At 44.6% G+C, this 212991-nt stretch overlaps 5 protein-coding genes and 1 long non-coding RNA gene across 30 annotated transcripts in view; 4 read left to right on the top strand and 2 right to left on the bottom strand.

Annotated features, from left to right (window-relative positions):
• The first annotated feature begins 1977 nt into the window (after window positions 1-1977).
• Window positions 1978-15035, top strand: CLNS1A (chloride nucleotide-sensitive channel 1A). Of its 2 annotated transcripts, none has more exons than XM_032099000.1 (7): window positions 1978-2146; window positions 4802-4938; window positions 7200-7304; window positions 8036-8146; window positions 8586-8759; window positions 11627-11711; window positions 14243-15035. In XM_032099000.1, the coding sequence occupies exons 1-6, from the start codon at window positions 1998-2000 to the stop codon at window positions 11692-11694; spliced, it is 744 nt and encodes a 247-aa protein (XP_031954891.1). In that variant the 5' UTR covers window positions 1978-1997; the 3' UTR covers window positions 11695-11711; window positions 14243-15035. The 2 variants fall into 2 exon arrangements, with proteins under 2 accessions (XP_031954891.1, XP_031954892.1); XM_032099001.1 differs by having other exon boundaries at window positions 11627-11703; window positions 14243-14266.
• A 2200-nt stretch (window positions 15036-17235) lies between these two features.
• On the bottom strand, window positions 17236-31561 carry AQP11 (aquaporin 11). Its single transcript, XM_032098999.1, has 3 exons — window positions 30451-31561; window positions 25260-25376; window positions 17236-18603 (listed from the first exon to the last, which is right to left on the bottom strand). Exons 1-3 carry the CDS (start codon window positions 31043-31045, stop codon window positions 18551-18553), a joined length of 765 nt encoding a protein of 254 aa, XP_031954890.1. The 5' UTR covers window positions 31046-31561; the 3' UTR covers window positions 17236-18550.
• On the top strand, window positions 31067-48979 carry LOC116439459. Of its 3 annotated transcripts, XR_004238165.1 has the most exons (6): window positions 31067-31153; window positions 34266-34338; window positions 36602-36726; window positions 38522-38604; window positions 41006-41088; window positions 42306-48979. It is a non-coding gene; the product is annotated as an uncharacterized LOC116439459 (long non-coding RNA). The 3 variants fall into 3 exon arrangements; XR_004238166.1 differs by lacking the exon at window positions 42306-48979 and having other exon boundaries at window positions 41006-41437; XR_004238164.1 differs by lacking the exons at window positions 41006-41088; window positions 42306-48979 and having other exon boundaries at window positions 38522-40205.
• An 8958-nt stretch (window positions 48980-57937) lies between these two features.
• On the top strand, window positions 57938-133523 carry PAK1 (p21 (RAC1) activated kinase 1). Of its 9 annotated transcripts, none has more exons than XM_032098984.1 (16): window positions 58710-58744; window positions 85186-85264; window positions 99941-100151; window positions 105091-105191; window positions 106667-106814; window positions 107838-107875; window positions 109770-109886; window positions 110227-110401; window positions 113348-113411; window positions 114273-114321; window positions 116629-116741; window positions 121931-122048; window positions 122500-122599; window positions 124409-124605; window positions 126146-126283; window positions 128179-133523. In XM_032098984.1, the coding sequence occupies exons 3-16, from the start codon at window positions 99962-99964 to the stop codon at window positions 128263-128265; spliced, it is 1635 nt and encodes a 544-aa protein (XP_031954875.1). In that variant the 5' UTR covers window positions 58710-58744; window positions 85186-85264; window positions 99941-99961; the 3' UTR covers window positions 128266-133523. The 9 variants fall into 9 exon arrangements, with proteins under 9 accessions (XP_031954881.1, XP_031954880.1, XP_031954879.1 ...); XM_032098986.1 differs by lacking the exon at window positions 58710-58744 and adding an exon at window positions 66537-66660; XM_032098985.1 differs by lacking the exon at window positions 58710-58744 and adding an exon at window positions 68546-68862.
• Window positions 133524-141881: 8358 nt separating this feature from the next.
• On the top strand, window positions 141882-181676 carry GDPD4 (glycerophosphodiester phosphodiesterase domain containing 4). 11 transcript variants are annotated; one of them, XM_032098972.1, is made up of 18 exons: window positions 141884-141997; window positions 143252-143362; window positions 152491-152751; window positions 158113-158325; window positions 158926-159029; window positions 159787-159880; window positions 165372-165431; window positions 167201-167299; window positions 169376-169469; window positions 171002-171147; window positions 171646-171728; window positions 172631-172781; window positions 173465-173689; window positions 174491-174648; window positions 176732-176879; window positions 177992-178074; window positions 179654-179736; window positions 180658-181676. In XM_032098972.1, the coding sequence occupies exons 4-18, from the start codon at window positions 158143-158145 to the stop codon at window positions 180687-180689; spliced, it is 1743 nt and encodes a 580-aa protein (XP_031954863.1). In that variant the 5' UTR covers window positions 141884-141997; window positions 143252-143362; window positions 152491-152751; window positions 158113-158142; the 3' UTR covers window positions 180690-181676. The 11 variants fall into 11 exon arrangements, with proteins under 11 accessions (XP_031954874.1, XP_031954863.1, XP_031954866.1 ...); XM_032098975.1 differs by lacking the exon at window positions 143252-143362; XM_032098973.1 differs by lacking the exon at window positions 152491-152751 and having other exon boundaries at window positions 158117-158325.
• Window positions 181677-182711: 1035 nt separating this feature from the next.
• The window catches only part of MYO7A (myosin VIIA), a 101826-nt gene continuing 71546 nt past the window's right edge, over window positions 182712-212991 (bottom strand). For 3 of the 4 annotated variants that reach the window (XM_032098967.1, XM_032098968.1, XM_032098970.1), the window contains 29 exons: window positions 212258-212476; window positions 212002-212109; window positions 211243-211452; window positions 210481-210684; window positions 209515-209691; window positions 207756-207845; window positions 206395-206522; window positions 205735-205861; window positions 200916-201035; window positions 200022-200195; window positions 198634-198861; window positions 197184-197354; window positions 196071-196188; window positions 195685-195811; window positions 195401-195570; window positions 195109-195299; window positions 194432-194556; window positions 193561-193718; window positions 192910-193063; window positions 192640-192795; window positions 192173-192278; window positions 190369-190482; window positions 189240-189327; window positions 188318-188424; window positions 187937-188122; window positions 186966-187082; window positions 186408-186491; window positions 185759-185878; window positions 185019-185108 (listed from right to left, as the gene is read on the bottom strand). In XM_032098967.1, coding sequence (XP_031954858.1) covers window positions 185019-185108; window positions 185759-185878; window positions 186408-186491; window positions 186966-187082; window positions 187937-188122; window positions 188318-188424; window positions 189240-189327; window positions 190369-190482; window positions 192173-192278; window positions 192640-192795; window positions 192910-193063; window positions 193561-193718; window positions 194432-194556; window positions 195109-195299; window positions 195401-195570; window positions 195685-195811; window positions 196071-196188; window positions 197184-197354; window positions 198634-198861; window positions 200022-200195; window positions 200916-201035; window positions 205735-205861; window positions 206395-206522; window positions 207756-207845; window positions 209515-209691; window positions 210481-210684; window positions 211243-211452; window positions 212002-212109; window positions 212258-212476 — 4167 coding nt within the window. Of the gene's footprint in view, window positions 185109-185758; window positions 185879-186407; window positions 186492-186965; window positions 187083-187936; window positions 188123-188317; window positions 188425-189239; window positions 189328-190368; window positions 190483-192172; window positions 192279-192639; window positions 192796-192909; window positions 193064-193560; window positions 193719-194431; window positions 194557-195108; window positions 195300-195400; window positions 195571-195684; window positions 195812-196070; window positions 196189-197183; window positions 197355-198633; window positions 198862-200021; window positions 200196-200915; window positions 201036-205734; window positions 205862-206394; window positions 206523-207587; window positions 207846-209514; window positions 209692-210480; window positions 210685-211242; window positions 211453-212001; window positions 212110-212257; window positions 212477-212991 lie in introns of all 4 variants that reach the window. The other variant, XM_032098966.1, reaches the window with a different exon arrangement.

Raw genomic sequence — 212991 nt, 5'->3', positions numbered from 1 at the left:
CAACCACTCAGAAATCTTAATTATAATTGCCTTAAGTTGTTGTGTGATTTGGAGTTAACTGCAAAGGTGGTGAGAACTCTCTGTGGCTAATATGACAGCCACATTAGGTGAGAGGGGGCGGACATGAACAGGAGCATTGCTTTATAACCACTAAGTGTAATGAGTGGTGTTTCCATGTATTTGGATCTCTTCCCACCAGCTGCCACAGTCTGATCAGTGTTCATGGATGAACTGTAAATTTTTGTTTCCGGTTGACCACTTGTCTTGGTGTGACAAACTTGAAGATGGTTGAGAAATACCCCTTTCCTCATCTCCTGTTGCCTCTGTTGTGTTTTTCCAAGCTATTCCAGTGGTGTTTAAATATCACTTCGTAGTGGAATTTGCTTTCATTTTGGTCTAGGTGATTATTTGTATGAGTAACAATTATTTCCTTAATTAGAATCCAGAATGGGAAGGCATGGTTGAGCAGCTTTCCAAAGCATGGTCAATAGCTCAGCCTAAGAGAACCATGTTATGTTCTGCTCTTTGCTGTCCAAGACCATAGCTAAGAAAGTCCAGAGAAAGGAAAGATGGGGATCTAATCTTGTAATAATTGGTTCATGTTTGTGAGAACCTGTGTTTGCACACAGGTAGGTAAATGACTCCCAAAAAGTAAATTTAAACTGTTAAAAGGGAAGATGAACATCCATGACAAGCTAACAACTTGCATGGGCTCTTGGCATGTTGCTATGGCAGGAGCATTTGTCATCCTGACAAGTCAGGGAGAAGGGATGTTTGCAGTGATGCTGTCTCACTGATGGCATTACCAGGAGCATGCCTGGACAGAGATGTACTTCACTGATGTGTCAGTAATCCCTGTTTCTCACTGCAGTAGCAAGAGAAATGGTGTAAGTCTGGGGGAAGAAACAGGGCCAGTGCTCCTGAGGGGGTGGCAGCCTTTCCATCCCTGCAGTGTGCTGTCCTGAGACACCCCCAGCTCACCAGGTACTGCAACAGTGTCGGGCTCCTGAGCCCAACTCCATCACTGCTGAGGGAAATCAACTGGTTAAGCAAATTAAGCAATTCAGGTACTTGTGATTTTGTTTTTCTTCTCTGTGTGTATTTATGAGACACTGGGTGCTGGTCACCCACCAAAAATTCCCTTTCCAGCATGCAATAATGGTAATTGAAAAGTCGCTGTGTTTGTCTTTCCCTCTGTCACCCGTCCAACAGAGACTTGCAGGCTAAAATAGATATGGCAGAGATCAAGAAGCATTTGGACAATGCTCTCAAGCACATGATGTGATTTTTGTGGTGTCCTGTGCAGGGCTGCGAAAGGGACTCAATGATCATTGTGGGTCCCTTCCAGTTCAGGATATTCAATGGTTCTGTGACTGCTCTTGGTACTGTCAATTATAGAAACAGAATGGTTTGGGTCGGAAGGGACATTAAAGACCTGTTCCAACCATCTAGTTCCAAACCCCTTGCCATGGGCAGGGACACCTTCTACTACACCAGGGTGCTCAAAGCCCCATCCAACCTGGCCTTGAACACTTCCAGGGATGGGGCATCCACAGCTTCTCTTGGCAGCCTTTGCCAGTGCCTCATCACCCTCACAGGGAAGAATTCCTTCCCAATATCTAATCTCACCTTGCTCTGTCAGTTTGAAGCCTTTTCCCCTTATCCCTTCATGTCCTTGTCCAAAGTCCCTGTCCAGCTCTCCTGTATCCCCCTTTAGGTACTGGAAGGGGCAGTAAGGTCTCCCCGGACCCTTCTCTTCGGAGAACAGCTCTCAGCCTGTCCCCACAGCAGAGGTGCTCCAGCCCTCAGCGATCAGCTCAGCGCTCCCCTTGCTCCTCTCTTCCGGACAAAGACGAGTTAACTCCGACCCCGCCCGCAGCACTCGTGGCACCCAGACAGCAGCGCCCCGGCCCCGCGGAACGGGATGGCGGCGCTGACATCGCGTCCCGGCGCGGAATTGCATCACAGAGCGGCGCGTTCCGCTTCCGGCGGCCGCGATGGTGGAGCAGGGAGGCGGCGGCGGCGCCATGAGCTTCCTCAAGCGCTTCCCGCCGCCGGCCGACGGCGTCCGGCACCAGCAGCCGGACACGGAGGCGCTGCTGGCGGGGCGCAGCCTGGGCTCCGGCACCCTCTACATCGCCGAGAGGTGCGGGGCACACGCGGGGCTGGCACCCCTCGGGGGCTGCCCGGGACGGCCCTGAGGGGCCCGGGATGGAGGGTTCGGGTGAAGGGGCCGTGGTGTGCGGGAGGCCCTCAGGGGCCGTGAGGCTCTGCGGGGGCGTTCCGCTGCTCCCGCTCGTTTTAAAGCGGGCAAGAGGGAGCAGCACGGCCACGGACCCGGCTGGCTGGGGCATTCAGGACCACGGTGGATGGGACTTGGAGCAACCTGGTCTAGTGGGAGGTGTCCCTGCCCACGGCAGGGGCCCGGAACGAGATAGCTGTAAGGTTCCTTCCCACCCAAACCATTCTATAAAACTCAGCGTGGTGGAGAAATGTGCACTTGCAGCCCAGAAAGCCAGTTGTATCCTGGGCCGCAGCAAAAGCAGCGTGGCTAGCTGGGCATGGGAGGGCATCCTGCCTCCTCCTTTTGTGAGACCCCGCCTGGAGTGCTGCATCCAGCTCTGGGGTCCCCAGCATAAGAAGGACCTGGAACTCTTGGAGCAAGTCCAGCAGACACGACAAAGTTGATAAGGGGACTGGAGCACCTCTACTATGAAGACAGGGTGAGGAAGTTGGGGTTGTTCAGCCTGGAGAAGAGAAGGTTGTGTGGAGACCTCATGGCAACCTTCCAGTATCAGAAGGGGCATGCAGGGAAGCCAGAGAGGGAGGGGGTCTTTGACAGGAACTGTGGTGATAGGACAAGGGGGAATGGCTTCAAACTGTAAAAGAGCATTAGATTAGATACTAGGAAGAAATTCTTTACTGTAAGTGGGGTGAGACACAGACACCAGTTGCCCAGAGAAGCTGTGGATGTCCCTTCCCTGGAAGTGTTCAAGGCCAAGTTGGATGGGTCTTTGAGCATGCTGGTGTAGTGGAAGTAGTGGAAGGTGTCCCTGCCCAAGGTAAGGGATTGGAACTGGATGGTCTTTAAGGCCTTTTCCAACCCAAACCATTTCATCATCAAAACCACGTCAGCTCTCCCCTTGTGACGGCAGAGTAGACGGGGCTGTTGGGTTTCTGCTGTTAATAACTACTGTGGTTCTGTGACATCCTTCATGTTGCATTAATCACATGGAGGCTGTATGTTCTTACTAGGCAGAAATCAGTCTGGTTATTCTGGATGATGTTTTCTGAGCTCTTTGTGGTCTCCTTTCAATCCTCCCTGCATTGTATAGCTCAGGGAGACAGCTTGATAATTAAAACAATGTGATTTTCTTTAACCATGGAAAAGTACTCATAATATATTCTGCAGATGAAGAGCATTGTTGGAACAAAAATGTAATTTAAAATGTGCACTGAAGAGTGAATTGTCTTTTAAAAACCTCAGACTAGGAAACTTTTATGAAATGGCCAATATTGACGGAGGAGCTTTTGCCCCACCTGAGCTTGTTAGTGATGTGTTGGAGAGGAATCTCTCTGGAATTTTGTTTACTGTTTGATTTTAGTTTGGTTGCAGTTACCAGGACTTCTGTTTGTGGGGTATCTGCTCTGAGGACGTGTAATGTTGAGCTTCTTTGTAAGTTGCTTTCAGTAGACTTTTGTGTGAGGCACCTACAGGGCTGCCAGCTTCCCCTCCACACGTTTCAAGTGCATCACAGAGCTTTCACCAGAGTCACTTGCTGGAAGTGAACAGAAAACACCAGTGTTTGCAGGAGTGCCATGGGAGAACAGGGTGCCCAGGAGCACAGTGTGGCCCTTGATCCATGTACTGACTCTCCACCAGCAGCTGTAAACATTGAGGACTGGCCAGTCGAGGCTAGCAGATAAATTCCTTGCTCCCACTGCACTAGCTCTTGCTCTCAGCCAGGTTTTCCGAGGCAAGGAGTCTTCTGTGACCTTTGCATTGGTTTTGTCTCACCACAAAAGCTTGTGAATGCTGAGTTTTGCACATGGTGGAGGTCTTGCTTTCTGGCCCTCACTATTTCTGTTCACTGTGTGACATCACTGATCACAGGCACCCAAATCTCGTTCGAGTTTGATTTCTCAGTGGCCAGAAAGATGTTGACTGTTCTGATACAAAGGAAGCAGTGGCCTGGTGGTGACAATCTGTTCTGTCTCTTGCTGTGGTTAGGGATGAGAGTAAAAGTGGGGGAAGCAGAGGCTATAGCACATAAGTTCTGAGTGGAGGAATACCCATAACCTGCCTCTGCTGATAACAGAACTGGCTGTTTATCCACATAACAGGCTATACCCACATCAGATCTATAATCTTCTAGGAATTATGATACTGACTTGCCTTTCAGTGTTCTGTCTTGAAAAACCACATTTAATAGTTTGAATTATAAATCACACTCTGGAACCTCTGTAGTTACCTTTGGTATGATAGATATCTACAGGGAGGAGAAAATGAAGAGGTAGGGAAGGAAATTCAGCATTTAGTGCAAATGTGATAAAGCTGTGATGTGTTTAGGGTTCTTAGCTTCACATCATCTAAGCAAAGGTGTCTTTTCCCTCAGCCATCAGTTAATGCTGTTGTAAAGATCTGTTCAGGCAGGTCCAGGACCATATGCCTGGAGAGTGGGCTAAGTGCCTTGTCTACAAGTCCTTTTTTGGGCTTAGTTTTCTGCACGCTCGAGTCAGGTACTGTGGATTCCTCTGTTAAGTTTCTAACTTGTGTCTTCCTTTTTTCCTCCCTTGTTAGTCGCCTGTCTTGGCTGGAAAACTCTGGAGTTGGCTTCTCCTTGGATTATCCCACCATCAGTTTACATGCCGTCTCCAGGGACCTGAGCGCCTACCCGAGGGAGCACTTGTACGTCATGGTGAACGCCAAGTTCGAAGGTATGCCTGGAGTGTTGCTCCTGCTCCCACGCAGCCCCGAGTGACAGGCTTTCCTCCTCAGAAGGAGTAAATGTTGATTTTAAGTAATTTAAGTAATTGCTTGTATTTTCTTTTTTATTTTCCTGAAGGATGGTTATTTTAGAAGCACAGCTTTGCATGTATTTAGAGTCACTTCTTTACAGTTGTGCTCTCAGCTTGTGGCTGTGTACACTGAAGCTGCTGAGAATCAGTTCTCTGCCCTCTTACACTGTTTTAAACAATTTAGTTCCTCTGCCAGTCTCCCTGTGATTCCATCTTGAGTATGGTTTTTTCTTTATTGAATTTATGTTAATGTTGCTGCCCTCTCCAGGCTTGATGAATTCCTGCTGTTTCACAGCCTGGAAACTTTTCATTCATTTTCTCCCACAGCTTGGTTAAAAACAAACAAGAAAAGGCAATAGGTCATGTTACCAGGCTTAAATGAATCTTTGTAGATTGCCCACAAAACCCCCCTTTTGACCATTCTTGCTTTGATATAGAGAAAGCAAACTTTCTGTTTCATTGTTTGTATGAAGACTGTATTTTTTAATATATATACTGTGTATTTTATATATATATTTATATTTTTCTTCTGGCAGACCTGTTAAGTGCATCAAAAACTGCCATCTCAATTGAAGATTAAAAAGTGTGAGGTCTTCAGCAGGTCTCCTTTTCCCCTTTGTGCCTGCTGGTCATCATAGCTAAAGGCTAAAATCTGGTATTCTGGGGTTTTTTTTAATGTATCCAGAAAGTAATGATAGGACTCTGAGGAGGTGGGGATGCTTTTAAGCTATTAATGTTCTTCATTATTTCCTTCTCTTATGTTACTAATGTTCTCTGACAGTCTATCACTACAAATAAGAGGACATTTGCATACACCTCATGGTTCTTCTTCCTCATTTTCCTTTCACTGTGGTTATTTTGAAGTAAACAGAGCCTCGTCTGAAGAAAGACACTGTTTCTAGCTTTTAATTCCATTTGAATTAAAAATTTGACAATACAGATATCCTGTGAAGCCCTTTTCTAGAAATCCTTAATAGACTGGTTTTTGTGGGTATTTTTTTGTGTATTTTTTTAGTATTTTTTAGTATTTTTAGTACTCTGCCTACAGTAAATCTTCCACAGCAAGTAGCTTTTACTTTTCCAAGTCTAGCCCTAGCCTGCAATTTTAACTGCTGAATAGTGTTAAACCTTTCCACTTAGTTGGCTGCAGGAGTCTTCATTCTCCGTTGTGCAGGGTACATTTTGTTCTTCCTCTGAAAGTTTTGCCTGTGCTCTCTGCGTGTTTGCGCCTTGTCCTCACCCCTTTTTTTTTAGAAAAAGGCACTCAGAGGTTGACTGCATTGAAAACAAAGAGCTGGACTCAACAGTAACAAGCTGTGCCTGTGGCTGTCAGTTGAAAAAGGACTGGGTAGCTTCCTTGCACACTTCATTTTTGGGGCAGCTGGCTGGCAGCTTCTTGGTGTCTTTGTATTCTTGGTGGTGCCAGTTTCGTATGGGATAAAAACCACTCTCAGTGGAACAGCCTCTTCTCCTGTAGAAAATTATTGTGCGCTTTTGAGGCTGTCAATGCAGTGTCCCCAGCCCCGAAGTGATGAACTGCAGCCATTTTTGTGGGGTTTTTATTCACAGAAAGGACAACGCCACAGTGATGCTCATTTATTCATGCACATGGCCTGCAGAAGTCAGGAAGCACCGCAGTTGTCACTGGCTCTGGGTGCACTTTGTACTTCTCACATCTTGCTGGCTGACTAGGAATCTTGGAAATGGAACAGGCATCCTCTGCACATGTCAGAGTCCCCTGTGAGGGGCCCCACTGGAACCTAGCTGATTTCATGACAGTAATGTTAAGGATCCATAAAAAAACCCCATGTGATTTTAAAAATGGTAACAATTGTGAATTGGGGGTTTTGAGCACAGTTGTTTTTAATAAGAATCAGGCAATTTTCCTGAATTACATTAATACATTGTGTGACCAGTACAGAAATCTTAAGTCCTAAAGTTATAAAAAGAGAAGCTTGCCTGTGTGTTGCAAGTGTTTTTGACGTGCTGTGAGAGGGCCTCATATATCCACGTAGGTCTAGGAGTCTCATGGGGTTTTTTGGGAGAACGGAGTGGAGGTTTTGTGCCTCTCTCAGGTTGTTTCTGACTTGATTATGTGTGTGTTCCTGAAAAAATAAACAAATGGCTTTTTTTTTTTTTTTTGACAACATATTTCTTCTAAATCTTTCAATTTCCTAAAGAGGAGACAAAAGAGGCTCCCATGACTGAAGGGGAGGAGGATGACAGCGATGATGATGTTGAACCGATTGCGGAATTCAGATTCGTACCTAGTGACAAATCAGCCTGTAAGTGAGGAGGGGAACTGTGTTTTACTTTCAAGTCCTGGGTATGTGTGGAAGACACTGGGGTGTAGAGATGTAAATACCAGGATCCTTCAGTGTCATTCTCTAATGACTTGATTCCTGTGTGCTGGAACGAACAGTTTTATCTGGCTTGAAGATGGGACTATTTCTAGCATCTGCTTCTCAAGTAAAATTCTAGTGCTTTAAAATAGAAACTGTGGAGTATAAATACACAACATGGGTAATCTCACTTATACACATTTGAAGAGAGCATGTATGGGAAATGACTTTTTGATTACAAATTCAGTGATATTTGAGTCAGTGACAATTTCATTAGAAACATGCTAATGTCCTGACACTACCACTGGAAAGCTGTCATATCCTGTCCAGTGTGGGGCTTACAGTTGGATTCAAGTTTTAGGAATCTGATAGATGAGATGCTGCAAGGATTCCTGCAGTGGGTAACCACAGACAGAATTGTCCATTGATAAAACTTTATCATCAGTGAAATAATGCAAAAGTGCTGTTAAGAGGCTAAAGCACCAGGCTGGATCTCTGAAACCTGATTTGTTTCTTACGTGGCTTCTGGCTTGTTGGATGATGTTTTCAAATATGAATTCAGTTGTGTTTCTGCTAAAGGAGTATTCTGAATCCCTTTGATCACTTGGAGCAGGGTTTCTTGCCTGTTGCTTTGGGGTGTTGGTGGAGGTTTGTGTTCACTTGTGTTCCTGCAGTGGAAGCCATGTTCTCAGCGATGTGTGAGTGCCAGGCCCTGCACCCAGACCCGGACGATGAGGACTCAGACAACGATTACGAAGGGGACGAGTACGATGTTGAGGCCCGTGGTTGGTAACAGTTGCTTCTTTTGAAATACCTGCCAGCACTTGGATACCTGGTATCTGTCATAATTGTTTATTCATCTTGCCTAAACGTCCCTTTTGTCACAGGCACTGTATAGAAATGCATAAATCTGCAGAAAACCTGTCGTTTAGCTGTCACAAATCACAGGAATTCAGCAAAAGCATTGTTCTGGCTCTCCAAAGCCCACAGACACAAAGAGCAGCCTTTCTTGTTCCCAGTGGCTGTGCTAGTGCAGGTTCAGTGCCCGTGCTGCTGTGTGGTCAGTTTACAGCACTGTGTGTATTCTGTACCTGATGTGAGCAGCTTTTTAATCTGAGTCAGTTCATATGAGCATAACTTGCCCAGCTGCTCCCCTGTTCCTCAACCTCTGCATGTTTCTGGCTCCTAAACTTAGGTCTGATAAACACAAACTTGTTTTTGCAGAGCTAGAACAAGGTGACATCCCGAGCTTTTACACATATGAAGAGGGATTGTCACATTTAACTGCAGAAGGCCAGGCCACGCTGGAGAGGTTAGAAGGCATGTTAGCCCAGTCTGTCAGCACCCAGTACAACATGGCTGGAGTGAGAACAGAGGACTCCATAAGGGAGTTTGAAGGTAAGACATGCTTTTGTTTTACTGAAGAATATGTCTTCATCAGTGACACAGCCAGTGGGATCGAGTGCACCCTCAGCAAGTTTGCAGACTTGTGCAGTTGACATTCCTGAAGGATGGGATGCCATCCAGAGGGTCCTGGACAAACCTGAGGAGTGGGTCTGTGGGAACCTCATGAGGTTCAATAAGGCCAAGTGCAAGGTGCTGCCCCAGGGTTTGGGCAACTCCCAGTCTCAACAGAAGGTGGGAGATGAGGGGATTAAGAGCAGTCTTGCCAAAAAGGACTTGGGGGTGCCGGTGGGTGAAAAGTTGGACATAACCTGGCAATGTGCACTCGCAGCCCAGAACACCAGTCATGTCCTAGGCTGCATCCAAAGCAGGGTGGCCAGCAGGGTGAGGGAGGGGAATCTGCCCCTCTTCTCCACTCTGGTGAGCCCCCACCTGGAGTGCTGCATCCAGCTCTGGGGTCCTCAGCATAATAGGATATGGACCTACTGGAGTGTGCCCAGAGGAGGTCATGAGGATGATCAGGAGGCTGGAGCACCTCTGCTATGGAAACAGGCTGAGAGAATTGGGGTTGTTCAGCCTGGAAAAGAGAAGGCTCTGGGGAGACCTTACTGAGGCCTTTCAGGACTTAAAGATGGGGTGTGCAATGGGGACAGACTTTTTTGTAAGGCCTGTTGCTGTAGTGGTGCCATGATGATTTTTTGCCTTTTCTTTTATACCCCTTTTATACTTTTTTACAACTTCTGTATTCTTAGTGTTTTTTAGCCTACATTCTTAGACTTGTTTGTCAAGCTAGGAGACTATAAACATTTTAGAAGCTTCATAGTCAGGGATCAGTGTGCCCCAGACCCCAAGGTCCTCTCCAGAACACATTCTGTAAACTAAGATAGAACCATCCAGGGGAAGGCTCCTTAGGGAGGGGGGCTCATTTGAGCCTCTCATTGGGGAATCTTTGATAGATATGCTAATTAGTAAGACCTAAATGTTATACCCAGTCTTTCGGGGGGTGTGCATTGCAGTGTGCATTTGGGTGCATTTGACCTGGACGTGTGCACCTAAGGATCCTTAAAATAAATACCGAGGTAAAATCCCTTTTTCCCTTCTAACTGTGTTTGACTCTTGATTTTAAGACCAGGAAAAGGCATCAGTAGGACAAGGGGGAATGGCTTCAAATAAAAGGAGGGGCGATTCAGACAATAGAAGGAGAGATTTTTTTTACCATGGGGCTGGTGAGCCACTTGCCCAGAGAAGCTGTGGGTGCCCCATCCCTGAAAGTGTTCAAGACCAGGCTGGATGGGGCTTTGAGCAGCCTGCTTTAGTGGGAGGTGTCCCTGCCCATGGCTGCAAGGTCCCTTCCAACCCAAACTATTCTATGGTTCTATGATATGAAAGTAGTGCTTCTCCCATCCGGCTGATCCGTAAACACCAGGACTGAGCAAGTGCAGTGCTGTGGGTGATACCTTCTGCAAAAGGTGAGGGATCACCCACAGGCCTGTGGCCCTGTGGGCAGCATGTTGCCTGCTGTGGATTGAGGGCTGCTCTGTTAAAGAGTGAGCACTTCAGTGTTAAGAACACTTGATTCTTCCTGGTTTGATTTCCTGTAAGAGTGGTAAAGTGAAGTTGATTAGGAAAAAAAACCCTAAAGTTATCAGTCTACACTGGGATTAGGAAGCAGTTTCTACTCTAAACAAGTTGTATTTTTTATTTGGGTTTTGGTTTTAGTTTTTTTTCCTAATACCCTAAATTATAGGTTAACAATTCTCTTAACAGAGTTCAGGGTGAATTCTGAATCATTCAAACACACTGAAATAGATTTATTTAAAAAGATCTATTTTCCTGAAGAATGCTGTCTCTTAATTCTATTGATTGTTAAATCTGTGTATTTAAGGAGCAAAATTTCATTTTTGTTGGGCGAAGAACACCTGATATCTCAGACTCTTGTCTTTTCTGTGTGCTGTTTTCCCTAGAGCAATATATTATCTTGGAGAAGAATAGGGAAGTAGTTTAGTAGCATTGCTTCTTTTATATATAAATCGCAGTGCTTTTTATATGCCCTCATGTTTTTGAAAGATGGAAAATGATGCAGCAGTTGTGGATTTCTACAGAATAATAATGAATTTGTTCTCATCCACAGGGAGGGGCTTTTAATCTTACTTGTTTTGTCAGTTAAGGTTCTCTTTTTTCTGCAGTTTTGAATAAATTTATGTAATGTAAAGGCAACCATACGTGATATGCTCCTGTTTCAGCAGTGCCCTTTGTTTGAAAATTTAGTCAGGTTTCTGAATCCCAAAATTCCAGAAATGAATGTAAATTGAACAGCAAGTACGTCATGTGCCTCAGAGCCATCTTCATCAGTTTTGTTTACTTTCCTAATCTTATTTGCTATAGTACTGCTGCTGGATTTGCTGCAATTATGAGTATCTCCAGGGCTGCTCAGTTTCTGAGTTACGTTATTTTTTGACATTGTGGCATAGGGCAGTTGCTCTTTCTTTTCAATGGTTGTTTCAGAACAGGATGCAGCCTCTTTCTGCTAGAATAAAGTTATTCAAAGGAATCGTGCCATTTGTTACACCAAAACTTCATTTAAAACATGAAATAGTTAAAATCCAGTGTTTAAGTCTTTTAATAAGACAGGGTGAGATGAGGTTGTAGGAAGTGGTGACATCTTTAAGTGACTGACTGATGAGCTGGAGCAAACCCACTATCTTGTGAGCTCATCAGTGTTTCCTTAGGCTGCTTTCAGAAGTTCAGTGAAGGGGTTTTCTGTCCTGGCCACCTGTTGTCAGCAGAGGGCACCCGCTCTCTTTCTCGTGGAAACGTCATCCCTCATCTCTTGTTTACGGAGCACTGGCTGTTTTTTTCAGATGGCATGGAGGTGGACATAGCGCCGGTAGTTGCCGGGCAGTTTGAAGACGCTGAAGTCGATCACTGAGGAGGACAGGTGCGGCTGTAAGTTCTTCTGACTTCTCACCTCTATGCTTTTCGGTTCTGCAGAGCCTTCCCTCTCTGTAATTTGTGTAATGTACGTGATCCTACAGGAAGAGTCTCACAATACTGGGATGGTGGTGATATAGAAGAAGGAAAAGGGAGCTGTAGTTATTACAAATGTAGAAAGATGTTTAATGATCTGGGCCAAAATGCCTGTTGGCATAAACCATTACTCTGCAGAGGCAACCTGCATGGATGTGCCTGTCTGGAAGACAGGTCAGCCTTCTAGTTGATTTAAGAATTGTCTGATCTCAAAGGCTTTTAGATGTTGATATATGAACACTGGAGCCATCCCTGGGAAGTTACTGTCTTCAGTGTCTGTTCTTTTGCCCTTAGTGTGCAGGATTTCCCAGGCTGTTCAAGGGGGCAGGACACTTCACAGCACTTCAAGTCCATCTCTTCCTTCACTATAAGCAGAGCAGGAACAGTTCCTGGTAAAGTTACTGAGCTGTCTGGATGGGATTGCTGTCAGGAGTGCACAGCTTAGAGCCTTCCATCACTTGTGCTGCTTTTCTCCTCTTAGTAGTGTTACAAGCTGTGCCAGTGTTTCCTTGCTGGTGCTGGGGAGAGAGGAAGAGCAGCTTTTTCTGGGACTGTCTGTAGAGCTGCACCAGCACAGTGGGGTTGTGATCCCAGCCTTGCTTCAGCAGTGCTCACTAGTGCTCAGTCTGTACGTGCTGCTCGAGTGGTGCTGTGTTGTCCCAGTTCTTCTGCCTGTCTCAGAAGGGAGACTGATAGCTCTTACCTTAAAGCGAGTGTCCGACTATCCCACTTGAAATGCCAGAGAGAGCAGCTGTGGAGCAGACAGCCAAAAGCTCAGGGGAGGAAGGAGGAAAGGGACACAAAAAGGAGTGTGACACACTGAAAGAAAAGTGGGAAGTAGTTGATTAGGGATTACAGTGTCACTAGGAAAGAGCCTGCAGTCCCCGAGGAGGGCTGTTGTGGGGGGTGCTGCACAGCTGCATTCCTCCTCTGTTGCTTATTTTTCTTCACTGCTGCAGTTCTGAAAGTCTCAGAGTATCCTTGTGTTCTCTTACTGACCTCCACCACTGCCACTGCTCCTGTATTGGTATTTATTGTCTGGTGTAAGAGCTCAAACTTCTGCAGTCGCATTTTTACCCTGGGAAGGACTTTGCAGAGCAGAGAGGAGTTCTTAAAAAAAAAATCTGGATACTGGTTGTTCTGCCATTGGATGGTCCTCCAGTTTGGTAAAGGACAGGCTTAAAAGTTAAAGAAAAGTCTTTAGCTGTAGATCAAGTGCCTCCTAGTGAGTGAATGGAAATTTAGGCTCTGATAACTCCATCTCCAAGACTACTTTGGTCCATGGTTTATTAAAAAGAAAAATTATGCTTTTGAAAAATTCAAATTTGACTGCTTTATTTATTATCCTGGTTAAACTTGATCTGGATTAAGGACAGTTTGTAGCTGACAGCAGATCTCTAAGAAGCCTGAAAGTGCTGGTGGAAGTGCTGTAGACTGTTCTTCTAGCAAAGCACAAAATACACCCAGTAAGAAGTAGTTTTGGTCAGTGGAATTTTTCCTGCTACTTAACTCTGTGCCTTCCATGGTATGGCATGTGGCTGTGGGGAGATGAATGCTGTGAGAGGTGACCGGAGAGGATTTCCTCCTGTGCTTCTGCTTGTGCTGATCAGAGCTGAGGGGCTGATCCCTGTCAGAGCAGATCAAGTGCCCTGCACCTGCAGTGTCAGGTGCTGCAGTGACATCACTCCAGGTAGCAGTGTGGGATGGCCCTTTTTAGAGTAACCGCCAGCCTGAGTGTGTGGATGTAATTTAGGGAAGTGCAGGAATCTAGGCCCTAAGGCAGCAATAAGGAACTGAAGGTAGAAAGTGACAAGGACAGCTCTGGGAGGTCTGTACTAATCACCCTACTCAGAGGGTGGCTTGGCTCTACACTCTGTAAGTAAGGGCAGAGAAGGGAGCATGCTGTGGTCTTGTGCGTACTCCATGGAGCAGCTTGGCCCTTTTAACCTCCTGAACTGCAAAATCATCTACAGGAACATCTTGTTGGTGATCCCTTAGAGAGCAGCGTGCTGCCCTGCCTCCAAAACAATGCCCTTGTGTGATGCTCGTGTTGCATGCCACCCAAATGAGATGTGGCAGTCTCTGGCTGAAGCTCCTGAAATACTTGCTCATAGTTGGTGCAGGACATTTCCACTGTTCCTGCAATAAGTGGTGTTTTGTCTGTGCCATCACGAGGCTGCAGCAATTGTTCTGAAGCAACTGGTGTGTCCGCATGTGGGTGCAGCGGGGCCTGTCAGGGCACCCTGGTGCCTGCTGTAGGCACATGCTGTCCTTAGCTGACCTGAGCTAGAGCTCCTGCCAAAGGCAAAGATGCTCAGCCCTTCTGAAAATTCATGGGCTTGTAGTAAAGTGCTGTCCTCTGACTGCAAACGACAGATAGCTACTACTCTGTGAAGGTTAACAACCTTTTAATGCCAGTTATGTAAACTTGGGTGTCTTGTGTCTTTCAGATTCCTGTTGCGGCACTTCCAGAATAAGCTGTAAAACCGAAGGCATTGCAGTGACTATCGGGAGTTAACCTTTCTTTTCATGACCTACGTTTAGACATCTAGGTCTAAAAATGCTTCTAGAGACGTTTAAAACAGGGTTTGACATTCGTGACCACTATGGGGTTATTTAAAAAAACAAAATAAAAACAATAAAACCTCTTGCATTTAACACTTGAATGGGGCTAATCAGGAGTCATTTCATAGAATCACAGAATGATTTGGGTTGGAAGAGACCTTAAAGATCATCTTCTTCCAATCCCACCTGCCATGGGCAAGGATGCCATTCAGTAGATCAGGTTGCTCAGGACCCCATCCCAACCTGGCTGTGAACACTTCCAGGGATGGGGCAGCCACAGTCTCTCTGAGCAACCTCTCTGGCCTTTTAAAGAAGCCTTTGTAGGAATTCTAGCACTTCAGAAATAAAACTAAGTACAACAGAATTTTAGATTGTCCTAGAATTTTCCATATTTTTTTACCTGTCATTGATTCTGTGGAGTAGAATGGAAATAGAAATGTTATGACTAAAAGGAAATAGGATTGGCCAATGATTAAAAGAAAAGCTAAATTAAAAGCTCCTCAAGTAACTGGCTTTATCATTTCAGTGCTATCCCTTTTATTTCTCTGAGAGCTGAGCTAGGGTGGTAGAGGAGATGGAATAAAGTCTGTAAGGTCCAGACAGAGAGAACTGTTCTGTGTCTATGTATTAAATGTTAACATTGTTAAATAAACTTAAGATTTTTGTATCTCACAACCAGCTCTGTGTTGCAGTTCTCCCTCCTTTACTTCAGCAGGCAGCTCGAGCCCTCGAGTTTCAGAACTCTGTTCTGTAACAAAAAAATCTCAGTGAAGCCGAAGCCATTTTCATAATTTACCTGGATGTGAGGATAAAAGGGCAGAGCATTTGCAGCGTGCGCCTGTGATAGAGTTGGTCACACACATCCCAAACTTAGGAACCCAGCTTTAGATTGCCAAGATCTTGGTCCTGCTGGAGCTTTTCCTGTTTCAACTCTCTTCGGGGTGGTGATTTTGCCATTGGGAAATGTCAACAAATTCAGGTTGTTCCTCTCTTCCCCAGTATTGAAATGAAAGTCTGGACCAAACTTCCTCCATTTTCTTTCATTTTGAAGTTGACCTGTGATTTTTTTTGGGGGGGGGATAGGGGGTGAGGTATTGCTGTGTTGGTATATGAACAGTTTTCTTTACTGGCCCTACACTGCTTACACATTAGGATGTGATTTGGTTCCAAGGTACGTGATAATTATCATCACTCTTTGTTGAATATTTGTTAGGAATGCCAGTCAAATCAGGGATGTCTTAATAGTGCTGTGAACCATTGATGTAGCTGAATAAATGAGGTGTTCAGCATGTTATGCAACAAGACATTCCACAAGAATGTCTTTACCAGCCCCTTTGTATACATACAAACATATTCATGGGAGTGTGTGCATGTTTTTGTTAGGGATTCACAGTAACAAAGGAGGATACAGAGTGATGCTTTCATTTTTGCACTGGTGTTTGGAGAATCTTGCCATGGTGAGATTTTGGGACAGATGAAACTTACCGGCACCATAATTGAGGCAAAAGGCTCATTGAATGCTAAGTCACCATTCGCTGTTACAGCAGACTGGTGGGGTTTTCTTAGTGTGTGTAAATGTGAGTTGGAATGTGGTGTTTCTGTTGTTGTCCACGTTAAACTGCAGCCTGTTACATACCCTGGCAGATGGGCAGAGTTAGCTACAGGGCAGCAGGACTGTTCACAGCTCCTCTCGGCACTCTCACTAAGGAGAATTCGTGTTGTACTGATGTGGCGCTCCAGGAGCAGACATCTTGTGATGCTTCCAGTCAAATCAATGGAGCAAGATCGAGGTGAGGTGGAAACAAATCTGGATGAACCCTGGAGGTACCGTTGAGAAGTGTCTTGTGTGGATTGGCAAGTCTTATTTTCAAAAAAACACTGTATTTAGGCTGTGTGTAAGTGTTCTGGACTTCATAAGCTTTTGTTACCCCAAATGTAAAATACGCCTTTTTGCCTGCACTACCAAAACCAGTTAAATTCTTCAGTTCCTAGCTCAGGTTCATTTTTCTTTATTTCTGCTACTTTTGTTGGGTTTTTTTTTCTTTTGATTTGCATTAATTTAGTCAATTTAAGGCCTGTCTAATTCTTAGTGATTCGTCTTTTAATTTTGTGTTCTAGTGCCTATAAATACAGCAACTACTTGTTAAACACCCAGATTGGTACCAATTTCTTTTAGACTATATGTTGTGGCAAAATAAACAAGGCAGACATGGAGAAGTCAGATCTCATCTGACCTCCTTACTTTATGGACTTTGCTTTTGCAGGCCATCAGAAATGATGTGGAAGTAGGGCCTCTAATCTAATAAATCTTGGCTGCCTGTAGGTTTGTACATCTGCTTTCTCTTTGTCTATTTTTATGCTCTTTGAGGTTTATTTTTGAGACCTTTATCCTGTGGGCTCCGTGGGCTTAGAGGAGACATCAAATCATGTAGATTTTGAAAGACTTGTTTCCATAAGAGAGGTGAAAAAGTGGGGGGTAAAATTATTAGGTATGGATCACTTTAAAAATAGGTAAAAGAGATAAAAAGCAGTAACACAAGAAAGGGAAGGTAGAAACCCCCAAAAGGATCTGCTTTATCAGAACAAGGTATAAAAATAAATCTTTTTTCAGAGGATCACATCTTTTCAGGCTCAGTGTGCTGGTGTGTGGTCCTTGCCATGGAGAGTTTTAACAAGTTTCCTTTGGTAGAACTACTCACACCAGGGTCGAGGAGCTGCTGAATGATAACTCAGCAGTTCTAGTTCTCTTCAGTGTATTAGCAGGCTAATTTCTTTTATTATTAATTACTGAAAACAGGGTCATGGATAGCACTCTTGTATGTGAAGCACATTCATACAACTGATTTAATTTTGCAATATAATCTTACAGCTACCTTGGAAAAATAAAACAAGAAAAGATTTTATTGCAACAAGGAAATTACACGGAAATATTTACTTCCCAAACTCTTGCAAAAAAGATAGCTGACAAAAGATAGCTGTTAAAAGACTTCATCAATTTACTGTGAAAAACCCCCCATCTGATTCCTTTTCTCTTAGAATATGGTTTGTAAGATGACTTGGATGATGAGGCGAAGGACACAATTCTGAGATCTTTGTAGAATTTGTTAACCATCTCTCCTTTTAAACCAAGTAACTATAAAATGAAAAACTGAATTTACTTTTAAATTTGAGAGATCTATTTTGGCATATTTAAAAACTAAGCTGCAGCCAGAAGAAGAAACCTCATGCTAGAAACAGAGCTTCAGAGGGTGGTACCCATCAGTGGCGTCTGCCTCAGCTGAGGCTGAAAAGGGCATGCTTGTGCCTGTTTTGTATAGGTAGCTTTCCTGTAGGTTTTATCTCTGTTATTTATTCTCCTGCATTGCAGATTCATTTGTTTTTTAAAGAAGTTGATAAGAGCTACATAAAATCAAGGACAAATGGAGTACTGCATGATTCATGCCTATATACTGTGTCTATGTGAAGAGGCAGCAGTAATTGCCAAAAAAAAGTAGAGGGTTTTGCCTAAAATGCCATTTGATGTGTGTGTCTACAGAATTTTATGGTACTTTGTTACTGCTTTTTCCAACAATCTCCAGTGTGACAGGAAGGGGCAGAGCCTGCATGGAAGGAAGGGAGGGGTTACTTACCTGCACACAGGTATTATTAAAACAATGTTGGTCATACAGACTTTTAATTTTGGTGTAGGGTGGCTCTAGAACAGAGCTGTGGAGACTCTTCTAGGGAGTAGTGTAGCCTTTCTTCCTCTCAGAGGTAGGTATATGGCAAGTAGGAATATGATGATGTCAGTATAAGAAATCTTCAGCTCCCTTTTTGCAGATGCCTTCAATGGGAAGAAATCCAATAAAATCAAACCTTGAAAGGATAGGGTATTTCTCTAAAATTAGTTTTGCATGCTAATAAAGGTCAGCAAATGGCACTTATGGCTAAAGTGACAAAGTTTGTGTTTTAACAGTCTTTCACATTCATATGGCTTAACTGAAAATGGTGGCAGATATTCCCAAAATCCCAATATGCATTTACAAAATTATTATTTGAATACAAAGTGGTAAGTCATATATTTCAAATGTGAAGTCTGAAAATACAAATGAAAGGTGGCATGGAAGTCTGTCAACAGTTCTCTGAAAGCTTTATGTCTGCAGATGTTGAAAATATTTTTTATGTAGTGCTGCCAAATTTCAGGATTTGATGTCTCAAGATATCCGAGGAAAGAGTTCATCCCATATAAAAGCCACAAGTATTGTACCTGAAATGAGAAGTTACAGAAAGCACCTTTATTTAAATGCATTTGAGAAGGACTCAGTACTGGTATGGAAAATTAACATTATATTCAAGTATTTGAGTGTCTAACACAATACTGCAGAGACTGCATCAGTACTTTTTGCAAAGGAAGCTTCAACAGGCCATGCAAGTGGTCCCTGTGAGTTAATAATCTTGTTTTCCTTAGTATGGTTAATGCTTTGATCTGTGTAAGCCAAGCCAAAGGCAGAGAGTTTGGCTAGGTGAATCCAACACGGGCACCTTCCTGTTCCTGATCAGGGTTCCTTTCTTTGTAGCTGGATGTATAAACGACTGAACCAGCAGCTTAACCTCCATCCTTCACCTGAGTTTGATAGCTGTGTCTGTTTTGGTAACATCATTTTTAGGCACTGCCAAGTGGGTATAGGATAGTGGGTGTTTTATTGAAGATCATTCTGATTTAGGGCTTATTCTGAAGCTGAAAAAACTGTTAAGTTAGAGATAGTGTACAATTCTCATGAAGAAACTTCTATCTCAAGTTGGAAGGGACCCATAAATCCAAAGGGCATCCAAATACAGTTTATTATGACCATCAGTGTATTCTTTCAGAGACAAAGAGGATGGCATTGATGGCATTGCCCACACATAAGCTTGTATTTATGAAACTTCTTAGATCACAAAAAAAGCTTATTGGAAGGGATTCTGTTTAGTCCAGTCTCCCATTCAGTGCAGGACTTTACCTATGCTACATGGGTCAGTGAGACTTTCCCTGGCTGAGTCCCAAAAACCTCCATGCTGGTGACTGTAGCATTTCTCCAGGAACCTAATTTCAGTGTTGCTGCACCCTTCCCCCTGAATGTTTTCCTGGGGTCTAAGCTGAACTTCCCATGCCCCAATTTGTGGCCTTGCTGTTACTTGTTGCCAAAAAGAATGGTTAATCTCTGTTATCCTTGTAACTACTCTTGAAATAATGCTTCACTGTACTTAAAACACACTTTCATCTTATTTTTGTGGCCTAAACAAGTCCAGTTCCCTCAGCCTTCCCTCTCAAATCAGGTACTCCAGGCCCTTCATCATCTTTGTAGTCCTCCACTGCCTGCATCCTGTTTTGTGACACGTTGCTCTTGAACGAGGGGACTCCACCTATGTTCCAGATGCCACCTCACATGCATTGAGTAGAAGGAGGCAGTAATCACAGAATCAATTTGTTTGGAAAAAGCCCTGAGATTATGGAGTCCAACCTGTCACTGAACACCACCGTGTCAATAGACCATGGCACTGAGTGCCACATCCAGTCTTTGCTTAAGCACCTTCAGGAACAGTGACTCCACCACCTTCCTGGGCAGCTTTTTCCAAAATCTAATCATGCTTGCAGTGAAGAAATTCTTCCTAATGTCCAACCTAAACCTCCCCTGGCACAAGCTTATGCCTATGTCTTCTCATCCCATCACTGGTTGCCTGGGAGAAGAGACTGACACCCCCCCTACCCCAGCTGCAACCTCCTTTCAGGTATTTGTGGAAAGCTATAAAGTCCTCCCTGAGCCTCTTTTTCTCCAGGTTAAACAGCCCCAGCTCCCTCAGCCACTCCTCATAGGACCTGTGCTCCAGACCCTTCACCAGCTCTGTTGCCCTTCTCTGGACACACTCTGGCACCTCAGTGTCCTTCCTGAACTAAGGGGCCCAGAACTGGACACAGCACTTGAGGAGTGGCCTCACCAGTGCCAAGTACAGGGAAAGCATCACTTCTCTGGTCCTGCTGGCCACACTATTGTTGACACAGGCCACGTGCCACACGTGCCATTGACCTTCTTGGCCACCTGGGCACACACTGGCTCATGTTCAGCTGCTGTCACCAGCACCCCCAGGTCCTTTTCTGCTGGGCCACTTTTCAACCACTATGCCCCCAGCCTGTAGCCCTGCTGCATGGGGTTGTTGTGGCCAAAGCTTAGGACCCCGCACTTGGTCTTGTTGAATCTCATGTTGCTGGTCTCAGCCCACCTCTCCAGCCTGTGGAGATCCCTCTGCAGTGGTGCTGATCCCAAACTGCTGAATCACGTGCTTTGTCTTGCAGAGAGACCAAACTGTTGTGAACAAACTTTAATTCAGGTCACTGTTAAACACACTGGGGAATATGAACTTCCAGTACCGACACCAGTGTACTCTGCATGGTATTGGCCACCAGCCAGGTGTCAGCCCATTGATTGTGACAGTTTGAGGTCAATGGTTTAGCCAACCTTTATTGCAGCTAATAGTCTTTTTGAGTGACCCCACCTTGAACCAAGAATGCTGTGGGAGGTGTTATCAAAAGCCTTACTAAAGTGAAGGTATGCTACATCCCTGCTCCCCCCTCATTCCCACGTGGATTCATCACAGAAAGCAACCAAGCTGGTCAAGCATGGATTACCATCGCTAAATCTGTGCTGACTGTTCCTGTGATTACCTTTGTTTACATGGTTGGAAATGGATTCCAAGACTAGATACTCCACCACCTTCCCACTGACTGAAGTGAGACCAACTAGCTTACAGTTCCCTGGGTTCTCTCTCCTCCTCAAAAGGGGACATAATACTAGCACATTTCCCATTGGCAGGAACCTCCTCCAACTGCTGTAGAGTCTCATAAATGAAGGACAATTCCAACACTGGCCAACTCTACCTCCATTTCTAGGTGAATCCCACTAGAGTCAGTGGATTCACAATCACGTATGTTGTTCCTATACTGTTGCTCCCTATTTATTGCTTTCTTTCAAAAACTTTACTGATTTACACAGAGGTTTGGGAGCAAATTTTGCTTGGGAAGACTGTGTGGTACCTCAGCCTTTCTTCCATGCCATCCATCACTAGGTTGTCTCCCCCATCCTCCAACTGACCTACATTTTCTCTGGACTTTTTTTGTGATTAGGATATTTGTAACTCTGCATGCCCCTGCTCTTAGTTCCAGCTGAGCTCTAACCTTCCTGATTTTGTTTCCAAGTGCCTATGCAAAGCTCTTACATTCCTCCTTTGCTGCCTGTCCCACTTTAAACTTCTTACATGCTCTCCTTTGTTGTAGGGAAGCTCTTTGTCTAGCCAGCAGGGAAAGGCTTTCTGTCCAAATTCCCAGTCTAACTATGTGACAGATTCCTTCTGCACATCTCAATCTATTACTGAGCTCTCATGAGCTTTTTTTTAAAAATCACCCTTGTAACGTATACTTTTCTAATTTATAGCAGCTTCCAAGGGAATTACTACTGACTTAGCAATTTCCTAAACAAGCAGAATTTTTTTTTAAGTCCATAGTCTGGACAGCTCTGCTATTTACCTTCCCAGTCCTCCTCTGGACCCTGAACTCTTGTGAGGACTACAACCCAAGCAGCCACATTCACCACCCATTCTTCTCTGTAAGCAGGTCGAGTTCAGGATTAACCACTCACTGGCCCTTTAGTATTTGAACTAGACATAATTACTGACAGTTTCTAGGAGCCTCATGGATTGCATTCACTCACTGCATAAGAGTTTTTGCTCAGATGATGTCTGTGGAGCTGAAAACCCCTATGAGGACCAGGGTCTGGGAATAGGAATAGTTTGTTTTCTAGTTGTTTGTTGAAAACCTCCTTTGCTTCCAAGTGCCTGAGATACTGAACACTTCACTGCAGATGGACTTGGAATTCTTGTTTCTTTGCTTAAGTGTTTGAACTTGCTAGCAGCCTCTGAATACCCTCTCCTCTGAGCAGAAAGCTCAGTGTCACATGTTGCCTTCTCCCTTGCTTAACCTCTTCCATTTACATCTACTGCTAAGTGACTTTTGTGGCACTGATTTTCTAAGGAATAGTATTAGTCTTTCTAGTAAAACTGATCTAAAAACTGATTCTAGAAACCTAGCAGGAGGCTAGGCCAGGTTGGATGGGGCTTTGAGCATTGTGGTCTAGTGCAAGGTGTCCCTGCCCCTGGGTAGGGGGGTTAGAACTGATGGTCTCTAACATCCCTCACTCTACAATACAATTCTATGACATGCTAAGCTGGCACCTGTCCAGGAAAGAGCATTTCATTTTATTGACCTCATGACTATCTTGTCACCAACTTTTCCATTCATAGCTGCCATCTCCCTGGTACTGAAAGCAGCATTAGCTCCGTCCCCATTATTACTGATGGTATAATCATCCCTGGACAACTAACATGGATTCCTTTGGCAGCAAAACAGAAACTGTCTTTGTTCCACTGGTACTTACTGAGTCTATGTTCACAGTGCAGAACTTAGGCCTGCCTGTGCTAAGTTATAAACACTTGCTGGCATCTATGTTTATTGCAGGAATCGGGAGTTTATTGCTGCTGGAGAATCACCTTCACCAAAACATCAACGAAGCCATTTTGAAAAATGAATAATTAACTACAATTTCAAGATTAAATTCCTGAAAGACCATAAACCACCAGGAGATTTGTTTATCCTAAAAGAAAATTTCCATTTCATCCTCATCTTGTGAAAGTGATAATCAGTCTTCCTCTTGTTCTAAGTGTCCTTTCTAGGAACATTGTTTACCATGTGCTTACAGCCAGATCAGGGTATCAGTTATATACTGAACATTCTCCATCTCCTTGTCCTCATAGATTTTTGCTATGGCCATAAATGAGAATATATTGCACTTTGCACAGGCAATTTTAAGTTTCGTGATATGTTAGTCCATGGTTCTACTGTGTGGTAGTTATTTCAGCAAAACACAAAAAACCCTTCTGAAAAAAAGTAAGTACAAAAAGTAAGTAAGTAAAGTAAGTAAGAACAAAGTAATTTAACCATCTAAGAGGCTGATGCTGGAAGCAGTAAGACATCATATTAACATACCATTGTGACTCTGCCAGTTTCTAGGAAGTCTGAAACAGCATTTCTACTGGCATGTGAATTCTGAAAGTAATTTTTTACAATTGAATTTAAAATATCCCTTCCCTCATCATCTACTTTCATGATTCTGCTTAGAGGTTCTTTCCCAAGAATTTATTGTTTACAACTATTGATTTGTAAGGTCTCTATCAAATGTGTGAAATGCATCCATGAAACATCCTTGTTTTGTAGTAAGATATTTATATCACTAACAGGTGATCCACAGACCTGAGATCTGTAACTAATGTTGGCTACAGTAGTGACACTGCAGTAAGTGATGTGTCCTGAGTATTCACATCTTTACAACTGCTCAGTCTGGCATTCCTTTCCCTCACAAATCAAGAGACAGCATTCAATGTATTCTGTATGTATATTCTAGATGTTAACTAATGACAAACCACTGTTCATGAATTTTCATAGAGATAGAACATTGCTCCCTAATCGCATTCTAAGTCATGGGTCCATTTCAGTTAAGGTCAGTTGATTTTATGATGTCAAAAATCACCTGGAGGTTTTCTGCAAAGCTATTCTGCAGGACGCATCTCGGAATGTAAGTAGAACATGGGGTTTCAGAATGCCTCCTGCTTCTTTAAATCACTTGCCAAAAGATTAAATCCCAAATACTTAGAACCTGGAAAATCTTTAAATGGTTATGAGGTTGAAATCAGTTACTGTATCAGCAAGCTAAAGCTGAATTGTGAGAAATACTATGTGGCCTGTCAGGACCCGAGTGATGCTGATCAGCTTTGCCTATGACATTTCATTAATTTCTCACTTACTCTGTTGGTTCAGTCATCCTGTTTGGAGATCGAATTTAACAAGATTATATTAAAGTGAATTTCAGTTAGGTTTAAACTTCTGTCTTCGTTTTTGGCTGACTGAGAGTCAAGGCAAGTAGAACGTGCACAGACCTGAACTCAGGAAAAGGAAGTGTTTGGTCAAACAGGAGCCCTTTCCAGGGTTTCCTGTGTATATTTTACATCCTGTTGTGCCTTCATCACTGTTGTACCTTGTAATAGGATTAAGAGTCATGAAAGAATTCAGGATTAGCAGACTGCTTCTTTATATACCCTAAGCAGAAAGCTCAAGATTTTTAGGGACCAACTGTAAACAAACAACAGCATGAAGTATCACATGGAGCATTTTCATCTGCACACAGCTAGAAGTCAAAATCAATAGCTTCCAAATTAAAACCATAATTTAAGTTAGAAAAAACCTAGTTGCTAACACTTCTTATTCTTAAACTGCCAGAACAGACTGTGTCCAATAGTGACTGGGGGAAAAACACAGAATGGGAACTGCAAAGTTTAGACACTATGGGGATAAAAAAGATTTGATATAATAAAAGTGGTAACTGAGAAAGCATATTTAAGGCACTTATCCCAATACCTGTGGGTAGGGTTTTTTTTAATTTATCATCCCCCTGTGTTTGTAAACTGTCACAAACAAGACAGACACTGCGTGGTAACCAGTATGTTTCTCTTTTTGAAGTTCATCAGGCTGATACTTACTTTCAAGTAAGGACCACATGATCTTTAAAGGTCCTTCCCAATTCAAATCCTTCTCTAATTCACAAAACAGTGCTGCAGGCACTCTACATAGAGCATTAAAAATTTTTAAAATACACAGCCTGCATTTGCAAAATGAAACCATGATTCTGAATGACTTCAACACATACATTATAATCTACTATCTTCTGGATTTATTTAACACAAAAATCAAGCACACTCTCAAATAAAGAACACCTATTTCCTGATTTATGAACCATGTACTAAATAACACTTTCTCAAATACATAAAGTATTAAGAACTTACCTAAGGATGGTGCTATCCAATATACTAGCGAGTAACTCAAAAATTTGTCATAGAAGCAATCTGCATGTAATGAAAAAGCCAGTGCTGGGTTAAATATTGCTCCTGTGAGATTTCCACCTGTAATAAGATGTAAACAGCATGAAATCAAACCATCTTTCTTAACATTTACTTTAAATTAAAATGCACATACACCATACTACAAGAAATCTAGACCCTGCAATGAAGTGAATTAGCAGAAGCAGTTTGAAGAGATAAAACTCTTCTCAAGTTATTCACCTGATGACATAGTAAACAGTTTAACTGTTTTCTCAAAGGCTTTAATACATGTGAAGGGTAAGCTATAACTTCCTTTATCTCTTTCTAGCAAATATTCTTTAAAGAGATAGGTCTGGCCAATGTGGAATGTTTCTAATGATAAAGCTAGAAGCTATTTCTGTATCATGATTTTAGAGGAGACAGAAATTACATAAGTCATTACATTATAGCCTCATGTCACATGAAACACATATGCAAGATAAAAGAAAAAAACTGTCAAGTACTGTTCTTGCTAAGCTGACCCCTCTACTTTCTTAAAGGAACACTAATATTACCATATCAATGTACAGAACGTTAAGATTTTCAGATGGTGTAAGAACTGTGGGAAACTTCTATATGTTGTTCAAAGAAAATAGAAGCAAGAGCCACTCCACTGTCTTGCAGAAGGAAGCCAAGCATCTTTCCTTGCCTCTGACTTCAGATGTAAATGAAGTTGCCTAAACATTTTCTAAATAACGAGATCCAAACACATTACACTGGGGACTAAGCTGTAATTACACTGCAGATACCTGGAGCTAAGGATGTTTAATTCTTACATATGTTGTTCCTCTCATTGCAATTCTGCAGAAAAAGCATTACTCATAGCTAAACTATCCGTTTTCCTCTACTGTTAGTTACTAACCACCCCATACCTGTTTTATCTATTAACCTATTCCCATAAAATATTCTGTAATTGCACCTATATAATTCCTTACAGCTTATTCTTGACTTCTCCCCAAATGAGCTTGTATGAGCTTTGAACTCACCCTTTGTACAAATACCCTGCTGCTGTAATCCTCATTTGCTATGACTGTGCAATCATTTACCCAAAGTTTTAGTAAAATCTTTGTCATTCTCTTCTCTGTATTTCTCTTTCTATATTCTCCCTATTATTTCTTTTACTGTTATTACGGTTCAGGAACATTTTAATCTTTGTTTGCCTACTCAGTTCACTGTGGTTTTACACTTGTTCTCAAGAACAAGTCAGATTTACTGTGCAGTCTGTTTTTCTGCACTGACATATTAGCAATGTCCACAGTTGCCAGGAAGCCCAGTTACAATAATTTACTTTGCTTTAATCTATTTATGACTCCACTGCTTCTGCTTCTATATCCACAAACATAGAGTTGAAAGCAGAATTTCACTCTCAGGATGCAGTTGATGAACATTAAACATTAGACAGTTTTAGCTGCTGTATTTCTTCAATATTCATTACTAATAACTACTAGAATATCAACCATAGGCCAGGGGCACTACTATAATCTTACTTAAAATTATTTAACACCTCAGTCTCTGTACCAGAAAAGACAAATTATTTTATGGCAGAAGAAGTATAATCTCTTTGATGGGGTATGCATAAAAAGTTTAAAAGGGGAAGTAATGCCACACAGGGCATGAGAAAGTAATTTTACCTTTTTGCCTCTACTAAAGGCAAAGCCAAAATTAGGAAGAAACTTGGAATTAAAAATAGGTATCTCATTTGTACCTTGATATGTTAGGCTCAGAAAAATCTAACCAATTTCATATGATTCTGACTTAACTGTAATGCTGCCTGCAAATAAAAAAAAGCCCTCAAAAGGTGTATTGCTTTAACCCCTAAATAAGTACTTTCCGAAAAGAACTATACAAAAATATCCTTTACCATCTTGCATATGGTCTGCATCCTTAGCTAATGAATCATTCCCTTAATGTGTAAAGACATAATGTTCTTTTTTTTTCTTTATTTAGTAGAAAAAAAGAGAGTGAAGCAGAACTTTTGTGTTCAGTATGTACTACTATAAAAATTTGGTTTGTGTAGGGACTAAATGTAAAAAAAAATCCAAATATTTATAAGTACAAAAAAGTATAAGAAAAAGTAAAGGAACAGCAGTAAGGTACAGGGCAGACCTCAGTACCTTTTATCAGTACAACACTGACCTACTGAGATGTGTTTTTTCCAACAGCTTCATTTGTTCAACCATAAAAATACAACTGAATGTTTTTGAACCTTCTGTGCATCAATACTTTTAGACAGGTGTAAGCCACAGGGATGTCGCTGTCCTTCAGAATTTTACCCACACCAAACTGGAATGAGAGGTGTTCCTTCTTACAGTCCCTTTTTAGACAGCAATCATTCACCTTGCAGGATACAGCTTTCAAACTCATAGCAGAGCATAATTCATGGAGTGAATTACGATATGCCATGTGTGAGGTGTTTTTTCTGTAATTTCTAATTCACTCATAACTGTATCAAACACAAGTCCTGAAGGCACAATTGATTTAGTTTTTTGAAATCAGAGTATAAAAAGAAATCACTATAATGAATTTTATTTTGTAAATTTAATGCACCTGGGCTCCTAGCTAGAACACTGTATTTACCTGTCGCTGTTGTACCGAGAACGGCGAAAAACTACACGAGTCCAATTTCAGGTTAAGTGGCCAAAATGGCTCTATTTAATGATATAAATCAGCTTATATAGCTTTGTTCACAAGGGTGGCATGACCCCACTGGTCACTTGACTATCCACCCTCTAGAGTGATAGGTGGAGGTTCCATAACGCCCATTCAAAATATTTTTTCCAATGGACAAAACAACTTGGGCAACAAGTTTGCAGGTGCAAGATAAAGTCTTGGTTTACAAAAAACTGTTTTCAGCTAGCTTGCATGAGAAAGAAAAACTTCACAAGATGCTTCAGCAGCTGGAAAATTCCTCTGCTCCTAGCCTTTTAGTATCCACATTTACCAAATTAAAGTTTAAAAAAATTATTATTCAGACAAGATTCTAAACTATTCAATACTTTTGTACAAAAAAGTAAGAGTGTGTAAGGGTAAGTTTGCCTTAATTTGTGCTGGTTGCTTGAGCCTTTGGTACTGGGTGTGCAAGGAAGAGCTCTTCCTCTTAGAGAAGCACTCAAGTTTCTTATAAACAGTAAACAAAGAGGTGCAGAAGATTTCCTGAGAATGATCCCGCTCAGCTAAATTGTTTATCTGTCTGTCTTCACAGCCTGCAGATGAGAACTTGTCCTGCTGGAGGCCATGGTTTGTGACACCTGATTTGTAAGTCACTCTCCCTGCTGCGTGTAAGAAGCAGAGGTAGGACAGACATGGTTAGGGCTATGCCATGAGATGCACAGGACATACGGGATATGTGCAGCAGACATCGTCCATGGCCACTTACCAGGCCCCTTGTTATTGCCTCAGCTATGCCAGGATCTGAATACACATACATTTTTATAGTAGACTAGTAGACTGTAGTTTAAAAGAAATGCAAAGAAAACTGTCCAGGTGGCACAGGGTGTTGTGCACACGATGCAAAAGAGGCCTGGGCACCTCAGCAGGTCTGAGGTTTCCTAGAAGTACGTGCAGATCGATTGCACTGGATAGTCCCAACAAGGCCAAGTTTATGGCACAGAAGGGCACTCAGCCTTCACGAGGCACACTTAGCCTTCTCCTGCTAGAAAAAGATAGGAACCTGGCCAATGACACTGGGAGTGAATTCTTTGTATGAATTAGCTGAAAGAAAGGCAATGTGACACATATTATTTTACATGACTGTTTGCTAAGCAGGAGAAGAATGTTAGGAATCAGGAATCCAGATTTCTATGCTTGCAGAAGAGGGAGGAGGATATTTGGCTACACTTTCACCAAGCAACAGAGAAATATATTTAATATCCTCAAATGCACTGACACCTTGCTTCTGCTTTTAAAAGTTAACTTTAGAAAGTAGTTCAAATTACCAAGTTAATTCTCAAAATTCCCCATCGACTTTTGTCTTTAAGGTATTAGCTAATTTCAGCTAAAAATAATGAGTAAAGATTTTTACATTACTACATCTGAAAATGTGACTGTACATTGTTCTAGATGCTATTATGTTAAATAGCATTAATACAGCTAAACCTTTAGGACAAGGCATTAGTGACATCCCGGATGTTTGCAGATAAGAGGAGTGATCTCCCTCTCTCAAAGGGATTTGGTAATTGCCTAGATTACTTTTTCTGTGGTGGGGGCAGTAGCACAAGCAAGGAGTTCTGTAATCATGTCTTTCACCTCTCCAAGCTACACGACCTCCTTGCCAGTAGGAGAAGGACTCCCTGCAGGGCAGTCCTCAAGTGACCTAACAACTCTTGTCACTTCGGTGGGGACAAGAGGGAACATCAACAGTCAGAAGAAAGAAGTTCAGACTGACTCCCCTCACCTCTCCCTTCCCACTGGTCCAGAGAAGATGGACAGGTGACAGCGTCCCAGCTCTGGGAAGCACGAGGTGACAATCAGGTAAAGGCGGGGATATGGACACACATGGCATTACAGACAATAAAACAGGCACCTCTTTTTTTTCCTTTTTTTTTTTTTTTTACATTTGGTGTCATGAGGTATTATTGCTGTATGTATTCCACAAATAACCATTCCTGCCTCTGATTTAGGGAAATAGTTAAATAAATTGCACTGATATGAATTATGCATTATTTAAATGCAGAGTTTCTATATTACCAGTCTGTACCCTGCTGTTGCACAATCAGCACTTTTTCCTGATGCAGCCAGCGGTGCTCTCCCAATGACACTTAGTAATCAGAACACATAGTATGAAATCTCTCACGCTGTATAAATAGTTGGATTATGAAACAATCCTTCACTGAGATATTTTAACACTTAACCATATGTACTTGCAGACCTGACATAATTTTAAATGTGTAACTCATTTCGTTCTTAACCCCATACCTGCCTGTAATTCAACCAGGCAAACTTTATATAAACCCCAAATGAACTTTGCATATGTAGGACGATACAAAAAGAAATCATCAAGGAAAGTGTAATCTAAGAAAAAGCACTTTGCATCTAAACACTTCTACGAAAACAGTAAGAACCCCTTCCATTACAACTTTATTGCAGGAACAGAAGGAAAAAAAGAAAAAAGACTAACCTGCATACACGAGCATGGTGATGAGAAGAGCAATCAAATGGACTCTGTATTTGGGATTAACACTTTCGGCTCGCAGGACGGCCAGCTGGAAAACGACAGAAAAGAGCAGTTCTATGCAGAATGCCTGCACCTCTGTAGTCTGCATGGGGCTGCTGCAGCCCTGTGAGAGTGCTCCAAAATGTGGCTCTGCCATCTCCAGACTCCAGATAAAGTGCATGAACACTCTGGCGAGCACTGCAGCCACGAACTGAGCGGCGATCTTGAGTCCCCCCATCCTGAGCGATGTCCCGCCGCCCCACATGGGCTGCAGGGCCCCGCAGGGATTGCATGTGCTGCCGGCGAGGGTCAGGCCGTGCAGGACGGTGAAGCCGTAGGTGAGGGTGAGAGCGGTGTGCGGCTTTGGCTCCACGTTGCCGAGCAGGCTGAGCTCGTTCGTGCAGGCGCAAATCTGGAAGGTGCTGAATATCTCCACAAGGAAAGCGAAGAGGTGCGGGCGGGAGCGCAGCCGGCGCCGGGCCAGCCTCCGGCACAGCCCCACGGTCACCACGACGCCGGACATCAGCAGCAGGGAGCTCCCGACCCCACCGACAGCCATGCCCGGAGCTTCACAGGCCCAAGGGCTCGCGGGAGGTCCAGCCCCACCACCTGCGGGGAGAAAGCAAGTGGGAGAGGGAAGGAAAATGCCCCCGGCTTTCCCTTGGAGGTAGGAGCCAGCTTCTGTTCCCACCTGCGAGGCGCCTGACTCACCCTCCGCTCAGCGGAGCAAAGGGCAGGGGTGAGGGCAGGGGGATCCCGCTTCCTGCCAGGGCACGGGTTAGGACAATGAAGCTCTCTCCCTGCGGCGGAAAAGCACGGGGAGGGGAGCGGGGAGAAGGGGGCTCTGCTGCCCCCTCAGCCCCTCCGCCGCGGGACGGACCGAGCTCCCCTGTCCCCTCAGCCTGCCGGAGGAGAAGGAGGAGAGGGAGGGCCTCCGCTCCCGGCCGCGCGGGAACGGGAGGCGAGCCGATTTCCCGGCGGGATCGGCGTTGCGGTGTGTCCGTGGCTGCGGGAACGATTCCAGCCCCAGCGCGGAGCCGGGCGCGGGCTCGGCCGCGCCGCCCCCTCCGGCGGGCGCTGCGGCACCGCGCATGCGGGCGGGGCGCTGAGGGAGCGGGGGGCGGGCGGGGCAGCTCCGCGGGGCTGGCACCGGCACCGCCCGCACGCACCGGCACCGGCACCGGCACCGGCACCGGCTGTCCGCGGAGATCAGGTCCCTCGCCCCGCGGTTTGCAACAAGCTCCAGAGAGAGACATTGGTTATTTATTTAGAGTTGCGCAAGCCTGGGTGCTCGGTGGTGTTCAGCAAAAGGAGCGTGCCAACTATCAGAACTTTTTTTATTGTTTGTACGTTGTAGCACACACAGGCATTACAGAATTACAGCATCAATTAGGTTAGAGAAGACCTCTAACGTGACATGGAGTCCAAGCTGTGACGGAACGCGACCATGGCAACTAGACCACGGCACCGAGTGCCACATCCAGTCTTTCCTTAAACACCTCCAGGAACAGTGACTCCGCCACCTCCCTGGGCAGCCCATTCCGATGTCTAATCACCCCTTCTGTGAAGAAATTCTTCCTAATGTCCAGCCTAAATCTCCCTTGACACAGCTAAAGCCTATGCACTCTCATCCTCTCACTTGTTACCTAGAAGAAGAGACCGACCCCCACCTGGCTACAGCCTCCTTTCGGGGAGTTGTAGAGACACAAGGTCCCTCCTGAACCTCCTCTTCTCCAGACCAAGCACCTCCAGCTCCTTCAGCCACTCCTCATAAGATTTGTTCATTGACTACAAGTTACATAGTTATCTTACTAATTAGCACTCTATCTTCTATTGGTTAATGATTCTCTCACTTCCCGTGCTAATTCGTCCGCATGTTCAGTGTTTTATCTTTTTTGAGTTGGTGAGTTTCTTGGGTCAGTGGTGCGTGAGTTGGTGGCCAGGATCTCCCCCCTGCCAGAATTACCTTTTACCCAGTTGGAGCTGATTCAGCACAGTTGCTGAGTTGTCTTTATTAGTTTCTTCCTTATCTTGTGAGTTCTGCCAAATGTCCTTGTGGCCTGTGAATTCTGTGTTGTGTCCACTATCAGCGGTACATCCTTCTTCCCAAGCTTTTTTATCCTCCCCCTAGGTCTGAGGTCATTGAAACAGGTTGAGCCCTAAACCTTAACAAGGCAATTCTACTGACAATTTGTTTTTCTAACACCTGGACATCACTTAGAGCTTCTTGGATGCTCTGTTTCATGGATTAAACCTCCTTTCTTGTTGATTAGGCTTGAAATACACGAAGATCAAACATTAGAGAACATCCTTTTTTAAGAAAATTCTTACATTTACCACGTTTTGTAACAAGACAGGTTTCTTTCCTGTGTTTTTGGGAACCTGGTGGTGCAAAACGCAATGCGCAGATTGATTCAGCCTCCTCCTCCCACTCACTTGCTGGGAGAAGGGTGTTTGACAGAGCGCCCGGAGGAAGCAGGTGGTGATTCTTGGGCTTCTCCAGTGGAAGCAATGCTAAAAATAGGCATCATCCTCATTCTGCTGAATGTGGTAACGTTGGCATTCATAGCAGGGCCCAAATGGCATCAGGACTGTCCTGGGAAAATAGGCATGGGCTCCTTTAGGGTAATTCTTTGGTCTGGTAACTGAGAAGGGTGAGCCCAGCGTGAGGTAATTGGGAAATGCTTCCTGTCCTGTTATGCTGGGGCTGAGTTTTCCTTCAGTCTGTCCCTGCAGTGGTATTTTGCAGTGTTTGGAATGGGTTGTACCTCTCGCCAGAGTGTTTTTCTGGTGGGAAAAAGAGAAAAATGCCCAAGCTCTGAGCACATGAACGGTTGTGCTATGTGTCATTGGGTGTACTGATTTAGTTTGCACCCCAATAAAACAAAAATAAATGTGTTCTGTGGTGCTTTTTCCTACTTTTCCTCCTCTCTGTCACTGACTGGCAATGTGTTTTTAGGAGTGTCCAAATCCTGATTTTATGAACTCTAAAACTGAAGTGCTGCAAACAGCAGTAACCGCTGTGCTGCAATTCAATGCACCTGCAAGGAGGGGCAAATGCTGAATGTTTTTCCGGAATTCCGGTATCCAGTAGTTTTGCCACAAGGTGGCATCAATGTCGGTTTATCAGACCTCGCAGGAATGGCTTTTGCCCGATCAAGGTCCGCCCAGTGTGTTTCTTGCAAGGAGGCAATACACAGATATGTTGCTTCCAAGCAACAACAGCAAACTTTTAATTGAAGGTCAGCCTACCATAAAGATCAAAGTTGAAACATACGGAATTGTTGCCCTAGAAGGGAGTGACAAGCTCTTACTCATTTCCAGAAATGTAGGACCATTGAGACACCTGGGCTTAAGAAATCTGGGGATAAAAGAGTATTTGGAAGGCACATTTGGCTCTGAGAAATAGGGTTGTTTTTAACAGGAGAGGGGGGAAAACAGCAGTTGTACAGTGATGATATAAAGAGAGGAAAGGAGAAAATGACAGAGCAGTTAATATTTGGCTTTTGCTGTTTGTGCAAGATTAGATGTCAAAAAACGTGAGTGAGGCAAGGCAGGAGACGCGACTGTGTTAAGTCATTACCTAAGTCTCAGAGCACCTCCGTGAAAACAATGCATTGAAGCAACTGCTTTTGCCAGCAATGGTGTTCTGTAGCTGTAATGTGGAAGGAAAAAAACCCTGGTCTCTTTCAGAGCCTTGGACAGTTACTTGTGCGTATGCCCAGTCATGAATTTGTCATTTTAAAACAGACTAATAAGGTAGATGTTTGATTTAACAGCACGGTCTCGAGGTGGATTACTGGAGTGTGGATTGGAATTGATTGCATCTTCAAAGTATCTGTACGATCAGTTGTGAATATTTTACTTCCTGGTGTACATATAATTGTATTATTTGACCACCAGAGGGTAGTGTCATTCCAAACAATTGCTTTTGGCGTGCTCCTATAGGAACTTTATTTTGTGTTTTGCCACGGGGAGGTGAGAATAATAGATCTTCTATGTACAAGTTCAAGCCCTTAATTTTGTAATTTATAAAAACGAGTGTTCAACGTCTCTTAAAATTAATTTTAGAACATATAGTTTTTTAGGTACTGAATTAGTTAGGCTCATCAGTTTCTTCTTCTTGGTGGCATTGCTGTCTCTGTCTCATTCCGGGTTGTTCTTGTGTATGCTCTCTCCTCCCTGAACAAGATTCCCTCATGCTCCTACCTGCTCTATACCAGGACATAAATAATTTCCCTTTTGTCTGATTTGTCCCATTTTCTTTTCTCCTCATTTCAAAGTCTCTCCACATCCTTTTCTCCCATCTCCCCTTCCATGCAAATCACTCCTTGTATTTTCCTTCCTATTTGTGTGTATTCCTACTTTCTCTTCTTTTCTTCCAAGCCCTTGTATTTCCTGCTTTTTCTGCATGCAGTTAACTGTTCTTAGCTGTGTGTATGGTTTCAGCCCCTTTCCTTCCTAAAATTCCCTCATCTACTTCCTTTTTCTATGGCAGGCTGAGTCATGTGGACGGTATCAATATGCCTGGAATTCTTGGATGGGTTTTGCAGGATTGAAATTGGCCATTGTCATGCTGGAAAATGCTGGTGAATGCTTCTATCCATATTAATGTTAATGAATAAGGGCAGAGGAGCTGAATCTGTAGTTCAGGTAACAATATACCAGGGAATCTGTGTGCCCCGTTTTCTCTGTTTGGGTTCAGTTGGTTTCCCCCAAAATTAGTAGATTTCCACTGACGTTTAAAGCTGCATTGGAAATACAGCAAGTAAAAGTAGTCATAGTGCCTGCAAACAGAAGATCGCTGTTGAGCAGGCCCTGGCAAGCTCGGGCACAGCTTTTCTTAGCAAGCGGCTGCAGAGCTTTGGGACATTTCCCCTTTCTGGCTGCGTTTCACAGCACTTGGATGCCGGTGCCAGGATTTGCACCAGAGGGCAGCCGGAAGCTCTGCTGTTCTGCTGTGCGGAGAGAGATCCCGGTGCACGGGCAGTAGGGAAGAGCCAGGGATCATACCATCCGGGAATGGCTCAGTGCACAGGAGTCTGAGCTCTTAGACAATACACCCGCGAGCCTTTGGTTTCAGGACAAGAAATGCCACTGCCTGCGAGGGCTCTTGCCTCAAGGACCTGGTGAGGGCGTTGGCAGGGATCAGAGTGTGCCAAGTGTACAGACTCTTTAAAGCTTTGCCCACACCGTCAAAGTAAACAGCATCAGGGATATCCCTGAGCACCGGAACTCAGCTGTTTCTACTGATTCTCATAATCCTTACATGGTTTTAGCCTGGGCCAATGAGCAGTACCCCAAAATATTCCAGGGGGTGAGTTAGGGGATACATCCTGCTGTTACAAATAGGCAGACTGTGCTTTCATGGACTTTTTGAGGCTTTCATAGACTGGACATTGGATGTCCTGTGCCAGCTGGCCTCAGGGGCAGAGACTGGTCCCAGACTTGTTTAATTTACTAATGTGAGTGTAATCACAGTGACTGGGCCCAGCCACTGGACTGAAAATCTGTTTTTCCAAACCCTGTTTGGTTTAGACACCAGGAACTGAAGGGAGGTTGCTTCCATCTGTTCCCCTATTCTGCCTCCAAAGATGACTGCCTCATACAAAAGAGCCAGAAGCTTTATTTGCTCTTCAGTCATGACTTGCCACCTTGCACCTCTAGCACTTAGTTTGACCACTGATTTTTGTTTTCTGATCATGCTGTTGGCTTTGATGGGAAGGACTTTTTTTTTTCTAGAAATGTAACAAGCAATGTTATTTTATGAGGTGAATCATGGACGAAGGAAATCTCCAAACCACCTGATGTTCATAATCTCTGAGGTAACAAGACATATACAAATTAATAGATAAAATCACTATTCCCTAATAATAGACACAGCTTTCAATGTTGTTTCTACCAGATATTTTGTTGTGGAAACCTACCTGTTATTATTGCAGCAGTGGGGGTAGAATTAGGATTCTAAACAAAAGTTTTCATAAGACTGGAGCAAAACTAGATTAATTTTAAGTTAATGATGAATGGAAGGCAGGTCCTGTTGGCAAAAGACCCTTGGATTAACTGATGCGTGCTTTGTTTATGAGCACTAAAGTATTTCTCTTTTTCCCTGTAGACCAAGATCCAGAATTAAAGTGAATCTGTTGGTTTTGATTTAAAACCAGAAGGATCTGCCTGTCTTCATAGCAGAGGTGCTCCAGCCCTTTGATCATCTTCATGGCCTCCTCTGGACTCGCTCCTGTAGGTCCATGTCCTTCTTATGTTGAGGCCCCAGAGCTGGATGCAGCACTGCAGGGGTGGTCTCACCAGAGCAGAGTAGAGGAGGAAAATCCCCTCCCTTGCCCTGCTGGTTGTGCTGCTTTGGATGCAGCCCAGGACATAATTGGCTTTCTGGGCTGTGAGTGCACATTGATGGGTCATGTTGAGCTTCTTGTCAACCAATACCTCCAACTCCTGCCCCTCAGGGTAGCTCTCGATCCCTTCATACCCCAGCCTTTATTTGTACTTGGAAATGTATTGGAAATGCCCTGACTCATGCAGGACCTTGAACTTTACTTTGTTGCACTTAATGAGGCTTACAAGGGCCCACTAAATCCACCCTAATCAAAAAGGATGAAAGCTTAAAAAGCTAAAGGCAGAGAAGAAGCTTCACATTTTTTAGGGGCTCTTGTTTTTCAAGGCCATTTATCTTTTTTCCCCCCCCCTCTTCTGGATTATGTAATACAAAATAATCCTTAGCTTTGCCTTTCTTAAGTGTTGCTGTTAGCTGCCATAACCCCATTCATGACAGTAAAGTGACACTCGCTAACAAAAATTGCACAGTGTTCAGTCCTTCATCTTTTGTTCCCATCATGTTGCTTTCCATCTGTTTGAAGCTTGTTCCAGAATCAAACTGCTTGCATTAAAATGTGGTCCTGTATTGAACAGGGAGTCCATGAAGCGAATGCTTATTGTCTCAATATCTCTGCTACACCCAACTTGCAAAAGAATTTTTAAGTTGCTTGTGAACATATTTTCCTTGATTATATGAGGTAACATAGAACCATATTCTAAGTATTGTAAATGCTGAAAAACCAGTAGAAGGCCCTGAGCTGAAATGACTCATTTTCAAGTATATTTAAGATAACAATCTCCAAAACAACCAACTGAATTCTCTGCTTCTGTTTATTATGCATAGTGCCATAGATCAACAATAATTATCATTGCTTTGTTTTCTTTTTACCTGTGATTGTTTCCAGGAAAAAGAAATGTGTAAGTACAAAACACAATATTCTGCTGAACTTGTAAAGAAAGATACGTTACTGAATTCTGGTTGCCCTCACTGATAATTAGCTTTCTCTCTATGAAGTACCATGGAACAAACACAACAAATAAATTACCACTGTGATTTAGAGTAGCTCCAATGAATATTTTTGTACAAATACAGTTTTTAGGGGCAGTATTGTCTCATGTATCACTAAAATATGTTTAGGATGACTTTGTGTTTTGCAAGGCTGTGTTAGAGCCTTGGAATCCAGCAGTCTTTTTTAGCACGCTGTCTTTATACTCTGTAAAAGCTTTTCAACCTGGTTCACACTCAGTTTTGTCTTTCTCCTTCACATATCTGGGTTGTGAGTGGCAGTCACTGTACTGTGTGAGCAGGAGGGCTTGTGCTAGTAATGCTCCCTTTTGCACTTGTTACCAAAGCAGTTTGGTTTTGGCCCAGGCAAAGCAGTTCTTGAATTCGAGTTTGATTGTAGATAAACTGTGTATTCAAGTGTAAATCATCTCTCTGTATGATGTTGGTGCACACCTGCCAAGTGTCCTTCTGAACCAGTAATCAGACATCACATTCCCTTGACATGTATGAAAGCATTTACCAAAAAAAGTGCTTTAGCAAGTGTGCCAGAAACTTCTTTGTGGGAAAGAAGTGAGTTCTTTTGTTCTCCCTCTCTCAGTTGTTACTGATAATGACTCATGTGTTGCTTACAGCCTCCAAAGTACAATAGCAGTAGTTCCGAAAGCAAAAGGGAGCTCTGCTTTTCTTTATGAACAGGTGATGAAAGATTTTGAGAGAAGGAGGCAGCCCATCTTAGAAGGCTTTGAATCAGACAGCTGCAGCAGCAAGCTTGACCAAAGGTGAGTGGAGAACCAGATATAAAGGGAATGATCACAACTTTTAGTTGGCTCTGATGTTGTTTGCCTCTGGTGCGAAAGGAAAGATTGTGGACCTGTGGAAAAAGAGCATGACTCTGATTTATGCCTGTTTTTATGTTGCACCTTCACTTGAGCTGTACCATGCCTGTGTCCATTGTGGTTTCCTTCGAAGAGAGCATTTTGTAAGCCTGTCTTTGCTGGCATCCCTGTTGATAAGGTGCGTTTGTTCGTTGTCTGTTCCCGATGCCATGAAGCTGAAGCAAAGGAGAACTTCAGTGTCAGACAGGAAGATCATTTTGAGTGACTCGCTGTGGCAGAAGTTTGTGTTAGTGAAGTTGTTGCTCTAGTACTGGGAGACATCTCATGCCTGTTTATTGTTGCATTCACGTAATTGCTTTGAAAGTTTAATAAGATTAAATCTTTATTAACACAACTGGGTTTCTTTCACTCAAGCAGATGCAGTACTTTTTCTATGGGGGATTATTTTGTTTGCTTATATTTTATATTTCAATACATGTATTTTTTTGCAGCGTAAGAAGCAGCGTTGAGTGGTTGATTCCTTCCATAAAGAAATCATAATTCATTTGTTAGAGATGAGGTAATCTGGTAGCAAAGCATGCATGCTAGTCAAGAGAGGTGCAGTCTAATCCTTATTGCATAACCATGTGTTGTGGACTTGTTTTGATTCCAGCTCCGCCTGTCTGCAGCCTTCTACTTGTCAACTGGCAGTGTCAACATTTGGGTGTATGGATCATCATTGCCAAGTGGCATGCAGTCACAATCTCAGATGGGATCTCTAAACCTCATGTAATACAATTAATTAGAAATAACAGTGATATTGGAATATTACATGAGCATTAAAAAGTATGTTTCACAGCACTATTACAAGATGCAGTAAAACATTGCTCATTTTACAGGGCAGTAAATTAACAGATTGTTCAATGCCTTGTCTGAGATGTCAGGAGGGCTGTGGATTATGTGGAGCTTCTTGACTCCCAGGTTTTAACCTTGATCACAAAATCAAAGTATCGGCACCCTCAACAGATACTCCCTCAGCTACTTCAAGTTATTGGTAAACCCAAGAACTGTGACACCTGAAAGCGTCACAGAGTTCCTGTGTGTAGAGCACACAGTCTGTGCTCAGGGGACTGGCTGTGATTTTGTTGGGCTTTCTTTTTCTTCAGCTGCTCCTACTTGGGTGTTCTGGGCCTAAAAAGTGAGCAATGGGTTTGCTTTTTGCTGTGGACATGCTGGGCTCAAGCTGAATCACCTGGAGCTTTGAAAGTTTTCATGAGGGTGAGATGAGGGCACTGAGTATCAAGAGACTCTTTGTCCTCAGTAAGATGCTAGGCATCATACTTCAAGACAGATAATAAGAGGTAACTTGAAGGATAATATTGAGTCACCAGATCTTAGAAACAAGTACCGTGTCAAGCCTGCTGTTTCGCAGTTATTCTGTTTCTAGCTTTCTATGAGTTTTAACCTGTTGAAGGGTGCCACATTGAAGTCTCTCAAGCCTGAACTTCCATGTCATCTTTGAAAAAAGATTATTTAGGGTCAGATTCAGCCAGTGCATAACCACAGACAACTGCTAATTTTCTATAATGCCACTGGTTTCCCAGAATTGAAGCTTTTGTTATAAACACCCATTTTCTCCCACCTTCTTTGATTTCTAGCCCACAGGATTTCAGAAAACAATTTAGTATGTGACTGAAATGAGTTTTCAGAGTTCTGTGGGAAAAATAGTCCTGAGAAACATGAACGGATGCCTTTCTTCTCAGTGGGTAATATTTCTGAACTTAACAAATGAAATGGTTTCATTTTTGTTACCATATTATTGAGGAATTGGAGTAAAGTGCCATCACAGTTTCCGAGTCCACCTAGGGACCAAGTAACCATGAAAAATGACACTTTTGGAGTTGATAGAAAAAGTAGCAACTGTGCTAACCGCTTAGATAACCACTTAGACCTAATAAAAAGAAATGTGTTTATAGGCATGTCAAAAGAACAGCAATAGAATACAAACAAAAACCTATGAAAGCAATAAATGAACAATATTTTTAGGGCTAATTATCAGGCAAGAGAAAAATTGCTAATTAAATTTAGCAATGACATAAAATTGGAAGACAAAATCAAAACAAAGAAGAAGTGGAACATCATATAGGAATCACTGCATAACCTTAAGGACTGGATTAAGAGAAGTCACATAGTCATGTACTGGGGACTAAGGAAAAAATTTGATAGAACAGAGGAGATTTGCAGAAAGAGTAGAGGTAAAACATCTGGATTCAGTTGCCAGCTGCCAGTGTACTGTGGACCAGCTGTAAGATGTGCCTAGATGAAGGCAAATGAAATCTTGAAATGTCTCTTGTTGCTCTTTCAGAGTACATGGAAGAAGCTAAAACTCCACAGAGAGATGACCTGTTCAGTGTAAAAGACAATACTGACACAAGAACAAATGGAAAGGTATACGTGTGAAATGTGAAGTAGGTGAACATTGCTAAGCCAGAAACCAAACACATTTATTTTCAGCTTTGATTCCCATGCTTCTAGTAGCAAAGAACACAATTTCATGATTCGAGGATTCCTTTCCAGTTGCAGTCATGTTATCAGTTACGTTCCTAGAATGACAGCTGAAAAATGTGAGGGCTCATTTACTGTCAGTAATACTTTTCCTTGCTAAAATACAACAACCTCCAAGAAACCTGGGAGGTAATCTTAAAGAAAAGCCAAAGTCAAGTTACCAATTATATCAGGGTTCATTAGGCTGTGCCAGAGCACCACTGACCCCACATAGTTTGTCTAAACAATAAATATAAACAGGAAGAGGGGTTTTAATTAAGCTGAGGATCAAACAGAGGATTTCAGTAATGCAATGTCTCTCCCAGTCTGCTCTCAGCAGAATCTTCAGCCCAATATCTGAAAAGGGAAATTGCACTCAAATAGGACAGGGGAAAACTGACTTGCATGTAAGAGCCAAACCAAAACTGGAGGTCAGGAAAGTGAGAAAGACAAATGTTTGCTTCAGAAATAAATATACCTTAAAAAGACAGAGCCTGAGTCTTTTCTAATGAGCTAAGGCTTAAAAGAAATCTTGGTTATGTAGGATTCTGCATCAGTGTTTGCGTGCCCACTCCAGACCAGTTCCATAATCTCCAACTGGTAAACCACCAATAACAAGGATAATAAATGCTTAGGATTTCAAGACACAGACTTATAATGAACCAGGGAACTAGACTTGGTAATACTGCATGGAAATTGAATCCTACTGGTTCTAATGAAAAGGGATTTTGAAGAAAAAGAAATAAAAAAGGTAGCCTTTTGTACGCTAAAGGATGCAATGCATTTAAAACATACTTAAAACATACTCAAAACGTAATAATTAGCTGCATGGATCCCTTCGGGTGAAATATTTAATAAGAATGTGTGAAAACCTAATTCCCTCAGTGTTTACCATCTGACATAAATCTAATGAACTGATGTTAAGGGTCAGTAGACCATAACTTTGCAAATTCCTTCAGAAATGTGACTGATACCTTACCAGGGGAATCACAGCTCATATGGAGACCACAAAAAAGCATAACTTGCAATAAAAATAATCAATTTCCTTTAATGACTTGTAATGGGGCCTCTGTTTGAGACTACCTATTTAGTTTTAATTAACTCTGATGCTTTTCAATCAGGGATCTGTTTTGGGCTGACTCATCCCTACTTCCCTCTGAAATTTCAGCCAGAGATGTTCAGCCGTTTCCCAGTATGAAAAGAGAAGAGTAAGTTGTTTTTCAGTGTTAAAATATCTTAGAAGCTCAGATGCTTTTGTGGTGTGATTTTTTTTGTTGTTTGATTTTGTTGTTGGTTTGTTGGGGTTTTTTTGTTGTTGTTGTTTGTTTGTTTGTTTGGCAAGAGGATGGGATATGTATCAGGTCTGTGCCTCTTGTGCCTGTGAAAATTGACCTAAATTTGGCCAAGTCAGGAGGCTTTAAAAAAGAATCTCACTTTTCATGTTCTTGGGAGATGTGCTGAACTTCAACAGTAAAATAAAACAGTGGGTGGGAGAATGACAGAGGCTGGATGAGAAGATGATGGGAGAGAGGGGACATAAACAGGAAACTAGGACTGGCCTTATGAAGGTGTTGAATTGGCTGTGGGGGAGTAGACAAAGATTTACCTAAACAGTTTGGTGTGCGTGGGGACAAATACATTGGACAAACAAAACAGAAATGACAGGATGTATGGGAAGTGAGAAACTGAGACTGAGCAAGAGATGTTCCCTATGGGACTGGAGAGATTAACTCCTCCACCTTCCAGGATATTATAAAAATAAGAAAGAAATGCTGAGGATCTATCATGATGAAAATCATAGAATATAGAATAAAGTAATATTTTCTGTCTTCAATTTGGCCAGCTTACAGTGAATATGACTTCGGAACATGCAAGAAATTAGGAATTAAAAAAGGAATTGAGCTGCTGTTGCTTTAAAAGGTGGATTGCTGACATATCCATGAGATATCTAAATTATACTTTTGTAAGTTCGTCGCCATAAACTCTGTATTTCAAAAGGAGACTCAGCTTGCTTGAGACTCAGATCGCATAAACTTGGTGCATAAAGGCAAATGACATCAATCTCCTCTTGAGTGAGTGTTGTTCTTTTTTGTGAACCAAATGAGGAAGCAGGGACCTGTGGAAAAACAGCACCAACGCAGGTAATTAAAATCCACCATAAGGAATATATACAAAGGGCAATAATTAAGGTGGTGCAGCTGACATTCACTTTGGCATTTTGCAGCCTTCAAATGCTTAGATTTGCAAATTTCATTAATGTTCGCTCAGCCTCCTTTTTGTGCGTTTAATTAACATTGTGTATTGTTTGTATAGAGATAGAGCCTGGAAGCCCTAGGCAAGGATTCTAAGGCTTTGCAGTCACAACACGGAATAGCTGTCAGAAGCCCAGATTTTTCAGTTACTACTGACTTGGACTACATTTGAAAAACTGAGATATATGAGCTTTGTCTGGGAACACGAATAGCAGTGTGTAGTCCCTGATTTGTCTACTTATACTGTATGCTTTTTGAACTGGCGACGTTCTCTTTGCACAATTTCTGCTGTCCTTTGTTACCACCTTAGAACTAAATTCTGTGCTGATAAAGATGGTCAGTAATAATTTGTAATATAAAACCTTTTAAAATCCTTAAGCCTCGCTGCTGGATGTGAGAACTCCCCAGCTGGATGTTGCAGGCTGAGTGCTGTTAACAAACAATAGAGATTGTAATTTTGTTTTGTTGAAAGTGCTTGTGGTTTTGAAGACATCCATTCTTCTTCTCCTTCCCACAGAGCTCAAAGTGACTTGGGCATGCAGTAGTGACTGTGGAAGTTTCTGGCTTCTATGCATTTCTTACAGTATTAAATAAGCTGCTTGGTTTTGTAACACATGAACCAGGTAGAATTGTTTTCCCAGAAAATGCTTCAGTGAGTGTCACTCATTGCCTCAGGCAGGCAGGCAGGCGGTCAGGGACAGTGTGTCTGTCTTGTTCTTCATCCAGCAGTCCCTTCTGACTGAGCTGTGGGAATCGGGCTTTCTCAGGTCAGGGAACTTGTCTGAAGAGCTCACTCCCCGAGGATGCCAGCCATCGTTCTGCTCCAGCCTTCTTCAGGTCTCCTGGTGCACATCTTGGAAGTCAGTACATTCTCTGGCAGCTGCATCTCACCCTTCTTCTTTAAACTTACTTGGTATGTTTCATACAGGGAGATTGTGTGATACACTTTTGTTTCTGCAGCATCCTGGAAGCCTGGATAAAAGATTTAGTGAAAAGAAAAAAATAGGTAACAGTGGGCTAAATATGTCGTGATTTGATTGCATGGAAGTCTGTAGACTTACACCTGGTAGGACTCTGGTCTAATGTGTGTGGCAAACTTGTGACTGACAGGAGAATTTGGCTCAGATTGCAGGCATGTGGATCAACTGCAGGATCAAAACTTTCCATTCCAATTGGAATAACAAGAAAAGTCATCTCACGTGCTCAGACAAACTTCGGTTTCATCAGCTGCTTTCTTTTGATCTGCAGTAAGTACCAGTGATCACAGCTGAAACGATCACTTTGTTAGACAAGGGAGAAGTGCTGGTGTAAATGTTCCTAATGACGCCCCTCTCTGCCACAGAAGGTGACACCACAGCAAACAAAAATAGTGAGCATAGCTAACAAAACCGTTCCCTTGCAATCAAAGTGTAAATAACACTTTGACATTATGACTTCATTGCTATATAATGCTTTCTTTGGAATTGCATTGCAAGGAAAAAAGGCAAATTACTTAAAAAAACCCCAAATCTTTGTGGAGCAGAGGTCTCAAGTGTGCTGTTTCTTCGTTGGCCATCCTGCAGAACAACCAGCAAACTGCAGCTTAGCCCATAAACCTCTCAGGAACTAATCTGGCCTTGATGGAAGCAGAGGCTTTACAACAAGTCTGGAGAATTTAGAAACAAATGGAGATCAGGAGAAGTAAAAGGAGTTAACCAAAATAGATAGTGTCACAACAAGGGTGTAAGTTTATTTTGTGAAATAACTGATTTTTGACAAGGAAAATAGGATCTCTCGGCACTTCAGTGAAGTAGTTGGTGTGTTGCCACAAAGAAAACTGAGCTAAACAGGTGAAAGTGAGGATTAGGACGAGAAGGATGGCATAAACAGGTGAGGTCAAAGTCCCGTACTTATTTGGGATTTTGCATGATTGCATCCTTGAGCCCATTAAACTCGTTGTTTTGTGCCATGTTGTCTATGTTAAACTAACAGGTCATGAAGGAAAGATTCATGGAAAACATGCAGGTGAACAGCAAAAGGGATGAACTCTGCTCTGGTTTTGCCAAGCTCTGTCTGGGTTGACAACTAGCAGCTGTCAGGGTGTTGTCACTGTGTGCTGTAGGCTGTGCATGGGGTTTTTGGGTTATTTGGATATGCAAAATTTTCTGTGAGGAGACTGTGTGCTTGACATGGTCTGCTGGTAAGTGCAAATTCTGGTCTGTATACTGTCTGTGAACCTAAAAAAGATCATTTTCCTAGTATTTTATGAAGTAGACCAAGACTTAATTAACTAGTTTTGGAAGTAGTTTGCAGAGTGGACTTAAAGGGGAAATCTCTCATTCCTCACACTATGCAAAGCAATAATTTCAGCTGCACTTCTGCTCATCCTGAATACCTTCAAATAATTGTGCTGTTAAAAAAATCCCCAAAACAGGCCTAGAAGGTTGAAGAGGGGGAACTCTTTGGAAGTAGAGAATTTCCTATATAGGTTTCGAGGATTTGGGTTGCTTGCTGAGCTGATTTATTTTTTAAAAGCACTTAAGGTAATGCATTTCAATTTATTTTCCCTTACTAAGTGAGCCTTGTAACCTGCTGTTTTTGTGATCTTCTCAGACATCCCATTATCTTCCAGGCTTTGGGGAGGAAAACCAGGAAAAGAGACAGGCACTGGCAATCTCTAATTAGAATTTGTTTAATAATAGCAGCCTGCTTACTTCTTTTTCATGTTTCAACACATTATCTTCTGTTCTACATTTACTTATTAAGCCTGAGGACCATCTGCTGAAGGAAATTTAGCTCCTGTAGTAGGAAGGAACCACATGCAATTCCTACTTATGCTAACAAAAGCTTAAGTGGACTTACTAGTGGTTTGAATATAGTAACATATAAGCTGAAGATAATTTTTTTAAATAGCTCTAATTTGTATATGTGCAGAACATGTACATGGTGCAGAACAAAACAGAGGTGATGAACTCGTTATCCTACTCCCTGGCATAACATAAATGACTGTCAAGGATACTGAGCAGTGGAGGATCTGGCCCACTTGTCTTGTTAGGTTGTTTTCCTGGGTATACTTTCAGTGCCTGTTTGTTACAGAGATTAGTCATGTATCTGCAATGCTGGATGGTTTTCCTCCATTTCTACAATAGGATGTGCTACTCCCAGTGGAAATAAATAAATAAGCACAGTAACTCCTGCTTTTTGCAGTACCAGTGGGTGGTTTGGATGTGTGTGTGTGCGTGTGTGTGTGTCATGCTGGAGCTGTGAGTTCAGGCTTGGCAAACTATTACCGGATCATTTAGGTTAGAAATTATTACTCATAATTAGTGTTATGGTGGTGCCTAGAAGTCATGGCCTTGCCACTGTGGGTACTGATAAAAACATCAGATGGAAGCCTTGATCTCGGTCTGTATAAGACATGTGGTCCAGGTATGATTTTCACGTATGGGCATTTAATGGGATTTTAATGACTGTATGGCCTAGGCTGGGTGCATGTTTTGTCTGCTTAGTTTTTAAAACTGAAAGGCATCAGCCAAGGATTGTGGCATCCCTGGTGACTATGCAGGTTGTACACAGGCTAGGAGCAGGTAGCTGTTTCCTGTATTTTTCTGTTCATGAAGAAAGACAACACAATGAAAAAATTAGGATGATTAATAAAACAAGCAGCATTTCCAGCATACTTTGCTGGAAATTGCTTCTTTGTGGCTGAGCATGATGGCACCATCCTTAGCTTAAATTTTATTACGGAGGCTGCAGTGCTGTGCTTATGGATTTTGTGTAGTTCTTCTTGCCAAAGGAAAGCATGGGAGAAAACAGCCCTGTGCTTGAGGGAGTTCCAGCCTGATGAATAGCAGATGATACCTGGTGGACTGTGTGCCCCCATTGCTCCAGATACACCATTATGCCCTTCCCAAGGGCATTCAGTGGAGCTGGAGATGCTACAGCTCCTAGAGAGAAATTTCTTTGATCCATTTGAACAAGAAAATGTGAGCACCATCCCACAGATATAATCTTTCTGTGACTATCACTTACTGAATTTGTTTATTCCAGTGGTGTTCTCTGGCAGGAATACTAAGGAACAAAATATTAATTTTTGAGCATTCTGTTGGAGTTTAGGTGTGTAGGTTCACAAGCATTGTCCTTCAAAATCACCAGCCCAAGTGATTTATTTCTGGTTGGCAAAGTTTCTTCCTTTCTGAATTTTTCTTGGCAAGCAGTTCAGCTCCCGTGTTGCTCTTAATTCTACCCGTGATCCTTAGAGTAGGCACTCCTTTGTCTGCATCCACTAGGGGTTGTGGTCTGGAAGCATTGCCCCAGGCACACCTGCCTCACAAGGGACAGCACTGACCTGAACACACATCACAGCACTCACACTCACATCAGGAAACAAGTAAATAAATAACCACAGCACTGCAGTTAAGTAGTCATGTTAGCTTGGAGCACAACTGGATGTCCCTTTTCCCTGCAGTGTGTTCTAACCCTTATGTTTCTTCTTTTTGGTGTGGTAATTTCTAAATAGTTTGTTGCACTGTGACAAAATTCCTGCAGCAATTTTTCTTGTGATTATTTCCTTGGGCACTTTCATGCTTTTTTGCAATTCTACTTTTCTTCTTTGCTTCAGGCACTGCTGGGTACACTCTGCGCTCTGGTGAGTATTGCTGTGGCAGTTTAAGATGTGGCTGCCTGTTCTGCCTCTCTGGTGTGGGTTACTCCTTCACATCAGAGCTGTCAGAATGAACCAGTGCTGAGGCTTCTACCCGATGACAAAACCAAACCAGTAGGTAGTTGATAAAGATGTATCTGAGTTAAGACACTTGGTTTTGGAGACAAGCAGGCAAAATGCAGGCACGCATTTCCTTCTGCTGACTTTGCTGGAGGGATGAGTGCACCCTCAGCAAGTTCGCAGATGACACGCAGATGTGTGGTGCAGCTGATGAGCCTGGAGGATGGGATGCCATCCAGAGGGACCTGGACAAGCTCGAGAAGTGGGCCTGTGGGAACTTCATGAGGTTCAACAAGGCCAAGTGCAAGATGCTTCATGTGAATTGGGGCAACTCCTGGTATCAATACAGACTGGAGAATGAATGGATTGCAGCCCTGAGAAACAGACTTTCGAGTGCTGGTGGATGAGAGTCTGGACATGACCCGGCAATGTGCTCTCTCAGCCCAACCATGTCCTGGGCTGCATCCAAAGAAGCGCAGGCAGCAAGGCAAGGGAAGGGATTCTGCCCCTCTTGTGGAACCCCACCTGGAGTATTGAATCCAGCTCTGGGCTCTAAGCACAGAGAAGACATGGATCTGACTAGTGCTGCAAGAATTAGCAGGAGGCTGGAGCACCTCTGCTGTGGAGACAGGCTGAGAGAGTTAGGGTTGTTCAGCCTGGAGAAGAAGAGAAAGCTCCAGGAAGACCTTCCAGTCTCCTGGAGGGGCACCTTCCAGTGCCTAAAGGGACTACAAGAGAGCTGGAGAGGGATTTTTGACAAGGGTGTGGAGTCAGAGGACAAGAGAAAATGGCTTTAAACTGAAAGAAGATACATTTAGATTAGATACCAGGAAGAAATTCTTCCCTGTGAGGATGGTGAGGCACAATCACATATTGCCCAGGGAAGCTGTGGCTGCCCCATTCGTGGAAGTGTTCAAAGCGAGGTTGGATGGGGCTTTGAGCAGCTTGGTCTAGTAGAAGGTGTCCCTGTCCATGGCAGGGGGGCTGGAATGAGATGGGCTTTAAGGTCTCTTCCCACCCAAACCATTCTATGATACTATGGGAGATCCAGCCTGAGGTAACAGCTAACAGCTGCAGAATGGAAACATCTTAAACTGATGCAGCTGTTGCTAAGTGACTGAGCCAAATATAGCATTTTAATTTAGCAAATTTCACACATTAATATAGCATACAGGTGTTAATTTATTACATTAGCTATAAATATGTTTATGTTCTTTTTTTCCACTTTGCATTTGAGACTGTCTGGCAATAATGGGAGGAAATAAATTCAAAATTAATTTGTCCAGTTTCACCATTTTTTCTTAGCTGATCTTGTGGTATGGTTTGCATCTTGCCTTCTGATTCCTTATTTGCAGTTTGCAGTTGAGAAAACCATATAATCCTTGAATTGCAAGCTTGCCTCAGTTAGAAGCAAATTAAATAATTATTTGGGAAACCAATCAGGAAGCATTCAAATCTTCCTTGATGACATGCTTCCTTTAGCTGTACAGCTTGCTTCCTTCTGGATGGCAAACATCAGTGTTAAGATTAGCCTGGCATTGTGAAAGTGCTTACTTGGCATTTCATCACCAGAGTGAGCACTGCTGGATTTGTGATGCTGCTCCTCTGCCAACGTCAAACGGATTTAGGCACAGCAGCCCTCACATGTTCATGCTGAAACCTGGTCAGCTCTGAAACAGCGTGTTAAAACAAGAGCCAACAGTTTGATGCACAGCTGAGAACTCAGAGTTTGATACAGATACCTTGCAACTGGATACCCATGAGAATTAAAGAGCTGAACTGAAAGAGATTAAGCAGCTCTTTGTACATTCTCCCCTGCGAAGTGTAAAGAACTGAGAGCTTCATTGTTTTTTAACCACTTAAAAACTAAAGGGGAAAAACAATTACTTCAGCATGGGCTTCTTGAATATGGTTTTATGGAAGGTGCTCTTCCCAGAAACCTAGGCATGCAGGCAAAATAAGAAATCCTCAGTATACAGATTTCACAACAGAACTTTGTCCATCCTGAAACTTAAATGTTCCCAAACCCAGTTTCCCTTCAGCAAGTAGCTTTCCCTTCCTGTTTCGAGCACAGTCCACATACATCAGCAGTTGACTCACTTTCTGCACTGTTTTTTGAAAATCATTTACCTTGGGCCTCTAGGCCCTTTTTCTCTAGACGGCCATTTGCACCTTCATCTCTGTGTGTGATAAAGGCCACTGTCACCTGAGAATCAGTTTCACTATCACAGTTTCCTGCAGGGCTGTTCTCTGCCAACACAAAGCCTGTGGACAGAGGCTGCCAATTCCAAATGGCAACGCTAAATGTTTCTTCCCTATAGTTCACCTGCCTGCTGAAGATTAGTTCTCTGTATGACTGCAGGCCCAGGTTTCTTCCATAAGGTTATATTTACTGCAACTGGAAGCTTTCAGAGGCAGCTTAAAGGATTGATTTAGTCTGAGAGCAGAAATGGGAAGTAGGAACTCCTGAATTCAAAAAGCATTATTGCAGTAGTTTTGCTGCAGAGCCTGAGGCTACGGATTGAGCTCTTACCTCATTTTTCCCATCTGTGATACAGCTGCTAGGATGGTTTTGTGATTAATTTATGCTGATGAAGTTAATTACTTGGTAAGGATGTAATAACTTGATAAGAATCTCTACATATCCCAGAAAATGTGGCAAAAAGAAAGGCGAAATAGCCATCCCTAAAACCGTAAATTAACAAACTGAGACAAGATGGTGAGATTCAGGATAGAAACCTCATCAGAGATACTGTGGCCAATTACAGCCAGTGCAACTTGACATTCCTCTGATTGCAGGGGCAACTTGACAGGGATATAAAGTTAGAGGTTGGCATGTTCCTGAAACCTGTTTTATCCTGGCAGTTTTGCAAGACCTCTGTGGTATGCTCAGGCAGCCAGTGAAAAAGCTCAGGGGGCTGTGTGTTGTTATTTAGCAGTTCCTGCAGGTATATACAAGGAATCAATAGAAAAGGATTATGCAATAAAAATAATTTATTAAGATTTCCTGTGTCCTGCAGAACAATCCATGACTCATCGTCGATTTGGACAGCACTGAGATGTACATCATATCAAAGGAATTCTGCAGGACCAGCTCTCTTGGCAGGCTTGTTGTGATCTGTATCTCTAGTGTAACTCTGGTTATAGTGTGACCAACCAGTATAATTAAATTATCAGTGTCACTCTCCTCAGCCAAAGTGCCCCTGAGCTGGTATAGCTCCCGCTATTGGGTTAACTGTCAGTCTCTCTCTACCCTGCAAAATGGGTGCTCCATCTCTCCAGCTTTTTGATGAGTTAATAACTTGAATTATCTTGCTGTTTCTATGGTATTTTGTCTGCTCCAGGTCAGTTCAGATTATGTTGTTGAAGACCTTTACTTTGCACTTTAATAAAATTTTACTGCACTGATGTTTGAAGCTGCTATGAAATCTCTCAAATTCAATGCAGTTTATCCAAACCATTTGAAGTCTATAATCTTTTTGTTATGATCCACTTAGGCCCTCTTGGACACGATGCAAATAGGTAGAAGTGAAGGACTGAGGTTTCATATTTTCACAGCTTGCTTGTGAAATATCCGAAATGCCCGGAGACACCATGTCTGTCAGTGCTCTGCAGTTTTTGGTTGCTATTCATGTAACCCAGTGAGGCAGAAGAGCAGAGATAAGGGAAAGAACAGGGGAAGATTTCTCTCTGCAGTTTATTCTCCAGGGTTTTATTCAGTCCAGTTTTAAATGGCTCAAGCTACTGAAGTGATTCAAGCTATGACATTTTGGCAGGGTGTGAAACAAAATCTGGCAGAGGTGCTATGACTGAAGGGCTGGTTTTGTACTCTGAAATGTGTGGCAAATCTTTCACTGGCTTCAGTTAAAACAGGATCAGGTCTTCAGAGTCACTCAGTTTGAATAAGCTCAGCAAAACCAGCAAAAGAATCTACTTTTGCGGTGCCATTACGCTTTTACAATCTCTCTCAGCCTCACCCTCATCTGTTTACAGTGTCCTCCCATGCAACTAAGACTTTCTCTGTAGAAAAATGAGCTGCTTTTGTTAGGTTTTGAGTAATAAATAGCCCTGGATTAGTAGTCTCTGTCTGATGTCTCATTCAGACTGTCTCTTGCATTACCTAGCTATGTTTTTAAGTCCTGATACTGGAAGTGAAAGTTCTCCAGAGGCATTCTTTAAAAAATCAATAAAGAGGGGAAAAGCTAATTGATTTTTAAATTATTTTTATTATTAATTTCTTTATATGATAACCCATTAAACTTGGGGAGTCCCTAATGAAAGGTAAGTTTAGTGCACTCCTCTTTTTCCACACTTCCAGAGTATTATGCTTTCTTTTTTATTTCTTCCCACTTATAGGTAAAAGGAAATTTAAAAAAAATAATATAGTTCAGAATAATTTGGATTTATTTCACTTTCAGTAGTGTTATTCTGGTTTTCTTACTGGTTCAGCAGGAGTTGTTGAGCCCAAGGAATGTGTAAATCTCTTTCTACTGTGTTCTTCCACATTCTCACAGAGGAGGATTTATCTCGTCAAAGGTCTACAGTAAACCACAATAAAATGAATGGAAAAGTGATTCTGAGTGTCTGTTATAAAACCGCTGTACGCTGAATCCTGGAAGCAAAACCTGTCATAGACTTGTCTGTTGTGAAATCTGTTCTAGCTAGCAAAGTTACTTTGTGGGCAGTATTGAGTTATTTTTTCTGATTTCTTTATAGTGAGGAGAGCAAATCAGAGTCATGTTTCTGGGACAATGCAGAGAACCAGTTCACACCTGAGGCCAGGACAGTCACCCAAACAGTTCTAAGATGGCTGTGCCACACAGTAACACAGGCCAGGACCTTGTACTGGTGGCTGAACAAGAGCCAGCAATCATGGATTGTTCTCTGATTTCTGCAGGTATTTTGTCACTTGGGAGACGGACTTTCATGTGCTTGAGATGTTTGCCTGCCTGCCATTACTATGCTATTTTCCACACCTCCTTCACTGGCAGCAATTCCTTCATGCTCCAAAGGCCCAAATGCATAAGCAGTATCTACGACCTCCCCCTTCCCTCCCCTCCCTCTCAGCAGTGCCCCTCTTGCTCTCCCTGGGTGCCTCGTTCTTTGTCTGCTGCTGCCTGTGTTTTGTAAAGCAGAGCTGCTGCCATGATTCTTCACTACAAAAGTGGTGAAGCACTGGAATGGGATGCCCAGAAAAGCTGTGGATGCCCCATCCCTTGGAAGTGTTTGAGGTCAGGCTGGATGGGGCTTTGAGCAATCTGGCCTAGTGGAAGGTATCCCTGCCCATGGCAGGGGAGTTGGAAGAGATGGTCTTTGAGGTCCTTTCCCACCCTAACCATTCTATGCTAATTTCCAATCAAGGTGGGACATGGATCCCTAAATGAGTGTCTAGACCATATTCGCATCCTTGCCTTAGGTTGGCTGGTGCGATCAGGGAGGAAAGGGACTTTCAGTGTGAGGTGAATGATTAAATAAGGCTGGGAGGTGGAAGGAATGGGAAAGGAGAGGAAGTAGGAATGAGTAGATGTTTCTTGAAACAGCTGGAGAAGAATAGGGGCAGGCAGGGATAGGGGTTTTTTGGACTGCAGGCAGAAAGAAATTTGATGTAAGGAACTATAGGAACTACTGTAAGGAACTACGACTGCAGTTGGGAGATTGAAAAATGAAATTCTGAACCTAATTCCTGTTTTTGGAGCACGTCAATACTGTTTTTAATATCTGAAAACAGGCTCTTCTGTTATGGCACTCGTCTCCACAGATTCTTGCACAATGTAGGATTTACATACAAACGGTCAGCCTGTGGTGTGAACTCTCATAGCTTCAGTGACTGACCCAGTGTGTTTGAAGTTTAGACCTCCAACCACAAAAAAGAGCTTACGGCATTTAAATATGTTTTTTACCTAAGATTACCAGTGCCTAGTAATATTTTCCCAAAAAACCAAACTATTTAAATCATTGAGAGAACATACAAAATCTAAGCCAGAGCCAGGATTCTGTACAGCTCCATAGAAACTCACAGTGCAGGGTAAAACTCCCCCCTTGCTTTTAAGCTTGAATTAGCAGCATGCCTCAAAACTCAGATATATGTGCTTAAATTCAGCTGTTAGCTAATGAATCAAAGACTGACCTCACTGTTAAGCCATTGCCCATCTGTATTTTATGGCTTCCAGAGATACATAAGGCTTCCAGAATCAAACAGTCATTTGTGGCTTCCCTAGTATTCCCCGGCTTGCTGACTGCTCACCAAAGCACTGAGTGCTCTTAGCTGTCTCTGTGCAATTTCCTGGCTAAAGGAGATCTGGAATGTAAAAGTGCATTCATCACCAGAGGTTTTGCAAGATTCCAGGACTTCAATGAAGCGGTAAGAGATTATTTAAAATTGGAATGGCATGAAGGTTCCTCTGAGTTTTCAACCAACTATAGGGTAACTTAACTGACAAGTAAGTAACCCATAAGAAGAACCAGAATTATTTGGGATTTAAGCATCAAAAATAAATATACCAAGTTGTAATTACTGTTATAACCGCACCAGACAGATCCTGGCCCTTTACTGTGAGCTTCTCCGTACAGAAACGGAGGGCTAAGTGGCAAGTGGGAACGTGTACAGTATGAAGCTCTAACCATTTATCCAGAGTGAAACAACTGCATATAGTCAAATACTGAGAGATGTTCATGCATAAGCTGGATTTTCCACTTCAGTGCTAAGATGAAAAACGTGTAACCCAGAACCAGCTTGGCCGAGATGGTGGCCCTGGTTCTTACTCCTGTATTGGAACTCATTCTAGGCAGAGAAATCATAGCAAACTTTTCTCCAGAATGGTAGAAGGTGCATGTCCATGTTAAACATGCATCAGATGTAATGTGCTATTTGTATACGTTTTGGAAGTGATTTTAACTTCTGTTGTGATGGGTATTACACACTATCTAACATCAGGGTATAGAAGATAGGAACCAGATGCTGCTCTGTGCTAGTCAGGTGTTCTGGCCCTTTTGTTATTTTTTACTTTGCTTTTCTGGCACTAAAACACTCTAAAACTTACTGAGGAAATGAAAGATTGTTACTGTCGTGCTTTTGTGTGTTTGTTTAGCAAAAACATTTGTGCATCATAGATTTGTGTCCAGAAACACATTCCTCACTGCTTTAGTGTACTGTATTATCTGGACAAAATGAAAAGGAAATAGTTGTGATTTGAAAGTGTTTTGCATACATTTTGCAGAGCTGTTACAAACTTATATGATATGTAGGGCAGCGATGAATCACAGTCTGTCTTCTTCTTTGCTTCACACCACTGTAGGAACATTACTTTGCTGGACTGACTTCTGATTTACTGGGTGAGAAACCTCCAGGCAGTAGTGCGCTGACCCACCATCACCTCCAGTTTTGCTTGCTGCTGCTTGCTGTTTCTGCATCTTCACAGTGAGATCTTTGGCTGAGGAACTTTGTAATTGTGTGTTGTATAACTATAGGACTCCATTTTTCTTTTTGTCTTTTTCCTTTCCCTGCTAGTAAGACCGAGAGACCTGTAATTAGTTTTCAAGTAGTTTGTGAACTCTGGTTTCTTCCATGTAGTCTGAGTCCAATTTGTCTCTGTTTGCTTGAGCAGATTAAATGAGTGGACAGGTTAATGCAGGTGACTAAGTGGGCATATCCCAACAAGTTACTGTCCCCCAGCAAAGCTTCAGTTTCTGTGATTTCCCATGCTCTTGTGTTCCTCCTCGTGTCCACTAAAATATTTGGGAATTTGCTCTGGCTAAAACACCTAGGAAAACTCCTAGGTGGACCAGTTGTTTGATCCCTTCCATTACATAGCTGCACAAATAGCTGTGCTGGCACAGTGCAGGGAGTAGCTCAGAAACAGAGATGCACAGCAGAGTAAGAACTATTGATACTGGTGCTGCTGACAAAGAAGAAATCACCAGGCTGTGCCCTATGGCAGCTGTACTGCTCGTTCTGCTGCGTGTCTGAAGGGAAGGAAAATGCAGTTCTTATGCGATCACTGTAAAATCGATTGTTCAACAGAGTTGGTCTTCGAGGCTGGAGTCTGGTGCCAGGCTTCTTCCCACCACAGAACACAGGAGACCCTTTTGAGGTGTAAGAAATCCCCTTTTTCCTCCATACTTGAAAAGGGCCATCAGACTTTAACCTGAGTACAAGGCAAGATGGATCCTTTCCCTGAAAACGTCTGAACACTTAGCTCTGAGTGCTTAGAAATGCAAATAAAATGATTTACATTTCAGTCATTCCTTTCTCAAGTACCAAATTCTGGTTTGCAGTGGTAGCTTTCTATCCTATTCTTACCTGTTCATGGACATCTTCTTCCTTTTGTTTAGGAACTCCCTCTGAAATATCCAGCAATAGTTTCAGACAAAGGACTCTTGAACTTTGGGTAAATTCAGAAAACTCCAAGTATTGTAATTCCTGGATCTCCCTTCAGAATATCTCATTAGTATTCCACATTACTACAGAGTAGGAAAATAGCAAAATACAAGGATTCTGAAAGTTTTGGTGAGATCCCTTGGCAGCAGATATACAAAGGTTTAATTGAAATAATTTCTGAACTGAGTTAACCTGTGTATAGATTGTCCCCTCTCAGTCGTCTCTTCTCCAGGCTGAAAAGGCCCAGCTCCCTCAAGCCTTTCCTCATAAGAGAGATGCTCCAGTCCCCTAATCGTATTTGTGGCTCTCTGTGGACTCACTCCAGAAGTTCCATGTCTCTCTTGGATTAAGGAGCCCGGACCTGGTCACAGCACTCCAGATGCACCTCACCAGGGCTGAGTAGAGTGCAGTACACCAGGTGTGTATGGACCAGGGCTTAGGTCAACCACTGCAATAACCTTACTCATCCGTTATCCATGTGGTTGAATGAATGTATTTGGCAAAATGTTTTGTCAAACAAGGCATGTTTATGGGGTGTTTTGGGCTGATCTCTTGCCTGGCTTCAAAATTTATTTTTTAAAATTATCAGAGAACATCATCCATGTTTCTGAAAAGGCTTTGGGATTTCAAGCGTGGTACAAAAAGGAGGTCACTCTTCAGCTCTCAGTTCAGGGCTGAATGATAAATGTTGGATTTTAACTCCAGCTTTGATGGAGCCCCCTTTATGGATCCAGCATTTAAGCTGAGCTGCATGGTTTTTGCCTCAGTTCCCCCCCCAGCAGCAATCCTGTAAGCTCCCATGTATCTCTGGGATTCTTGACACGCTCTGATCCTGTCTTTGAAGTGAAGTGATTGATACATATTACCATGAACTACATAAAAACCTTTATGTTGCAACCAGAGGACAGACTAGGGCCAGACGGTGCTTGAGGGAGCTCACGCTCTCTGCCTGTGTGCGTGGATTTGAATCCAATTTTAAATGTATCCGAGAGAGGGAAGTACTCCGAAGTGTGCAATTCCACTGCAGGTTCAGCTGACTGAAGTCAGCTCTGTGGCAGTCCCACTCTCCCTATCAGTCCCAGACTTGCATTCTCGCTTCCTCCATTTGTTTACTTTTGCGATGTTAATTTTCTGCTGGTTTAGCTCCCGAACAAACTTATCACAGGAACTGACAGATGTTGGTACAAGGAGGAAGGGTGAGACTGTGGCAGTGCTGTCTTAATCTGTCGTGTATAGGGGCATGCTGTCTCGGTATAAAGCTTGTCTCCCTTTTGCCTTTATCTACCTGCTGCACTTAAACATTTCACCTTCGTACCTCTAGAGAGCACGTCCCAGGAGCACCTCAGCATGCCCGTGCTCTCTTCTCGAGAGCCCTGCGCTGTACGTGCCATCAAACCCCTCCTCTTTTTCTCTCCAGGCAGAGCACAAGGGCTGAGCCGAAAACTCCTGTTAACTAGGGTGACAAGTTTCCAGCAAGCTTTGGATCACGGGGAGAGGGAACACCCGGATCCCGGCAATATAAGGTATAGACGCCTCGGCTTGTGCAACACAGAAGCAGGGCAGAGCCCATTTTATTCTTGCCTTTTTTGGATCTGCACGCACACGGTCCTCAGCACAATGGAGCCGGCTCCGCGATAGCGCAGCGCGATACGAGCAGCAGGAATAAAGTCACTGCAGCGCTGCTCGCCAAGGGTGCAGTTGCCGGCAATCCACTCCCCGCGTGGCAGCTCCGCTGATGGCGTGATCACCAAAGACTTCTACGTCCCAGGCAGGCCAGCGGCGCTCCCGCCCTCTGCCCTGCGGAGCTACGGGGCTCCGGGAGCCGCCTGCAGCCGCAGCACGGCCGGAGCACTGCCCGCGGCTGCCCGAGGCAGCGCCGAGGCGCACCGCGCTCCGGGGTCCCGATCTGCTGCGCCGGGAAGGTACCACCCCCTCCCAAAAAAACTTTCCACCGCGGGCCACTCGGCTGCGATGCCGCGCCCCGGCCGCCGCCGAGCGAAGCGGGAAGGACCTGCCCTCTCTCTCCCCGCTCCCTTCCCCGCCCCGGCGGGCCCGGCTGCCCACCTTGGCGGCAGGGGGGCTGCGGGGCGGGCCCCCCGGAGCCAATGGCCGCGGCAAGGCGGGCAGGGTGCGGGGGGCGGCGCCGGGCCGACAATAGGGGCGGTGTGGGCAGCGGGGCCGGGCGGGGCGCCGGGGGAGAGCCGGGCAGCACCTTGCGGCGGGCGGAAGGTGAGTCCCGGCGCGCCGGGGAAGGGGATTTCCTCGCGTGTTTTGTAACCGAGAAGTTTGCGCAGGGGCTGAGAGGACGGGTTCGTTCTTCTTCAGCCTCCCTCTTCCCCCCTTCTCTTTAAATTTTCTTTTAGAAGGAGGTACTGAGCCTGCCTTCCTCCTCCTGTCTCCCCGCTCCTGTCTCCCCGGCTCATTCATTTCACAAAGGGAGTTGTTCTCAGCCCCCGGGCTTTGCGAGCGGGGAGCCCTTCGGGGCCGCAAGCTTGAGGTCCCGGCGCAGAGGTTGGGGTGGAATCGGGGCTCAGCCCACAGTTTCTGCCAAGCACCCTCTCCTGGCTTTGGCTGGAGGGGCGGGCGCTTTGGGCAAACACAAAGAATTGAGGAGCTGGACCCATGCTGGGTGATGGGTTGATGAAGCCTCGGGCTTTGTGTGGTTGGTGAAGGAGGGATGAAGAGGTGGGAGCTTGTCTTTTAACCCCTCCGCCCGCGCGTGTCTACGAAACCGTGGCTTTTCGCTAGTAAAGTACTTAAAAGCAAAGCTGAACTTTGGGATCGTGTCATAATTCAGCCTGGAGGAGACGTCAGGTGGTCTCTAATCCAGCCTCCTTCAAAGCAGGGGCTTCTGCCTGGGGAGTGGGTAGCAGTGAAGGGACATCGGAGATGGGTGGCACCTCTGGGTGCTCTTGAATGCTCCTGGGAGCCCGAAGGAGGAGGCAGCACCAGCAGGACGAGTCTTCAGAGGCAGTAGCGCTTCTGTCTTCTGCTATGCATGGAAATGCCCCAATCCACAGCTCTCCCGTGCCTGCAATCCCTGGTCTTGCTGCTTTTGTTATCCAGATGGCTTAAAATTCATGATGTTGGGAGTAGCTGGCTCCATCCGTATGTGTGTCACGGTGCATCTGCTCCTGCTGAGCATTACTTGATCCTTATTCCGACATTGCCTCCAGGAGTTTTTTCTTCAGGAGCAAGATTTATAAATAGGTGTCAAAACCTGGCTCTTTGCTAGGGACTGGCTGTAAGGCGTGTACTTTATGTGGTAATTATGTGTGAGATATGTTTATATATGTGCGTGTGTGTAAGAACAACCATAAAAGCTGTTCAGTTAGCCAAGCTTTCCATTTTCAAAGTGAAAGCAGGTATTGTGGCTGGGTGAAATGGCTGTGTCGGGCACAGACGGAAGAATGTTTGTTTCCTTTGCTCACAATTACTCTTTGCACTGTGGCTCACGGATGCCTTTCACTGAACCACCTCCCTCTTCTCCATACCTGGAGTTTCCTGGTGCTGCACACATTGCCTGGCCAAGCAGGGAGCATCTTCCTGTCTGCTGCTCCAGTATCTCTTAGTGTGGGTGTGCTGATCTTGCTCTCAGCTTTATAGGGCAAGGCTGGAAAAACTCCTCCTTGTGGAACAGTTAGTGTGTGTGTGTCCACTGGATGCTTGGATATTGCTTTTCCCCGTGCATTTTTTTGTGGGTAAGTCAGAGTAGTGGAGCTCATCTCTGCACAGAGAACAGAAGGTATGGTGGGAATTTAAATATGTCTAAACACCGATTCTATTTAACTCTGTATTGCCTGTCTTGTGGCACGGAACAGAACTTGTTCTCAGCTGTGCTGTAGAACAAAGCTGGAGTCTAAGACTGGGCAATAAACTGCCAGGTGATTTTTTAGCCTTCTTTGAGTTCTGTGGGGAAGGACCCGCATCTTTAAGTAGGATGATATAACTACTATTCTTTGATTTGGAAATGAAAGCCAAAAATAAACTTGAAGAGGAAAAGGGTCTTATAGCATGACAGCAAGAATGCTTTTACTGGTTTTTTTGGGAATACTCTGTGCTCTGGATGTTGCTCAGAAAAAAAAGAATAGGGAAAAGTGAGGGTTTTAGTTCATGCTTTTCTGGGCATCGTGGGGATATTGAAAGAAATACGTGACAAGTCCAATATAACTGCCACAAGTGAAGATGTATTGCTTGTTTATTGTGTTTCTGACTGCCTTGCTTGCACTGGATTGAAAACTGATGCTAGCTCTCTTTGCTTGAGAGGTCAAAGAACTGTTTTATTATCCTTTTCCGGGTCTGTGAAGGGAGACCTTTTCTCTCAGCTTAGGTTCCAGTGCATGAATTTCACCTAGTTTGCTAACTAGTGTTTTGTCTTTTTATAAATGTAAGTGAGCTTGCAGTATGGCTTCTTTCCTTCTTTTTCTCTTTTGTGCACCTGTCTCACTTCCTCAGTGTGGGAAGTTTTGTAATTTCAAAAGCTTGTTGCTATGGTCCAATTTCCTTATATGCTTAAGAGTGTAGAGAACAACCTAGGGCTGAAATAAACTTTTCTCAGTTGAAAAATACAGAAATGATCCAGAGCTCCACCCTCAAATTGTTCTGGTTTTACAGTTCATCCTCATCAACAGCAGATAACAGAAGCAAATAGACTTCATAAAGGAACTGACAGTCTTGGTGAGGATGTGTAAGACACAGACTGAAACCAGACAACTTAAAATAAGTCGTATTTCTTAAAAGCATAGTCAGCCATTAGCCCTCTGACAGGTACAAGAATGCCTACTGTTGGCTTTTTACCTCTATGGGAAGGCAAAATAATACTGTGTGCCAGAATTGTATTGTGTCAAAGAGTGTTTTTCTATACTTGGCAATGAGCTGAACTAATTTTCTCAGCCTGATGCCTTGGCTTGTATACGAACTGGGGACAATGTAGGCATGTTCTGCTTGATGCTGAGGGCTTGCTCTTATGGAGAAAATAGTCCAGTGCACTCTTCTTATGCAGTTGTACAGCTCTCACCTGGGAGGAGCAGCTTTCCACCCCTGTTCCCAGAGATGGGAATGGCTGGGTCCATTCCCCTTGGTGGCGGCAGAACTGGGACTGTCAGCCCTCCCACTCATGTGGCAGAGAAGTCACAGTGATCAGTTCTGCCCATCTGAGGTTAAGGCATATGATGGTCTTTGGGAATGAGTAGGTTAAAAGTACCTGATGCTGCTTGTACTAATCAGGTTTTTACACAAACTGAAGTTCAACTTTGAAATTCCTGCACTTGGGTGCAGCTGTGCACAGCATGTGCAGATGTGGATGCTGTGGCTCTGAGGGGTAGCGCTCAGTGCGTCAGTGGTGATGACTGCTGCTGGCTTTGTGCAAGAAAGGGAGCTGACTTTTGTCCCATCCCACCTCAGGCACATCCTCAGAGCTGTGGATGTCTTTGGGTCCTTCAATGGTCTGTCTTCTTTTTGGCACATGACAGTGGGGTGCATGTCACAATTTCAGGACCCTTCCTGGGATCCATTTGATGAAAACATGGATGCTCCGAGCTCAAAACATGGTTGCTCTGAGCTGAACATGTCTCCTTAGGCTCCCAGTATGATCTGCAGAGAGGGAAAGGCTCTTTTAGGATGTGCCTTGTATCATCCTCCTGTAGGTGTTTTTAAAATAGGTCAGAGAGTTGCACTCTAAAAATGCTGATTCCTCTTGTAGTCTCCTTGGTCTCCTCTGTCTCCCATGTGTTGTGTTGTATATTGGAGCAGCTGAGAGGAGTTTCACCTGTTCCTCTCACTGTGGGGATGCAGGCAGGCAGCATTGCTAACAAATTCATCAGCAAAAGCGCTGTGGTAGCGTGGCTTTCGCCCTTTCTCTTCATTTTAGCACTTTTTTGTTGGGATGGAGGAAGAGGAAACAACAAAAAAAAGCCATCTGAGAAGTGGATTTCCAGGGGAATTAGAAGAAAAAGTCCAAGTATTCAGTTCTGGTTTGTGTACTAATACACTCTTTCAGCCTGGCAATCCAAGTGTTCTGGCTTCCATTCATACACTATCAATCTCTTGTGTGTAGTCTGAGATGCAGGTTAAACAATAACTTCCCCTCCTTTTCTTTCCTTCTTGCAATCTGTACTCTTTGGACCTGCCATATAGCTAGTTTGTTTTACTCTTAAGCTGGTATAACTGCCTTCAAGCCATTCTGTTTCTTACTTCCCGTCAAAAGTCAGAAGTGATGCTGAATCAGGCAACCTTGTATCATCTTAGGTTTAAAAAAAGGAAGAGAAAAAAGGTTACTGTTGTAGAAAAAATGAAGTCCTAATTTGTGAAAATTGGGCCACATCATATGACTGCAGAAGTAGTAAGCAAATGTACTTTCTGGAAAGAAATAATTTCTACCAAAGTAGCCCTTTGTGATCCCAATTACCCTGTGAGAGACAGTGCACAAAATATGTTGTGACTGCCTTGAAGCATACGACATCTAGGTGCAAACAGTTCTTTGATCTAGGTGGGCCTTTAGCTGTGGGACTCTGAGGAAGTCAGGTGACAAGTATGTGCTGCATCCAGGTGGGGCATAAAGACTTGTGTCATGCCTTTTTTTTTTCTTTTCTTTTTCCATAAAGTCTGTCCACCTGTAATCTAAAAGGAAAACAGGGGAGGAAAATAATTGCTATTCATCTTGTGTGTGTTTTGGGAATGGAGGAGTCATCCAAGTTTACCTTAAGGCTTTGTCTCCTGCCCTTGTGAGCTTGATGTGTGTAGTTACAGTGTCTGTCCATGGTTTACAGCTGATGGCATTTGATGACTTTCCAGATGGCAGCAGAGAGAAGGAAATCAAATACAGAAGGTTAGGACACAGTTTGACAGACTGGCTTGCTGAGGTCACAGCACCACTTTGAGTTACTTTCTCTCAGTATCAGTAGGGCTTTGAACTATCACCTTTCTTAATGACTGTAGTGGCACACAAGTATTTTAGATGATGCTTCCCTTACGAGGCAAAGCCCATTTCTCAGGGCTGATGTTCTATTCATGAAGTAAGAGCTGGAGCGAGAAATATTTTTATTTGAACCAGTGGCTTGCATCATGTGGGTTTTTTCATCTTTTGCATACAGTGTAATGCAAAATACCTTTTCACCTATTTAGCATAAAGAAATTACAAGATAAATTATTATTTGTACCTACATATTCCCAAATGCACATTCTCTGCTGATCTTAAAATAAGAGTGGCTTGGCCTCTTAACCCAGACTCTTCTGTGGAAAGAGTAGAGAAGTGATTACTTTTGTAAAACTTGTATTTAATTTCCCCAGCTATCTGTAAGTAAACGTTATGCAGTTTTGCCAACAAGTTGAACTTGGAGGCTTTGTGCCAGAATGATTCTACTATTTGCCTTTAGTAGGTATTTCAAGGATACCTTATTTCAATCATGCTTTGAGAGGCTAGAAGTCACAGCTGAGTGTGGAGTTCATGCACTTCCAGAGTTCAGACTTGTTTGGTGTGAAGGAAAAGCTGATTTCCTTCAGCAGCAGAAGGGAGAGATATTCCAACCCCTCTTTCCCAATTCTCTGTATACTACTGAAGCTGTTAGATTCATCCAACTCAAGGCCCTGTGCTCACCTCTGTGTGAGGTGTTTGAGGCTGTTATGGAGCTCTCTAATGCCAGCATGTTTTGGGGTAGAGGAGAAAAAAAATGAGGCCAGGCTCGTAATGTATCCTCTGCTTTTCTTGCTCATTAAACTGGTCACCTGAGCCTGAACTCCCGTGTTCCTTCACAATAGAAGGTAGATTTGTCAGGTAACAGCTGCAAAGACCAGGGCGGGCATGGCACAAAGAGGGATTAGCAGCAAACAGACATATCAAGATTCACAATGCAATATTGATTAACTCATTAAAATTAATAAGACACTCAATTATGAAAGTCCCATTACATTTTGCAGTTCTTCTGGAAATAGAACAATTTATATGTCCTTATCCTTTCAGAAATACCTCACACAATACAAATTTTAATGTCATTTTTGTCTGCAAACCACAGAATGTGTTAACTTTGAATAGAGCCCAAGTTTGTCAGTGTTTTATCCAGTAAAACACTGGTTTTGATAGGGCACTGTTTTTAATAGACTGGAAGATGTAGTCCTAGTATTATGTACTAAAAAGTTTCTTTCACAGAGAGTAATCTAAATTAGTGTATAATTGGACTAACATTGTTTTAGGTAGGGTCAAAAATTAAATGGCAGATATTCACGTGCTGACCAATTTTAGCAAATCAGAGAAATGTGTTTCAAAATACAGCACACAGAGGGGAAACCCTTTGATTCAAGCTCAGGAACTCAAGGAACAAGTATGTGAAAGGACATGTTGTTCCTAAAAGGGAAAGGAATCAATTTTTTCTCAGTCATTCAGAAATATGTATATGGCCTCCACAGGACATAAATGCAACTTTTCAGGCTACAGATCTAATTACCTTATGAACTTTAATGACTTAGAACTGGATTTCCAATGTGAATTTCTATGCTTTACTAAGTTGGTTTTTTTTTGGTTGGTTGGTTTTTTTGAATAATATCTTTAATAAAGGCTTTGCTTGAGAGGGTTTGAGCCACCTGACTCATGGCAATTCTTGCTGAAATGAGAAATTGCTCTAGGAATACTCAGTTTTCATGCAAGAGAGAGGCTGGAGGAAGATAAAGCCATAAACCTAAGATCCTGGAATGTTTGTTAAGTGGATGGCACTTCTTATGAATGTGGTCACTGGTATTTCTTTTTTCCACAGAAGTTTGATTGAATTTTTTTGCCACATTGCCCAGGAGAGCTAACTTTCCTGTTTAACCACAAGCTGATAGTTCACATCCCTGTTTTGGCCTGCCATTGTGCTCATCTTTAGTCCCACTTTGGAATAAGCTGTGTGTTCAATTTCAGTGTTGCTTCTCTGGCTCATGATCACAGCAGATCACAGGTGGCAACGAAAAAGCTTTGGGAGCTGAACTCAAAGGAGAGGCCCAGAAATGAAATGGTGATAACACCATATAGCCCTTCATCAAAACCATCCATTTTCTGATAATCAAAGTCATTGGTAAGGTTCTTTGGTAAAATGTATGCACGTTGTGGGTGTGTGTTAAGGTGTTTGATGCTTTCTGTTAAGCTCCAAGATTCTGGAGATGTGAAAGCTATGCAAAAATATGTGTCATATAAAAGAGACTTCTCCCACTCCTATCTGTAGAGAGAAATGACAGAATTTGATCCAAATGTGCCTTGAAGACTTAAATAAAGAGATTTAAGCACACAGAGGCTTTGGTTTGAGTCTCCAGTTCCTAATTTTTTGTGAGGAAGTGACAGTATCTACTACCTCTTAACAGTGAGTTACTAGCATTGTAACTTAATTCTCCAAAATCACTGAAGTCTTCACTGAGTAGCCTTACAGAAAGCCAGAGAAGTTGCAAGGGAAGGAAGGAGAGGAAGCTGCAGCACCAGCAACGAGTATTGTCTCACAGTTATCTTAATCCAATATAAAAATCCACATTTTAATTTCTGGCTCATCAAATTTCTTATTGTTGCATCAGCCTATATGCCTTGGTAATAAGGTGTCTGGGAAAAATTACAGTCTCTTACATTTGTGTGCTATAAATTCTTCTGTGCAATTTTGACTCCCTTGGTAGCAGAGAGAATGAGTAAAAAAGCTGTACCTTATTCACAGAAATCAGCAGGAGTCTCATCCACTACCAGGCCACTGCCAAAAGACTCTGAAGAAGTGAGACTGGAAGTACTTTTCCAGGCCTGCTTTAATTCCTTTGCATATGTTCCTAAACCAGATTTTAAAGAGAATGAATAAAATTAAACTGACATTTTATCTGGAGCTGTAACCTCCACTGTCAGACTAGTATCTCTCTTGCCATTTCTGGGAGCCCTGACAACAATACTGAACTTAACTTGCAGTGTGTATGGGGGAACTAACTTTTGTATTCTTCCTGTTTGGTTTCTTTTCCCTGCTTCCATTCCTTGATCATATCTCTTAGAGCATTATTTGTTGGTTTTCCTTTTGCCTTTCTACAGAATCCTTGTTCACCTCCTGCCTATCTTTACTTTCCCCAGCTACTCCTAAGACTGATGAGAAACAGATTCCCCATACTTCTGTGATCCTGAAGATACTGGGCAAGCACAGATGAGCAGCAGGGAGGTAAAATATTTTGTCCTCCACCCCAGTAAGAAGCATCTTCTTCAGGGCTTGGGAGGGGGTGAAGACTGGATAGGGAAAGAAACCCATTATCTTCCTCTATCAAGCAGGTAGTTTTGGTGATGAGATGTCTGGAAACACTTGAATCCGTAGATTTCATTAGAAAGGCTGAGGAGGTAAGGGTAGGGCTGGGAATGACAAAAGCAGGACTTGTTTCAAGAAGAGAAAGCAAACAACTCAAGATTCCTTCAGGGCTCTGCTGCAAGACTGAAAGTACGCAACAGTGTATTTCTCTGTGTAGGCTGTCTTTAAATGGAGGCAGACGGTCACAGGCAGTGTTTGGATTCCAGGTTCAATAAAGGCACATCCTTCAGTTAGAGGAGGCAAAACAGTGTCACTTGTTAGAATTCAAAATCCCTCTCTAAATGCCTCAGTGACTTGTCATCAAGTGACTCACTGCACTGTCATAGTAGGGCTTCTGGCTTTCACATCAAAGCTATACTTGCTGAAACAGTGTCCTGCCAGCTCATATTAACAGTCCCCCCTCCCTAACTTGTTTCCAACTTACTCACGGCAAAGAGGGGATTTAGGGGTGTCAGGGCAGGAGAAGGCTGCAAGGGCAGATCAGAAATCTCACAACCTTGTAGACTTCAGAGTGCCAGGTTTTCATTTGTTTTGAGTGTCTCTGAAACAAGTCCTTGAGCTGCAAAAGAAAAATGTTCAGAAGTGATGAGCTGTAAAAAATGGTAAGAATTTAGTCATTTACTTTGTCCAACCAACAGTGTCTTTTCTTGCAGGCAATGGCTTCTTTTAAAGTTATTTGCTGCTTTAGAAAAATGCTAATGTTGAAATGATCTCAGCTTGATTTCCTTTATCTCCTGCAGTTCATTAGATGATCATCAGGATCTTTTCTTTCTTTTTTTTTTCTTTTTTTTTTTTTGGTTTAATTCACATAATCAATTTTATTCTAGGTGACCTTTGTTTTTTTAAGAGCCAATTCTTTCTAACACTAGATGTATCCTGCAGGAGCCCTTCCTGCCTTCTGATCCAATACTTATTCATCCTGGGACCTAGTCCAAATGCCACCAACAGTGTTTGTGTGGGCTTTTTTTATTTCAAAAACATTTTATCATGTGCTGACATTACATGTGTAAATGTGCAGTTTAGGATGTAATGGTTATGGAGATGAAAAGAATCTCACCTGAGCAGCAAGTGGCTTTCTGCTTTTTACATCATACCTGCTTTAAATTTAGTACTACAGTGGATGCTTTGTGTTTCTGATGATGCTGCTCTTTGAATCCCACCCTATTATTTTGGCTCAGTATGGAGGAGCAGTGACTTCAACAAGGTGATCTCATCCAATGTGTGATGTAGCTGTTTTTGTTTTTGAAGGCATGAGATCCTGTTCCATCTGCACTTCCTGTAGCTATAGGTAAACCATCTGAAATCCAAGATGATGAGCATGCCTGCTGTCTGTGCTCTCTCTCCCTTCTCATGAATTCATGTGCTTCCCTTCTGTGGTGGGGCTCTTGTGAGTGTTATTTTTCTTTTCACTGGGGTGTGAATGAGGTGAGCAGGGAAAGGGTTCTCTATGAAGCATAACCTGTGCTAGTTTCAGCATAAAAACTCTGTGAGGGCTCTAAATTCCTAATGAACTAACTACAAATTTTGGAGGAGAGTCTGTGGTTGACTTAACTTTCTTCTTGACTAGCATATGAGAAGCTCGTGTTTTGCTTTTTTTTCTCAAAACTAGCTTGCACTCCCCTCCTCCCCCAAACTATAAAGCAAGGATGTGGCCCTTGGCTGCTGTTTTCCTTTTGATGTGGTCAACTCAAAATTAACATTAAAAGTGTAATTCTGAACTTGCATTTTCTTGAAGACTGAGTGCATGATGAAAGGACAGGAGAGATCTCTCTCCACCTGCTGGGCGTGTGCTCTTCGCTTGAGTTTCTTAGGAGCTGAGGAGGATGAAGCTTGACACAGCTGAGCTCATCGTGGCATGCAGCCATCCAAAGACAAGGGTGCCTTTCCCTTTCAGCACTTGGCTGTGAGCTGACCTGGCAGGAAACTTTGCAAAGCAGTATGAGTGACTGTAGCTGTGGTGTAGTATTAAAGATCACGGAGCTGCCTGCAGGTCTGAAAGCTGGAAGTAAGGTCTGTAAGACATATGGTGAGATTTAGTGTCTCCTCAGAACTGACGCTCAAGTAAGTGCCTTTTTACTCTGTTATTGTGGTACCTGCTGTATACAGCTTTTTATTTTGCTTATTTTGTACTTATATCCCTCTCTCCCCAAGCTCTCTGAACCTCTAGCACCTGCCCAGTCAGCTCCTGTGGGACCTGCTTATGCTGCAGATCTGAAAGTCCTCAGTGCAGAATGGATTTTATAGAATCACAGAATGGCTTGGGTTGGAATGACCTTAAAGATCATCTAGTTTCAACCCCCCTGCCATGGGTAAGGAACCTTCTACTAGACCAGGTTACTCAAAACCCCATCCAGCCTGACCTTGAATGCTTCCAGGGACTGGGGCATCCACAGCTTCTCTTGGCAACCTCTGCCAGCGCCTCACCACTTTTATAGTAAAGAATTTCTTCCTAATATCAAACTTAAACCTACCCTCCTTCAGCTGAAGACCACCCCCCCTTGCCCTGTCACTCCATGCCCTTGTCAAAAGTTCCTCTCCAACCTTTCTGTAGCCTCCTTTAGGTACTGGAAGGGGCTCTAAGTTGTCCCTGGAGCTTTCTCTTCTCCAGGCTAAACAGCCCCAACTTTCTCAGCCTTTTGATTTTGACTCTTCTCTAACTGGTTCTCTGTCTTTAGTAAATGTATTTGGGAGAAAGACCCTGACAAAAAAAATCACAACTGGATCATGTATTTCTCCCCATCCCATTGTTCTGTTGCCCTGAATTCTGTTTTGAGTCCCTGTAGAGGAATAATGCTTGTAATCCCTGCCATGCTGTAGGGACTTCCTGTGCATTGCCTAGTGGGTTCATTTGTTAGTGTAGCAGAGCACTTTTGGGATTTTCCCATCACCAACTTGTATAATGTCTTGTGTCAAGTGTTACATGTATTCTTGAGAAATTTTTCAGAATTGAAAGAATGATTATAAGCTGGACCCAAACTTCTTGCTGGTGTCCAGCTGGAAATATATTTTTTACTCCAAGACAGAATTACGTTGCTAATGCTGCTGCCAGTCACACAAAATTAAAAAATCCTACTGTTTTGCTGTTCCTCTTCTACCTTGCAGTCCTCCACTTCATAGCCAAAGTGCTATAGTGTAGGAGTTGTACAAATGTTTGATGGCTTTTTCATGGAGGTGCTGTGATGCCTTGTCACCTTCCACCTAAACACTGCCAGTAAAGGCTCCTGGTGAGCATAAAACACAACTATGCTGGAGAATAATATGCCTAGTTCTGTCATATAGGTGTAAAGGGCAAACAGAGAAGCAGCAGGCACAGGAGGAGTAGGAAAACACATTTCTGATATAGCATAATGTAATTTTATGTCTGAATACCCTGCAATATGTACAGAAAGACTTCAGCAACATCTGTGCCTCAGAATTCATAGTCAAGATGAAAACAAAGCTTTCATCTGGCAGGAACTGTGCAGCAGGTATTTGGTAAGATCTGCCTGGCATGAAAGAACAAAAATCAAAAGTTGTGGAGGGTTTTTTCTTTCCTTTTTTTTTTCTTTTACTCTTCTTTTTTCCCCCCTTCCTCTTTTTATTTTCCTTTTTTTCTTTTTCTTCTCCCTAACCAGGAGACATAACTCTCTCTGTAGCCTGTGTGTTTCAGTGGGAACATTCAGGGGCTGTCTTAGCAGCACTTGAGAGCCTAACCTTGAGATCAAAAGTAGTGTTTCATGTGGTTACGTACTAAAAGATGTGGGTAGGCATCTAGTGGGAATCCAGAAAGCGCGTGGGCGCTTGATTCCCTCGGAAACTGTTGGGATTTGGCACCTAAACTGGCAAAGTATTCAAAAAAACTCTTAAATATCTTTCTGAAAATTGAGTCTGATGTTGCTAATCGGTGTGAAGGGTGGGGGGATTTTTTTATTGTGATGTAATGGTGCCTTTGATCTTTGTTACTTTCTAGTAGATAAACAGAAGGAAGTTGAAGGAAAGCAACAGAAGTGACTTTGGGGTTGGAGGGATTGACGCAAGAGGAAGATAAAAGCTATATACTTGTGTAGTTTTTATAAAATAAGTAGGAGGGCAGGACTGCTATGGGCTTCTGAAAGGTATAAATGCCAAGGAATGGAGGGTGTGGAAGAAGGAAACTGTCTGAGTCTCTACTCTGCAAGTGCCTGTGCAGGCAGGTAGCTTCGCACACAGCCTCATCCAAAAGGACCATTTTCATTGAACCTTGTGAGTGTTACAGGGACGCGCTGGTGAGGAACAGAAACACTTTTTGTGGCAGCAAGAAAGGTACCTGCTTTAGTACTTCAGTCAGGGTAAACCACTAAAATCTGCAGCTGCTTGCACCTCAGATTGGCTGGCATCTATAAATATCATCACATCACACAAAGGCTACTTTCCGTTTGTGCTGGCCTTCCTGGACATGAGCTTTAGAAAACTCCACTTTAGGCCTCGACAGCTCCTGTCCCAGACTTGGATTGTGAGGGTTTGGATCTCCACCCTGCCTTACAGCTGGCTGCCATGGTGACACAGTTAATCTCACTGATCTCTTGTGGTATCTGAAACTTTCACCAGGAGAGAAAAGCGGGGTGACAGCTGCTCCAGGGCACAGGTTGGTAGGAGGGGGACAGCAGGTAGATAAAACAGTCTGTCTTGGGACTGCTCTCCTGAGATGTTAGGACATCACTTATTATAGCCACTAGGACATAAACATTATGTATGTGAGGATATAATCCAATAAGGTTTGGGTATCCTGGGGAGTGCTTGATGTTAAAGGTATATAAAAGCTACTTGAAGATGATAAAGCATTAGCAGAGAATATCAAGTCTTAACTGCTGGAGGTGTTGGGGATGTTCCTGTGTCAAGTGCACTTCTTGTAGCCAATAGATCGATAAACTAATTTGAGATAATTACAAAAGGAAAAATTAGACCAAACAGATAAATGTTAATAAGTCCCCAGAGCTGGATGCCATTCCAGAGTCCTGAGGAACTTGAATGTGAAACTGCAGAACTGCTGGCCAAGCTGTATAATTTATCACTACAGACGGCCACGGTGCCAGAGGACTGGGGAGCTGCCAGTGTGATTCCCAACTATGAAAAGGGCTCTAGAGGGGATCCTGGGAACAGCACAACAGAGAGTCATGCTACCAGGAATGGAAAGGATCTCTGAAGACAAAGAGAAATGTTAACTGCTGGGAAAGTCAGTTTGGCTTCTGAAAATGAAAATCCTCCTGCCCCACCCCATTAAGTTCTGTGGGGTGTCAATAAGAAAGGGTTAAAGTGGATATAATATGTTTGGATTTTCAGAAAACTTCTGTCAACATCTTAAGTTCCTGTAAGTTTGGAGGAAAGGCTTTTTTATGGTTTGAAGGCCACATGAATAATAGGAAGTAAAAAATTTGGGACAATTTCACATTTTACGATGGAGAGGGAAGCATCACTGCAGCAGCAACCAAAAAAGCCACCATCCTCATGGGGAAAGTGATGAATGACACCATTTGGCTTTGGTATAAATGCTTGATGCACCCATATCTTGTGGGTGATGTACAGTTCTGGCCTCCACATCTCTTGCAGAGTACAGTGGCATTGCAGAAAGGCAGCTGAAAGGGCAAAGAAATGGGCTACCTTCTGAGAAGAAGCTAAAGTAGTTGAGACTATTCCATATGGGAAGAAGGGAAGGAACACAGGTTTAAATCATAAAGTCAGCAGGTAAAGCTGATATGAACCATCAGCTCTCATGCTTTTACAGCCAGGGAACTTTTGGTTAAACACCATGGGCTTTGATTTTAAAACAGGTGAAAGACCATACTAGTGCAGTGGAGAATTGGTGACTGTAGCCTCAGAATAGGTAGAATTTGGTGACAGGCTTTCAGGCACTCACCTGTGCAGGGTAAATCCCACTTGTACTTTGCAAGACTCTCTGCATGACCCTTCCTTTCCCCAGGGCTCTCCTCTGCAGTTTTTCATAGGAAGCAATTATCCAGGTGGCTGGCAAGTGTTTGACACTCCCTTATGTGCACAATGAGATTTTTTTTTTAATTATAAGTGACTTATTCCTCATAGAAGTAATTTTTTTTAATGCTGCCTTCAGCAGGGTGTGCATGTGAACTTTATTTTAATTAAGGATGAGGAATCTGTTTTACATAACTATATCCCAGATTCTCATGAGAGAGTGAAAACAGCCCTGAGGGATTGATGAAAAGGCCAGTGAAATCGGTTGCCTCACCGATGGGAGGCCTGATTCCAATCTCTTAGGTTTTCTCTACCTGTGGGACTGACTCCAAGCTGGTTGACAGCCAGAGGAATTGAACCAACGCAGAGGCACTGCCTCCTCGCAGCTTTATTTTGCACCACTAATTTGTGGTTCTGGGCAGATACTGGGATGGCTGTTGCAGCTCTGCCTGAGGTTGTTGTCCCTCTAGTGGGAGTGACCAAATGGGGTGTGAATCTGCTTCCAAGTCCTTTCAGCCATGTCCTGATGCTGGCTCAGACAACTTCTGCCACTGTGCCCATTGCCAGGGCATTGTATTGCAACACTTGGTTCACCCATCTCCTTGGAACAGGGGTGCCTGTTGTGATCAAAATGTGGTCCCCACCAGCCAGCTGAGTTGCTAATTTAAAAGCAGTACTAAGGGGATTAGGTCAAGGTGGTTCTCTGAATCTTTGAGAAAGAAAACAAATGGCACTGGAAGTCACAAACAAATGCTGTTGGCTAAAATTTGTTTTACGTTGTAAAACCTGAAAGGGACACGGAGCAGATGAATAAAATATTTCTGTACCACTAAGGAGGGAAAATCCAGGCGGTGTGTGGCCTTTTGTTTGTTTTCCTGTTAAGAAAAAAGAAGTGATAAAGGTGTTAAAACACAGCTGTTGCTGGAATTGTACTGGAAGTGGGGAATACAAATAAAAGAGAACCTCTTTCACTGTGCACAAAGAGAAATATGAAAAACAAACCACAAACTCTGTAAAGAGGCTAATGGAGTTTATGACTCAAACCTGGCTTGTCATTAGCACCTTGTTTGTGGTGACTGAAGCAAGCATCCCTTTCAGAAAGTCTCTCATACTGGGAATAACTTTACTCCTGTTATCAGAACCTCGATGCAGTTGAAGAAGCTGAACTGCTGATAGACTGCACAGCTGAGAACTTCAGCTTGATTCCTGCTGAATGTAGTGATGGCTGGCATTTTTTTCTGATGCCAAAAGCCTAGAGAGGTTTGGCATGATGCCACTGCATGAGGACAATGTTGGTTTTGTTCTATTTCTGCTTCTGCCCCAAGAGCTGTCTCTAGGAATTTGGCTTCTCTTACCAGAATCTTACATGAATCAAAGGAGGGTTCTGATGCTCAGCTCTTAATGTTTTATTGAAGTGGCAGTTCATGCATTGATCTGAAAAGTGTTTAGGAGTTAAAATTGATGGGAAGTAACTGGTAATGCTGGGGCTTTGCAGCCCCAGGTGGGCATCTGCCGCCCGTCTCCTGGGGAAGAAGGAAACAGATGAGCAAGGAGGTGGGGCCCAGAAAAGCCTGTGGGAATAGAGGTCCCTCAGCTGTTCAGCAGAGCAACATAAATGAGTGCACTTTAGAGAGAAAGGAATGTGATGGTCATGTCACAACTTGAATGTGCTTTGCTTTGGGGTGAGTTCATAGGCTGGAGCACGTGCTTTGAGTGGAGGTCAACAGATTCATCCTGGTGCGAGGTGAGGGAAGTGGGGAACAAGGTCAGTGTCAGTCTGAGGGGATGTGCTGAGGGCTTTAAGCACTTCAGAGTGCAGAAGCTGTGGAGAAATGTCTGATGGTGAAAGGTTTTTCCAGAGAAAAAGTACTGAACATTTCCTTCATCTTAACAGAACAAGAGGAAATGGCCCCAAGATATGCCAGGGAGGTTTAGATTAGATGTTAGGAACTTTTTTGTCAAATGAATATTGTAAATCATTGAAACAGACTGCCTAACGAAGTGGTGGAGTCACCATCCATGGAAGTGTTCAGAACATGTGTGGATGTGGCACTTGAGGACATGGTTTAATGGTGAACGTGGCGGTGGTGCTGGGTTGATGGTTGGACTTGATGATCTTAAAGGTCTTTTCCAACCTTAATGATTCTGTGATTTTGTGACATGAACATCCCATTCCTGGCATAGGTGGTTGGAACAAGAACACCATGAGCTGTGCCAGGAGCAGTGATCAAAATCTCTGCTTTATGCAACCTGTGCCCTATAGGGAGTAGGGTAAAGTGTTGTAATCACTTGATAGTTTAAACCAGGATCAAATCTGTGAGGCTCACACAAGTGGAAAGGCAAAAGAGAGTGAGCAGTGCCAGTGTCTCTGATCAGGAAAGTTGCACAGAAGATGGATAAGGATGGCAAGCTGCTGCCAGTTCCTCCTGCTCTCTGAGCTGTTTCCATTCTGAGTGTGGTACCAGCCCCAGCAGCTTCTGCCTGGCAGCCTGTTCCAGCAGCAGATCCCCACTCCATGCCTTGCTCCAGAGTCGCTTGCAAAACTAGCAGGGGGTTGGAGAGTTGCAGGTGCAGAACCAGAACAGGACAGAAGCCTGGAAGATGTGTTTCTTCTCTGTTGTAAACTTGTGTAACCTTTCTCAACTCACTTCAGCCATGTCCTCAGTGTATAGAAGGGTGGTAGAGCTCCTGTGCACTTTCAGGTATTCTATATTACTTGGCAGAAGTCGTTCTTTCACCCACATTAGTAACATTTTATCACTGAGTAGTGTTTTATGCATGAATGGTTTTCTGTGCAGTGCCTAAAATTTAGAAAAATGTCCAGAAATTGTACAAGAGTCTTGTATAGGCAGAGTTGGTCAAGGGGGTGGGGGAAGGGAGAGTTGTATCCTTTTCTGCAGAAACTCTTGTGCATTTTTCCTTCCAAAATAATTTCAGGCTAGTTATTTATATCAAACCTTCGTTAATTCATTGTACAGTGAAACAGCAGATAGAGGGTTCTTTTGGAAGGCTGTACAGATTAGAAGATGCTTCAATACATAAACCATAAGCAAAGAAATAAGAACACCCTAAGGAATAATATGAAGTGTGATGCTTTCTGGTCCTGCTACACAGCTGCAAAGCAATGGGCGAAGTCAGATTTTGCCCACACAGCTCTCCTAAGCCTCAGTACTTTGAGTTTTACTTTGCTTGCTTTGGCTTCTGAGACAGCCAGTGTCTGGAGCTGAGGCACTCCGGTACTTTGCTTAGTGTCCCCAAAAGACCTGCAAACTCAGCCAAGCTTTTGGGCTTGAAAGAGATGAGCTGCGTAGCTTGAATTGCAACTGGGTGCCTCTAGTTCTGGGAGGCTGCAATGACTGTGACCTTTTGAAATCTTGTTCAAACTGTTTTTGTTGCACTCAGACAGGAATGTTATGTTCTTTGTTCCATCTCCTAAAAGGCAAACTTTTCTGTATAGGCCGCTTGTGGCTTTTAGACTTTGATATATATGGGTCAGGGGAGGAAGCAGGCACAGACTGTTGGATGTTTTCAAGCTGCTGAAAAAGTTCTTCTGAGTGCATGAAGTGGGTTGTAAGATCCCAGCTGAATTTTTGCAAATAACCTCTCTCTTGATTAGGAACAGGAATAAGCCCCCAAATGTGAATTGCTTCCAGTTTGGGTGCACACAAGCGAGTGGGCTGACTCTTCTCTGAGACAGACCTGTGTGGTGAAGGGTTACGTGTTTAATTCTGAACCCCTTCTCCTGGGAGGAAGCATGGAACATCTCAGCTACCATTACTGAAATGTCATTGTTTTTCAAGCATAAAACAAGCATTGTTTTTCAAGAATAAAAATATGCATTCAGTAGTTTAAATTAAGGTTTGCATTGGCTCTTGGAAGGGCTCTTCTTGATGCCTATACACCTTTAGGTACATTTCTTCATAGAATCTCAAACTCGTTGAGGTCGGAAGGGAACTCCAGAGGTCATCTGGCCCAGCCTGCTGTAATCAAGCAAGGCCACCCACAGGTAGTTGCCCAGGACAGTGCCTAGACAGCGTTTGAATATCTCCAAGGATGGAGACTCCACCACTTTCTGGCCAGCCTGTGTCAGCTTGGTCACCCTCACAGTAAAAAAGTGTTTCCTGGTGTTCAGAGGGGCCCTCAGTGTTTCAGTTTGTGCCCATGGCCTCTGGCCCTGGGCATCACTGACAAGAGCCTGGCTCCATCTGCTTTGCACCCTCCCCACAGGGATTTATAGACATGGATGAGATTCCCTGAGCCTGCTCTTCTCTCAGCTGAACATTCCCAGCTCTGTCAACCTTTCATTACTGAAGAGATGCTCCCCTCAGCATCTTTGTGGCCCTTTGCTGGACTCTCTGGTCTGTGTGTCTCATACAGGAAAGCCTAGAATTGTACCCAGCATTCCAGGTGTGGCCTTACCAGTGCTGAGGAGCAGGGAAGGATCATCTGCCTCGAACCTGGTGGCAATACTTGGCCTAATGCAGCCCAGGAAACCATTTGCCTTCTTGGCTGCAAGGACCCACTGCTGGCTCACACTCAACTTGGTGACCACCAGGACCCCCAGGTCCTTTTCTGCCAGAGTGTTTTCCACCTACTGCCAGCATATGTAGGTGCCTGTGGCTGTTCTTCCCTGAGTGCAGCACTTTGTGTTTCTCCTTGTTGAACTTCATGAGGTACCTGTAGGCCTGCCTGTGGTTCCCTGGGTCTTCTGGAACATCAGGATTGATATTTGCTTTCCTCCAGTCTATGGGCCCTTCTGCCAGTTGCCGTGATTGATCAAACTGAGCATGGCCTTGCAGTGGCCTGTGCCGGCTCCCTCGACATTCCTGGATGCATCCCATTAGGGCCTGTGTGCTTATTTTGAATCTCTGTCTGTAGATATGAACAGAAACTTCTAGAGAAGGACTAAGGCTTGAGAATGAAGCCTGTTCCTTGGTCCTCCTTTCTTCCCTTCTTTTCCTCTCTCCGTTGCCTGCTGACCTCAGTCCTCGGCTACTGCTAGAGGCTCTTTGCTTGCATGACAAGGTTGTTCTGGGTTTGGCTTTACATTTAAAGCCTACAGGTAATGTGGCTTTAAAGCCAGGACACCTCTTTTGCAAAGGCTCTTGTGCTGTGTGGCGCTGCTTCTGAGCTGATTTTGTCATACACATACACGATTTGGTGTGTGTCTCGTGTGCAGTGTTTGCTGTTTATTCCTGGCTGAGGAAGGGAGTCTGTCACAAGAGCTGACTGCAACTTCAGCTCAAACTGCCTTAACTCACACTATTTACTTTGGAAATTACAGTTTCGATTGCTGCTGATAACCCAGCTGATCGTTATGTTTTACATTTAGCACTGTTTTTTTAGTTCTTTCCTTAATTACTTATGTAAATAATTTTAGAAGACTTAGCATTAATTTTGGAGGAGCTGGCGTATGGGGCTGCGAGGCTAGCAGCAGGTGCTGTAAGTAATCACTCTTCTAAATTAAGTAACACTTTCTGAGGCAGTAGGTTAATTTCTGGGTAAGCAGCCTGCATACAGATTCTTGGAATCAGATGGATCGTGACCCAGCAAGTGACTCAAGGCTTTTGTGTAGGTTTAATTGCTTGAGTTATCTCACTGAAGCCTTTCATTTTTAGAGGAAACTGGGGCTGTGCTTGAATGTCTGTTGAAACTGTGTTATCATGTTGAAATTTTTGTCACCTGGCTTTGTGCTCGTCTCTGTAGCTCAGTCTTCACTGCCATTGGAGGTGGTTTTGGAGCATGGGCAGTGTCATGGCTTAACCATGTCAAGCTGCCTGGAGCCAGGGTATCTATCCTAGAATGGCTTGGGTGGGAAGGGACCTTAAAGATCATCTCATTCCAACCCCCTGCCATGGGCAGGGACACCTTCCACTAGATCAGGTTGCTCAAAGCTTCGTCCAACCTGCCCTTGAACACTCCCAGGGGACGGGGCATCCACAGCCTCTCTGGGCAACCTGTACCAGTGCCTCACCACTCTCACAGTAGAAAATTTCTTCCTCATATCAAATCTAAACCTGCCTTCTGTCAGTTGGAAGCCTTTTCCTCTTGTCTTATCACTACATGCCCTTGTAAATGGATCCCCTCCAGATTTCTTGTAGGCAATATTTGGGTACTGAAAGACCACAATGTTCATGAGTGGCTCATGCTTAGGCTGAAGTCTGTGCTGCTGTGGGTTTCTGTCATTCCTACAAGAGCAAGCAAAGTCATGCTTGAGAGCTTTGTGCCATTTCTTTTTCCGCCTTTGTGCCTGCGAGTGGATTTCTGCAAAAATATTTCCTCTAATATCTCTAGTAGAGTTCTCATGGCGTCTGTAAGCAGTAACTGTTGGCCAGATTATGCTCAAGTGCTGCCTGTCACTTCAGCATTGTCACAGCTCTGGCCAGCACCGTTCTTGCTCAGGGCTTGGAGATTGCCTGCAGAAGTGTGATCCACTCTTCATAAAACCACTCTTGAGTCTGTGAGGCTGATGGGGTCAGTGGTATTTGTGACTTGAAAACTTAAATGATTTTTCATAGGCTCTGCAGAGCTCTGAGGAAACTGGTAAAATCTTAATTTCTGTTATTATACAGAATATGACTTTGGAGCACTTTGTCTCACTTGTGGAGTAGGATGGTACAGTTTTTACAAGCTCAAGCTCTCTTTAAAATCTATCTTCCTGTGTGAAGAAAAGTAACTTTTCCTGTGCCAAAAAGTAACAGGAAAGGTGGAATTTCTACTTATATAGAATCCCATGGACAGTGGAATAGAGCAGAAAAATGTCCTTCTCCAAGGATTCAAGAAAGGAGAGAACTTCAGAAAGCTGGAGAGAAAAAAATGGATTTTTGTTGCCTCTATGTGACTGTCAGCTGGGACTTGTCCTTCCTTTGACTTAGAGTTGGTGCTTCCTGTGCCTGTGGATGCTCAACCTAATCATCAAACTGGTGCTTGAAATCATATACCTGCTCAAAAGGTCTGAAGCCACTTCCTACACTCTTTAGCTTGATGTTTTTGCTATGGTCAACCGTCTTCAGATCAAAACGCTTTTAGGCTTGAAAGTCAGTGTTGGGATACAGCCCTTTCATGTTTAAAAACTTAATAATCCAAATGACAGGCTTCTGAAGGTAGAGCTCAATTCTTGTGAACAGTGTTACAGAATGACATGGCTCTTGTAATTCGTTTAGAGGTCTGTAATCTCTTTAATCCTCTTGTCACTTTCTAGATTAAAACTTTACTCACTTCTTTGCTGTGAAATCTTGGAAAAGCACCATTCATATGTGCAGAGTCTATCTGCTCTATAATGGAAACTACATGTATAAGCAACTTGATTTTTTGATAGCTCAGTTTTACTTGAAAACCTGAATTCTCATGTAGCTCTGAAGGCAAACAGTCCTCTTTAGGTGACATCCTGGTTCTATGGGAATTGGGACTGAAATATTTTTAACAAGAAATGGTGAAGAAGAAGTCACAGACTCTTTATGGATCTTTTGGCAGTGGATGCCTTGTGGGTTTAACAGATGATCCAAATGCATATTGATACATTCAGATGATCTCAGTGTATTCTCTGGGATGCTGTGAGATGTCTGTAAGCTTGGAAATGGAGAGGTGAAATGTGCAAGAGCTGGATGGATAATGAGTTGGTGTTGGGAGCACAAAAACATGCTGATCTTGGACAGCCTTTTCAAAAGGGCCCAGAATTTGAACTCTCTTAAATACTGTGGGGTAGAAGGCAGAGAAATCTTTTTTCCCAGATGAGTTAGGTCTGTGTGGGCCACAAGAATTGAAAACATCAGGTAAAGAAGTGACCAACACTTCTCATACAGGTGTCTTGAAGGTTGGATTTCTGAATGGACTTCTAAAGAGAAAGCAGAGGAGCAAAATTCTCTGCTCTAGATTTGTAGATTTTGAGGGGAATAGGTAATTTAAGGATATTGCTTTGCACCTTTCTCACTGACTACCCTAACCTCAGTCTATCCAAGTATTTTTTCCAGGCGGCATGAAGAATTTGTAATTCTTTTTGTTATCAAAAGCAGAACTTGGAAGAATCCTGCACCATACCAAAGATATGAATGCCGTGTTAGGGAATTTAGACATATTAATAAAACCAAGATATTACCCTACCACTCTCTCCTCTGAAATTAAACGTGTCAAGCAAATTGCTGAAACAGTAGACGGAAACTTGGCAGTTATATTTGTGTGGCAATTTGATTCTGTTCTCCTAAAATACCTCTGGAGAGCATCTAACTGTAGCTCTGCTCTGATCCCAAGACTACCCTGCGGATGCCCTGAACACAGACACGTAAGCAGCAAGCTCTGGTGGCCTGATCTGTGTAGTTGCTGGAAAGCTTCAAAATCTGGTTTGCTCTCAGAGGGCTTTCCATTTGGGAAAGGAACTGATACCATTCCAATTTTAACTCTGGAAGAGGAAGGGAAAATATAAAAGCTTCAGAGAAGCAAGTTTTTGTCTAGACTGTGGAGCCAGCTGGGTGTCTTGTTCTGTCTTGTCAGGCTGCGTTCTTGTTTGGGGCTGTGTCTTAGTGGTTGACAAGCACCTTAGCTCTGTGGAAATAAACCCACTTCTGGTGTGGCAAATGAGCCCTGGTCTCCCATGACCATCCCCTGCCACAGTTGTTTGCTGAATGCTTTACTGACCCATATAAATACACAATCTCTTCTCCTTGTCCTTTCACAGGCATAATTTGAAAAGCTTTCCTCTGTTTTTGCCTTAAAAATTACTTTTGAAGTGAAAGGTCCCTTTTGTCTCACTGACTGTAAAGTGTGCATGATAATTATGGGACAATTGCTGTGCTAGCTGAGATACTGCAGTGTTTCTGCAAGACAAAACCCTGCTCCAAGCAGGAGCAATTCAACTTCTCTCACTCAAACCCCAGGGGCCAGGGATGAGGAATTCCCTAGGTTTTCTGCTCAGCAGTGACAGTGGTATATGTGTGGATATACTATTTATTGCACTGTAAGTAATAGTTTAATGGCCTTGCATGCAATAAAATGCTGTTTCATGCTGGTGTGTGGTTTTTGATAGCATGTCAGAGAATTACTTACGCCTTTTAATCTGCATTGTTCAAGAAGGCAATATTTTAAAAATGTGATTATGATATCAAGGGTTTGTGGAGTGAATGGCAGAGAGGCTTTTGCTGCTCCAAAGATTTCCTGTCTAGAGAATATATGTCATAACATAACATACATGACAGCTATGGGATTTTTTTTTTTTGCTATTTGGTTTGGTGTTTTGTTTATTTTTTTCTTTGAGTCAGGCTTCTTTCCTTCTCCTGCATTTGGATCCTCTTAAAAATTACTAGTTTCAGGGGAAAATTCAACCATACCAAACAACCTGTGGAAGTCTTCTGTCATTTGATAACTAATTGCTGCTTTTAGAGTGGAACCTCTCTTGTCTCTTCAGCAGTGTGTCTGCTTAACTGTGCTCTTGCTCCAAAGTAAGTCATGATTCAGTATCTCAAATACCCACTGTCCTTGACCGTCTTTTAAAGTTTTTTTTATCATTTGTTTGGGTTATTTTCTGTTGGATGTTGTCAGGGAGCTGCTGTGGTACCTAAAGAGGCTGCTCATCTTACCTATTGTATCTCACTTGCTGCACTGATTATTTACACCGATACAATCTGACTTGCACCATAGGTGTTGACCCTGTCTTGTGCAAACCCCTGCTGCCTCCAGGCATCCAGATGAAGGATCTTTCTAAGAATTAGATGCTACAGACCTTATGCTGTTGTCTGTAAAGCCAGTGGCTTCAGTTTGGGCAGGACCCAGGTCCCCCATTCAGAGAAGCGATGCTGTACGAAGCCTTTGGCCCCTTGAATATGTGAGCTGGTTGTTACTCAGCTTCCCACAGGCTCGAGGCCAGGTTGGGTTGAACAGGGCTCATAGACATGTTCCCCTCAGGGGAAATGCTCAGCTCTGGCACATACTTACCTGGGCAATATTTGCTTAGTTAAGAGTGGGACAGGGATTTGAAAGATCATCAGCCAGTGGTAAACTGGTTTCCTGAGCATCAATGCCATTAGATTTGGGTTTGAAGTCGCTGTGTGGGCAGAAATTTGCCTCTCAGACCTCAGTGCCTCCGGGCTGTAAACCCATCCACCTTGTCCTAGGCTGAGCTGCGGATGGCAGTAGCTATTTTAGAGCAGTTCTGGAGGTAATGGGTGGGAAAAGATGAGGATTTGGGTGGGGGTGCTGGAAAGAAGTTCTAGAAAAGCATCTGAAGATGGGGTATTATTGCACAAGTTAAGTGATATCCTGGATGCCACTGCTTTGGTTTTGTGGTTTTGGTTTGGTTTTTTTTTTTCTCTTTTAAAAGTGTGGTTTGTTTGGCACTGAGTCGGTATCAGAGAGGTGTTTTTAGCCATTGTGCTTTTGAAATCAGCATGCTAAACCCCCTTGGAGCTGCAAGAATATGTGCATATGCAGACTGGTGTTGGTTGAATTCAATTGTTACAAAACACACCCTTGGAAACCTCATCTGGGATGATGTTGGCATGTCCCTCACATTTTGCCAGTTTTCAGAAGCTGTCAGGTAGTCCTGTGTGGGAGGTGTTACAGGGATAAATCCTGAAATCCTAATTTGGGCTAAACTCCCACTGTTTTCAGTGGGTGGCTTGCTGGCATTAAGGCCAAGTACCCCTCAGCTATCACAGATGACCTTTCTGTCTTTTAAAAGTCAAGGAGACTGAGACTTGATGCTGTACCTTGTATTAGAGATCAAACTGCAGGATTGCAGCTCCTAAAGTTTGTACGTGTGCTGAGATTCGTGAACAAGAAGTTGGTTAACCAAAAACATTTCCAGTAACTGTTCTTTAGATTCTTGGTAGTGCTGGTGAAATGCCAGAGATCTGGAAACAGAAATTAGCTGGTGATTTAGAGGCAGTGCATGAAGAAGATACTCATTCTGTAGAGGAAATACTGATGTTCTGAAAACCCTACTTTTCATAAATGGAGGAAATATAATCCCATGAATTTTAAAATGAAAACTTTAAATTCTTTCAAAGTATCAGCACAAATTTATTGAAATGCTGTTTGCTCAGATAACTGACTTTTTTTTTTTTTTTAGGAGAATGTTTCTATGAAATGCCTGCAACTTTTTCCAGTATATTGATTTCCACCAAAATTGAATTAAATGTATTTTAGAAGTTAATTGTCTGAAAGTAGGTACCTGAAGTTCCTGACTGTCACCAAGTAATTGAGATAATTTGTTGTTCTGGCTTCTTCTTTCTGTGCAAGAAAGAGGGAAGATGTTGTGTTTGTGTTGGCAACACTTAAGAAAATCAAACAATATCCCAACAGTAAGAAAAGAAAAAGGCCCAAATCCCTTCAGAAAATGTTGCTGTGCAAACCTTGTCTGGCAGAAGGTCTTTCCAGCTGAAGAGCTTCTTTCCTTTGCCTCAGTGGAGCATCATCACTAAAGCCTGACTGAACCCAGCTTGGTGTCAGCCTAAAGTATTATGCAAGGGTGCCCCAAGAACTTGCTCAGGTGCAGCTGAGGCTCTGAAGCCCACACTGTATTGTTTTCCTTCTCCATTTCCCCTTAGGTGGTTGCTGCCTATTCATATTTCAAGCTCAGGAGGGCTCTTCTGTCCCATCTCTGGGACTTCAAGGGGGAAGAAGGGTTTTCAAATTCTTCCATGTTCCCCTTTACCTCTGAGTTTCCCATCAGGATTGCATACACAGCTCTATTTTTCTTTTCTTTTTCATTTTTTTTTTCCTTGCTGAGAATGTGTTTCTTGTGCTAACTGAAGTTGCAGAAGCACCTGGAAGGGATTCTTCTCATGCTGTGTGCTCTGTAACTACCTGAATTGCCTTTTCTTTAAAGAGATGACTGACTGATGGGAGGAGGGAAGAGCAGACAAGAAGTATTTTCTCCCCCTCTTGTGCCTCCAGGATCCCAAATGAGGTCTGTGAGAACTGGGACAAGAGCTGGCATCTCCCAAGTACTGGGACTGTACTCCACAGTCCTCCACATAATGAGGGTGTTGTGATACTGATCCCAACTCTTCTGCTGATTTTCTGCTCAAGGTTGTCACAACCTCTTTAAATTTGTCTTCATTGCCAAACTAGGGCCTTGGATACTGAGGAGTAAAGACATGTGCTTCAGACAAGTAGTTTGAATGATGTGTGTATCTCTCTTCTAAAGCCTCCCTGTCAGTTTGTGTGGCTTGTAGTTGCAGAATTGCAGGTTGGCAGGAACCTCTGTGGATAGTCTAGTCCAATTCCCCACCTAAAGTAGTGGCAACTGAAACAGTTTGCTCAGGGGAACATCCAGCAGGGTTTTGAGCATGCCCAAGGATGAAAATTCCCATTATTTTTCTGAGAAATCTGTGGTTTTTCTGGGTTCTGTGGTTTTGTGTCCATCTCCCCTCATCCCCATCCAGAAAAAAAGTGGAGTTTTGTTGTGGGGTATGTTCTTACATTTAAATGGAATTTCCTGTATTTCAGTTTGTGCCCATTGACTCTTATCCTGTTGCTGGATACCACCAAGAGGAGCCTGGTTCCATCTTCTTTACAGCTCCATCAGGTATTTATGCACATTGATAAGTTCCCCTCTGAGCTACTTCTTCTGCAGGCTGAAGAGTCCCAGCTCCTTCAGCCTCTCCTCATATACCAGATACTCTGGTCCCTTAATCATCTTTGGGGACCTTTGCTAGACTCGCACCAGTATGTCCCTGTCTCTGTTGTACAGAGGAAGGAAGCACTTGTCCCAGCACTCCAGATCTGTCTCACCGACCTTGAGCAGAGGGGAAGGATCCCCTCCCTTGACTTCCTGGCAGTTGTTTTTCCATTGCAGCCCAGATGCTGTTGACCTTGTTTGCTACAAAGGTGCTTTAGAGGCTCATGGTCAACTTGATGTCCACCAGGGATTTCAGGTCTTTCTCTGCTTTTTCTGCTTCCTTTCTGCCCGTTGGCTCCCAGTCTGTGCTCCTGAGCAGCAGGGCTTTGCATCTTCCTTTGTTGAACTGCAAAGGTTGGTGTTGGCCCATTTCTCCAGACTGTCCACATCCCTCTGAGTGGCAGCACACCCACCTGGTCTGTCAGCCACCAATCCCAATACTGTATCATCTTTGAGCTTACTGAAAGTGGACTCTGCTGTCACCTATAATCTTTCCTTTATGAAGAATCGAGAGCCTTGTGTGAAGTGTTTAATGAATCAAATCTCTCAACAGTTCTTGAAAGTACATTGCTGTTCACTTGGGAAAGTTAGACAGAGATGAGGCAGCTTCACTAGCACTAAAAGAACATTAAATACTGTGCCTTGTAGTAAAGGACTTCATTATTATTATTTAGGACTTTAATTCCTTGAATCTCTGATACTTCATGCAATACCAGCTCATGCCCTTGGCTAACACCATAGCAACCTGCTATAAACGTCACTATATAATGTGGCTTGTTGGCCAAAAGCTGGACAAGGAATGCTTTCTAGGGTAGGAAATCCATGGGGTCAGTAAAAAAAGTGCAGTAGAATGAGAGAAAAATCCTATTTTTATAGTATTGAAAAGTGATTTTTCTTTTTCTCTCCAAAACTGTGCCCTAGAAGAAATAGAGGCATTAACTAAAATTCTCTCAGTGCTTTATCTATATCTCCCTCCCCCAAAAACTACATCCTAGGCACAGTCTAAACCTCTGGGCTAACAGATGGTGTTGAGAGGGGGAGGGAGGGGGAACAATTTGCATCTAAATAGCTGAAATAAAAAAGGGTCATGTCCCACAGACCAGCCCCACTCACCTGCTGTTTAAATCCCCCTGAGAAACAGGCAAACGCGCTTTTTAACATCTACGTCAGCTGTACTTGCTCTCTGAAGCTTTCTGCCCTAAAAAAGCTGCAATCCTGTGCATCTTGCTGTATGGATTCTGTTCTGTCCCCAAAATGATGGACTTTTAAGGATTTAGTTCTTTGAATGGAGTTGACAGCTGTGTCACTTCTGTTCAGCCCTCCCATCAGAGTGACTGCGGCTGTTGGTTATCGTAATTAGCACAAGCACTAATGACACAGAAAAGGTTCAAAGCAAATATTACCTCTTCTGTCAGCTTGCTACTCACATGGCTGCCTGATTCTGTCTTCAGAGGTGCTCTTGCCTTATGGTCCTGTGGACTCATGCTGCAGTATTCCGCTCTGGAATTGGTGTTGGTGTGTGTTGGTGGGATGGGCTTTGGCTCTAGTGACTGCCAGGCTGCAGCCCGGCGGTGATCCTGATCCTGCAGGACTCCGGCATGGTGTTGGATGGCTGTGTTTAATCATGCAGGCATGCAGAGCCAAGTTGCTCTGGCTTCCTGACTGTCCTGGAAAAATTTGTCAAATCTAAGACCTCACTGCTTTGTAATGATTTTTGTTTTGGAGTGTAAAGGTCACTTGCCCACCACTGTTACACATTCATGGAGGCTGCTCTGGGTCTATCCCCCTGTCCTGGCAGCAAGAAGTGCACTTTTGTTTCTTCAGGCAGACTTTCTCAAAGGTTAAGGCTGTGGAAAGCCTGTAATAAGGAATATCTTCCCAGTTCTTCGTAATCATGTACACATTCATCACCCCAAAACCATCCTACCTTATTTCCCAATGATACTCGGAGAGGCAAGAGAGCTCCACAGATGAAGTTTAGTCTTAGTACAAAACAGCAAGATGAGCAAAATCTGGTTCTACCCACCAGTTCCTTGGACTTCTATGCTCAAATGCTAAAAATAAATAATGTGACAATAGTCCAGGTGGTTCAGGAGCTTCTCTACTTCCCAAGAAGCCAGAGGCATTGGAAGGTTGAGTTTAGCAGACTGGAAGGCTCAGCAGGATAGGGAGTGGTGAAGATGATGTCTGGGGACCCACCACTGTCTTCTGTGTATTGACCTGGTAGAATAAAATGTCTGTAAAGGAGGGTTTCTATTTCTGGAACGGCAAGACCTTGAATCTCTTCTTTCTTCAGTACAAGCCTGGAGGGAATTGGTGAGGCTAACCTTTGCTAAGGTACTGGGCCCTTCCTCCCACAAGTGTCTTGGAAGAGAAAATGGCCTCAAGAAATGTCTTCATTTTCTTTTCTCGTTTAATTCCCTAGTATATTTCAGTACTGGGAGTGGTAGTGGTTGATGTGCATGAGGGCAACACGGATCTGGGCAACAACCTTGTTTATATGTCTCTGGGGAATAGGTTTATTTATTTGATAATTTAATATAATTCCAGTTAATAGAAACAAGATCCAGTGTATGAATACTTACAGAAGTAAGTGGGCAATGTGCAATACCAAATTATATTAATTTAGAGCTGTCTGTTGTGCTTTCTAACTTTCTACAACTGCTTTTCTTTTTAGTACTTTGTCACTTGAGGATAACTATGTTTAGGTCCACATCCTTCTTACACTGAGGTCCCCAGAGCTGGATGCAGCACTCCAGGTCGGGTCTCACCAGAATAGAGCAGAGGTGGAGAATCCCTTTACTCTGCCTGAGATGTAGGCTGCTTTTATTTTAGCAGGTTTCTTTTTGTTTCTGTTATTAAGTGGCTTACCAAGTGGCTGACTGACACTGGAACATTTATTTCTGTATCTTCCCAAGCTCTCTAACTGGAAGAGGAACTTGCTGTACAGAAAGGACCATTCTGGTAGTCTACAGTGTTATTTCAATCACTTTCTTTGTGTGGAACTAAAATACTAAATAAAAAGATGTGCTAGATTGGAACCATGCCTAAAGCAATTCTGGGCATAATGGGGTTATTTGACTGATTTTTAATTAAAATAGAATTTTAACTAGATTGTTTTGAGCATACATACAGCTCTGGTTTGTTATTGTTGGTCTAATTGCCTCCTAAATTAAAGATACCAATATTCTAATCCACCCTCTCCCTTAGGATACTGGCATTAAAAGATGGTGTGGAATGCTATGTAAATGATTTACAGGCATGCAAGATAGAAAATGGTCTTTAAAGGCATCAGCCAAAACTTAGGTCTTCCCTTTACCTGTGATGTCTTGACAGAGAGAATGATGAATTGTTATTTTTTGGTATGTATTTATTTCTCTGTCCTGACAGGTCTTTTAAATGGCTAGAAATGTGTCTGAGAAAAATGCCAATAATCTCAGCCTTTGAGGAAGAAGCAGTTAACGAATCTCCAGGGAAATACCCTGTAGAGTACTGATGCTCTGTGGGGAAGAAAAGGGTTAGGAGCCAGTGGAGCAGGGGTTGGAGACAATACATCATCTCAGATCTAAAATGGAAGCTGTCTGCTGGCAACATAAGATACTAAAATGACAGAATTATGGGCTTATTTTCTTAGGACTACTTTTTGAGAGCCGATTAAAAAAAGTCATTATTTGGGATTTGGCTACTTCCATTTAAGATATCTTGGTTAAATTTTGTCAGAAATAAAGCATTAATTTTTTGCAGGTTTTTAATTAACTTTATGAATTGAAACCATTTGGGGAAGTTTCACCTGTGGGGAATGTAAATCCAAACCATGTTGGAAGTTTAAAGAATATATACTAGGCTCAAATCCAATTTCTATTTTTAAAGCTATAAGGGACCTTACAAAGTAGCAGGCCACAAGTTTAGATGTCTGTTTTATAACATTTTAATAGAACAAGAGAGACTGACAAAACTTTGAAGCTTTTGTCAAAGTAGAATCCTCAGATCAAACTAGATGTACATTGACAAATGTTCACAGGAAAACAAGAGTTATTTCCAGCCAGAAGAGACTTTTCTTAAAAATAAAAGCAGCCAAACGTGCGTATGTTGGGAGGCTGTGAATCAGCACCTGCAAATATCAGCAGTACAAGAATAACCAGGAAAAGAACAAAAAGTTGGATGGGGCCCTAAGCAACCTGATCTACTGGGAGGAATTGCTGCACACAGCAGGGGGGCTGGAATTAGTTAATTTTATTAAGGTCCCTTCCCACCCAAGCCTTTTCTATGATTCTATGGAAACTTGGGCCAAAAGAAACAACTGGAAACAGTGGAAGATGCAACCTCATACTTGCAAAGGAGACAGTTCACTTAAAGCCATCATCAGGTCATGCTCTGTTGTGCATTGATTTGAAGGATCTCCTTTCCCACAGCAAGTGTATTTTACTTCACTGGATTCCTCTGCAAGGAGTGTAAGAACGAAAGGTGGAATTAGTGCAGGTTGTGCCACAATGTGTGTATGAATGTTATTGTTAGTAAAGAGGAAGGCAGCACTTACATGAGACAAGTGTAAATGGCATGAAGTGAAGAGGAAAAAATTGATTTGGGAAGCGCACCCCCATGCATTGCTCCTGGGTGTGCTCAGGGACCAAACCGGGGAGTTCTTGAGAGCTGTGACATAGCCGTTTCCAAAATGGACTGCCCTGTTTGTATCTTGAGTTTTTTAGCAAACAGAGCTGTTACTGTAAAGGTGAGGGGTGAAATTATGGTGTGCTAGTTACAGAATTTAAAGTATCATTTTATACTCCCTTGCCTTGGATGGGAGAGAGGGAGTGTGGTCAGGTAACCTGAGGTGGGTGCTGCGTTTGTGTGCCTGAACACTAAGGAAGCTCTAGTGTTGTGGGTAGGTACCATATCTCAGTGACAGTGTGCTGTGAACATCCTTGAATCTTCATTGTTGAAATTAGGGAAGGGTGGTCAGAAAACTGCACCTGGACTTCCTGCATGCTGTGCTCTCCTAGGGAGGCTAATTCTTATGCTGGTGACTTTAGGAGGAAGTAGCTGTAGGACTTGAGCAAGGTGCCTTAGAGTAGTGGGAGGGAATACTGTAATGAACAAAATGCCTTAACTCATACAATTTCCTAGAGCATCTGTCTTTGGTCGTTGTCTTCATTTTGGAAATCTGGTGAGTTTTGGCTACCACTTAGCAAAGGTACAACATTGTCTATAGAGCTTCTTGTCTGCTCAATAATGACCATAAAATGATTTTTAGCATTTTAAGTACACAGAGGACATACAGCTACCTGACAAAGCAGTCTTGAGATGAATAAAACATGCATACTGGCAAACCATCCATCAGTGAAATCCCAATTCTGCTGAATTTGCAGTTCATATTGTTGCTAATTGTATGATGTAGATGCTTGTCCACTGGGAATTGGATGGAAATAAGCAAGTCACTTGCTTCAGATGCTGACAGGGCTGTGAATGGGAGCTCAGTCAGTCTCCTCTGAGTTGGGTTTTATGGCTGCAGTGTTGCTGCTTCTTGAGAAAGAACGAGTTTTAAATAGGTAGCAGTGAAGATCCATGCATCCTACTTAAAGTTGCTTAGGTCATTGTAGCAAGAACAGAGGGTAAGAAGATCCATGCCCCAGAAAAGCCTTGCTCAAAGATGCTGAGGAAAACCTTGCCTGCTATATCTAGTCTTGTAATTAACTCCTACTCCTAATTACATAGTGCCTTAAAATGGGCCTGCCACTGTAATAAGTGATGTTGTTATATTTCCTTTTGTTCAGTGGAGTAAAAATAGTTCACTTGGCTCATGGGCTTTATTTAACTGAGCACTAATGCAGACTTAGTTGTAATATATTGCAGAAACAGCAGTTCCTTTGTGCCAGTCCTATAGAGCTCTCTTTTCTCTACTGACATACAGTAAGTATGATTGGAATCTGAGTAAATGATGTGATAAAAGGCTTGATGGTGCTTCCTAAAAACAAACTGCTGCTCATTAAATTAAACGATGATGATTCTTAATGGACTAGTTAATGCTCTGCAGTGCATTTGGTACAAGTAAGGAAGCTAGGGATGTGAGACCCTCCCACTATGGTTCCTCCTGTATGTTCTGGAATCATAAAGCAGGTAGAATAGGGAGTTTTGCTAGATAACATATAATTATAAACACAGAGCAGATGTTCTTGCAGCGAAGAAGATTCTACTGTGAAAGTTTAATTAGGGGAGAAACCCTAAGCCACCTTAGGCTTTTTCATTTCGTCTTATAAGTGAACTGCTCTTAGAGCATTTAATGTATCACACTTGAAGGAGTAATCATTGCAAACCTGAAGCAGATTTATGTGCAGTGCTCAAATTGCTTGTCTTTACTGATACTAAATTAGCTCTTGCAGTGCTGGGTATTTGATGGTGCTTTCCTTGTCTCTAAATTCAGTTCGTCTACAAAAACCTCATACTTGCTGCAGAGCTTATCCTGTCTTTGGAGAACTATTCATTCTCCTTCTTTCCCTAGCTTTGAAAAACCAAAACTTTTAACAGAGCAACATGAAACGGAACCAATCTTTGTGATTTTATTTAATTGAAAACTACTGCCAGTATGAAAATCCTGGCTAGCAATTAAGGGAATGTGACAGCTTCGCCAGTCATTACATAAATGCTGTGGAGCACTGGGCTTCCTACTGTCATTAGCTGCAGTGAACACAATGGAGCTATACACAGGAGCAAGCACTACTCTGATGATAAATGTTTGCATTTCCAATTAGCACTGAACTGTTGTGGCATTTTCCCCTCAGTCTAATTGAGGGTCTTGGATGGTTTCATTCACTAATGATAATTGGGTTGTCTTCTTGCTCTTTACTTTCCCAGTGACAAAGGAGTTGAATGAGTTTTGCTCTTAAGAACGTGTGTTTCCTCCTTGCAGTTCTCTGTCTTGGTGTTTCTTCACCTCAGAAAAAACTCAGCTTTTACAGATTCATGTAAACGTTCATCTATTGACATACTGTGGCTTTTTGCTAACCGCTGTATTGCAGTGTCCTCTGTGCCTATGGTATGTTGTTGACTTGATCTGACAATGTTCTCATTTTCTTATATATATTTTTACCCCCAACCCCGTTGCTAAAATGACAGATCTCTCCATTTAAAAAGGGGCAGGTTTTGCAAATGTGTACGTGTATTTAAAGTGTGAATACGTTGTACGGAATTATTCCACATTAGGGGATAGCAGGGCTTAATCCTGAGCCCTGTGCTCTGTGTCCATCTTCTGGATTGGAAACTTTTGAATGGAAGAATGATTAATGATTCGGCTGCTCTCAGTTGCTGTTGCTGCTAATGTGGAGTTAGGACTCCGAGCCAAGTAACTTAGGCACAGAGTAGTGGGGGTGGGTTTAACTGTGTGCATTAATATATTCTCTTTATGCTGCATCTAGTCATTTCCTCTGGAACACAGATTTCCTCCAGGAAACCTGCTTATATGGGCTTTGGGGTATGCTTTAACATAAGAGGCCTTTATTTTTCCCACCCTGCTTAGCAAGCTCCGACTCCGGTGACTACTTTGACTTGTGTGGTTGAAGCCCTGCCCTCCTGCAAGCAAAAGCAGAACCAGAGCCAAGGCTGCTCTGTGCTGTGCTGGAAAAGGGAGCCTGTCCTGACATCTGCAACAGCGAACTTGCTTGTTCAGGCATGTAGCTGGGGGAGGAGAGGCAGCACTTCTGGAGATGAGGAAACAAGGAGGATGATTTGTGGGCTGAGAGCTTTTAAAAATTATTCTCTTGGTTCTTTCTGTCTCAGCTTGGATTTTTATTTTTTTTTTCTCCTTGAAAATAGATGCAATTTATTTTTCTAGGGCTGTTTAAAAGCACTGTTAGAAGTGGGTAAATGCTCGATCAAAATGAGGAGGCTGCTGCCCAGAGATGGGATCAGCCAGAGCTGACCTCTGCAGTTCTCCAAGCTTGAGTACTGGAGCACAAATAAGGGCAGTTCATCACGTGTTCCAGGTACTTGGGCATAGCTGGCATTGATTGTGAAATGGTTATTGTTTGGCACTGCCAGTTATTTGTGCAACAGCTGAAGCCAAGTCTAAACACGGCAATTTAAGCTGGCATTGCCTCTCTGTGGCTTTGGATTCAAGCCTAATGTGGTGGAAAGGGCCTGACCTGCCTCAGCGCCTCTGACACCCTCAGTGTGCCTGGGTTACTGTCGCAGTGCTCATGCATGGGCCCACACTGTGGAAGCCGGTGAACATTGGGCCTCCATTCTTTCAAACAAAACAGAAAGAAGCTTCCTTAACTTGAATGAAAGGAGAACTCTGTTGCTAGGAATCGAGTGGTTATAATTAGTCTGTTCTTCTTTAGAAGTGTATCTGTGCAGTAGGATGGGTTAGCATGGATATCTGCCCAGGGAGAGATTTTGCAGCTCTCCTGCCCGCTGCAGTGATGTCCATGTCCTCCTGCAAAATCTGGGCTAGGGAATCCCACCTGGCAGTTCTTGCCTTTAGCCTAAACTGTTGGGGTTGAATTAAAGGCTTTTTTTAGAAAGGACCATCCAGACTTTTGGCTTTTAAAATTCCAAGCCATGGAATTGTCCAGCTTTTCCTGTTGACTTGTAAGTGGTCAGTGATCCTTTATGTCTGGCACTATGGAAATAATGCTGGCAGTGGAGCAAGACTGCAACTGGTAGTTGGCCATCTGCCATGAGAGTGTCTCCCTTCCCCCTCCTCACACCCACCCATCCATGCTGTAGCAGTGGATGCATTCTCTTCTGCGTGTATACTGATGTTGAGTGATTATTCCTTCATTTAATTTACTGATTTCATCTGCATCTTTAGGTGTTGGCAGCACCTGCAGGGGTCTAACAGGTAAGTTCTAAAAAGACATCAGCAAACACTGCTGTTTTGTAATTATTTATTTGAACTTTATGCCAACCTGTTGTTTAGTTTGTTGGAGTTTTTTTATTGTTTGTTTGTTTTTGTTTTGTTTTTGTTGTAGTTCACATGTAAATGCCGGGTCTGTGCTGGTGCTTTGCTGGTCCTTGGCTTTTTTGGTTTAATTGGCACTCTTGCAAAGAGCTCAGATGTGCAGTAACTGGTTGGGGAGACAGCTCCATGCTGCAGTTTCTAAGGGTTTTTTTTAATCACCTCTAAATTCGGTGACCAGTCTCTCCTCCCTCGGGGTGTGTGTGTTGCAGCTGCCTTTTTTGTGACAGCATGTGTTCCAGGTCCCATCTGCTGTCGGGTGGAGGAAGAGGACACCTCTTGCCTCTTTTTCAGGTGGAATGTGTGGGGTGCCTTTCCTTCAGTGCGAGACTGGTGTTTCAGACAGTCCCACGTAAAGTAATGAAAAACGAATGGCTGTCTTTTCATACTGTGTCGAAACCCAGCTGGTAAAGTCTGATGTTGCTTTTTCGGATGGGATTTGCATGGAAGCGTGACACGCAGGGAGGGAATCTGCAGCTTGCAATGTGTTTGAGCAGAGCAGGGCACAGCCTGTCTGTGCTCTTTCTCACCAGGGCAGTGCGAGGGAGAAGGAGATTTCAACTGTGTGTGCACAAGCAATTTCTAGCCATGGGGTGGAAGGATGCAGGGATACTGGTGCAGAGGTAAAACACTTGTTCTGATCAGGATTGACTCAATTAAAGGTTAAGAATCTCTCTCTTTTTTTGTGGGCAAGACACCTTTTCCTCACCCTGTCAACAACAGAATACTAGTGTCTTGGAAAAATGTGATTTCCTTCTGGTAGTAGGCAGAGAGGGAAGAGCAGTTGCTGAGCATCTTCCTCCTCCCTGTCTTGTTTAATATAGTTTATTCATCTGTAAGTTGTAGTGAGTAACTTACAGCTACTCTCTTGCCAGACTGCATGAATTATAGATAGCTCTTTTATGAGTTTTCATGTTGACTCCTGCAATTAGTATGCATTGGACGTAGTTATCTGTATGGCATCTACTGTAGCGTAGGTTTCAGCCTTTCTGACTTTTTAATTGCTTTCTGTTTTAGCAATCAGTCATCTGTCTGTCTTGCTAAGGAATGCAAAGAGAACACAAGCAGCTTGATAGAAACTTAGAGTTCAGCATGGAGCAGCAGGTTTGAAATGATGTACTTAAGTGGAAGAAAAATGACATACATAGAGGGTCTTTGTTCTCTCTTTTTTTTTCTGCTTGTGTGTGTGCTACAGTAGGGTCAGAATGTCCCACCTACCTCTGGGTCCCACTCTGCTAGGTGAATGTCTCAGGAGGCTGTGCCTGTACTACAGTTTATGCCTGTAGTTTAGGCATAAACTGCATGATTCACAAGGCATGTAGATGTGGCACTTGAGAGTGTGATTTAGTGGTTAAGACAGTGGTGCTGGGTTAATGCTCAGACTTGATGATCTTAGAGGTCTTTTTCCTTAATGATTCTGTAATTGTCTTTTGTGTTATATCTTCTTAACAAAGATCAGCAGACCTGTATGGATCTTTGCATGTGTGAATGTACTCTGAGCTCTTGGATGCCACTCTTGGTGCCTGTGGGTGCTGTCTTCTGTTCAGTACTTCTGCTTGCTGCATGTTCTGTCTTCTGTCTGTCTCTTTCCTGAATGCAGAAGTGTTTTGTAGGTGTAAAAGGAGAGTTTGCCAGGTTTGCTGTTTGACTCTGTTGAGGCTGGGGCAATGTTATGTAGCTAAAGGGCTGCAAAAGTTGATGGGGAGGGACAGGGGTGCATTGAAGGCAACCATAACTTGACTACAGCAGTCACAGATTGCAGTATGTAATAAAACTTTTCCTGATTACTGTGTGCTGAAACAACTTGAACTTCCAGTGCTCCCAAATGTCTGCAGAAACAATAGTCCTACATCACGGCTATGCCTTCCTAGTGGTGTCTACGGGGTTTGGTTTGAGTGCTGGTGTTTTAATAGATACAATAGTTGAGAATAATTGTGTCTGCAGCTAAAACATATTCCCTCATCTGACTCTGGTTGAAAAGTTCATGTGCTGTTTCATTGCTTCCACTGTTCACTTAATAACACAGTGGAAACCTAAGATGGATTTCTCAAGGCAGAGTCGTGCTGGTGTGAAGAAGGAAATAACTTAGTGCAGTGATGCTTTGCATTCCTGTTGGAAGGGATTGTGCCAAGCAGAGTGACTCATTTCAGCGGCCTAGCGCTGATGTTCTGCTGGCTGGGGAAGCGATTGCCTGGCGCTCTGAATCTGAGCAGCGCCTACACGAGGGGGTTTGTTTAAAGCCTGCTTACATGTGAATTGGCAGGAGATTATTTTAGGAAGATGAGAATTTGCCCAGCCAGCTGGGCTGCAGTGAGGGAGATGGCTACCTCTGTAACTACTTGGCATGGCTCTGAGCTCTCAGCTCTGACTGGAGGTGTAATTCTGTCAGGACAGGGTTTCATTCACCTACTTTGAAGCCAATGGAAGTTGCAAGTATAATGATGTTGCATTTGACCTCTGTATTGCAGTGGGAGGATTCACTTAAGCAGGTTTTTGGGTTCCCTTTTATATAGTGGCACAAGGCTTTTGGGAACCCTCTAGTGCTGCTATTACAGGGGACAACTTCTGTGGAATCAGCCTCTTAGTTTTGTGGATCAGTGGATTTCTCTCACTCCGCCATCTCCAAACAGCTCATGTAACTCCAAACATAAGACTTTGATGAAGAGAAAGGTCTGGGAGCTTGAGTGATGGGAAAATGAGAGGTGTACTATAGGCTTTGCCTACAGCAAAGTTGCAGTTATCAAATAGGTATGAAACAATATTGTTTGTAAAACTATGTAACTTCTCAGCAGTTACTTGCTCATTCAGGGAATCATGTAAGATAAACAAGAGCTTGTACTGCCAGTTTCTGTCCCTGCGGTAAAACAGTAATTCATGTGTGCACTATCCTTTCTGACTGAGGGATTTTGAAAAACTTTCTTGTATTGAAGAAACTGAGAGCAGATGTCCCTGGGGTTTTGCGCTGGTGGAACTGAGCGGGAGGATGCTTGACATCCAGAGATTTTTCTTAGAGTCTTTGTTTGGGGTTTTTTGCTTATGTTTTTTCTTTCCCCCAGCACTAGGCTAGCCTCTGCCTGCAATCTGGGGTTTTTTTTTTTATTCCTCTTCTCACTTCTTTTTCTCCAGCCCAGAGCCACATACTGCTCTGTTTCAGTCGGATGTTGCATCCATTCCCCAACTTAGTAAACTTTACTCTGTCCCCTTGCCTTTGACAGCAGGTAAGAAGCACCAATTCTCACCTACTGACTTCTCTGCCCAGTGGGAGAGGGACCCAGAAATGAGTCAGTCTCCATCCCAGCCATGCCTGCAGCTCCAGACAGTCTGGGTGGTGGGGGAATCTTTGGATGCACCTTTATTCAAACCCCCATGGGGGTAAACCAGGGTGTTAGAGCAGCAAATGTGGTGCCACTCCTGGGGAGGTCTGTTTGGCAGGCACAGAGCTGCTAACATTCCTTTTCCTTCTGCTTCCCTGTTTGCAGTATATTCCTAGCACCTTCCTGGCATTTGCTTTCTCGTAGTTAAATAAGATCAATGCAGAGAATGCATCTCCTATGGGACACTGCTGCTTATGTTGTTTCAAATGGTTTAGTTGTGCCAGTTCAGTTCCAGCCACTGACACTGTGATGTGCAAAGCCCATCAGGAAGGCCTCAGCATTTTCGTGTTTCACAAGGTACATGTGCAGCAGTGGCTGCCGAAATTATCAGTTGGGTTTTAGCTTAGACTTTTTTCCACTGCTTAGGCAGGGAGACTACTCATTTGCACCAACCACTTCATGGCTGGCACTCCAGCTGTCACTTAGTTCTGTTCTGTCTTACACTCAAGAATGGCATGAGGCTGAAGCATGAGTGGTGGGACATGCACAGGGCACATGCAAGGACACACCCAGACAAGTGCACAGCTAATTTCCCCCCCACCCCTCCCAAATGCCAAAGCTGTCCCACCATTAAAATCAATCCCCAAATGCTAGCGTGTCATTTAATATTCCATTGCACAGTGCTATTGGAAGGAAAATGGGACTGGGGTCAGTCCGTTTGCAAGATTCCCTCTGTGTGAAGACTTGCCCAAAGCCCTGCAGGGTGTACAACACTGCCAGCCCTCCCATTTAAGGGCAAGTGTGAAGAAACTGGGAATCAATCAAGTGGAGGAGGAGGTGGAGCTGCAGGCCAGCCATGGCTTGGCAGGCGACAGGGAAACCTGCTATTGGCAAAATCTGGCGCATTGCTGCCGAGTGACTTCTGTGGGCAGTGGTTGCCTGCCTCAGTTCCCCACAGCAGCAAGAGCAGTGTGCTCTGGGTCTGAATCTTGCCAGTTACACTGAGGATCAGTAGCTTGGCTGAAGAAGACTTTGGAGGCTGGCTGGGTGCTGTGTGGCCATAGGACTGTAGTATGGTGGTGGGATCTGTCTGGAGTGTGATTCAGTGTCCCACTGAGTCCAGCCTATGGAAAGCGGCTTCCTGGCAGTCAGCAGTGCTCTCAGCTTTGTAACTAGACTTCTCACTTGCAGAGAGCAAACAGCTTCTGACTTTCTGCCACCTTGTAATTCTCCCTGAGCAAAACATCTGCCCTTACTGCCTGTGAAATTGGTAAAGCTGTTGAATTGCTTTTTCCACCCAAACAGAAACCGTTCCCACTTTGGTCTTTATTCAGCAGTTAACTCCCAACTTACTTTTGAAAACATAGTGCAGATGAATTCCAGTTTCCAGAAGGATCTTGCTGCAGCCGGGCTGTGTCCGGAGCAATGCTGATCTCATTTAGGTGGAACAAGTTAGCCGTTGCAGAATAATCTATTACCCTGTTCCCAAGCTTCCGTCTTTAAATCTGCACAGCAGGGATTATTTACTTATGGATTTAAGTGTGTGTTGGGGATCTAGTTTTGTTTGACCCTCCCAACAGAACAAAATGCAATCAACTTCCTGGAGTTGCTTCTGAAGTGTGCTGTTACTGCAGAAAGGCCAGGGCTGGCTTGGCGCAATCGAGGGCTGTGGCACTGCATCTGAGGTGACATGGGTACAGCTCAGGGCTTCCTGGCCACCTCTGCCTCTGAACCTGCTCAGCAGCTTTTTAGCAAAGGAGCCTGAGTGGCTGCATCAAAACTCTTTGAGTACAAACTCCAGTCTCTGTATTGTGCTGTGCTGGAGACTGATGCAAACCTTTTGACGTGTTTTTTAGGAGAACTAGCAGGGATCTGAGAGGTGTTACAAACTCAGCAACTTGTTGGCTCCTCTCAGGCATCCCTACTCTTTGCTACCTTATATTTACCTTCCCACCCTGCATGTCAGCTCCATGGTTTGCTTGAGAAGTGGTTGTATCCTGAAATAGGCTTTTCTCAGTGATCAGCAACTCAAATGCTTGAACATAGTCTTATTAACGGAAAAAAATTCAGAGCTTGAGTAGAATTTGTTGTGCTGGGTTTGTGTTGCTATCCTTATCCCTGGAAGTGTTCAAAAAGCCTGTGGATGTGGCATATGGGTATATGGTTTGTGGTGAACACAGCAGTGCTGGGTTAATGGTTGGACTGAGGTTGCAGGTCCGTCTGCAAATACCTGCTAATGATTTACTTGATAGTGTGTGATTCTAGTCTACAATAAATAAATAGGGCTTCTAATTTGTTTTCTTTTCCAATTCCCAGTAACGGCCTCCCCAGCTGAAGATGTCTAACAATGGAGTTGAAACAGAGGACAAACCACCTGCTCCTCCAATGAGAAATACCAGCACTATGATTGGATCGGGCAGCAAAGATCCTGGGACTTTAAACCATGGCTCAAAACCTCTGCCTCCCAATCCAGAAGAAAAGAAGAGGAAGGATCGATTTTACCGATCTATTTTGCCAGGAGACAAAAGTACAGTATTTTATCTCTTTTAATAAACCTTCTGTCTGAACGTTGCTCTGCTTGAACATAGTCAAGCCCTTGATGCTTAGTGATGGTTGAGGTTTTAGAAAACCTTGTGTGTTTGTTGCCTGCACATCTGTCTTGGTTTTTTCAGGGTACATAAGGTACAGTCTGTAGATATGTTTTTTCTAATGATTAATCCTATCACATTTAATCCATCTCACTTTATTTTCATAAGATCATAGAATCCTAGGATTATTTGGGTTGGAAGGGACTTTAGGGATCATCTCATTCCAATTCTCCTGTTAAAGGTAGGGATATCTTCCACCAGACCAGGTTGCTTAGAGCCCTATCCAACCTGGCTTTGAACACTTCCAGGGATGGGACATCCACAGCTTCTCTGGGCAACCTGTTCCAGTGCCTCAAGACCTTCAGAGTGAGGAATTTCTTCCCAATACCTAATCTAAACCTGAACTCTGTTGTTTTGAATCCATTCCCTCTTGTCTTATTACTCCCTGCCCTTTCCAAAATCCCTCTGCAGGTCTCTTTTAGGCCCCCTTTCTTGCAGATTTTTTAGAATTTATTTTGCTTTTCCCATAAATTATGAGAACAGTGTTCATGAAAACTGGGACTAACTCTGGGACTAGCTCTGTTACTTCCCAGCCTGACTTGTCCATAATGGTCTTGAAAATCACAAATTTTTGTGCCAATTACAAGTTGGCCAATAAAGCTGGCATTGGCAACTCCTTTGGTGGAGAGCAGAGGGAGGTCTTTTGCTTGTTTTGTTGTTTTAAACAGCAAATAATTTGAGATATACAAGACTAACATGCAATCTCCTACTAGACCTGTCATATTTTACCTCATGGCCATTTACTCTGTTCTCATGTCTGGGTCAGGCATTGTCTACTTGCTTTTAAGAACAATCTGTCACTGAAAATTCTTGCGTATTTCTTGTGAACTGAAGGAATTTTTTCATGTTCAAGGGACTGTAACAGATGGAAAAAGAGATAGGAACTGTGAACTGTACATGAAATTCTAATTTTTAGGATGAGGATATTTTAGAAAACCTCTCTCTCATGAATCTTTTGAAGTGATGCAAGAAAAAAAATCTCTCCATCCCCTAATATGTGCTGGGTTCTTTTTATATCTGACCTATTTTTTTGGAGTTCCTCTTCATAATATATCAGCTTTTTTTCTGTATTGGAATGGTATCTAGGCACTGGGCAACTAAATCAAGGCTAGATATCTTCAACTCCCTGGACTTCAGGAGGGAGGCTGCCTCCTAATTTTTATTAGTGAAAAGGCTAACTGAAATGATTGCTTCACTAATTTAAATAAGCAAGGTGGTGGATCATTTTCTACAAAATACTGTAGTATTTATGATGATGATGAAGATGATGATGATTATTATTCTTAGCTGATACTTTTGGCAACTTTGGATTGTTTTACAAACGTGGGTTTTTGAACCTGCAATCCAGAAACCTGTGAACTCAATGTTAAAAGTCTGCTGGATCCTGGTTGGAACTTGCCATTGTGTGTATGAATCCTAAAAAAGCTGCAGGATTTTTGTGTTGGCTTACTTAAGGGAGAGGAGTTTTTAAATCTCTGGGATCAACTGTTTCAGAGATCAAAGAAGTCACCTGAAACTTGTAAAAGAATAAAAAAAGTAGATCATGAAATGCTAGTTTGAATTGGATTATGAAGGAGAACTACGAACGAGGAGAAAAATGAATGTTTTGGGTAAAATCAGCAGACAGACTGCAACTGATCTGAAGATGCCTATGTTTACTGAAGATTGGCCAACATGGCAGATGCTTTGAGACGTGAGAGATTTTTGTTTAGCCAAGCCCAGCAGAGCCTTCTGTTGCCGTACACCTGCCCAAACGAGAATGGTTGCTTCTGTCCTCTAATTCCTGTCGAGCAAAAAATTCCTTTAGCACTATCACCTTCACTTCAAATTGGTTGATTTCCATCTTAGAAAACTTCTTTTAGTCTCTTTTAGTCTTTTATGAAGAGAGCTAAAGTCCTAGAGCTTCATGCTGCTTAAACGTAGGGAAATTCTTCAGTGTTCAGACACTTCTCTTTGGTTTGTGCCTGAAATAATTTGGGTGTTATTTGCTTGTTTGGCTGAATTAAAAGAGAAGTTGGTTTCCATTTAGTTAGAGGAAAGTAATTTTGAGCAAATCTGTGCTACCCCTGTGCATGAACAGAGGTGTCGTGTGAGGGACACATGGGGCATAAATCCAGCGCCCCATGCATGTTTTCACACTTGCATTGAGCTACACCCCTTGCCAGGTGGCTCTGGAGGTGTCATGCTCTGCCTGCAAAATTTAGGATGTAATTTGAAGTCCTGATTTCGTCTGTCCCAGCCTAAACCACAAACCCAGTACTTAAAAAACTTGTTGGCTTAATACGGGATGGGTCCTGCCCAAAGGACTCAGAGCAGAGCTTGTGTGACTTGTTGCTTTCAGCAGGACTTGGGAACGTTTTGAGTTTTCCTGGGCTCAGGGGACTCATCAGTGACTAATTGAGGATATCAGTCTTGCTTGAATGGGGCACACTTAGCTCCTGTGAGCTTTGCTGAGCTCAGCTGCAGCTTCGAACAGAGGCAAGGTTTTACCCACAAGGTGACAGTGTGCAGCAACCAGGAGTCCTTCCCATGGTGACTGGGAGAACTTTACTCCATGTTAGCAGTGGTCAAGACCTTTCTCATCTCAGTGTGCTTCAGGATGGCTCACTGCATGGTCAGACATCATGCTTCACAGTAGCAGCTCAAGGTGCCAGAGCATCATAAGGAAAATTTATGGGAGGCTCTTGTAACAGCATTGAAAAGGGGGGTTATGAATGAGGAGGTGGTAAGGTGTTTGTGGGAATGAAGCCTTTGGTGGTGGTAGGCAGGTTGTCTTAAATATATTATATTATTTCTCTTTTTAATTTTTTTTTAAATTAGGATTCTTCAAGTCTTTTAAGCTTATTGCAAGGATAATGCAATCACTTTAAAGGGACATTAAGTGTTTAGCAATATTGGGAGTGCCTATCTCTTTAGTTCTTTTTCCCTTACCACCTGCTATGACATAAATATCTGCTTACAAAGGCAATTGTGTTATTAATGGTTTAATAATGTTTAGGCTTCTAGATCTGTCAGATCTGCCTCAATGTAGAAATAAAAAAACGCCTAAGACTTCTGGATAACGACTTAAGGCCCTTAAGCTTTTTTAGGAATATGTTCAACTCTGCTGTGGCAGCTGCCCTGGACCATGTGTGGGTGTTCATTGTCCGTGAGGAACTCCTGCACAGCGGCGCTGTTAGAGGTGTCCTCTTCTTCCTCACCTGAGCAATGTGCTTCTAGGCTGAGATGGCACCTCACTCTTTGGCTTGGATAAGTGGACTGATCCTGCAGGCAGACCTATGGAATATGGTGCCTCTGATGGCACTCCCTGCACTTCTTTGCGTATTGCTTTCCATCCACTGCTGCTGTGTGCAGCAGGCCTCTGTGCTGCAGATGCTCACCATCTGCTAACCAGCAGCTGCTCCTGTCTCCTCCTCGCTCCCTTCTCAGGGATGGCTCCTCCAGCATAGCTCTTTGCCCCTTGGCAGCTCTGTCGCTCCTCTGCAACTCAGCTTCCCCCATCCCCTTTGTTTGAAAGGGGGATCAAAAACAATCTGTTCCATCTTCCTGTCCCAAATGGAGCATCTGATCTTTTTTCTTTCTCCAAAATTACTCTGTACAACTGTAGCTCTGTAATGATACAGAGAATGGTGCCAGAGCTGGCACTGAAGGAAATGGGATTCAGTACTTTGGGGCCAGCCCTGAGCCTCTCTACACAGCCAACAGCAGCAGTGTCTTAAAGAATTGCTACTCTGAGTGTTAGCCTTGCAGGCTTCTGAAATACCTGGGGTTTGGCGTCTGTGTTGCCAAAAGTGTGCTGGGGAATGTCAGCCACAAAACAAATTCTGTTTGGCTTTGGATAAAAAAGGGGAGCGGCTGGGAAACGTGAGTGGTTTGCTCACCTTCTCCTGGCTTCACTCATTTTATTGCAAGCAGCAGCAAAGCCAACTAGAATGTGGTTCTTCCTTAAACTAATCTCAATTTTTGAATACAACAAATACTAAAAGGAAGGTGGAGCCCTTAGTACATAATGAATATGGATGAACTGAATCCAATGCATAATGATAATCTTGTTTGACGACCTCAGTTTAAAATTTGCAGGGTGCATCTGCTTTGATGTATTTCCTTCCCTGTTTCTTTATGACTTCTGTGCCTCACCTGCCAGATTCTGCTGTCTTGCTCATGTTTTCAAAGCTGGTTATTAAAACCACCTTTAATTCATTTTGTGAGCAAATAAAAATAGAAGAGCTTTTGCTCATAAGATTTTGTAGCAGAAGCCCACATTATATTTAGGTTTCTTCATACACTTTTGAGGAAATAGGATGAAGAAAGCAATTTCTAAGCAGTATTTGTAGTTAATTTTGTCCCTAGCTTTGTGTGAGAGGCAGGTGTACATTTAAAAGCACATAATATTTTTTTTTAACTTGCTTAAAACAACAAATAAAAAAAATGTGTTCAAAACTGACTGGCTTCCACTTACTGCCACTGTGGAGCTTTTGACTCTGACCTGTGTAAGTTTGAGTGGCTATTTTAGAGTAAATAGGTCTCATGCTGTTGAGTCTAGACATACTAGTTGACACTTTACATACTGAAAATATCAGTTTCTTTTATGCTTGTCCTGTATTACAGGTATTTTTGTTGTCCCCTCTCTGTAGCTTCTCTTAAGTGAGGAAACAAAGTTTTTAAACTTGGTGTTTCTCTGCTCCAGATTGAAATCCTATGACTAGCAAAAGTGTGTGTGTGGGGTGGTTGTTTAGGTGAATTAGAAGCTATTGAGGAGATTTTAATTCTTGATGCATTTATGGACTTTTTAATTGTTGTTGTTTTTGTCTCTTGCAGCCAATAAGAAGAAAGAGAAAGAGCGGCCGGAGATCTCCCTCCCTTCAGACTTTGAACACACGATTCACGTGGGGTTTGATGCAGTCACGGGAGAATTCACAGTAAGCAAATCTGGAGGAAAAGGGAACTGTGTGGTTTAGCTTATTGCTAGGAGGAGCCAGGGCCCATTAATCTTTTATGCTGGAAGGGCTATTACCATCATCTAGTTTGATCTCATTTGAAACACATCTGCAGAGGTTACCCACTAATCCATGCTGAAAGACTGTCAAACTTGGCACATCCCAGGAGATCAGGCTGCCAGCAAACTCTTCCTTTCCTGTTTTTTTTTGCTGTTGTGGTCAGCTAAACATGGTATATCTCTCCTCCCTTCCCTTCTCTTCCCCTCCCTTCCTCTTCTAGAGCTGAAATAGGTCTACAGCATAGTCTGTGTCCCCCAACTGGGGATCTGGGAGTTTTCCTGTGGGAGGCCCACAGCTGTCTACAACTACTTAGGACAGAATATGCATGTGCTGTCCTAAGGCTAAATGTCAGATGCTTTTATGTGTTGTGGGTTTTTTCATTTATTGACATGCAAAATACTGTAAAGACAGAGTTGTATTTCATCATCATCATATTTTTATTCTTATTTTGGTTATGAGAGAGTATTTCCTAGCAGCAGAAGTTGTTTGTGAGCAAGGTGTTTCTACCTGTCTGTAATATGGTGCTTTTTCAGGGGCTTTATTCCCCTACCCTGAATCACGTGTACAGCTGTGTTTTGCATGGCAGCCTCTAGAATTGCCCAGGTTACCCCACGTGTGCCAGTGCTGATGCCTTGGGGCTTCAAGGCATCAGTGGGGCATTACCTGAGGGGTGTATCCAGCCATCCTGTTGAACCGGGAGGATTATAATGTCATTGCTAATGGATCCCAATCTCTGCCTCTTTGTCTGTACAAACTGTTATCCCTGCTGGTGAGGAAAGGCACAAGTCTGGCTGTTCTCCAGGTGTGTTTATTTTCTGGCTTAAATGATGTCCCTATACCGAAATTCAGAGCTTGAGATGTGAAGTTAACACCTCTGCTTTCCCAGCTCTGGTTACAATGGGCACCACACTGCTGTTACCAAAGAACTCTAGTGCTACCAGAAGACCCAAATGAGTGTTGCATGTGCATTGTGCTGGAGGCTATGCAGTGTATGTTACTTCTATAGTCTTTCCAGGGTGTATATATGTGTATACCTGTGCATAAAGGATTTTGTGTTTTGTTTGTTTTGGTTTTTTTGCCTGAGACTTTTCCTGAACTGCAGCAATTGAGTCTTCTCCTTTCTGGTTTTTGAATTTTGGTCTGCAAAGGACATGTGAGTCACCCAAGAGCAGAGTGACATTTACATGCCCAAGTGTGATTTGTAACACAGGCAGTGGCTAGGGAGGCACACATTCACCACCTCTTTTTCTTTCCTCTCCTCTCCTGTCCTCTTTTCTCCCTATTTCCCTCACAGTACTGTGTAACTCCAAAAGCTGGGGCAGAACTGTGACAGTGGGCTTATGTTTTGTGGACCACGTTAGGCCAACTGTGTGTTAACAAGGTGCCTCTTCTCACAGGGAATGCCAGAGCAATGGGCACGTCTGCTGCAGACTTCCAACATCACCAAGTCAGAACAGAAGAAGAACCCCCAGGCAGTGCTGGACGTGTTGGAGTTTTACAACTCCAAGAAGATCTCCAACAGCCAGAAGTACATGAGTTTCACAGGTACATGGTGATGGTCTCATGTGGCTTCGTTGTCCAACTCTCCATTAGTCTCTCCATTCTGTTAGTCCTGATGCCCAGCATAGCTGCAAAAAGAGGAGGTCAGTCAACTGGCTAAGCCTCCCAAACACATATTTTTTCTGATGCTCACAGACATCATCTGGAAAACAGATCCCAGACTGCTGGGGCTGGGCTCCCAGTGATGAAAATCCCTGGAGAAAACAGGCAGCTAAATTTTGCACCAGTTTCAGTTTGCAGGGTGGGTGTGGATGTTGCTTTTTGTGTCTTTGGGGTGAGAGTCTCTCTGCTCCCGTGTGCCATGACTGAGGAATATGGCTCAGCTGCCTGGGTGCCTGAAAATTCCTGGCTGGATTCCTCTAAAAGTCAAAACTCTCAAGGTTTTGTGCCTCTTTCTATGGATTATCTGCCCTCTGAAGGACATCTGCAATTACTACTCCTCCCTTTCAACTGCAACTCTAAATTTTTGCAATTTCTAAATATTAACCCCTACTTTGGTTCTTTTAAGGGGATAGAACCATGTCACCAGATCTGGTACTAATTAGGAAGGCTCTGAGCAGGGATAAAAGTGCAAATCTTCCCCACTAGTGCCTGGATAGACCCCACCAGTTGACTTGTGGGGTTCTCTGTGCTCTTGCAGGAAGTTTAGGCATCTGAGACTGAACATCATGCAGGAGGGAGCCAGCTGTAGTGCCTCTGCTGCTGACTTAGTCCATTGATAGTATTTTGTGTATGTGGATGGAGGACCATATTCATTCAGGTTTTGCTCTGGGCAATTCCACCCTCCTGCAGCAGGGATTCGTGACCCCTGCATTTGTCTGCATTTATTTACTCTCTGTTCCTGTATCTGCCAGGGTATGGCTGGTTCTGGGAAGCTGGAGTTAGGAAGCTAAGTTTGGGAGCAGCCTTTTTGCCTGCCTTTTCTAAAGACAGCTTGTCCCTTGCTCCTCTCCCCACTGCTGCTGCGTTTATAACTCATTTATAATGGCATTGTTACCTGTCTTTCAGATAAATCAGCAGAGGATTACAATTCATCGAATACATTGGTAAGCCTTACACTCACATTCTGTCTCGAGTTTGGGGATTAGAAAAACTTGCAAAAAACCAGTTAATTACATGTAAACTTGTAGTTTGCTTAGTGTTTTAAAATCTGAACTATATATATTTGTGTAGTGAATATATCTTTATAAAAACAGGCATGCTCCTTTCACTTTTTTTTTTCAACTGATGGGGAGTAAAGTGGACAGAAGTAGGATCTTTAGTGAATGCAAATTAGTGAATTAATTAATAGAAATAGCTCTGTTTTCATAGAAGTTGGTCTTCTCCTATACCTAGAATTTGATAACCACTCTGCTGTCAGGTTTTATGTCTCTATAAACATCTGTGATATAATAAAGTTTATTTACTAACCACTAAGTCTGATTTACCAAAGCTAATGTTGATTAACCAGACTAATCTCTAGCAGAACAGGAAATAAAAGGTTCTCCTCCTCTCTGCTTGACCTTTACTCAATCCTTACCAGGGCAGGCACCACTCCTATTTGCTTTGTTAGGAGATGTAATAAATTTTTGTGTGTGCCTGTGAGATGGAAGAAACAAAACTTTCAGTTGATTATGGTTCATAAAACCCCACAATTCCCTCATCTCTTGTTTTCTCATGGCCATGTCATTACATAGAATTGGCTTGTTCTTCACCCTTCCAAAGGCAGCTTATTCAGATCTGATCATTTAGGACTCTCTGTAAAAAGAAAAGGAAAATGTTTCTGCCATTGTTCATTATTGCATGTCATTGTATGTCAGTCCTCAGAAGTTTCAATATCTGAGGTTGGATTTTTAAGTAAATCCTGTTAAAGCAGTAGTTACCAGTCTACTGACATAGCCTGAGGGAGGGCACTGGGTAACCTTTAATTTTGGGGATATTCAGGAAACTCCCAGTGCATAGTTTTTCCTTGTTGCTTTTAACAGGCCAGGCTTTTGTGTCATGTCAAGTGCATTTTGACAATTATAGGATGATGATGACTTCAAGTATTTTAGGCTGAGTGAAATACTGTGTTGCTTTCCCCCTCTTTCTGAGGACTTTAATACTTTTCCCCCTGCCATTCTTAGGGAGGTGATGATGCACAAACAGAACTGGTCTAGTGGGTTGAGGACCTCACCAAGTTTATTCTGAAACGTTTATAGTGTAAAGAATGTAATGAACTTCAAATCCAGTTTTAAATGTATAAGTTTAAAAGTTACTTTCATTCCTAATCACAGTATTGCAGAAAATTCCAGATAATTTTTTATCCACCTTTACAACTGTTTTTTAAAAAAATAAATCATTCCTATTTTTCCATTAAATTTTATGTTAGGAAGTGATTTTAAAAGAGATTTGAAAAGATTTTGCCAGATTCTGCTTCCAAAATCTCACATTAATTAATTCTCGATCATAATACCAGAGGCAACATTAACTTGACCTCCTAACTTTTGGAGAAAACATTAAGAGTTTGATGCAAATTCTAGCATTTAAAGTCTGAAATTTTCATACTTGAATGGTCAGGGTTTGAAGTAAGCAAAAAACCCTAAGAGACAGTATAAATAGGGAGAGATATTTTCCAACTTGAGTGTCCCAAAACTTGCTGGGCAGCTGTGTGGGTGTTGGGGAAGCAGTGAGAGAGCCCAGGTCTTCTGAGAAGGGGATTGCTGTCAGTCAGGCAGATGAGGAGCTCTGTCTGAACAGCTGTGTCAGGCAGTGCTGGACTGCACACCCATTTCCCATGAAGACTCAGAAACCTTGGGCCTTGAATTTTTCAGACACTGTAACTCTCCAGCCTGTTCTGATTATTGCTTTTCTGCACTTGCTTCAGTGCAATCTCTGTTAGGAGCTTAATCCAGTGTTTGTGATTTTGTTTACAACATGCGATTGGGTTTTGATTTTTGCTATTTGTGCAACTCCATGCAGAATGTGAAAGCTGTCTCTGAGACCCCTGCAGTACCCTCAGTGTCTGAAGATGAGGATGATGAAGATGATGCAGCTCCACCCCCTGTGATAGCTCCGCGACCTGAACACACCAAATCTGTGAGCAGAAATTCTTTGTTCAGCCCTCACTGCTGCAACCACAGTCAGGCCTTGACTGTGACTTTGTCCCTCTGCATGGCATGCTGAGCCCTTCTAGGGAGCAGGAGGGATGCAATGGGAGCCATTCCTTCTGGCAGAGCACCTTAGTATTGTCACCTGCCTAGTTGGGGGGGGCACGATTAATGATTAATCACTAATCCTTGATTAGTGATGTTAGTTGCTAACAAAGTAGCTGTAGAAATGCATCCCTGGCAACAACCAGAACAATAGCAATAATAAGAAGATGAATAGAAGTGTTTAAATCTTCACCTGACTTATGTGTTTTTCTCAACAAAATTAGATATACACCCGCTCTGTGATAGACCCTCTTCCTCCTCCTACCAGAGATGTGGCCACCTCTCCTATTTCTTCTCCCTCGGAAAACAGTACAACAGCACCCGACATGCTGGTCAGGAACACAGAGAAGCAAAAGAAAAAGCCAAAAATGTCAGATGAAGAGATACTGGAAAAATTAAGTATGTCCTTGTTCTTTAACAAAGTCAAATTCCAGGTCCTGCTGTGTTGGTTTCTCAGAATGTCAATAAGCTGAAATGTTTTCCTGTTTTGAGATCCCTTACTGAAGACATGGGCACACAGTCACAACACAACACTGGGGGCAGATGTAAGGGGTGAGCTTGAACATAAACTGAGCACCTGTGATACTTGCTGAAGTCCCCAGGGAGTTACAGATCCTCAGGCTCTGCAAAACAAGCCCTGAACAAATAACATCTATTTAACAAGTCTGAGGTTGTTCCACGTCTTATTCTGTAGCTCTGAAGCACAAATTATTATATTGCAATGTTAGACACAAGGTGTCTGAAAGATGGAGAGAAAATTAATGCATCCCCAAGTTTGCTTTCCACAGTATCGTGGTGTAAAGTGACTTGGTTATTTTTAAGTGCTTTAACATTTTGTGGGTAGCCAAATTGGTGAGTTTTTAATGAGAAAAATTCATCAAGTCTCTCAGTTGTGTCCTCGTGTCTTTAACAGTTCCTACCTTTCAGTGCAAGTGCCCCTCTGCTGCTTGGTGGTTTTTGCCACAAAGCTGCTGTGGCATATCCAACCGCTGAACCAGCTCTTTCATGCAATTGATTGCTATCCTCAGCCTGGGCCAGGTTTTATTAGAGTAGAGCATTTCTAATTCTTTGAACTACTAATCCTGTATTAATTACATCCATTCCTTGCTTGTCAGTTGACTTAAATTGTGTTAGCATCTCTATGGTAAGGCTGACCTCCTTGGCTTGAGTAGATATTTGTAAGTGTTTTAGGAATAAGAGTCTAGTAGCTACATGAAGACTTAATCTGAGGATATAACTTTAAAAAAACTTGAAAATATTAAAAAATGGTACCTGATTTCTCTAAATAAAGCCTAAGTTGTCTTGATGGCTTATGAACTGGAACTGCTTGCTATTGGAAAACTCACACCTGTTGTTTCAAAACATCGACTTCACTCACTCAGTTAGCAGGATCTTTGTACCATTAAGGATTCAAGACATTTTGTGACCAGGTAGGAACTGTGGCAGGAAAAAAGGTGCTATTCTAATACAAATACACCCACTTCAGTCACAAAGAGAAGTGCAATTGCTACTTTTAGGAGTGTTGGGAAGCAGATGTATGTTCTGATACCTTGCTTGCTCCAGGTGTCAACTTCTATATGTGGGCTAGTCAGAAAAATGTTATGAAGTTTTAATCTTTAGTCTTAATCTCAGTAAAAATGTCTTTCCACTGAGGGCAATGGAGCTGTACTTGTGCAGACAAGCAGCCTTTTGACATTTTAGTTTGACACGTAAATAAAATGATTAAAACTGTAAAGCAAAAATATATTTACACATATTAAAGATGCGCTAAATGTGTGCAAAGGTTAAAAGGAAGCTGCTCAATCTCTACCTCTCAGCATAAACACAGCATTGGTACAAACATTAATGAATCCTCACCCGACTCTTTGGAAGGTAGGAAACCTCCCCCTATTTTAGAGTTAAGAGCATTAAACAGGGCAAAACTGGCAAATGCCTCTTGTCACCACAGCATTCTGTCCAGTCCTTGCCTTGGGGAAACATTTGCAGTCTGATCTTGTAGCCTGTGTTAGGCTTTGAGGGAAAATTTATGAATATTTGTCCAGAAATACCAGTCCTCAGGGCAGACAGCATCGCTTCTGTAATTGTAGAGTGGGTTTTATAAAGCCAGATTTCTCTTCCTGCCCTCCTCTCCAAACATGGGCCATATTCCCTACTTCTACCTCTGTCTGTCCTAAACCCTCTGGGTCTGGCTTCTCTCCAATGGTGTCTGAAAATAGCCTGCTCTTGCTCTGCTTGCTACTGGTTTCCTTGGCTTAATGACCATGAGCAGTTTCTTTGCCAATATACATCTGTTAAGGCTCAGCCCCAGACCCTGTGAAAGCAGCACCGTATGTTGGCAGCCTCAGTGACTTGCAAACACCAACTCGGATGCAGCTCTGCATCCCTTGAACCTGTGAGCCACCTTGGTGCTGTTAGAGAGGGGACTGGCTACCAGCTGAGCTCTAGAAATTGCTGGATCTGGTTTCTTTGCCCTAAAAAGGGGTAATTCCTGCCTGCCATAGAGGAGTTATCAATATCAGTTAAAGTCTGCAGCCACATGCTGTGGAACACCAGGCAAAGTGCTTTTCCCTTTGAGAGATGCAGTGATGGACTTTCTGTTGGCTGAACAGCCGTGTTTTGGGAGAACAAACTGGGATGGTCTCAGGTTGCTTTCCAAACCCAGAGGGATGCTGGCAACTGCTGCTAAACCTGTGCTGGCTGTCAGGTTCCTAGAAAAGCCGCTGAGCATTGCCCAAGACAGGGCAGGGGAGGTTTGGCTCTGAAGGGTCTCTCCACCTTCTCTCCTGAGTCTTGCAGCCCAGTCACTGGGTCAGTAAATGGCTGTGGTTGTGCTGGTACAAAAATATCATAAATACTTTTTTTCTGCTACAAGCTGTCATGGTGTAAGGAAATCTTTGGCTAGTTTTGTAAAAGACTGTTGGCTCCAAGATGATTGAGAGCCCAGCCTCCAATTTCAGAGATTGCAGTGCGGGCACATCTTAGATCATCCAGGGTGCTGAAGCTGGGAGTGACTTTAAGTAGCAGGTTTCCAACAAATAATTGTTTTTCCATGTGTTAGGCCTGTGTATCCCCATCCTGCACCTAGTAATGACTGCTAGTGAAGGTTAAATGTTCTTAATGTCTGTGTCCCATCATTTCTGAAGGGAAGGTCCTGATAGAAGGGAATGCTGCAGCTGGTATGTGTGTAAATAACTGAGGGCTTCCTTGGTGTCCATGTGCCTCTAGATTTGACGAGTGGTTCATCAGAGCCTGCTGTGGCCACTGGAGCTGTTCTTGCAGCTAGTTCTTGTAGCTGTATGAAAAAAGGACTTGAAGAAAATCCTCTTGCTTTTTTGTTTTTTGTAGGAAGTATCGTGAGTGTGGGTGATCCAAAAAAGAAGTACACGAATTTTGAGAAGATTGGACAGGGGTTAGTATATGCTTCTTCTCTGTCCTAGACCTTTCATTTCCTTATGCTAAGAAGAATCCACTGAAACCAGGCTAAGTAAGCTTGCTGGAAAAGCTGTTTGGGATACTTTGGAAAGTTTCTTTTGTTTGGTTGTGTATTTGTTTTCTTCTTTTTTTGTTTTTGGTTGTTTTGCTGGGTTCCACATCCCCTCCAGCTGTTCTCCTGTTCCTGGCAAAGTCACAGGGACCGGGTTTTTGTGCAATTGTGTTGTAGTATAAAAAATTATGCCATTAGATGATCAGGTTTATAAATACAGCTACAAGCAGGGAAAGAACTGCAAGACCATCTTCATATTACAGGTTTGCTTCTGAATCAGCTCTTCTCAAGGCATGTGCTGTGGCCCTCTAAGCAGGGGGACAGTAGAGGTTGTAGGAGAGACTGTACTGAGGCAAAACACAGGCCTGCAGCTGGCTCCATGTGCTCAAACTCCTCTTTTCCTCACTACAAATGCCACATTTGTTTACTTTAGCTGATCCTGTTGCTCTGTTACCATATTGGGCATTCTGCAAGCCAGGGTACTGCAGTCATGCCACTTGAAATGGGATAAACTCACAGTCCTACAATTTGCTGGTTTAGCAGCAAGGGTTTGGATGACCACAGTGTCCCTTATTAGGAGCTTTTTTGCCCATAAGTTCTCTGGCTTCTGCTCCAACAACAGCCTTGTCTCAGAAATATTTCAGCTGATGTTTACCATTGAAATTATTGCATGTAAAGGAATGGGACTGAGAGCACTTCAGAGAGACAAATGGGAAGGGGCATGTGTTAAGCTCTCACTTTTACTTTGAGACACTAAGAATTTTTTTTTTTCTCTGTTTTGTTTAGAGCCTCAGGTACAGTTTACACAGCAATAGATGTAGCTACAGGACAGGAGGTAAGTGCTGCCAGAGTACCACAGCAGTGGATTTTGGATTGTATCCTAAAAGTTCAAGTTGATGCTCCAAAATACTGTCTTTCAGGGATTCATGACATCTTATTTTTAATGAGGTCTTTATTTACTTACTAATGAGACATGGTTGAATGGTCTGAGGAGAGAACTGGAAAAAACTACTTCCCAAGTTTTGATTCCTGAATAACTTCATATTTATAAAGATTCTTTCTGTGATTGCAAAAGCTAGAAGCAAATGTTTGGATCTGGGCAGTTCCTCAGTAAAAGTTTCTCTCTTCTTCCCCAAGATTTCTTCATGTGTCCATACAAGCTCTTTTATTTGCCCTCTGCTCCTTTTCTTCCTACACTTGTACTACTTAACTTGCATGGAAATAGTTCCTCTCCCACCCTTTGCCCACTTACTTTCTGCCCTTGAATTTGGAGACAAGGAATGCCCGTCTATTCTTTTTTCTCTCAAATATTGAGAAGTGCCATGCTTATTGCCTGCATAATAAACTAGTAGTGATGGATATACAGCATCTGTGGAAACCTTTATTTCTAGATGGAGGATTTTAAAAAAGATTAAAGTGCATGTGTTATTCTGAATTTATTTATGGAAGTCTGCCACAATGCATGTCTACTTTGCATTGTACAATGTAAGGAGTTATTCACCAGTAAATTTCATAATTGTGCTTGTTGCTGAAATTCCTTCACCCCCCTTTTTAGTTCCTGAAGAAGTAATACAGTTTAATTGCAGCCTTTAAGGAAGAGTTCTTATATTTATTTTGAGGCAATGAGAAATTTTATACGAGGAGGAAGTCCTTTGATGGTTTTCTGCTTTCTTCCTGGACCACTTGGGTGACTCCCGTGTGAGAATTTGAGCTCTTGTATTACAACAGACTTTTAAATCATTCCTGTTACACTAGTGTGACCAGGCCCTGGATTTTAAAATCTGCATTTGGGATCGCTGTAACTTTGTCATGCTGTTGTTTGTTCCTCTCTGTGAAGTGCACTGAACTCAGGAGCTCTGTGCAGGGAAACACTGGGAACTTCTTTATCTGCATAAAATGTCTTCCCTCTCTTCTTCATCTTTCATTCTTCTCTCTGGTCTTGTATAAAGAGCAGCATGGGGGTTTTGTTTTTGAGTTCTTTAAGTACTGTTTGGCAGCCTTGTGAGTACTGTGGAAAACCAGCATGTCTGTCTGCTCTTGCCTTCTCATGTGTTGGGATTTTTCTATAGTCTTCCCTGCTATTCTTTCGAAATGCTGATTGTATCCATCTATATTGGTACTCTGTGGCTTGTTTCTTTTAATCCTTGTTTTTGTGAGTTACTGTAGTTGCTGGCTCTGATCCATTCACCCAGGCCTTCTTCTCTGCACAGCAGTTTTGTAAAGGTGTAGTTTCATCTCATTCCCTTTGCCTAAATATTGTACCAAAAGCAGTTGAGTTGTGACATCTATGAGTTATTTTTGCCTCCAGCTCTGCTGAGTAGGTTTACTGATTTGGAGGTTCCTCAGAGGGCCAGGTGCTCTCACAAAGTACTGGTAGTGTGGAAACTTGAATACAAGAGTTAAAAACATGCTGTAACCTTCCTGCTCCTTGCATATATACATGCAGAGCTGGTATCCTAAAACAGGAAGAAAGCTACTAAACCAAAGGGCTGCAGCTGACAGATCCATTCCTGTTGCACTTCAGGCATGACTGGCCATAAAACTGGCTCAAATTCATTTATTTTCAGCCTTTTATCTAAACACTGGTGCTTCTCTCCCCTAGGTCTTGTTGTGACAAAAGAAATAGAGTTACTACCTTGAAGTACTAAGCATGGTTGTGTTATTTACCCACCCTCCTTTAGATTTCTAGAAGAAGAAATTTGCATGGGAGGAGGAAAAAAAACACCAAAAAATTTTCAGAAACATTCAATTAAATATAAAATTAGTAAGAATCCTTTCAGAAATAAAAACTTTTTGGCATATCAGTCCATGCCAGAGTAAGGGGATCTCTTCCTTATTACCAAGAAGCTGTAGATGAAGACGGCTATCCAACTGTGACATGAAGATCCAGTATGAAAATGGCAATTCCCCTTGTTCTTTTTGTCATTAAGCATTATCCAGCATGTGTGGAAATGGACTGGCTGCAGGAACATGTAGAGTTATGGAATGATAGTAGGATTCAGTAGCTAATGATGAAAAAGTGACCTCATGATGAAAAGGTTTTTATCCTCCCTCATGTGAATGTGGGACTAAATGGACTGGTACTGGCAAGTTTCTGGGGGACTCCTGCAATAATGCTTTACTTGATCTCTTTTCATTGCAGGTTGCAATCAAACAGATGAATTTGCAGCAGCAGCCCAAAAAAGAACTGATTATTAATGAAATCCTTGTGATGAGGGAAAACAAAAACTCCAACATCGTCAACTACTTGGACAGGTATGTCAGTATTTGAAGGGCTCACAAAGGGACACTGGAAAACACTTCCATGTCGGTGTCTTAATGGTTCCTGGCTCAGTTTAATGCAAGTGTGGGACAACCTTGCATTGCTTAATGCATGTGGCATTGTGGGAGTGTGGGTGGCCTGGCAGTCTCTCTCCAGAACGAGGAGAAACAGGTATCTGAACCAGCGTTAGTGGGATGTCTAGGCTCTCCTTAGAGAGGCTGGCAACAAAGGTCCTGTCAGGACTCCATTTTTCGTCTCTCTCCTTTGCCAAATTTGACACAACAAATTTCCTGCTTGTTTCCTTCCTGTTACTAAAGGAGAAATAGAAACACTTTGAAATGTATTATTCTATTTGCCTTCCTCTTCTTTTCTTTTCCACTGAGCAATGGTGGTGTTCTGCTGCCAGAGGAGCAGACTCCTTCCAGGGTTAGATGTAGTCTTGTCCTTGTGACTGTCCACTGAGGTTTTAAAAAAGAGGGAGAGTGACTTTTAAGGCAGATAGTGATAGAACAAGAGGGAACAGTTTTCAGACAAAAGAGGGTAGATTTAGGTTATGTGTAATGAAGAAATTCTTTACTGTGAAGGTGTTGAGGCACTGGCACAGGCTGCCCTGGAAATGTTCAATGCCATGTTGGGTGGGACTCTGAGCAGCCTCGTGTACAGGAAGGTGTCCCTGCCCATGGCAGGGGTTTGGAACTAGATGGTCTTTAAGGTCCCTTTGAACCCAAAGCATTCTATAATTCTATGATGCTGAAAGCCCAACTGGCAAAAGCATTGCATGGTGGCTTGGATTCACCATCAACATCACACTGCTGCATTGTGTCAAGCCTGCGTCCTTTACCTGTTAAAAATAGAGCTAGTTCCACTTGAGCTGCAGCAAGATTTTCTGTCGGCTGCACTCAATGTCTGAATGTAGCAGTTCTGATGAACCACAGGTTTTCTTTATTGTAGGGTAAAGACTGCTTGGATAGGGTGAGCTGCAAGCTTTAATCTTGGCAGCTTGGGTTTTTTGGAAGATAGCATGAAGGGATGTGACCTAGAATCTCTTTTGGAAATTTGAGAGGGGATTTGCACACTTTTTATGCTTGGCATGTATGTCAAAATCTAATCAGCTATTTCTTTAATAGGTTTAGTTAGCAGGCTTTCAATGTCTTAGCTAAAAAAGGAGGCACTTACAAACTGCAACAGTTGTGTTGCTGAATTTTTGTGGTGCTGTGTCCCATGCATAGCTGTAAAGAACTACTTTGTTGAGGGGACAGAAAGTCTGCTCCTGAAATTTTTGTGCAAGAGGTGTGTGTGCAGGAAACTGATTCTGGGCACACGCCCTGTTCTTAGAGAGAGCAGAAGAATGTTACTGGTGTAAAATGAAACAAGTGCTTAAGAACTCCATCTGGCCTGGAACTGTTATTTTCTCCTGGCTGATTAGAGGCTTTGTTTTGACAAAACTATTTGAGAGAGAGGTTCTTCCCATTAGAGAGCATCACTGTGTACATGCACTTACCTCATCTAGCCCGTGCATCCCAGCTGCAGGATAGCTCCACATCCTGCTGTCTTATTCAAACTTTCAGCAACAAAAGCTGCTGCTTTTGTCCTCCACTTTCACTAATCTTTTTCAGAGGGATTAGCTTTTGTTTGAGTGCTGCACATGGACAGAACAGCAACTGGGATGAACATTGGGGTTCTTGTGCCTATTGTGCCACTTCAGCTCTGTAACTGCAAGATCCTGTTGCTGGGGAGCTGTGTTCCTCCTGCCCAGCCTAATGTGCCTGTGCTTCCCAAGTGCTGAATTAAGCTGATATTTGGATGCCACTTGCTGGCTTCTGCCTCCTGCTGAAGGAGGTGGAGGAAGGATGTGCTGATCACTGGTTTCTGCTTTGTGGTTCTGTTACAGTGTCACCCCTTCTGAGTCCCTAATGGGAGCTGCAATCTAGATAGCCATTGGCATGAACCAGCTCTCTCTCTTCTCTTTGCCTCAGCTCCTGCCCTTATGCAAGGGTTTCCTGTTCTTTGTCCCCTCATAGCTGCACAGCCTACATGCTTGTGGTTAAGCATCTTTTCTGCTGCAGTCTAAGTGGCCAGCGTTGCACAAAGGTGTGCTGTGATATTTAAGATAGTGACATGCCTAATTCAGCTGTACTTGGGAGCTGGATTTAGAAGCATCTGGCTCTGAAGACAGTGACACCAGTCTTCTGTACAGACAAACAGCCACTTGTGCTGAATTACCTGCTAGAGGTGCCAGTTCCTTTCTGCTGCATGAAAGAGGCCCTCAGAGCCCTGCTTCTAAACTCAGCCATCTAAACACAGGCATCAGATGCCCAGTGCTAGGCAAAGCAAACTCCTGCCCTTTAGTTTCATTCTGAAGAACTCCTTAACTTAATAAACCCCACAAATAAGTGGTAGCCTCTGTTACCCCAACCCCAAACTGCAGTAGGGATGGGTGGTCAATGAATAAAGCTGAAAGTGTAAGACAGTCATGCTACAAGAACACACTGGTTTCTTTCCAGGCTATATTCATGTTTGCACGTTGGAGGCAAGTTACTGGTGCAAAATTCTGTAATGAATGAACTTGCGCTTCTGGGCAACTCCAAATTTCACCAAATTTATCAATAAAATATGTGTATTTGTGATAGACAGGACTTGGTGGACAACTTCCTAAGGTATCTAAGTGGAAGCTGAGGAGCACCTTACAGGATCAGACATTAGCTGCTCTTGCAGATGGATGAAGAGAAAGCTGTAGACCATCCTTTTCTTCCTCAAAGATTTTCATCAGGCTTTTTTTACTGCCAGCTTGTTTTGGAAGGTGACAGTGGGTGACAAGGTGTGACACCATGCTGCGCCTGATGTTGCATCAGAGCAGCACGTAGGTGTATGGACTTCCTGATGGTGTCTCTAGAACTGCTGAGAGAGTGGGTTTGAGTCATGCCTTCAGTGGGCAGCTCAGTGACTAAGACTGGCAAGAGAGTGGAAAGATCCCTGAGACAGTACCACCCTGAGATGACATTCCTTTGGTGGCAGCTGGCAGGGAGCCACTGTTAATTCCACCTCCCTGTGTGTTATGTCAAATCTATCAATTATGGAGTTGCCAGGGTCTTGGCACATGTCTGTGGCTGCTCATGGCTCAGCTTTGGTTCACAGCATGGTTCTTGGCTTGCGCCATCTGTTTTGGCTGCAGAGATACACCAGCTTGCTCCCAGCATGTGGAACTTGAGATTGTCATGCAAAGAGCCCATTCTGCCCCCATTCTTACAGTGAAGCGGGATTTGGGCTGCAGAGAGTGGATTTGGGCTGCAGAGAGTGCTACTGGCAATGAAGGGAAACCTTGTGATGTCCATGGTGGGTGATTTGCTGAGAGGATGCTGATAAAATCTGCAGAAAGCCTGGTTTGGCAGAAGTGAAGAAGTAGCTATAGCATAGGGCAGGAAGGAAGAGTGTGGATGCAGTTGGGCTTTCAGAGCCCAACAGAAGGTAAATGACCCACAGAAATTAGCAGGAGTGCTTCTGAAAGCAGTCCTGCTGCTCTTTTCTTACTCAGAGGGGCTGAGTGCTTTTGCTGGGGTCTGTAATGCTGGGGAAAAAAAAAAGCCAGTGCATCAGCTTCTGTTCCATAGTGGAATTTGAGACCTCTGTGCTGCGGGAGCGCAGCCCTGTGCCCTTGGGCTTTGCATCCTGTAAGAATCTCCAGATTGCACCTCCCTACACAGTCTTCAGCATCAGCAAATCAGGATACCCACTTTGTCCCTGGAATTAAAGGCTGTCCATAACTGTAACACTACTGTCATCTAGGTGTAGATCAGACCACTATTACTATTTAGCGGGATTTTTTTCATCAGCTTGGTGTTGTCAGTGTGTCCTTTGGGGGTAAATGCCACACCTTGCTCACTGCTGTGATGTCTCACTCATCTCTGTCTACTTTCCATGCCAAGCTTAATAGGTTCTTTCTCCTTTACTGTTGCTTTCTACCTAATTGCTCCCTAATACCTATCCTGCATTTGCATTTGGCTCCTGGCAAATTCATTCCTCAGTAGGATCAGTGTTTTAGAGCAAAGCAAACGTATCCTTGATGAACTCTAGTGCCAGATGATGCTTTTAATTAGATTCTCTGCCCTCTCACTTTTGACTCATCTGTCTACTCACTTGAAAAATGAGAGGATTGGCTGAAAAGGTGGGTTTTCAAAGTGATGATTCCTTCCTTCAGGAGTGTGTCATCCTGATGTATCTGTCCTGGTAGTTTGTGTTGATGGGCCCAAAAAGGGGCAGAAATGGTTAGTGGTTTGGGCTTTTTTTTTTTTGGGTTCTTTTGTTTGTTTGTTCTTAATGTGTTAATGCTGAAGTCTTCATCTCCCATCTTCTACTTTTAGACATGGGTACACACACACACTCAGCAGAGAGGAATATCCCAAATGACTCAGAAAAGCCACTCTCATCTCAGCTGTCTCCTCCCCATCTTCCTATGGGCCTTCTTTAGAAAAGACCTGCCTTTTTGGCATTTCCTTTTCTATTTTAAATCTTTAAATTGTTGTTTCATCCAGTAAGGTGTACTACTTTGACCTTATGAATGGTTCTGAAATTTTCAGACAAAATCACAGATTAGTTGGATGATGTGGAAAAGATTGAGGTGATTTTTCAAATGCATGGTGCTTAAAAAAGAAGTGCTCATTCATGATTGATTGTGGGTAGCCATCTTTTGTGTCACCCAGAATTGTCCCTGGGCCGAGGCAAAGCAAGCAGTTGCTAAGGACAGCAGGATGCCAGGAGTAGTGAAACAGCCCCCAGCCACCTCTTCCAGTGCAAGAGCCCTCAGAAGCCATCGCTGTGTGCCAAATGTCTGGGTTGCATGCTTGGACCACATCTTTGCTTCTTTCCTTCTCTCCCAGCAGCAGGAGCAGTTGTAAGGTCAGGTCTCCATCTTAGTCTGCATCGTTTCCATGGCAGAAAAATTCAGCCTTGCCTTTACGGACAGGAAACTTCTAGCCAGCTCTCCCACTACACCTCTCCTCAACTTTCTGCACTCACCCTTCTCTTTGGTCATTCAGGTTGTGATCAGATCTTCCCATGTCCAGAAAGTACCAGAATTTTGTGGTTCCCTAATACTGTTAAACGCAGCTCTTGTTTTTAGAGCACTTCTAAGACAACTTTAAAACCCTATGCATTCTGTTTTTAAAATCTGGTCTGGGCCCTTCAGTTACCTTGTAGGAGAAGAGCTCTGGGTGGTGATGGAGTACTTGGCAGGAGGCTCCCTCACCGATGTTGTGACAGAGACCTGCATGGACGAGGGACAAATCGCCGCCGTGTGCCGGGAGGTAAAGCAGCACTCACAGTCAGAGGGAGCTCTGGTTGGGAATGGGACATGGACTTTCCACCATCTGTCACTGACTCCATGGGAATGTCTCCAGCTTCTGTAATGTGACAGTCATTCTTTTAGAGAATGGATTTCACCTATGAGGATGCAGCAATCAATTCTAATGCAAACCTCATGTTTCACCCCAGAGGGAGGAACTAGAGTGGGAAATGGGGTTGGGATCCTATTGATTTTGTCTGTTCTGCAAGTCATTTGGGACTAACTTGTCCTCCCAGGATCTGCTGATCCCAGTGTGACATCTCTGTAGCCCTGCACATACTGAGTATATGAAAAGCCCTGAGACCCTGCGCCATTACTACCAAAAATGCACAGTCTGTTTGAGTCCTTTAGCTGGCTAATTGTGACTGGTGAATCTTTTCATGCACAGTAAGAATATCTCAATTATTTTTCAGTGTCTCCAAGCCCTGGAATTCCTCCATTCAAACCAGGTTATTCACAGAGACATCAAGAGTGACAACATCCTGCTGGGAATGGATGGCTCTGTCAAACTAAGTATGCAGGGAACTTTACTGCTGATGACTTATCAACCCATGCCAGTTATCTGCTCTGGGCCAGGCATTTTAGGGAGATGGGTGTTTGAGGTACTTGATGCTGTCATGATGAACAGGCTGTAGAAATGCTGCTATAGATATTTCTGTGGCATTTGTTTTAATGAAGACTGGCAAACACAAATCCTTGTGAAGGGATACCAGACTTGAAGTGAGGCTTGGGGTTCATCTAGCTTTGGGCCATCTGTTTATGTGAACTAAAATAACAGTATTTTAATGCTACTCCAGTCTAGAAAGCTGGGTTGGAAGGTGTAAGGCTATAAGTCTTCATTTATGAACAATCTCTTCAGTCTGGAAAATGCTGCAGGTACTCAAGGGCAGGAGAAGTGGAGGGAGAATTGAAAACTGTGTAACTAGAAATCATTTAATCTTACAATGCCAACCTAGACTGGAGTCTAAATGTTGTTTCCTCCTTGTGGTATCACCAGTAATGAAAACCTTGAGACTGTTCTGCCCCTTGTGTGCTAAGGTAGCTGTTGTGCTTGTCGTTGTCCATGCAGAGATAAGCCTGGAAACCACTGAATTATTATCTTCCACCTATAGCTTTAACAGAATGGTGCTCCCTTTTTCTTCCTCTCAGTTCTGTTGGCTGGCACCCAGTAGGCATAAATAAATCTATTTTTGTCGGCAGTGACAGCAGATATAACTTAAAATTCACAGGGTGCAGATATGCTGAGTAAGAAGGTGGGGTTTTTTTGCACATAATTGCTTTTTAAACTAAAGCTGCACTTTGGTGGAGCCAGATCTCAGGAGTGTTAGCAATGAATAACTGATGGGGGCCAAAGTGCTCTGTTCTTATGGAATAACTTCTTTGAGCATGGTGTGCTGGTGCCGGGCTGTAGTTTAAAGTTAGAGAAATCCCTGTGGGTATGATGCAGTAACCTTCTGGACCTGAGCTGCTTATTGGCTCTGCTGGAAATTTGCCCTGTTTATGAACCATATGTCCTTTCCTGGTATTTACCCTTGATGAAAACTCAGCTAGGAATCAGTTTAATTTTCATCATTCTGCCTAAAATTAGACGTGCAATGCCACAGGGGGTCAGGATGGGCGGTGCATCTTGCTGTGTTGATTCTGCTGGGCTTGCAAGAACAGATTTAGTTTTCTTTTGGTAAGCCAAATACAAATAAGACATAGGGCGCAGCAATCTTTGTGTGAAGGCCCTCCATCTTTCTCTCTGTTCAAAGAAAGTAATCAGTATAAATTTAGGTACTTTACATTTATTCTGAACACTCTTTGCTCCATAAAATAGATGCTGTTTGAGAAATGGTATGTCTACAGGGGAAGTAATACCTCTTGGACTGAAAATATCACCAGACAGTACAGTACAGCGTGTGGTCTGGGCAGTGTATCTAGATCAGACTGTGCATTAAGTCCTGTTTTCGCATATCCAGGAATGGTCTTTAGATGATGTATTACAGAGTGTGTTACAGCTGTGTAATGCTGAAACACAGCTGAGTGTCCCAACTCCTGTATGTGGTTATTTCCTGATCCCCATCTTTCACACAGACAAGTGAAAGCAGCTCTAGAATCCTCATGGCCTCAGAGAGTCAGGTTTAGAAACTTGGCTCTAAACACCATCCTCTGTATTAGCCACAAAACCTCTCCTCCTGTCACAGTTGCAGCAGCAGCACACCAGACAGCGCAGCAGGGTAAAGTATACTGTAGCTCTGGTGTCAGTAAGGGTTGTTTTTGGAGAAACTTGCTGATTCCTTCGTCTCTGTCTTTCCCCTCCACCCTATTTTAATTTTCCAGCTGACTTTGGCTTCTGTGCCCAGATCACTCCTGAGCAGAGCAAACGCAGCACCATGGTGGGCACCCCGTACTGGATGGCACCTGAAGTGGTGACGCGGAAGGCTTACGGGCCCAAAGTGGATATCTGGTCTTTGGGGATCATGGCCATTGAGATGATTGAAGGAGAGCCCCCCTACCTCAATGAGAACCCTCTGAGAGTAAGCGAGTGCTTTTCTCCTCAGTTCTTCACTAAGCTGCTGATGAAACCGAGCTCATTTGAATCCTCCGGTGTGGTTTCACCACCTCCAGCCCCATCTAATTCAAATGAATCTGTGGTCTCCTTAGATGTCCTAGTGAGAAGACTGAGATAGTCTTAGTTAAAACCCATAGTTTGCTCTGGGTAGCAGAGGTGTGGGTTCTTTATGAGTTAGATCATGCATACTCGTGATTTCCCACTTTCTGGGATGCTAACAGAGGCAGAAGTTCTACCTACTGCAACAAAGCAGTCATGTCTTTAAACCTTCTACCCTGTGAATGAGAGAATTCTCCTCTGAGCGTGGTGTAGTGGAAGGTTCCCTGTCCATGGCAGGGGTATTGGAATTCTGTGATCTTTAAGGTCCCTTTCAACCCAAAGCATTCTATGTTTCTGTGATTCAATTCGATTCTATTCTAGTAGGACCTTCTTCCTACTGGCAAATTGTTCCTCCTTGCATGCTCCAAGTAAAATGAGAAGCGTAATAAGCCTTTAGACAGGGCTCAAGCCTTCTGATGTCTTTGCTTTATTTAATTATTAACAAAAGGAGATATGCTGTCAGCATGTAGGAACATCACTTCTCTTAATACAAGCTAGGTTTATGGCTTTTCCCCCAGTTACATGGGTTGGAGGGATCTAGAAAAATTCTGTTTAAATTCTTTTTCCATCTCTTGCAATGGAACTGGTTTTGGGAGAGAAATGCAGCAGCCAAGAAGACTATAAGGAATAAAACGGTGTTGAGTTAGAGTAACAATACTTTGGCCTCATTTAACACAATTTATGCCAATTACCAGTCTATTAGACTGCTCCCATGGGATGTGTTGAGTGATGTGTTCAAAAGGCCTGTATATTAACGAGTCTCTGACAGATTTCTGTTTCTTTTGAAAATTCATCCAGGAAGTTTCTCACATGAAATCCTGAACTGGATGAATTTTGAGTCTCTTGATTCTCAGAGGGTGTGTGTGAATGCTTCATCCCCAAGCAGTAGCAAAACTGCTTTTTTTCTGCAGGATGTTAAAAGATGCCTAAGGGTCTGCTGGACATCTTTTGTAAAGAGCCAACTGCATCTTTATCATGTTGATGTTTTAGGCCTTGTGCACTCAGGCAGAGTACCAACAGAAAGAAAAATCTATTTAGTCAGGGTTACCTTCCCATGAGGATATAGTCATTACAGGAGTAATGGTAGAGTCATGCCAGTTAACTTCCCTGTGTAAACAGGGTCTGGAATGTTGTTTTTGTCCTTGTAATCCCTTGAGAGGGCTGCAGGTTCCAAACCCAGATTACGAGGGTAAAACAATAAAGGATTGGATCTCATCCACAAAAAATAGGGCTGGCAGCTATTCTGTTTGCTGAAATGTAGGCATTGATTAGTGACCCTGATGAGGTGGAGTTTTTTCCTCCCCATTGAACTGTGGGGAGGGAGAGGAGAAATGGGTGTCTCTAATCCAGAGATAGAATCTAATCTTCATAACCTTCTGTTTCCTGGGTGCTTGTTTTTGTCTTAGGCCCTGTATCTCATTGCTACTAACGGGACTCCAGAACTGCAGAATCCAGAAAAGCTTTCACCCATATTCCGAGACTTCTTAAATCGCTGTCTTGAAATGGACGTGGAAAAGAGAGGTTCTGCAAAAGAGCTGCTACAGGTAGGTGATGGGGAACAAGACTGGAACAATGTAATCATACAATCCTGAGTGAGGCCAGGCTTAGGGCGAGGTCTTGTTTGAGGTCTTGAATACTGCATCAGCTGAAGGCACAAGCACAGCTAAGGTAACCTCTGAGGGGAAAAAAGCAACTGAAAACCACAGCCCCCAAACATAAATCCATAATAAAGTGATAACAGACTGCTCCCTTTCCATGCTGTACTGGCTACTGGCAGCAGCTGTGCAGTGTGTTCTGTGCCCACCCTCAAATAAGAGATATGTCCCAGGCCTGCCAAATGCTGAGACCCCCGATTCCTGTGGTTTCTTCATGTGGCTGGCCATGACATCTGTATGTGTTATCACAGCCTTGTCATGCTTGTTCCAGTTTGGACAGCAGGAAGGCTTCTAGCTATCAGATATTCTGGCTGTCTCCTTTCTGGAGGAAGGATCACAAAGCTCTTTGAAATGTGCGTGGCTTCTATTAACTGGAGCAGTTCAGTGTTACCACATTTTGCCTGATACTACTCCTTACAGAGATGATGGAACAAAGCCTGTGAGATACCTTAATTATAGAATGGCTTGGGTTGGAAGAGGCCTTAAGGATCCTCTGTTCTGCTTCCCCTGCCATGAGCAGGGACACCTTCCACTAGACCAGGCTGCTCAAAGACCCATCCAACCTGGACTCGAAAAATTCCAGGGATAGGGCAGCCACAGCTTCTCTTGGCAACTTGTGCCAGTGCCTTACCACCCTATAATCAGATATTTCATTGAAAAACTGATGACTTAGTCTGAACTCATGGTGAAAGTTGAGGACCAAGGTGCCAGGATTTTTACCAGCATGGATGAGAGGAGTGGTTTGTGTGTTCTTTCTGTCAAATTTGCCATGAGGGTGGAATATGTAAGTCTTTGTAAAATAAATATCTGTGATCAGGAACACTCAGACGTTAAGTATCAGACAGTTTCCATTTTTTGTTTTCCTCTCTCTCCACTAATTTGTGTAGTGTGCTCAGACTTGGACATGCTGCTGCCTTCTGAGACTATAATGAAGCATAAATGGCTGACAGAAGGGCAGTAGTTGAAAGATCACTTTTTCTTCTGGACTTTTCAGTCCTAAAATATCAGAAAGAAGTTATGTCCTGTTCCTTGGAGCAGGAGAACATTCTGACTGTAACACTTCAGCCTGCTCTTAGCTACCTTGTAGCCTCTGAATTTTTACTTCTTATTTTTTCCATCTCTGAAGCTTGTTGCCTTGGGCGATTGATCCCTTCTGATGCTCAGAAGTCTTGTGGATTATCATTGCTTTTTGTTTTCAGAACAGCTTGTGGACTTGCCCTTCACTCTCTGAGAGCTGTTTTGATATTGTTTTAATTCAAGAAGAGCACCAATGTAGCAGACTGAATGGTGCTGTGTTGCAAGCTCTGTGCTGCTCTTCTAAATTTCAGCTGCTTTGCAAATTTCTGATATCTGGTAGAAGGCCAAGGCAATGCTTTCTCCAGACCTGTGACAATGGGGAACAGGGAAATGAGAGGTGACTCCTGCATAGAGCCCTGTGCCTTGTGTCTGAGTCACACAGGTTGATTTTAGTACACCTTCCATCACACTGGATTTCAGTATAGATATTGCAACTTTTTAATTCCTCAGGGGAATTCGCTGAGTTTTGCTTGATCTTGAACATGCACAAACGTTGGGTAATTTAGCATGTGTGGGGTGCAAATCTCTTCATCACTTCAGGCAATCCGCAGAATTTTGTGGTAGTAACAGATCCTCGGGTTTCATGTGTACAGAGAGTAGAGTAGGTTCTTAGATTTCATATGGGTTTAGGTGAAAATGTTTAGAATAGCCACTTCTGGAGCATGTTCTGAAAAATTCTAACCATTTTTTCTTTTGTTTTGTCCTAGCACCAGTTCTTGAAAATTGCAAAGCCTCTATCCAGTCTCACTCCTCTGATTATTGCAGCTAAAGAGGCAGCCAAGAATAACCACTAAAGTGGTGAAGTCAACACAGAGTCATCATGTCAAGACTTTTAGATGTTCATTTCAGAGACTGAATTACTTGCCCTTCTCCCCTTCTGCTCCTTCTTTGCAGGGGTGTTCTGACAACTTTGACTTGCCCTGAAGGGTGGCATTCACTGTACAGGGAAGGGCACACAACAGGGACAGGGCTGATCTTACATGGTGAACTCTCCTTCCATCCTTGTGGTGGGGACGAGAGGGGAAGAACATTTTGTATGGGTGAGGAGATCTTTCTGAGAGCGTCTGAACCTGACCTCCACGTAGCGAAGCCAGTTTGTGTTCGTATTTCTTACGGTGTTTATTTTTAAAAATAATGTGGAGCCTTAGACCATGTTTATCTTAATAAATTAAATCTTTTGCTGGCTGCACTTTGCCTGCTTCTGCCAAGCTGCTATTACACCACGGAGGCTGCTCTGTGTTTTGGATGACTCGAGAAGGGAAGGAAGCAGGCAGCAGCAATGTGAACAGCTGTCAGCAGAGAGGGGAACGAGGGGGTGAAGGTGCATCCCTCCTGCAGCACTGCTGGATGCTTCGAGGAAGTGTAGGCAAAGCCTCTGTGTGCTTCCTGCAGCCATTGGAGAACTTAATTCATGGATGATCTCTTTGCCAAATTGTGTGAACTGCCCCCTTACTCCCCCCTTCCTTTCCCTTCCCCCTTTAGTGGCAACTCTACTAGTTAAACAAATCTCAAATATTTTTTTTGTTGTTCTAGGAAATAAATCGCAGGAAAAAAAACAACAGAGAGCTCTTTTAGGGTTATTTTATCAGCGCTGTGAGGCTTTCTAGAGACCCTACCCTGTGTGATAAACAAACAAAGCAATTTCTATTCTAAAGATAAGATTTGCCTGCAAAATATGTTGAAAACTCTTGTTTCTTAGAGCAAGTTCAATGGAAAACAAACTGATAATGGATGCTGCTTTCTCCTTGCAGACGTGGAGACATGAATTTTTTGAAATTATGGTTTCTTTATGCTACTGATTCCTCGGGTTGCCAATAGTCTGTAAAACATCAGGAAACCTGGAACTACTAGAAGAGGGACTGGTTGTAAACACTGGGCTTATGTTCAACTGTATACTGATTTTTAATAAAGTGACTGCTGCGTTTCTTAACTTGGGGCTAGGGGAGAACTGGAGAATTCACTGTCACCAGACAAGTCTGTCATTGCTCTTATGGTGACCAGGTACTTGAATGTGTTGAATGAAGTAATATAACCTTTGTTTCTTACCCCTTCTTCTGCAGTCCTTTGGGATAGTGAGTGGCCCTCAAGGGAGTAACTTTACACACAGAGAAAATCGATAAAAATTTGTGTATTGTAACTGCGGGAGCTGCTTTCTCTGTACTGCTTTGGTCACACATGGGGTGAGTTTAAACCTATTCTGGAGTAACCTCTCATCTTTGTGTTGGACAGAAATTCATTCCTTCTTGCTGAGACCTGCTGCTGGCTCAGCCCTTTCCTCCCTGCACCTGGGCTTTAATGAAATAAATTTTTCCGATTGGCTCCACAGTCCATGACAGCTCTTATACCAGCTTTACTGGGTGGAGGTAGTTGGTGAGTTCTTTTGCTTCTGAGGGGCCTTCTCCCATTCTTTGTGCTCCAGGTTGGTCACTGTTTGACACAAGGCTGAGGGGTGAAGTCTGTTGCCCAAATTTGCAGCCTCTCTCCCTTTGTGTGTGTATATTTAATCTCCCAGTATTATTAAGTTTCCTTTCACAAAGTTTGTATCCAAGGATGAATTCCTTGGGCAAAACAGTAGAGCTGCCAACCCGGAAAGGGATATGATCTATTAATGAGCTCATCTGCTTGGAGCCTAGGTGGAAATTGTGGAATGGAAGGCCACTATGCTTGAATAATTCCCTTTGAAAAGGACTTTGTATTCCCTCTGGAAGACTCAGGATGGCATATGTGGGAGGAAAAGAATTAGTGGCTGGATCTTTCTTGATCTAAAATCTCATTTGACTGGCAGACTTGGAAATTGATTGTTTTTCTGACAGCACAGGGTTCAGTTTGATCCACAATGTGTTTAATGTCTCTGACTTCTCTTTAATTCCCTTCCCCACTCCCTTCTCTGCATCTCATTGAGATGAGAACCTCAATGCAGGTGTGCCCTATCTGCGAGCATGCATGGGAGGTTATTTTCCTGCAGCAAGATTTCTGCTAAACTTCCCCAAAGAAGATAGAAAAGGTTATTTTTATGTGGTTTAAGTTGCTCTTCTGGATCCTCTATTGCATAATGGAAAGGGATTAACAGCGACTGTTTATCCCTCCTCTTACAATGTGCTTCTGTCTCGTCGACTTCCACATTGACTCGCTCCTGCCTGGTTTCTGTTGGCTGCTGGAGAGGGGTGTTGCCAAAAGCCTTTCGTTCTGCTGGGAAAAGCTGCAAGACTCTGCCCATGCCTGTGTGTCATCTTGTCCCAGGCTGTTTTGTCCCCACTCATGATGGGTGGGTGGGAAAAGGCAGCGATTGCTACAGCGTGCCTGGACCTGGTTTCTGGTTGCCAGACACATCATGTTTTTATGTTCTCCGAAAATCTTTAAAAAAATTTGTAATTAGCTTAATCTTAGGAGAATGGATTTATTTCATTCTAGCTGTTCTGAAATGCATTGTTTCCTCCCCTGTCCTTTTATGTGTGAGTTGCCTGGCACCAGCATCTCCGTTAGCTTTTGAAGAGCCCTTCCTGTCTACAGCACCTTCCTGTCTACAGAGGGCTCTTAAACAGTGACTTTCTGACTGAAAATTTAACCTCTAGGGCTTATTTTTCTGAGAATATCTTGGTCCTGCTGTTACTTGAAAGTGACTACAACTTAACAGCTTCTTTGGTGCCTTTTTTCCCCCCCTAACTTTCTCTTATTAACTGATTTGCCTGAGTTGAAACCATTTTTAATCACAGCCCTTCAATATTAGCAGGCAAATTAATAATTAAGTTCTCTCTTCCATATTAGAACATTAAATATTCAATTGTTTTGACTGTCTTTTCAGAAAATTGGTTTCCTTTTTGAGGGATCTCAAGCAATCTTATACCAGAAATAATTTCATATCCTACAGTTTACAAAGGGCTTGGTGGAGGAAGAGGCTAAAACTAATCTTTTCTTAAACACAGAGATTGTCTTATTTGAGTATCAATTGATGGTAGCTTCAATAAGACTTCTCCTATGTTTCAAGCATGGGCATTGATTTATATTACTTTAGCTATTAGGGTTTTTTAGGGTTTAGAGGTTTTCTAAACAATTTGACTTGGGTCCAAGAGTTTGTGTGTGAGGTGTATGTGTGTGAGAGGAGACCATGTGGGAAGAAGGCAGGTTATTTGGACAACACTCTCAGGCACATGGTGTGATTCCTGGAGTTGTCCTGTTCATGGCCAGGAGCTGGACTCAATGATCTTTGCAGATCCCTTCTAGCTCAGGAGATTCTGTGCGGCTGAGAGTGAAGAGCCAGGGATGGAGGGCACAGCAGAACTGGCTGGCTGCAGCAGCAGTAGCACACCTTTAGCCATCCCTGAAATGTCTTCATTGAGTGGACGTGTTTTTAAAGAACATAAATCTGACTGATTAGTTCCTACAGGCACTTCTCTAGGCAGGCATTATGCTCCTACCAAACTGCCTTCCCCTTTTAAACAAAAGGGGTGCAGGGATTTCTCCAGCAAAGGAGGCTCCTTGAGAAAGGAGGTTTCCATGGAGACACTTACTTGACTTAAAAGATCTGGCTAAGGCTTGAGAAGAAGTTTGGTGGGTAGACACCACATCAACACAAAAGCCACTGTTTTGCAAAGCAGCTGGGGTTGCTGTGTTTTGTTGCCAGCTTGATGTCCCTTTTCAGGGGGTTGGTTTTGAAAAAGTACTGCGAATGTTGCCTGCTCAGGATTGTGAGGTGTATAAAAGTCTGGCTCTTAGCTGAGATCTCTGTTAGTATCCTAATCCATCTGTCTCAAAATGCTGCTGGTCGGTGTAAGCAGGGCACGTTTGCAGCAGAGTACTGTGCAAGAAAGGATTGCAATGGTCTGTACTAGGTGCTTGCTTTCTTAGAACCCACCCTTCTTGGCTGACAGCAAAATTGGTTCTGACCAGTTTCCAAGAATAATATTTGTTTGAAGCCCATTCCTAATTTTACAGCTTGCATAGTCCATTTGTCTGGTGAATGACAACATCTTCAGTGTTAAAACTGTTAAAGGTGAACTGATTATCTGCTCATCTTTCCCCCGTAAAACAGTAAGACTTTTTAATGGCTTCTTATTTCAGCTGTAATAGAGAGCCTGTAGATGTATTTTGGGGTTGTAAGCCCAACTGGATGAAGCATGTGTGTAATGAATGCTGTAGGATCTCATGGTTTGTTGCTGATGACAACTCACGGTGGCAAAGGTGGGCTCTTAAAGAAGCAGCTGCCGACTTTGACAGGGAATGGCCAACAGCAACAAAACTGCAATAAGGATGGGAGCTGGATAGAAACTTCCTGCCAAAATGGAGCCTACAGGGAGCGGTGGGAAAGAGACAGAGTTGGTCCAAAGGGTAGGATGAAGCAAAGGTTAAAACTTCAATTACACAGTTGCTGAGGAAATTCAGGGACTGTCACATCAGCCTCCTGCATCTCAAGGCAGCAGCGTGTCTGAAGGAGGAGAGCAGAAAGGAGCCTGAGAAGGGAAAAGGTGCTGAAAGTGGAGACTGGAGCAGCAATATGGCTCTGAGTCACAGCCTGTGCTAAGAGCTGGAGCTAATCCAGGAGGTTCACAAAAAATGACAAAATTCAGCTGAAAAGGAAAAGTGGAGCTAGAATGGAGGAGATGGCCTTGATGTGCCAAGGAACTGAAGAGAGAGGCCAGATTTCCTGAATGTGTGAAACAGCAGAAATGAATTTAACACAGGTTTCTGTGGATGACAAGCAGCTCGTTCCCTCCTGCCTTGCAGCATCAGTGTCGTGTCTTTTTGAGATCAGCTCTGCTTTGGGATCGCGTCAGCAGCCGCCCAACTTCGGTCTTGTGTTTGTAAAGAAGGCTTTTTGCTCTGCACCTACTGATTTCTGACTGCAGCTCTCCGCTGTTGGTAGATGTCATTGTGTCATGTCCCACCTGGAAATACAGAGGCTGTTGCAGTTTTAAAATCTGCTGGATAATGTATTTCTCTCCATGCTGTCTTGGCATAACTCTCCTGTACTGTACTGCTGAGTTTGTTTAATGTGCCAGGTCAGCTCAGCCATTTTAAAAATAAAAATTGAAACCTTAAATAAGACCTTGATTAATTATTTGGTTCTGCTTGACTTGCTGTTTCAAAGACCCTTGCAGTGATAGTAGAAATGAATGGGGGTGCTTGAAAGAGGGGTTGTGTTTCTCTGACCTGTTTTAGATTAATCAGATCTCATTTGATTGAGCAAAATGGCTACACTAAAAGCTGTTGCAGCAAGTGTGACTTTCACCTCTTATTTTAACTTGTTTGGACATAGTTAATGCTCTGGAAAGCAGGCTGGAAGCAGGATCTAGACCACATCTTGAAGAAGAAGAGGAGGCAGCTTGGATGCTTTTTTCCCCCCAGATATAAAGTTTGGTGTCTGAGGCTCCTAGTGTGGAGGAGGAAATCAGGGGTGGGTTTGAGATGGGTATGTGCACCCACCTTCCCAGCATCAGTTTTTCTTCCAGGATTGGTGGGACAAGGCTGATAACAAGAACAAGAGTTCATCATACTGCCTGGATTTCATCTGACCTGGATGTCTTATTCTGAAGTCTGAGAAGCCCAACCCAGTGCTGTGAGGACTTTGAGGTCAGCATCTGTGGAACATGGGGGTGAGGAGCAGGAAGAAGCTCTGCCAAGCTCCTCTGAGTCAGATGGTGCTAAGCCAGGTTTTAGAGAACCCACTGAGAAAAAAGGGATGAATGCGGGACCTGACCACCTAGAATAAGGAAATCAGTGTTACTCCATAAACCCCCCTCTGCCTAGAACAGATGCTGGAGCTGAAGATTGCTTTCCATCAGCTTTTTTCAGGAAAACTAGAGGAGATACCCATCAAGTTGTATTTTACAAGGATGGGGGCCCCAATGTTTGAGCAAGAGGAACATTGCAGCCAAATTGGCAGGGATTTGGGGTGATTCTCTTTGCCATGATGTGGTAGCATCCCACATTGGATGTCCTTGTCCCATTAGAGAAAAGAAATCTGACTGGGCCAACACCACCTCTGCAGAATCACAGAATGGCTTGGGTTGGAAGGACCTTAAAGATCCTCCAGTTCCAACACCGCTGCCATGGGCAGGGACACCTTCCCCTAGACCCAGGTCACTCAAGCCCCATCCAGCCTGACCCTGAACACTTCCAGGGAGAGGGCATCCACAGCTTCACTGGATGACCTGTGCCAGTGTCTCACCACCCTCACAGTGAAGAATTTCTTCCTAATATCCGATCTAAACCTTCTCTCTTTCATTTTGAAGCCATTTCCCATTGTCCTGTCATTCCGTGCCTTTGACCAAAGTCCCTCTCCAGCTCTCTTGTAACCCCTTTAGGTACTGGAAGGTGCTCCAAGGTCTCCACAGTGTCTTCTCTTCTCTAGCCTGAACAACTTCTCTTCCTGTGAAGCTTCACAAAGCAGGATACCAGGCGAACTTTGCTCATGGTAATGTACACCCCCCTCAAAGTGCCCCTAAAAATGCCCAGGATTGGTCCTGGTGGCTCTACCCCCTGTCCCATGGAGGGAGCAGAGTGTATTCTAACTAGCTACCATTATCCATGGTTTCTGGGGAGAACTTTCTGTCTTGGAGGCTTCTTCCCTTGAGATGAACTTGACTGAGTTGTCCAGCTCATGGGGGATGGGGGATGGGAGATGTTGGACAATGCATGATGTCAAGGCTTTAGGAAATGGTTGATGCTGATTTCAGTGAAGTATAACCTGTATGAAGGCTCTTCAGAGCCCAAGGCACCTTTCCTTGAAGGAAAATTCATAACCGAATTTAAAAACATATAATTATTGAAGGCTTATTTGATAGCTTAATAGTTTTGGAGTTAAATAATGACGTTTTGGAGAGAAATGATTCTGGAGATGGACACAAGGTGACAATGCCTTGTGTCAGACCAGCTGATCTGTGAAGGGGGAGCAGGAGAGGAAAGAGGGGAAAAAGCTTTGGGGAAAATACAGCTTTGGGTCTGAGCCAGACAGAGCACACTGGCAGCTAAATCCTAGTGAGAACAGTTATTGTGTGTGTACCTTCAGGATATTTGTTTATTTGGGAACAAAATAGGGGAATAAATGATAGGAGAAGCAATACACTGGCAGGTACGACAGTGAAGAGGTGTTCCTTAGCACATGCTGCAGGAACACTGCAGCTCCTCATGCAGAGGATGCTTTGACTGGGTCCCTCATTTTCCAGCAGCACCCAGAAGACTCCCAAGTTTTGGTTCTCAAGCTCATCTTTGAGGAGGCTCTGTAGCTTGAACACGGTGAGCAGGGAGCTGGCTGGGCTTGTCCGATGCTTCCTCATTCCTGGGGCTGTGATGCCCTCTCCCGGCAGCTGCACAGAAGAGTCCTTTCATTATATGTTCATTTTCTACGAGCAACCTAAAAAGAAACTTTTTGTTTCTTTTGGAGGATGCACGCTGAAGGCAGCGGGCATGGATAAGGAGGTCATCTTGAGGTGGAATCTGGTGTCCCGCTGTGTCTGTTCCCTTGTGATCCTCCCTCCTCCAGCTTTGCTCCTCTCACGTTTTTAAGTTGCAGTGGCCTCGTAAGGCAAACGTGTTCCCCCCAGGCCATGGGTTCATGGGTTATGTGTGAGCCCTCTGCTCCCATCCGAGCATGGGTCCCTAATGCTGGATTCACCGACACCCTTGTGCTTCTCCCAGGTCTGGTGGGACTTTCTGGTGGGCCAGGTCTGCTCTGACGTACTGGTTATGTCTGGTAAAGGAGAAGAGGTACTGTGCCACGATGGCTGGCAGGGCTCAGAGAGGCTGCTGGGCAGAGGCTCCTCCCCTGTGAATGCAGTCAGGGGCGAAGTGAACCGTGACTCATCCCTCATTCCACTCCTTGCGCCCTAAAACCACTAACCTGCCTAAATTTGGGGCTGACAGCTTTTCTGACAGTCCAGGTCATGGTCCTGCTGGCCACGTGTGCAGCTGTAATGGCGTCCAGGGCTCAGGTGTGCCTGGATTGTGCCCTGGAGGGCGGCAGGCAGGTAAGAGTCCTCTCTTTTCTCACCAGTGGAGAGCTGAAATGCTCAGAGGCAGACTGGGGAGTGAGTCTGGACTGGCACAGGAGGGCAGTGAACTGGGGGGAAACTGCTCCCTCAGTGCCACTCCTTTTCATTCCCCTGTGTCGCATTTCACTGAGGGGAACTGCGAGGAGTTCTTTTAAAAACGGATGGTCGGGAAGGAAATTAAGCCAAATGAGGCAAATGTTGTATCTGAAAAGCTGCTTATTGATAAGAGAAAGGAGAAGGAAAAGGAGTTGCCCAAACAAAAGAGGGCTAGAAGAGACAGAAAAGAAGAAAGGAAAATGGAAAAGGACTGGGGGAGAGGAGAGAGCGGGGACAGAGCGAAGAAGAGGGCGTTACCCCCAGCCCGGCAGGGCGGTGCTGGCGGTGTCCCGGCGGGGCTGTGCCGCTGCCGGCCTGTGGCAGGGCCGGCTCCGACCGAGCCTGCGCGGCGCCCGGCGGGCGCGGCTCCCGCGGCGACGGCCCCGGACACGCGGTGAGAGGGAGCTCGGACGGGAGGAGCAGGAGCCTGGACAGGGTCACGGCTAGGGGCTGGATCGGGACAGCGGGGTTGGAAGCAGGCAGCCCAGGCAATGACGCGGGGCGAAGTGCCAATGCGGCGGTCAGGGGCACAGGAAGGCAGGACAGGTGTGGGAGCGAGCCAGCGAGGGCAGGAGAGCCAGAAGGGAGGCTGGGGCCAGGGCAAAGGAGGGAACAAGCCCCGCCAGCGAGCAGCAGTGCGGTCAGTTTTTATACCCCCCCGGCCCCTCCCAAAGTCCGCTCGCTAACAGGGAACCACTGGCCCAGTCCAGCCTTTCTTTGCCACCCATTGGCAGAGGCCCGATCGGAGAAGCCCCTCCACAGTATCTCCTACTGCCTGTCTCATGGGAGGTGCTGCCAGGAAAAGGCACCCCAGAGACAAGGCTTCTTCTAGCTGCCTCCTGCACCTGGCACATGTGCACCCCTCCTCCACATGCCTCCGACAACCATTGTTGAGCCATAACAAAACTGAATTGGCTCCGCACACCCAGCCTCATGGAGAGGACAGGAAGCCCCTAGACAGGAAGCATCCACCACTTTCTTCTGTTCCTCACATTTTCTAACCACATCAGCCTCTAACCCCACCTCTCACGCAAGGCCTTTGTGTTTTGTAGTCACTCTGAAGCTGCCTAGGCTTTGGGAACAGCCCAGCCCAGGGACACTGTGAATTGTCCCATCTTTTTTGCACCATGAAGAATCCACCAGGTAGGTCCCAGCCCAGGAACGACCAGCATGAGATCAGTGGTAATGCTGGGGCACAGAAAGATAGTGATGTCCCCAGAGCAGGCACCAGCCCATTCAGGTCTCCCCTTGCACCAGGGAGAATGGGTTGGGTGCTCCTGAGTGGGTGCAGGAGCTTTAGGCAATGTCACCACTGGTGCTGGTGTGCTGGGGAAGGGAGGTCTCATTGATGGTGGGTCCCACTGGCCAGCCTGTGTCTCTTTGCCCATGCCATCCACCATGTGAAGGATAAGAAGCACCCAGTGAGTTCTCTGGATTTACCCTGGTGATGACAAGTGTCACCCGAGAGGCTCCACGGTGGCAAAGCTGCAGCACGAGCAACAGCCCAGGCTGAGAGACATGGGGCACAGCAGAGTTTTAAGAGCCTGAGTGGTGGGAACCATATTTGCCAGTCCAAAATGGGACATCAGCTCTGAGTCCCCACAAAACTCTTTGGCTGCTCAGTTCCCTGAAGGGTGGTGTGTAACCCAGGGATAGTGGGGGATCTTGCTGCAACATTCCCACTGAGGAGCAGCAGGATGTCCCCACCACTCTGGAGGGAGGAACCATCAGGGTAGGGCTAACGTGGACCTCCAGGATCACCGACCAAAAAGGAGGAGGAGGCAACACAGAACAGCTGCCTGTGTGCTCAAGAAACAAAACTCTGAAGTGCATCACTCCTGTGACCTGTCACAGTCCTCCCTCACCATTTGCCACATTATGTTTCTTGGACACAGAAAAATTTGGCCAAGGGATGTTTTATCACACACTCTTCTTCCTCACTGGTCCTTGCATGATTTTCCCCTCTGGGAGTCCCTTGGGCTCTCAGGGTACCTCAGGCTGTATCCTCCTGGGTGTGTTGCAATCCCCTGATTTCTGCCGGGAAAGGACAAAATGATGCCATTTCTTAAAGGACAGCCACAAGCTATGGAAGAAGAGTGAGGACTGTCCCTTCCTCCCTTTAGACAAGGCTGTATCCACTCCAGCAGCAGCCAGCTGTGCTGTGGGAGAGCAGGAAGCGGAGCTGCTGCAGGAACAGCTGTGAGAGGCAGAGTGTCCCCGCCAGCTGCTTTGAGGACGATGTAAAAGCTCCCTCCATCCACTCCACACAGCCTGTATTTGGGGCTGGTCCCCCATGGTCAGGCTCATGATGTGTCTGCCTGGTCTCCCTTGCTGCCCACCTGAGGCATGGGGCTTTCCCAGAAACGAGGCTCAGAGCTCCTCCCTGAACCCCAGGACTTGGGAGGACTTGCCTGGCCATTCTGCCTGTGTGAGGTGATTTTTTTGAGTTTATATTTTGACTCTTGGGTTAAGTTTTGCACCTGGTGGCTTGCACACTCCAGAATAAATTGCCATATCTTGGGCACAACTGGTTGGATTTTGCACCATTATCCACAGCTGCTGCCATCCTCGGGAAGGGACAGCAGCATTTCTTGGGAGCAAGTACATTTGGAAACAACTCAGATCAACCCAAGCAGCCTGAGAAGTGTTGGTGAAGGAGGTGTCCCAGGATGAAGGCGCAGGGCCAGGCCCAGGTTTCCATGGAGGCTTGCCAGCATCCTGCCAAACCTGTTGCTCCCCATTTGCACTGTGCCTCTGCTTTACCCTGTCCCCCCCCACACCAACACTTTGGGGTATGCTGATGCTCTCCCTGGTTTTTGTTCAGGTCACTTCCTTCTCCCCCCTCCTCCCTTATCATTCCTGGAACTGCCATAAACTCTGCCATTTCTGTCCTAAATCTTGTGGGGACATTGTTACCCGCATGAATCACCTGCTCTGAAAGTTCAGCAGCTGTTCCTTGGGCAAATGTCCTGTGTGGAATGGGGGACACGATGGGGACACATGCTGGCCCCTCCTGCTGCCAAGGCAGTGTGTTGTGAGAGGACTTAGGGTAGGAGGGTGTGAACATATGTATTTCCCACCAAAATACTCCATGATGTGGCTGGCAGCTGGGCAGGGACACCATCCCCACTCCCTGGTTGTGCCATTTTTGCCCTGGTTTTATCTTGTCCTGACACAGAAGCAAAACTCACTGGGTTCAAGGCTGACCTACCCTGCTGATATCCTTGGAGAGGGTTTGTACAGCACTGGTCCCTTGCAGGCATTTCCTTTAGGGGCTCATAAACTCCAAGGCTGGACTTGCTGGTGGTGGCAGGGCTCCAGCAGATCCTTGCTTGCCTTCATTCCCAGTTTCTGGCAGGTCTAGGGCATTGACTGGGACACTGGGTGAGGATTTTGTGGTTGAGATAAGCTGGGGAACTCCGAGCTGAAGATACTGAAGCCAGAGCAGCATCTGCCCAGCTGATCAGTCTTGCCAGGTGTTTGCAGAGGAAACTGATGCTGAAGGCTTTGCATCTCTCTACCCAAAAGAAAGCAAAACCACAGAGATGTTTTAGGGCAGAGAACAAAGATATCTGAGGTTTTCTTTGCTTGTTAGGAGGTAAGACTATGGTTGTGCTTTTAATAAGCTTTTTCATTTTTCAGGCTCTTACCTCCACTGTAAGGAGCTTTTTTGGGTTGATGATGTTGCTCAACCCTGTCCCCTTATCTTCCTATAACCCTTGGGGTTCATACACACCATGAAGATGCAGCAGCTGGAATAATAGCAGCCAGAAAAGGGATGATGGTGAAGGCCCTTTAGAACTTACTTTGGGGAGTTGCTGACCTTACTACTGTCTTCAAAGGCAGAGCAAAGTGCTCTGGCTCTCTGTGTTCTCCACTACTCCTTAAGCCTTCCAGGCCACCCCCATGCCATGCTTCCTCTGGCCATGGACCTGCAGGACCTCAGTGGGGCCCCGTGATGAATCTGGGTTCAACACGGCCCAAATACATAAGGAGAAAAATCCAGTGGATCAACTCAGGAGATTAAAACTGCAGGGTACCTGGAATAGCTGCTGCTTCCTAAATCTCATTAGTGTCACCAGTCTTCTTAATCTCACCCTTTCCTGCCCTATTTATCAGATTTCCAGGAATTAGACCATAAAGCAACTAATTTTTCTAGAGGCTCACACACAGCCCCATGGGTTTTTACCCCAGCCAGCTAAATGTTAGCTGGAAAACCACCAGCAATAAAACTAGCTGCTTCTACCTTCATGCCTTGTGGTTCCTGAATTTATTTAATTCCAATTCTCCCAATTCCACAGGAAGAGTGATGTTATTTTAGGACCAAGTGCTAAGTAAGGACTGTTTTAAAGTGGAACTCTTATGTGCCTTCTGCTCATCGTTAAGTTTTGGAGTGAACCAGGCTGTCACCTCTGTAGCTCATCTTCTAATTAAAAGTTTCTCTTTGTAATGTGAACGGCACAAAAATCTGCTGGACCATCCTTTCTGGCATGTTTTTGCCCTCTCTGTTCCCAAGGGCGGTTTGCTGATTTTGCTTTTGAGGGACCCCCTGATCTGTCTTTTCACCTAAGAAGAAAAATCCCAATGTGAGAAACTACAGGGACAGAAAAACCGCACTAGTAGTGTTTCAGAGAGCCCTTCAGGGCTGGAGGGGATGTTTGTTTAGCTTCTAATGTGGCAAAGAACTTTTATGGAGCAGGAGGAGCTGCATGAGGTTGTGCAGCTTCCTGTCCTGAGGAACTTTATTATGAGATTTTGCCTCTCTGAAAGTCCAGGGTGCATTGGAGGTTACAAAATACAACCTGCTTTTGTTGTACTGACCTGTCCCCTCTCCCCCTTCAAAGGAAGTTATAACTCTAATAGGATTTAGATATTAAAGCCCAAAACCATGCAAAAACCCAAGTAAAATAAGCGGGTTTGCATCCGGGGTTGCTCAGAAACCTGGTGTAGTGGATTCCTGCCTGGGGCTTACAGCCATGGAAAATATTTTCATGGAGGAGGTTCAGGAGTTTTAATTCCGAGGGTCAACGATGACACATCTTTCCCGAATCTCCTTTGGGATATTTCCTCAAACCCCATCCTTTGGACGCTTAATTCTGCCAAGGTGGGATGTGAATACGAGCCTCTCCTGTTCTGGGTGGGCAAGGGATGAACGAATCAATCCTAAGTTCGTCCCTAAGTCCCCGGTGTCTCCCAGAGCCATGCCATGAGCAGCTGTCTGCGTCCCATGATGAGATTTTAATTTCTCTAGCCTTGGGGACTGAATTTATTAAGCCTCTCATGGCCCCTCCTACCGTGGGAGGGACGGCTCCAGCAGCCTCTCTAATACCGGGTGTCACACAGCGGTGCCACCATTCGCGTCCCGGAGTGTCACAGGCGGGGGACACAGCAACCCAAGTGCAGCGGAAAGCAAAAATAACCCCTCCATGTGCATCACGGCGCGGTGAGTTACCTCCTGCCCCCGAACTCTCAGAGATGCTCCTGCCTGCTGAACTTCACCCCTGCCTGCTACTCCCTGCTTGCTTTGAAAGTTAGCGCCGAGGTGGCGAGATTTTTTCCGCTTTTCCTTTGTTATCTGTGGGTTTTTGAGTGTGTTGGTTGGGATGCGACAGCGGGCGATTGACCCGGCTCCCGCCTGGGCTTCAGCGAGAAACAAAGCGCAGAGAGCCGGAGAATAGGGAGAAACGATAACAAAAGGGGAGGGAAGCGGGTGATGGGCGAGCAGGGGGCTTTCTGGTAGTTTGCTGGGGAGGAGAAGGTGCTCAGCAGTCCTGCTTCACGCAGGGTCCGTGCTGGATGAGTTGGTGTGACCTGTTGAGCGGATCAAGGGGAGCCGGGATGAGGCGTGAGCGGCGGGTGGCTCGTGGGGTCGCTGTAGCTGGGGCAGCGGTGGAAGGGAAACGGCGGCTGAGCATTCGCAATCCTTGGGATAAAGGGCTGTTTCCATAGTAAAAGAGAGAAAGGAGCCTCTCTCTCTCTCTTCCCCTGAGCTTGCCTAGCGTGTGAACGGGGAGGTCGACTCAGGAACAAATAACCCGTGAACGGGTAACATCTGGGAACAGCTGTAAATAATCGCGACTTGGTTAGAAAGGCTGGAAGCAACACTGCAGTCCACTATCTGCCCTGATGCTGCAGTCACCCTGGGGGCTGTGATGGGCAACTGTTCAGAGAGCAGCTCGGTTTGCAGCTGAAACAGGATTTGACCCTGGCTTTAGTCTGCTGTTGTCCAAATGCTCCCACATTATTTGTAGGCATAACCACAATTAGCACTGAAACAGGGGAATTTTGGCTTCTAGGAAAGAGTGAATTTTAATTCAGAATCAGGCACTCAGCTGATGTGAACCTGGAGACTGGCACCTGGACAACTTTAAGTTGCAAAGTGCAAGCTTTGATTAGCTGGAGGTCCAGCCCATGGTGTACATCACCTTCTCTTCACTTCTACACTTTCTCTGGGAATCCTGATCTCACAATGTAACATCTCCCCATATAAGTTCTGAGAGATGATACCAGGTGGAAGGACAAGAGAGAGCAGAAATCATTTCCTACAGGTGCTGAAAGATTTTAAGCTGCATTTAACAACAAAAAAAGGCATAATGTACCATGAGACCAGCTGGATTGTAATTAAAAATTGTTCTGAATGTGAAGGGAGCCAAAGCTGTCACTTCCTTTATAACTTCACTATTGAAATTTTTAAAAGGTGTGCAAGATTTTCAGGGCAATTTGAAATCCTTGCGGAGAATACAAACACAAAGCTTGTTCTCACAACCAGTCCTGGGACTTCCTTATGACATGACATTGGACCAAGGAGGTGAGCAAATGGTGTCTTTTGAACTTTATGTATCATTTCTGGTGATGGAAACACAGTTCTTTAAATTTAGTTGTGTCAGCTTGTTGTGAGGCTGCCTGCGGCTCACAATGTACCTCTGTGCAAGTTGTTACCATACAGTTTCGCTCAATGTGATAAAGTATCAGCCAAATTAAAAGAGAAAAGTTGATTTGTTTTTTCTTCTAGAAGTTTGTGGCCCTTTGAAAATGTACCCTTCTTTTCTCTGAAAGCCCAGAGGCTCTCCTTCAGGCAAAACTTTCAGGTTGTGTGTAGACACTTTCAGAAGCTACCACCCATCAGCTGAGACACACATGCTCCAGCGTGGAGCAGATCCTGCCCATTGGCAAAGCCCCAGCTCGGTGGCTTTGCATGGGGGACAGGGTGCAGGGAGCTCTGCAGCGGTCGTTCCCTGTAGACTGCAACACCATGCACATGTGCAGCAACAGCCTGGCCTTGGTCCAAACCTGACTCCGTGTCTCAGGATATCTTGCAGGAAGAGGTCTGTACCTCATCGTGGAGTGACCTCCTGTGTGTTGGCCTGTAGAACTGCCCCAGAGATCTCTGTGGTGTGCAGCAAACCCCAAAAGGGTCTAGGGCTGCATTTTAGGTGAGCAGATCGGATAAAAAGCTGGGAGAAGATCCTTTGTGTTGCAGGTCTTACTGAAAGGAAAGAAAAGAGCTGGTGTGGGTAGAGCAGCTTGGCACTCATGGCAGGATGAGTCCTGAGGCTGCACAGGCTTGGCTCCACGTTGCACCCTCTGCTCCAGCTACAGGCATGTAGTGTGAGGGAGCTGAGCAACCTGCCTGCACGTGCTCCTCTCCTCAACATCTTGTCCTCATCATGTTATTCATGTGCTAGACACTGCTCTCCCAGCAGCATTCAAGCAGGACTCACAGCTGGCTGCTTTTTGGTGGCTGAGGGCTTGGCATTTTATAAAAACCTAGTAAACAGAGAGCATCTTTGGTCATGTTCCCAGTTATTCTCCCCACCAGCAGGACATTGGCACTTGCTGCATTTCTTTCTCTCTCCAGGAAAAGAGGAGGGAAGTAGAAACATTGATATTTCAGAGGCTTGAACAGGAAGATGTCCTTGCCCATGGCAGGAGGTTGGAACCAGTTGATCTTGAAAATCCCTTTCGACCCAAACCATTCTGTGATACATTGATTTAATGAACATGCCCATGTCCTATTGATCCTATTCCCCTGTCATTGTTTGCCTTGCCAGTCTTTGTGGTATCTCCAGGGAAGAAGGTGTGTTAAGCATGATGAAAACCTGCTGCCAGGGTCAGGATGGACTCTCCATGCTCGTGGCCCAGGTCCTTTCCAGTGGCTGAGCAGCTGCAGTCTATGTGAGTGCACATGATGCTGTAGCAAGAAGGAGATGAGAAACCCTGTCCTGGGACTCACCCTCTGCAGGTCTGGTGCCAAGGGAAGATCTTGGGGCCACCACAGTGTGCCAGCTCTTTTCTTTCATCAACACTTGCAAGGAGAGGTGACAGGGTAAGAGGTTGGCTGTGATGGTGCTGTGCTATAATAGCAGCAGGGAGCACGAGAATAGCAGCAGGCAGGGAAGGAGGGCAGGGCTGGGTGGGGGAATGAGTACCATGTGTGAATGAGGCTGTGGCTGCTGCCCAGGGCGGCTGTTTTGACGTCAGCTCCCGCGTTGGGTGCAAGAAGAAAGAAGCACATATCTGCAAGCAGGGCACGGGCCGGGAGCAGCTCGGAGCATTGCTGTAGGCCTGCTGGAGTCTCACTGCCTGTGCAGAAACGCTTTAGAGTCAGTCTCTGCCTTACTCTCCTGCTTCATTTCCTCTGTTCTCCAATGCAACTGTGAGCTATTCCTTGTTTCTCCAGCTTCCATCTGCTCCAATTAGGCTGGGAGCCCCTGGAAGGTTTTCAATCCCTGAGACACTTTTACAGCACTCAGCCTTGGTGACAATTACGGGTCCGGTCCTCTCTGCTCCGGCAGCCCCGGCTGCCGCCACCGACTCAGTCTGGTCCTTTCGGCAGCTGCTCTTAATCACTGACCTTACTTTGGAAAGTCTCCAGAGCTGGAGAAATAAAAGACACTTTAGAAAAAGGGGAGGGGGGAATTGGCAAAAGCAGTTGCTTTTTGAAAGACTACTTATTTCTTAAGATGTACTTGCTACTGATTAACCTTTGCTCTGTGATTGCTTTAATTGATTCATGCCTCAAAGCCGTCAGAAAGGTTCTGTGGGGTCATGGTGCCTCTGTCCTAAGTGCTCTCTTTCCCTGCAAAGCTTTTAAGAAGTTTTTCGTTGAGCAAGACCCAATCCTTGCAAGAAATGCAGGTGAATAACGCCAACCCTTTTATCTTCTCCATCCCTCAGATTTTCCAGCCTTCATCTTAGTGCTTTGCTGCTGTGACCTCTTCCTTCCCTCTCTGCTGCCAGTTGGCAACCTGCTACCAGGCTGGGTCTGTTCTATATTCCTCTCTGTTTGGGGGGACAGGGAGGGGTGAGGTTTTGGCCCTTCTGTGAGAATGAGGCACTGTAGGGTTGAGTACTACTGCCCTGAATCAGCCTGTTGGTGCCTTACATGTGGTCCTACCCATGGACCCACCTGTGGCCCCTGTGACTGCTTCATGTCACCCCATATGCAGAATTTCTGTGGCTGTCCCTTTGTATGGCAACAGGATGACAACCCCCTGGCAGTTGTGGCCTCGTCCTCTCTGTGCCAGGATGCAGAAGTTCCTTGAAGGTGAACTGGCAGGGCTTGCTGGGTTTAAGCGATGAATGCCCTTTCTTTTTGGGCTGGGCTTGTGCCCTGGCACTCTGGGTGTGTGTGAGGCCGTTCATCTGGCCTATTTAGACATCTGCCCTTGCATGAGCTGAGTTGTGCCCATTTCTCTTCGCTGGCTGTTCTGGGTGATCAGGGTGACCACTTGACCACAGAGGAGATGGAGCCACAAGGAGTGGCTGAGGGAGCTGGGAATGTTTAGTCTTGAGAAAAGGAGACTGAGGGGGCACCTTAATACTCTCTACAACTACCTGAAAGGAGTCTGCAGCCAAGTGGGCATCTGTCTCTTCTCCTAGGTAACAAGAGGAGAGAAAATGGCCTCAAGTTGCACCATGGGAAGTTTAGATCAGATATAAGGAAAAATTTCTTCACTGAAAGGGTGCTCAAGCATTGGAACAGAGTGCCCAGGGAAGTGGTGGAGTCACCTGGAAAAAATGTGTATATGTGGCACCTGGGGACATGGTTCAGTGGTAGGCATGACGGTGTGGGGTTAATGGTTGGACTTGATGTTAGAGGGCTTTTCAATCCTAATGATTCTATGATTCTAACCAGTCTTCCAGGAAAGATCAATGGAGGAATGAGAACACCCACCCCAAGCTCTACAGCTGAATAAATCACTCGTTTCCTCCAGGATGCTGGGATGTGAGCGCTGCTGGGTGCTGATCCAGCAGATGTGACTGTGCTGTGTGTCCTTGGCCCTGAGGAGGTCCATCGAGGCTCTGCCCATGGGTTATCTGTGCTAATCTTCTTGACTTTGCTAAGCAAACTCCATGTCTCACACTAGCAGATGGATGAAAATCAAATGAGCCATAGAGTCCTGACCTGCTGGATCTTCTTGTACTATTGGCACAACCCTGACCTGGGAAACTGAGGCTCTGGGTGCTGGCTTCGCTGCATCCGTGGTTTGAGGTTAGGTCAGGGGATTTGTGTGTCAGAACATCCTGTTGCTCTGAAATGAGTTCAGAATTTCCTGAGATGCCTTATGCAGAATTGTGGTAGTGTTTAATTAGCTAAAAAGGATTTTTCTCTGAGAACAGCAGCACCACATTCTTACGGTGCAAAAGCTGGCTAGCCCTCATGCATTTGGATACTGTCAATAACTAAACGGATAAACTTCTGTCTGGTGACATGGAAAGCCTCCTTTCCTCTCTTTTCCTCTCCTCCTTGCAGGGCATTTGGCTCCAAGGCTTGAACTTTAACACCCAGCCTGGGGGAGGGCCAGCGCTTGGGGTCTTCAGCACAGTGGCTGTCCAGGGCCCCTGTCCTTTGTCCAGGCTGAATAGCACTCTGCAGAGCTGCTGGGCCGAGGTATGCAATCTGGAAACCTCTTTTCTTCTCCCCTCTTGGCTCAGGGACAAAGTCTTCCCCCAGAGATGATGCTTGTGGTGATGCACAGGCCTCGGTGGGGCTGTGGGGCTGGAGAGGGTCCCCCACACTGCGCCCAAATCTCCTCGTCTCCCCTTAATAGCAGGGCACAAAGAGCTGCTTAGGCATTCCCAGGAGCAGAGAGGGACCCAAGCCAGGGCATGCTGAAATGCACAAAGTAGGATTTATAGCTTCAAAGAAATTTTTCCCTCCTTTCTGAGCTCTTTTTTATTTATTTCCAAGGGATTTATTCCTCCTCCTCCTCCCGCCCAGGCAGGCTTTGAGGCATGGAAGCACTTTTTGCCTCCCCACAGTGGCTTTTCAATGGTGGGAGAGCGACTTCTTAGAAAGCTGTGGGCCACCCAGGGGCAGAGCCCGGGGCTGTGCTCACGTGCTGCACAGGGCTGAGCTGAGCACGTCTGCACACACTGCTGCTGGTGACACTGCACGACCACAAGCACAGTGAGAACAAAACTCTTACCTTCTCCTGTTGACCACACTGATGTGTGGGGAGCAGCATCTCACCCCAAACTGGTCATGCTGAGTCTCCATTTTGAGGCTTGACCTGGAGCTCAGTGATGGTCCTGATTCCCTCTTTGGCTGAGTGAAGTAACACCCAGACATGGACATCTCACTGCTGCCATCTGGGACCAGCATCTGGCTGGGGGGTGGAAGGTCTCTGTGTGATCACAGATGGAAGGTAGCTGTTCCTGATCCCTTTTGGGGCTAATTTCTGCCTCTGCTTACCTGTGTTGCTAAGGGGAAGGATGCCAGCTTCCCTAAAGGGCTCTGTCTTTTTGAGGTGGGAACCCAAGACTGAGTGAGGTGCTGTATAACCCAAGAAATGGTTTATAAATGAGGTATATGAAGGCTGATCAGAGTAAAAAATGGAGGAAAGACTCTGCTTAGGGGTCTGGCACCAACAGAGACAAAGATACCTGTCAGTCATGCTCATCTCTGCTATGCTGGGAAAGTGCCCATGTACCCAAGAACACTTGGATCAGATTATGCCTGAGTCCAGCCAAAGACATGGCATTGAAAAAAAATCTTTCTCTACCTCTTGGTTTTTCTTTCTTTCTTTTTCTTTCTTTCTTTCTTTCTTTCTTTCTTTCTTTCTTTCTTTCTTTCTTTCTTTCTTTCTTTCCTTCTTTCCTTCTTTCCTTCTTTCCTTCTTTCCTTCTTTCCTTCTTCCTTTCTTCCTTTCTTCCTTTCTTTCTTCTTCCTTCCTTCCTTCCTTCCTTCCTTCCTTCCTTCCTTCCTTCCTTCCTTCCTTCCTTCCTTCCTTCCTTCCTTCCTTCCTTCCTTCCTTCCTTCCTTCCTTCCTTCCTTCCTTCCTTCCTTCCTTCCTTCCTTCCTTCCTTCCTTCCTTCCTTCCTTCCTTCCTTCCTTCCTTCCTTCCTTCCTTCCTTCCTTCCTTCCTTCCTTCCTTCCTTCCTTCCTTCCTTCCTTCCTTCCTTCCTTCCTTCCTTCCTTCCTTCCTTCCTTCCTTCCTTCCTTCCGAATTCCTTCCTTCCTTCCGAATTCCTTCCTTCCGAATTCCTTCCGAATTCCTTCCTTCCGAATTCCTTCCTTCCGAATTCCTTCCTTCCTTCCGAATTCCTTCCTTCCGAATTCCTTCCTTCCGAATTCCTTCCTTCCTTCCTTCCTTCCGAATTCCTTCCTTCCTTCCGAATTCCTTCCTTCCGAATTCCTTCCTTCCGAATTCCTTCCTTCCGAATTCCTTCCTTCCTTCCGAATTCCTTCCTTCCTTCCTTCCTTCCTTCCTTCCTTCCTTCCTTCCTTCCTTCCTTCCTTCCTTCCTTCCGAATTCCTTCCTTCCTTCCTTCCTTCCGAATTCCTTCCTTCCTTCCGAATTCCTTCCTTCCGAATTCCTTCCTTCCTTCCTTCCTTCCTTCCTTCCGAATTCCTTCCTTCCGAATTCCTTCCTTCCTTCCTTCCGAATTCCTTCCTTCCTTCCGAATTCCTTCCTTCCGAATTCCTTCCTTCCTTCCTTCCTTCCGAATTCCTTCCTTCCTTCCTTCCGAATTCCTTCCTTCCTTCCTTCCTTCCTTCCTTCCTTCCGAATTCCTTCCTTCCTTCCGAATTCCTTCCTTCCTTCCTTCCGAATTCCTTCCTTCCTTCCTTCCTTCCTTCCTTCCGAATTCCTTCCTTCCTTCCTTCCTTCCGAATTCCTTCCGAATTCCTTCCTTCCTTCCGAATTCCTTCCTTCCTTCCTTCCTTCCTTCCGAATTCCTTCCGAATTCCTTCCGAATTCCTTCCGAATTCCTTCCTTCCTTCCGAATTCCTTCCTTCCGAATTCCTTCCTTCCGAATTCCTTCCTTCCTTCCGAATTCCTTCCTTCCGAATTCCTTCCTTCCTTCCTTCCTTCCTTCCTTCCTTCCTTCCTTCCTTCCTTCCTTCCTTCCTTCCTTCCTTCCTTCCGAATTCCTTCCTTCCTTCCTTCCTTCCTTCCTTCCTTCCTTCCTTCTGAATTCCTTCCTTCTGAATTCCTTCCGAATTCCTTCCTTCCGAATTCCTTCCTTCCTTCCTCTTTTCCTTTTCCGCTTTATTCAAAACACTCATTTTGCTCCTAGCAGGCGAGAGGGAAAATCTGTTGTAGCACTTTGAGACCCTTTTACAAACATGATGATTTCCCCTTGCCTGTTTCCACATGAAGCTGAAAGCATTTGTATAAAACCCATTGTAAATGCTCTGAGACTTGGACAATAATTTCCTGGGCACACATTTGTTAATATAGCCTGAAAAGTGCTTTGAAAATGAAGAAAAACAGCTGTAATTTATAATGATGATAAGTATGATTAAACAAGATTTCTGCAATTGGCTGTGAATAATGAGTGATGACTCCTGGGGTCTGCACCTGGGGACAAACATGCTCTAAACATAGAATCATGAGATGGTTTGGGTTGGAAGGAAACTTAAGATATCTCATTCCAAACCCCGTGCCATGGGCAGGGACACCTTCTGCTAAACCAGGTTGCTCAGAGCCCCATCAACCTGAGCTTGGACACTTCCAGGGATGGAACAGCCACAACTTCTCTGGGCAACCTGTACCAGTGCCTCACCACCCTCACAGTGAAGAATTTCTTCCTAATATCTAATCTAAACCTGCACTCTTTCAGTTTAAAGTCAGTAACTGCCCCAACTCTCTCAGCTTGTCTTCACAGGAGAGGTGCTCCAGTCCTCTGATTGTGAGACACTCTTCAGAGAGGTACCTTGAAGAAACAGAGACAGTAAACAGTTCTAGGGGAGAGTTTTGGGGGAGGAAAAATGTGATTTGTGCAAAAATGTGTTTCAGCTATGCAGCTTTATTTCCTATGATGATCACTCTGGAATAAAACCAGGGATGAAGATGCCTTTTCTATGCTAAATTCTCATGGCTGATGTCGGGTTTTGTTTCAAGGTCAATAGCTCTCACCTTGGAGTGAGGCTTGCTTCACCATGTAGGGGTATGTTTAGACATCTGGGGCTGCAGAGCATTTCTAAACCCATATCACTCATTCTTAGCCATGGGGGCACCTCAAGGGCTTCTTAAATTGACCCCACAAAATTGATTGGTTGCCTGAGAAGATCTTTCCTTAAAGCATGTATCCACAGCTGAGGCACCTCTGGCTGAGCAGGGGACAGCAGCCATTCCCAGCACAGCTCTTCCTGGATGTCCTCTGTGATGGGGTAAGTCCCTGTGTAATAGATACAGGATTTTGGCAGTATTTGTTTGAAATGGGCTTGATTATTTTTGTCTGTTCAAAATGTGGTGAGGTGTTCCACAATGTAGGGCATGGACCTTGGTGGAAATCTCTCCACGTCTTTGGAAGCCACAGCCACTGCCTGTTAGAGGTGTACTACAACAAATGGAAAGGAGAAGTATCATCCCTGCAGTCACTGCAGGAGCTGTTATTCCCCTTCTATATCCACATCTGCTCGTTGTTTCCTGTGTTAAGCCTTGTTGTTTCTTTCTGCTAAGGGCTGTGTTCTTCCACCTCAGAGCCAACAGATAAGCAACGCATGAGACATGCCTTGCACGTGTTTGTCCCAGGCTGTGCCACTCCCTGGGATCCCAGATCAGGGCTTATCAAGAAACTGCTGAAGGTCATACTGATAAACTATAATTAACATCTGCCAGGGAGAGGATATAGAGTATATTCTTTATCACAGGGAGATTACAACTATCTTTATTTTATTTGATCTTTTTTTCATTTCCTGGGTTACGCCTCATTCATTTCCTGGAAAGAAACTGAAGGCAGATGATAGTCAAATAAACGGGATGCTGGACGGTGATCAAGAGCCTTGGGCAGACTGTAGGGCAGAAATGCAGGTTTAAGGGATTCTCTTTGTTGACCTTTTCTGGCTAGTGGCAAGATCTATGTGCAGCTCATGATGATGGTGATCAACCGGCAGCTTGCCAGGAAGTTTTATTCCTTTGCTTCTGTTGGTGTGATGCTGCGGAAGAGTGCCAGGGGAAAGGCCAGGAAGTGATCCCCCAAAGAGTGGTGGCAGGAATCTCCAGGCTAAGGAGCTGCAGATGCTGGAGAGGCTCAGCTCAGGTTCAAGGAATCTCTTAGTCCTCCAAACCCCTTGGAAACAGTGGAACAGGCAGAGTGGGCATCACTCCTTTCTGCTGTCTTTTTACAGATTTTTAGGAGAAGCTGGCCATGCTCAGGGGCTGAGAAATGACCATCTCTGTGTCCCTCATGTGACTCCTGTTACCCATGCAATTTTTTTCCCCCAGCTCTCTTCTTGCAGTGAAGTGGGAAATGTAGGATCTGGAAAGAGCCTGCAACCACAGAATCACGGAATCAAAACAGGTCAAGCTGGAAGGGACCACACTGGGTCATCTGGTCTAACCTCATGGCTCAGGCAGGGTCATCCTAGAGCACATTGCACAGGACTGGGTGGTTCTTGAGTATCTCCAGTGGGAGATGCTCTCTGGACAACCTGTTCCAGTGCTCGGTCACCTGCACAGTAAAGAAGTTCTTCCTCTTGTTCAGGTGGAGCTTCCTGTGCACCAGTTTCTCGACAAGAGCCTGGCTCCATTCTCTTGGCACCCTCCCCGCGGACACTTAGAGGTGAGGTCCCCTCTTGGTCGTCTCATCTCGAGGCATCTGAGGCAATTGACTCTGCTGCCTGTGCTGGAGCGCCTCAGCGCCCTCTGGGACAACCGCTGGGACAACCTCTGGGACAACCGCTGCGCGTGCCAGCCGCTGCCTGCCAGAGAACCGCCGCGCCAGCCCCGCGCAGTCCCCGCGCAATCCCCGCGCAATCCCCGCGCACTCCCCGCGCACTCCCCGTTCGCCGGCCCCGGCCTCTCGCGCTGCCCGGGCCGGTTTGAAACCGCCGCGGTGCTCCCGGCTCCGCCCGCTCCTCGCCCGCTCCGCCGCCGTGAGCTTCCCGGTGCTGCGAGGGCTCTGGATTGCTGCTGCTGGGGTGTTTCTCCTTGGACAGCCTGACCTGACCCTCACCCCCGGCCGCAGCTCCGCCGCCGCCGCTGCCGCCTCGCCGGCCGTGCCTTACCAACCCCCTGCGTTGTAAGGTATTGTGTGGGAGAGACCTCGATGCAGGGGAAAGGACAGAAATACTTAAAAGGCCCAAGGGAAAAAGCTATAGGGCAATGGCAAATTTGGCTGCTGTACCTTTTCCCCTTGGATTATGAATGATCCGGCCCCAGCACCCAAAAAGACACAGGTTTTTAATCCTTGCTTATGCACTGGCCTCTCAAGCCCGTTTCTCTTTGCATTGCTTTCAGCGTTCAGGCTGTGTGGCTGAATATGTTTCCTGATTTTGCTCTCCTTCTCGTTCCTCTCTCATGCCCCCAGGCTATTTCCCATGCTTTTCCTCACTCTCTGCCAAGCAGTGGGAAGGCAGCAGCCCTGTCTGACTGCCTGCAATTATGGGGACTCTTATCTGCAAGCACACAAAGTCTCTGTTTGCCATGAAAAACCTGAGGTCCCTGGGGTTTATGGAGCAGAAAAATATATGTTACTGCTTTCATGCCTCACTTGTTAAGGAGTCCTAAACTTTGCCATCCTACTGATGCATGTTTACCTGGTTGCTCTTTGCTCCCATGGCATTCCGGTGAATGGATGCAAGTTTGCTGTTTCCCTTTATCCATTTAACTTTGCCCGGTAAAGATGGGCAGGAATTGCAGACGATCTTTGAATTTTAAGAGAACTGTGCTTCAAATCTAGATGCAAGGACTGTGAAACCTCTTGCTAAGTCCTGCCAAGGACTGAATTGTTTTTTTGGCTTCTGCATCTGCCATTTGCTTCGGTGTTGTTGATGGGCCCAGTTACTGGGATATTATCTTTCTCAGGATCAGATGCTTGTGAATTCAAATGTCAGTGTTTGGTGTGGTCTGAAGCACTGCAGATTCAGCCGGACCTTGGGAGTTTGGGAGATCTTGGGATGTTTTTATGGCTTCTAATTGCCTTTTCCCAACTGTGGCAGCAGACTGATAATTGGTTACCAAGGATGAAACCAGGAAGGATGAAACCATGAGACAGAGGAACATGGAGAACCTGAAGGGTGACTGAGTGGTAAGGAGGGAGCTAGTGTTGAAGGGAACACAATTACTTGAGAACATAGAGATGAACCTGAGGGCAGAAACCAGGGAGAATATGTGGAGGTAAAAGGGGAGGAGTGATGCCTGTTTGGAGGGGCAGGTATAAAGAGAAGAACGGAGTGCCTGGAGATATGAGTACATTTTGAGCTGAGAAGCACCCTTCCGACTGTCCTTGTGTCTGTCTTTGTTTTCCTCATTCTCACATGGGTCTTGGCACATTGAAGAGGGATTTCTCCTGGACTTGTCCTGGGAGTTACCACTGGGCTGTTTGCTGATACCAGCAGCAGCACGGTGTAAATGCATCGCAACACATGAATCTTGCAGAACTGCAGAGGCAGACGGGCTCTTCGTAGGAGTCACTGGCTTAAGAGTGAAGCAGCCTAAAATTTGATGAATTGTTCTTGGTCTTCCCTCTCCCTGTCAGTTCTTTCCTTTGCATCTCCACGCAAGCATCACCTTTTGTTTAGTGCTTTGAGCATGCCTTGTGCTTCGCTGCTCAGCAGAGACCCAGTGGCCCCTGAAGCTGTGGGTCAGAGCTGCTCAAAGGCTCCTATTTGCTAGGTGAGCCCTGTATGCCTAGAGGGAGCAGGAGCCTTGGATCAAATAATGATCTGGGGATTGGCAGGATGGTTTCTGCTTTGGTCAAGAACTCACTGATATTTCTTCCTAAGAACTGATCTCAACCTACCTTCTTTCAGTCTGAAGCCATTCTCTCTTGTCCTGTTACTCCATGCCCTTGTCCAAAGTCCCTCTCCAGCTCAGTAGTAGCCCCTTTAGGTACTGGAAGGTGCAGTAGGGTCTCCATTTATATCTCCATTTACTGGAGTGGAGATATGCTAGAGAACATCTGTCCTCTGTACTCGACAAGATAAAATTTCAGTCTGAGTTTATTGCCTTTGTGGGATTCTTTGGCCCTTTGCAGGCTTCAAAGGAGCAGCTGAATGAGGTAGCTCTGTTGGGGGCTGGGAGAGGAGGGAAAAGGTCTCTGGGCAGAAAAAAGGGAGAAGACAGGAAAAGAAGGACAGATGGATGCCAGCAGAAGCTAGAACCCAAAGCAGGGGACAAGTTATGTTTTTTGAGTCTCTTGATACTGAAAGATCTTATTGCCATACTGATACTGCTTGGACAACAGGGTCAATGGGGATTCAGGGAATGCCAGACACAAAGGTGTTTTGCTCTTCTTTGACCAGCCTCATGTTTTTGGGAGAGCCAGAGGCTGGTGGAGGGGGTTGTGAACAGGAGGTTGTGTTTGTCTCTCCCTCATTCCCCAGCCTCCTCTGCAATGAAGTACCCCTTTCCCAATAACCCATGGGCTTGGCGAGGTGACTTGATTGGAAAGACTAAGGTAGGAGGTAATGAAATTCTTAATTATGGTGGTGTCATAAGTACTCTGATACACAGATGAAGCTCTGATGTTGCCCAGAGAAGTTTTGGATGCCACATCCCTGGAAGTGTTAGAGGCCAGGTTGGATGGGACTCCGAGCAACCTGGTCTAGTGGAACAATCTTTAAGATCCCTCCCAATCCAAAAAATTCTGTCACTGTGTGATGAAGCTGAAACACCTTTCCCTTCCTGCTGGGGGTGAGTCCAGGGTGAATTATTTAAGCATTCAGAAGCTCAAGGCCAGATGATGTTTGATACATGAGAGAAACTGGATGCTGCAGGTATCGAGTAGCCTGTGCTATGGGTGAACAGGTGTATCCTGGAGAGACTGTGGCTACCGTGTGCCAAAACCCATGGGAATTGTCATGGAAATCCCAAATAGCAGGTGACTGTGCACTCCATACAAGGATACTCTGAGGAGGAGGAAACATGAACTACAAGGAAAGACTAGAAAAGCTGGGATTGTTGAGGCTAGAGAAGGCTTAAGGGAAGACATCTACATGTGAATACATGAAATACGTAACAAAGGAAGAGTTCACTATATCCACAATAAACAAGGCATGAAGTAATGTCCTTAACTGTAATACAGTAGACAAGACACTGGGAAAACCCCCCCAGTGTTGAATTATAAAGTGAGTTAGGACTAGTTCAGCCTGTCTTGAGAGATGCTGGGATCTCCATCACTGACAATTTCATGAGGGGTAAACTTAACACCTAGGTTTAACACCTGACATGCTGCTGGAGCCAGACAGATGATGTGGGCAGTGTTTCAGGATCTCCATAATCTGTTTTCGTATCAAATCCTGCGTGCTCATAGACAAATATTGATGTGTGAGCCTTGTACCCACACCCAGGAATGTGAGTAACAAACCTCATGGCCCTCTGACAGCAAAACTAACAGGTTTGGTCCAGTGCCCTGAATTCCGGTAGCTGAAGGAGAAGGGCTGAGCAGAAATGGATGCTGTCCTTTGGTGATACGGGAACTCCTATTTTGGGGATCCTTATAGGAGATAACAAATACTGCAATCCCATGGCATGTGACAACCTTCTGGTAAGAGCTCGGAAGGTTCAAATATATTCAGAAGCTGTGGCTGTTGTAACTTGGTAATTGCTGGGTTTAGGCCAGGTGTACTTTAGGCCAGCTGATGAAACCAGCCGGATCAGCTGTCATCTGCACCACATCCCCCCAGCTGTGCTCTGGGAATTCTAGAGCAGGATCACCATCTTGCCACATGAGATTGGCATCAATTTTTTACTAAGGGTGACTTGCTGGTGCCAGGATCTGGTACTGCTGAGCTTCTAGGGATGGCTTGATGCCACCCCATCCAAGTGTGTGTCATTCCCTACTCCTGTCTTGGATGGACAGAAACATCTGTCTCAGGAAGGCATTCAGGGCATGGCATTCTTAACGCTGCATAGTTAGTAGCGGTCCAAATGGAACCCTCTTTTTGTTTCCTTTCCATCCTCTTTCCTGGTACTCCAGCTGCCAATAGGCTGGGGCACTTGGAAAGAGAGTGAGGGGAGCGTCTTTTCTGTTTTAACTTGTGTCTGATGTCTCTGATTTATTTGTGCTTCCTGCAAACTGGTCAGTTATTTGGATGTGTCAGTCTGCAAGGATTTATGCACTGATTTCTCCGAGGACACACTGGGATCCGAGTTATTTCCTTTATATATGTGCGTTTCATCCATGTGTATAGTGCAGCAAACTGTTTATTCTTCCTCTTAAATTTTTGGTATTACATCTGAAAAATTAGGGAAATCTTGAGTCCTAAGCTGGGATTTTGCAGCAGATGTTCCAAGATTTGGACATGGTTGGTGTGGACTCAAGGATGCGATGGCACTTTTTAACGCAACAGAAAAACATCTCTGACTAACTTGACTCTAAAGAAGGACTGTATAATGGGGCTTCTTTGCATGCCCACACAAAACTGTTTTCCTAAATCTTTCCTTGAAGTCTTACCTTGAAGGTAGTGCCCTGCTGGGTGAAGCAGTCTTCAGTTAGCACTAGTCTCTGTGCTATTTGCTTCACTGTAACTACACCGGTTGCAATTTACCACCAAGTTCTTTGCTTTAAATTATGATTATGAATAGGTCTCCCACATGTACATCTTTGCAGCTGGCCTTTCTACACTTGAAAACCTGTTCCAAGTAAAGTTGTTTCAGCCAGGAAATAATTAATTCTTAAGGGATCAGTCTCTGCAGTGCTGCAGTTTTTCCAGGATAAGAGAGCTGTGTACCTGGGGGTGGGGTTTAGTGCCTTTTCTATATGAGCTTGTTAAACTGATAGCAGGTTTCAAACAGGTCACAGTGATGTTGAATAATTCCCATAGGTAAGCCTAGGCTCAGGTTCATATGACATAATCTGAAATGTGCTTAAGTTAATGAATTCATTTCCCAGAACTCCCTGTATAGGCAAAAGGAGGCAGAGGTAGCCTCAAAGGTGATTCAGAGCACCTAAGTTACAACCAGGAGCACCACTGACTGCTAAGAGGATTTGCAGTGACCATCCTTCCCAGCTGGTCATCTCACTTTGGTATATAAAATTAGATGGGATGTCCTCAGCCTCACTTCCTGCTGGTCTCAGCATCCTCTTGGGAAAACTTCCTCTCCTTTTTCAGATATGGAGAGCTTACCCAACAGTGTCCCCGTAAAAACCTGTGGTCTTGTTCCAGGAGGAAGATGAGCTAAAGCCACTCAGATGGAGGCCAGTCCCACCACCCTCAAGAGGCTCAAGTTTGGGAAGCTGAAGGTGGTCCGCCGGCGCTTGCTGCAGCGGTACGAGCACCAGCCCTTCGTCTCCTGCCTGGCTGGTTTCTACAGCTGCCGCTGGAGGCGGTACCAGCGCGAAAGGACTGAGCCTGGGAAATGCTGCTGCAACATGGTAAATGAGCACAAAATCAGCACAGACATGGATTTCTGTACTGGGGCAGGGCAGTCTAAGCAGACAAGGGGTTGATGTCATGGAATCCCAGCCCAATATCATTTGGAGCCTGCTGGGATCTGTTGGGCTGTTAGATTTTGCTCTAAATGCTTGATGAATTGCTGTTTCGGTGGCAAGCTCAATTTGTCTGTGCTGCCGCACAACTAATAAATGTGGAGTTTGCACCCACCTCTCCTGGCCAGTGAAACATCTCAAAGCCATAGAATCAAATTAAAGAAGTAACATTAGGGTTGGGTGTGCAGTAAGAATTGCAAAGAAGGTTGCTGTACAGTGCAATTTCCTCTCATGTGAGGCGGTAAAAATCCCATTCATTTGGAAGTCATGAGTTTTCCCTGAAAACAAGTAGTGCAGAGTAGGCTTTTGAGGACATTCTCCTGGTTACAAGGGATGGGAATTGAATTCCTCTCCATATTTATTTCAGTTAGAATTCCAACACCAAGCTACATATTTTTAGGGACAGCCTAAAAGTACCTGCCATTTGCTTTGATTGCTCTGGGCTGGCCATAGCTCTGACTGCTTGTCCTTCCTCTCCCTCTCCAGCGGGAATGCATGTTTTTCCCATTGCTTGTTGCAGCTTTCTGCTTTTCTCTGGTCTTTCTGTACACATGGGGTGAAGGTAAAAATGACTACAACGGCTTTGACTGGTAAGTACTGTGTTTTCCTCCTCTCCCACCCCTTGGGCATGACTGGGAAGGGATGAGCAGCCTCTGGAGCAGCTGTGTTGAAACAGGGCACTTTAGTCATGAAGCAAAGATTTGGCACCTTAAACTCTTGGTTACAGCATCCAAATTGAATGTCCAATGCTTCTGGAGGTGCTGAGGCTCTGCCTTTTGCTTGGCTACAATTTTTAGGTGTAAGTGTGAATTTAGGAGAAAGAGGAGAATCACCGTCACAAAAATTGTGAATGAAAGGGACTAAATAACTCTTTTCTTCTCTGAGTCTTTCTTTTTCTCCTTCCCTTTCTCCTTCCCATTCCATGTGAAGAAGTGTAATGGCTGGAATCAGAGGCATTGAACCAGCTCTCTCACTGAAAGAGAATTCCAGGTTCCCAGATTCAAAAGTAAGAAATAATCGTCAGGGATTTATGCACATCTTTTCCTTCTGTAGTATGCAGGCAACAGTTATGCAAGTCTGGCCCCTAAAATTAAATTAGAGCTGCTCAAATATTATGGGAAGGAAAGGTATAATAATGTGTATTAGTCTGATGGTTAATGCAATCAGGGATTTTGGGAAGGAAGCTCTTAATCACTTTTGCATGTTACCAGCGTAGGCTGTTCCTCTGCCTTTCTTTGTTCTATTGTTTAGAAAATTTCAGAATTTCAAGGGACAGGGCTGTTGGTCCCCTCTAGTCCACGTGCTAACCAAAAACATTCTTACAATATTTTATTGGTTTATTTTTAGGTATAACTATGGTAACCTGGGCTTCTGGTTTCTCTGGTCTCTTGTTATCCTGATTGTGGCTGCAGTCTTGTTCGCATACACCTCACTGCTACTGGTAAGCAATGCTCCTTGTAAGCTGACCTTGAAAGCTAAGCATAGGGATGGCTTTAATGTCTCAGACTGAAGCTCAGTCTAGTCCTCCATATGATCCTTAGACAGTGAATGCCTGGAGAAGATCTGGAACACAATGAGTGTTTACAGTACTTTTTCCCCATATCCACCTGCAAATGACCAGTTTCAGCTCAGGGGTCTCTGAGCCAGATGTTTCTGTGATTTCTTTCAATGATGTCCCTTTGATAAATGTGTACAATTCCTCCTTGAACCCAAGGAAAGCTGAGCCAGCAGTGGCTGGATTTAGATTTGGAGGGAACTGAAGATTATTTCTTTGGCAGCAGGGAAATATGGGGCTCTGAGTCAGGTAGCAGTGGTGATACGTCATCACAGCTGAGTTACTCTTCTAATCCTGGATAAAAAGGTTTCTTAGAGGAAGGAGAATCGAACTTTATCACTTGACTCACTCTGCTTTGCTGGAGGATGTTCTCCAGGTAGAGGCCATAGATGTGGTCACAAGATGCTGAAGTTTATGCTGAAAGAGGTTCCTGAAATCCTCACTTTTCCACGTCCTGTGAAAGTTTTTCTAGAGTTCTAATCTGATGTCTGCTTTAGTTAGGGAAACATACCAAACCCAAACTTCTCCTAAAATTTCTACTTACTCATCCTTTTCCTCTGTTCTTTCCTTCATAAGAAAGCTCTCAAATTAAACAGATTTGCATCTGTGTTTCCACCTTCTGCATCCAGAGCTATAGGCCAAGAATTCACTTTGACTCCAGGCACTGGAGTCCACATCAGTCTTGTGCCTGCTCCGACTTTCATTTTGAAATGCCAGGTGCTGAAGGTGAGGTTATGGCTTTGTCTCACCTCTGTGACCAAGACAACCAGCTTTTATCTTCCATTCCTGCTGTTCTTCCCCATTCCCTGATGTGTCGTCATACAGTCAGTCTGTAAATTGCTCATGACAGGGAATCTCTTTTGGCTTTGTCCATGCAGTACCTAACATAATTGGTTTCTGGGGTCCTTTCTTCCTGATGAAGTACAAATAAATAGTACTTTTATTCTAGTGCTACCAATAAAAACCCCAAAGTGATAAATAGGAGAGGTGCTTGGTCATGCCACAGCAATCAAGAGCATCATAAGAGATGTGGACTGACTGAGGTCTGAATGGGACAAACAACAATAAGTAATTACAAGGATTTTGTAACACTGTGGTGGCTCTAGGGCTCATGGACTATTATTCAGCAGAGCCTACCTGGCTTTCCCAGGGGCCATGGAGTAGTGTGGGTAGCTTGGTGGTTACAATGCTACCTGGGGCAACTCAGAGCTGCCAGAGATGCCCATATGACATGGATACATCTGAGATGGTGCCTCAGCAGGCTGTGGATCTGGAGTCAACCTCAGGATCAGACTAATTCACCACAGCCTGTGCTAGAAACTGGCTTTACAGGATTTCCTGGGCTTAAGGAGCCTGAAGACCCCTGGGGCTGATATATCAGCTCAGTCATGCTCTGTCTGGATCCAAACATCAGCCAGTGTCCAAGCAGTGGACTTTCTTAGAGTATTTTCAGGTTTTTGTCAGCATGAATGTGATGACTGCAAGCTGGCAGGGCAGGTGATGGGCAAAGTAAAGCCAGAAAGGAAGATGGAGGATATGAGGTGAAATTGGTGTCCTACATGGTTTAGTTCAGTCCTGGTCTCACTCTTTATTATGTAGCTACATCCTCCTCTTCCTCTCAAGCTTCTCAGTTCTGTCTAACGAGGCTAACAACATTTGCCTTCCTCAGAAGGGTGAGCATGGATAAACCTGAAAGAATACAAGTTGTCTGGATGGTATCAAACAACAGAAGAAACACTTCAGAGGTTCCTCCACCCTGGGAACAGCCCCTGCAGTGAAGGTCCATTTGCTCCTTGCTTTTATGAAGCTGTTAAGTGACCCAACAAAAGCTGTTGGGTATTTCTGAGGACACTGGTCCTGCTTGATTGCATTGCCATGCCACTGTGTCCTATGTGGCAAGACTGCTGCATGCATCCATGCTGAGCAGTGGGTGCTGGGGGCATGAGGCTGCTACTTAAATGTTATTAGGTCCTGAGGGAAAGGGGAGCAAGGAAAGTTATCACTGCCACCACTTATGCTCCCTCTATCTGAAAACATGAAGGGTATTGTAACAATTGTGGCTGGGCAAAGCTCATCGTAGTGCTTCACTTTCACTGAAGGCTTTGATGGACCACCCAGCAAAACACTGTGAGCCCCACGGGCTGGTAAGTGTAACTCAGCCCTTCCACATCTAAATACATCTCTCAGTGTGGGTACTATATGACAGGTGGTTTGCTCTAATACATTTCAAACAACTGATGGCCAAATAGGTTTCTGCCATGATAAATTACATCCCAAATTCTGGTTGAACGGTGTTGGATGGAGAGTATCCCCCCATGTGTTGCAAGAAGGACTGGAGACCTTCACCTAGGTGATGTTCTCTGGTGGTGTTTTGCATGAACAGCCCATCATGTTGGAAAAATGAGCACCCTGATGCCCTTGTTGGAGCAGAAAGATTTTGTATAAACCAGTGGCTGGTCTGGTTTTGCTTGTGAGCACCATACCCTCTTTCTTAATGATGGCACCCAACTGGAACCTGCAAGCCTGCTTCCATGACCTTATTGTGACCCCCTGAAGCATACAGTCTTCTGCCCACCAGCCACAAGTGGCCGAAGAAAATGCTGTACAAGAAAGCACTAGCTGTCTGGACAAAGATGCTCTCCATCCACATGCATCATTGTCATTTTTTCACACAATCAATTTCAATTAATTCAATTGTTCAGTCAGTCCCCAAGACAATTTTCTCATCCCCATTAGGGCTAAAAGGTTAAGCTGAGGGGTCTAATTACAGAGCTGTTCATGCTCAGTGGAGAAGAAAAATCTTTTCTTGTGTAGTCTTTCACACCCCAGCAGAAAACATTTGCCTCTCTGCAGTTCAACCATGTTTGTTCTGAGGGTTGTGAGGAGGAGACTTGTGACTCTGCAAAGTAAAGAGGTTCAGAAGCATTGTGGCCTCTTCATTCATAAATGGAAGGACTCAAAATAGTACATTGATGCTGAAATCCAAAACGTGACCTCAAAACTCCATCCCTAAGAGACTGGGGTACCAGACAAGTTCTGAGTTTCTTGCCATAAAGTGAATGAATATAAGGGACCTGAATCCAGCAGTTGAGAACATCTAAGTGAGCAGATGTTTCAGGTGAGCTGAGTGTCTAAGTGCCTGCCTGCATGTCCTTGTAGTGTAGGTTCAGAGCCTGCCCACACCTCACCAGAAGTATTGAGATGATTACAAGGTTGTTCCCATGCTGAAGCAGAGTGGAGTTAAGCACCTGCTGTCCACCCTTTGCAGCATAACCTTGTGGTCAATGCAGCCATTCAGAAAGAGGGAGACAAAGGTGCAATCCTCCTTGCAGTGAGCCCATCTCTCTTACCACTGAGAAGCATCCCTTAATCACCACTTTGCAGGTAGATGGTGGAGGGCAGACACTTCCACACCTCATTTTAAAGAAGAGAAGAATGCAAGTGTTGGAGGCTGTGAGATGATGGGATTGGCAAGAAGGACCTTGACTCTAACCTTGGCAGTATTAGTCAGAAACATACTGGTCACCTAAGCCCTCATGCCTCTGTACTTATATTAGACAATCCCAGAAAGTGTGTGGAAGCAATTTGGAGTAGACAGACCAGTGAGAACACACGAGGGAACATCATAAAACTCTATCAGTGGAGATTTAGGTTAAAAATTAGGAGAAGGTTTTTCACCCAGAGGACTGTTGGGCACTGGAACAGGCTCCCCAGGGAAGTAGTCACAGGACCAAGTCTGCCTGAGTGCCCTGAGTTCAAGAAGTATTTGGACTATCCTCTCAGGAACATGGTGTGATTCTTGGTGTGATTTTGTGCAGGGCCAGCAGATAGACTTTGATGATCCTTGTGGGTCCCTTCTGGCTCAGAATATTCTAAATGTTTGGCTTTACTGTACACAAGGACCAGGTCTTTGTGTAACAAAGACTTGCAGCAAAGGAGCAGAGTAGCTTTTTTCTCTTATTTTTTCACCCTGAAATAGCTTATTTAAATGGGGCTGATTTAAGATCTTTAGCAGTATTTCAGTTCTCTCTCAACTGCTCCCAGTTACTCATCCTGTACTGGGTGCATTTATTCCATTAAAGGAAGCCAACATGTCAAGAAGCACTTTTATTCACTGCCAAGCTTATCACAGAATCATAAAATGGTTTGTGTTTGAAGAGACCTTCAAGATTATCTAATTCCAGCCCCTCTGTCATGGACAGGAACATCTACCACTAGACCATGTTGCTCAAAGCCCCATCCAACCTGGCCTTGTATCTTGCTTCAAATGAGCATAATCCTGGAAAGAGGGAGTTTTTGTGGATGGATAGGAAACAACTTACATTCACTTGCAGTTGTGTTTCAGGACAGAAGACCCCCCAAATCTATATGTCCTATTTTCATACAATCCCCCTATGCTACAGTCTGGAGGGACTTGCAGCAAAAATGATCCTCCTCAGTGGATGTCTACTAACAGATACTTTTCTCTAAGCCCTGATACCTGGTGATACTGGGCCCAAAATTATCCTTTACAGTAGTTGGGAAGTTTCCCCAGGCATTTAGACTCCTGAGCATAGACTTGTGCATTTTCACAGCAGCAAAGTGCTTCTTTGGGTGAAATTCATCTCCAGACCCACTGGTTACTTAGGTGTGCAACTGTGTGAAGAAACTCTGCATGAGAACCATGGACTGACTTGCCTCATTCTCGACTTATTGGTGTTCAAAGCATCTTGGGTTGTCCTCTGTCCTGACTGGCATTTTCAGCATGCCTTACAAGAACCCTCCCCAAGGGCTCCAACTTGTCATCAAGTGGACAAAACATGCCAACCACCAAAAACTGGAGTCATTTAATCCCCAAGACACTTTTCTCTGGTCTGAGATGTGCCTGTCTCCTGCCTTCCCTGTGGTTAATGTGGAAGAATTGCCTTTTTGCTGTCTGCTCCATACTTTTGTGCTGCTCTGAGGCATTTTTTATTCCCTGACTTCTCTCCCATGGTTGATACCCCTCTAATCACAATAAATGCATAGAAAATAGCCAAGGTTTGTGCTGTATTCTTTTATACAATAATAATTTACTCTGGCCATCATTCCTCTTTCAGAGTCTCTCATCACAAAAAGTCATTGAAAGCAAGTACCCCAAAGAGCCCAATTATCTGTTACCCAGGAAAAAGTCTTTGATCCTGAAGGGCAGTCTTGACACATGCTTGGCCATTTCAGAAGCATTTTTACTGTAGCAATAAACTTTTCTCTCCATACACCTGTCCTGCAAACATTGACTTTGTGCAGGAAGATCTAGTGTAAAGTAACTTCCCAATGCAAAAATAATTCCAGAAGTGCCTCACTGGCACACGTCACCACCTTCCACCAGGATGCATACAATCTCTTCTTGATTTCCCAGGTCCTCGCGATGTGTTTGCTTGCAGAAGGTCAGCAGCTGTACCTGCACTGGAGTCACAAGGTGGGGAGAGTCAGGGCTTTCTGGTAACTCTAATCTATGCTTTAAAATAATTGAGTCTGTGGTGTTTCTTTGCACAGAAACCTCTTAGACTATGGGAGAGAAGGAAGAGAGGGAAGAGGTTAATCTTACGAGATCGAGATACCATGAAAATGATATCTCCACCTGAGCTGATCACTCAAACTCTTTTTGCACTCGGTGGAGGGAAATGAATCCTCTGAGGATGCAATTCATCCAGCTGGTCATAGACATCTAAATTAAGATGAGATGAATCACACTCAAAGAACCATTTTTTCCCCACTAGGTGCCTGCAGTGACTCATTCAGGTGAAGATATCTATATTTGACACATCTACATATGGTAACATGAAGTCAAAAGCAAAGTTCTCCTGAGAAGCACTGCATGATTTTCTGGAGCAGACGCCAGCAACAGTGCAAAAAGTGTCTGCTCTCTCTGTAGGAGAGAAATATGGCTTTTCCAAGGCATCCTGGTGCTTTATGCCTTTTGGTCTTTGGATGGTTCCCTGGGAGTGTTCAAGGCCAGGCTGGATGGGGCCCTGAGCAATCTGATCTACTGTGTGGCATCCCCGCCCATGACCGGGGGGCTGGAACTAGATTATCTTTAAAGTCCCTTTCAACCCAAACTGTTCTATAGTTCTTAATTCTATTCTGTGGTATGGGAAATGCCTTTTGGAGTTTTGAAGATACAGAAACAAATTACTGGGGACTTGCTGCTGTAAAATTATGTGTTAGAATCATCTTCCTTAAGTAATTTTTGAGGCTGTGTGAGGCATTTAAAAATGCTCCTCCATCCATGCAGTTTAGGGTAGGATGCAATGCAGTTGCAAAGGCTGCAGTGGGAGGGAAGAGCTGAGCATGCAGGTGCTTGATCCTGTGTTTCTTCATTTAAGGAATGGAAATGGAGTGATCTTTACAACTGAAAAATGGGTTCCACGAGAACCAGAAAGTTGTAGAACAATTTGTAAAAAAACAACCAACCAACCAACCAACCAAATTAAAAAAAAAAAAAGAAGAATAATAAGAAAGAGGCATTCATGGGTGCAAGGGATTATTAAGGCATTGATCTGTAGAAGATCCCCCGAAGAATGGTTAGGGCCTTGGTGCAATTGCTACTTGCCTTTAGTTGTCAGCAGATAGATGATACACCAAGAAGAGCCTGCCATTGCTGCAGTGATGGTACCAAACCAAACAAGAAGCTGAAGAATTGACTGAGATACTGCCGCACCTTCTAGGTTAAAAAGTGAGCTCTCATCTCTTAATTATGGGAGGGTTTGTTACCGCTGAAGCCTGTTACAAAGCAGCTCATAGAACAAGGAAGTTGTGTTGTTGTCCCTTTTGGGTGGAATTTATCACTTCTGAGTTTAGAAGTGATGAATTCCATCTGCAGGTTAGGGATTTAGTGTAACCTGGTAACCTAGGCTCCATCTGTATCAACAGGCAGAAATGCATATTCCATCACAATGCAAGCAGGAATGGATCACCTCTGAAATTCCTCTTTCTCCACTGATTACAGGGAGAGTCCTGAGAGCTGACTTAGTTGAGTACCCAGCTCCCGAAATCAGTCCTGCCATACTGATAGCATTGTTGATTTGGTTTTAGTCCCATTGGATCTCTCCGTCTTTGAACTGGCATAGTCAGTCTCATGCGTCTTAAACAATTTATCAAGCTGCTTAAATTAGCCTGTGACTCAGATGGATGGTATACCCTATGCAAAAATGCCGAAGCTGATTTATGTCTTCTCTGTGTCCCCAGATTGGTACTTTTCTCGTCCTGGGCTTCACTATCTCATCCCTCTTTGCATTATCTATACTCTGGCGAGATCACCGGAAAACTGTCCGCCTGTCCTTCCAGGTAAGAGGGGTTAGGACGTCTATTTGAAAGAGCAGCTTGTTTATAGAAGTCTTTTGTGACAACTGGCAGAAGATATTCTGTATGGTGCGTGTTTTTCAAGTGGTTTTTGTTAGCAGGGTACGTTCTGAGTAAACTTTTATTATGACCTAACATTTCCTCTTGGGGGAAAGGAAGCCAAGGCCCGAGGTTGAGTTTCAAGCTGTGTGATGTAACATGTCTCAGTTTGGAAAGATATAGAAAGTTACAGCCTTTTTTTTTCCCTCCCAAAAATCTAGGTGTACTATTAAATTTCATCTGTCCAGGGCAGGTAAATCAGACCCCTTAGGCTGGTAGGTTTGCTGGAGCAAGAACTTTCTCCCTCATCCCTCATCCCAATCTGCTGGTACAGCACAATTCCAGTCTTTTGTGACTCAGAAGAGCTTAATCTCCTGAGGGCAAGAGAGCAACAAGTTTTTGGGGAGCAGGTGGAGAATGCTGGTGTCAGGTGGGACAAAATGCTGGATGCAGGAGATCAGAGTTCATGGTTGCTGGCCTCCTCAACTCTCACCAGATCTGAAGGTGGAGGCAAGAGCTGTCCAGTGCTGTTCAGTGTCTGAGCATCCAGGTCCCCAGTTGTATTGGGCAGGAAGAAGTATGTAGCCTTTGACTACACAGCTGCTTTGCAGGATCCAAACCACTCTACAATTCCATGATTCTACCCTATTTGGGTCTAATAGCTCTCTCCCATGTGGCTTAGTGCTTGTGAAGGCTGGGAGAGCAATGCAAGTGGACTGGCAAGATGTGTTTGTAGGATGTGGTTAATTGCACTTTCCTGTTCTACAGTTTGCTAACCACTGGGTTATGCACTGGCAAAGGTAATGAGAAAACATCAGCTTCTCCTCCCCTGACAAACACTAGGGGATGTGGATGAGGAGAAAGAGACACAAGAGCCTTTGGGTTGCCCACAGGTGCTGTTTATTTCAGGTATCCATGCCCTTTGGGATGGCCTCCCATTGCTGTTCCCAAAGGACATGAATCTCTTGTAGATACTACGTCACGTCCATTAGCCTTGCAGATCTACCTCAGGTATTATGGACATCTCAGATGGCACCTCTGCTTGCACAACTGAATCCTGCTTCTGGTTGGGAGATGTTGGTGTCGAGTGTCTGGGGCAGAGAGTGTCACATCCACCAACGTCTCCCAGTGACTGCTGCTTTCTTCAACCCTTCCATCTTAGAGGTTCCAGCATCAGGACTAAGCAGCAGGAAAGGCTTGCTTCTGGGTAGTTGGGGTTTTTCCTAGCACATACCTTAATAACTGTCAGTTTTAGCTGGAGTATTTGCCACAGGGCTCTGGTGAACATGAGAAGATGATGGACTGGTTTCTAGCTCAGATTTGCCTAGTTTGGGGAAAAACGTATCAAACCAGCAACCATTCAGGATCTGTAGTTCTGCTTGGTTTCCAACTCTATTCATGCATTCATGAGAAGCATGGAAGTGATTCTTGTCTTATAATCTTCTTGTTTAATCTTTAAGATTAAAGAAATCAAATCTATTGACTTAAAGTTAAAACCTAAGGCATCATTATCTGTCCAGCAATGTTATCTAATATATCTGCTTCTCTTACACCACTGTATTTAGTTTCATACCACAGCTAGTAAATACCACATTTTATCACTCAGGTGTGTTGAGATCAGTTTAATGATTTAACTGCAGTGTGGTGTGGTGTGGAGAAAGCTATCTCCTGGATGGCATTGGAGTGGTTTATATTGGGTTAAACTGGAAGATGCTCACAGATTATGGCATATCAGTAGTGGCAATCATGTCTTCATGGAGGAGGGTAGTTGTGTCCCCTTCAGCTGACTTAGGAAAAAGTAAAGAAGTGAGGAGCACTCCTCAGGCACACTCCTCCCTGGCCTGGCCTTTCCTCTGAGTCCTGAGGTGTTTGGTGGATCCAACACAGCGAGGGAGAGTGGTTAACTGCTGGTATCTGCAGCAGGAGCCCATCCAGGGGTAAGGGCTCTAGCTCTGATGGGGATTGTTTCCATCTGTCTCCACAGTTCATCCTTTGACTAAAATCCTTTTTTCTGCCTGCCAGGTCACAGCTCCTTATCTCCACATAGGGGCAATTGCCATCATGGTCCTTCTTTCCTGGCCTGTGGCTCTTCATGCCATCAGAGCAGATAAGAAAGGTATGGCAGCTCTGGTTCCTGCTCTCTGTATGATAAAAGATATATATCAGTATGAGAAAAGGGGGATGCAGGAGCCCTTTCCTCCCACACTTGCACTCCAGCTGGAGGAGACTTTCAAATTCTGCATATCCCAAGGAAATGAGTGGGGCTGGGACTCGGGCTGTGCACTGCCCTGTTTCTGTCCCAACGTATTACTGGTTTGCATGTTATCTTGCACTGTTTTTCCCTATACTGAGGCAGTGATCTGTGTTGAGATGGTGGAGACTAGCAGAAGCACCCATGTTCTGAGTCATGAGTGAAAATTTGTTTAGCCCTCTGCAGGAGAAAGCAGCCAGTAGCAGCTCCCTTGGCTGATTTTTGCTTGCTGTATAGAGAAGGGATCTCCAGTCCAGTCAGACAAATCACTTCAGCCTAATGTATCTCAGGAGAAGCCAGATGAGATAGGGAAAAGAGATTTTTGATCAGTTCCTAGTGTTATCTCATGGGAAGTTCCTGCCTACCTCTAGGAAGAATGACCAAATGTTGTAAGGACAAAGCCAGATGCCAGGAACAACTGCAGAAAAGCCTGACTGGGAGTGACTGTTTTTCTCTGATTGTCTCTCCATACAGCCAAAATTATCTACCTGACACCCACCTTCAGACACTGGTTTCCAATAAAAATCACAGACCGAATGGACTGGTGAAAGCATTTTTTTCCTTGTCCAAGACTTTTCTTGTTGAACTGCAGCTGGAGAGGTTGGGGGAGAATATGCAGGCACCCTAGATATTACACACCACCATGCCTGAGGTACTCCTAGCTTAGTACATCCTTCAGAGCCACTGGCACAGAGGGATGGTGGTACCCATTCAAGAAAGAGGTGGTGTTGCATAGGTGCTCATTTCTCAGAAGAACTCTTTTGGTCCCTGAGGTGAAGGACGCCCGGGGCTCTTGGGCAATGTGTCAACAAAGTCCAGAGAAGACTGTAGGTAATGAGTTGGCAAGTTTCTGAGGTGCAATATCCATGCTCTCAGTCCATAGGATTCTCTAGGTCACACACAGAAGGGCACTAACAACAATCTGAATGAACCAGGGAAGTATTCACAGTAAGGAAATGCAACACAGTTGAAGGAGAGGTACCTACTCTTCTTCACTGTGAATGAAACTTCAAAATGGTGCTTGTTCTTATCTGAGAAAGAAAAAATTAGCATCCTTCTGTTGAGGATTGTTTTTCTACAGATGGAGATTTCATTGCACCATGTCTAAAGAAAAAAGAAATAAAGCCATATCTTGCTGTAAGGCATAGTGAGATGTAATTAAAGCATAAAACCTGCAGTCCTGACTAAGCCTGCATCCTTGCTTTGACCAACTTGTTTTCCTGCATTGCATTGTTTGGAGAGAAAGTGAAAATAAGGGGAAGAAGGGATTGATAAAGGGATTGGACGAAGCCCAAAAGCTACTTAGCTGGAGGACTGTGTTAGAAGTTAAGCAGCAAGGCAGATTCGTACATTACAATGTGGATTAACTCTAGCCTTCCTCCTTCAAATTCTTTCAGTTATTCAGGTGGTAATTGTTGGTCCATACCTGGCTATCCTTCTCTTTCTTTTCTTGATACCTCTGGGAATGTACTCTCCTTGCATCAGAGAGAAGGGAACACTTGGACCAAAGCCAGCCCTCATTGGACACCGTGGAGCACCAATGGTAGGTCTGAAGAAGTTATTTTATGTCGTTTCTTCATCCTTTGCCTTACTACTTTCATCATCATCTTCAGTTGTTCTTTTGTTTGGTTTTTTTTCCCATGAAATCTGCTGAGGGTGGGAGACATTTCTGGTCATTGGGACTGCATGCCATAGACATCACTGCATGGGTTTGCTTACAAGGAAAACACTGTTCCTGAGGGACAAGACCAGGTTGGAGGGGGCCCTGAGCAACCTGGTCTAGTGAAAGGTGTCTCTGCCCTGACAGGGAGATTGGAACAGGGTGATCTTCAAGGTCCCTTCCAACCCAAACCATTCTACGATTCTGTTATTCTTCTACAAGATGGGTTTGGCCAAAGTGGAAGAGAATAAACAGTAGACTTTAACATTATAATGATGCTCCCTTAATAAAAACAGAGATGTTACAAAGAGGCAGAAAGTATTTACAGAGTCCTCCAGAGAGTGTTTAAAAATGATCCGCTCATCTGCTTTTTTTTTTCAGCTGGCGCCAGAAAACACTGAGATGTCATTTCTGAAGACAATTGAGCATGGCGGGGATGGTCTTGAAACAGATGTCACCATAAGGTGAGGGCAAAACATCGCATCTCACAGAATATACGCTGCTTCTTCTAAGAGCTTGTAGTGGTTTGGTCCAAAATACTCACCACTCACTACAGAAACGTGTTTGGAGAGATGCAGCTCCAGGCAATTAGGTTTTACTGATGCCTGGGACAGGGTCCCTCAGCTGTCATGGGATGGCAGGGGCTGTAGGGCATGGTTGTTCTCAGGCAGGTCAATAAGCTGCAGCTATTGATTTAACGATCGTGTTTTAAATGCTTGGCAGAGTATAGAGACAAGTCCCTACTCTAGTCTGACTTCCAGATCATAGTGAGGGTTATATGAGGTCTACAAACCAACAGAAAATTGTGTTCAGATTTGTGACAGCACTGCCCTAATTATTAGATCTTTAATTGCCTTTGGTGAACCCATTGCCATGAAATGCTAGCATTCTGTGCAGGATGAGCTGTTTCCAGGCACTGCATGAGAAAAACACTAATATTTAGATGTTCTACTCGACTAGACCTTTCTATAAAAGAAAATTTTGCATTTCCATCACTGTCCATTCAGAATTCAGTCCTCTGAAAACCAGAGAAACACTTTGATGTCAGCAAAAAGAGATTTCAACCATAAGTTACTAACCATTTTTGGGGGAGTTGGCAGGCAAAAAGGTCTCCTCCTTCATGTTGCCCCTAGGGAAACTGAGGCACAGATGAGCATGACTTCTGTGAGATCTCCTAGAAGTATTTAAGCTGGAAATAACCTGATGTCTTGAGCCTCAGCATTCCTCCATATTGCACTCTCTGCACTGAGGGAGGCTATACTGCTGCATTCACAGCACCCCACATGGTCTTCTGACCTGGCATGAATCTGCTCATGCTGTGAATGAACCTGTACCCCAGGTGACCTGAACTCTTGCTCTCTGGCAGCTATGATGGGGTTCCTTTCCTCATGCATGACGACACCTTGAGAAGGACAACTAACATCCATGAGGTCTACCCTAATGAGACTGGTAAAGCTGCTTCGTTATTCTCCTGGGATTCTCTGCAGAAATTGAATGCTGGAACATGGTTCCTTAAGGTAAATATCATAAAGAGCTAGAAGCATTGAAAGTCAGTTGGATTGGACTCTAGGCAACCTGATCCAGTTGGACATGTCCCTTTTCATTGCAGGGGGGTTGGACTAGATGAGCTTTAAAGGTGTCTTCCAATCCAAACTTTTCTATCATCTCATGACTATCACCAACTAGATGTAGAAGAGACACCAGCTGCCTATTATTTAACAGCATCAGTGTTAGAAGAGGAACTTCTAGTTGAGCCAAAACTCCCAATAAGCCAGAGTAAATCCTTTAGTTTGGGTCTCTTTGCTTTGTCCAGTTTGCCTTTAGGCTAAGGAGACCTGTAACAATTGGCTGGTGGGTGTTCCTGTGTCACCTTATCATGGCAGCAGCAGAGCTCGTGAGCTGGGGGAAGAAGACAAGAGCTACTTGTTCAATGTGCTGTTTATAATACTCAGAGCTAACAAGGTGGGACAGAGAAGCACAGCAGAGCTAGCTGTGAACTATGCAGTTTAGGTCCCAGAAGCAATGTCCTCACAGCCTGGGTTAGCTTCCCCGTTTCTTATGTAGAAGAAATAAGCAAAATAAAACATCCCCACCTGTTGAGGACTGACATCAAACATTTTCCCTCTTAGAGATACAGCTGACTCCCAGAGCAAACTGCCTGATTGATTTCCTTTTTTTTTTTATATCTGTTTATTTCTAGAACAAACCATTTTTAGGGATGGGCTCGCTGTCAAAGGCAGATCAAAACCAGGCAATGAATCAGTCCATTTACACGCTAAGTGGTTTTTTGCGCCTCGCAGACAGTCACAATAAACTTGTGATATTTGATCTCTACCGCCCTCCAGAGAGACATCCTTACAGGAACTTGTGGATCCGCAAAATCCTGGACGTCATCCTCAAGGAGTCGAAGATTAAACGCCATCTGGTAGGGTGGCCTCACTCCATATCCCTTTTTCTTGCTCTCCTAACTGGGACTTTGGGGCATACTCTGCATGATTTCACCTGCATAAAATTGGCCCTTTGCATTTAACTTGATTTAAAAGGCATCATTTGGAGTATATTCCTACTATTAGTTCCTCAGAAGGTTCACAAGGGTGTAATCCTTCAGCAGCACAGGAAAAAGGCAGTGTATATACCAGCTGATGCCTTAGCCCCTAAACAGCACCCTTTCATAAATATACTAATTGTCAGTCTGTTCCCTGCTACTCATGCTTATTTCATATGTTGCATTAAAATTCCTGGCTTAAATTAAAATAAATTGTAATATTGCCTTCCTGCCCCTGGCAATGGATGACTGCTAAACTCATGGGAATCAGGTTATGTACCATTGATGTCTGGGGAGTTATGCTGATCTGTATCTGCTGAAGATCTTTTCTTCCATGCTGGAAGAATGATAGAACAGAATATTTTCGGTTGCCTTTTCCATAGACCAAAGCTGTCTTTTCATTCATTTTCAACACTGCATCTTTTGTTGGGCTGTGTGAAATGTACTTACTGATTTCCAGTGGGTAAGCAAGAAACAGTGGATACTTTTTTCTTGATAAAAGTGACTTGCAAGTTTTAACCCTGCATCTGAATGTTCTTTGATCATTGGGAGAAAGTCATTTGACAAACTGGGTTAAGCCCCTCAAGACGTTATCTTTACTGTGTTTGTGTGAACAGTGGGGCATATTAGGGGCATGAATTCTTCTGCTGAGAATTCCCTGGTTCTTCTTGTTGCCTGCAGGTTCTGTGGCTGCATAACAGTGTGAGATCCTTTGTTCAGTCTGTCGCTCCTGGGTTTCAGCACACGATGGGCAGAAAGGCACCAATAGAAGACCTATTAAAGCACAATATTGTCAAACTCAATCTGGTCTACACTGAAATGTCCAGTGAAGATATCCGGTAGGTTTCAGCTCCAAGTGTAATCTTTGGGGTGCATCTGGACTATGTTTGCCTCATGCATGGGACAATGTCTCCCTCCAGTGACCAGTTCCAGAGACTAGAATATTTTGGGAACAGGTCGTTCAGATCAAGTAGCCATCCCTGATGTATTTTAGGGGTGACAGACTGCAGTTCACTCCTCCTGTTGACTAAGAGGTGGCACGTGTAATTAAACCCTGCTGTCCTCAATTCCATATTTGCCAGGATCTGAGGATCTTCTGGTAAGAACAACACAGGTGTATCCTGATTTGTCTTTTTATTTGTGCCATCCTCAGTCCCACCAACACTGAATCATGGAGAATGAACAACTATTTAGCCTTCCATGGTTCTTCTGCAAACATCAGTGGGAGTGCATAATGCTGTGGTGAGAGACCATCACCCTCTTGTAGCCAGTGTTTTGGAGACATCATTTCTTGTCTGTTGCTACCAGTACTCTGTTGCATGTGACACAATGAAAATGTAATTTCTATGATGAAAGGCTTCACATTCATTGCAGGAGTTTCCAAAATGCTACTCGCACATGAAACCCCCCAAGCTTTACCTGTCTAGGTCTCCTCTTGTAAATAGGATTTTTTGCTCTTTCCAATGCACAAAACCATTGAAGTCTAGTTGAAATTAAAAAGAAAGGAAAAACTTCAATCCTTTGGACAAGAGTAATGTTCATGTTTTCTCAATTATAATTGTCACAGGATGTAAAATCATAAAATCATAGAATCACAGAATGGTTTGGATTGTAAGGGACTTTCAGCACCATCTAGTTCCAACCCCCCTGCCACGGGCAGGGAAGCTTCCACTAGACCTGATTACTCAGAGCCCCATAGCCTGGCCTTGAACACAACACTTCCAGGGATGAGGAGTCCACAACCTCTCTGGGCAACCTATACCAGTGTCTCAACCACCTTCACAATCCAGAATTTTTTCCTAATGTCTGATCTAAACCTTCCCTCCTCCAGTTTAAGGCCATTCCCCCTTGTCCTGTCACTCAGTGCCCCTGTAAAAAGTCCCTCTCCAGCTCTCTTGTAGCCCCTCTCAGTACTGCAAAGTACTCTGTTTCCTCAGAGCCTTCTTTTCTTTAGGCTGAAAGGCTATTAAAAGTCATAGGCAGATCCATTTGGGTAAACCTTGGATAGATCCTAGGTAGATATATAAATGCTGATACTGATGATACATTACCTTTATACAAAGAATGAACTTATTTCATATCAAGTTTCAATAGCTCATAATAACTTGAGAAATGATGAGTTGATGGAGCAACCATAACAAACTTGGGTGGTCAGCTTCGAAGATTAGCTCAGCTGGTCTAACCAACTCAGGTGCTCTAACCAACACCAGCATTGTGGGTTCAATCCTCACATGAGCCCTGAACTGAAGAGTTGGACTCTGTGGCCTTCTGGGTCCCTTCCAACTCAGGCTATTCTGTGATTCTGTGGTGGTTTTGAACACAATGTGGGGAGATTATAGAATAACATGAATTGTTTAGATTTAAGAGATCTTTAAAATCATCAAGGCCAACCATTATCCCAACACTCCCTAACCCATCACTAAACCATGTCCCCAAGTACCACATCCACATATTTTAAATACCTCCAGAGATGATGATTTCAGCACTTCCCTGGGCAGCTGATTCCAAAGCTTGATAACCCTTTCCATCGAGTAATTTTTCCTAATATCCAATCTAAACCTTCCCTAGTGAAGCTTGAGGCCATTTTTTCCTTTTCTATTGCTTGTTACTTGAACAGCCTCCTTTACAAACACATTGTTACATTGATTAATATGGCAGAAGGATTAGAAAGGTTTTGACCTTTTGGGCATTTTATCTGCATTTGTTTCCAGCTGTTCAGCTATTCTGTATTGACCAATTGTTAATGATTAATTATTGGCTGGTTGGCTTTCCTTTATGTTCCTTATCTAGGTCGTAAAGTAAGCACTTCCTACAGAAGATTACAACCATTTCCCATGATCTTCCCGAATCTCCTTGAGTAAGCCCGAAGGAAGTACTAATCTCCTTGCTCAATGAAGGTTGTTGCCTTTTGGTCTTTTAAAGGAAATACGCCGAGGCAAACATCACCACCAACTTCTATGTGGTCAACGAGCCATGGCTCTATTCCCTGGCATGGTGCTCTGGGGCACACTCTGTGACCACCAATGCCGTCCACTTGCTGAAGGATCTCAGCCAGCCACTCTTCCTCATGGTAAGTGGAAGTCTTCTCTGTCTCAGGGGTGGGAAGTAGGGTTGGGATGTTCATGGTTACCTTTGGAGACTATGGGCCAGTTCACATATGGAGAAAGCATCCTTTAAGGATCCTTTGCATAAGAAGGACCTGAGTTGAAACCTGGCTTACTGGAACATCTAAGACACTACAGGTATTACCATACCCTTCTCTTTTCTCCTAGCTCAGGAAGAAGCACCCTAGTTGTTAGGATTATCAGCTCAGGCCTTGGGATCAGGGAAAACAAGTTATATTGAGACTTGTGCAGGAAGAAAGGAAGGACCTTTGAGGGAACAAGCTGATGCATGAGGATTTCCATTTCTAACCTTTTGAAGCACCTTACTGATGTCAGAAGTTTCTCTTTTCCCAGAGCATCCCACTGCCCTTGTCAAACTTGGTCTTGTTCTACAAGTCCAAGGGAAACAACCACAGAAATAAGCCTTCCTTCTGGGAGAAATTTTCACATAATTTCTCTATTTGTTATTCTGCCTTGGACAACCTGTAGGGCCAAGAAGCACCTGGGGCATTGGTCCCACCAGAGTCTCTGTAAGGACTTTAAGCAGTTGGCTTCACACTCTTGAATTAGATTTTACAATGCTCCCCTCCAGAGAACTGCAGTGTTTCTGTCCATCCTAAGTTTGGGTGGAGGTCCAGTCTAAGGATGAATCTTGAGATGCTCTTAGACTTAAAGCAGGAGCCACCCCAGGCTCTCTGTGGTGTTCAGTGAAGGGTAGTTTTTCCAGAGAAAATGAGATGCCACCAGTTAATGTTGTTATTGGCGTGAAGCAGAGAAGTGCAAGGCCTGCCTGTACACACAAGAGGTTTCTGTGGCATTCACTGTGATACGGTAAAATCTTCTATGGTAAAACAGACCCACTTTTATGAAGGAGAATGGTTTGGCACCAACACAACGCAGTGGTAAGTGGCCACTTTGAAATGCCACCAAATGCTTTAAATACTCAAGGGATGTTACTGCAGATGCAAACCAGGCAGCTGAACAGCCATATTCAATCAGGAAGAAAGAGCTTGAGTAACTGTTTTTGCAAATCTTGTGGTCCTTAGTGGTGGACACAGCCTCCGTTTTTCTCTTCCAGACTCCACGGCAGTACAACATCATGTGGATCCTGACAGATCTGACCTCTGCATTCCTCATCTCACTCATCTTTGCTCTGCACTGGTAACTACCAAGTTGTTAATGGCCATTCTAACCTGATCTTTTGCTCCAGGTGGAGGGAAGGAGGGATGCGTTCAGGTGACCTGAAGGGTTAAAACTACACTTGAGAACATTAGCTTTCTCTTCTGGAAATGGAAGAAAGCCCCTAAAGTCCCCCCAAACCTCTCTGTTTCTCCTGCTTTCTCTCATTTTCCCTTTCCATTTTGGCAGCTCAGGCATTGTCTACCTTCAGGATTCAGTGGAGAACTGGTGGATTTATAATAGCAACATAAACCAATTATCAAAGCTGATGGGCTGAGAAAGGAAATTATTTTTCTATTACTACTATTTGACAATGTTTTATTGGACTGATTTGCTAGGAAAGCTCCCATTGTTAATATTAGAGCATCCCATTCTTTCTGCACATGCCAGAACCCCACAGGAAATCCATCCTCCCACACAAAAATGTCTGACTGTGTCACAGACACCACATTTTTTTCCTTCCCCTCTGTCAAAGATTATTGGGAAATTTGGGGTTCATAGAACAGGCTCACCCCAGCTGGTCATGTTTGGCTGCTGGATGTTCTGCCCTGCCACAGCTGTATGAGGAACATGCCTATGCTCTCATCCCAGTAGTGCCCAAGGAAAGCAGGATGTGCTGGGCTCTTCAGCTGGATGTCTGTGGATGGGTGGCAGGATCAGAGCAGGCAGCCCAGGGGAGATTTTTTGCAGGGTGCTGGCAGTACAACTTTGCTGCCAGTGGCAGCAAGAGGAAAGTTTGGGAAGCCCCTGGGTGAGCACTCTGGCCTGCCATTAACTGTGACTTGCTTCGGCATAGGAAAAGGTTGGAGGGCTACTATTGCTCTGGGATGATGAAAAAATTAATTGGTAGTTTGACAGCGATGAACTAATAGCTGTACAGGCATTTTTGCTGGGCATCCAGGCTTTTCCCAAGGCAAGATTACTCCCTCCCTTCCTTCCTGTCTTACTCTGCTCTGCTCTCCTCTCCTCAGGTCCTGCTTTCATTCTGTTTTCAAGGCTGTAGGGTGGTGCACAACCACCCCTGCAAAGCATCACCACCACCGTCAGACCTTCCCATGCCCATCTCCTCCAGGATCATGTTCCTGTTGTGTGCATTTCCCAGGATCCTGTGGATGCTTCTGGTCCAACCAAACAATGAAGTCCTCCTGGCTGCCCTTCCAGCAAGGGCATCCCCAGCCCTCCTGGGACTGAAGGGCCATCAGCAATGCCTCAGTGCCCTGTGTGGTCTTGTCAGGTTTATGAACACACCAAAATCACAATTTTTAAATTGCCCTGGCTCCTTAAGAGCCAGTGGCTGTAAACATTTCTGGGGCTTTGGAGCTCTTAAATCTTGCTCAGAAAACAGGGCTTAGTCACAAAGTTGCCTTCAAAATGCTGTTGCACACAGGAGTGTGGGTGCTTAGACATCAGTCATGCACTCAAGTCCTTTCTCGGTAAGGACCTGAGAAAATCCCAAAATACCTGCCCTCACAAAGTAGGAAAAAGGTGTCCAAGGCTGCAGGGGGCTGTGAGGAAAACCACAGCAAGCAGTGGCCTGACCCAGATGCTTTGCCCCATGCAGGTGGCGAGAGAAGAATTTCTCCTGCTGTGTCCCGGACAGTAACACAATGATAGAGAATGGCACATACAACAAATTCAAGACAGGTGAGCAGGGCAAGGAGAGCAGCTGCATCCTGCTCAGGGTGGTCTCTGTGGGACCACTGGGATCCTGATGGATGGGTTGGTGATGGATGTCCATAGTTATAAGGAAGGTTATGAGGAAGGATGCAGTCTGGGTTATCTTGATGCCATGATGATTTCTTGCCTTTTCTTATAAACCCCTGTTATACCTTTTTACAACTTCTGTATTCTTAGTGCTTTTTGCCTACATTCTTGGACTTGTTTGTTCAGCTAGGAGACTAAACATCTTAGAAGCTTCGTAGTTAGGGATCAGTGTGCCCCAGACCCCAAGGTCCCCTCCAGAACACATTTGTAAACTAAGATAGAACCATCCAGGGGAAGGTTCCTTGGGGAGAGGGGCTCATTTGAGCCTCTCATTGGGCAATCTTTGATAGGTATGCTACTAGTAAGACCTATAATATTATACCTGATCTTTGGGAGGGTGTGCATTGCAGTGTGCATTGAGGTGCATTCAACCTGGACGTGTGCACCTAAGGATCCTTAAAATAAATACCAAGGTAAAATCCCTTTTTCCCTTCTAACCGTGTTTGACTCTTGATTTTAAGACCAGGAAAAGGCATCAATCTCAGCCCCAAACCCCTTAGCAGCACAATCCAATTGGCCCTGCTTCAAGCAAAGGCTCCTCCAGATGTCCCCTCCAATATTCATTACTCTGCGATGCTGTGAAAAGAGACTCTGGAGGCACTGAGCACTCTTGGTTCTGCCAGGCAGGGTGGGATTGGCTGAGGACCCTCCCATGCACCACGTTTCTGCACCCATGGAGCTATCATCCAGAAAAAATGACCAAACCTGGGCTGCATGCCTTTTCAAACAGGTTCTGTTTGCTCACAGGCTGTCAGAACAGATGCAAATGTTTGGTAGCTCATCATGTGTCTCCTTTTCCAGAGCTCAACGACATGCCTGCCGTCCTGGCCTGACATGGGCAGAGAAGGGACATGGACCTGCCATCCTCGATGAGGCTGAGGAGACCAGCTGGGGGGGGCCTCAGATCTATCTGGTGAGGAGGAGCCATTTGCCCTCATGGCCCTGCTGGAGATGAGCACCAACCTTCCTCTCCTACAGCTTTTGTCACATTCCCATGCCTGTCAGGGATCCTTGGGGTGTAGGAGAGCACAGATGGAGTTGCAGCCATGAAGAAACTGTGCACTATGGTGAGATGCAGCAACCACATGGAAGCCACCGTTTACCCCTGAGACCACTGGCATCCCCCAGGGCAATCATTCGTGCTGTGTGTAAGCCCTGTTTTGACACATGCTGCAAACATCTGAGCATCCTCCAGCCCTCCTCATTCTCAGGTGCCCAGATTTCTCCTATCAGACCAGCCTCTTCTTCACACACTACCTCCCTTCCTCCCTCCTTGCAGGTGTCCACCACCCCCAAGAGCACACTATCTCCACCACGATGGTGCTGCTGGCTGGGTCATTACAATAGGTACCTTTCTACAACAGAGACAGGGGCAACTTTGGTTTTCCTTTTCCCCACTCTTGCCCTGCCATAGCCTAACAGGACAGTCTCCTCCCCTTGTCTGTGGGTGAAGGCATGTCATTCCCATGGGGGCTGAAGGATTTATAATGTCTTGGCCATGTAGCTACTGGGACCATGACCGGTAACACACCAACAACTTTTCTTCAGAAGGATGGAGCTGTGTGTGAATTGGTCCCACCAAGTGTCCTGTTTGCTTTTCCCTTGGGAAGGTCTGTACACCTGTACTACACCCTGGGATTTATTCCAATTTTCATTTCTCCCAGGTGGCTGCTGTCACACAGTGGGGAGGGGGCCTATGCTCTGTAAGGGAGATGTAAACATCTCTCAGGTTTAAGCCATATATTTCTACTTGAACAGATAATAAGAATACGTTTTTTGTAAATTTCAAGTGATGTTTTAAATACATTTTACCTCTCCTATCTTGTTTTGTTCTTATTTCAGCAAACTGGGAAAGAATACAGTAGTCTTTACCTGATTCACACTATAGACATTTTCTCATACATGAGCCTTTTGTTAAATGATGTGATCACAAGTGAGAGGAAAGGATTAGGTTTCAGAGTTATCTGTGCTGAGAAGCACCCAAACCTTTCCAAGTTGCAATTTTGGAGTATTTTGGAGGCTAGAAATGCAAAAAATGAAGCATCCTCCTTTGGAAAAAGGCTAAAGGACTGATGAATTGTTGTAGAGCAGCTCCAGATCTATGAAATACGGGGAGCGGATGGTGTTAAATCCCCCTCCCCATGCCTTGCATACATAGGTGTCGTGGGTACCACTCGTGGAAGTATGTGAGCAGCCAAAGTAGGAGGTGGGGAGCATGTGGGTTGAGCATGGAGTGCACCATGAGCTCCTCAGCCTGTCCCTTGGTGTTCAAGTGAGGGGCTTGGCTGTGGTCCCCCAACCGCTGCCTTTAATTGGGAAAAGCCACCTCGATGCTCTTTGATCCATGCATCTAGCTGCTGCTTGGCCAATATGCACTGGTAACTCCCTGTGCTCAGCCTCCTCATCCTCAGAAGCCTTGCTTAGGCAGAGCCTGGCCAGTTAGACCCCTGGTTTCCTTTAATGCCTTACAATCTGTCACATCTCAGTGGCTAACTATTTTTGTTCCTTCACAGCTAGCAAGGTCTGGCAACCTTGTTAAGCACATGGCTGGTCGTCTGCCTCCCACACACAAACTTTTCACCCAACACTTCCAGGGATTCAGCTCAAAACTGACTGGAAAATTCAGCCCTTGTCATAGAGGACAAGCAATGGAGACTGTCAGCCTTCAGTGTTTTTTATCCCAAAAGAAAAGATTTCAATTAATTTCCAGTCTGGGTACACTGATGGTTTCCTCCCCACTGCTGGATACTCTCACCAGAAACTGAACTGTGCAAGGAGAAGTCTTGTCCCCAAGAACCCAAGAGCCCTGATCTCACCCTTCCCCCTGGAGATGTCACCACAACTGCACAGTGCAGAACAGCCTCCCACAAGCCACTTGATGCTTTTTAATTGGAGTATTTCACTTGGACATACGTTTTTTCACGTTACATTGCTTGGTGTGAATACAAAGAGGCCAGCAGATGCCAATACATAAGACACACAGGTACACGCACACAGAGTTCCAGCCTCCCCCAAAATTATGGGGTGCATGGGAGGCCAACAGAGCTGTAAGTGGACGGATGAGGGTAGTGGGAGGGGAAAGATGACCCAGAACAGCTCTGGAAACACTGCTGTGCAGCAGGTCATCTGCTGAGTGTGCTATGGGAGGCAGGGATGGCTGGAGACTCAGAAAAAGCAGTGATGGTGTGGTGATGATAGGCATGTGTCTAAGGACAGGTGGGATCCCTGGGACAGCTGGATCATGGCAGCTGGGGAAGGGAGAGAAATGTCAGAGAGGGATGGTGTGAAGGCAGCTGGGCTCCCAGCGTAGCCTTGGTTGGTGTAACCATGCTCCCATCACCAGAGTGCTTTGGGTAGGGGATGATGGAGGAATGGGATCTCCTAGCAGCCCTGTCTGGCTGGGGGATGTCTCCATGGAGCATCTCATTTGCTTTGATGGAGCAACCACAGTCCTAAGTCACTGCTGCATCCCACTTGGATGTCACAGTCCTTGAGGTCTGGTAGGCAGCACTGCCAGTTCTCCCTGGCACACCATGGTATTGGAGACCTGAGCGCAGCTGAGCTCAACAGAGCAGCATGTGACACCCCACAATATGGACTTCTACAAAAAGCAGCCAAACCCAGTCCAATGCACGGGACCAAGAGAGGCCTCAACATCTACTGAGATCCACTCAGTGGCACCAACACCAGATCTTGGTGGACAACTGTCACCTCTCCTGATACCCCATACCCAGCCATGTGCTCCTTTGAAGCCTGGATTTTGGAAAGGCACCCCCAGGCTTCTTCCCCTGTATCCTCCCAGACACGACATGGTTTCAGCCTCCTCTCTGCCAGCAGATCCCATCTCTGCTCCAAAGTAAGCTGGTCCACGCTGCGTGGCGTTGGGTGGCAGGTGAGGCAAACAGCCAGCAGATGAGTACAGCCAGTCAAAGATGAAGAAAAGCCCACGGAAATCAGGAGTCTGCCCTTGCTGTGAGTTGGTTCAGGTCCAGCTGGGACTCATGAAGAGCTGCTTTATACAGAAACACACACACAAAGCACAATAAAATCCTCAGCTGGTACAAACGCAGCGGCCAAGTTCATGTTTGAATTACAGCCCAACATAGGCTCGCCCTCAGTCTTCCAAGAATGGGGTGTTCAAAACCCCTACATCCATATTGAAGCTTGCAGTAAAAGTCCTCCCAAGGTTAATTTTTCTGGACACAGGGAGAAAAAGGAGATAACTAATTTTCCAACCTTCACTTCCAGCTGAGCCCTTAAGTCAGGAAAGATGTGCCTTACTCAGCCTCTGGCAGTCATGGCTCTTGGGGAATCCCTGGGCAAGGGATTGTTCTGCAGGTCACCCTCAGCCCTGAGTCATCATCCAGATACCGGCACGAAATACAGGATTTTTTTTTTCCTTTTTAATATTTTAAAAAATAAATAGAAGAAGAAACAAAACTTTAAAATTTGTTCTTTAAATATTTCCAGCATTGCACAGATTGCACTTTAGTACTCTAGCCTGTTCGATCAGTAGGTTGTTTATTCTGATTCCTAGTTAAAATGTGCTCCTCCCAGCCTGCTTTATCTTTCCGTCCATCTTAAGAACACAGTGTATTCTTTTGTAATGACAAAAAAAACCAAGCCCTGCAGTGTTCACTGGACATCTTTCCGGCATGGGTCAGGGCTTTGTTATTCCTCTTCAAACCTGAAATTCCCAGAACTTCACCAAAAACCTGTTAGCATCCTAACAGCTCTCATATTTAAGAAAATAAACAACAAATGAAAGCAAAGCAAACCACACGCACACACACACAGACACACAAATCCTTTTCCAAGAGCCTTTGTGATGCCAACCATTGGGTTCAGGCAAACCTCCTGCTGGAGTGTCTTTGCCTTGGTCATTCTCTGAGAGCAATGGTGTCCCCTGGAAATCTTTGAGGCGTAGGATTGAGTTGAGATGCAGGGTGAGAAAGGTGAACAGGAGGTCAGAGATAGTCATCTTCGCTGGAATGGGAGGTGGGATTGGAGCCCTCAAGATCAGAGTCCAGTGAACTCCCTGATGGTGTTCGGCTCATCTTCCACATCTGGGAGGCAAAGGTTCTCGCCCAGCTGCACGGGTATCCCACAGCCCTCAGCTGGTGAATTAGCCCCATGACCACGTGCCAGTGGCTTCTTGCAGTTCACTTGCTACCCTTTGCACTCCTCTGTTTGCTCATGGCTGTTAGCATCTGGCTGATGTACGAGGTCAAAAGATCATCCATCTTGTACCCCTGAGGAGGAGAGGGAAGATGTTAGCAGCCTCTAGGAGCACAGTTTACGCTCTCTGGCTTGCGCTTGCGTTGACCTGTTTCCCCATTCTCCACAAGGAACAGTGTCCAAACAAAATTTTCAACATTGAGATTGAGGAACTGCCTGTCCCAGGATGCTGCTGAGGCTAAGGACATAGGGAGCTTTGGATAGGACATGAATTTTCAAATGGCCAACAAAATACTGAATGCCTCAGATTAGTAACAATTAATCCAGAAGGAATTCTTATCTTTTGTGCTTTGGGTTTAAGATAGTCTAGGAGGAAGTTTGTTGCTGTGATTGTTACTAGGGACAAGCTGGGTAAATGATACTGGTTAAAGGGCTCAAGAGTACCCCTTGAGCCCACACCAGCTTTAAGGTGTATTTCAGCCCAGTGATAGGGAGCAGTCCCCTGTGGTCCTGACACAGCAACACCCCAGGCACCTTAGGCTTGCTTGTATGTTGGATGACAGACCAAGTGAGAGCTCTGATTCATTGAGCAGAGCCATAGGAAATTCAGAATGAGAAAAAACATATCAGCAGCTCTTCTGAGAGACCACTTTCAGTCCAGAGAATCCTTGAGACACAATTTGCTGCTAAAGACAGGATTTGTCTAACCTTTAACGCTTCTTACCAGGGAGGTCTCACAGAGCAGCTTGCTTCCTCTCACCAAGTTGCCAATGGTTATGTGGAAGTACGTGTTGCCACTGCTCCAGTTGGAGATCTTGGTGAAGGGGTGAGTGATGAGAATATCCTGGTGGGAACACAAGACTGACACTCAACATGCAGAGCCTCAACTTCCATGAAGGGCTGTGGGCACTTCTCATGTCCCTGTTCACTTTCCATTACAGCAGGCCAAGGATGTCTACTGTGATAAGACTCATGGGAATGGCAGTGAGATCAAGACTCCAGATCCTCCATATCTTGTGAAGGACTGCCATACTAGAATGACCATGCAGGTGGTGGAAGTAACTAGTAGGATCTCATTTACTCCAGCTCCTTTCCTATTGCCTGTGAAAGGATTAAGGAAGGAGTGTGTGCATTCTCCAGGTATCGGGCCCTAATAGTTGATGCTCCCAATCCATCTTTTGTTGAAAAAGGCTGGGCTGGCTCTGTGCAACAGTGAATTTCTGCCTCCAGAAAGTTTTCTGTCCATCCAGCCTTTCTAACTAGGCTTAAAGAGAACTCACTAAGTTCTGAACAACGCACTCTTTGGGATGTCTTCTGTAAGGGCTTGGGGACTGGGCTCAGGAGCATCTGGTGAATACCTAAGTTTTGCTTACCTTGGTTTTGGGATCAATGAGGCTGACTCCATGCTTATTGATGGCAATTAGAAGGATTTCTGGATAATTTGGCTCTGTAGTTTGCTGTTGGAAATGAGATGAACTGCTTAGAGGATGTATCAAGCAAAATCAGACCCCTTCCTATTTCCTCTCTCCCTGTTTTCTCCTGACAGAACTGGCTTCTAAAGTCCTTGATGGAACTCTAGTGCCATGGTGGATGGTCCAGATTTGGTTTGTGGTGGGTAGAGACACATCTCTTGGAAAACCACAGGTTCCCCTTTGCCTTGGCAAAACAGAGAAGGGCTGTTGTGTGTTCAGCAGCACAACTGTGGGAACAGCCCCAATGACTGAAATATGCTGAAGCTCTACAATGCTTCTGTCAGTGTAAAGAGGCAAGGCAGCAATGAATGAGTGTATTTGCCCTTTATGATGAAGAGTATGACACTACTTCCCTGTTTCATCAGGGTTGTCCCAGTCTGGTTCAGATCTGGAACCCCTCTGTGGTACAGGGCTCCTGATCTTGGCTACAAGCTGCCAGCTAACCCCCAGGGCAGGTACCTTCACTTCAAAGAATGCTGATCCAAATGTAGGCCACTTGAAGATAATCTTTAGAAAGGCAAGCTTGGCTTCTTCTCTTGTTTTGCCCGCGTGTTTGTTGTAGTATGCCACGATGGACTGCAATAGAGAACATAACAGAGATGGAGGGTTTGCACCACCTGGCACCAGGGATGTTTGCAGGGAAGGAGCATCAGTCCCACAATGATAGACTCATAGAAGAGTTTGGGTTGTAAGGGACCTTTGAAAGATCATGTAGTCCATATCTCCTTCAGTAGGCAGGGTCACCTGCCACTAGAGCAGGTTGCTCTGAGTCCAGTCCAACCTGGCCTTGATGCTTGGTTCTAGTCTCTGCTCCAATAACACTTCAAAAAAGTGCTGTCTGGTCACAGGAGCAGGGCCTGGAACCAAGGCAGGTCCTTCTTAGATGAGCTGAGCTGGTGACTCCATTAAAGACATTATAAATTTTGATTCTTCAATTTATACAGCAGATGAGACTGAGAGATCTTAAATCCAGAGATGCTGATATCAGATAGGAAATGGAAAGGACTTATCAGACTATTTCTTGACAGAGAGACATATCTAATGTTTTAAGGCTAGACCTGTTTGCACTTGTGCCACAGTTCTCCCTGTGTGAAGCATGGAGAATTATCCCTTTACTCATTAGTCTGCATTAAATGACAGACCACCTCTACAGGAGACCATCTCTTAGCATGTTTCCCTCTGGCTTTGCATCCACCGCTACAGCCACAGCCTCAGGACAAAGAAAACCCAGGGAAAGGCATGTGTATGTGAACATGCATACACAATTTCTTCTCTTGGTGGTGCCAGGGAGGCTGAAGCTCTGATAAGGCTCAAGAAGGATCACGGGTCACTCATTCTGGCAGTCCAGCTTCAACACTGAATGTCAATGAAAGTTACCCGAGAGACTGGGCATCTCCCAGCCACACCTATGAACCAAGCTGCTGGTTTACCCTTTTCCAGTCATCTGGAGAGAGCTGCCGGATGAGGTCCTGAGGCACCAGCTCCTTCAGGAGTTTGGGGATGCTGGGGAAATAGGACTTGTCATCCTCAAACTTGACCCGGTAGATGAGAGCCGCCAGCTGCAGGACCTCTTCCCGTGAGCACTTGTGGTAGCCACGCAGGTACTTTGGTAACTCCTGCATGGAGGAAAGAACAGAGAGATAGAGAGGATGCCTGTGGACCTTCATCCTCAGATGTTAAAAGGAATTTGTGGAGGTATCCAGCCCCTGGCTAGGAGGCTGCGCCCAGGGAACATTTGCAAATGGACAAGTCCTTACACCTACTCCTAATCCCTCCCAAGTCTCCACAGCTATTGCAGAGTCCCGGCACACCTGGTAATAGTGGAAGATTGAGTCTGCCATTGAGTCTTTTCCAGGCGTTGTGTTGGTCCACAGTTTTTTCATGAAGAACACTTGGTAGGTGAGGGAAGGCACTATACCTGTGCAAGTGAAGCAAACATAAGAGCAATGGTGAGAGTACCAGCTGGCGATCGGTGTCTGCATCCAGCAGTGCCCATGCACCATCACAACCTGCAGGGACAGGGGCATTCACAAGGCCAACTGGGCTCTGACGTTGCAGAAGAAACCACATCACTGCCATGCAAAGCTTTAATAAAGTGAAAAAAGTGTCTGGGTTCACTTCCACAACCTCACTGATAGTGCCCATGCCTAACACAGGACAGAGGAGTTGTACCCTGGAGGCACCTGTGTCTTGCAACCACTGGTAAATTCAGCAGAGCTGCAGCCAGTTCCACTGTGGATGTGGTTGCTGAGGTGAGATGAATCCCACCACTGGAACCTTCCTGCAGGCACTTCCTGGAAAGCTGTCCTCCAGCAGGTGTTCCTCACAGGGGCCAGGACTAGCCCTGGAGCAGAGGTTTTGCTGCTCCTTGATGGATTACCTTCCAGGTGATGTCCCCAGGGATTGTGTAGAGAGCACCACCCCTATCAGTGTGGCCCAACAGATCACAGAATAGAATCTGTGGCCCAATAGAATCACAGAATCACTGAGGTTGGAAAAGACCTCTAAGACTGAGTCCAGCCACTAACCTAACACTGCCAGGTGCACCGCTAAACCATGTCTCTAAGCACCACATCTACATTTTTTTGAACACTAGAGGACAGTGATTCCACCACTTCCATGAACAGCCTGTTCCAGTGCTTGTGGCAGACTATGTGGTCAGTCTTGTTTGAAAGGGATGGAGGGCTGTAGGAAGGCTGTGTGTGACCCATAAAAGAAAAAAGTCATCGTTACCATCTTTTGCTGGTCTTGCTTTCTTTATCCAGTCTGTCAGGTGTCTCACAAAGTCAAAGAAGAAATCTCCTTCTGGCACGCTGATGACCTAGGGGACACAGCCCATAAAGTCATAAAGACTAAGCAAGTGAGTCATACAACAGGATCACAGAATATCCTGAGTTGGAAGGGACCCAGAAAGATCATCAAAGTCCATCTTCTGGCCCTGCACAGGATATCCTTAAGAATCACACCATGTGCCTGACAGCACTGTACAAATATTTACTGAACTCTGTCAGGCTTGGTGCCATGACCACCTCCCTGGGGAGCCTGGTCCAGTGCCAAAACACCCCTTGGGTGAAGAACCTTTTCCTAGTATCCAGTCTAAGTGTCCCCTGACACAGCTTCATGCCATTCCTTCAGGTCTCATCACTGGTCACCCCAGAAAAGAGATCAGTGTCTGCCCCTCTTCCTCCCCTCATGAGGCAGTTGCGGACTGCAATGAGGTCTCCTCTCAGTCTCCTCCAGGCAGAACAGACCAAGTGACCTCGTATGGTTTCCCCTCAAGGCTCTTCACTGTTTTCATAGCCCTCTTTAACAGCTTTATTTCCTTATATTGTGGTGCCCAAAACAAGTGACAAGACACCACAGGCAGGGTTGGCCCCAGTCCCTCTCCTGTAGTTGCTGCTCACTGCTTTGTGCTGCTAACACTGAGGCGTTATAAACTGCTGATGTGAGAAAGCCCCTGCTAGTGCCTTGCTTCAGGCTCTGTCTCTAATTTCACCCATTACTCCTCATTGCAACTTGTTTCACCACAATTCTTTTCACTTCCTGATGACTATCTCCATAGATTTCTCCCAGTTTCCAGAGGCAGCTCTAAGCTGCACATTTTTCTTACTTAGTCCTTTCTCATAAACCCAACTCAGCAACAGGCCAGGAGAGCTTTGCCTGTCTGTGCTTTAAGTCCTTTGGGGTGACTGCTAGAAGTCAGGGCTGTGGGACTGGAAACCTCACCTGTATCAGATCAGATCTGACTTAGAAATGCCACACAGCTTGTAGAGAAATGCTGCTCACCACGTGGCTGTGGCTCCACCAATGTGTACCCACTGGTAAGCAGGTTGTCCCGAGTACCTCAGGGTGGGTCACTCACCTTGTCAGAGATTTTGACAAAGAGGCTGAAGCCCTCAGAGGACTTCAGGAGCAGCCTGTTGGAGATGTTCTGGCAGAAGTCCTTGGCTTTTGTGCTGGATTCCACCTCAAATGCCTATAGAGAGAGGAAGATCATCACCACTGCTGTCTCAAGGTTAATTTCCACTTTTTGCTCTCTTTGAGGAGCTCCAGGTGCACAGAGGGATTTAGATGCCCACCACCAGTGAAATCAGTGACATTGTGGACTGGGGCTCTGGGCATTGGAAGGGATGCCTGCAGAAGCTCTGTCACGCTACTACTGTACCATTGTGCTTTGTAATGCTGTATCTATATCCTGTGCTGGCTTATCCAGAGCTCTCTAGGCAATGCAGGAAATTTTTCTGATCTAACAGTGAAGTCTCAGAACTATTTGTTTGAGGGAAGAGGGGTGGGAAAGACAGAGTGAGAGACCTCCAGGCTGATTTGTCTCAACTGTTTCTCCAGTGATGCTGAGGAAGTCAGATGCCTGGCTTAGACCAGGCCTAAGCCAGATGCCTGATTTCTAGATAGCAGAATAGAAGGAAAATGATTCCTGTTTTATGGATATCTAAAAGATGGGATGTTTAAAGATCTGTCCCATTTTATGCACATCCCAATTCTGGTTTTGGTTTTTGAGCTGTGCTCAGCATTTACATTGCCTCAGTTTTGCTCTGCCCACTTAATGAGATTCAGTCCATAGCAGTTTAAGGAATTTAAGCTCCTGACCCCCACATGCATGGCTGTGTTAGCCTGAATCACCAAACCACCAGGACCCATGTTCCACATCCCATGAGAGTCTGATCTGGGGTTCAGTGCTGCTAATGCTCAGCAGCACTTCAGTGCAAATGCATCTTGTACTGGAATGATGCCACTCTGCCAGTCCACATGATGACTTCCATGGCCAAAAGGATCACAGCAAACCCATCCAAGTGCAGAAGTCCGCACTGCCTCCTTCTACTGGCTCTCACACAGATGCATGTGTACAAAGCAGTGTCATGTCCACTGCTGGTCATGTAGGAAAAAATACTCAAAGTGATGAGAAGCCCCAAGAGTTCGCTCAACTCTCCATTACAGATAAACAAGGGCACTCACAGCTGCTGCAGGGGAATCATCCTTTTCCTTCTATGGGTGTGGGTTGTTTTACAAATAAACCCATTTGGGAATACAGGATTTTAGTTGTACCCAAGGGCATGAGAAAAGAGAGAGATGTGAGCCTCATAGGAAGACTAATCAGTACTGTAAGACAGCAGTATCTGCAAGGACATGCCTATCTGCTCTGGCATCAATATGACTAGCTGCCTTATCAGCATGTAAGATGCTTAGTGAGAGCTTCCTGAGTGCAGGTATGATTTCTGTGTCATCTCAGGTCAGAAGGGGTAATTTCAGTCACCTACTTGCCAGTACTGCAACATTCTGCCCAGTCCCCACGGGGCCCCATCATGATACCCCACTGGGTATCATTGGTCTAGGCTCCAAATAACTGAGAGCCAAGGCTTGTCAGCTACTGTGAGTGGATGAACCCATCCAGCTTCCCTCTTTCTGCAGTCATACTGTAAACCCTCCAGTGAACACCAGCAGAGCACCCATATCTTGAAAAACACAAATTGCAACAACTCTACTACAAAAAGAGTAGACAAGGATGGATTTTCCTTGTAACGCTTTGGCCCAGAGGCTTCTGGAAAGGCTGAACTTTTCTGGATCAGAACAAATATTAGCCTCTTCTGAGATTTTAATAAGAAAATTGACAGCCATCCTGACAGAAAAAAATTTCCTTCTCCCCCATTTACCTCATCGGTATCATCAGGGAAGTAAACCTTGTGGAAAATTTGGGTCGTTTTGTGTTGAATAGCTTCCACTTCTACCAGATGGGGTGGGTATTTCCTGGATCCATTCCTGCAAAACAGGAGGTGGCAAGTGTCACAGCATCATCAAAGCAAGAATGCTTTGTTTAAATCTTCCCTTTTAATGCATATTCTTTTTTAATAACTCCAGCTAGTTTCTTAATATTACAATATTTTTCCTCCTACAAAGAAGAAAGTGACTTAAGTGGATCTGAACAAAGTTGATTCATTTCTATTTTTCTGCACTGCTTATCAGCAACCCAATGTCTCTTTCAATCAGTTTGGTGGAATAGAGAGGGAGGCTGTGAGCTTTCACTGTGCTCTAGTCACCAAAATATCTCCCAATTGTATTTTCTCACACATATTTGGATGTTGTGGCGCAGTCAGGACTAGGAGGTCTTTTGGTGCCATACCTCAAGGCTTTCTGGAGTCTCTGGATACAGTCCGCTGCCAAGGGGTGATGTTTCCGGGATTGCAGGAACCTCTGGACATGAGGCAGGAGGATGTTACTCGGAGGGAAAAGGCCTGTACACAACCACAACAGCTCCCAGCCTTTCTCTTCACTGTATCTGTGCAAGAAGAAATCCAGGAGGAAGAAAATCACTCATGGCATGGACACTTCAGATCTGCTTTGTGCAACACAGTCTAATGCATTTGGGCCAAGGGGAACAAACAACCCTTACTTGATGTGGTTGTCTGTGAGCTGCTTGAGGGTCTGGCAGTAGATTTCATCCTTTAGGGGTTCGGCTTTCAAGGCACCTTCAAATATTTGGTCTGTCAGCTCATTGACTGAGCGGGTCCTTTTGGATGGGTAGTCACCCATATATTTCAGCACTGGTGGGAGGTAGGAGTCAAGGATAAGCTAACTGGGATATTTGGAGAAGCCCTTCTGTTGATGACATTGTTAAAAGACATCCTACACATGACTACAGAAGTGGCTGCAAAGGGATACTCAGGCATCAAACCCCGTCCCTGAGGCCATGTGGACTGGTCCGCATTCACACGGATTAGGGCTGTGGCCTTCCACAGAAGGTGCATTTTGCAGAGTCAGCTGAACCAAGACAGAACACCACCAGTGAGTGTGGACCAGCAGGATTCAATAACTAGTCCCCTAATCCTCATTTATTAAGAAGTAGACACACCTCAGATTTCAAGGATGCTTAAGTACAGATTTGTGGTGCACACCCATCTCCAAGCCTGTGACATGGTCCCACAGCCCTTAAGAGGGACCACAAACCTTTCTTTGGGCTTTGCTTGGGGCCCTGAAGAGCCTGTTCAGCCCTTTGTCTGTCAGACCTGTTGCCCAAAGGCACTCCCAAGCAGAGGAAGGATATCAATAAAGGCCATACAGGCTTCTTGGGACAGCTCCTCGCTGCCCAGGATCTTCTTCAGCAGTGGCTGTTTGATGGGCTCGCGGGTGTAACACCACAGCTTGTCCTTTCCACGGCTCTTGGTGATCATGACCCGGCTGAGGGTGTGCTTTGGAGGTGGTCTGGTGGCAAATACAAAGCAAAAGGTAGAAGACTACAGGGATAAAAGGGACAGCTTGTGGCCAATGTTTCACCTAGAAAGGTTGCTCACAGCATCTGGCTAATGAACTCTTACACCAAATTGGACGTCACAATTTAGCAAGCTCCAGTTCTGCCCAAAGATAAACACTTGTACATTCCTGTGACTCAGAGGAGTCTCTTATAGAGCCTACAAAAGTACTGACACCACAACCACCAACTCTATCCCAAAAAGCTTCAAACCACAGGAAGGATGATGGATGAATGGCCAGGGCAGCTGCACTGAAAGAATATCACCTAGCAGTGTAAGCCTGACAAGCTGAAGATATCCCAGAGGATCTGGTCTGTCTGTTTGGATTGCCAGCCCATCCTAACAGAAGTGGGAGCTTTGGTCAGCTGCAGTGGTGCACATTTAGATTTCTGGAGCTGAGATGAAAATGCCTATGTAGTCTAAGCACATCCTCCCACATAATACTAAATTTCACATTGCTACACCTCTGCTGAGAAGAAATACTTTATAAAACCTTGTCTGTGGAAAACCTGCTGTTCAAATGCCATGACCTAAATCAGAGGCTGCAGTTGTACAAAGTCACACGATGGGGTATTCAGAGTCTTTTCCAGTAGCAAAATTTTTCTGATTCCCAAGCTACCTGCAGATGGATTCCTATAATTTTTGAGAATGGTTTAAAAAACTCACCTAAAATAATCATAGGAAAATTCCTCCAAGGTGTATGGCTTTACTCTTTCTTCACTGTCTGAAACTGCCATCTGAGAGGTTCTGATAACATCTTGTCGTTGGTCAGGGGTCATTGTGACCAGAGCCTGTGGGATGAAAAGCTCTCTGTTACCTGGTATATTTGAAATAAAATATATCTGATATATTCAAAGAGAGGAAGCAGATACAAAACAAGAACAGTGCAAATGAGAATAATCCATCAAGTCCTGTTAACAGGCAGTTAGAACTGTGCAGCTGCCATTTCTCTGTGCCATTCTCAGTCACTAATGCAAGGAACAACAGATGTTTCCATAATGTGGATCACTTCCTGAGGAAGAAAATGTGCTCTGGAACCTACAGCTCCATATGTGAATGTAGCAGTTCCCTCCAACCATAAATACACCTTTAAGCAACCAGGCCAGCTGGAGGGGTTTAGCACAATACATGGATATTCCAAGTCACAAGTTTGTGGTATCCTGAGTGCCAAGATCAGAAGAAAGGCTGAGGTCACTTTTGCCTTGGACAACTTGTCATCTCTCTCATCCACTTTGGTTTCTGCCTTACCTTCAGGGAGATTCTGGCCAGATGTAAGCACTTCAGGAAGGCTTTGACCTCCCTGGGCATTGTACCAAGTTGTGTAGCTCCGTAAGACAGCTTACCACAATCTCCAGCGGAGGCATGGTGACTGTAGGCAAGACGTAGACGGAATCAGTTGGGAAATCCCCTCTCTGCTTGGTCCGCTCGTTGAACCCATTAGCCCACCCTGAGTTCATCACTTGTTCTCCTGTGTCCTGGTCCAGAACTATCAGGTCTCCTTTAAGGAAGCTGAGGAACCCAGATTCTTCTCCCACTGCAAAAAAAACCCCATTGGTTTGAATTGTCTTTTTCCAAATTCCTTGGGAATATTCAATCTATCCATATGTTTACCACTGAGCTGGGCTATTTTCTTGCCTGGGTTTGGGTTGTCTTGGAGAGTGACCACATATTTGGATCGTTTCCTTAGTCCTTCAAGGAAGGTCACCACCAGGTCCCGGATATCCTCTGCATTGTTCGAGGTGAAAGTGTATTCATCACCTTTAATGGTGGCCAGGGTAAAACTCTGCCCTTGTAGCTTTCCTCCTCTGGGATATATTTTTATAGGAGACATAAACACGAAACATAATGACATCCAGAGGCAAAGCTTGGAAAAGAACTGATCTATGCTGAGATTGCCAGCCAAGTCTATTGCTCCTTACCTGCTGCTTGACACAGCTGTGATCTCTGGGAAAGAGAGCTCTAAGAGAACCTGCTCCTGTTCATCCACAAAGTACACCCCTGTCCAGTTGACAGCTACAATCACATCATTTTTAGGCAGGCTTGGTCCTGGGTTGAAGACAAGGCATTCAATCAGTTCATGAAGGGTCTTAGGATACAGAAAATGTTTCAAAGAAGGATGTTTTTTTAATGGATAGAAATAGTGGCAGACTCATAGCCTGAGCCATTGCTAATCAGGATGCACCAAAAAATAATGTATCCAAAACAGACCAGCTAGATGGGTCCCTTCTTGTCTGTGGAATCTCCATCTCTCCTTCCTTTTGCTTTAAAGCATCTTGTCCTCTGGGGATGTGCTCTACTGACTCACCTGAGAATTTGAAGGCTTCATAAAACCGAGAAAACAGCAAAGGCCACTTGAAACGTGCAAAATCCACTACTTCTTCCTTGACCTTTTTTGGGTCTGCCCTCTTCTGAGTATAAATTCCCTACAGAAAATGCAAACCACAACCAACATGAAGCAAAACACAGTTATAACCAGGAAGAGAGCAAAGAAAATCAATCCATGTAACCTGAAGATCTTGGAACAAATATTAATGGAGGTCTCAGTGTGGCTAAGGGCCAAACAAACTACTACAGGAACAACTGACAGTTTGGACGAAGTCCTGGCCTTCAGTTCCCACTTTAGGGAATAATTTGACTTAGAGAGGCTGGGCAAGCATCTGGAGTGACCAGTCTCAGTGAGGCTCATCTCAGCTGACTTTGGGTTTTCCTAAAGTGTGTGTTTACTTTTCAGCTTGACATTCCTTTAGCTGGAAGTGGACACTCATCAGCCCTTGAGCCCCTTATTTAGGGCATCCTTAAACACCTGACACCTCTGTACAAAGCTGACAGGCTGACAGAGGATGTGCAAGATCCAAGTGAATCCCTGTGTCTCCACTGACAGTTAAGGTGAGGTGAGACTCCTAATGCATATGGAGATGTTTACATTGTAGGGATTGTAATCTGAAGCTGGCTCCTGATGTTAAATGCCCATCCTCATGCCAGGAACATCACCCCTCTTGAGTGGTCATGAGTACTGGGTAATGAGTTATGCAGTGTTGCCATGTGAGAGTGTCACAAGTGTTCTAATTGAAGCCAGGGAGGTTTTATACAATGCTTGGCACAACAAGGTCCTGACAATGCCTGGAGACACAGACCACCTCTGTAATACAACCAGTAACACCACAATCTCATATAACAGGAATGTCACCCCAGAAATGGCATTTTGCATCTCACAGTAAATCTTTGCAGGTTGTCTTCTGTCAGATCTTGCATAAAACCCGGTGTAAAGCTGAATATGGTTAATACAAACCCTGCCCTTTCTCACTGATTTAGCTTCAGGCCAGGCTAAGAGCTGAGCTATGATGTCTGACACGTTTAAAACGCACATGAAGCTACTGAAGCACAACATGGTCCTCGACTGGTGATCTATTGTCCCCACCTTTTTATGTGCAGCTATAATGAGCTGAGCCCATTTTTCCACTGTTTTTGAAGCTGTGATCTCTCTGTCCGGAATGTAGGATGGAATTAGATTTAGCAGTCTTTCCAGTACCATCTCTGACCCATAGTCCACATAGTATTGCTGGGAAGCCAGTTCTGCCAGATCTTCCTCCTGTAGGAGCCAAACAAACCAAGTTAATGCTGTTACCAGGTCATCACAACATCCATCCTCCACCACTCCAGGAGCCTGTTGTGGAGGCTGGGTGTACTACAAAATTGTGTGGGGATGCTTCTCTTTGGCAGAACTTCACCTTTTGCAGCTTTTTTGCTCAACTTAAGTTCAGGACATTGACTACTAAAAGCTATGATTAAGCCTTAACATGTTCAGCGACCAGCACCACACAACACTGTACTGTGTGGCAACATTTGCCCCAGCCTTTCTTTGCAGATCAGCCTGTTTCTGATGTCTGCAGTCAGCAATGGGTGATTTTGCTATGGCAGACAAAGCTTAGTGATTGAAAACTGCGTATGTCCATCATTTCCCACATTTGGGAAGCCCACCAACTGCACGTGTAAAACATCCTTTAATGCAGCTGCATTTCAAGCACTTGGTGTGAAGCAACAGAGCTACCGAAATGGTAATAGCACAAGGGAGACCAGGAGCAGCAGAAGGTGAGGGAGAAAGGACAGGATTTCTGACAGGATAAAAGAGCTGCAGTTAATTCAACATAGATGTGAAAAGATGATTTAGTTTCCAAGGTGACTGGATTCTACCAGATCACAGGAGAATGGTCAGGTGTTGGGGAAGAGAGATGTCTTCAATTTGACACCAAGATGATTTTAAACAGAAAAAAAAAACCCCACACAAGCCCCACAAAAAGTTGGCTGTTTGCTAAAAAATCCTACCCAAAAACCATGATGGACATTTTCAGAGATTTTGATGTTTCCTGAAATGCTAGTTTCCATGACACTGGAATAATTCTGTGAGCTCCCAGAGACTCTAATGCTGTGTTTATGCTGCCAGTGTCTGTTCAGTATATGGCAACACTACTGGGTTTGTACTGCATGGCAGAGGTCTGGGTATCCTGCAAATCATCTCTCATGCCTAAGGCTTGGCAGGATTCACCAAGCAGGGTTCTGCTGTGTACTGCTGGTCTGGTGATCTGGTTACAGACTATTTGTGGTGCTCCAAACTGAGGCAGGTGGACAAAGTGCCTGTTCACTCTCCCATCCAAAATTCAACAGGAGACAGTGCTCATGCAGCACATGGAAGCATCCAAGCCCAGTCAAGAGCATCTGATTGCTGTAGTTCCTGTTTTCTACGTGAATACCATAATGCCCAAGCTAATGGGTATCCAGGGAGGAATATTTATCATCCCCTTTGTTGTAACCTATTTCACCATCTCAAAGATACTTGCTGGACCAGACTGGGAGCTGCTGAGGTCACACACCTTGTCACACCGGTACTCCCCAAACTTCACCCCTCGCACGATCTGTTGGTAGATGAGATTGGTGGCCACGTTGTCCTCACTCGGGTTGTGCCAGGGAGTGAAGATCTCCTTCCTGAAGAAGAGCCGCCACGGCGCGTTGCGCTCCTGTGCTCCCTGCTCCTTGGCGTACTGCTCGCACTGGGACACAGCATCCATCACGTGGTCATTGCCACTCCCCAGCGAGGACACCTGGGAAGAGCAGAGGGAAATGTGGCATTCACCTGACCAAATGCAGACCTTTCTAGGTAGAGAGATCTATTTTTGAGCCACTCAGCCAGACTTCCTTCATAATCACAACAATCAATGTATCTATGTCTGCTAGACAGCCAAGACTGAATAGTTCTGCAGCATGGCTGAGTCATTCCATTTTGAGCTCCAGTTTCCCATCCAGATTGAAAGGAGAGCATCAACATGAACCAGCAAAGCCAATGGTCCCATTTTAAACTATTGTTGATTCATATTGTGCTTTGAAACACACTGTTTCAAAGTCATGGGCTTGGACCCAACCATGCTAAGCATCAGAAAAACCCAGAATAAAAAAGCCTGTCCTGTTACAGAAATTTACCTGCCTTCTCTTTGGTGTCTGCCACGAAGCCCCTAAAGGACTATATCCCCTCAGACTTGGCATCCCTGGCTGAATGACTCCTCAAAAAAGATGAAGAAGGCAGAGTATAAACCATTTTTTTCTCCACCTAGAGGCAGAGGTGGCCACATCTGCAGGTGAGAATATACTTCATCCTCTTACACAGCACCTCTTGGAATATTTTAGTTTCATTGACTTGTAGCTGTTGTCTCACCTGATGAAGTTTTACCCCTCTCATTTATGCTCACCTTTTATTTTTACAGAATTTCTGAAAAACATGTGGTTTTATGTTAAAGAAATCAGGTTAGATGCCAATGCAGGAATGGCAGTTTGGATATTAGCTCATTGTGGGAGCTTAATTTCAACTGTTAGCTTTCCGATTAAATTTAATTGGGTCCCTTGCATAAAAATCCAGGTAGGTTGTTTTACTGGAAATTCTTCTCTAATAAGCTTAACTGAGAGCAAGAGAATAGCATCACATAAGTATGTAGGAGGAAAGGAATTTCTGGAGGCTTCTGGTCCAGCACACTGGTCAGAACAGTGCCTCTTTGAATGGCTTTCTCTGTATTTTCCTGTAAAATTCTGAGTATCTCCAATGAGAGAGATTTTCCTACAACCCAGCTGCAGAGTCTGACTACTCTTTTTGTGAAAATCATGGTGACACTTGCATTGTAGAAATAATCCTGCCTTCTGGAAGTTATGTGACAGCAAGGAAAACCTCCCCCTTCTTTCCCAGAGATATTCAGGAACAGAACTTAAGATATACCTTGTCAAAAAGCGCAATGTAGAGTGAAAAGCCAAATCGGTCCTTCAGACTGATTTTGTCAGCCAAAGAATTACAGAGCTCTTTGGCAGTTGTTGCAGAGTCTGTCAACAGCGTCTTTGTTGTCCCATCCATAAATGTGACAGGCAGCATGATTGGTTTCTTGGACTTGGTTGCCTAAAGGATTGAAGTCAAACTTTATGATGTTATGTGTATTTCAATACTATTTACCTGCATACTCTTCCACCCTACTCTGGTAACCACTTACTAATTCCTGATCCTACTGACTGGCTGCTTTTCAATGTTACCATACCACATTTATCAATGGGATAATGTATGGTCAGCCACTGGAAGCACTCAGAAGTCACAGATATTTTATTTAACACATTCAGTCATCGAGGTGCCTACTCCAGTAAATACAAGCATGCTAGGGAATGCTCATGGACACTGGAGCACAGCTGTATGTGCTTGCAAGCTGGTATAGAAAAAGAGCAATTTCTGCACAAACTGCCTGTTCCAGCTATGATTACCCCCAAAGAAGTCCCAGGGACCACTCACAGGAGGCAGTTTGCCAGCACCCACCTTCATCTGGAAGACAGTTTCCTAGAACACACAGGGGCTTGCTCTGTGCCAGCTTGCCTCAATGCCCAACAGCACTCTCAAGCACATTGAATTTACAAATATTGATGCAGCCAAAAGGATTGATCTTCAACACACTCTGGAGCAAAGCCAAGATGTACAGGGAATGCAATACGTTGGAATTATCTGAAAATTCTTGACAGAAATAGGCATTTTGTTGCCCCACATTCTGTCCTGACAAAGATGTGGTTCTTGTGACAGTGAAAGGCTTAAACCCTGAGCCCCAGTTGCCTGGGGAGGACATGGAGGGGCTCATACCTGCAGCTCCAGCCAGCTGGGTGGCTGTGTCCTTGTCCCATTGGCAAATGTCCGCCTCAGCCTCTCTTCACAATAGGGAGCATAACCTGGGGGGCCTCCGTTGATGAAGTTCCTCAAATACTGTTGGCAGCAGGGAACACATTGTTTAGACCTTTGGCTTAAGAGGCCAAGCATTTGCAAAGGTTAACAAGTAATGTTTTATTGGAGAAAAGCCCTCTGTGACTAATGACGGTGATAACACTCAGGCTCGGATCTTCCTACATCACAGCACTGGAAGCTGAGAGAGAGTAGGACAGTCTGCACGCCTGCCTTGTTCTTCTACTGTGCATTTCTGGCCTCAGAGGAGATAAGATACCAGACTAGATAACAGACTTTGACTGAAGCCAGAGCAGCAGCTTTTCTGTTCTTGCTATTGCTGCCACTGATTTCTATCTTTGAATTTTAAAGATGTATTATAAAATGTTATTGAGCTTTGGCCAAAAAGATGGGAGTGAATGAAAAAGATGTGTAAGTAATGATCCAGGGGAATTGTAAGTGAATGCCACTCAGAACACTTAGCTGCCAGCACAAAAGATCTTTCATGGTGACATTAAACAGATATTCCCTTAGTCAGACTTTACATTGCAATTTGGCCTAAACCAGAACTTGAAGTGCTTCAGTGTATGTTAAAAATACAACCATATTATTGTAGAGAAAATTAAATCCTGTGATTTTCACAATATGAAAGATAATACACTGAAAAATATTGCACAAACATGTTGGCCAAAATGCTAAGTAAGACTAATAATTCTGTAAATCTAATTTTTCTGAGAGACTTTATAGATAGATAAAGAGTTCTTTGAATGATAACACACAGCTGTTCCTTCAGAAACACAGACTGCTTTATAACACTGTCAGCCATAAATAACATGGCTAGAGAGACAGCTATCTCTGTCAATCATAACTCACTGCAGCACTACCAAGTACCTATGTAATACAGCCAGGTTATAGAGATGAGAGCTGTTGAAATGATCCTAAGTGTTCGATGCAAGGTAAAAGTGTAGTTTTAATTATACTATTGCCAACAATGAACAATGTAATTACATGTTTTTTCACGTTCCTACTTCCTTGTGACTGAAGCTTCCACCTAAGCCCTCTGTTGGTTGAAAGAAAGGTGCAAAGAACAGGAGTGCTAATGTGTCTTGGCCCATGCTTAACACATGATGCAATAAAGGTGTCTAATGGGATCCAAAGCATAACTTGCATATTTGGGAGCTGGAATACATATTGAAGACCTGCCTCATTATCAGTGAAATCTTTTTCAAAATGTTCAGTTCTAATTGATACTTTTGAATGACAGAATCATAGAAGGAAATAGGTGACATCCACAGGGACTTGGACATGCTTAAGAGTTGGGCCTGTGTGAACCACATGAAATTCAACAAGGACAAGAGCAATTTCCTGTACCTGGGCTGGGGCAAACCCAAGCACAAACACAGGCTGGGCAGAGAATGGATTGAGACTAATCCTGGGGAGAAGGACTTCAGGGTGTTCATGGACAAGAAGCTCAACATGACCCATCAATATGCACTCACAGCCCAGAAGCCATCACCAGCAGCGTGGGCAGCAGGGAGAGGGAGAGGATTCTGCCCCTTTGCTCTGTCCTAACCAGATCCCACCTGGAGTGTTGTGTCCAGCTCTAGGGCCCCCAACACAAAAAAGATACAGACCTGCTGCAGCAAGTCCAGAGGAGGCCACTAAGATGCTCAGAGGGCTGGAGCACCTCTGCTATGGAGACAGGCTGAGAGAGCTGGGAGTGTTCAGCCTGGAGAAGGTTCCAGGGAGATTTTAGAGCACCCTCCAGAACCTAGAGGGCCTATAAGAGAGCTGGAGAGGGACTTTTGATAAGGACATGGAATGACAGGACAAGGGGAAGTTGCCTTAACCTGAAAGAAGGCAGGTTTAGATTGAGCATAAGGAAGAAATGCTTTCCTGTGGAGGTGGTAATGCACTGGAACAGGTTGCCCAGAAAAATTGTGTCTGCCCCATCCCTGGAAACATTCAAGGCCAGGCTGAATGGGACTCTGAGCAATCCGGTCTAGGGAAAGGAGCGCCCTCCTGGCAGCAGGGTTGAACTAGATGACTTACAGAGATCCCTTCCAACCCAAACCATTCTATGCCTCTGTGATTCTATGATCCTGTATTTCTATCATTCTGTGTCTGAGTCTCCAGAACTACTTATAAATTATTTCTGATAAGTGCTTCATTATCCTAAAGCAATCTTCCGCTACTAAAGATTTAAACCAGCACAACTTCCTGTGCCATACTTCTCAGATCTCATTTTCCCACATAATTTAATTGCCTGCGACTTTGCCAGTGATTTATCTTCTTTATTAGATTTCACATCGACAAGGCCTGGGGATGAAGGAGGCATTTCTATTCTTGGCTTCAGCCTTTTCAGTGCTGAAGACCTGGTACCTAATCTGATATCTATGGAAATTAATGGAACATCTTTATTTCCAGTCAGGCACTGGGACAAATTGTCCAGGGAAGGGGTGGAATCACCATCCCTGGAAGTGTTCGAAAAACATGCAGATGTGGTACCTGTGGACATGCTTTAGTGGTACCTGTGGGTAAGCTTTAGCAGTGGGATTGGCAGTGGTTGGACTTGATCTTAGACATTTTTTCCAACCTAATCAATTCTATAACTCTATAACTCATTTGGAAAGCAGAGTGTTCAAATCTAGGCAACAGAACTTTGCCCAGAAAAGAGGAAAAGAAAATCCTTAAGAACAACCTGATTTTCAAAAGTGTCAGCCACTTGGCATCTCCCACTAACTTCAGTCCTGCTGATCCACAGTGCTGCTGGAGATGGATTACATGTTATCTCATGTTTGGAATTGGATGTTTCCAGTACGACACGTGGTGGGGAATGTAGTGTCATTCCAAGAGCACCTTTGCAAATGTACTTCCACGTAAACTAAATCCTTCCCTTTCTATGTGCATTTCTTTTTAGCATAAATTTATATTCATAATTGGTTGTGTTCTATGCTGTCATAGGTTAGCAAGCATAGTCCCGGAAGGGACGTCCTTGCTAAGGGGTGCTTACAGTTTCCTCTGGGAACTGATAGAACCTATCAGCTGGCCAGTTTGAATATGGACAATTCTCTAAGCCACTTAAAGTTGTGATCACCTCTGTGATCCACATTTAAGAATAGGCAAACTCCCCCTCCAAGCTCTCTCTCGTTTCCGGCGCTGGGACAGGTGGCTGCGGGCCCCGAGTGGGGGCCAGCGGGCCCGGCCAGGCCCTGCTTGGGCCAGGCCGGGCCGGGCCATGGCCATCCTGAAGCCATGGACCTGTTCCAGCCATGGAACCCCCCCCACTGCCTTGCCGTGGGCAGCCGGAGCGGCTCGGCTCTCCCCCCTCTCCACTGCGATAAGAAAAATTCAACATTCCAGCTGCAAAGCTGCAAGGCCGAGGTGAGATTAACCCTTTTTACTGCTGTGAAGAGCTGAAAACCTGAGGGAAGAGAGAGAGAGGAGATGCTTAAAGCTGAAATTCTCTTGTGAAGCTATGATATATCAGAGTATCCTGTTGTAATTTCATGAAGATATGGGGGGTGGAGTGTTCAACTCGTGAGCAAAAGCACCTGCGCTGAGATAGGCAGATGCTGACGCAGCTGTAATTTCATGAGAAGTTTGGACAGGGAGAGATGAACCAGATGAGGACTTTTGCTCCAAACGGGAAAGGAGAAAACCTCAGTCCGTAGAGATGAACCAGATGAGGACTTTTGCTCCAAATGGGAAAGGAGAAAACCTCCGTCCCTAGAGATGCTCCCAGAGATAGTCCTAACGATGAAGATGATGAAGACCCTTTGCTCCCAGGGAAGGAGAAGGGCCTCTGTTTTTGTTTCTGAACGGCTCAACCTTAAAATTATACCCCAAAAAACTTCAAGAGTGGACCCTCGAAAGCAGTTGCGGGAAAAGCTGCAAGTCGGGGGAAAGGACTCACACGCAGGCAGAGAGACTCCTCTTCCTAAATGGACTGAACAATATTTGGAAGTGGGCGGCTGGCTCGTTGTGATAATGTTTTCATAGCATGAGCAAGAAGAGACTTCTCTTTCTAAATGGACTGAACAAGGTTATTATGGAAGTGGTAAACAGACTGAACATCTTAAGGGTTGTCTTTTCACATTGTCAGTGGGAGAAGGGAGGAAGGTGGGGGGAGGAGGAGAGTTCTGAAGGTGGTATAATTTTTTTTTTCCTCTTTTAGGTCTGTTAATAAACTTCTTTATATTCTTTCAAGTTTGGTGCCTGTTTTGCATTTCTCCTAATTCTTATCTCACAGCAGATAAACAGTAATGAGTATTTTGGACCAAACCACTACATATGCCTTGCCAGTTTTGGTAGAATAGATGCCTGAGGTCACACTGTCAAAGCCAGTAGATGCTGAATGCACAGACCTTTGCATATGAGAAACAGGGGAGAAATGTGGGCTGGTCTGGTTGTGCAAATTGCACTTGCAGCCTCCCACAAACAAATTTCCTACCAGAAGTCACTTAATCACATCTTCACACATCTACACTGCAGGAGGCATCATCTAATTTGGTTGTCTACATTACCTTTAGAGTCACAGGAAAGGGAGAGTCACTTTTCAGGAGTGACTCATCTAATTCACATTAGACATTGAACTTGGGATAATGCACACTTTCCTTAGGAACTTTGTGGCAAAGACTGGGATTCCCTCTACTGTGAAACCCAAGAGAAAAGCTGGTCCCATGAGTGGAAAAGAAAATGTATTGGCAGATAATTCATCAGACAAATGTCATCTAAAATTTACCTTCACAAATTTCTCAGAAGGAGCAAAACATCCCACGCAGAGGGACATCAAGATCCAACCCCTAGCATGGCTGCTTTTGGATGGGTTCTGGGTCAGCTGCTTGCAGATTTGACAGTAGATTTCATCCCTACAACAGGAATAAAAAAAATAATTAAAAGTTAAACAGAAAAAAATTAGAGGAACTATTTAACATTAATTAATTTCTATTAATAAACATAAACACATAAATTGGCTAAACCAGAGATGTGAAAGTGGCCTTCATTTGACATTTTAGAATTTTTGAATGCTTCATTTAGCAGCTGAAATGAGTTTGAGTTTTTCATTAGCAGACCATTAAAAATATTCACACAAACAAAAGAGATACAATGGTCAAATGGAGTAGTGAGGAACAAGAGTGAGCATTAATAAAACCAATCCAGTTTCATTAGGACTTTCAGAATGTTTGAATCCCTTTGCATGGTCTTTCCACTGGGCCTGATATGGACAGTAAGAAACATGATTCAGCCCAACCTGCATTATACAACACAACCATAAAAATTACAAAATGAGAGCTTTGTAAAGCAGCAGACAGTATCAAACTTGTTTGGATAACTCAAGAAAAGCTCAAGGAAGAAGGAATGAAAAGAATGGCATGTTCATGCCTTTGTCTTGATTTCTAACCTTAAGGCTGGCCTGAGGATGCCATTACCAATAATGAAATGGAGCTTCTCCAGGTTGGAAGTAGGTCGGTCTTCAAGCATGCTATTACCCTGCAGCGTGGACTCACCATCGTGAAGTCTCTTTGTCACCTGCCAACCAGACATATGGGTCTCTTTCAGGACAGCCAGTTACTGTGTCCCCCCCCACCCCCATCCCAAGCATGTGGTGCTCCCCCAGGAGGACTCTTCCACCAGCCAGGAGGGCTCTCAGTAGTTCTCCAATTTAGGATTTTAACAGCAATGGGAGGGTTTGACTGTGTTGTCTTTAATCATGTATGGGTGAAATTAAAAATGGTCCTGTCTAGTCACACTTCCACCTGCTTGGTCTTTTCCCAGGGTTTCTACAATGGTACCCTTGCCTCCCAGCTCTGAGCTGGTCCTGCTGCTGGGAGAGAGCCACCAAGGGTCTTGGGAATAAACTCATCTTATTGCCAAGGAGGACCTGTCCCTTTAACTTAGTCATACTAAAATAATCATCAGTGTTTTAACTGGCAAAATGGACCTATTCCCCATGCTAATGATGCAGCTGAAAATGCATAAGCATGGTGCTGTTTGTGAAAACAAGGATGGCATTCATCTGCCTACCAGCTCGCTGTCTCAGCTAGTCAACCCCACCTCCATTTAGAGAGATGAATATTTTTAGAGTGTGTTCAGAGTCAATTAGGGTGAGCTGGACTGGGTCCTGTTTCTCCCCACTGACCCTTAAGGGAATATCTCACAGAGCAATCTTCATGCTCTCAAGCAGCTATAGCCAGGTGAGATGGTGCCTGCTCTGGAAATGGGCACTCTATTAATTGTTTCCATCACCCCCACTTGAAAGATTTATCATTCCTCACTCTTTTGAGATGGGATTTTTCAAAAGCTCTCAGCTCAGTGTAACTGCTCCCATGGGGAGTTTTGTCCCTGGCAGTGGAATGGAACAGAGGATGGGTGAGTGCTGTTGGAGACCCCACCTCTGCTATCTATGCCATGGTAGAGGGCAGGAAACTAAAAGCAGGGATAACATTCAGACCATCACAGAGTGGTGGGAGGTATCGGCAGCTGGATGGAGGGCTGTGAAAGAGGGGAAGGAAGGTGCTGGATGGATGGAGAACAGGAGCCGAGGGGAGGCTGGCGCGAGGTGCAGAATGACTCAAGGAGACACAGGAAGCCAACCTTTCCCCTTAAACACTCCTTAAATCTTTCAGGCAGAGAGACAGGTAGCGCCAAACCCAGAGGAGGGCTGGTTCTATGTTGTCTAGGGAAAAGCAGAAGAGAGTCAGAGAGGGCTGCAGACAATCCAATGGCACTTGTGCTGCCAGGCGGCCAAGCGTCTCCCCTCACCTCCTCCGTCAGTTTGGATTTCTTCTTGAGTGTTAAGGAGACCAGTTTGTGCCGCACACTGTTCTTCTTGTGCCCATCAATGTGAGTACTCTGCAAAGCAAGAGGGGTGGATGCAAAGTGGTGAGACGCAAGTGCTGAACAAGTGCTCTCCCTGCCTCACCTGGGCTCCTGCAAAAGACCATTAATCCTGAGCAGAGAGTGAGATGTTTCAGAGGCTGGTGAGAACCAGAAGTCTGGACACATATTCCTGTGCCCCTTGATAACCCAGGGCTGGCTCTGAATTTTGTAGATATTCTCTAATCAGTAAGTGTCCTTCAGATCAAAATTATATATTGGGAACATAAAAAAAAAGTTATGTTGAATACATGGCTGATTCCTGCTTAACCCAGGTCCACCCAGTTCTGCTGTATGACAGTGGAAATGAGATGAGCAAGACCACTCTCTGAGACAAGCCATTTGCACAGCAGGTTTTTAGCTGGAAGCCATCTAGCCAGGGATTCATGGACAGGTAGTTACCCACTGTGGTTTCATAACTTTTAATCAGCCCTGTGCTCTATCAGTTTTCCCAGAAGAATACCTTTGATGTGGGACAGCTCCAGGCACTGACTATGTATCATCAAATTACTTGCTGGCTTTCTACTTTTATAGCAAACTTTTGGACCCAGTTAATCTCTCCTCATTTAAGCAGCTTTGAATAATTCAGACCATGATTTCACACCCAATCAACACTTTGAGTCCTATGGCTGTGATGGTTTATATCCATTATAAACATGAGTTGGTGCTGTAAACCTGGATTTGCACATTATTTCACTCCGGCATCTTTTGTACTGTGAAGAGATGTTGCAACCACAGAGAAAAAGGACAGCTTAAATTTTCCTTCTCTACTGTACTACCTGATATCTCGATTGGATAAAATATGCCTTTTTGTAGTAAACAAGCAAGCAATTGTGGGTAGAAGGAATGAAAGGTGATTCTTCGTGTATATTTTTACAGAATTATGATCCTGACGCTATTCTTGTCCAGAAGGGGAAGTCTTGTCTTCACTGGAAGAAGTATCATAATTTCTAAGAATGAGGAGATTTGTTAATTTACCTCTGCAAATGCTGCAGAGATTTGTCAAGAAAACTTCTTGAAAATTACACAATGACATCCAGAAGACGCTAATAGCAGAGAATATCTTGTCCTATTGAATAAAGCAATTGCCAAAGATGGAAATGTATCAGCACTGTGAACATTGATTTATCCAGAACAATGTTTTGTCTGGGAAGGACATTAAGATGAAGTCCTCCAGTGATATCCAGAAGGCACTCAGGATGCAATAGGGATTTACTGTTTTAAAAATTTTTATTTCCACAGTTTAATCTCCTGGTAACTAATTACTTCCTGCTCCAAGATTAAGGACACATTTTTAAATTAGTCTCTTCTGACTCAGGGCAGATCAAAAGGAAATCCCCAAATAAGAAACATAGCACATTGCATTCCCCCCCTGTATTTTAGCCCTGTGGGGTGAAGGAGAGAGCTCAAAGTCCCTTGAGAGATATCAGGGCACTTCCGTCACTGGGGAACATTCAGTTCCTCCTGTGAGGGAGGGACAGGATCAACATCTGACACACAGGCAATTCTCCCTTCGTAGCGTAAGCGCAAATAAAATCATCAAACTGATTGCCTGCCACAAACCCCACAAGTCGCTTCTTTCCAACACATTTCAATATCCAACACCTAATAATAACAACATCTCTTTTACAGCTGCAGCAGTTACCTCTCCTTCTCCCTGCAGAGCCTGCAGTTCTTTCTTATAGGTCTTCTTCCCAAGAGTCTCATAGATTTTTGTCATTACTGGTATCTTCTCACCACCATCACTCATGGCTGTGTGATATTTCGGCTCGGGGAGGTCTCCCATGAAACGCAGGATAGTGATCCATACAGCAAGTGCTGCCTATTTGAAAGGAAAGTTACACCCCATTAGCTCCCACCAGGGCAGTGGAGGGGGTGGGCAAGCCGTCCCACTGTGGTGTCTCTGTACATCTGCAGGAGATAAAACACTTCCCTGCATCACACGTGAAGTTTTGCCTGCGGCACATGTCCCCTCTGAGCATGCTGGGTAGGCCACTGGCTGGGACCACATTCAGGCTCTGTGTTTGTGCCACCACGAATGTGTTTGTGAACCCTACCAGGGGTTTGCTTCTTGATAGGAGATGCCAGCCTTATCAAGGGGCAGAGACTTGCAGCTCCTAACCCACTGCAGAGGGAAAGGAGAACCATAGCGAAGGCAAGTTCATGAATAATATAACGTGCATTATAGCCATGCAGATTCAACCCATTTCTGCTCTTGTACTGCTGGCTATGGGACAAGCGGTTCTTCTCTTACAGCTCTGCACTGGTGTGTATGACAAGGTAAGAAGCAACTTTTCCAGCTCCCTAGAAGCTTTACAAGTGCTACTCAAACAACGGTTTCCATTGCCCATGGCCTGAGCCCAGAGCACCTCATTGTCTTAACACAGATACCAAGGTCCAGAGATGGACCCTCCTCTCTAATGCTCCATCTCTCTAATATTCACTGTCTTACCAGCACTCAAAGCATGCCCGTGGGACAGTGGCCACGGACACATGTGCAGCAGATGAGTGTATCCCAAATGGAAACTGCTGGCACCTTTTGGCTGGAGGGTTACCCAGGCTTGCTCCAACCCACCCAGCCCTGCTCAAGGATTTTCATCCCCTGCCTCACCAACTGGTCTCCTTCATCTTCATGGTACAAGAGAGGCTGCTTGAGAGGCCGGCGGATGTACGTGTGTGTCGTTGTGCCCTGGAAATACGTGGCAGCAAACTTGGCAAATTTATACTCTGAGAGGTCTTCCTCCTCCTCCTCAGGGAGAGGCAATGCTGCATCCAGGTCCTCTTCCTCCAACTCCTTCTGGACTTGCTCAAGATCCTGTTGTGGAAGGACATGTCAGAAACTCAGCATGGCTTTGGCTATCAAAATACCATTTTTCTTTGGGCCTGAATTTTCTGTCAGTTTGATTTCCATCCCAAAAGGAAAAGTCAGATGGAGAGAAAACATGGAATATAGCTCTGGAGCCCATGCAAAGCCCAAGCTCTGAAGGACATGCCTGTGCCCAGGAATGTCCCTAGAGCAGAAGAAGAAGTAACAAGCATGGCCCCACTCACAGCATGGGGAAAGGGTGTCTAAGAGCTAAATGCCTTGAGCTGTGATGAACCAAAAAGGAAAGATCTCAAAGGTCACAGGTCCTTGATGACCTTATAGTGATACTGCTCTCCTCCATTTGGTAGTCCCAGGGAAAGCGGCCAGTCTGCCTGCCCATCTCCAGCCAGAGCATAGTAACACTCTGGGGCCACACAGGAGAGCCTAGCCTTGAAGGAAGCCTTCAGAGACACGCTTTTTTACTGCTGTACTCTTCCTTGACCTATTAATATTTTGCTTTTCTCATGTCTTTCATGAGATAGCCAGGCTCCTGTACATCTCCAGTACCTCGAAGCCATTGGGTGCCTGGCCTTCCTGGCCAGGCAGGGAGGAGGTTGTCCCCAGGAATCCGAACATTTTGTCCACCATTTCTGAGTCATTCACTGGCTCGTTGCGAGCTCTCTCCATTTTTTCTAAGAGCTCTTTCTTCCGACGTGCTTCCTCTTTCTCCTTTACTTCTCTCTCTGCATCTTCCCGTGCCAGCTGGGCCAGGCGTACCTGCAAAAGGACAAGTGCAATGACTGAACTGCTCCTTCCAAAGAGCTGGCAGTAAATTCCACAGGGCCTGGCTGTAGGAAGGCAGGCTGCCTGGTGCTTAGGGCACTATACCCGTATCATAACTTGAAGCAAATCAGTGACATGTCCATGTCGCAGTTTCCCAACTGCAGAAGGACAAAGCAATGCATTTTCCCCATTCCTTAGTGCCTGTTTAGGGGTGTTGGTCCATGTCCAGAAACTCTCACTGACCTCATTTTTTTCTTTTATACAACAGCCCTGCATGTCCACACACACACAGAGTGTCCCAGTTCCCCTTTCATACAATAGCAAAAGCAAGTGAATAATAACTATAATCTCTAGCATTCCTGTGCAGCAAATCAGAAATTCTGGAGCAGCTTCAAACTAATAAAGCACAGAGTACTTTAGAGAATTTAATACAAACCACTCAAGCAGGGCAGAAATCCCTTAGATATTTTTGTCATTGCCCCTCAAAGAAGCAATTTCCTGGAGAACAGACAGAACCCCAGAAAGAGATCAGTCCCCACGTACTTGGTGTTTCTTTTCTGCTTCCTCTTTGGCTTTCTTGGCACTCATCTCCTTTCGAAGTCGCTCCTCTTCTGCCAGCCGAAGTTTCTCTGCTTCCAGGCGTCGATAATACTGTGGGAATAAATAGAAGAGCCTTCTGAATAGGAACCAAATTATTTTTGGATTTTTTTTCCTTTAAAAATGAATCCCAAGAGAACATGATACAGAAGCATGTTTTTCTCCCCTCTCCTCATCTCTGTTTCTCCTCCATGGTACTCACCTCCCCTCGGAGGCGCTTATAGAGCCTTCGGGCAATCATGCCCCGGGCGTAGGCCTGCACGGTGAGGACAGCCCAGAGGCGGTGGCGGAAAGCCCTACGGACCAGGTAGCCCCGGCATCGTGCCTGGAACTCGATGATCCGCCGGCGAGCCATATGGTACTGCTTGTGAAGCTTGCGGGATCGGTACAGGGCCTGCAGCCTCAGGAAGCCAATCCTCATCTGCAAGAGGGAGCAGGATGAAACCACCCCGCCAGCCAGGGGCTCACCCACCATAAGCAGATTTCCATTGCTAATCTCCTGCTTGCACGGCTGTAAATAACAGCCACTGAAATCAGTCCCCAAGACAGCAAACCTTCTGGAGGGAGGTTTTCCAAAAGGGTGAGGAAATGAAGCCCTCTGGCTGCTGCATTGTTTCAAAGCCCAGGAAGGACAAACACAGTTTCTTCCCCACTGAGCCTTTGAGAGGCTTCAGGATGTCGGGTTGGTCATCCCAAGTAACCACAAGCCATGAGGGTTGTTCCTGTGGAGGTCCAGCAGCTGCAAAGCTCCTGCCTGACAGTCAAGATGCTGTTTGATAGCAGGAGGCAGCATCCTAGCCAGCCTGGAAAGTGGCTATTTCTATCAAGTTGCAGGCTTGGAGGATTATATTGAGATACTTTAGATCCCAATATACTTCCCAAAAGACCCTGCTGTTGGGTTCAGAACCAGCTGGAACAGGGAGAGAAGAGGACTAT

The sequence above is a fragment of the Corvus moneduloides genome, chromosome 2 (assembly GCF_009650955.1).
Source record: "Corvus moneduloides isolate bCorMon1 chromosome 2, bCorMon1.pri, whole genome shotgun sequence".
Classification (NCBI taxonomy): domain Eukaryota; kingdom Metazoa; phylum Chordata; class Aves; order Passeriformes; family Corvidae; genus Corvus; species Corvus moneduloides.
The sequence above is the reverse complement of the archived record's forward strand: the minus strand, read 5'-3'. Positions and strand labels throughout refer to the sequence as shown.

What these genes read in the sequence shown, in the direction of transcription:
- CLNS1A (XM_032099000.1), top strand. Translation starts at nt 1,998, where the DNA reads ATGGTGGAGCAGGGAGGCGGCGGCGGCGCCATGAGCTTCCTCAAGCGC. An exon ending in GGTGAACGCCAAGTTCGAAG is followed by an intron (nt 4,939 to 7,199) that starts GTATGCCTGGAG and finishes AATTTCCTAAAG; the next exon opens with AGGAGACAAAAGAGGCTCCC. An exon ending in GTACGATGTTGAGGCCCGTG is followed by an intron (nt 8,147 to 8,585) that starts GTTGGTAACAGT and finishes TTGTTTTTGCAG; the next exon opens with AGCTAGAACAAGGTGACATC.
- AQP11 (XM_032098999.1), bottom strand. Translation starts at nt 31,045, where the DNA reads ATGGCTGTCGGTGGGGTCGGGAGCTCCCTGCTGCTGATGTCCGGCGTC. An exon ending in CACCATGCTCGTGTATGCAG is followed by an intron (nt 25,377 to 30,450) that starts GTTAGTCTTTTT and finishes ATCTTATTACAG; the next exon opens with GTGGAAATCTCACAGGAGCA. An exon ending in TTGGATAGCACCATCCTTAG is followed by an intron (nt 18,604 to 25,259) that starts GTAAGTTCTTAA and finishes TTCTCATTTCAG; the next exon opens with GTACAATACTTGTGGCTTTT.
- PAK1 (XM_032098990.1), top strand. Translation starts at nt 99,962, where the DNA reads ATGTCTAACAATGGAGTTGAAACAGAGGACAAACCACCTGCTCCTCCA. An exon ending in GAAGTACATGAGTTTCACAG is followed by an intron (nt 106,815 to 107,837) that starts GTACATGGTGAT and finishes CCTGTCTTTCAG; the next exon opens with ATAAATCAGCAGAGGATTAC. An exon ending in GACCTGAACACACCAAATCT is followed by an intron (nt 109,887 to 110,226) that starts GTGAGCAGAAAT and finishes CAACAAAATTAG; the next exon opens with ATATACACCCGCTCTGTGAT.
- GDPD4 (XM_032098975.1), top strand. Translation starts at nt 158,143, where the DNA reads ATGGAGGCCAGTCCCACCACCCTCAAGAGGCTCAAGTTTGGGAAGCTG. An exon ending in GACACCGTGGAGCACCAATG is followed by an intron (nt 171,148 to 171,645) that starts GTAGGTCTGAAG and finishes TTTTTTTTTCAG; the next exon opens with CTGGCGCCAGAAAACACTGA. An exon ending in CTGGAACATGGTTCCTTAAG is followed by an intron (nt 172,782 to 173,464) that starts GTAAATATCATA and finishes GTTTATTTCTAG; the next exon opens with AACAAACCATTTTTAGGGAT.